Consider the following 288,358-nt stretch of genomic DNA (forward strand, 5'->3'; position numbering starts at 1 on the left):
TTTCAGAGAATTTTGCTAAGTTCAAGACTTAAGACAGACCTGTAGTATCATTTGTGTGACTAGAGAAACCTGTCAGGCAGAGGTAGTAGCAGTGCTACTTTAGGAAAAATTGTTTTTTGGAGAGATTAACGTTTCTTCTAGCCTTTACCGTATGGTAAGAGAAAGGTTACTCTTCTTGGAGTGGTAAAAATGTCAGCTCAAGATACTGTGTGTAGTGTAAGTATGTCTCTCCCCATGGAAACACTTGTGTGTGTGTGTGTGTGTATGTTTTCTCCCTTCTAGTTTATTTTTGTCAGTGAAAGTTTATATCTGGAGAAAGATCTGAATTGAAGTGTCAAGAAAAGAACAGTGATTTCTTCGTAAAGAAGAAAACACTCATGTTTGTATGGTTGTGATTTGTACTTTATTCCCGGTCTAAGCTTTAGCCTTCTTCTAGATGATCTTTAAAGCAGATTTTTTTTTTTTCTTTTCCTGTCTATAATTTTAGAATTGTTATCCTACTTTGGACTTATTGAGAATGCCTTCTATTGTAAATAAAAGATAATAAAAGTCTGGGGATGCTACTGCTATCTACAAAGTAGCTTTATGGAAGACAGAATAAGGTAGGAGGCAAAGCTGCCCATCCTGTCTGGGGCTTCTTCTGAAGTTTGTCTCAGGTTTCATTCTAAGCAGTTCTTTTTAGTCTATACCTTCATCCTCAGCTGTAAAATAGTGCTCTTTGATAGGGCTCTTCAGATTTAGCAGAACAGAGCAAAGTGCTTATACACAACTGTACTCCCACAGCATGAATGCCATGGAGAGTGTGCCTGGTGTTTCCCTTGGGCTTGCTGTGGGTTTTTGGAGGCATGTAGGCAATAGGAGACTGTAAGGACTTGGAGTGTGGTCCATGGTGGCTTATTCTGTATCACTGACATTGACAGGTTTTTATGTAAACTGCGGTCTCTGTGTTTATGCGCATTTCTGTGTGTGAGAGAAAGATACCTTTAGTAATAGCTATTTACAATTGTTTTGTATTAGTCTACTGACCCAAAACCTCTATCTGGGAAGCTTAGCAGGAATAACAATAAAAAAAGTTTATTCTGCCTTAAACCTGAAAGAATACATGGATTTTTCTAAGTGCAGAGCAGTGCAGGGTTTCTCCAAAGCATGTGTCAAATTTTTAGATCAATACCTTGATCTATTTTGTTGTCTCCCAAGAGATGATACTTCATACACAAACAAATGATGAGATCACATGTAAGGCCACAATTGTCGTCTTGTGTTCTATAAAGTACTGTATTCAATATCTATTTTTCTTTAACCTTGTGGCTTGGGTTTAGCATTTTAACAGCAGTTGCTATGGAAGAGTTAGCCATGTTTATTGGGTCATTACAAACGGCAACAGCTGAAAGACAAATATGGTATTCTGTTTTAAGTATAAGGTGGGCTCAGAGCCAGAGATCAGCAGCTTCAGAATGTAGCTAGCCACAAAGCTGGATCCTAGAGTCCTGACGCACGCTGTAGTTACTTGGGCGTAACACTTAAATTTAGCTTATACTTTAAGTATTTTCCTTGTTACAATTTTGATTTCTTTCTGCTTGTTGAGAGGACACTGTCAGCTTGTTCATGGCCATGAATTAGTTTCTTAACAGCAAAAGAAAACACTGAATGGAAGTATATAATTATGCATTTCACACCTTTTTGCTTGCTTTTGTTTAGTGAATGCAGGAGTAAGTGCGCAGGTTTAAGAAAACATTTGTAAAAGTTGGCTGTATTGTGAGAAAGTATACAACTGCAGCAGGGACAAAACCAGCAGAAACATAACTAGGACAAACTTCTCAGTTTTATTGACGTGTAATTACTCGATCTGAAATGGTCAATGTGAAAACTGGCAGATATGCGTATACACAAACAGACTTAAAGCTGGTATTCATATATCCACTATTGCTATACTCCAGCATGTGGGGAGTTGTTATAATTCATACCATAGTTGGGAACTTTTGCTCTTGAAGTTTTCTAGTACCATAGTAATGCAGGCCAGAATTTGAGTGTAATCCCTCCACAGCTTTGCAAAGGATAATCCTCTATCTACAGTGTGAAGATGGGTAAATTGTGGTATATACAGCTAGTGCTTTGAAATGCGAGTAAGCCTTGCCCAACAAAAATCTCTCTGGACACAAAGATCTGGAAACTGTTTTGCTTACGATCCTTACCCCCCGCCTCAGCCGTGCCAAAAAAAATGAAAACAAAAAAACATTCAGAAACACAAAAAGAGTCTCCCTGAAGCTTGAGTTTTTCTTTTGTCTGCCTGTTGCACTTTGGCAATTTCTATTTTGCGCTTGCCAGAGCTTAAAAGTAACTTGCCAAAGTCTCTTCAGGTGAGGGAATGTCAGGATGTTTAAACTCGGGACTCTCTAACCAACACCGTAGTTACGTGCTGTGGGAGCTGTTAGCCAGCATCCATTTTATGGCCTGATGCAGGAGACCTCTTCCGTCTTTGGAAATTCTGGATTTTCAGTAATGATGACCAAGATGCCACAGGTAATGCTTTTGGTAGACCTCTCATAATGTCACGGCAAGAGCCAGAGCGCAAGACCTCGAATGGGATAAACCAGCATCGCAGTGTTTTTCAGTTGTGACCTGTTTCGTACTTCCATGGTTATCTGCCCTTCCTTCAGCAGTCTCTCACCTCCGGGGCTGACAGGAAGAGAAGAGCGGTCGAACAGGAGGGAAAAGCAGGACAGGTGGCCCTTCAGGGCGGGCAGTCAGAGGCCTGTGGAGCCTGGAGAATTTCAGAAATGGCTCGACTTCTGCCGAGCTTGCCGTAGCAGTTTCTGTCTTCCCCTGTTGATACTGCTCTTTTCTCTTCCTAGCCACAGGGTGTGTGTGGTGAAGGAAGGCGGTTGGCAAGGATGGCTCCGTGAAATAGGCCAATGTCTCCAAGGCCTGAAACAGCTCTCCCTGGTCTTGTCTGCCTCCGATGTCCCAAACGGATTGCTCTTTCTCCACCAGTAATCACCCTGCCTCTCTGGTTTTGTTTTTAGCTTTTACTGGGGGGTTGGTTTGGGGTTTTTTTTGGGGGCTGGGGAGGTGGAAGACTAACTTAAGCTATATTTCTGAAACATCTGCTGTTTCTGTATCTGAGGTACAGGATGTGCCTGTGAATGTGTGTCTGTAAGTGACACAATTTATTTTAATCTAGTGATTTTTTTCCCCCTGTATTAAGGCAATGGTTAAGACCTTAAAGGACCAAGGACCTCTTGGCATGAGCGTTGTACAAATAAGCTGCAGAAGGCTGATTCCTGTCTCAAAGCCTGTACTGTTTATGACCATGCAGTGCAATAGACAAAGGAAGAGTGTGTTGCAAGAAATGGAGAGGGTTTGGATAGTAAACAGTAGTTTCAGGATGCTACCATTTATCAGTGATGTGTGCTACTGAAATGTTACTTTTCTGTAGCAGATTAAAACCCAGCAGTTTTGTAATTAACACTGTGATGATCAGAAATTGTTATCTGAGACTGATGTAGGTTTGGGCCAGTTTCTTTATCTGACCACTCTTCTTTAGAGGTCATTAAATGGTAGGTACAAAAATTTTGTACCCCCCTATAGCAGTCTGCTTGCTTCAGCACATAGGTATGGATTGGTGGCTAGCGGAGGTTTTTTTTTTTTGTGTGTCCTAGATGTTTCCCTGTGGTTTTGATTGCACATGGCTTTCATACTTTCTGCTTCAGATTGTGTGTAGTGCTGCTTTGTGCCTTGTACCTCAGAGTTGGTTGCAGGAGCAGATGAAGTGAATCTATAAATAGTTCCTAGAACTCTTCCATGGCATGTAAGTTTTACCCTCTACTACCTCAGATGTAGTGGACACATTCATTTGTTCTCTTTTATGGTTTAAGGAGGGAGGGGTTGATTTTTCACCTGTTCAAATATTTCCAGTTACATGTGAAAAAAACCCCTATCTATAACAGATGAATCTGTGGTAGTGTAAGAAAAGCCTTTAGCGGGTCTTAAGCCAGCCAGTATTTGTACATGTTTCACATTACAGTTTGGAGCGTTGACCCAGGGAAGCATGAGTTGGGTCATTGCATGCTCGGAGTTTATCTAGCAAATCACAGTGACAGAAGCAGCATGATGACCCACTTAGAACGACATGTTCAGTTGCTTTGGTGTTCCCCATCTGCAGTGCTGGTTTCAGTTGTATGCTTAACTCTGTGTCAAGAAAAAAAAAACCTTGATGCAAATGACTGAAGGTTTGATTATTATTTTAACATGACAGTCTGTTTCCTTGGTTCTGAAGTGGCACTTGTAGAAAGTCTTGAAATAAAATGGAAGCATTTTATTTTAATGTAAGACAGCCAAAAAAGTCATAAAGGACCAGATCCTTTAAGATATTTAAATAGCCAACTACTGTTCAAATCAGTTGGACCTAGAACTAGGCACCCAAAGTGGACCCACGTGCATACAGGACCCTCTCTTGCAAAGGAGAACAGTGGCTTGTGACAGAGAAGTGTGTATCCTCCTTTTTGGAGGGAAGTATCAAGAGTTGCTTTGTGTAACTCTCTGGTAATTCTTCACTGGTAGAATAAATAATTACATTATTCTTGGGGTATTTTTTAAAGTGGTTTACTGATTTCTTGATGGATGGAAAATGTAGGAGGATTACTTTGCTATGCATGTATGTGGGTGATGAAATAATGGCTTCCAAGTTTGTGTTGGCAGCAAGAAACATAAATTTTTGAGGTGTGAGTATCTGTACTGAGGATAAGCCTAGCAACGCATTTCTGGTTGTCAGTCAACATTTCCCCCTTGCCCCCCCCCTCGGTGTCACTTGTGATGTAATGCCATTCTGCTGAAGCGGAACCCTGTGTGGACCCGATCTGTAATTAGATGTGACATCGCTGTACAAAGGCTGCTCAAAAAATTGCTACGAGATAGTTATTATAGGCATTGGAGCTATTTTACACTAAGAATGCTTTCTACTTTCTGGTAATATTAAGTAGTCTGTTAACACAGAACTTTCCTCCTTCTCTATGACTCTGGAAACAGAAGTTAAATACTAGAAGGCATAATTCTGTAATGCTTTATATATGGGATTCACATGGATGCGAATGAAACGGGAACTGGGAATTTTGGGTGCAGGTGCACAGTGTAACCAACCAGCAGGATTATGCTAAAAATTGTACCTGCAGGATTGTTCAGGCTCTTCTCTGGCTTTGTAACTGCATATTAACCTAGAAACTTCTGTTATTCTTTTCATGTTTCAGAGGTGACACAAACTACATGAATGAGAGCCTATATGTCACCAGTATCACTTTCTTTGGCCTAAATAGTATCTGACTCAGGGCAGTGCAAGCAGGAATTCATTCATTCTTTTGTTTCCTTTTCAGTGGCTCTCTGTCATATTCTGCATAGGTATATGTAAAAATATTTTTAATTTTCAAAGGAATGTAACTTCACTATATTGATGAGAATAACAGAATCTATTGGGCAACTTTTAGTTAGGACTTAGGAACTTAACTATCTGGCTAGAGCGTGGAGGATAAAAGTAAAATGGCATTTTTTGCATCCAGTCAAATAAATAACATGATGTTGGTTACCTGTAGAGTTGCAGAAGAAAGTCTTATTAAATTCATCTTCCCTGCATACTGTGTATGGACGAGGTACCAATTTCTACATGTTGGTCTGGCAAGTTCCCTGCTCTATAAAGTGGGTGGATTCATCTCTTGGTCTGATATTTGTTGGATTAACAAAGGGTTCTGCTGTGTAAACATGTTTCAAAATTGAATTATTGGCTCTTTCAATATGCTTTTGCAACTTTGGAGCCACATACAGTTTGACTTTAAGCTAACTTGCCAGTTAGGTACTAGAGAAGGGAAGTTATCTGCTGTGCTGTGTAGTGGGAACAGTTAAAGAACTCGTTTCTGGTCTCTGCCTGCACTCATACTTGTCGATATAATAAAATCAACCCAAACTGGACATTCAGTTGCTTCAGTGCTTCTCTCTTGTGCAGTTTTCTTTTCAAGCTAACATAGAAACTGTATGACCAATACTGTGGGACCTGTTGACTTCAATGGAGCTTGCTGTTAACAGGAGCAAAGGCCGGGTTTCACCATGTAACTATAAATGCTGTAAGGGAATATACTTAGCAATGACCTAAGGTCCTTCTAGAGCTGCTGACTTCATGTTTCTAGCTTCCCATTGCCTCATGCATTGCTTTTTCAAATGCACAGGAAGCACCTCGTGCTCCCATCAGGGTTCTGTACATCAGCATTTAAAAGAACTAGTAAATACCAGGCATCGCAGAATGACAACGTGCTTTGCTTTGGCACGGGTGACTATTAAACCTGCTAGGGTGACCCTTCGCTTAGTTTTGGATATAGAACATTACTTGGAACTGCTCATACCTCAGTCTCCTTGGCTTGCTGGTGTCTTACGGGCTTTCTTGTTTTAAGAGGCCTTTGCCTCAACAGCAAATGCACGGCTTGCTGCAGGGTAGGCACTGGAATCTACTGGTTTTTACGGACACTCTGGTTATGTTACCTATTATCTGTAATGTAGCACAACTATGCAACAAACTTGACTTCATGTGGACTGACACAGACTTTTCTTAGTCTGCTAACACAGCTGCCATGTCATAGCATTAAAAGAAAATCGTAATAGAAATCAAGATGCAGGGAAATTGGTTTCATACATGATTTTCTAGAAGAGTCTGTGAATATCTGAGGCTTTTAATTGATTTGTCCTGGTCTCTTCCCAGATATTAAACTGACTGGCCTCTAATTCCCCAGCTCTCTTTTCCTCTGGCCATAAAGACAAAGCACCACCTAGTCCTGTGGGGTGTCCTTCATGAATTTATAGGGGTCTATACAAAGAAGCTCAAAAAAATTCCTTCAGTCTGTTGCTTAAATAGCATAGGCAGGATTTCAGCAAACTGAGCAGATTTGAATATATTTGGTTTACCTGGATATCAACACTTCTCTACTTTCTGACTAAAACATTAACACTACAGTTTTTCCTGAAGTGTCAATGACTTGTTATTCTTACTGCAATGGCCAATCTCGTCCCTTCGTTCATTCCCTCTGCAATTAGCAAAGAGGATGCCATTTCACCCCTTAGGCACTCACACCATTAACCATCCAGAATTTCTTTATATTAGTGAGACTACATCAAGTAGTTGGTGTTAGGAGGCTAGCTTTTATAGAAAAAGACTATTAAAGCACAGTAGTTTCTAATTCTTGCAGTTCTTACAGGTATATGGCACAAAGCAGTGCTTCAGTGATGTCCCAGATCCCACACTGGGTCACCCAGCAAATGGAAAGGACAAACCACACATTTGATTGTATCTTCTAGTATTTGGTTATAGGGCTGTAAGAAGAAATGCACGTGGTGGGTTTAAGCTACCTTAGCATAGGAAGGGCACATTTACCTCAGTGATAATAGTACTGACTAAATTAGGCCTTGTCCAAATTGAAAGCATTCCCAGCACCAACAGTGTCTGTGCTGACAAAGGAGTTTATCATCTCCTGGAGTTTTAACAGCAGTCTCTGGTCGTAACCTTCCTGTAGACAAAGTTAACATTTTAAGCTACATACTCATGTATTTATTTAGAGGTGTCAGTGGCTTTGCATTTTCCAGCCCAGCTATTGTAAAGACAAAACTGAGCATGAATCAGACTTGAGGAAATCGATGATTCTTGTGCAAATGCAGGTTGGTGTTGTGCTGCGTTCTTCAGTGGTAGAAGTACAGCACATGCACCGTTTGGGAGAAGGCAGCCCAGCAATGGCAGCCAGTGTGGCTTGGAGCAGAAGGACTAAAGAGCTAGTCTGAGGTACCAGCAGTAACCAGTGAAAAAAAAGAAACCAGAAACCACCAAGCTGTTGCTTGTTTGCTTTGCTTCTTGTTGCAGGTTTTGTTTCTCTTTGAACAGTTGTTCCCTGCCAGACAGAGACATTAGTATAGGGTAATTCAGTTTTTCAGGCAGAGTCCCAAGGGTAGGATGCTCCCCAAAAATCTGTTTTCATAGAATGGTTTGGGTTGGAAGGGACCTTAAAGATCATCTAATTCCAACCCCCCTGCCATGGGCAGGGACACCTTCCACTAGACCAGGTTGCTCAAAGCCCCATCCAACCTGGCCTTGAACACTGCCAGGGATGGGGCATCCACAACTTCTTTGGGCAACCTGTACCAGTGCCTCACCACCCTCACAGTAAAAGGATTTTTTTTCTTAATACCTAATCTAAGTCTACCCACTTTCAGTTTAAAACTGTTACAGCTTGTCCCATCGCTACATGCCCTTGTAAAAAGTCCCTCCCTAGCTTTCCTGTAGTCCCCCTTTAGGCACTGGAAGGCTGCTATAAGGTCTCCCTGGAACCTTCTCTTCTCCAGGCTGAACAACCCCAACTCTCTCAGCCTGTCTTCACAGGAGAGAGAGATGCTCCAGCCCTCTGATCATCTTTGTGGCCCTCCTCTGGACTTGCTCCAACAGGTCCATGCCCTCCTTACGTTGGGGGCCCTAGAGCTGAACACAGTACTCCAGGTGGGGTCTCACGACAGCAGAGTAGAGGGGCACAATCACCTCCCTCAGCCTGCTGGCCATGGTTCTTTTGATGCAGCCCAGAATGCGACTGGCTTTCTGGGCTACAAGCACACATTGTGGCTCATGTTCAGTTTTTCATCCACTAATACCCCCAAGTCCTTCTCCTCAGAGCTGCTCTCAATCCACTCATCACCCAGCCTGTATTTGTGCTTGGGATTGCCCTGACCCATGTGTGGGACCTTGCACTTGGCCTTGTTGAACTTCTTCAGCAGGTTGGCACAGGCCCACCTCTCAAGCCTGGCAAGGTCCCTCTGGATGGCGTCCCTTCCCTCCAGGGTGTCAACTGCACCACACAGCTTGATGGTGTCAGCAAGCTTGCTGAGGGTGCACTCCACCACCCTGTCCACGTCACTGACAGACAGCGCCGGTCCCAGTACTGATCCCTGAGGTACACCACTTGTCACTGGTCTCCACTTGGACGTTGAGCCATTGACTGCAACCCTCTTTGAGTGGGACCATCCACCTAATTCCTTATCCACAGAGTGGTCCATCTGTCAGATCCATGTCTCTCCAATTTAGAGACAAGGAAGTCCACTAGAGCTAGGAATAACCTATTTTCCTTAAATCTTGCTTCTATGGTCTCACTTTACAGAGGAGTTCTTGTTTTGCTTTTGTTGAAGGATTAGGGTGTGGGAACTTTTGCCAGGTATAAAGTGTTTACCATTGAGTGTTTTACCTTTGTGCTGCTGGAGTGAAGGGTGGCTCTGGTAACAGAAAAATTATCTCGGATTAGCACAGTCAATGCAAGAAGTCCATAGTATTGCTCTTGCAGTCAAGTGTTTTAGGGATGACACTGAAGTGGAACAACTGATTGCTGTGCGGGCAATGCTAGTTGCCCATCTATATAACCAGTGCATGCTTGGTGGTAGAAAAAAAAATCTCTGTACAAGGCAAAACTATTTGCATAAAAGCTTGAAGAGTTAAGTGTTTGCAACACTTAAGTAATTTTGAGAAATAATGGGGGAAACAGTTGTGTACTCCAAGCAAAATTTATTAGAAGTCTATTCAAGAAAAAAAACCACAGAGACCTTTTGCTTGTAGGAATTCAAAGTCAGTTACCTGAAAGCCAGGTATGAAAAACCTGTATTTTTCTAAAATCAGATACAGAGTAGAAACAGTACTTTTTAAATATCACAGGCAACAGATATTTAAGTCTTCAATCATAAATGGCATCAAAGATAGGTATTAATCTCACAGCAAAGCTGCATGCAGATCTAGTTTAAAATTGAAAGCCTTTGAATATAAAGCTTTTGCCATGAAATCAGCAATAATAAAGGTATGCTGCACAAAGATGTTTCTTTACCTTTGTCTTAATGACATTTCTCAGTAATAAAGACATATGTACATTTAGATTTGGCTGGTAAACCATATTTTAATTAATAAAATTTTGCATAAAATGCTATCTTACAGAATTGCACTATCCAGATGTGCTTATGGTAAATAGAGCAAGAAAAGAAAAATGCAGTGAAGTGTTCTGTATGTGAAGAGGGCAAAGATCAAATAAGGAACTTAAATTTTTTAAAATCAACAACCAAATGGCTCTGTACAAAAAAGCAAACGTATGTACAAAATGCTACAGAGACTACATACATTTTGATAATTTCAATCCTTTACCCATGAGAAATGCAGTAGAAGCTTTTGCCATCTATAAGGTGCTGAAGAAACCAAATCTGAATTTTTATTCTTATAAAGCCATAGTCATTATCATCCTGTGCCTTAGTTTCATTTGCTATTTATGCTTACCTTTGCTTATGGAAAATGTATGTTTTCAAATACTTGTTTCATTCAGGAAAAAAAGGAAAACCCACCTCTAAAATGTATCAGTTTTAATACTTGTGACTTTTCTTTTCTGTACTAAATTCCTAAAAAGAATGTGTAACTCAGGTTTTGTTAACGTGTATATATATATATAGTGAAGTAAATCAGTACATGATACTTTTTGTGAATATTTTTCAGGTGGCTATGTTAGGAAAAAAAACCCCAAACCCAAACCAACAACCCTTTGCACTAACACTGTTTACTTCCTGCTTCTTAAGATTCCTGATACGTAAAAACACTAACCTCTCAAATTTCATGTTGCTTACTATTACAACATTTTGATTACAATCATTTAATGTCAGACATCAGTAGCAGGTTATTATTGTCTATGCTTATATCATTGTCTGTCTCTTCATTAAATCCTCTTTCCTGAGGTTTTATGCTTCATGCATTTCTTGCCTTTTAACAGAAAACACTACAGCTTTATTAGGGAAAAAAGAAAAAAAGGTTTAGCCAATACCATTGCACTCGTTCAGAACACTTGCAGTTCTTCCATTTTTCACTACGCTTGCTGGAGATTTTACAATCACTGTGCATATGTTACAACATACAAGTGCAGGCAAAAAAATTATATTATAATTTGTCATACATTGTAAACCAGTACAATAGGCAAACCTGTGATACGGCAAAGTGAAAGCAACAAATGCTGCCAAGCTAATAAGAATGTGGAAACTCAAAAAATTTTTTAAAATATAGTAAACAGCAACTTCCCTCTGTATTACACGCATGCTGAAAAAATCCCATCAGACTTCATGATAGTACCATAAATGTCCAAACCAAGAACAGTTTCCCACCCTCCCATTGCAATTCATCTGTGTACCTGTCATCAGGCTTCTCCTATGGTGTTTCAAATGAAAAGACATTAAAGCAGGGAGTATTTAAATGTTGAAATGATTCCTCTTGTTTCAGAAAAGCTTAGTTATTCACACCGTGGTCGTTGCTGTAATACTGCTGGAACGGTTTGGCGGGTGGGATGGGATGAGGATGAACTAGATGGCCTCTAATCTGAGACTGCAAGCAAGAAAACAGAAGGCCAGCGTAGCATGTTTTCTAGCAGCTTTATGCAGATGTGTTGCAGAGATGCAGCATAAATAAGTAGAAAAAAAAATTCACAGCCTCTTGACATAGTTTCCAGGGAAAGTACCAAAGAATTTGGTTCTTCTCGAGGTTCCTGAAATTAGAAGCAATAGATGAAAGATGGGAATAACAACAGGAAATCGCTATGTAAGCATGGCCTTTAAATTTTTATGTTTAATATTGCACAAACAGAAATATCTACAGTTCTTTATAATATAACTTCAAGAAGTTATTTTGAATTTCATTTGTGAGTTTTAACCAATTATAACTGCAGGAAGGAAAAAGCAAATAAAGATGCATATTTGATTAAATTGTTAGGCCTGATTAAAAGCTGTGCTAAAGTTTTGACTTGGTACGTAGAAATCATTTAATTTCAACAACATCAAGTCTATTTAAATAATTTGAATTTTTGAAATGCTGGGGACTAGTTAGGTGATTAAGTTAGCCACTGTGTGCGTGAGGGTTTATGGAATGATTAAGCCTAGTTACGGAATCTCTGTTTGTTCAGCAATACTTGGTTCTCACAAGTAGTCAATTTTGTAGATGTATTCATGCGATTAAGTTTTACATTACCTGGTCTTTATGAAGAGAGCCTTAATATATTGTCCATTTTGTGTCACATGAGAATGACGACAGTGCTGTACAACAAACTGGAGGCACATGTCAATTTGTGTCCATCAATTCCAAAAGACAAAAGTGTAAAATTGCCCACTAATTTAGGTGGATTTTGGTTGGGATTTCTCCTGATAAAGCCAGGTTCAGGTTTATTACACTGAATACCAAAAATTACTTTGTTTAAAAGGCACCAAGCAAAGAAGGCAGCAAAGGTCAGGGGAAAAAGAAAAACTAAAATGAAAAAGCAACCAAATTAAAACATACCCACAAACCATCCATCATCACATTTTTCCATCACATCAATGACATCTCCCTCTTTGAGCTCCAATTCATCTTCGTTCCTAGGAGTATAGTTATATAGAGCCTGAAACCTTAAATAGGACAAATGATGCATTTTAAAAAGAAGTAAGAGTTCTTTGCACCTTTGCTGAAGTAAAGGAGCTGGTTTAAACATTAACTAGTAAGTAACACTTCTTGCAAATATAGGGGAAAAGGGTTTATTTTGCCTGGTGGACTTCAGGGCTAGGTACTTACTGTAGTAAATAAACAAAACTGTATCAGAAAGGTAACTCATCAGACACTAAAGGCTGTGGGGACTCAAGGCAAGCCTGATGGCTCCTCAACCGGTTGCTTTGAACACAGAATTCTAGTATTTTTGTTTTAGCATTATTTTATAGTTGAGTCACCAAAACGGAGGCCTTCTAGAGGGGAGTCTGCAGATGCGCTAGCCCCTTAACCTGCTGCGATCAGTACCTAAAACTGGCTCTGCCTTTAAGCTCCGGAAAGCTGAACCTAGTGTTCGCATTCTCTGCCCCAGCAGAGCAAAGCGCCGCACAGCATTAGCGAGGTGCCAGGCGTCCTTCGGCAGTCGGGGCGCCCAGGGCTCTCCTGGCTCACGCGTGCTGCCGCTGGGACGGGGGGACCTCCCTGGGCGCCGCAGTAACAACTGCTGAGGACGGGCTTGGCACTATAGGAGCTCTGCATGTCAAAGAGGTGCCTTCCTCTGTGGGGAAGGTAGCAAGCAATTGCTCTTTGGAAGCATACAGCTGTAAACCCTTCCCTGGTTAAAACTGATTATATATATATATATATATATATAAATATCTCTGAGAGTGAGGGAGAGGCTTGAATCGAATCAGGGGACATAAGGATGGAAACTCAAAACAGTATTCAGACACCGGCTTGTACCTCCACCCTGGCCAGGGGCTGCAGATTGAAGGATGTAAGGTGGATAAATGGAAAGAGGTATGAGATTACCAAATCTACTATCTTTCATTCCTTGTCAGCTTTTAACTGAGTTTCTTGGAATTGAAAGAATGGCAATAAACTCTTAATAGGGGTAACTGAAGGTGCTTGGGCTGACAGCCCATGGGAAGATTGCTGCAAAAGCCTGTGAGTTCTGCAGAATCAGAATCTGCCTTTTTTTCTAACCATCTGTGCCCCAGCTATGACCAACCACATGTAAGATGCAGGGTACAACTGCAGAAATGGTACAAAGGAAATAGTTTTAATTTTAAAATATTGAAACAAAACATAATCATGTCCTTTTTTCCCTCTTAACAGCAGTTCACTGACTTTAAAACCTTAATGCCATTACACTTCCTCCAATAAAAACAAAGTAACTCCCCCTTTGGTGTGTTGGTACTGAATATTTCCATTAGCTCTGTATCATTCAGGCAAAGTTTCCAGGGCTTAAATGGGATGTTTATTTCAGTAAAAAATCCTGCTTCTTAAAGTACCCTTTGAAAATCCTTCATACAGACTGGTGCTAGGGTTACTGTAATGATGGTCACCTTGAATAAGCTACACTTATTTTTCACATTGCTGGTTTGGAGAACTAAAAAAAAAAAAAGGACACTGTTCCACAAAAAAAAAAAAAAAAAAAAAAAGATTTTAACTTAATTTCTCGTGATTGGCAGTTATCTCCACAAATCTGAAGTCTAATTTTATATTTTAATCACATTAACAAAATGGAACGGGACTGGTTATTTAAGCAATTACCTCTCATAATTTGTGTAGCAGGAGAAAGAACAAACTGTGCAAAAAATTAAATGGTAATACCATTTTCTGTCATGCTTATTATTATTCCAGGAAAACAGAGCTAGGATGATATTCCAAAATTGATTAAATGCAGCTTCCAAAGCTACAGGAGTTGCAGATATAATGTGTCATGAATAGGATTCAAGCCAATTACTCAAATACAGTAACAAGAACTTCCCAATTAGCACACTTCGTACTTTAGAAATCTAACATTACTCATTTCTAGAGAGTCCATTTTAATAACTTTTGTAGTATTTTCACTCTTTCTTTGCTAATCTAAGAATTTCTTAAATATGAAAACTCCACTACCATTTATTACTCTAACAGAATACATATTCAAGACAAAGAATGGTTGGTTGGCAATTTAAGTAGATTTCTGTTTTTAATTTTAGGAATAAGTAAATTTAGTCATGAACTATTTAAACTATATTGAACAACAGTAATTCAATGATTATTGCTTATAAAACAGTTGGGTGCTTCAGTATGCTCAACAAAACCAACAGGAGCTTGTGGTTTTAGTGAGATTGAAACCCAAATGTCCAATTTTCATTATGTATTTATTATCTGTGGTATAGTTATTTGGTAACTTTTTGCCTCTCTCTCCTCTCTTGCCATTTCTTCAAGTGACTAACAGGTAAACTTTTAAATATTTTTAGATGCAAAGCCTTAGTTATGTTTAGGAGAATTCATCTGTTAGGGCATACTCCACTGATGCTAGAGGAAGAATGGCTACTGGTTTCAATGATCACTGAAGCAGGACCTGAGTGCAAGACTTGGGGGGGATCAAAACAATCTTACAAACTTGCACAAATAGTTTTATGTGTCTTATCCCAAGTGCTTACATTGTTTGTAAAAATAAGACTTGAGATCTAGGTTCTCCAGCTTTCAGAAAGGCTTTCTTTTATCTAATTTTTAAATAGCACGTGTAAATTACATGAAAAAAGTGTGAGCCTGTGTTCCTATAATCATTATCAAGTTGGTTTTTTTCTCTCTATTCACATCCAGAACTGTTTCTGAATAATTTGTGTCAAGTCAGTAAAGCAGATGAGTTGAATTAATGTTAAATCATTAACTGGCATTCTGCTGAGATGTAAAAATGGAGAGAATAAAAAAAGTCAAACTTTATTTTTACAAAATTATTATCCCCTTTAAGTAAAAATGATGGAGAACTAAGTTGGCATGTCTGTCTGAATCTGATGTAAATTAAACAAGGCTTTGCCCTCTGGGATTGTCTTGGATATCTTCCTACATCATGTGTTTATCTGTAAATTTCTGAAGTCTCTTTATAATTGTACTTGGCAGGTTAACAAATTATTTGATGATGTGCTGGCTATTGCTTAAATGTTAGGTTTTTGGTTTAGTAGACAAGAAGTATACTTACGGTTCCCCCCCACTGTGTATGTTTTCATGAGCAAGCACAGGGCGCTGTGGCTGAAATGAAATGATTTGAAATGTAATAAAGATTTATAGTCGAAGGTCCAAATAGCTGGATAGGGGCATGATACATAGTTGCTTGAGAGTTCATATTCTACCTTGGGTAAAACAACACTCCCTCCTGCCCCCCCTCCAACTCACAATAAATTCTTAAGAGACATGGCAAGCAACAGAATCTTGGCAAGTTTAAAGATCTGATTTTTGGAGGACATAGGAAAAACTAAACCAAAACTGTGAACTTTATCAACAGTCCATTCTATTTATAGTATAGTAGAAAGTTGGAATAGAACCCTTCTGCCTCTTCACTGTGAAAGAGAAATAGCATTAGAAAACTCAGATGCAACTGATGAACATTATGCATTCCTTGGGTGAGGTATATTTTTTAGATAAGCAGAAATAAAATCTCCTATACTTAATGGCAGAATTTAGAATATTCATAGACAAACAACATACCAATTTACATTACACACACACAGAGTACTAACTTGGCAGGCGTAACATGCTATGCTTTAATTAATTCTGTTTCATCTCACGGGGGAGCACAAAGCCATGCAGGCTGTTGGGAGGTAAGGAGCAGAAAGAATTTTTGAAAGAAAGCATGTAATTATGTGAAAATAACAATTAACACTTTTACTTCAGAGGAAAAAGTAGTTTGTATTTCCAGTGCAAAGCTTTATGAAAGCAACTACTCTCCTTCTTAATGGAACATTACCCACCACTAATAATCCAATAAATCTGGACGCAATGGAAGTGAAAAATATTAACCACCTACAGAAACTATATCTTTATTAGAAAGACATTGACTTAAACCAATTAGAATCTGGCTGGGACCAGAAACAGTGCAGGAGCAGCTGCTCAGGAGAGCTCTTGATGTGAGCAGTGATCATGTTCTCTGTTGACTGAGGATGCCCTACGGTCATGCTGTAGAGACTGACAGTCTGATACAAGTCTGGAAACCGTATCTGTTTTGGAGTGTAGATATCAAACGCAGCTCATAGCACTTCCTTTCATGAATTGAGTAAACTGCAACCTGATCTTGAAGCCATGGGATTTGTCTTATTGCTCCATGGTTCTCTTTTTTTCTCAGGTTTGACTATTTCAGTTCATATTGCTTCAGTTTACTGTTGAAGATGATGTGGTCTTCCATGGGAGAAGGCTGTGGTAAATAACCTACAGCCTGATGATATCAATTGAATGAAAAATGCACTGTGTTCCCTCCCCCTTCCTCCTAACATCTCCAGATGAAATTGAAGTAGTTAGATTTCTTTTTATCATGTTTATATGTGTACATGTAGAAAATATTGTGAACATTCTCCACTTCATTTTTACAGTCTGTCGAGTATAATTTTAAAAAGGTGACTAAAGATGCAGGCAGGTAGATTACAGGAATTCTATTAGTATTAATGACAGCTAGGTGGGAAAGAGGTTTTCAAAGTAAAAAAAATTCCTTTTATACTCTTTGACTTTCTTCTCTCCCTCATTTAACTCTCCTCTGCCAGTGTACAAGAAAGATGGATAATTTTTACTGAAGAATCCAATAGTAAAGACTGCAAATCAGACATTTCAGTTCTCAGTAAACCCCCTTCAACAGTTGGCTTGTCAAGTAAGAAGAGAATATTCCACTGGGCAGATTGCTTGGTATTTGGATTGGAATCTGACCTTACTCTCTGCTAATCTTTCATCAGGTCCGTAACTGAGCTGAATGCCAAAGATAGTCAGAGATGCAAGAGAACTCAACCAAGGTTAAGGATTTTTCTTGCAAATTATAAAAGTCAGTGTCCTAAACAATACTACAAATGATTTAATGCTTTGAACATATACCAAGCCAGGAAGAAATTAGATAGGTCAGTATTATCTTTTTTTTCTGCATATGCTTCAATGCTTTAAAATGTTTTATTGCTAGTTAACTACTGTAGAAACAGACGATAGAAAATCAAGGTGAGTGAAGATTTTCAACTCCATGTTATTGCTACAGAGAAAACTTTGACAGAATTAGAATCTGGGAAAACCAGGTGAAGTAATCTGTGGGACCTCGGAGCTTGTTCTCTATGCAAATGCATTTGTCAATAGTACCGCAGCTGACATCAAGAAGCTTTCTCCCTGTTTTCTTTCCCTAAGCTCTCATTCCCATACACAGTGGCATTGGCTAGAATGGGGACTGTTGCAAGGTCTGGCTAATTGTGCTCAAGAGAGATCATGAAATGCATCACCCTATTGATAGGTCGCTCTTGGTGCTTGGGATTTCTAGTTTCCAGCTATGGCTCAGTTCACTACACTATCGTGTTTGCTGGGAAAAAATGTAGGGCCTAATCCCCCAAACATTAAAAAGTGTGGAGTCAAGTCAATGGTCCCAGTTGTACACCTGATTTTCATGCATGATAGATATGCGCTTGCATATAATAGTTCTGTATAGTCCTCAACATGCAAATTAGGTGTACAATGTGCTCTTGTAGTTTTGGAATTAAATACACAAGTGCACTAAACACTGACCAATACAGTCCTCTCGATATATTGATTACATGCCATTCATTTGGGGAAACATGCAAAATTAAAATAAGGCTTAATCCCCTTTTTTATGGATCTTATTCCCAGCTGGATGTTCTTTGGGATGGTGTTGATCCGCTACTACAAGAATCCTGGCCTTCCTATGATTGATTTGTCTCTCTTCAGTAATGAAGAAAACACTGTCCCCTCATACTTGGTAGCAAACAGAGGCCTGGCAAGACTTTGAAAAGTTACACAAACCTGCATATCTTAAATAAAAATTCAAATTTTAAAAAGGGAACCACCAGGAAAGACAATAAACTAAAATCAGCAGCAACAGCATGGAAAACAGTTCATCCTGTTATCAATTTTAAGAGCCAAATGTTAAGAAACCAATGCAAAGAATAATTTAGTCCTAAACTGAAAGTAAAACATGACCCATAAATTCTCATTCTCATACAGTTTAGGTTGGGTTTTTTTCATAATTTAGATCACCTTTTTGAGTGAAACATGTGTCAACTCCACACAATCTGACTTTCTTGCTAGGTAAAATTGTTACAGTTATGTTACTGTTATACTACAGATATGAAGGGAAAGGCTAAAGAGTATGACAGTCTGGAATAACAGTACTTGGATAAAGAGGGACAGTGCTGAGTGAACATAATATAGCAGCAACAAAACATTTTGAAAAGAAGGGCATGGCTTCAAAAACAAGAATTCAGCCTGTATACATGCAGTGAAGGATAAATTCTTGACTCTTAGAAGCTGTGATTTTAATAAACTAGAAATGCTTTGAAACAGAGGAGTAATTTAGGAAAAAACAGGCTAAATATGAAGAACTTTGATCTCTCAAATCTTGTAGCACTGGAAATACTGTGCAGTACTGCAGAGATACAATACACTAATGGATTTATGAAAAAAGTTTTGGCACACACAGACCTGTTGGCTTTACTCAGACATAGCACAGAAGCACAACAGGAAGAAAACACGGCATACTGATAGTATTGAGACACTTGGGCAAAAGCAAAATACTGAAAGACTAGACATGGAACTCCTTTTCTATGGAAATGCTGTTATTGCACACTGGGCATCCAATACCATACCCTGTGTGAATAGCTGTGACCTCTGACAGGTGAGCTGCAGGATCTCTTAGTCATCACTGGGCTACGAGGAGGTTTACCCATAACAAATATCTCTCTCTTTAAATTAGCCTAGAAGAACCACAAAAACTGAGTCAAGTAAGAGTTTAAGTGTGAAGCATCATGGGATTTTTCTTGCTTCATTCATACATGCAAACTGGACATGCTTTTCTTGATAATGAAAACCAATTGTGTTACAGGTGCAAATAATGGTACTATTAGTCTATGGTATTTTCATTGTTGCTACTATATCTTTTTTCCAAGGGTTTGCTGCTCTGGCACATGCCTTTACACATTACAGTTAAAAGATTAATCACATACAGTTGGAGTAAGAAAAGTTATTGCAATTGTACCCACTGAAGTAGTTCAGTTAATAATATAAAAAAGCTCAACAGCACAGAACAGAAAAACTATTTTCGAGATGCCAATGACAAATGTTGTAATTCCTTGCTGTTAAACAGAACATAGACCTTAAATTTGCATTTAGAAAGCAAGTAAATACTTGATGGAAAGTACTTCAAGGAAAAATCCTTGTTTTGTTAATATAACTATAAATCAGCTAAATAACTTTCAGAATTTGGCTCCTAAGGGTGCATGCGCAGCAAATGTGAATTCTCAGGGGCAGGGGTGAGTTGGGAAGAATGTGAGAGGAGTGGAGTGCTGACACTGGAAACCTTTTCTTTGTTATTTTTGACTGTTTGCCAGTAGAATGTGACAAGACGGAAAAGCCCCCTCTTAGGAGCTAAGAGGGTGAAAAATAAAAAAAAAAAAAAAAAAAAAAAGATATCAAGGGAGGCCAAGGAGGCAGGAAAACATCAGCATTTCTCCTTGGGAAGTGTCTTCAGAGTTCTTCCTTTGGAGGACACATCCCTCCCATCAACATGGAACAAAGTGACACTTCCCACCCATAGCTCCTTGTATTCTACTGCCCAAAGCCCTGGTCATGCTTTAGATTTGAGCTACATTCCAAATATATATATACACATATGCATATATATGTGTGTATTTTTATATCAACAAAAATTACCAAAGTATCAGTATACAGTTTCAAGAACTCTCTGAAGAACTTCCCTTCACTTGTGATACTTGAGTCCTGGAAATGTCTCATGTTCTTTCTGCTGTTGCAGTTGAGAGCAGGCTTTAATCACGGACAACATGCACAAAGAGAAGAGGATAGGAACTGTCCTTCCTTCTCAAGTCCAGCCTGTAGACTAAGGAGCAAGAAACGATGACAGCCAAAACCTGGCTACACTTATTTTAATCCAACTCTCTATCCTGGCAATGCAGTCAGTGTTGACTGCTGAAAATGGTTTGCTTACACTTGGGAGGAAATAAATCTTTATCTCATTTTGGAAATATTGTACAAAAAAATCTGTCGTTGGTAGGACTGTATCTAATAATTTCAACAATTTTCAAATAGATAAGTCCGTACTGATTAAGTTTACAAAGGAATCTGTTCCCTAGACTTAAAAAATAATCCAGGTTTGAAAACAATAATTAAGAGCCAGAACTCTGTAACAACCCCTGCCCCAGACCTCTAGTTCTTCTCAGTACTCAGGCTCTTGTGTCTGCAAAATGGAGTCATCTCCTTGGTTACTTAGAGTCTTCCTTCCTGCCATGCCCAGTGAAGAGCAGTACACTGTCTAGGAGGTTCCCAGGAGCAGATCTTTTAACTCTCAAAACAGGTATTCCTTCTCTCTCTCTCTCTTTTTTCCCCAGCTGGGATTAACATGCCTTGCTCAAACAAGGGTACGTAGTATCAGGGTCACCTAAAAAGAATTTCAGTGTAGGTGAGGAATTTTCTGAATTTTGTTGGTTAGGCTAAGCAAAAAGTGCCTATCAAAAGCACTGCACAGCTGATAAATTATTCAAAGTTGCAGAAATGAATGCATACTGTGTTTTAACCCTTCTTGAGGTGAAACATACCTAAGTCCATGACAGATTCATGCCCTGGAAAGAATCCTTATGGCTCTCCCCTACTTCAGAAAGAAACCAGCAGATCTGGTGGAACTTAAGACTTAAGTCCATTACGTCTGGGTTTTCCATGAACATACATTGTAAGATGTGGTAAAGTTTTTTTAAAAAAAAGGGTGGGTTTTTTTGCCATAAATGTAATGATCACTTCTTCTAGGATAGTTTCTCAAACTTCTTACATGACTTTTTCTCCTTTTCATGAGCAAATGGACATTCTGGAAGTCAGCACTGGGAATTGACTTTGTCTGTCTAGAGCAACTTTCCAGATTTTTCTGCCACAGAGCTGCAATGCTGACACAAAGTGTAGTCCTGAAGAGGGAATAATCTTTGTCCAGTCCTTGACTAACAGAATTGGATTTAGAACATGACCCTCTGCAGTGGTGCTTTACTGTGAAATTTACGACTGTTCTCCCAGGCTTTGGATTGAAATTGAAAACACTTTTAAACTTAGTTTCTGCGTACTTGAATATGATTCTGTTTCTTTCAATTAATGAAGAGTTGCTGATGTCCTGGTGTGGACTTGAAACTGAGTTGAAGGCTTTCTGCTTTCCTGCCTGCTATCTCCTTCAGCTATTTCATTGTATCATAATGGTTATAGCTTTACTTTGCGTTTCATTTGAAGAAGGCCTATCTTAATACTATGTTATTTAATATTAGTAAAGGAAACGATACACCGGAAAAGATCAAACTCAGTGTTAGCCTTGCAGCAATTTAGTATACATGAAGATTTGCAACAATCCATACTCAAGATGTGCAGTTACCTTTAACTTTGGTGAGTCTTTCTCCTGCTGATGTAAGGGTTTAGAAAGGAGAGGGGGTGAGAGGGAAGCAGTAGACGGGGATGTTGTAGGAACAGAGGGAGAAGTTGGTGCCTTGGCAGAGTGAAATGGAAGATTAGAAGAAAGGTGGAAAGGAGGATCGGAGTCTCCTGATGTTCCCACAGAAAGTAGAGCTGGCTTAAATGTTTAAGAAAAACAAGAATTGTACTATAAAACCAGCTGTGAAGGACATAAAATACTCAATAAGGAGTCATGTAACTAACCTGAACAGTCAGAAATGTGATGCTAATTTTATTATTAGTCAGTCTACTTTTCTGGATGAACATTCTTCCCTCAGAAATCAAAACAAGTTGCCATTTGTGGCCATGGACTTCATCTCTATTCTTACGGTTTTCTCCTGTGTTTTTCAGGTCAAGTAACGGTAGAGGCAGCCTGCAAAATCTTGCTAATTAACTAGCTTTACATTTGGCCTAAAACATATTGTCCTAAGCATCTGATTTACACGTTTGCACGTGCCAGACAAAGCAACTGCCTGAAGAGTCTGTTTAAATAAGTGCTGGACAGAAAAAGTCTGTTCTAAAACTTTGCCTAGAAACCACACAAACTGTGTAGCAATAGCCTGCTGTTTAATGGCTAGCACACATTTGGGATAGTTCAGTGTTGTACTGTCCCAAAGAGGAACTGGGGAGGGCTTTAGGGGAAGCATTTGTTTAACTGCCAAACATAATCTGATCTGTTATTATTAGTCGTGTTCTCATAACTACTATAAATATATCAGCTGGTGAAGTGACACATGTGAAGTACAAACCGCTGAGTCTCTGCAGGAAGCATGTCCCTCCCTCTGAAGGCTGTTCATAGCATTTGCTTGCTGGGGCCTCTGGCTCAAAAGGGGTGGCATGTAATGGGCCAGTGAGGAAAATGGTTCACTGGCTTTTCACATCAGAAGCTCGATGGCAGCTAGCAAGGACAGAAGGGAAAGGACCAGCAGAATTGATACGCTGTAGAACTTACAATGGTGTATATGCCTGCTTCTGAGAAGGGACTATCCCCTAACACTGGCAATTTTTATCGAATACAATAGTATCAAACTGTGCCTGTGCGCAATACAAACCTAAATACAAGAAAAGGCAGAGAGTAGTTATATGGAGTAAGCTATCTGAACACAGAAGCCAGGTTTTTCCAAAATTGAAATACCTTATCAATATTCGGTGAAGTGTATCCTTCATAACATACCATGGAGTCTCCTCCACTTGCTACTGGGAATTCTAAATTGTCTTGTCCCAGATCCTCCTCTATATAGAGTCTTGTCAGTTCTTCTGTTGTGTCTTGTGCTCCTCTGTAGAAATCTGGTTCTTGAGGCTTTGACTGATCCCCTGTATTAACTGACAGATCTGCAGTACAGATTTCCTCTTCATTTTCAGCAGTTGCAGCTAGCACTGTGGAGACGGAACCACCTTCATGTGGCGAAGGGATGTTACAGATAGCGCCAACATGTTCACCTTCTCTTGTAGTATCTGACAAGTCTCCAGGTACTTCGATAACTGAAGAGTCAAGTATACCTCTCAAGTCTTTATCTTTTCCTGGTTTGGTATGGCTGCTGGTATGCTTGCATGCTATGTCATGAGATGAGCTGGCTGAAGATGAGACAGAGGTAGACAGAAGAAAGGACAGAGGAAGAGCTGTAGGAGAGCTGAGAGAGACCTCTGTATTTGGAATAAAGTGATCATCCTTAACCTGGAGAATGCTGTTACCTGGGGAGATTGCTACAGACTGGGGTATTGTTAATGCCAAAGAATTGAGTTCTTCCAAGTCACAAAGAAAACTGTCTGGAAATGGTGGACGAGGTAAGATGCACACGCTTGAAGGTGAGAAACCAACGGTCCTTGAAAACCAGTCACTAGTGGCAGCCTGGAGAATCTTTTGATCAGTGTGTGACCAAGAGGAGGAAAGGTGTCTGGAAAGTGGGGACAGTGCTTGGGGAGGCAACTTCAAAAATAAGAAAAATATGGGAATTTAAATAAATAAATAAGCACGACAGAGAACCAGGGTATGAGTAGACTGGAAAGAAAAATGTCTATGCCATCATCTGGATTATAGGGTATCATTTCAGTGAGCACGGGTGTCTGAAATCATTACTACATGAATCAGAACAGCAGCAAAGACATTTGAAAAATGAAACTGTATCAGGTTCTGGCTTGTGGCTTAAATGTCAAACATTAAGACAGATCTGAATCATTACATTCATGAAGGCAACTTGCATTTGACCTGCTAAAGTTATGTTACTTATGGTGCTCTGTTATTGAGCCTGTCACAGGTTATTAAATCATACAATTAATATTAATGTAATTTTCCCCAAACCATTACTGATACTTTGAGAATAGCATTTTCAGAAGCACAGTTCAGGTGTCATTAAGTATTTCTTTTAAACTATAACAACTAGAGGTGATTTCTAATTATCCGGATGTTAATACTTCTACTTTTTCTTAGTACTTCTGAGTAAATGTTTAAGAAACATCTTTAATACATTGCATACTTTTATTAAGGCATGAGCAGCTACAGAATGCATTTTTTTTTTTTTCAAAAGTAACCCTATTAGTTCAAAATGACATCAACATTTGTGAAAGGTACATTCAATTCTAATTGAATGTAGGCAGTCAACAATGCTTTTAAAATAGTGACAGCACAGTACACAGCAGTATATTTTGAGTACCGTTACATAATATTGATTGAAGTATCCTTCTGGTAAAAGAAACGTCCTTTTGTAAGAATGAGAGACTGGTGAGTCATACGTACACAGCATCAGTAGATATCCATTGCTTCAATAAATACTGAAAATGCATTTTTGTTACTATTAATCCTCAAAATTAAAATTGAGTGAAAAATATTTTGATCTCATTGTTAGAATTATCCAGAATAATTAGATGTACATCTCTCTTAGTAATCTGGACTACTTTAGACTTTAAGTATTACTCTAGAATAGGAAAATAATTTCAAAAGACTAAATTAATGTCGCAGAATAGGAAGGTTATTTTACTTACCTTCTGCTTGAGTTTTCTTGAAGCAAGTAGCTTTATTTTATAGCTAGGAAAACCGTTGTTACAGAGTCTTCTGTACCAAAGTAAACAGTATAGACTGACACAATGCAGTCTGCTAAAACATAGCTAGGCTGTTACAAGCAATACTTAATCTCTTTCCCTCAATTTTCCTCTTGAAAAAGGGCCTCTAACCTGTGGTTTTAAGGTCAATAATACTGCTGAGGAGACATTGCCATTTTTAGTTTCCTGTGACTACAGGCTGCACTAGAGCTAAAGATATAGATAGTCTAGGCCCAATTAAGGAGAGCAAAGCTTGGTCCTGACTTGTGCTACTTATTTTCATTGCCATTAGGCCAGGGAAGTTTAGTGCAATTGCTCTAGCACCAGGGAGTGATACGTGCTAAAAAACTCCAAAAGAATAGGAAAAGTGATATCAGTAATTGTGGTAAACTCCAGAACACCTTCAGGACTGCTAAAGTCCTTCTAGTTAGTCAGGAACAAGATGTCTTCTTACATGGTATTGACATTTCTGAATATAGCTGAATTCAGAAACAAGATGTCTGCTTAGGAGTGTCAGTAGAAGCTTTTTTATTAATTTTTTTTTTGACTTACGCTAGAACCAGATGATTGCAAAAGTTTCCTATGTTACAAAAAAGGCTTCTTCCACTTTCCTCCCCTAGAGAACTAATTTACTAATAACTAACCTAATAATAGTGGCAGGACAGTTCTGTAATCTGAATGCAAATGCTCTGAAGCATCACTTATGCTCTACGAAGGTTATAGGGGTTGCACAAACACCAGCTTTAGCTGCAGGAAGCAAGCCTGCTCCATAGAAAATGGGGAAAGAGGCATCTCCAAATAGAGAGAGACAGCTCCGTAATATGGAGCACCTAAGCTGCCTCATACGTTTGACTTGCCTTCAGGAACCTCTAGGTTCCTGTAATAATAAGGGGCCGTAGCTTATCAATACCTCAGTCTGCAGCTACAGAATTTGATGCTACTTCAGTTCAACAGTTTTGTCGGAATGGAAGAGAGAGAAGCTAGTTTTCTGTTGTGACATGTTCTGGAAAACCAGACAAGACCTGTTCTAGCAGCTGTCCAAAACCAGTTAGTATTGTTTAGTCATAAGCAGTATTTTCAGAGGCCACTGTTGTCTATAAATGACATCTTTTGGTAGCTGTCCCCAAAGCTGCAAATAAATGTGGAACTTATCTCAAAGTTGAAGCACGTAAATGAGCACCAGTATGCAAGTATATGAAAGTAGAAAAGGGGACAAAACCAAGTGAAACAAATAGAGATTAATAGCAGGATAAGAAGTTTATAATTGCACACAAAACCCACCGCCCATGCTGAAGAGATAAATAAGAAAGGTAAAGAGGAAGATTTAGAAAAGTTTCCATCTTGAGTGTTCAAAATCATCAATAATATGTTAATGCTAATCACAGTTTGTATGCAGAAACTTTCTTAGTTTCTATCACTGCCAAAAAGATTATGTTCTCCGCACAGGTGACTGTGAAATCTCACAAGTGAATGATAAATTGGAATACAGTAATCTTTTTGCAACATCCTGTAGTATGATTTGTGGTGGTTATATAGCCTAGGAAGGAAAAGAATTCAGAACCTACAATGGACATTTGGTGTGAAAAATTACAACTATAAAGGTCTGAATCGAAGTTCATTGACAATGTGATGACATTTGCCTCACTACTAAACGAAACAAAACTGTCACTGTTGTACCACTCTGAAGAACCTTGGTTGTACCAACAAGCCTCCTTCTAGAGTGTGAATGGCAAAAGGAGGAAGGTTATAGTACAGAAGCATTAGTTGCTCTCCTTTACTTTGAAAGGCACAGAACTGGTCTCCGCAAGCTGTGTCCCCACACAAACTGCCCTCTCTTGCCCTCTGTATGCTTATGGGACTGCAGGACAACTGTGTTATGGGAATGTCTCACATTGCACTGTGAAAAGTCTGCTAGACATATCCTTAATGCTTAAAATGCTCAAATTCTGTCTAAGATTCCCAAATAAATTTTGTTCTGTCAGTTTGATTCTTCTGCCCAAATTTTGCCTGGCCCTACTCTCAATAATGTAATAGCTAATGAAGAAAAGAGCAAAAGTCCTCGCAGAATGTAAAACACACACTCAGCTATTAAAATATTTTAAAAACAAGTTAGTAATGCAATTCTACCTACGCAGGAAAGAAAATGTAGTGTACTTAATGCATAAATAATGTATTATCTTATGTTATCAAAAAAAATCTGAGGTCCTTCTAAGGCTACTCTAGGGGTGATAGCAAAGAAAAAAAAATCCTTACCTTTGTTGAACTTAAATGGTGTATTCTGTCACTAGAATAGCTTTGGGGTATTGGAGGATCAGGGTAGTCATCAACACTTTTTGATGCATTCTTTTTGATGACTTCTACATAGGAAACAGGGAAGATGCCTTGTCTGTTGGTTCCTGGTATTTTACCTTCATACCAGTTTTGATCAACTCGCTTAAGAAGAATTACTCTGTCTCCCTGAAATGCATTATGAAAATGAGTTGTCAGCAGATACGTTATAAGTTAATTTTTTGAATAGTAGATATTATTTTAACACACAGTATTATTTTCCCTGCAGTGCTGTTTCCCATCAGTCTTGAGAGTTGTCTCCATTTTCACATTTCTCCTCCCATTTATTGGACTGCAAATGCTATTCTTTTATCAGAGGGGAATCTCATGTAGTCTCCTACTCTTGGTTGGGGCATTAACATTAAACTTTTCTTTGGAACATAACCTGTTCTAATTATTGGCCAAACTACTAGCTAACACCCTAACTGGAATATGCAATAGTGACTGCTATGCCCATTTTTCCTTAAAAGTGATAAAAGTTAAACAACAAAATCCATGCAAGTGCTTTGTTATCAGTAAAACTGGAATAAGTGGAGGTAGAAAGTTAAAAGATGAGTTCATGGGAAAGATGAGAGAAGGAAGTGCTTCTCCTGCGTAAAAAAGATGGGCAGTGGCTCACTTACTGTTTTTAGAGAGCTTAACATCTGAAATGGAAAATAGCAACTTTCTACTCAACCTTTTCTCCGTAGTGAAACTTCATGAGCTACCCACTTTTTGTTTTACATGATGTGCTTTTTACCATGTGTCTTTATGTAACAAATCCTTCCCTATTAGTTTTGCATTCTCTCGGGTTTCTGTAATTTTGTTTCTGTAGTTGATTTGTGGAGTACCCAAAAATGATCTTTAGTGGGATGGAACAAAAGAAAATCAGTGCAAGGTAACTTTTGAAAACAAACCCAAACTGGGCTGCCAAGGTTATGACCACCACAATAAGCACAAAAGATAATTTTAAGAGGAAATAAATCATCAAACTATCCCCAAACCCCTAGTTCTCTAAGTTCCCATTCCTGATTTTTTTTGTAGACCTCTTTGATCTTTACCCATCTCAGATGAGTGGAAAACCACCCATTATCTTCAGTGATGGTTGATTAGGCTCTATGTCAGCATCAAAAAACTGTATCCTTACTCTTATTTCAGAAGAAAAACAAACCACTGGATAACTTCTATGAACTCTTAATTCCTAAAAAAAAGGTAAGAGGCAGAACTTCCCCATGGATAAAAAGTATATACTACTTACAACTAAGTATATAATACCTGCAATAATAAAGTTCCTCTACAGTGGTAATATTCCAGTGTCTCACAAACCTCAGAAATTAAACATTTATTTTGCTCCTGTGCAATAAAGTATATCCACCAGGATGTGCATAGAAAAGATAAGAGAATGTTATAAAAAGCGGACTGTTATTAAATGAAATATTTGCAAGAACTGGTACATTCACAAAAATATCTGAGCCTTTTTTCTGTATCTTCTATTTTCTGTATTTTTCTATTTCTTCTATATTAAAACCCTTACCATGATAATTGTGACAGCAAGAAATAATTATTTTAAAAGGAGTGGATAATTGAAGTGAAAACTAGAAATTTAGGTGGGCAGTTAGCAGATGTTTGCATATGCCAATCTACCACAATCCAGTTTACATGCACAACATATTTAAACTATTTGCAGGTAGCTGTGAAAGACCAAGCCAATAAGCTGCTATGTTTGTACCTTCCTACTATTACATTGCTTCGCGCATAGCAAATATTGAATGCAGAGTGCACCGAAGCACAGTATTTACCTATATACTAATTCTGTGTAACAGTAGACACTATAGCAATATTTTGATAAAGATAGTTCTAAACTCTACCTTTCTAAGCGATAACTCCACATTTGTGTCTGCACTGAAATTATATTTGGCAATGGCTTCTCCAATCTCTCCAATCTGTGCAGGGGGAGGTGGCCTGGCAGGCTGTGCTTTTTCTGGGGGAGAAAGTTTCTAAGGAAAAAGAAAAACCACAGATTTTCATCATTCTCATGCAGTTTGTGGACCTATTACCCAAACTAATTCAAGGAATTAAAAGAGAGAACAAACCTCGACATAAGAAATTGGGAATATTCCAACTCTTCCATGGTGCTCACCCTCATACCAGTTTTGATCAATTTTCCTGAGGATATAGACAGTATCTCCTTTCTTAAAGGACAGCTCTCTGTAACAAATTTATTTAGATCAGATGTTTACAGCTTTACATTTAACTCTTCTACCTCCATAGTTTCTGAGACCTTTACAGTTCAGAACTGATGTAGCAACTAAACATCTGAAGAAAAAGTGTCACAGCTGTGGTACATTTACCAGTTGATTATACCATATAAAATGAAATGATTCACATATATGAAACCCAGGTACTATCTGTAAGTTAGAGAGGCCTGTTTTACACTGATTCCAAGGAAGTATTGCTAGATATTAACAGAACACTTAGTATAGGGTCTGCATGCAAGTATCATGTCTTTTGGATGGCCTGTTTAGATGCTGTTTTTATGACAGGCATCTGAGGGGTATTTGGTGTTCCTTATGGCATTAGTAGGGAAAACTACAGAATATATCCCATGTCTCTGTGACCTATTACTACCTTTTTGCAGCAGCACAGCTTGGTGTGCTCCTGCTCTACACGTTTTTCTTTCAAGACAGCTGTTCAGAAGCATGAAGAACAGGATTATGTTCTCACCATTTCTGATACTCAGGGCCTGTGATATGTTTAATGTTGGATACCAGAAAAGGGAATTACCCAAATCATTAACAGTATTTTCAGATCCTGGCCTGTGAGTTCATTGCCGTATCATCCATTTGGGTTTTCAAGAGCTCATCTGCTGTTCTGATAATTCAAGTTGTGAGTTTTCCACCAGAAGCAGCTAATGTAATTCTAGTGTCGATGTTTGGCCATATGCTAAAAACTGTTTAAATGCCCCAGATCATCAGAACAACAGCAGGAATGAAATACAGGAACTCTACTTGGACTCCCTCATATCCTAAAACAGTGTTTCCTGATTTTGTTTTTCTTAAACCACAGGACCACTGTGGTTTGTGTTGGTATTGGATATGTCACATCCTGCAGAAAGTCTGTGTGTGTTAAGACAGACAGGAAGATGCTGAAGCATTATACATAATTTTTATAAGCACACTATCTATGACGGTATTTTAAGCAATGTACCTTAAATACAATTCACAAAAAGTGAAGAGCATTCAGTAGGTGACCCTCAGGACCCATGCTCTAGAAGGCTGAAGATGCACAGCCATTCATGTATTTAAATAAATACAACACAGACTATAATAATTTAAGACATTTTTATTACAAAATAACTTCTCACGCAGTTTGCTAATGCGGAGACTACTGTGAGAGTTGAGCAGGGTCCTCTGCTGTTGAAATTGCCTAGAACAGCAGTTAGCTGCCAGAAGTGCTAGAAAAAGTTTTGTTGAATTAAGAATTCTTAAATGAACAAAAGTCTAGTACTTACTTAGAAGTCTGAGCTTTAAAGTCATATACAGCTCTAGCTGGCAGTTTCTGAAAAGTAGGCAAAGTGATTAATACATTCAGGTAGTATTACTATATGGTAAACATGTTTCAGCTTTTAAAAGGTGACCAAGATCCAAAAAGAAAAGGACATGTGCCTTACAGTGGTTCTTGCAGTAATAGGCAATTAAATACAGAGCTTCCTTTTTCAAGGCAGTTAGGTGTTTCGGACTTGGTATTTTAAAAATATTCTATTTTAAAAATAGAAACAGCAGCTAAATTTTAATACAGACTGCTTTGCAATTTTATGTTTAAGAGAACTACAAAAGTAAAAAAAAAAGATACCTAAATGCCAGTGTGACTTGCAGGCAACTAGATCTCTAGGTACAATTGAAATTCACATGCTTAATATTCTCTAATACTTTAGATGCCTCTTCTGTTAAACTTGTTATCTTCAGGCTAATTTCAGCTGCAAATACTACATCACATTTTATATATATGTATAAAGGAAAAATTACTCTGACAGCTGGAAAATGTTGGGAATATTTTAAATTTGTGAGTCATCTGTGCAGCTCTCTTGCTATCACAGGGAATCACATAATGTCATTCCTTTCATTTATTTATAAAGTTCTATCACCAAGTATCTGTAAACTCAATGCTGTTTCAAAAATAAAACTGTAAAACAACCCTACCTCTCCTCACCTGTGTGGTTGACGCTTAACTTTCACTGCTTTCAAAGCTGTGTTGAAAACACGAACTGTGATCTGACCCAAGAGCCTCACTCATCTAGTGTTTACCTCTGACAGACAACCAGCACTACATACTTCAGAGGAAGGTGCAAGAAGTGATTAGCAGTATTATGTGAGGATATTTGGTGAAGTGATCTAGTCTTTCTCTGCAACTACTTGCACATATGAGATTGCTACATTTAAAAAAAATCTCTCTAGGATATACTAGTGACTAGAACAAGCTGATTACACTATTTCTGAGAAATACTATTTGTAATGATGTAAGGGTGCATATCTTTCTGTAAGAGGAATAAAAAGGAACACTTGTAAGTTTTGCATTTTACCTTTCTTCGAGGCCAGATGTTCTCAACTGGGTTCCCTCCCTTCTGGTCAACTAAAGGCTATCAAATTTAGCATACCTAGAGCATTGTCTTCGCTATAATAAAAAAGTCCCCAGAGTTATTACAGGGATACTGTTAACTTGCATTTTGTAATACAATACAATTTTCCATTACAGGTCTCCTTCAAATAAGGTAGCCTAAATTTAAAAGCATTTTTCTGTTCCTTGCTGCTGTTAAAAATAGTCTTTTAGATGGGAGGGGATATTCATACCATCAACTGTAGCTAAGCCCTTTTCACTCTTTCCTGATTTTGGTACAGCTGGTACTGTAACTACTAAAGCAAATAATGGAAGAAGGGGGATAATGTTACAAGAACAGTGGAGCTGATGAGCTGATTAAGTACAAAATTCTTTGAAATGTACAAAATATACTGGAAATAGAAAAGCCTTTCTTCTTTCTTTTTAAATTACAGTGATGCTAAGAGTGGCTTGTTGTGTAAGTATTTTACGTATTTTCAAATTGAAAGATGACTTTCAATGTCACAAAATTCTTTAAAAAGAACACACAATACGGCTCCTGGAACTTTTTTAACCTTTACTTCGTAATAAGCAGTCTTTTCTTGAAATCAGACTCTTAATCGAATTGCAGCAATATAACCATGTCAGTGGGGTGTAAGTGGATCTGAATGCAGATCCTGTAACCAGTTCTAACCTGTACCACCATTTAACAAGGTAGATGGCCCAGAGCAAAAACTTAAATATTAGCAATTAAAATACAGTACTCTCTTATGCTGCCATTGTTTTGTGCAATATTTAATAAAAATCAATGGAAAATGTTAACAATCTATGGTCTGTAGATGTTGGTTAATATAAATGTACTTCCTTTATGATTGAATAAAATCCCTGAAGCCTGGTTGGAGAGCATTTATAGTTCTAGATCTAGAAATATTCTTAAGATACTGATTGATATACTCCATTTTTCTGTGTATACTTTTCAGTGATACTTTGTGTTACTTTAAAGGTTGTATGCCTGCTTCCATTTCTTCTTCCAAAGCATTAATAAAGCAATCTGTATATAACTACAATCACCAACTGTTACAGAAAATAGAGACTGCCCTTAGGATAAGTGGTTTTGTCTAACATACTAATAGCAGTGTTTTTGCTTTTTCTGAACAAAAATAATGGTGAAATACAGATGTTCTTTGTTTTGGTTTTGAAACGACTGAGGCATTTTCTGTGCAATGCTCTGTTTCTCAAGAAAAGCCTTTCCCCAGTCACATCTGCTATTCTTCTTTGTCCTAATCACCCACTCCGGTCAACTTTGACAGAGCCTGTCACTGACTAGTAAACTTATGTCCATTATCTATTTAAACATAAATAGAAGATACAGCTTATCTTAACACAGCTTGATATTCTTTCAACTTCTTGAAGTACCAATCTCCTTAATGAAAAAGAAGGATGCTGCCTCATCTGATGATAAGTAACTGTTCCTTTGGTCTGTATCATTACAGTGTTTTAAAACCAACACAAATCTTGCCTCAGATATGTTACCAATTTTCCATATGGATATTCCTGCATTATTTATTGTTTCACTACCTCTTTGTCTGTAGTTCCTCTTCTCTCCCTTGGAGTACATCGTCCCACATCAGTGAAAGCAGAAGAATAGCTTCCAGGAGACTCCTGGTCTACTGAAAACAGAAACTATGTGAAACTACAATAAATTAAACAAAACCATTCAAATCTGTGATGCTGCTTGGTTTCATTTAGGAGAGAGAAGAGATATTGAAATCTACTATTTTACCTTTAATAGAAAGAAAAGCATGTGATATGATGAATAAAGTGCACCTTTACAGAAAAAAAGAGATACTAACTCTCAAGCAAAGGCAAAGGCTGACCTCTGATCCACAGCAGAAGAATACGTGAGAGAGGATCAAGAGAGCAAAATTATGCCTCACTGTACAAAGGGATGCCACCCTACTGGACCAAGGGGAAGACATGACAGCAGTACTGGGACTTCATAAGGTTGCATGAAACTGTTTTGGAATGCCAACAATATGAACACATAATTACATGCACAAAACATGATGAAAGCATGCTTCAATGAGAAAACAGTGAAGAAAAATTGTTTCCTCCTAAGTGATCTAAGATGCATTTCTACTTTACCAGGGGCACGTGTTAGGCAGCACAAGGGAATTTAAAAGGATGTTGCCTCATAAAAACAACTCTGTTTTAAGAAATGGAGTGTAAATCATTAGTCACCAATCTATGTGGCAGATTTTCTCTAAAGCACAGTTTACCGATGGTGTATTATAGTATGATGAATAAAATCGAAATCTTAGACTCTTTATAGCTCTGCAAGTTGCCAATGTGAAATGAAAATGGAATTATTTCAGACCAGAGGATGAAATAAACTGCCTCTTGACTTTTGAGATTTACTATTTTAGTCTCCTACTGCCACAGTAATACCTGCTAGTGGACACATATGACTGATGTTTGTCTTCCTTTGACTTCGTTCACACGATCTGTTCTTTACTAAGCCCATACATTTCCACAGAAGTACAAGTGGGGAAAAAAAGAACTGAAAGCATCTCATCCGTTATGTTGGGGTCTTACAAAAGACGGATGTAAATAGTCTCCAGAGGGCTCTGTTGGCCAAGCCACAAAAACTTAAGGCTACTGATAAATACAGTGAAGGCAGAAAATGAGATAATTGTATTATGTCATTGGTTGCAAGCATGTCAACACCAACAAGTATATTGCAGTCCCAGTTCTGGACAGCTTTCTTGATATGGCCTGTGTCTGTGAATGAGGATCTATGCTCACTGTATAAAACTAAAGATATAATGCCTCCAAACACATCTGTGGGGTTTTTTTCTCTTTAAACTCTAGCAGAAAGAGAAGGACATGGGAGGGAAGGAGTGAAAGGCAGAAGCTTTAGGAAGAACAATTTCCTTTATTTCTATACAGCCCCTTATGCAGTCAATATTGTAGTTTTCAGTGTTTTTTTGCTATGGCCTTGGGGTCTCTGTGTGGATGGTGGCTGTAAGAGACATACAGAGATCCAACAAAACATGTAACTTCATTAGAAGTAGAGTGCAGCCATGACTGGTGCTGATAGAAGTCAACGGAATATTCTGCTGTACTCATTCTCCACGCTACTTTAGGGATATTAATGTTGACAGAGTGTACCACTTTCTGCATGCCAGGCTCTTTCATAGCTGCAGAAGCTATTAGGAATCCATATTTACTCTGCACTGTGGATTTTGTTATTATCAGGGACTGGAAAATTCTCATTTAGCAACTGTGATATGTGACCAGCGTAATTTCCAACAACTCCAGTCTCATTGTGTAGTACTGCGTGCCAGGGTTAATCATCATCAGGCCTCAAGATTACTAATTCAATTCTGAACTGCATTTTATAGCTGCTTTTTTTTTTTTTTACCAATTTCTGTGTTCTCAATATGTGTATTTTAACTAGTTGAGAAGAGATGGTAACAGCCTCAGTTCTGATTTCTCTTGAAATATGTATTTACTAGTGTGGTACTTGCAAAAGTTACAGAAAAAGATGTGAGATTAAACATAAGTAAGATGGGCCTGATCAAATATTGCATAACTGATATATTAAAGACATTCTCTCTTACATCCATTAGTGGTTCCAAGAATAGCTTTGTAATGTCATTAAATTCTCAAAGATGCTCTGTCAGAGGGCCGTATGTCTAGAAGCAGAACGCTTTAACACAGAAATGTTACCATTTAAAAAGAGAAATAAATTACAGACTTGCCAAAGACATTAATCTAAATCATCTAGGATACACCTTTGTGCACTCCTGCGATGAATCTAGTTTGCTTCTTCTAACATTTCAAGGTTAAACTTTAAGAACATTTTAAGCTCAAGCAATTTTTTTTTGAGAAAAAGAGAAGCAGAGCAACGAACAACTCAAAGTAGTAACTTTAAAACCAGATCACTGTCAAGACAGACTTTTAAAAAAGTTATACTCACCCTGACAATTTCATTCAAGTTTTGATTATTGAGAATTTCCCTTTTAAGAGGACAGGAAATTACTCAAAACTTCATAGATATATTAAAATTCTATGAGAAGAACTAGTTTTACTGCCACAGAAATTGGAAATTGTATTGTCTGAAAGGTGGAAATGGAAACTTCCTAAAATGACCTTAAGGTCTATTCACAAAAAGTAATATAAAGCAGTAGAATTAGTGTATTTTCATTAGAAAACAGAATCAAGCTTTCTATGATACCGGCAGAATTAATAGCAGTTTTATCACTTACATGTAACAAAACTATACAGTATAACACGTTTTAGATGCAGATTTTTTTTTAAATAATAAAGAAAGGGCTATCTGCGTATTGTTTTCTGTTTGACTAGCATCTTATGAAGCATACATTCACTTTCTGTAAGGTCATTTTCTTGGGGAAAAGCCCCACATTGCTTAATTTAATAACACCACTGTAATTTATAGCACTAATAATCTTTTACTTGAAATACACGATTACTTCAGTTGTCCAGATTACTGTATTTTGTGAATAGACAGCAAATCTATCTATCCTCATGACCTATGTAAAAATGACATCCTTCATTAAGAATTTTGTGGGATGAAAGCTTCTTACAGACGACACAAATAAAAATGGAATGAGAAAGGGTGGGAAATACAGGGAGTAAGGTTGGATAAGTAAATCACAAGGATAGAGGAAGAAAGTTAATCCACCTTGGAAACACAGTGCGCTATCATTGTTGTTAGTTGCGTCCATGTCTGGAAAAGAGGCACTAAGAGGTAATCTTCCACAATCATTCTGGTACAGTGGGCAATGGATAGCACCATCTTGAGGCAGTGGATGAAAAGGCTGGTGCATGGGACTCCTTTTCAGAGCTTTAAGAGATGAATTCCTTTCTGGAATGTCTGGAAGCAGCTCAGTAATAAGCCTGTGTAATATACTGTTGTCGGGCAAGCTTCCCCGTCTTTTTTCAGCTTTAATTTGGTCACAGATGTCTTTAAGTGCAGAATCTAGTGCTTCAAATACAGATGACTTGCATTTTTTCTTTTCAGTTTGTTTTTTAGGAGCTGCACTTTTTTTCCTCCGGAAAGGCACTGGACTGACTAGAAATGCTATCTTAGAGAGGCCAGATTCTGCTTCCTGTCTCCTTGGATCTTCAGTGGTTTCTTGTTTAGCCCTTTCGTGTTTTAGCATGGTGGTGAAGCGGGTGTAGGATGCTGGGCATCGCCCTTTGCAGGAGCTGATGAGATGCCGGTGGTGGTGGTGGTGGTGGTGGTGGTGATGGCCTGATCCATAAAAGCTTTCAGATGACGTGAAGGAAAAGTGGTCAAAGTCACTTTCACTACAAAAGGATGAACCCTCTATCTGGATAAAGTCACTGAGGTCAGAAACCACTCCATCTTGATCACTGTCTGAAAAATCCATATGCGATCGTTGTGGCTCATCACTGGTCACTTCAATATGAATTGGCACCAGGGTTTTAGACTTGTAGCTCCGTTGTATCTGAGAGGGATGCCTGCCTTGATTTTCTTCTTCCAGCAACGATTCGATAGAAAATCGCCTCTTTGGACATAAGCCATTTTTAGGAGGCTCTAGTGTAACAGCTGACAACATTTCATCACCTAGGTTCGGCATTGATTTTGACTTCTGAATTAACTTTTCAAATTCCGATATTCTGGTTGGCACCATGTCTCTGGGCACCTCTTCAGTAGAAGACTCTCTCCAGCCTTGAAGAATACCTTTGTGCTGTTCTTTTTCATATTGCAGTATTCTGGACTTCACAGAACAAATCACCTCAGAATTCATCAAGTCCTTGCGATTGATGCGGTGCATCTTTTTGTACATTTTTAGGAAACCCGGGGCATCGTGTGCAGATCTGTGACGAACTCTTGACCTACTACTAGCACGGCCCTCAACGTATGGGGAGGCCCAGTTCATTGAGCAAACTTCTTTAGAGTCCTCCTCACATAACAGAGAGCCCATGCTTTCAGACTTGGCCTGTGCATCGGGAAAGCTATCGCGATCATCTGTTAACAGATCATCACAGCTACGAGATTTTCTCTTTGGAGAAGCAGTTTCTTCTGTGCTGCTCCAGACTTCTGCATTTTGACGAGTCATTTGCCAGCCATTCTTATAGCTGATTGCCCTTCTTGAATCATTTGGAACAGCTAAATGTTGTCTGTATGTGCTACAGTAATCTAATTCATTTGAGGTGTTGTGGTTGTGCACTGAATAACTTAAAAGGGATGGATATACTTTGCTAATATCCCCACCTTTATAATCCATAGAGCAGCATGGTAAAAAAGAGACATTGCCAGAAATTAAAAGATTCAGAAAGTTGGAATTAACATCAGTAAGTATTAGAAAGACTAGAAAAGAGACAGCAATTAATGCATCCATCAACTTAGGTCAGTACATAGGTTGCTACAGCCTGGGGCAGCACAGCTAGTAATTAAGTTATTTTCCAGCTGTAGAAATGTACTCATGATAATTTGAACATCAAAAAGAATTCCTTATGAATTATGGAGATGTTACCCCCCTGCATCCTCCCCCTGCCAAAGCAATGTAAGAAAACAAGCATTAACATTGATTTTGAAGCAGGTCAACAGACAATAAAAGCTGCAAAGGATTTAAAGATGAAGCCAAAGAACAAATCTAGACCTCAGTCAAATTTCTACCTGTGCATTCTGAATGAAGCTGTTCAGAATTTTTGAGCTGAATAATGCTTGAAGAGTTAGCAGCAACTGCATATTCTAAAATAATTAACATAAAGAGAAATCTTTATATAAGATCAAATGGGAAACTTCTCCCAGTTGTTCCTAGGTAGCCTGTTCTTTCCCTGTGTGATAGCACTGAAGGGCGTACTGTTTTCTACAGCTTAGGGAGGGCAGAACAAGGCGGCTGAGGAACTGCTATATGGGTGTAAAGGAAGATGTATCAGTTTACTGAGCCTAACCAGCACGTAGAAGAAACAATAACCCTTAGACTGACTTCTAGAACAAAGCCTGAGTTTTCAAGCAAGTTTTAAGACATATTTTTATGCGGATACTAGATCTAGAAGTCACTATGAGACAAATTTGGGACTGTGATCTCTCGTACTTGCACTGAACTTTCAAAAAGGGTCTCAAGTGGCAACATTCAGTTTCAGTACTCATGCTTCAAACATCTCAATCTGCTTTCTAGGACAACTTGAATCTGGATCAGAAACTGAAACACTTGAGTTCAAAATCCATGCTGATCAAACAGCTTATAGTGTGCTGCTGCTTTAACAAAATGGTTAATTCCAAGAAAAATTAACATTCTACTAGGTTTCATAATGCTGGGAGAGAATGGAGTGAGACAGCTAGGTCACCTTCCAAAAGTTAATTAGCTATAGTAGATGTTCTTAAGGGAAAGATTTTCAAACACAAGAAGTGTTTAAGTCACAGTAAGTGCTCATTATTGGTGGTGTAGTCGAAGGCAAATGCAGCTAAATGGATGTCCTGGTTTCGTCTGGGATAGAGTTAATTTTCTTCCTAGTAGCTGGTACAGTGCTATGTCTTGGGTTCAGCATGAGAAGAATGTTGATAACGCACTGATGTTTTCAGTTGTTGCTAAGTAGCGTTTAGTCTAAAGTCAAGGATTTTTCAGCTTCTCATGCCCAGCCAGCGAGAAGGTTGGAGGGGCACAAGATGTTGTGAGGGGACACAGCCAGGGCAGCTGACCCGAACTGGCCAAAGGGGTATTCCATACCATTTGATGTCACATCTAGTGTATAAACTGGGGGGGGAGTGGGGGCGGGGAATCGCCACTGGGGGACTAACTGGGTGTCAGTTGGGGGGGGGTGAGCAATTGCCCTGCGCATCATTTGTACATTCCAATCCTTTTATTATTGCTGTTGGCATTTTATTAGTGTTATCATTATCATTGTTAGTTTCTTCTTTTCTGTTCTATTAAATCGTTCTTATCTCAACCCACGAGTTTTACTTCTTTTTCCCTATTTTCTCCCCCATCCCACTGGGTTGGGGGGGAGTGAGTGAGCGGCTGCGTGGTGCTTAGTTGCTGGCTGGGGTTAAACCACGACAATGGAGTTTACCAACTTATCACTGCCTGACCTGGTACACCAAATGGATGAGTTTACCCACTTTTTAAATTACTGCTGTCACATTGGGTTTAAAATACATTTGTTCCTCCATCAGTTCACTCTTAATATTCCTCCCCACTTTTCTTGTCTGATGCATTCTGTTGCAGCCTGGATATTATGTTCTTTTCAGTGGGAATTTACTTTTACAAAGGTTTATACAGTCCCTAATACAGCTATAGGCTGATCAGCATAGCTACAAAATACAACAGTTAAATGAACAATAGTACCTTAAACAGGAGACATATTGTATACAATATTCCTCTGTATATTACTTCCATCTTAATTTTTACTGGAAACCTTTTGTCTTGCTAAAAAAACCCCACACAAAACCCCAAATCAACAACTGATTCAATTATCTCTTTTCTAGAGAGACATGGAGAACAGTAAGAGAGTGGCCAATTACTTGGAAAAAGAAGCTAATTAGATTGTATGTGCTGTACTAAATACTTCAAGGATTTATAAAATCAAAAATCAGACTATGGATGCTTGCTTGATTAAATTAGCTCCTGATGACTGACAAAGTCTAAGACATCAGCTATAGATTTGAAAGGTCTACTATCCTGGAAACACATCTTTAACCTTATATGCTATTTGTCTTGATTTACTTTCTGTATATACTGAAAACAGGTTCAAAATCACAATAGTAAGAGAGTAGTGGAGTTAATAAAACTTTATAGGTTTGTATGTTGTGGTACAAATCATAGTCTTCATTTAGTCGATTTTCTTTTGTTGGAATAAGGAGTTGAAACTCCTTGGAAAATCCTTGTAACAAATCCAGCTTTTCAGCTTAAAATTACACACATAAGACTAAACAAGTTAGCCTTTCATGAAAGGCCCAAAGCGGTTGCTTCATATAGTAAATCTCCCAGTGAAGTGCACTGAGCAACAGCAGACAGTTGCATTTACTACCAACGTATCGTACAACACATCATCAGTATTTTTCTGCTAACAAATATGATCTCCTCTTACCTTTTGCTCTTGATGGAGAAGAAGGAGACGAGCTAGTTAAAGGCTTTCTAAGGGTGGTATATGGGCCTTGCATATCTGTACGGCCCAGGCTAGGCCTGTTTGCGTTCTGATCACTGAGCACCCTCTGATGACTTACAGCAGGTTCCGACTTCCTTCTTTTTCTGTAGTCACTTGCAGTACTTGCAGAACTACAGAAATAAGCAGTATTAGCAGCAGTCTAATTCTGAGATCAGAATTCAGGTATTTAAAAAGTAAGCTCATAATTATGTTATTGGTTTATAGATTAAACAATGCCAGAACAAATAAATCAAAAACACGTAAAGGGGAGAAGCACTGGTCTCAGACATCTTACAGCCTATTTCAGAGAGAAAAGCCGAATTTCTTCACCTGATTGCTTTAAAGTTTTATACAAAATTGCTTGTCATTTTCATAGTGAAGGCTTTGAAATAAATGCATTAAGTTTTTTTACACTACCTTTTGGTACTAAAGGTTCAGTGCAAAGATAGGAAAAAGAGACTGCGAACAGATGAGGTAACATGCTTATGGAAACAGCGCTGCAAGTGCTGCAGGCAGTAAGGTTAAATGACAGATAGCTGCAGTTGAGACATAAGCTCAAAGATGTTAGTGGAAGGACCCAGAATACAGTATGGTTTAATTTGAATGTGAACAATAAGTCCTTGTAAAACAAAAGTAGAATCTACACTTCAGTATCAGAATACGAACACGCTCTCCATGCATCGCTCTAGTTTGTCAGTAGCTCGCAAGGTCAATGTTAAAATCTGACTCTTTGCAACATCTGCTGGTATCAGGTCACAAAGAAAACCCTCAGCCGGTATAATCTGTGTCTTCTGAAATCATATATTGTATTTCTTACCTAGAGGGCCTGTCCAGGCCTTTGTCTGTTGAATAGTGATGATATAAGGAAGTCTGTGAAAACAAATATATCAATCTGTTATATGTCTGTATTTGAAAAAGGGGGTGGCAGTTTCTGCTTATCATGTTTGATTATGCTTAGTTACTCTCTGACAAATCCTATAAAACAGCCTATGATGATTAACATCCTGGGCATTCTCGCATAGATACTGCAGTGTTTCATGAGAACAGTTAGGCAGTTTTTAAAAGGCATCACTAGATTTCATTTCATATTCTACTTCAGTAATGTTTTTTTCTTTTAAAGCACTGCTGAATGATCCAAAGTCATTCTTCTCTATACCCTTTTCAAAAACATATACAGAACAGCTGAAACAAACTTTTGCTATAAAAACATAAAAGTCTGAAAATAATTCCTTCATGCACAAGTGAGGTCTGCAGAGCTTTTCCTCCCCCTCAGTTACTCACCAATATCCCACAATCAATTATAGCCAGAAACTTTTGTAAATCCCATGATGTTTGTGGCCAGTTGCTGACCACCTTATATTCCTGGTAAGAACAGTTTTTATCACAGAGCATTAGTCATTGCTTATGGAGTTATGGAAGTAGCTACTGCATGAACCCTGGAGGATGGAATGGTGTACTGCTCCATAATTTTATTATTAATACAAAGTCAACCTTAAATGACTACTAATTTTAAATCAACCATTTCATACATTTCAAGCCTGCAGTCAGAATTAAGCAATACTACAATTCTTATAACTAGGTATGAATCTAGAATGAACTGCATGGTCCCTGGGGTATTTCTTCAAGGGTACAAAGCAGTGTGGTTCAAAAGTTAAACTTGAAACAAGCTCCTGGCATTTCATTTCAGAGTCAACCTGATGAACTAGAATAGAAATAGAACTATCATACAGATTTGTAAGCTGCAGGAACTAGTTTTCTCTCTACAGAAGCCTTCTAGACTTTTTCTCCGTATGGAAGAATCTTTATAGCCTTTTCTCTGTACAGAAGGACTGCAGAAGTAATAGCACCCATGGCCTGTGTAAGTGCTTTTTTTGTTAGATATTCTTTTTTTCAGTGATTTGAATTGTAAGTTCACGAATAGGACTTCACCCAGATTTGTTAACTTACATATACTTCTAGAAGTCACCTGTAGTCTAAGAATATTTGGGAACAGATTTCATGGGACTTTATACTTTAAATGACATTCTAGAGTAACTGTTTAAACTGCTTTTACATATGGGGCACTATAAAGAAAATATGATTGTTCAGTTAGAGTTCATTTGTCAGTAGGCTTTGTTATTTAAGATCTGCATCATATACCAAGTGATCCCAGCAGGACATTAACTAAAGTTTTAATTTCTGGATTATACTGAAATTTATTGTACTGTGAGGGAGGGAGAACCACAACAAGGAACAAATGTTATCTAAAACTTGAGCTAAGATAATTCCAATTTTTTTCCGTAATTTTTAACTGTAGTTTAATTTAAATCACATTAAAAATCAGATAAAAAAAACTTCTGGCTTTTGGTAAGAATGGCAGCTGAGATATAAACGATTAAAAGATGTTAATAATTCAAAGACTTTAAAGTTACTTTCCAGAGAAAATAAGTTCTCTATAACTTATTTAAGGTGATCTCTGCGTAGGGTTTCAAAATGTTTATTTCTTCTAAAAAGAATGTTCTTTGCTTTGTGGACAAGTATTCAAGTACTTCTTCTGTGTTACTACTTATTACTACTATTATTCTCACCGTTAAATACTGTTATGTTCATAAGCTCCAGTTTGGATCAGAATAACATGCTGTATAAACACAAAGGTAGAATCCTTTCCTCAAGTAAGACTACAAATCTGTTAAGTGATCAATAAAGAATATGCTCACTGCCAAAAACAGTAACATAAACCTGACCACTAGAAATGGCAGAACTAGGTTCCTGATACTTCTCTCAAGTCATACGTGGCTCAAATTGTAAAACGCTGTGGCACAACTAGCTCTAACATGGATTTCTATTAGATTAAGCATTGTGAGTATGAGCTGTATCTTAGTAGTAGTGTTTGTGCACAGCTCTTGTTCCTCTTGATTTCAACAGAAATGTTGATGGCAACAAATTTTGAAAACAACATTTGGTTGTAACATGGGCAAACAGGGTTACGGCAACTCTGATGTTTCACCAAGGGACAGCATAGGAACTGGTCTGTAATTGAAGGAATTTAGTTTCTGGCCTATTTCAAGGCTTGTTGGTCATCTTGGACAGTTCAACGTGGCATGTTTTCATCCCACAAACTCTCACATGCTTTTCATTTTGGGGGAAATCTCAAAGTAAGCACATGTCTAGGAAAAAAGGTTTTGGTTATAACTACTTCTCTGTTTACTTATAATTTATTTTGAAATGAAATAGACTACTGGACTAAATCATGAAACCATGAAGATTGTTCCACTTCATTGTTTTAGTCACTTATGTGTTTAAATTTGCTAGTCTTTGCCTCTGTTCAGAATGGAAGCAATGCAAGACTTGGGTAATACCTCTAAGAGTCACGTGCTCTAGGAGTGATGCATCTTTGCAATTTAAAGTCACTTTTTTAACATTCTGTCACCCCATTAGAGGCAAAGCTAAGGCAGTTTCTCTGCTGCTGCTGCAATTCTTACCTGATGGATACTGTTCAATTGTTCCTGTCAGAGCTCAATTAGCCCCAAACCTCTGAAACGGCTTCCATACAACAAATGTGATTCTATTGCAATGCGCTACATGGTTCTATATGACAAATATTTTGTTTTGTAATAAAATGGGAAACCAAACAAATAGATTTGCTCTTTTCCTCATCCTTATCCTTCCACTGCTGTACAGGATCATGGATTTTCAGGTTGCGGAAACTGATGCTCTACTTCTGGCTATATACAACTGTGCTTCAGTGACATGCTATGGACAAAAGAGGGGAGCCAGAAATAAAAGCTCCAAAAATTACTTTAGTGGTACGCTAAAAAAAAAAGGGCTACTTGTCATGCAGTCATTTTCAGCTCATCCAATACAACCTCCAGACACATCAGAGGAGACATGATCTCCTCTATTCATCTGCATCTCATTTACAGTAGAGAATGACATACATGCAACCCACAATGTGTGCACCACAGTAGGAAGGAGAAAGTGGCATTAAAAAAGTATCAGTGGCAATATGTTCACCTGCTAGGAATTACTATTGTGTTTATTCTTTGTAAATTAACATGTCCTCAAGCAACACTCATCTGCAATTTCCAGCCTGTGTATGAGATATCTTCACACAATCTGGGAATTAAGCTGTTACCAAGAGGAGCAAGGTAGCGGGACGCAGACTCTGTTCTCAAGGAACAGGGAATTGTGCATCACTGATGTCAGGAGGATGGCGCTCTCAGTGGGGCAGGTCTTCTGTAGCAATGGCCTGCTGGAAGACTACCAACTGATCGTGTGCCCAGCTTCTCCCAGTGTTAGGTGTTTTCATCAGTGAAGGTTTGCCTCACTTATCTATCCCTTTCCCAGGCGGGTTTCTGTGCAGTGGTGGTCCACAGACGCTTTTTTCCATGATGGGAGAGTACACAAGACTGTGAAATACAATCAAGTTTTATCACAGCATCTGATTTTTAGTTGCTGTATTTGCTAAAAGCAACCTATTTTTCTGCAAACAAATGTGAAGGTATTTCTTACAAGTTTCATTTTCCTAGCAAAACACAGATTTCAAGGTTTGGTGGTTTTTTTTTTAATCATCTGTCATTGCATTGTTCTTAGGTGATAAACTACGTGTGCCGCCTTAAAATAAAAACTGATTTTTGTATTCGAATGTGAAGAACAGAAACAGATACTTATTGACTGAAGTATTTTAAGTACTGTAACCTAGCTCATAAAGTCAATGGACATAAGCATTAGAGACAAGGATGCCGTGAAACAAAACCACACCGTCTGCTCTGGGAAAGGAGTAAAGAATCAAACCTCCTTTCCACAGGCAGATTAAATAGAAGCCTGTGTTTTGGAGCCAGTTCTGTTAGGGAGGAGGTGTGCTGATGATCATCAGATGTTCTCAGACAGACAATAAACCTGCTATTAGCACTTAGGAAATTATCCCTATTTTATTTCTCAGTATTTGGAATGTATATGTCTTGATGAGTGCATTATTCTTCACCTATTCTGTCTAAACAAAATATCATGGTATTTGTTTTTAAAAATATATTCTGAAGAAGGTATTTATTCCTGACTCTTTACTGTCTATACGGTTCATATTTTCAAGTTTTTCTTTACATCCTCTGAAAGCTGAAAATTACTTTATGACAATTTTCCCACCACTACCCAACTTTAGTGATTTTAAGATAAATATCTGATATTATGAGGTCTGTCTGCAATAAAACCATAGAACCCAGCGAGCAGAGTTGCTCACACCAAGAGCTAGTATAACCACAGTTCTCCTCGCATTTCTACGCAACAGAGTGAAGCGAAGGTCTCAGGTCTGTGTGCTTCCCTACACACTATCCACAAAACACACATTGAGCCTGTTCTGGAAAACACCAGAATCTTACTTCAAAACTGGCCACAACTATCAACCTCATGTTGGTTGACCATTCACCACCACAGTCCAGTACCAGTGGAGGAAGGAAACTCGGGCTCTGTTAGAGCTGTTGCAGGAGGTGATACAAACATTGCCGATTAATTGTCATTGTGGGGTTTCTTGCACAGGTGCCAACCCCTTCCATTAGAGACTGGACAGAGACCATCTGTCACACGATACTGGCCAAACGGCCATAAGGCAGTGATTACTTTCCACCACTTATAATGGCTCCATGGCTGTACTGCTCATGATGTAAATCCCAAGGGCGGTGTAGATCCCCATTGCCTCCTATGGAAGTCAAGGGGTAAATCAGACAACTGAAAGCAAACCAGAGAGAACTTCTTTATCCACAGCATTCCCCAGGCCATAAATAGTGTGTTAGTGATCAGCCTAAGACAGCAAGAAGTGTATGTCACGCCAAAATTGACTGCTGGGTTACTATATGGCTTTTGCTTTCCGTCCTTTAAGATACTCATATCGCCTTGAATGTAACTTGCCCTTTTGCCCTTCCTTTGATGCCTTCTTTGAAGTTTTTTCTATATCAACGGTACTGTATATTGCATATTCTACAATACTAATTTTTACCACAGGTATACATTATCATATATAGGCTGTGTGGAGTTTGTACCTGCTACCCACAGGTAGAGCCGCACTGACACGGCATATAGGGGAAAGGTGAACGCAAACAGTGGATATGGTTGGGTTTTTACCGCTAAGAGTGGGTACCACTGTTTGTAGCTGTCCTGTCAGCTCTTGGGCATTATTGACCCCTGATCCCTCCAAGCCACTTCCAGGTGGCCCAACAGAACAAACATATCTTCCCCACTCCCCCATCTCCAAAGCTAATTAGGCATCTTCCAGAATATTCAACAGTGCCCTCCCTATATGGATAAAGGCTGCCTGGCAAAAAAATTAAATATTGGAGACAACCACCCCAAACTACCAAATACAGACTTTGTTGAATACTTTGATTTGGTTCTACTAAAAAACCCAGATGTTTTCATGTATCCAGGCTTTAATGGCAACTGAAAATGAAGTTAGGAAAAGCGGACAAAAGTTGTAAACAACAGGCTTATTTGCCTGATGGTTCTAATACTTTAACAAGTTATTTTGAATATTCTGCCCCCCCCAAGAATATTTAATTTGCTGCAGTTTGTGAACATGACTCATCATATTCAAAGATTTAAAGTTTCAGAATAAAAGATAAATGTCTTTGTAAATTAAACAAAGAAAAAACCAGTATTACTTAATAGTTGTTTTACCCAGACCTACTGAGCAGGATAATATTTCAAATAATCATGCTAGGGCTTTTAAATTGTCTTCCTCAATATATAGAGTACTATCAAATATTAGTGAAGGCCTAGAAGCTTATTGTCTCAGAGAACTGGCCCCAAATTTCACAACCATGAAGTTTTTCCGTATTTATAGAGCTTAAAACCAAACCAGAGTAACTTGCAAACAGTTAACAATTTAAGGCCACAATTTGCGTTTAATTTTTTGAGAGACTACTGAAGATGAGAGTGAATCACAAATACGAATAAATTAAAGCCACCATATGAAGTAAAGCTGTCATTACAAGATTCACTGACTTTTGCCCTAACACTCTAAAAACGGGGAGGGAGGGCAGAAAAATGAAAGCCTGAATCTCTCCCACTCAGAGTAGGGCAATGACAGCCCACTACCTGATCTTGATGCATTTTATTTGGAGTAACGACAGTGACTGTCAATCCTGCAGTTAAATTTACAACAGGATTATTAATTGCTCTTTTACGTAATTAGCAACCTTAGACATAATTACTTAATTGGAGAAATGATAGCTTAGCCACAAAGGCTTTCACTTGACATACAGAATTTGCAGACAGATATTTTAATAAAAAAAGTACTACTGTGCTGATGTATTAATTGTGTCTGAAAGCAATGCACTTGCCCAACTCTGAAGAAGTGGGAATTTGTCAAAGAGTTAGAGACATATGGGCTGTTGTGTAATTCTGAGTGTTAATGTCTGAGAATTTTGGGGCATAAGGACTCACAGTTCCTAGGATAATAAGATCAACTTCCAAATGCACTAGTGATCTGGAAAGATATGAAGACAAAGATACAATGCTTGTGAATTAGAAATGTCTGACAGCTATCAGAAGGAAACCACTACATTTTAACAAACTTAAGATATAAATGGCGAGCTCGCCAACCCTTCTTCCCGAGAGAATCATCTGAACAAGAATCATTCATTTACCTCATTGGAAACACCAGAAGAACTGTCTTGAACATAGTCCAAAAGCTTTTTAGGTGGCTGCATCATAAAAGCAGAAGTGTAGAGATGAAATGGAGTAGAATCAATGGCAGCAAGGAATGAAACGTGGAGAAGGTGACACAGTTAGAAACTAAGTGTTGACAATGTCAGATACAAAGAGTGACACATATGGGCAGAATGGAAGGAAGAATGTGTTACAATATTTTTTAAATTATAAGCATCTTAATAAAATGTTAGTAACTTTAGGTGGTAAAATTTACAACTGGCATGGTTGAATCAATTCTAGCAGTTTTTAATACTGATGAGACAGAAGAGCGTAAAGCATCACAGTTACGTTCTGCTGGGGAAATCTCAATATATTTTATCTTACAGGAGACACTATTCTCAGGTTATCATTATCAGTAAAATATTGTTGACATATTGTTCGTCAGAAGAATGTATCTGGACTGCTTCTGCCCACCTAGAGAGAGGAATGACAAAACAGCTTGAATGGCTAGATAAAAGGAGATAAAAGGTAATCAGTGAAAATGTGATACATTATAGACCACTAGACAACAAATTAAATCCAGGTATATTTAGCTATTTTTTTATTTTTATTTTCAGGTGGTATTCAATGGGTAATTTTTTAAATGTTATGATTAAAAATGTTTTAAAAGAATGTACGTGGTTTGCTTTCTCTTCTGCTCTCCCTGAAGTAGCTGGGAGTTCTGATTTTGGCTTACGGCTAGCTACAAGAAGGGACTAAGGTACCTGTTCCCAGAGTGCTCTCCAGGGCCCTGTGTCAAGTACTCGGGCTCCTCGGGCAGTCCGGCATGTCAGTAATTAGCGTGCTGAGGGAGGCTCTGGAGAACTGCTAGCTAACAGGAAAAGGTAAGAATGGGAATGTTTTAAATCCTGATACTCTCAAGCTTAAATGCCATGTCTATTTGGGATTTTCTGCCTGCGGGCAGGTGCTTTTGCTTTTTTTCCTCAAGCTGCCCAGGATCCTGGGGAGCTAGGAGAATACTTAACCAGACTGAGGGAATGCTTGGGTTTACTTCCCTCCTTTTTCTGGGGGGATTTGAACTCCCTGTCTGGAAAGTACTCTAGCCACTCTGTTAGACATTCTTCTGGGATGCAGACATTTGTTATCATTTTTCCTGAAGATGTTAGAGTATACAGGAAAGAATTTGAGCTCCATGGAGCCAGGGAGGGTGTGTGCAAAAGCATGAGCAGGTGTATCTCCAACCTAGTCGTTAAGGCACTGTGCAGGGAGGAGGTGAAACCTAGTTCTCAGTCTCATTTCGAGGACGTTGCTGTTTTATCCTTGTATAAAAAATATAAACAGCCTTTGTTGCTTACATCCAATTAAGCCTGTGGTATTTGCAGAAGAGTTGCGAGTGCCTAGCCAACCAAAGATGAAAAACTGAGATATCTCTGACGTTTAGGTGTTTCAACCAAATGGAGCTTTCAGGTTTATAATTTTAAACTTGAATGCTTGCAGTAGGACTAAGGTACCATCTGTTTGCCTGAGTCCTTTTTTTGGACCTGGCCATTTGTGAAAAATCGGAGCAGAACTGAAGTCCGTCTGTTCAAGCAGGTGCCCAGCCTGAAAACAGAGCAAACCTGTATCTCTGTGTTCAGGTACAAAATACGTATTCTGCATGTATGCATATAAGAGAGGGAAAAAAGGAAAAAAATCTCAGTATTTACTGCCATAAGCAATTTGTATATGGCTGTGTGCATTTAAATTTAGACACATTCCTTCAAGTAAAATGTATGATTTGTAACTTAGCATCCCTAACACAAACTGACATATTTTTCTGTTCTGAAAGATTGTTCAAAAATAACCCAGCCAAATGCAAAAGATTTAGGGAGACCAGTAAACATCCCTGTTTAACATGCAATTTGTCTTGTTCTTAAATATTTACACACTACTATTTGTCTAACGTATAGTCTGTATTAAAGCTAGTAAAGCCACTACTCTGGCAAGTTAAGGGTCCCCTTGAAAAATAATAGTCATATGTATGAGATAACTTTACTGACTTTTCTCAAAAAAAAAAATCATATTAATATTACTGGCATATGTTTGCTGAATTTGGTAATTTGTAAATTCCTCATTATAAAACTATTTTCCCTAATGTTTAAATATTAATATTCTGTCCTCACTTACCGGGCGTCCAAACTCCAGTTCTGAAAAGAATTTATACCAGGGTTCGTTTTCTAAATCTATGTCATCTGGGTTTATGCGATCAGTCTGGAGCAGTTGTGAAGGAAAAGGGAAGGAAAAGGCACACACTGAGCAAAGTGCTAGAAATGCCATGTCACTTTAACAACACACACACACAAACAAAAAACAAATATGGGGAAAGGAATGGAATAAAATCAAAGAATGAAGATGGTAATTAAGATAAAGACTATTCTTGTTCAAGAGCTGTCATTGCCTGGTAGCTTTAATACTTTTCTTTTTGTTGCTGTTATTCCAATGACTGGAAGATGTTAAACATTTTAAAATTACTCTTTAAAAGCTAAGAGAGCTCTTTGACCACTTCTGTAAACATCACTGTATTACTTAAGTACATTTAATGCTATTAAAGATTCCTTGTTAAGAAGATGGTTTAAACGACTGTCTTCAGCATAGGCAAGAAATTGCCTATCTGATCAGCAATAAAGACATAACTTTATCAGTATTACTTTTGGTCTTTCCTTGCCTTCTCACAAAGCATGTTAATTCTGGATCTTGCTGTCTTGAAGCAAGCGCTGAGCAGAGGTAAGGAATATGCATCATGCAGACATGACTATATTAAAAAGCCACTTTAGCATATGAAATGGAACTGGTATATTTTAAATCCTATGGTCAAAATCAGAGAACAAAAAATTATTCATTCCATAATACTCGTTTTAGCAGTATTTTGTAATGCTTTATCTCCCACAGCCTTGTTGACATAATGAAGCATTTTTTTCCACAGTGAAATACATTGTTTTCATCTGAAAATTCTCACAGCAAAGGGATAAAGTAGCAACTGAAGATAGCATTAAGAAAATTCTTCCATGAACAGAAGAATAATTGACAGATTTATTCAAGTAGCATGAAAACACGACAGTGCAAAACAGTAGAGCTCGCAATGGGATATCTAATCAACTGTAAACTTGGCTGCATTAATTATTTTCTAAATAGCTCCAGTCCTTTGTAGGATCTGATGTAAGCTGTCATGCAGCACAGAATTACAGCGAACTGTTGGCTTAAAGATCTCTGAAACAGAGAAAGCCTCTTGTTAAAGATATTTCTGAATTTAAAATTTGGTCCTCCACAACTGTAATTATCAGAACTTTGACACTAATTATGGTGTGACCTAGAAAGCAATCCTCAAAGATGAAGACAGGGTCCTGCATAAAGAAAGATACTGGCGATTAAGTATGTAACACTTTTTCATCCTGAGTCAAGCTGTCACCAATACACCAGAGCAATCACATACAGCTATTTCTGTTTTCTGCAAGAGATAACACCGTGCTCTTGACCATTTCAGGTAATTAAACATCTTGCAGCACTTTTCTTGCTGCCTTTGATGTTACTGGAACAGACTGCCAACTTTGCTCTATTGAAAGGTCAACAACCCTTTTGAACTACCTTGGTGCTCACATATCTATGAGCTGTTCATGCAATATCTGGGCACCAACTGTCGTTTTACAGATTTATCTTCACAATGTCCCTTTCAAGTAAGGGAGGTATCATTCCTGTGAACAGAGTGGGAAATGAATGCCAGGGATGAACAACTTGCTATGCTCCATAGCAGGGTTAGGAAGTGAAGCTGCTCTGGAGTGTTGCCCTTACACTTCCACCATCCACAGCCATAATTCAGCACTACTAATGACAACTGTTTCAACTCAACTATATATACCCATGTCTTTAGTAGAAAAGCACCACTGAAACTAGTTTCATGAACTAAGATTTGTGACCTTAATAGAGACTGTAATTGATTTAAGAAAAAACACGTGATTCTGTTCTACAGAGAGGTGAAGGCATGAAGGCAAGATTCACAATGCAGAAGATAACTTCATTATATATCAACTTGATTCCCGTTACAGAGAATGCTTGGCATATTCAGAGTTTTTTCCTTACGTTAAAGAAGATCCACAATTTAGATCTGGATAATCTGAGAAGCCAGTACTAAACAATTGCTTTTTTCATCATTTCTCCAAACTTGGTTACAGTGTGTTGAAATACTTACAGCATGTTTTCATCTTTATATTATACCAATGAATTTTCACAGAAATCTGAATATCCACAATTGGTTTTATCAACATTAAATAAATAAGTAAATAACCCACTTGAAATGCATACGGGTGTTGAATTTGTGGAGCTGTTGGCAATACAAATCCAGGCTTACTGACATTACTTGCTTGGGTAGCAAGCATGAGCCTCGTGAGCCTTAAGGTCCCCTGGACAGCAGCAGCCCCACACCTACGTATTGATGGACCGGTGTCCTTTCTTGCAGGGAGCCAGAACACACCATCAGACCAGCTGGGCTTCCAGCCAGCTAGCCAAGGAGATAAAAACGAGAATGGGAGTTGGCTCCCCTTTTATCTTCAAATACTCTTGCAATTAGCTGAAAGCTTAAAAATCCCCGCATTTCTGCTTTTAAAGAAAAAGCTAGGAATAGCGTATTTTATGTAGTTTCTAAGTTTTTGAGTTCTCCTCATGTAGTAGTGCGCAAATAAAATGAGCGCGTAAGGAAGCGTGTAAAGCTAACTCCATGAATACAAATCCTACGTTGATTTACAGCTTGAACCGCAGAGGGCAGCAAACAAAAAGAAACTGAGCACTGAAGTCTGCAAGTTCACTGCTGCCTGGCGGTTCTAGAGAGGACTCTGCATTCCCTGTGCTACCAAGATCAATACGCAGGCAATCGATTTCACTTGCCTTTCGGATTCAATTTTGCTGATGGACCTTTTTCTATTATCTCCTCTTCTAAGAGACTTCAAATGAATGAACAAATCATTTTGATTTAAAAAACTGAACTCTGCTTGGTCTTACAAAGTAATAGAAGCTAAAAGCAATAAAGTAAATTAAATTCCCTTTTTATGACTTGTCGGTCAAACCAAGCCACGTTCTATGCTCTATGCTTCATGTAGTTATTTAGTAACATTTTCATTACTTGTTGAAAATATACTACTAAACGCCAGTAAGTAACTTTTTGCCATTTGCATCAGATGGTCAACATAGCACTGCATCAACATACTCAAGTATAGAGGAACACTGTCATTTAAAAGAATTACATCTATAGTGTTGCATGCAGCTTTGCCTGTGCTTGATTTGATATACACAACTAGACCTTCACAGGTAATAACCAAAAGTGTACATTTAAACTGGTGAGTTAAATGGTTCTTACAACAATCTGCATGGTCAAATTAATATTTTGCATTTGCAAGTTCAGACACGATACTGAGGCCTCTTTGGAGCAATGGACTGAGATGTCTGTTGTAAATTTGGCTTTGGCTTTTCATTAGCTCTAGAGCTTGCTTTTGCTTTTCCTTTTTTTCAGACTACTTTTAAATAGCTGTTGTAGCTCCAAGTCCACTACCAGACTGACTTAGTCTCTCCATATCTTTATGAGAAGACATTTTTTTAATGTCATATCAAAACATACCTGCATGTAGAATTTCTGATTTCTTTTTAAAACACGCTGAGAAAATTTTTTTAGTTGACGAAGTGTTACTCAAGTAACTCAACTAGCACCAAGCAGAATATTCTGATAACCAGCTTGAGATCTCAAAGGTGACCAAACTTGCATATTCTAAAGAAAATTTCAAATTTTCCACTACAATAAAAAAAATCATAACAAATCAACAGATGTAGATCATGGTGCAAGCCCAGTCCATTTCTGGTATTTGACAAAACAGTAATGTTTTTTAACTTGTACTCATCACGAAATCCTGTTGCATATAATCTCAGTAGAAAATTTGTATACTGAACATATATAAAAAAACCTAGAACTAAAATTTAACCTGACAGTTTTATCTGACTAGCACATGTGTACTTTCATGTTTAGACTAAAACACCTAATGAAAATAAAGGCATCTATTGCTTGTCCCAATTTTACAGTCTTTCCTTACAGCAACACTAAGATTTTTCCTTACTTGCTTTACTGCAGAAATAGAGAAATGTACACATATGAAGGAATCACTTCACATATACAAGGTTGAAGCTAGTAAAGAATAAAAATTTAACTTCATATTCATAGAAGTAAGATTAAATTATTACACTGCAATTTACTTATTCACTGAAAGTAAACATCCATTTTAGGAAATAAATCCATGGTTCAGATGATATTAGAGAAAGAGACGACTGTTTTATTGAATTGCAGTCATTGGAGATGGAAACATACATCAAGACAACTTATGTATCACCTTATCAGTGCTATGTTATTAGAATAAATAGTAATGTATTATGGGCTTATTGAAACAGGAAGAAAGGAGCTGCCACATCATTGCTTGGAAGACTATTCAACAGCTTAATGTCACTTACTTTTAGTTGTAGTCTCAAAGGACCAATCCTAAGCCTCTCCTTTTTGTTGATGTTTTATACTCTTACAAATTGCAGAAGAAAACGCATTAATTTCCTGTTTCATGACATAAGGCTGCTACATGATACTGCAGCTTGAAATTACACTCATCTTTTTATATCCATAACAAAGGTAATCATCCATCCCTAACCAATCTATCCATGTAATGTTTATTACTAGGTCATTTTTTTTTTAGGTTTATTATTTCTCACATTCTTTTGGCCTACTGAATAGGATCTGCTGAATAATATTTTCCCCTAAATGTTAGTTTTACATTGAATCTCATTTTATAATATTCTTCCCATGTTTCTGATCTCCACATTAATCACAACTGGTTCCAATGTAGTACCTACGCCAATAAAGGAAATGCTTATCTTTCAAACCTCACCTGCCCTGTTTATTATCATACAAGGAAGCTGTAAGTATTATTTCTTCTCTCTTTTTTTTCTCCCCAGATCATTTTGCCAACAAAACTGCAATCCTGTAGACATGGAAATGATTTAATTTCAGCAAAAAATTTTAAGATTTGGATTGTTGGAGAAACTCTCTTTGACTTTTTTGGTTTTGGCAAAACTAATAAAGTAAGAATTTCTAGTTCAGGTGCTATAAAAGTCCATCTTTCACAATATTAATGAACAATATTTATTTTTATATTCCATACTTTGATTAATATTTTCTTTCAGTATGATCAGAACAATTTTTTCAGACATTAAAAATAAAATCTTTTGAGATTTTCAAGATGAAAGACTTAACTCATGCAATACTGACACAGTTGAGAATTTGGAGTTTTCATCTGAATTTGGAACTAATGCATTGTTTTCAGATGTCAGCTTTTCCTACGCACACAGAAAAATCTTTTGACCTACTCTGCTGATCTCCATTTAAGAAGTTGTGAGTTTTGCTTTCAATACCCCATTCAACAAGCACAAGGAAAGCATGCTTTAGTGAAACCAAATCTTTTTCTTTTTGTAATACAGTCCAAAGGAAGTATCTACATACATAAAGCTAAACATCATCCTTTTGAACGGCGGAAATTCCAGACTGGTAAAACTTCAACTATTTTTATATCAGTTAATAACATTATACTAGTGTCAGCCCAACTTTTATCTCTTGTATTCTACATCAATCCCTGTTTTCTGATCTTTGACAGCTCTGAATCGTACATAAACATAAAATCTCTTAATTCTGTCCACAAATATTATTTCCTCAGCTTTTAAAATTTATTCTACAAAGATATATTTCCTTGTATTTACATCAGCTAAGTCTAAACTTCTAGTCTGAGCTTCAGAGGATGAAGTGTAATCTTGTCCTTGACTGATGCCGCTCAGTAATTACAACGTGACTAAGGGTTTTCTCCATGAAAATATATTAAGGACCAAACAAAGCTCAAAAACCAACCTCTTGATTGAGAACATAAAAAATAAAATGCATAAGTTAGTTAAAAAAAAGGATTCAGGAGCAGTCAGCAAAGCTTACTTTTTTTGTCATTTCATTAGTTTGCTAAAATTGAAAAATTGTATCTATGATCATTTTCATTAGCACTGCAATTCTTATACAAATTATTTTTTTCATATTACATTAGTAGAAAATGTAATTTATTAGAAAAGCAAGGCCACTCTTGAAACATCACTGTAATTTTCTTATTTTTAACTTGAATCTGCTGTTATTCTTTGGCATTGGAAAGGCTGGTAAATGACCTCACTGTATATAATGCAGCCACAGCAATCAAAAAAGTGCTCAGAACAAATGCCATCACCTTTTAAATAAAGTTATTTGTTAAGTTCATCTTCACAATAAATACTAAATCCCATTTAATTATATTGATTAATTAGCCGTTCCTATAGAAATGCCAATTTCCTCTTTGAAAAATGCATCAGTTCTGCAAGAACTTAATTTGGCAGAAACACAGCTTAATATTTTCTAGCTAATGAAAATTATAATCCTGTGAAGACCACAAAAATGCAAGGGAAAGGTGCTTAGTACAGGTGTTTCACACTGTTGACATACTACATATTCTGGAATTCAATTATTTCCTTTATTTATTTTAAATGAGTAAAATAAATTCTGTGTACAAGCATGTAATGCAGTAACACAGAAGTAAATAGTAATCCAGTATTGATTATATAAACTCCTTCTTGAAAACTGACTCCCTCAACCATTTCAACCTCAAAGTAAAAGACCAAGAAAAGAAAATACTGCCATTGATACATAAGAGTTTTCCTAAAGCAAGGAAGTATTGAGATAGCACAAAAGTAAATTAGAAAGGCTGGGTGAATGTGTCTTTCAGCAAAGGAAAACTTCCATTAATGGTCATTTTGCATGCATTAAGCATAGCTTTATCAGACATGCTTGTGAAAAATTCCATAATTGCAATCATTATTCAGAAAGCAGGAATAAAGACTTCTAATTACACATTAATGTATACTCACTAATCAGAGTGTAACTGAGGCTGGAAAGGACCTCCAGAGGTCATCTAGTCCAACCTCTGCTAAAAGCAGGTCTAATCAGATCAGGTTGCTCAGGGCTGTGTTGAGGTGAGAAATGGAGATTCCACAGCCTCTCTGGGCAACCTTGACCAGTATTTGACCAAAATCTCCTTAGTTGTACAATTAGGCAGATCCTGAAAATGCAAATAGTTTATTTTTATGCGTTAATTAATCAGATACCATATGTGCTGTTAATACTACTGAAAATGAGTGCTGGAGATGCATGCCAATTAGAAAAAAGCAGTTTCCATTAATTCACAGTTCTGTTCATCATCCATTAGGTTTGCACAGTGGTGGTTTGATTTCTTGGAAATACCAGAAGATCTAAGTTTAGCAAATAAGTCAAACCCACATTTTCAATACAACCGTCAGGAAAGAGCAAAGACAAATTGCTGCAAAATCATATTTGAAAAAGGACCTTTGATATTCATCTAAGTAGTTATATCAGTAGTAAATAATAAAAAGATGACCTCTCACCAAACCTCTTTATTACCCATTTCACTCATGTGTCTTACCGGTCTTTCATGTTCAAGGATTGATGACTTTCCCGGCTCATATTCAAAAATACTTCTTGGTTCAGAACGGAACTTGCGGGTATCGACCTTTCTGTCAGGGGGATCCCAGTCATTTCTAAGTAACAAATACAAGCAATTGAGTTAATTTACTGTCATTGCCACCTGCTTTACAGCTCCATGCTAGAGAAACACACAAAACCAAATGAATTTCAGCACAGTTTCTCTTTCCAGATTTCAGTTGTGAAATGGCTGGCCTAGCATCCCAGTGTTTTAACCACTATATCATCTATACAGCAGGTATATTCAGTACAGCAGGAAAAATGCTAGGGATGTCCAGCCTATGTGATAACTCACACTTTTGTTATAACTGGTAGACCAGTTCAAAAACATCCCTGACATACTGTGTCGAAATACCATGACGTGCCTTCTCAAATTGCAAATTTTCTATACTTGTTTTATACACTACACGAATATAGGCAAGTGGTAGATATTTTTGGTATCATACAGTAAGATAGCAAGTCCATACTGAAAAAGTTACAAAATTTTCTGAGACAAAAAATGAGGAATTATTTTAAAAGACAGTGTTGAAAATCTAATAGATGCTTTTTATCCTGATCTGTAGTAGAACTGCTCCTGAATATCCTTGTAAACAGTATACTCCTTGGAAATCTGAATAGGTAAACAAGAGCAAGAATTTGGCAGTTGACTTTGGGAGGGAAATGTATCCATTTTCTCTATAATTATAAATTTGCTTTAAATTTAAAAGTGCTATGCAAAGAAGTAACCCCTACTATATTTTTTCTGTAATTTACCATGTTATATTAATAGCTACCTACACATTTTTGGGGGATAGTTAGCTAGTTACTATCACAGCGAGAGTTACCTTTTCGTGGCAGTTTTTGTAGTTACTACTCACATTGCATTTGGAAAACTGTAGCTCATACATCTTTTTACTTAGCTCTGTGTAAAATGATCCACTAGTAACTCAAAGAATGGGGGAAAGAAAAGGGGAAATCCTATCAGCTGTTGTCTATGTTTACAATAAGAAAGAGCATACACTGATTAAATTCTATCAGTTCTATCAGCCTTTCTGATGTGACTTGGTTTGATGTGACCTGACATAAGGCACATCACATGCCTTAAAAAAAAATAAATCTATGGGGTAGCTTTTGTTTACAGTATGTTTGTGAGTGCACAGACACATCTATTTATAAAATACCCTACATTTCAAGGGAAGTAGTTCTACATGTCTCTATTGTTTACTTTCACCGAGGCAAAAATCAGAGCAGAAAAGGTTTTATATTAGGTATTTTTTGAGAACAAACAGGAAAATGGAAGTGTTCTGATCAAGTTGCATTATCCTGTGAGTCACTGAAGAAAAAAGGATGCTACTGAAATTCTGACTCGTAGTCGGTTCACTTAATTTACAACATGTAGCCTGTAATCCCTTATGGACTAAGTTAATGCAAACCATATCTTGCCTCCAAGTTATAAAACTGTGATACATGTGGACCTAAGCCTCTTATGTGAGATTTTAAATACTCAGGCTTTATAGGCAATTAAAAAAAGACTCTCCCAATGGCAGGAGAAGACTGACAAGCTATAGTTGTCAGCAGCAGGCAAAGCATAACTAACGTGTTTGGCATCCCCTGGCCTGGAGAACATAGATTTCCACTGCCTGTCTTATCACGCAGGAGATTAAAAGGAGAGGCTACATCAAAATTCAGTGCTGAAGCAATTATTTTCAAGCTTGACAAAAGGAACGGTAACGGGCCTCAGTTTCTGTGACCAAGGCAGTTGGCCGAGCACAGGATGATGACTCACGTAACTTCAGAGATCAAAGCTAAGCAGATGCACATTTTGGTGCCTTGATAACAAAATCCACACTTCTGTATGACTTGCTAACAAAATTCAAATCTCATGGCCTTTGGGAGGTAGCCCAACTCTAACCCCTAGCACTTCCTCATGACAGCCTGCCTTCAGCAACAGGAGTAGCCAAAATCAGTAACCATTGAGCAATCTCATTTTCCTCTGCAATATGTGTATCTGCTGGATTACCTTTTGGATTGCCACTATCTACAAATTTTTTAAAAAGCCATAGTCATATTCTTAAACACTTAGTATGCTCTTTTCTCATAATCTTTTATGCAAACTGCAAATTATTTGAAACTGCTTAATATAATTCAATTCCTACATACAAAAACGTTTACAATGTCCAAGCTGACAAAATGGGCAAATTCTGGTTTTGTTGCTTGAATGTAACCAAGAGAGGTGGTCTTGTAGCCGCAAATGGAACAAAAAATGACCCTTTTCATGTATAAAATATATACATACATAGATACACATACACATATAAAAGTGCAATAACATAGTATTATATTGACATGTAGCATCCATGAACTAAAGAAAAAGCTTTTTGCTTGCTGAAGAGTCTACAGAGTTTGTGCACAGGGCACTCTGCATGTTTTTATCAGAAGGATAAGCATTTCTTTCCTGAGTTATTAAGTATTAACATCTTCCAGACTGGACTGTAACCACTGGGACCTGGTTTTGCGCAGCAAGTTTGAAGCTGGAAAGCTACGAGACAACTGAAATGCTCCTTTAATCTATAAACACCTTCTTGGTCTACCAAAATGGAGATGGAGATTTTAAAAAATGGGGATGTACAGTACTTCTGAGTTCTGGGGAAAGATGGCTTGAGTGCCATGCTCTTACAGTTTTGCTCTTCCTTGAATTTCAATTTACAGCATCATTCAGATCCCTTCTCTTTGCTACTGGATACCATAAATGGCGTTTCTGACTCAGAGACTAACTATTCGGGACAGCTGCTAGAGCGTGGACTGTTCTGAAACACAACAAGCAGGACAAATGCCCGTGATGGTGTATCACTTGTAAGAATAAGCACTTCTTTAGCACATTGAAAAAATGGCAGCACCACACGATACCTACGCTACTGATGAAGATTACCCCTCATCACGTGACTGTCCCTTGAATAAAGCCCTTGAAGTCATATTATTCTATAGCTGCTATTTTTTCCTTTGTGATACCCTGTAACTGGATTACTGTACATACCAAGAACACTTTTTGAAACTACGCTAACTTACTTTTCTGGTGTAGACCTTTCCCTCAGACGATGTGGTGGTACTGGAGGTGGCACATGTGGAGGTGGTAAAGGGGATGAGACCTTAAAGGCATCGGAGCTACTGTCAGAAGCGCTTTTAGACAATGGTCTGTATGTCTGCGTCTTTGCAGCTGGGTGTGCTTGAGCAGAGAAGGATGGACTGTAGCTACCTAATATAAAACAAACCCAGAAACAGTCACAGCATGAGAATGATTTTTAATAAAACACACCACAGAATGCTACAAAACCCCACAGTTACTCAAAAAAGCTGCAAGGTTACAAAAATATGTAAATGCCTTTTTAAATGTACGTTGCTGTATACTATGTAGCTCATTAGAATACTTTTAATGTATTTTACATAAAAGTAGAAACACACAAAGTGCAACATAGCTAAAATAAATTAATTATTAATTGGGGGGGGGAGGGGGGAGATAATGGCTGTATGTATCCAACAGAGTTGTTAATGACAGCCTGTTATTAATCCCCAGGCTCATCCTGCCTCTCAGTTGTTCTACGTTTAGAAGGAAGAGAAGAGGCAGGAAATGCACTTTTTCCCCCTTGTTTTAGTAATTATTGTTAGTCTAGGACAACTAGGCAATAGCGTATCTTGAAGAGGATCACAAGAGTCCAAACAGATCTTGAACAACTGACCCACAACAAATGCTCTCAACAGTACACAAAATGCAGTATGAGAGCATGTCAAATGCGACAAACACTGAAATGGCAAAATTTTGAATGCTATTTTCACAAAAGGCACTACTTGGGTTTTTTTTTGCACATATAGTCTTTCACACTTTCACTTTTGTTCTTTTAAATAGTTTTACCACATGGTTATAAACTTCTGAAAGACAAAACAATTATATTTTTATTAGAGGAATATGTCTGTCTTGGAGCTAAATAACGTCAACACCAGTGCTTATAGCAAAAATGAACAAGATCATAGAACAGAGTCATCTTTATTAGGCACTCTTACTGCATACTTTAAAATGGTGTTTTCAGTACAACCTTTTTGTCTTCCCATCTATGTAATTAGCATTTGTAGTTTCACACAGTAATTCCCGTTTCATTTTGCTAAGGAAAGACTGCGTTACTCACAATCACTAGTGAAAATAAATGCAACGTAATCAGAAACTACACTATTACAATGTATCCCGTCTGCAGTAAGAGGCCCACAGCTGCAATTCATTTCTGTGGTAAGAATGAAACCAAAATTAAACTTTGTTTCATTTGGGAAAAAAGGGCATGAAAAAACACCAACTGAGATCAAACAAGACAATAAAAAGTGTTTATATAAGCATTATAAAACCAAGCATGAATAGTTAACTATCCCTGTTAGTTGCTGACATTAACAAAAGACTCATTATGAAGTAAGGGAATAATTCTTACCAGTACTGTATGCATATGCAGTATTATACATGTCTGTGTCATCATCTACAAAAAGAAATATACATGTTACATTAGTGCAATATATGCCAGTTTATCACAGCAACGCAGCTTTGTTTTTGCAAATAGAGACACAAGATTGGTAGGCAATCAAGCGCTGGCTATATTTCTTTTCCTCATCTCAGAGGTGTTTTCTGAAGACTCTCTCTTCCCATTATACTTACTATAGGCTATTTTTACCATCTTGTTGGTAAAATGGTATGTTCTTGTCATGTCACCCATATTGTGTACTTGCTGGTTAGCACTGAATTGCAAATTATCGCTTTTTGTCTGTTCTCCTTTCTCCAGGCTCAATTTCTTCCCTTTGTCAGCAGCTCTCTACTAGAGACTATTAAGTTGTTGTTCCTATCACAAAAAGCAACCTCAAATATCTAGTGCATGACTAGTGTTCAAAATAGATCCTGTAAGCCAAAATTTTCCTGCTTACATTTTTTATTCTCCCACTAATTCTGTATGACCATACTGAATGCAAGCCCTACCTCAGGTAAATAATCTCCTTCCTTCCAGAGGTGTAATGAGCATAATTGCCATTTATACGGTTTCTTGACATCCTTGGTGACAATCATGATAAAGAACATGAACTCTAAAGCTGGTAATGTCACCAAAGCTCCATTTCAACAAAACCAAATAAGACATTCTATGAGAAAAATGCAATTCAGACAGAAAATGTATCCTCAAAACAGTCTGCTTTCTAGCCCGTGCTGTTCTAACACATGAGCTCTCCAAAAGAAAGCTGCTATGTCAGAGATTTACAGCAGCCAATTTCTCATCCCTCAAACTAGAGACAAGGATCACTTCACTGAGCCCCCCAGTGACATGGAATCATACTGGTTGCATACCTATTCTAATCACTTCAATTTTTATTTCGTTTTAGTAACAAAATAAATGCATTAGAAATTTTCAGCCTTAGCAGAGGAAAATAGCTCGCTCTGCAGTGAAATCTATCATCCAATTTGCCCATTTGACTTGATTAATTATCTGACGCTTGGTGAACACTTGTATTTTCACATAGCAGACAATCAAAATACAGAAAAGCACATTTTTTAATACCACTGAGAACCACCCAGCCAAGACAAAAGTATACTTACCAGGCTTATGAACCATATGGATTTGCTTGAACATTGTCTTGTACCAATCCTTCGGCCTGTCAACTGTCTAAATAAAATATAGGTTTAGCAATTAACAAAAAAACCAACCCCAAACCTGTGTGCACAGATGTGATCAGACATTTAATATTATTCTAGACACAAAATCTATTATCTGTTTTCCCCTATTTAACATAATCATTTTCATACCATCTATTTCAAATGGTGGATTTATGCTTTTCATCTAGGAATTCCTGTAACGCATTCTGGAAAACACTGAAGACTGAGTCAGCTCTGGACTTTGATCTTGGAGGGTACAATGGTTAGGAGGAACATAGGAATTAGTGCCAGATCAAGAGTTTATCTTCTTAGTGCCCTATATTTGATGACAATGAATGCTAGATACTTTACAGGAAAACACAAACACCTGAATAATTACAAGCGTGTAAGAAGAGATTCTGTTGAACTCCTGGCAACTTAAAGTGTCTTCAAAATGTAATTTTTAAGTAATGCAGAAAAATTTGGGAATACTACCAAGAAAAGAATTAAGACAACACTATATTTAAGAGTTAATGTTTGGATTGTAAACAAACAGTATTTCCTTTTATCAGTTTTAAATTCCCTTTCCAGGCAACTTAATTTTAACTTATTTTTCTATTTTGAGAAAAGTGAATACAATATACCTTTCAATAACCACTCATTAAATTATAGTTATCCTTACTTTTGTAAACTAAGCAATCCCAAAGTTCCCAAACTCTCCTCATATCAACACTTGCTCGTGCTTCTAATTATTCTTTTCTCTTACCCTTCTGCATTTTCTCTTTTGCTGCAATTTTCTTTGAGATAGGATGATAGTATTTCAGAAAAGGAGATAACACAAAGGCAAACATGTTTTCAGTATTATTATTCTTGGGTCCTAAAATTTTACTTGTTCCACAGTAGTCAGAAAAGCAAAAATTTTAATATAGATGTACAAAATTATCTTCAAACCTCATGGTGCACAGGGACAATTCGAAAGACCCCTCTTGATGTGCGTTATCTTGCATTACCTAATACTAAATCTGCAATCACTCTGCCCACTCCTCTTTACCGTGAAAATCCACAAAGTGAAAATCCACAAATGCTTCTCTACAAAATAACTGTCAGATCTAAGTGTGTTCACCTGGCTGCATGCCATCTTTACTGAATCACACTTTTGCCCTAAATACTTGTTACAGTTACTGTACATAATTAATCTGTTTTGTTAGCAATGGTGAGCTCTTACTGTAAGGGACTAAGCAGAAAGTGCTCCCTTCTTCTAAGGAATCAATATGAGTTGCCATAGAATTACTACTAAATGACATATTAAAAAAAATTGTTTAAAAGGAGAGCTGAGAGTCAACTGAAGAACTCAGGGATCTGCTGGGGAAGAAAGAAATGTAAGCGGCAGGTTATGGTTTTTACCCAGACCTGCTTGCAAGAGATGAAGGAGATAGAGTTTTGCATCAAGATCAGATACCTTCCCCCACCTACCAACATTCCTGACTTCTGCCAAAGGGAAGCTATTCAGAAGCAGATTTGGACCATTTTAACATTGTTTCCCTAAGGTATTAAACATCTATAGTGGCAGAACTCTGGTAAGAATAATTTAGCTGGATTTGAAACAAATATGCTGTTTGGTGCTCCAAGATCATGTATTTTCAAAAGTTTACAAGGAAGCCCAGAAAGTCTGAAAGAATTCATGCTGACGGGCATAACCTCCATGGTACTCTACATTTCCTACAGCACTACAAACCTGCGATGGTCCCATGATACCGCATCTGCCTTTCTGATTGTATTGGGCCAAGAACAGACTTCCAGCAGAGCTCAAATCAGTGATAGGTGAATAGATTGGAAACTGCATAAATGTTACTGCTATGACCCTACTGTTTGTCAAGGGACAAAGGTGCACAGATATCTCTTTCCCAAACCTTCCTTATCAGTCAGGTCCTCCACAAATCAACAGGAGGCTTCCACATATAGATCAGGTATGGAGAAGCTCCCACGTGACCAGAGAAGAAGGTCTCCCAACATCTTTCTGGACATTTGAACGCTTTTCTCTCATCATCTCTCCCTTAACCCCCACCCTGGGGTTTAAAACCTCAGCCAATAATTTGGCTTTACATTATAAACCAGATAGGATTAGTTAAGGAATAGAATAAATTAATTTAAAAATACATTTTCTCAATTTATATTCACTAATCCTACATACCAACACTTGTTTGAGGAATTAGCAGTATTCACATTGTACCAAGCCATTCAGATGCCGTCCTGCTTTGCATACATTATAGTTGTTGCAATTAAATTTTGGAACATGGTATCATCATATGTGAATGAACAATCAGCCAAATAGTGTGAAGAGGACATAAGAAGTATCTGCAGTATCTGCAGAAGTATCTGGTACTTAGGAGAGTCCATAAAAATTGCAGTATTCTAATAATCCATCAGAAAGTATGCAGTTAAAGGAGGCATTTATGACTTTCAGTGGACCTTCTGTGGTTTTTTTCTTCTAGCTGAAATATTACATCACAAATTATGGAAAAGAAATCTGGTGGGACTTGATTTTTTATTTTTTTCCATTCTTAGTAAATAAAGGCCTTTTCAGTCTACAGATTAATTTTGATAGTTAGACATGAAGCAATCATTTTGGATAGTCATCCTGCTTTCTGTGACTCTGTTTTTTCCTTTCCGAGGACCCTGTCGGTGGTAAACTTCGGTGGTGCCATTTGACTGAATGCTTTTCTGAGTGAGCAGCATTTTACCCTCTCTTTTCCAAAGACTTCATTTTTAACGCCTTGGAATTTCACCATCTTTGGGGCAGGGCTTGGCATGGTGGCAAAACTTAACAATGATCTGAATTTTCAGGCTTCAGACTTGCACTTCCCAGAGCTGGCAGGAGCTCCAGTGGTATGGAGGGAACATGCTAACATGGGATGGAGGTTCTGAGAGAAGGGAAAGCTTTACAGGAATCCTTCCCCTCTCAGCAGCTTTGGACAGAGAGGGTTTGCAGGAATAGAAAGAGAAGAGAACATCACTGCTTTCCTTGGCTAAACAGCTGTCACAGACCATGTTCTGAGAGTAAAGACAAACTTGGAGGAGATAACCGCAGCTTGAAAATCTCTCTACTCCTGAAAAGCACTCCAGAACTGAAATACAGATACTCCCAAGTTCTTATTTACAAGCTTACCTTTGAGTAGCATAGTGTTTTGGAACACAGTGTGTATGTTACCTATCCCCCGTGAATCTGCGTTTACTGCTTTTTTGATAGATAGACTGTTGCCATTTTCATAAAGATGGAAGAATAAGAAAATTTTAAACTTTGCATGCAACGGTAAACTCAACTTATTCAAAACCTTCTTTCTCTCTCCAGATGGAGTGAGGCTGAACTTTCTGGGAGAAGATGCCTATTTGGATTGCTCACCGACCTTGAAGAAAGAGCGAGTGATATATCCTACCTTCTCCTGTTCATGGGAAATGCAGTTACAGCACTTTTCCATGTTTCTGCATAGTACTGCACTTCTGAGAGGTGTCAAGGTGCAGCATATTTGAGTCTTTTGCTGACAACTACACCACCTCTATTCTTACACAACTGGGGTACACAGGGCTCAGATATACCCGCGCACATTAAAAAGGTAATCTCAAATCAATATCTTGAAAACAATCTGACTTCCAGGTAAGTCCTAAGGAAGCAGAGTAAGAACACAAAGTGGCACACGAAACACACACTCACACACACATATGCTTTTAACTCGTATCTCATTGCGAGAATCATTTCTATAATACTAAGTTTTCAAGCTATAAGATATTTTGAAATTGAAACATAACAAAACCCAGAGCAAATCCAGCTGGAAAATGTCCTAATTCAAATTACATTATGTTTTTAGGAAAAGATCTGAGAGACTCGGACTATACAATCCAAAAGTTAAATATAGGTTGGCAGATTGCCAACTCTGTTAAGCACACTTGAGGGTGATTTCTGTTAAAATCTTAGATAACTGGTATGCACCCTATTAGATCAATCTGCTACAAAAAAAAGAACAAAAATAATTACTTTATCCTTTATACAGCATAGGGACATATTTACTTAAAAATGGGGTAGGAAGCTAGAGCATTGTTGCAAAGAAATGTCTTCATTATTAAAAGACTCTGATCGTATTACTTTTTACGTCAAAAATAAAGCAAGAAATGCCAGAGTTTCCCCCCATTCCTATAAAAATCGTCCCCATCTTACCACTTATTCTGAATTTTTCCTATTGCTTTTCTCCATCAATTCCCGATTTCCCCCCTAATTTTTCAATCCATTGAAGCAGTTCTTGGCAATACAACACAGCCCCATGTGTCAGTATTGGCAGAGAGGATACATCCAACAGCTGCTACATCCTTGCACCTCCCAAAGACTTCACCTGCAAAGGCTCTGCCGCTTTCATCCTGGCTCCCACTCTTCTTACTCTTTCTCCGTCTAGCACAGCACTTCTTCTCCGGCTGGGAAGGCCAGTAAGCACTTCCTTTACAGACCTAGCGCAGCTGCCACTGTGCTCTCTGGACCAGCCAGAAGAGGCTGCCCTGACAGCAGAGTGGAAAGAATGCTTCAGCATAGTGAAAACAAAACTCTTCAGTTCGACATTCTGGGACCACTCAAGCAGCGACTAGTGGCAGATGATCAAAACTGGGCTAGTCACAATGAAAGGGCTTCCACGCTATTCGTCTACATGTCACTCAAGGGCACAATGATCATATATTGCACTTCCACGAAAATGCTAGTCACTTAGATTATTATCAGAACAAAACTATTCCTGTCTACACTACTCTGATTATATGAGAACCACTGCCCCCAAAATGCAGAAGCGTGAGATTTTTATATATACATGCACGTATGTATATATGTATACTTACATACATGCATACATATAGCATGTATAAATTTATGTTAGAAATAACAAAACAAATGCAATTACTGCATATCTCCAAAAGGTAAGAACTACAAGAGGAGCAAGAAAGACTCACAAAGTTTTGGCTACTTCTAATTAAAACTAGAAACATGAGGTTGCCCAATTATGCTGCAATCAGCAATCTCCTTTTCCGTCAACACACAATATTATATTCATGAGCTCGCTGATTACGCACACTGTATTCCACATTATATAAGACTAGAAGAATGTGAAAAACCCATTACCAACAATTAATTCATTGTATGAGTTCATACACAGATTCCCCAGCATTTCCTACCGTTCTAATTGCTGTAGGGATTCCAGATTCATCCACCGGGCCAATCCCTGCATAATGTGGAGCTTTAATGACTGTAATTTTTTTTTCTTCTTCTGAGGATCTACAGATTGGTATTGTACTGGTGGTGGTGGTGCTGCCAACAGTCTGAACATGCTGTGAGTATGTCTCTGTGGACTCTGTAAAGATAACATGACAGAATATTGTATAATGACACAATAATCATACTTGGCAGTTATAACACGCTTCCCCATTTCAGTATGCTGTACAAAGACTGACAACAATCTTAACTGCATATATATATACAACACTTGAAAAAAAATAACCTTAGCTGGGGCTTTGCCCTACTTAATGTTACATTAACAGAATTATTAACTTATTTAAGGACCAGACAGGCTATTCAACTCAGATCTTCTTAGATTAGAGGTACTTTTTCACAGCATCTTGCTCACAGAAAAAAAAAGAAAAAAACCCCCACAAACCCAGCAAAAATCTATTGAGAAATAGTGGCAGCAGCCTTTTTCCTATAAATCAGACTCTTGCACCTTTCCTATCCATTCCTTGAAACTAGTGATATAATTACAGAACTTCTCCCCCCCGCCCAGTCTAGCAAACCGTAGAAAATTGATGTTCTGTAAGCACAGCAACAGATTCCAAACAGCCCTCCACAAAGGCTTATATGTTATCTGTTTAGAACCTGTTTAGAATCTGTTTTGATACATGAATATTTTTAAAAACCAAATTCCGACATACAATTTTTGTTCCTCAGTTATGTTTATACATATAATTCATAAAAATGGACCTCAGTAGCTTGGTATCTGTAGAGCAATCTGATGATCCACCTACAGTACTTCAGGTGACTCGTGCAGGCTGCTACTGGTTTGTGGTGACTTGCAGTATTTCTACCCCTCTCCCCCCAAATCTGCCTTTATAATTAATGAAATTAATATGTCACTATTACCACTTCCCTCTAAAATTCAGACTCATTTATTTAACAAAAACCACCCCACTGCTGGGATGTGTCCTGTGAAAATTTGTACTGCTGCAGATGATGTACTTCTTTCCCATACACAGGAAAATAGCCCTACTCCTTCATGCAGCATACTTCAATAAATTAGTGGGCTGCTATGACAAAGCTTTTTTTTTTTTTTTTTTTTTTTTTGCAAGAGCAGGTACAGTGCCTGTGAGACATTTCTACTGCAGGATAAATGAATGTAGGGAGTAAAAATAAATATTCTAACACTACTGGTGAAGATCACAATTGCCTTTCGTGTGACATTAACATCCGTTGATTCTCCTGAAGCAAAATATTTGAATTGTAATATAAATCAGCAAAAGCAGCTCTTGTGACTGACAGCTCTAATTTTAATTGAATATTTCTGCTCACTCCTACTGCAGAGAGCTGGATTTGGCATGACTGTTTTAGCTGTTTACTCAAGTTTGAAATTCTGTAAATAAACCAGTGCTACACATATATGGTGAGGGGCAACTCTGCGTGGCAAACGCCTGAATATTTGGGCCTTTTTCCCAAAATGCATGATGTTAAATTTAGAAAACATTTTGGATTTGATCTTTCATTCTTCATAGGCCTCAAACTGAGGCCATCAGTGGGATTTTTACGTGAGCAAAGAGAATTAAATCAGGCTGTTATTGTGGAACACAGAACTTCAGTATCATACAAGAGTAAAAGTCATGGGAAAACACTTATTTCGGGTGTATCCAAAACAGAATTGATAGGCCTTTAGATCAGCGAACTGGAAACAATTAAAGAATCTAGAATTCTGGGATGTGGAGAAACCCATATATACAATTTTTGTACTTATTGCTATGATAAGAATAGCACCATTTGTCTAAGCTGTAAGTCTCAGAGCGAGAGCTGTCACCTAATAACCCCTCATGTGCAACAAAAAAGTAACCCCCAGAATCACATTTAAATTATTTTGCATGTATAGTCTTATCTGAATATGCAAAACATTGGTAGATAAAGCAGCAAGCAAATTATTGTTCTGGCAAAACTGGTTTATACTGGCAAAGTGCCTTTCTAAGGCTGGTCACGTATTAAAAAAAAAAAAAAATTAACAATGCCCTACAAAAAAAACCCAACTCATAGACAAATTATAGATTGACATGGCTTTAGGTTTTTAAAAGGCCAGAGCCCCCCCTTTGTTGGCAGTGTTTCTACTGAAGATTACAGAAGTTGTGGGGAGAACCAACGTACAAAGTTAGCCCTTGGTTTCTTAAAGAAGGCAAAATCTGAAGGGGCTGCACAGGTTGAGCTATTTTGATATATGCTCTTTCCTCAGTCAAGCTAGTAGAAAGGTGGCAAGAGGTCACTCTCACACAAATAAGTAATAAAACTTAATACTAACTCCAGTTCAGGATCACTACTTCTAATAATAAATGCTTTTTCTTTTTCTTTTTTTTTTTTTTTTTTGCATTTACTTCCCAAGGTAGATGAATAGACAATACCTTCATTACGGATGTGAAGCACTCTGCAATTGTTTGCAGTCTTTGCCACATGAATTGGAATATGTTGCGTAATGTATAAAGCAAACGTTCTGTGTGAGGCTTACCCATCATCCTGCCATGCTGCATGATAACAATGTTGGAATTGAGTGAAGCTGGTGGAGGGTAAGCTGAAGAAGGGGAAAAAGGCCTTTGAAAATGACTCACTGGGCTGGCAGCAGTGCCAGAGTTCCCATTCACTGTGATCTGAGCCTGAGAGAAACAAAACAATATCCCATTAAACTACACACAAAGCCCTCCGACTGTCATCCCAAACAACGAGTAACGCAGGACTGTCATCCACACAACAATTACCAGTTGTCAGGTACCTAGCCATAATGGCATCTGCATTCACTGAAATACAAAACTCATCACAAGGGGAGCAGAATGTGTTCCTTATATACCTGGTACCTCCCCCCTTCTCTCCTTGTATGTGCTGTCTGTGAAGCATGCTGAAGTCGTGGGAAGGTGACAGAAAGACCACGGTCAAGGCAACGAAGATGGCACAAACAAGGTCTGCAGCGGTCTGACAGCAATATAAAACGAAGATGGCAGTAAAAGTTCCTCTCATTGTGCAACAAAGACTGCCTGCCACAGATCACTCACTATTCCCTTAATGCACATGCTCAAGTCCTACTGATATTAATAGGAACTTCTGTGCAGACCGACGGGAGAAGTCTCATTAAGACTAGCTAAAGAGAGTGAGCCAAAGCTTCTTTAAAAATGGAAGCCAGCTGGAGTGATTACAGGATGCTGATATGTAATCTATCACAATAAAAATAAATAGCACCAGTAAAAAAAACACAAAACCCACAACCACAAAACAACAGAACAAAGTCAAATAAGTAAAATGGGAAAGCTAAGTAAACTGGCAGTACAGCAGCATCACAAGCCATCTAGCCTATAGTCACAAGAGGTACTTCTGAAACAATCTGCTTCCCTGTCCCCAGTTTAGAATCCCCACATCTCTGAGCTGTAGCACTTTTATGGGGAGTATTACAAGGATTAAAACAGATACTAAGAAAGCATTGAATGAAACGAGCGGGTAGTGAATATTTCAGCAGAAAAGGGAGGGAAGCTCTCTGTAACATCTTTAATGCAGAATGCCTCTTTAAATCTGAACTAAATCAAAAGTGCTACAAATTTTGCTCAATTTTATAGAACAAAAGAGAAGAACTGAAACATGCTGTAAATGTAAAACATGAGACTATCTGAAGCAGCAACGTGTAAATAAAAAACATATTAAAAAGTATGTTATTTCTACATTTAAAAATGAAATGGTTCACGACCTCTTGTATACATTTGTATTTTGGAGATTACTGATCTGATTTTAAATTTTTAATGTCTCTGCCTCCAATAGCTGAGAGAGTAAAATGAATTCTGGCTCCTATGCAGACATCATGTGAACTCCTAGATGAATCCAAGACGTTCTCATTTTAAGGATGCCTGTTTTCAGAACTGAGCTGAAAAGTTTGTGTTGTGGTGACGTCTCCATTAAAACTTCCGTGTTTAAATGTTTCCCCTCTTAATAAAAAGTCAAGAACCAAAATGTAAACTAAGTTGGCTTTTCTCACATCATCCTCCCCTCCAAAAGAACTTGGAGCTGTAGGGAATACAAAAGCTACAGAAGCTCAAAGATAGCATTTCAAGAGGTATGAAGCCATGTTTTCAGATCAGGTTCCAAGATGAGGCCAGCCATCTCTACCCTACTTCAGGGATTCACCTATTCTCTTTTCCTGCCTATTGTCTTTTTGGGAAAGCTTGTTTCTAAGGAAGACAGGGTGCAACTACATCCAGAACCTTACACCTTCTTACTCATTTACTATGGCTTTTGTTTCTCTGAAGAGAGGAGCAGAACTAGTGTGAGTTCTTTGTAAAGTGGGAAGCTACGCCTATGAATTTCTGTAATAAAAAAATTAAGATATTCCTGTGATGGGCTTTACCAAATAGCTGGGTTAGACAGTAAGGCTCTTACACTAAGTAGTACACAATATAATGAAAACAGGACCCACACAAGTAGCTGATGGACATCAGTCATAAATGTGTATGTGGCGTGTCCATATATAACATTATTGGGTTTGCTTCTGAAGGTTTTAGAGAGGATATCAGCTCAGCTATAATTTCTTAGTTCCTAATGACCTTCTCTTTGAGGAAAGTTTCTGTGAAGGTGCTATTGCATTTGTTCATCTGATGCATCTTGCACTGGTGAGAGGGCTAGCTATAAAAGATAGTTCTGTGAAGTTTCAAGTTCCAAGGGCCTTTCCTGCCCTTGGAATCATTTGAGAACTACTGACATTTCAATCTGAAAATGTGATGCTTTAGTTCCAATTGGCAGAGTCTGTTCCCAGATTTTACAAGGAAGTAAAATCTTTAAGATGACTATTTGTGAATTAGACCTTTTACTTTCCTAGCTAATTTCCTTTGTGGGACAATAAGATGATACAGAAACTATTTCACCAAAACACACCTATTTCCCAGTTTAGTGGGAAGATAATCCTCATCTGTTTCTGTTGTTCATTTCCCTAGGCTCCTCCATTTATTTTTTTTCTCCAGTATACTTCACCTGTTCTCCACTGCTAGCAGAGCCATCTAATTCTCCTGCTAGGTAATCAAACTCTTGTAAAGATTCCTCCTAGGTACCACGTTTACATCTCCTTTAATTTGCCTGAGCATCAGAAAAAGCAGGTCTCTCGACTTCTGAATCAGAGCAGAGAAAAACATCTATTTGAGACTGGTGCTGCTTTCTAACTTTCTGCTGAGGCAGGCAGCAAAAGGACATAGGTCCCATTATAGAGGTTTGAGCAGTTTTGTGCAACAATGCTGCACAGCACACCCCCGGCCTCAAGACATTGAATTAGGCTAAAATACTCAGGATCAATTCTTGCAGCTTGAGACAGTCCTGGAACTTGGGAAAAGGCAAAAACCTAATGTGTACTTCCATTTCCAAGTTTCCATTAGATTCCACAATTTTAAACTACATAAACAAAAAGAACCCATAAAAATTACTTTATAAGGGGAATGTTCAGAATTGGAATAGAGTCAGAAAAAATAGTTTCCAAAACCAGCTCTTCTCTGATTTTAACTCCAATTCTAAGCATAAGCCCGAGTAAGAATTAAAATTCTCATACTTCAGGTTTTCAAAGAAGCTGTAATCTGTGACTAAAAGTATGGCCAATTAACCACAGTTTTATGTTTAGCTCTGCCTTTTGCCTGGAATGTTTTACAATTTTGTTGATTCAGCTCTTCTTGATGCTGTTTCTTCTCCTCATAAGATGTGCTGCAAAACCTTTTTGCCTAAGCTCTCATTAAGGACCTCAAGAATAAAGAAACAACCCCACTTTCTTTGAAAGCGTGGTTCTGTCTTATGTGGGCACACTGCTGGATGGCACAATCCTGTATTACTTTTATTGTTTTCTCAGCGGTTTTCATCTACAAAACCAACAGGACTCTCCTTTGAGAATGAAGATCACAGTAGAAGTAGAGCCACTAGCAGCACACGTGCATGTGCCACCAGCTTCCCCATCCTTTTCTCATTTCACTGATAGATTTATAGTCATCTCGCCCTCCTCTACAGAGGATGGGAAACAAAGACTTTTCTACACTGTAGAGGTGGGTCTTGCCAGCACTTTAACTTCTGTGGGGCTCTTAGGACTGTTTGGGCATTTATGTCCTTTGGTGGGAGACTCATCCTTTGTCCATTAACGGTAAACAGCTGCCATACTCATCCCTGCCATGTCTAAGAGAGAAAGTGGTAGTCAGATCTGACCATACCATATACCTCTACAGGGAGACTACCCAAAAAATGGAAGAAGGAAGGACTGTTCGCTTCTGCTTACAAAAATGGTGCTCAAAGAAAACACAGTTAGCTAAATATTTTAGAAGAAAATATAAATGTTCCATGCTTCCCATAGCTAGTAAACAGTCATGTAGTGATTGTGCCTTATTTACAAAGACCAGTCTGTATTGATTACGGTATCTTTGCTTACAACTACTGGGCTGTATGCAGATTCACAGTACTGATTCTTTAAAAAAAAAAAAAGTTTCAGAGCTGTGTTACAAGACTTAGGAATGACAGCTTTTACATGCCTGCTATTAATATTATTTTTTTTAAACAGCATCCAGAGCCCTGACAACAGATCGTTGACATTCCAGGTGACTATATGCAAGTTTGGGCTCAAAATACTTTTTATAAAATATAAATGAAACTTTAAAAATATATACACTGTTTGCTCTTTTCAGACCTGCAGATGATGGCATGCTGAAGTACTTGTACAAAGTTTGAACACTGTTGTGACCCAGTAAAACTTTGGTTTCAGAACATCTCTCTGTTTTGTAATTCAGCAATGAATTGCTTGATCTAAATGAAAGCTTTGTTCTGACTCATTTTAATCATGCAGATAATCTCAAAAGCAATAAGAAGTGATCTGGATTTGACCCAAATTCCATACCTTCTTCCTACCATATAGGAGTGTACTAAGGTACAGAAAAGTGAATGTATATATAAAATGTCTAATAGCATGCTGTTTTTTCCCTTGACTTAACCAAGAGAAAAATAACAGACACTTGGGTACTACAAGATTACTTATGAAGTCCACTCCTGTAAGAAACTGTGCTTAGGAGAGGAAAAGGTTAGTTAGAGGAAAGAAAAACAGTTTCGTGCAGTCAGTGGTCATGGCTGGGGAAAAAAATGCGTTAAATATTGCAAACATTTACTGTGAATTTACACGTTATATTACTGAAAACTGTACCTCAGTATAAACCAAAAATCGTGGTAGCCCAGAGGCTACAAACTCCACAAACCTGTACGTTGCTAACAATATTTTAAACAAATCTCTTAAAACGCTACAAACCGTTTGCTTTTAATGCATTTGGAACAGATATTTATTGAATTTATTTTCATTTATTTTAAGCAAAGTGTTTGATACACCGTAGCTGACCATACAACTGTGCAACAACTTAGTATCATTTTCTTATTACCAAATCTGCTATGCCAATGATTTTTTTTAAACAACTGTTGCAAAACATGCTGTCAGACTGTGAACACAGAAAACTACTAATGGCATACTTGTCTGCGTAACAGGATAGCAGACAAGTTTGAATTCTTTTCCCCTTTGACAACCTGTTTGAACAAAATGGAGGAGGAAAAAAGGAAGCATAATTACATGAGAAGTGGCAGCAGTGTTGGTTAACGTGGTGCCATCTGACACAGCAGACATCTGGCTCAAGGTTGGGGAAGGTGTTTCAGAGCAGTCAGTAGTATCATAGCTACAAGTCTGCAGCTCATCTAGAATGGCTGTGGAGGACTCACTCACTGTGCGGGAGGAGCACTCACTCATGGCAGAATCTGTGCTTACAGAGGCTGTTTCATTCCTGTGGATAATACCTTCAGAAGCTAGGTATGGGCATTTATATGAAAACTGTGAAAGGGCTGGGGTTTTATAAAAGCGTGAAGGCAAAAAATCATCAAGCGTTGGCAAAGAATATGGTACTAGATGGGTGCCACTGTCTGGTGAGAAAGAGGCTCTGTTAACTGGTACCACAGGAGGAGGAAGAGGCAGTGGAGAAGCTTCTGTTGCTGTTTGTCTGTGTGTCTGTGAAGCATTTACCTCCATCACAGGGGCAGTTACTTTCTGGTTTCCAAGCTGAGATTTGAGGAAAAAAAAATAAGAAAAGAAACAGATTACCAAATGAATAAAAAACTTTTCCCTTTGCCTCTTGCTGTGTGTAGGAAAATTACAAAAGCGTAAGTTTTTCAGCAGCCCGAGGAAGTTCACATTCACATGGATTAGGAAATGAATCAACCACGCTCTATATTAAAGTAGGAAAACATGAAAGAAATGAATGCATCAAATACTAGTGGAAGCAATGCCAGAAACCATAGTGTGCTGGGGATGAATATCCATAATGTACTGCATATATTAATGATCTTAGTTGTGCATCCAGAAGGTTCACACTACTTTATACTTCACATAAATATGAGGCTAGAGAACGCCATGTTCATTTTGTTTGTAAAAGGAAAAAAGGATCTGCAAGTCTAATCTCTGTAAATGTTGCTCTCTTATTTGTCAAGGGGCAGGTATCATTTTGAAATTAAGTGTAATATACAGATGGGCAGGAGCGCAAGCTAAATGAAAACACTAACATTGAATGTTCATATGATCTGCAAGCAATAGGTTGGGGACTTTTTTTGCCCCTTGTGACTGAATACATCTTCTCCACTGCCTCTAATAAAAATGTTTGGATGATCTTAGAATTTCCAAGCACGCTGGAAGCACCCTGTCAGCCTACTGGATAAGGTGTACGCATAGCAGCCTTTTCGACATTAGAGGACACAAGGATAGTTAGGGTAACTGGTATAAATCTGAGGAACAACAAAGACTGGGAGCACAAGAACAGGACAGGGACGACTTCATACTGAAACAAAACACACTAGTTGTTTGGCTTCAATGTAATTCCTTAAAAGTATAAGGGAACATCCTCATGAGAGGGCTTCTGACAACTGCCACACAATATATGAGCTTTATGTTCTGTTATTTCAAATCAGTCACAGGACACCGGGTTTAAACTAGTCCTGATGCTGGCTTCTTGCATCTACAACTTGTTTTTGAATTAAAGATACATGGAAAGCATGTTGCCATCCAATCTTTGTTAAACAGCGGCACAAATTCTTCTACACTGCCTATTAGCCACAAGCTTTCAATCCATTCCTGAAGTACATCAAAATCCTGTCTACTTCAGCACTAATGGTTTCATTCTTGATAGGGCTGAGGAACTCCAGAATAGCTGCAGGGAAAGAGCATTTGCGATTTTAAATTTATGTAAAATACAGGACAGTAATATATGCGGTAATTACTACTTAAAAAGAGCAACATTTACTCATAGATATCACATTGTTGCCAGTAATATTATGGTTATTTCCTATGCTCAGAATAGGCAGATGTCTTTAATCATTCAAAAAATGTTTCAAGCCATCAGATTAATGCCATTTTGGCATTTTAATACAAAATCTGAAAATATCTTCTAAAGCCCTTCTGGAAGACTTGGAACACAACCCAGTTTGTGCTACTTATGAGAGGTCACTGGGGGTCCAGTTCCATAATTCTTGCTGAGATCAACTAGAATTTACCCAAATAACCTTACTGAGGTCAACGGGACCGTCCCTATGAATAAGCATTTCAGAGAAGAATCTTAAGCATGTGAACAGATATCCATCACTTGTTCCAAATGGTTCAAAAGAACTCTTTGGCATTAGTGGATCTCTGGGGTACACAAAAATAGCCAGAAGCTGCTGTTAAAATCTGCAGTTAAAACACTGATGAGACTTAGTCAAGCAGCTTAAAATCCAAATCTTATTCACAGCAATGTTTCAAATCTACAACTGAAAAAAACCCCCAAACCTTTCCATAGAGTAAATCTGAACAGATTACTTCTTAATCAGAAAATAAATAATTGACTGTATGACTGTAAAAGGAGATATGATTTTTAGGGATAACTAATTTGACAATGGAAACTTCAAAAGAACAATGGAATACTATTAAAATAATTTCATGAAAAGCAATCAAATGCAGATGTGAAACAGCTGGTTATACAGCATAGTGTATCAGGTGTTTAAGATGTGTGCATTTACATATACATAAAAGAAACCGTAATTTCACTTCACAGATACATAAAGGGAAGACAGAACCATCATTCATGATGAATTTCATCATCCATGTCATAATTCAAGATCTCCAGCAAAAGACATGAATTAGGAGATCATAATGCAATTATGAGGCAGAGCCAATGTCTTGAGACCAGCTATCCTCTCAGCACCCCCAGAGGAAAAGTTACATATGACTGAGCCAAAATATGTAAATTGATCTCTAAATTGTTAAAATAACAGGAAATTTTGGAGACTTGAGAAACCTAGTAAGCCTTCTGGCTTTGAACTGAGAAGATTGCCTGCATGCTTGAGAAAAGAAGGGATGGACAACACAAGAACAGATATTCAGGGTGCATCCAGAGAGCTAGTGAAATTGCGTTCTTAAAGAATTAAAATTCATTGTGTTTGGCAAATAATAGCTGATTTCATCAGGCCAAATTCTTAAAAAGAATCTAAGGTTATCATTCTTACAATGCGGGTAGAAGGAACGCAGCAATTCTAGGTACTGATTCCTAACATGAAGTTTCTCAGCTTTGTAGAGTAAAACTTAAATATTCTGCCTAGTTCTGGAATTCTGTCATAGGTACAACCATCACTCTGGGAAAGAGTGGCTGAAATGGTGATTTAAAACAGCATTATTTTTGAAAACTGATTACACCATTTAAAAACATGGAAAGTTGGTAATCTCTAAACAGATACATTTGGCTACTACTAATCCATATTTTTCATCACTGCAAAAATTACGAGAAGGACAAGGCTGAATGAATTCCAGAAAACTTTTAATACCAGTTCCATTCAGTGTTCTTCAGATTAGGTTTGTTATTGTTATAGCGCAAGAAACGCTAGCAGAAATCAGGCAGATTAAATGCCAAACAAGTACTTAATCAATTAGAATGATGAATAACTAGTTAGACTACATAATTATCTTGGGTTGTGGAGCAACGCTTGAGAGAGAGAAATGTCATCAGAGTCCTAAAATGAACTGAAGGTCTCAAGCGCAGCTTCCTGCTGGTCCTTAGAAATATTCACCTTCCATCAAATAGTAAAATGTCAGGCCTGAAGAATACAATTGCTACCCAATTCACATGAAGTAGACATGTGACCCTAGTACGGGTTTCAAAACCAGTCATCTATCATTTTAATGCAAGATCTGTGGAGAGTGATGTGAGATTACTAATGACACCAAAGTGCTGGCCTTGCTTCAACAGTCAAGACACAGATAAGGAGACTCAGAGATAACTGAATAAATCCATTTTGTTAATACATAGCAGAGTTTAGTAGTCAACAATCAAATTACACCCATACGCTTGCACAAATGGGTAAAAATACCTCTGTTTTTAATTGTTAAAAGCTGATGTCAAAATCTCCAAACTGACGCTGCAAGTTATATTCTATGCCCATTTTTACTACCTAGTCCTCTTATTCTAAACTCATTACAAGGAGGTGGAGCTCAGCCCTTGTGTAAAACCACGCTAGTGATACAGAACTTAAAATGAAAATTATGTGCTCGATTTTGCTTGCCATCTGTCCCCCAAACATTGAAACCCGTCTTCTCTCCCTTCTACATCAATGTATTGTCAATACCTAACAAACAGTAGTGCATTAGATAAACCAATTCAGAAGCAATTTTTCTAATTTCAGGGTTATTTTCCTTGATTCACTTGTCTGCAGCTATAAGGCTGGCAAAAGAAACACTCTCATAAACATCTAGTAGCATAGATTTTACTCCTCCAGGACATCAGGACTAAACCAAGTGTTCACTCATCTATGGAATTCAAACAAACAGGACAAATGTTTTGCATCCTCAGTTTCATAGAGCAGTATCTAGAACAAGAGGATGCTTAGGTGTTTATTTCAGAAGATGCAGCTCAGAATTCTTCATCAGTTTATAACTTTTTTTATTAAGAAATCTGGACAACAGAATTTACCTCCATCAGTCTCATACTAACAAACACTAATTTCTCTGCTGAAATAGATTAGGTTATTTCTCCCATATCTGCAGTATGGTACAGAAGAGCAGCAACTCTCGAGACTATAATAATGAAAAAAATTTAATATTGAGTAACGTGAATACTTCTCTTTTCATATATACTTTTAAGGGGTTTAACCTTTCTCTGAGTAGGAGTGTTTAAAAAATGTCACTTGGTGAGTCATAGCACACTTCTGCTTGCTCCTAAAGTTTCAGCAGATAAGCTCTGAAATGAAGCGCAAATAGGAGCACAAACATAACAAGATACATTAAAGAATACTGCAAAATTGTTATGCATGAACTTGGAGCATACAAGCTCTATTTTGGCTGTATTTTTCCAGCTTTGTGACATTAAATATAGTTGTATATATTCCCTACACACATAGATACCCACACATGCACAGTATTTCTCATGCACCACATCTTAAGAAGTGATGATTAGCCAATCTTACCTCATTCTCCTCCACATACATAAACCCAGATGCAGAGGGAGAGTTGTTTGTTCTTACAGAGCCTTTCTAAATGTATTTGATTGGGTTTTGAGGGTTTCTGTGGTGGCTTTGAACATTGCTGGTGGGCCAGATCTGCAGTCTAAGACCATCCCTAGAGGATATAGCTTAACATAACACACTATGATCTCCATATACAAAAGTATTTTAACTGCTGCACAAAGACCTGTAGCGCTTGCAAATCTAAAACAATTTAAAAAATGAAAGTACTATCATGCAAAGTATACTGAAAGTTAATTTGTCTGTGCAAGAAAAATTGTGAACTTTGCAAATACCATGAGATACAGCACTAAAGGGGATCATAATTTTTGGCATTAGTTAGAACAGTTCCAAGATTTAAACCAGAGATGAGAGTCAGAAATCTTTTTAGACATATAGCTGTAGCCTTTATTGCTAACTGTAGCCCATGGCATCTCGGCTTTGGGACCTCACCTGATGCAGAATTTTACACCATCTCACATGCTGATTTGTACTGTCAGCTATGTGTTTTAACACAGAGCTAGGAAAACCCACTGGTTCCATGAGTCAATTGTGATGCCAGATACACCTCTTCATACTAATGTTTAGAATTTATTTCAAAGTTGAACATCAGGGAGGATGTCAGCTGAATTTTGCAAGCAAGAGATCAATAAATGGATGCAGTTTGAAAAGCTGGCTAAATTCCTTAATGATCCCTGTGATCAACTGAAATTTTTATCATTTTATTCAAAGAAACCCAGCTGCCAAATTTCTGATCATTCTTCCCACACATTGAAACCAAGGTGAAGGCAGAAAAATAAGTGTAGAATTGCCAGACAATTCACAGCTACTTTTCTGACTTTTGTCAGCTCATAGTGAAACTAAAACAGATTCTAAAATAAAAAGAAATTGAAAAATTAGTTTTGACTTTTAAAATTCTAAAAAAAAAAAGCAGCTAGAAGAGAAATTATTTTTAGTTATTCTGATTAGAGTTTGAATATTATTCTGGATCATAAAAAAAGGTATTTCCCCCAATTCTTGTTAGCTGTCATAAAACCACTTTCCGTTTGAGAGACACTTTGATTTATCTAAGCATATATAAATGAATCTTATTGCTAACAGGCTGAACAACTATTTTTAAATGAAGAGAAAACGTATGACACAGAAATTGTATTGGCCACACCTACACCTGTTCTACTATCTGACCGTATCCCTTGATGCCCATATTTAAAAAGCTTGCAAGCCTGCCTCCTATAATCTTCATACCTACCCTCTCTACCGGAAAAAGCTCTTGCTCAGCCTTCATTACTGTTTCTGACATGATTTCTTTACTGTGGCTCTTGCTCGAACTGACTTGTTTTACTTGACAAAAATCACTGATTCTTCTCAAGGGTAAAGCAACTTGTTTTTCTCAAAATACTCTAAATTCTATGTAGCCTAATAGAAGCGTTTAAGATGATTGTTTTGTCTCTAATCTTGAAAAGGACAAATGTGATTAATTCTTCACTGCTCCTATTTGTTAATAGAGTGAATTCAGAAGGAGCATTGCAAATTGTTGCCGTGTAATTTCACACAGCTTTGTTCTGATCAAAATTTTTATTTGGGAGTTGAAGGGGGGAACTGACATATTACAATTTGTAAAACTATCCTGTAGCTAATGCAGATACTTGTGGCTTCCAGAGTAAAGACCTGATGGAATGTGATGCTTTGAGGGAACCACAGTCTGAGAGAACAGATGTGTTACTATTATTGACGATAGGGCTGTCAGCGGACTTTAAGCTTGCAAGATTGTGCCGTATTTACTTCAGAGTAGCCCCACTTATTTCAGCAGAACTAGATGAACACAAATACATCATGATGGGATCCTCACTCAGACAAAGCTTTGAGGCAGATATACCTAGACCTATAGCAATCCCTACCTCCAACTGAAAAGCCTTCAAACTCAGATAAGCTGTTATATTGGTAGACATACTAGAATAATTAACTTTTTAAATAGAAAAATCTTAATGTGACTAGGTAAAGCAGAGTAGAAATAACAAAGTTTGTTCAGAGCTTTCCTTTTGTCTAGTATGTATTTGCTGCTACTTTATTGCTCCCAGGCTTATTTTATTTAACTCAGTAACTTTCTGAATGGCTATAAACCTTGCTCAGACTCCTCTGGTCCTATACTGTGTGCTTGATATACCCATTTCTCCTAGATGACATCAGTATAGTTAACAAAGAATTCTCATCTCAGTAGGCATAGGGTATAGGGTAAAGAGGGACTAAAAGTTCAGTGCCTTGTGATGCTTCCTGTAGAGGTGGTTGACAAAAGATTTTATCAACCCATTTTCTTTAAAAAGCGCTATTGCACAGGACACATAGGAGACAGCAGTGATTAGCCTTGCAGAAAGCACTGACTGACAAAATATATTTTTAGTGGCCCTAGAAAACTGGCAGAGCTGCATTTATAGAAACCACCCAACCCCACCGTTTTCTATCCATACTTGATCCTTCCAGCACCTGCGGCAGCATAACACTAATGCAACCCCCTCTAGGAAGAGCCACTTAAGCAGATGCATCACCTACAATTCACTGATTTCCTATTGTGCATTTGCACTCTATAAAGTGCTCACAGAGGAACAAAGAAGTCTACCTTCCAGCTCAGCTGGGTTAATTTTTTTTTTTTTTTTCCCCAATAGCCTTCCAAAAACTTCACGTTTTGTTCAGTTCTGTTTTGATGTTTTGATCCATGTGATAGGTAGTTTTACCCAGAAAACACAAGGTCTAACTTTGATAATGTAAGTATAACTAAACAGACAGTTATTAAGTGATTCATGAATGATCTAAAATAAAAGATGGAAAAATTAAATATACCACATGGCATTCTGCAGCCTGTGAAGAAGGAAGAACTGTAGACTTTTGTCCCAAATCCTTTGAAGACATCTTTGAAGTGTCTGGAGAAATACTAGGTGGATGTTCTTGGATTTCAGGCTCTGCTTTATTGTCAGGGATGGGAGCTATCTGAATGGAAAGAGACGCTGTGTGTACCTCAGGCACAGGGTTACAGGCAGGTGAGACAGGCCTTTGTGGAAATACTGGCACTTCAACAGGCTTGAGCTGTTGCTGTGTATTACAATGAATGCTACTCGCTGGGTCACGTGTCCGGGTTAATTTCAGGGTCGATACCCTACGTTTTTGAGACTGTTGCCTTTGGCCTTGATGGAGAGTAGTACTAATACCAGCTACTGTGCTTGTGCCTGCACTGGAGATTGAGGTCAGTGGTTTAATGATTTTTTGTGCATAGGACACACTTGTGTTAGATATTTGAGAAGACATTGTCTTCTGGACAGACTTCTCGTTAGTGTAATAGGCAGTATCTGTGGGAAGGTGTTTAGCTGGACTGGTTGTTACTGCCTCGAGTTTAATTTCATTCTTGTGATTAGTTACTCTTGCTTTCCGAAAACTTTCTTTTCTAGGGGGTGGCAGAGGTGCCTTATTTGCCAAAAGCATCCACACAAAGCAAAATAACATTAAAGAAGAAACAGAAAGAAAGTAAATGTTAGCAGGAGATATAACTCAATTTGACTTTTATCTTTAAATAAGAAACTAGCAACTTAAGGGGCTTCATCCCAACATTGCTCAATTCAATTGAAAATTGAATTGGTCAGGTTCCCACCACCTTTTGCTGTGCAGGACTGTATGGCTTGTGTTTAGAAAGCCAGATGTTCCATTTGCTCAGAGTAAACTGGGATCAGAAGGGAGCCCACAATAGTCCATTTTCTTTTAAAAAAACAATTATTACACGGCATAAGAATTATTACTGCGAAATTGTTCAGATATGTAAGTAATTTCTAAAATGTACTCCATGATCTTAGATAACAAGCTATTATTCACACGTAATACACATACATAAAACACACAGAATTGAATTAAAATAGTAACAGACAGTATTAACATTTGTATGTTAATCTTTTTTGGACAGATAAATATGTTTCCAAGTTAAGTGGGGTTTTTTTTAGTGTGCTCTAATTATATTGTTCTGCAAAACAGGCAGCAACATTGCCTACCTTATAATTAATAAACCTTTATCTTCAGATATTATTTTGATGACTGATGCATTTCTCCGAGTGTAAAATACTAATAAATACTCTTTGAAATCTGACAACACTCCTAGAAAGCTTTTATTGTTGTATGACCTACTTTTATTTAGCTGGCTGTCTTGTTCATTGAAAGCAATTTCTGGTAATTAACCTGGAGGCATACATCCTGTGTGGAGTATACTTTATCTATGCAGTAGAACAGTTTGTAATGCCCCATATGAACAGGTGATTTGCACTATTGGGAAGACATCAGGATGATGTTCCATTGAGGTATCCCATCTATATATGCTCTCCCCCAAGAACAACCCACACACAAATACCAAAGCATGAAACTTGGTGTATTCAGTTTTACCTGAGTTGGTGATTTTTTATCCTGCAGATTTGGCCGCACGCTCCTAAAACCTTTTGCTGTAAGAGATGAACTGCTAGCATCTCCATTCAGTGTCTCTCTACTTCCATCATTGTAAGATCTCCAAGCTTTTGTGAGGAAAAAAGAATAAAATAGGTTTGTTTTTTTTCTTTTGTGATTAGTAGAACTCTATATTGCTATCATCATAGCAACTCCGCTATTAAACAAACTGTGGAAAAGTTTAGTTACTACACAACTGACATTGCTGCTGGCATAATCATGGAAGTCATAAGAACAGGGCTAAAGCCCTTCACAAAATATTTATCTTTAAAATCTAGAAATCTCAAGCATTGACAACACTGCCATTTGATATCTCCCCACAACATTCATACATACTATGGATTTTAACCTTGGGAGTCCTTTTGAGATGTTGGTGCTTCAGCCCCCATATAAAGCAGGCTGAAGTACTTCCACAGATTAGGTTCTTGAACTTCACAGCTGCATCAGCTTTTGAAAACATCCCAGCTTGCTTAAAGTTAGTTGGTCATGGAAGTTTCACCAGATTTCACCACAATACCTGATTAGTTGTTCCAATAATGCATCTTATTTCCAAATCTGAATGACACCTCAATTTCCCAACCAACTAACCATGTTTTGTCTCTATTCTCAGAGCTGAAGGGCCCCCAGGGCATTGTCCAAACATAGAGGGAGATACTATTCTACCTCAACAAGTTAGAGATTTGAAGACAAAACATTGTAAGAGGCTGGTAAAAGTAACACATTATGTGAGCAGGCTGCTAAGTGAGGTGGGCAGAACTTGCAATCCTGAGTAAGGGAGTAAAAATAAAATAGCAAGTGCCACTGAAGCTAAAGGTGGCAAATTAGCAATCTATATTCTCCCACACAATTCATTTTCTGACAACACATACGATGTTATAGGAAACACTGCTTTCAAATGAGACCTGAATTTGAGGTCTTAACCACTTGCAATTATTATTACAATTTCAGTGATGCTTTCCTTAAAGAATGTGGATGTATGGAGTAATGAAATCAAATAAATGGAAGATTTTTATAATTCATCCACTTACATGGTATTACACGGATGCATAAATAACACAGTGTTTTATTTACCTGAATCTGGAGACTGAGAATCAGAGCCTGAAAAAGAAACATCCAATATTAATTTGTGTCAGAAATAAAAACATGACACAACTTGAAAAATATTATGAGTCCTTTTGTTCAGTTACCTAATTCCCTCCTGTTACCTAAGCACACCTCAGAATATTAGACCATAGGTAACTGTGCAATGTTCATTGCACAAATTCTACAGGTTACAGTGTGCTGAGAGTTACTGTTATTTAATTGCTGCTATTTCAGACAGCCAGTAACAAAGAAACATTTGCTGTGGGGTTTTTTCTAGTAAATAATGTGATATACTATCATCTAAAATCTAGATAACAAAAGAAATATCATCCCTTTAAGATGAGCTGGAAAGGTTTGATTTGAAACCAAGAAAATGCCTACAGATTCTGTCAGGATTTTCTTTCCCCCTTCACACCAAAATGTGTGATGCTTTCTTTATCACTTCAAAGCAAAACACAGAAACCGATACATATATACTGCCAGCACAGAAAAGATTTTAAATTTTTTCTGGTGTTTTTTTGAATTACTTGTAGATATATTAGTGTTTTTTTCTCCTAAAGAAACTAAAATAACATCTCTAAACAAATTAAAAATATTTTTAATGTACAATAATTATCGTACTAAAAGCACTCCTTATCACTTGCAACAAAGCAAGCCATTAAGAGATTTGTATCACATGCTTAAATGATAAAAATTTGTTAGAAGGGTTGCTAAGAAATAAGAACCCAATGTTTTCTTAAGTTTACATACATGCAGTAATCCCAATAACACTTCCACTATCCTTACAAAGAGTAGCAACCAAATATTTAATTTGCTTCATAAATTCTAATAGCTCTTATTCCTGGAGATTAGTCTTACCCTTGAGAAGATCTACAAAACAAAGACTTTATCTTGCAATTATTTTCTGGGTCATTCTTTGTTCACCTTCCTGCATAATGCTTGTTTGGTGTGAACACTGCATGTTCAGATCGGTGTAAATTAGTCTACATCACTCAAGATTACTTACTGATTTATATGTGTAACTACCTAATTCACAAGTGAACCTGGGCAGCTGATACCCATTAAGATTAAATTTTGCAAACCCAGACATGAGTATTGCTAAGAAGCTGTTCTGCCTGTGTACTGAATAATCGACATGTTTTTATTGTTTTAAACATTTTTAGGAAAACATGCTTGATAAATTTTCTTTTTAAAGTTAATCTGGCTTCTGACGATCATTTTACAATAACATTCTGATTCTTTTCCTTTGAGAAAGGTTTTTAAAGCAAGTCGCAATAAACAAAATTTGTAATAAACAAAACCTACTCTTCATGCTATGTTATCTTGAAAAAAAAAAAACCAAACAGGGGACATAGGACTCAAAGGCAAAATTAATTAATAAATAACTGATTTTTCCTAAGTCTTCCTAATTTTTTTCATTAATGGCTACTAAGCATATGCAGAGAGAAATTAAGACCACTTTTTAAAGAACACTGTAGAAGTGACAGACCTGTCCGTGGAACAGAAAATACAGTTACCCTTCTCCTTCTTGCAGAGTAATATTGCAGGAATGTGTAACACTATAGAAAAGCCATTCAGGAGTATTATCTCACTGGTTAGCGGTTATACCTGAGGCCAATAGGTTTGGAGAACTCTGAACTCTCTTCACAGCTGTTAATGTGACAGACATTGCAGCACGTTTGCGAGCACACCCACCGCTATCTGGAAGCACAAAACAATACAGACAGCAGCCCCAGACAAAGGGAGCAAGCACATGCAACATATCATAGTGTGAGATACACCAAACATATGTGAAAATAAGCATGCAGTTAGGGAACTGCTACAGGAACATGTAAATTTACAAGTTTCACAGATTAGCAGAACACATAAAATTTCACAAGCTTTAAATAACAATAAACCTCACAGAAAATAAGTAAAGAAAGCAATATTTAATACTTAATCCACTAGGGAAATATATACATTTTGTTACCTGAAAGACTGCTTAATTATAGCTAATTAGTAAAACCAAACAAATAATCAAGATGAAAGATTAAGCATTCCAGAGTAATATTAATCAGTAATCTGCACTGTAAAATAATTTCATTGTATGCATTAGAAAGACATCATTCATAAACTAAGCTTATGTTTGATCAGCTGACAAAGTGCTTCTGTTCAGTCTTTTGGATCCTTTAAGCTCAAGAAACAAAATTACTAAGTATGCCATAATTTTTTCGTTGTTTTGGTGGAACACCCTTGCTCTTCCCCCCCTCCCCCCTTCTTTTTTTATCTAATAGAAGATTAAAAAAATATATGTCTGGAACCCAATAACAACCTGAGGGAATGACTAGAAATTTAAAATCACTCTGAACAACCAGGAATGGAAAAAACCTTTCTTCTGGACCTTGCATGACTCCTTTCTTTCCTCAGTCTCTGGTCTTCTCTCACTTGGAGCTCTCATTCTGTTTTATAAATACTTTGTTATTATTAGAAGGTAGCTTTCCCAGAACTTAGCTTTTTAGCAACTCTAACATAGTTGTAAAAGCAAGTTAATAAATATTCTCCCTGACTATATTTAACTAGAATATTTTTCTGCTCTTTACTATAATAATTATTTTAATTTTCATATTTGATATTACTGAAATTTCATACAAGGCCCCACTGAAGTAAAGAAGAACCAGAACTACGATAGAGGCCCTAACGGTTTTTATATATGCGTCCTGTGACAGGGAGTTTTATAAAATTATGCTTAAGGAAGATGTGCAACCTATTAGTAGAAAGTATTTCCTATGATAGCAGTAATTTGAGCCACAGAGACATCTTTAGCCCACACCTGCAAGAGAAGTGAGCTCCTGGTATTTCTTTGCCCATTCCAGTATTCCCCCGAAATAGCAGAGCCCTCTGGCCACAGGTCTGCAGGATATGCATTAAGTAGTTGTTAACGTTGGCAAACATCAGAGCCACTGCCCCAAGTTTAAGCAGTTCCAAAGACTCATTGCCAATTCCAAGTCTCATGGCAAAAGGCCAAATGATTTTAGTGAGCAATAGTCAAAAGCAATGCATTACCCACAATTAATTATTGGTGCTGTACGTGTGAAACAAAGACAATGGCTATCAAATCTGCACTTTTGTTTTAGTTTGCCTATATAAATATAGAATGCAATGGTAATTAAAACCACATTTTCCACTCTTGCATTCCCTCCCCCTGTGACATACACCAGAAGTAATTCCAAGGTGATCTGATGATGTGTTGATATTGAGGTTCTGTTCTTATCAGAATATTGGCAGACTTTGACAACATACTTTATTTGATTAATACAAGCTAACAGGCAAACAGTTTTGTTATAAGATGCTGTTAAGATGTTTGTCACATCTTTTATTCAAACAAAGTGACGCTTTATTTGTATTTTTTCAAGAGCTACCTTCCTGAATTTCAGGACAGGGAAACTGAAGTGGGAGGAAAGGAAGACGAGCAGAAAACTGACTACAAATATTTTAGCATTGTAACTTCAAGAAATTCTGCTTCAAATTAGTTTTTAATGTAACTGAACTGAATCAGAGTTTTATACTTAGTGGACCCATTATCTAGCAAAGTGTTTGACGTGACTTCACACAAGATGGCTAAAACAGATGTTGTAACTGACTATATACAGATATGCATACAACATTTACCCCTATATATAGAAGCCCATACCTGCAATAACATTCTCGGTATCTGTATAAAATAATGAGAGTCAATTAGCACTCAGTTAAGATGTAACTGCACAAATATACTATATTGAGTTGTGCAAAATTTCTAATAAAATATGAATGTGTGTGGGCAAGCACATATTTATGCATGATGGACTCTGTCTTCCCATCTTTGTTCAGGCCAGGCTCCCATTAAGTTAAGGGCATCATATCTGAATGAGGATCAGAAGAATCTGCACGCTGCCTCAAAACAGGCAGTTTTCAAACTGCTTCCCTAATCTGCATGGCCTTACACAGTTGAATTTCATGAGGCTTATTCCAGCCTGTATTTCTTTTTCATATCTCTATCAAATTTCCAGCAAATACTAACTATATTCAATCAGATTCTTGAAGTCCAAATGACACCAAAAAGGTCTAAGTCTAGTGAAGAGAGAACTGAAAAACAGTAAGGGAGGCTGAATTAATGATTATCTGCTCATTTCACTTGCAAACTATAAGGAATTAATATTGCACAGCTTTACTCACGGAACAAATGGGGATATGTGAAACAATCTATACAAAATGTATGCATTTATATAAAATTAAATGTGCGCAAATATGTATACACATCCACACAATTCTCTATGCTTTTGACATGACAAATTCTTCAGGAGTAAGAGTCCTGTCTTCCTAGGTATTGTTTTAACATTGAAGCTAAGGAGACCTGAATCAGCTAAGGTCCGCAGGCAATAATAGAACGTGAAGTTGGGCAATAATTCACAATCAAACCAGCTGCCTAAAATGCAAGTCCAGCTCAAATCACGACTTAGCACAGTTGGTGCCTAGATATTCTTCTGCAAACCCTACCTACACCCATCAAATCAACAGAAGACAAACAGGCATCCTTAGCAGGTCCTGAAGAAAATGAAGGAGACGGGGGAGGTAAGGATTATCTGGTGAGACATGTTTCTGACAGTATCTTGCAGAGCAAGGGCCATATAGGGACGAACTCCTGAATGCTAGGATCAATGTTGTAGACTTACTTTTAAAGAGAGAGAAAAAAAGAGCCACTCACTGACTGGAAAAGACAGGCAAGGTGGTGGCTTGCCCTCCAGCTAGGAGAATGTGTGTATCTGCCTATGTACCCTAACGCTCTCTGTGGTGGGGCTCTGGATGCTCTCTTCCTCTTGTTAGCTCACCATTCAGCTCCTCTCCCTTTGGCAGCTCCTCTCCTACAATTTTTCTCATCAGCCTTTCTCCATTCCTCACTTCTTTCTCTCTCCCTCCCTGAATTCTGCTTCTCTCCACAAATAAGTACTTTAACCCTGCCCCCTAAATCTGCAATCCCAGCAACTGCTCCCACTACAGACAGCATCACCCTAAGTGAGCTGTAGCTCTATTTCACAAATAGACTATTGGTCAGGTCCTGCTCCAAAGCAGAATGGAGCCAATTCAAAACACCACCACTTTCATTTAGGAACATGGGGTGTTTGGTTTTTTTAAAAGACTGTTTCACAGTCAGTAAAAGCAGTGGCATAACCAAGTTGGCAAAGATGAAAGGACGGTGACCTCTTGTGAAGAGATGAGAGAGAGCAGCCAGGGGGCAGGAAACTTTTAATAAGCTCTTACAGCTCAAAGAGAAGAAAAACAGCACCCAAACATCAAGTTTGCTGATTATTTTATTCTATCCACTGTACTTGTGAATGGTATCAATTTCCACTTAGTCTGCACAGTGAATTCAAATTTAGAAGTCTTTAGATCAGGGATTCTTACTCCCTATTTGCATTCTGGCCTTCTGAGGCAAATATATAGTGCTGGATCCAACAGTCCAAGACAGATGAAGCTGCTGCCTCTCTATGCCCCCAGGTCCAAGCAGTGGTGAGTCTGGAGATGTGTTCCCAGCAGACACAAGCACAAGAGCACATGTGTACACCACATACATACATGGCTGGCCACGGAGATCACAGACACTCAGAGCACTCACACTAACACAAGATGGCACAACAGCCTCACCCCTCCCCTCTCTGGCTGAGCAGGACGAAGGTCCACTAGTGAGAATATATACAAAAACACACACACACACACACACGTAACAAGGTGGATCCTTCCAGCAACTGGGCTCAGACACAGTCTGCCGTTCATTCCATGCCTGGACCCCAGGGCTGAGGCTCTCCTGGGACAGTTCCCAGAAGGGCCTGGACAAGGGAGGCCGTTGTGCCTCCCTTCATTCCTTGGGACTCCTTAATTTGAGTTCCTGCCTGCCCTTGTGCCCCATACTCCTCTAGGCTTGTGGAGATGGGTCTTTGATGGCTCCTGTGATGGGCCTGGGAGTAGCCTGGCAGTGCAGGCTATTATTTGGGCTTCCCCTCCTACCACTGTTTCTCTGAGCTCCTTTGTGGGTGTGCAGACAAGCTTTTATCACATATGACTATTTATCACATACTGACATTGACTACACAGGTGAACCTGAACCTACTATTATTTGGTTCTTTGATGCTGCTAAATTACAATAAATATTGATTAAAAAGTAAATTTTTGGTAGAATGCCTGAGACACTCAAGCCCATCTAATTCGCTTTAGTGATCTAAAAGTGGCTTCACAATCTATTCAGGAACTCTGCAGGGACTCAAGAATTTCTATTCTGGTCTCCCAGACAAAATGTAAGAGATTAGTCCATGTGATGACTTCCATTAATAATTTTAACAAGCACAAAATATTTGCAGTCTTCCAGAACTGCATACTTTTTCACTCTTGGCTGCTCTTTATGTGCTTCATCTAATGCAAACAGCTAACTTGTTTAATAGTTTAAAAATCAGATGCATTTATCAAGAATTATCTGTGTGAAACTCAGCCAAAATATTTGCAGATGGACACTAAGAATCTGTTTTATCATATTAACTTGTATCCATTCATTATTCCTCAATGCAATTACCTCTCCCCCAACATCAGCTATGCATGCACATATGTAGTATGTGCACATTTAAGCACATTTATCCTGTGTTTTAATCTGATGTGAGCTTCATGGGTAGCTCAGGTTTTCTGTGACTTAGTTTCTCAAAATGTCTCACCAAGTTAATGATGTTCATCAAACCTGTAAAGTACTTGAAGTCTTGTTGATGAAAACCTATATATAGTTTAAAAAGACTATTCTGTTGATTATTGCTTAGTCTGGGTTTAAAAAGGCACACATTCTATTAGAGTACTATTTTTAAATTATGACAGCATTTGAACACCAAAAGGAACTATGAGCCAAAGTACCTTTGGTACTTCTGAAAACCTCCCCTATATCTTACGGCTATTTCTTTGCTTTTGCTAATATGTTTCATTGCTGTATGCTGTTGAATGTTCCTTCCTAACATGTGGTACAGAATTAACATCAAATGCTAAAAAATCCTACCCATATATGGTAGAGTATTGAAAACCAAAGCTTTTCAAAACATTTTCTCTGTAGACAAAAATATCTTCCACAGGGTTCGCTGAGACAGACTGCCAAGTCTGCAGCCACAGGGAACAGTGGATTAGAGGAACCCACTCTAAGCAGTAGATTTACTTTTTATTTTTAAAGCTGCATATAGACTGGCTTTACCACTTCAGGAGTTACTGGCATGAAACTAGGGTGCTCATTTATCTGCAAGAGTAATAAATGAAATGTATATTTTTAAACCAAACTAGTGGCAAGTCAGTTGTATCTGATAACCTCCAAATGCATCATACACAAATTCCTGGTATAAAGAACTGAAATAGGAAAAAAAAAGGGGGGAGGGGGGGGGCACTCATTTTATGTTCAAAGAAAACACGGGGGGGGGGGGGGGGGGGGAAAGGGGGGGGTGGTGTAAGAAAAAGAGAAACTAGACCAGAACACCATGCAGAACAGCTTTCACCTCAGTCACTCTCTTCCTTAGTAAAGAGATGCCTTATTAACAGATAGGTGCAAGATGTTCACTTATACACCCTACTCAGTGGATTTTTTTTTTTATTTTTTATTTTTTTTTACAGTTAGGAAACAATACACCAATAGAACTGACAGATAATACCACGTTTTTTGTCAACACCTCTCCTTTTAGTGCAGCTGGTAACATGCACATTAATAGCAAGCACACACAAGTTGAAAAATGTTTTCACTGTGTAAGTGCAGAGTAGATTACAGTTCAGCTTAGAACCATGATATCTTTAGGTAACTGGAAAGGATTTCAGGTGTGTTCAGGTCTTTTAAGTCTGTTTTCAAGGCTCCTGTGTGATCAGAAGACTCCCAATCCCCAACAGAAGTCATTCAGCCACATAGATTACTTAGGTCTATTTCTCTCAAGAATTTCTATTTTACATTAAAAAAATCTTAGTACAACATAGAACAAAGCCATACTTCAGAGCTGCAGTAGTACAAACCGGCAATTTACTGCTCTATCCGCATTTTTCAAAGTAGAGGCTATAAAATGACATCTATGATAAGATTTTAACTCTCATGATTGCAACGCACAATGTAATCACAGTCAAATGCATGATGATTAGCTGAATTACTTCTGAAATTACAGTTCTATGAAGTAAGCAGTATTTCAGTACTACCTCAATTATACAGACTGACATGTTTAGGAAAGATGTCTTCACTAAAAATGCAAGAGGATAGGATGAATTTCAAATACTATTTCCAGAAATGAAAAAAACACACCACCCTGGTTAGCATCTGTAAAAACAATTAAGAACAACCAAAACTTTGGGAAAAAGCCCACAAACTCAACTGAGAAACTTAATTTATCCTACTTATTATATTTACAATCATAGAGGTTTCAAGTGAGACAATATATTTGAACTTTGTATTAAAAAGAGCTGTCCAAGAACATGGTCCTACTGAGTTCCAGTCATCGTCTGAGACAACAGGAAGCCAGGAAGCCTGATTAATACAGTGGTCTAGCCAATGGCAACCTATACCACGGAAAAACTAATCTCTTCGACTTAGAGCGTGCTGCTGAAACACCTAAACTGGCTTCAAAAGTAGTTCAGGTCCTCAGGTCCCACGTAACACATTTTGCTTATTTCAGGTTGTCATGTCAGTTGTCATGGTGCAGCACTACAGTCAATGGTAAAACCAACTGGTATAGACAGAATAGATATGTCTATCCTCACGCCATAGTTAATCTGCAAACCAGACAGTTCGCCCATGTAGTATAAAGAGTTGACTACAACTGAAAATTTACACGACAGGAGTGAGGCCAAGATTTCACCAGTCTGCTTTCGACAGGCCTGTTCCCACTTCCAGCAAAACCAGCAGCACTATCTATTGACTTCAGCAACTCAGGAGCAATTATTAGTATGTTGTCACAGATCATGAAGATAACTTCCTATAGAATACCTCAACTGGTCAATACATCTATCACAGCAACTTAAGAGAAAATACAAATTGCTATAAGTACAAAGTATTCTCATCTGATTATGCAAGTGTAGCTAGTCATACAGGGTAGTATTTATATGCCCTTTAATTTAACAACAGTAGAGAATGAAAACAAAGCATTTTTAAAGCATGTGCATTTTCTTAGGAAAATGTGATGCTTTAACATTGCTTTTCCATAGCTGTTATGTCCTCATACTACGTATTTTTACATAAAACACACATACAAAACTGATACTTAAGCGCAGAAAGCTAAACATGCATGTATATTTCACATATCCATATATATCCATACATAGAAAAACATGTATGTAAATTTTATATATGGAATACAAATGCACATAAGCAGACACACTATCAAAATATCTTCCTTAATTTGAGTTCAGCACCAACTAAAGTACAATTTGCTCATGGAAATTTAAATAAATTTGGGGCCTTCTCTGCTTACTAAGCAACACATAAGAGTAAAGAAAAATCTCACAGAAGCAGCATACCTGTGTTCATTTTGACACTGGAAGATTTGCTATAAAAGTCTTCAGGTTTCCTGTGGAAAATAAAACGATCTATTAATTTGCACAAGACAAGAATGTGTGGTACAAAATGGCAGCAGGACTTCTTGGAGGGGTGGAGAATCACTGTGATACAAATGACAGTCCTATTTTAACACAGCTTTAATTAAATTGGTACTGCTTGTCCTTCCAAAGTTAAAGATGAGCTGTCGCTTCCATTATAAGCTACTCTATTTTCAAGTGTTTAGTACTTCTGTTGTAAACATTTGCTCTGGGATAAAAACCTAGTGATTGACTTTTGGTCTTGAAACTATAAACTAAAAGTTACTCCCGTACAGGAATGGGGAAATATTTTTAAAGGCTGTTTATAAGCTTTATTCACTCCTTTGTGCAAACTGAAAGATATAAAGAGTAGGTATCTCCAAATATTTTTCAAGCAGCCAGTTAGCGGGTCTTTTTCAATGGTTTATAAGCAGGAGATGTGACTGTTTTCATCCAGTGATTTAACGTGTCTCTACAGACAACACCAACACTCAATGTTGCTCACTATATTGCTATGCACAGAACTAGGGTATGTGTCTTAGCATCCATAGGAATCCACTTCAAAACTCCTGATGAAGTACACAGGTAGGGAATCAAGTCACTATACATCAAGGTGCTTTTTAAAGGTAATAATTTACACCAAAATAATGTAAAAAGCACAAACATTTAATCTCTTTATTTAGATATCCCAACTCTCTACAGTACTTACAAACAAATGCCAAACTACAACTGTAGAAAAAGCACGACATCCTACATTAACAGTCAACTTTAACCTACTGATGGTATGTTACAGGACAAACTAGACAGTATTTTCTATCTACTGACAGTTTATGTCACAGCTTTATCTTAGGATCAGGAGCTTTAATGGCTCTTTTATTCAGGCTCTTTTAGAGATAAAAAGATAAATGCAGAAAAGGTTTCCAATGGCATTCTGTGTACTGGCCAATCCCAGCTGTATCGTTACGTATATGCTGCCCACTGTAATTTACTAAGCGGGCAGACACACTGGAGGCCAAAATACCGAGGGCTAAAAAAGTCATTCTCCCTCTGCACTGTTCCCACATCAAGTTCAGGATAAAACAAAGGGAAAATCAGAACATTTAATATAATACAACTTCAAAAAAAAAAATTAAAAATATAAACTGCCTGACTACATTGGAAGAAGTTGGAATGTGTACAGGAGGGTCCCTGTTTATAATGGGAGACTCAAGATACTAATTAGCACAAGTAAACAAAATATTGAAACAGAATTCCAGCTTAACTCAGCAGGAACCCTGAATTAACTGTACCTCTGAGGCAACATGCATATTGCTGTATTCTCTTGTATTCATCATGAGGCCAGATTCTCTACTGCATGAAAAACTTACTGTTTTTTTAAAAACTATCTGAACTCTGCTGCTATTATTCAGTCAGTTTTGTGAGAAAAAAGATGCACGTTAAGCTTTTTGAGAACTATGGAAATAGATATGGGGCAGTGAATAAAGTTTTATTACATTCTTTTTATGCTGCAGCTATCTCTGAGAATTTCTAAAAGATCTTTTAAAAATTAAGGTAAACTATTTTATTCATTTTTTGATAAATTATCTTTGAATGAAATCTTGGATTTCTATAACAGCTACAGAATATTCTTAAAGCCTCTAATTCCTACAGTGTTTTCAGGCTGCTAGAGGAGACGCCATTTTCAAGCCTTCTTTTTAGCTTGGAACTGAATCACTGATGGTACCGCATGCAAGCTACGAAATGCAACATGGTATTTATTTTCAGACCCAACAAGTACAGAACTCTTGGAACACTGCAGAGCCAAAATGATTTCTAGCAGGTGGCTTTGATATATTTACAAGAAGTGCGCTTAACTCTTACTCCGGTTTTAACAGACAACACTCAGTTTTAGCACTACAGCTTTGTCCTCCTAAGAGTTTTTTCCATCTGAACAGCTTAGACTGCATTGCTGACACTCAGCAATGGATTGCATACAAACCACTAAGGTTTCCACATTAATCTCACTTTGCTGAAGAACAAATTAGTCTTGCATACCTGAAAAGTATGCATGTAAATAAGGCAATATAGATCACACTCATGCAAACAATAGGCCTTGCATTTAAATACTAAAATTATTTGAAATTCTCTGCTTCTAAGGAGCTGAAGTAGCATTCAAATACTTAATGATATTGGCAGTATGATCCAACCGAATGCAATGAACTTAAGTCATATGCCTGAAAGCATTTTACTCAGCATTGTTTCAAGCAGTCTTCAAGATCCTTACTTCAAGAAAGTGCGTGTGTGGGGCAGAGGTGGGGGGAGCAAAGGGGCTTTTTTTGCTTTGTACTTCTGTTCTTACTTCATTGCCTCCTGAAAATTGTTCTTTGTGAATGGGTTTGTAAGTAGCTGTAATATAAACCCCGACAGAGGAAAGATGAATGTTCCACTGGAAGCATCAGACACTCTTCACTGCCAAAAAGGATGCCTGATGATCAGCTAAGATACTCTGCTCTTAGATAGCTAACGCTGTGATGGAAGGAATATCTGTAATTATTATGCAGACACAAAGCGCTACTGGAATGCATGAGTTTGCAAAATCAGACTGCTGTTCAGTCACCTAGATAAGACAGGTTTTCTACTAAGCTCACATCTGATTTTAGATGCTGAGTTAAAAGAACACTAAGTTTTACCTAAACTGCCTAAACTTTGCAGAGTGAGATCCAGGATTAATCTTCATGGCATTCTTCTATAGTTGGCTTCATCTAGCAGAGGTAATGCAGTAGGAAGTGAACGACTGCACTAATGCACAGAAATGGGTCTGTCAGGTTGAATACAGCTGCAGTTATAATTGCTACAGTTCCACTAAATTAGTAATAGATATTGGTGTGTTATTTCTTGATAACTCCCTGTATTTCTTGATAATGCTACAAAGATTACCTCAGCTCAGCAATACTTTGCATTGAGAGGTGCTATGGAAAAGACTTGAGGGAATCTCATTGACACCTGCTCTATTTTCTCCAAGAGACCCTGATAGCTTGTTGTGATTGCTGCTTCTGTTCCTGGTAAGTTCTGAAGTGTGGGGTGCTGCAGGGAGCCATTCTGTCACCCCTTCTGTTCTACATTTATAGGGAGCTATAAAAAGGGTTAGTGAGAAGTCAAGAAAGGTTTCCCCGCCCTCGGTTTAGTCGTGAATACAAGACACATGTCTTTAGAGGTTTAATTCCATTATTGATCAGATGTTAGAACACCTACAGCCGTAAGGTAGGAGCTCTAACATCCAAGCAAACATCAACTAAATAAATGTGAGCAAGTGCTTTGTGAATCAAAGCCTAAATGAGTAATAACATGCTATCATCTGCTTGCACCTCAAATAATGAAGTTAATCATTTTTAATAACCATAATCCATAACTACCTAAGGATAGAGACCATCAGAAGTTAGAATATCCTTTCCATGTAAAATTCTGGAAAGAACTGGGCTGTAAAGGAAAGGAGTTGTTTGTTTGTTTCTTTCTTGTAGAAGCACATATAGAAACCCCCCAAATTATTGTTACAGCTTTATTAATAACTTAACATATTGCAAACTCCTAAATGCCACAAAGGAGTATCAGATCAAAGGCATCCAAGCTCATGGATAACTTTCGGGGTCTCTCTGCCTCATGCTCTGTAGCCATGGAGTCTAGACCTCTTTGAAATCCCAGGCTTGCTAGCTGCATAGCTAACCAGGGGGCAAACTTCAGAATGCTAGTTGCTTGCTTGCTTACACAGATTTTGAAAGGCTCTTGAAGAACAAGGTGGTAAGTTACCTTGTCTGGTATGTTTTGAATCAGAGCATACAGACTCTATTGCTGTTTCAAAACAAGCTGGCAGTTTCCACACAGATTGTGTCTGAAAACATTTTTGACCTATTCTACTTAATATACTCAGAGTATGAAAGAGGGTCAAAGAGAAAATATTATTACAATCCCCTTCCCCACCAACAGCAGTCCCTACAGTTATATTACAGGCATTCTTGGTGCTGAATACTGTAGGGTAAATCGAGTTTCATTGACTTGAACCAACCAAGTATTTTCCCCCTAGGTATTCATCAAGTCAACTTTTATAAGATAACAGAGATCAACCAGACAGTGTTGATTGACTAATGACTTTTTTTAACAGATTGTAAGTTACCTGTTATTTACTCTTGCCATTTCACAAAAGATATTATAAAAAAGCATGCTTAAAATGTAATTTTCTGATACAGTATTTATATTAAAGCTAATTCTAGTATGTGCTCTTCACAGTTACCATCCTTTGTAATGAATTCTACCCCAAGGACCTTTGGTGAGAGGAGCAATTGGCTTACAATACAGAGTGCAGATGGATCAACAGCAGGATAGATGTGTGTGTGATCTGGCTGGAAAGTGATAGATTTTCATGGTCTTAGGTAGACGGCAGTGCCCAGATATTTGGAGAGGAGAGCAGCTTTCCAGATTTGCATGAGAAGGAGCATCAGACTTGCATTAATGTTGTTTGCCAGTTTCACAGTTTGAGCTAGAGACAATAATCTACTTGAGAAAATATCTTTAAAATTAAGGAGACAAATCAGCCTGTGATTTTACTTCAAGGATTGTTTATTCAGTCAGTTTAAACATGGCAGGTAATCTACAAACACATATTTGTTACCAGGCAGGATTCTATATCCTAATTTGCACGTGGTAGTAAATTCTTTTAACCAAAACCATTAAGATTCTGCAGAGCATTCCTGTTCTCATCTCTGCAACAGGCCAATATACTTTAGATACCAACTCATGCATTCAGCAAAGGAGGGGGAAAAAAAAGTATGAAGCATTAGTTCTGGAAAATGGTGAAGGTGACTATTTTATTTCTCTGTTTTTAAAAGAAAATGTTTCAGATGTTTAGCTGTAGCAGGGTGACTATCGCAATGAGAATGCAATGAGAGCTTGACAGACTGCAAAATGTTTAGATTGGGGCAACAGTGACTCACCCGAAGAAACAACTGTCCCAAAGCTTCCTCGGGAGCAGAGGTCTCTCCTTTTGAGCCCCTAAGCAGAAGGAAGGCATATATACCTATGTATTGTTCGTATGAAAAAATGTTTGATGGAGCACAAGTAGACGGTGCTTGTAGTAAAAAAATTGAGAAGGTACCGAAGAAGGTTCCACCATGTTTCAATTCATTAACATGCAACAAGATGACAAAATGGCACGGAGCCTGTACTAAGATCCAACCCAGCAAGGCATACGCTGAGCATATGCTTAAGCATATGCTTTATGTAGGCCCTACAGACCTATTTCTGTGCTTAATGTTAAACATAAGCATAAATACTGTTAGTCCCAGATCACATTGCCTTGCCCTATAAAGAGCTGAATAATCCACTTCTAATTAAAGTGTTTTCAGATAGACCATCAAAGAACAAAACAGAGGCAGACAACTGCCATCATAGTTTCTGTAATTTTAATTTTTAAATTTTGCTTACAGGACTGTGAAGACATCATAGAAAATCATAAGGTAGTTTCTTTTCATGACAGTCATTAAGGTAGGGAGCACTTATCAGGAATGCTGTGGTCAAACTTAAGAGCCGGAACTTGACAAGCGTATGTGAAAAACGTGGCTGTCTGAAGGCAGGGGAATATATCTGATGACTCGGGAACTTCTTTCCAGACCTTGAACTCTTTTCCTAATGTAATTTTTCTGAGAATGCTATAAATGCAAGATTAAGAGAAAGTACTAATACCTCCTCCTTTCCCTCTGTTTCTTCATGACACTGAGAAAATTAGCAGGAAAGCAAAGACTACATGTTTCTAAACTAAAGGTTCCTTACAGCAACATTCATTATTGCATCCAGCATCAGTAAGAAAAGTTCAAACACTTGTATTTAAATCTGTATCAACTTAAAAGTCTATCTCCGTAGAGAAAAACTTGAAGCTTAAAATTTCTCCTGTTGTAGCATAATTTTTACTAGATATGTATTCTTTTGACTAGCCATGTACTGAAAAACAAACTTAAATCAAACTTCTGCACTTAATTCTAAATAAGTACTTGCTGTCATCTCAAAACACCTCTCAGGCGCTTCAATATCAGAACCTCTTCCTGAAATGTAACTGCAAGTGTAACAGGATACCAAGAAAGTTGTTCAAGCTGACAACATTTTGTACATTCTACTGGTTATTTTTACAGCTGCAAAAGGGAGTGCAAACTGCTGCTTTTATATTCTGCATCTCCTTAAAGCTCTACCACTAGAAGAAATTTTATTAATAATTCCAGTCATGCTTGTAGTGTTTGTGACTTTTTTTCATTATTTTTATTGCTTAAAATAAAAAAGTCCCATTAACTCCTGATTGCAATTCACATTTCTTACCCTTTTCTCCAGGCATCTACTACTGTTTTTAATATTAGAAAATTGTAAATTTCTAGCCTTTAGTGGTGGTTATTTTCATTCCCTGCTTGTGGCTTCCTCCTTTGCTGTTTACAGGAACTCTGTTTGTTCAAATTAACTCATTCTGTAGGCTGAAAATGATTTAAGATTACTGTATGAGAGCATGTCACTGAAGTAGATATACAGTAGATTAGTGTCTATAGACAGAATTACAAAAAAATCCACCTTCAAGACAGAGTGCCTAAAATGCACTATGTATCTTCTCAGTCCTGGAAGTTCCCTTGTCAGGTAAGCTTAGATGTTACAGGTGCACAAATAAGCCCCTGTCTGTTAGCCAGAACCCATACAGGAGATGATTGCCTGTGGCATTCATTTACATATTACTTCACATTGGGATGGGTAGCAAGGCAGTTCCGCTCCGGTACAGATGCTCGGGAAGAGATTTCAACACCTGGAACCCCAGAAGACAGTGGTGTTCACTGTGCCCCCTAGCTTAGTACTCTGGTATACACAACTTGCCCAGTTTTCTCCCTAGTGTAACAGGGAACTACGTAGCACTAGGAACACACCAGCTTTCTAGATCACTCTTTGGAAATGTAGAAGCTAGTGACAGAAAAAAAAGCCTGATGAGGAAGTGCCAACCATTTCACCAAGGTGAAGTATCTATCTTCTAGTAAATACAATATTTAGCATTGGGACCCAGAATTCACCCGACTGTCAATCTTTTAGACATTCTTTAAAATTTTACCTCACATTTTTATTTCCCAGAAAATCCAAATATCCCCAGAATGCTCCAACTTTCTCAAGACATGAACAACAAGTATAGTCAGAGATATGTTCCTGTTTAAAATACATCATTTGAGGCTTAAATTTAGGTTCATTAGCCTTCAGTAAATACCAAAGACATTAGGAACATAAGCAAGTTTTAGTTTCATCACTCATTTCCAGGACTTTGCAAATTACTGGTCACCTGAGTACTTCAAGTATTATAAAATTTTCCATGTTTATCTATTATGACAAAAAAATGCATTCCTGCTCCTTTCTACTAGTTATGTATTATGTATCAATTTGAAACTAAACATGCCCAAATCTCCACCTAAATAGAACTCCTTCCAATAGGTATTTTTTTTCATGAGTCAATGCCACTCCCAATATAATCAGTGGGTATAGTGTTCATTCATCAAAGAAAAGTCCTCTTCTGTTTCCTTCCATTGGTTTTGTCTTAAATATGAAAATATGCTTCCCTGAACTACAGTTACGTAATGTTACATCTAGCTGAGTCAGACCAATGTGTGGGGTGATATAAGACTCCTTAATATATTCTTAGTAAGTATGTTGAAGCAGCAGGATTTGCTTTTGAACTTTTTATAACATGCTCATAATGACAAAAAGAATACCTATAACTAAAAAGATTAACTAAGAAGATATTCACTGGACTATTTTAATCCTTATTATTTCCTAAGGTAAAAGTTTGATGGGATCACACAGGGAAACTTTCAGTACCCCTACTAAGTACTTAAAACTTTCAGCCAATTTTGGCTAAGTTTGACAGAGATGCAGAGGTCTCAATAACATCAAAGGCTTACAAGTTTCATGAGGAATTCCCATGGAGAATACAGACCTTATCAAAGCCAAACAGGCAATATATCCTAGTGTTATTAGAGATAAGTGAATTCATACAGAAAGAGTTAGGAGCTGTGTGTGGATAAATGCACATACCTTATGATCCCAGCCACAAAACTTTCCCCCCCTCCCGATTTCATTTGCCTTGTTAGACACCAGGCAATCAACAAAAAATAACCTAAAGATTTCTGCTGCCTAAGAAGGTGCAGACTTGAACCCAAGCTTTTCCCATTATGAAAGCATTCCTGTCAAGCTCTGCATGGATTCTCTGATGACTAATATAATTTGAACTCACAGAACAGCCTTGGTGTGATTCAGTTCCAAAGCGGGTGTCAACATCAGGAAGTAGGAGTGACTTTCTACAGCAAAAGGTGTTGAAGCCTGACATCCACAGAGGGGCTTGACTTCAGATCAGCAATGCTCTGGCCCTGCAGACCAGGTGCCTCTCAGCAGAGGAAGCCTGTCAGGCACCTTCCTTGAGCCCATCTTGCAATTTAGCTTTGTTGATTGGTATGCAGATCTACCCTATGAACCCACAATTACATGAACCAGAGAGCAATAAAATGGGGAATGATCAAAAGATTTTAGTACAGATTAAAGAGCATAGCTGCAAAGCAAAAGCTAGAGCAGATTTATTCACTGTTGATCTGAACAGACATAAGGTTTCTTCAGTTCTGCTGCTTGAGGAACTACTTGTAGCCTTTCAATCTTCATACTGACATATACCAGACTTCAGTGACAGAAAGATCAAGTAACAGTTAAGCGACACTGTACTCAAATATAAACAAGTAAGACTCATCAAACGTCACAGCTGCCTCTTGGAAGAGTAAGTTCTTTCAGCTTCTGCTAATATTAAGACTTGGATACCTCGATACCTAAATCACTCGGCATTTACAAGTTTTCAAAGCAAGTCAAATGCTTTAAACTTCTATCTTCCCTCCCTGCTATAAAGCCTGTCTTATACCATGCTGTTTATCTCATTAACTCTTAGCACATTTTACCATTTCTGAAGAATCTTAGCATTGCTTTGTATAACTGTAGTCCCATTAGAGACTTAACTGCAGGAAAGAAAACATTTAGCAGCAGCAATACTATGTGCTCTCAAAACAAAGGAAAACTCCTTATGTACAACACATGAAAAACTGAATAATCAGCTTCGCAAGCTTGCATTTGCATGCTTTGCTGATACTATATTTTGCTGTTTCCCAAGGGTCACAATCACGAATTTTCATATCAAATAGCTTCACTCCCCTTCTCCATATAATACACATAACACAACTTCTATTGTTTACAACACTAGTACGTACACTGTGCTATCAGCCAGTTTCATACCTAATGAAGTCCAACAAGCCTCAAGGCTATATGCAACAAAAACCCCCTACGATTCTTCTTAATATAAACAGCCAAAAAAGAACTACTAACCATTATAATTGGGAGCACAGTTAAACTCACATAATTAAGAACTGTTAATATTAGCTACCCGTACCTGCTAACTGAATTTCAAAAATTCTAGACATTTGGTTAATTTCTTTAAGATTGGATGCTTATCTTTCTCTCTCCCTCTCAATTCTTAATTGTCCACCAGTACATTTAAGACTTCTGGCTCATCCTTTACTGACCCTAGAGCAAGTCAGAAATAGTATAACATTAAAACTCACAAAGGTTAAGCAGAATGGTGTAAGAACGGTTATGAGAGAAGGCATACAAAAAGGTTCCATGTTCACAGAAACGTGAGAAAAAGACAAATAATTTTTAAATTGGGAAAAAATTACAGTATTTGACAGAAACAGCTGGAAAGAGAACAAGCAAGCACACGAGAAATCTAAATTATACTGTGTGATATCCAAGGGGCTGACAAATGCCTCAAAGGCAAACGTGAAACTACAAAGCAACTTGGAACACATTTAAGAGCATGAAAGAAAAAATATAATAGTTCTTTTCCACAAGCCTTTCATGCAATTGCACCTCAAAATTATATTAAATTGTCAATCCATTTTATTAAAATATATTGCAGAGATTTCTTTTACTGATAGTCAGTTATCTGGCAATTATAATTCCAAAGGCAGACTGTTCTAGCATTCTTGGTTCTGATCATGAAGCAGGAGTCACTGATATAACCTGGAAAACTTGAGGACCTTGGGGGGGGAAAAAAAATAATAAAAAACAAAATCAAACTTTGAAAGGGAAATGGAATCTGCCTATACAGTGGGAGGGAGACTATCAGGCCCTTGACTGATGGTTATCAAATCCTGTTGCTGAAAACCACTCATGGGAAAAGGTCGCATCTTCTCAGAACTGTCCAATGATCCACTAAGCAAAAAGATCAGGAAAACAAAGAGTATTTATATTCCCATTTGCTGCAAGTTAAGATACATTTGCGGGGGGGGGGTTCATGAAATGGGTGCACTATTAAACCTATTAAACTTACAGCCATTCTCATGGCTTCACATGCCAGTCAAACCTACTCGTATACCTGTAAGAAGAGACATCAGACCTGCTTATATTTATGAATTCTAATAATTTCCCTGTCATTTTAACTTTTCAGTGACATTTCAAGGACAGAACTTAACTACTTTTTCATGCAGTCTTACTTACATGCTCTGAGGCTTCGTTAGGCCAGGTGCCATATGGTGTAGCAGATTATCCCCTGTAATAGGGCATTAACATGTGGTTTCTACACCTGGCTCTGCCATTGATTTTTGACAGATTTCACCTTTGTGAGTTCATCTTTCTCTTACCCTCCTTTGTCACTGTCGGAGAGGGACTGTCTCCACTCAGCTGTTTCCACAGACATACCAGAATGGGATCCCACTCTACCAACACAAACTATGTCAGCAAATGGAAGAAGGATCCTAAAAAGTCTACTAGTGAGTCCATTCCTTACCCAAACCTACTCCTGCATCCCATGAGGAGATCCACCTTGTGCTCTGGATCAGGTCACAGATTTGCAGAAACAAGCAGATATACAAGTACTGAAATAAGTGCATCCACAGATGGAACAAACTGAAGCATCAAAGGTAGCTTTAACTGGCATTTCCTACCCACAGCCTTCACAAAGCTAAGGTAATTATTTCTCATGTCGCCTTCTAGATTTTCTTTCCTTCTGAAAGGAAAGGGAAATACTGAGTCTCATTATTTGGCACCACAGGAACACCCGAATCACTTTTCTAGAGTCACTAGACAAATCTCCACCTTTTCAGGTAAGGAAGTTAGGCAGCTGCAGTAAGCTTTCAGCTCTCAGCCCCAGATTCCTTCCTAGCCAGTCTTACCTTCCGTCTAACTCACTTAAATCCCAGTCTTCCTGCCACTACCCTCCAAAACAAACTTCCCCTTCCCCTGCCAGAGGCAATTTGTCACAGTCTACTGCTTTTATTCCCTCAAGTCTTCAAGCCAGGCAGCCTTTTCCTCAGCAAAGATTGGTCTATAGTGGGTCTGAGAGAATAACAAACACCATCACCTTATTTTCAGCTTGCTCTAGCATTCATTGCAGTAGCAACTACATGAATAGTCCCACTCATTCCCTATACTACCCCTGGCACTTAGAAGCATTCAAGTACTCAATTCTAATTTTCTGTTCATGTGCGATGGGAATGGATTTTCAGATATTCTGCTTTTGCCAAATCTCTACTGAGCATCTGCAAACAGATTTTTTCAGTGGCGCACAATTTTTGTAGTGGGAGGCAAAAGTCACATTCCTATCAAAGCTGTGTTAAAGTTCACAACTGTATTCCACCCACCGAGTCCAAACCCTGCTAAACTATAGGTGACCAGAATTTTTAATGTGAACAAAATGATTACGTTCTAGAATCATGACCTCTAGCTTTTGACAAGAAACTTGAAACAGGATCTTAAAACAGGAAATGACAAATGACTTCATTAGTAATAGGTACTATCAGTCTACTCCAGCTAGTTTACAGAGGTTAATAATGCAGTTCTAAACAAAATGCTTGAGTATTTTGAAGTTTTAAGACAAGGTTTGTTTCATTAGTATGATATGTTGCCTGTTTTGCTTTCTAAACCACCTAGTGAAATTTTGCCAAAGGAATGTCCCCAGGAGCGCTGACACCAACAGGAATCCTTAACTGACTGAGCGCGTTTAGTACTGCTTCCCAAATGAAATGTTACTTTGAGGTTATCAGATTAGTTTAAATATACCTACAGCAGCCACAGTTCTAACGCCACCACAAGTGTTATTCAGGGCTCGTTGTTCTGCATTGTAAGCATCACTCAATTCATGGAGTGCTAGCACATGACATGGTATGTGTTTCACAAAAATGTGTAGATCAGTTACATGCCTTGCTGTAATACCAGTTATTCAACCTCGTCAAGTGCAGCATGAGTAACAAAAAGAGGGTAGATAACATAATGGAGCATGACAAAATATTTTCTTTCATGAAATACCCTTGAGTTTACTTAATATAATTATTAAAATTATGTCCTCAGTTTAATCTGGTGTACATAATATTTTAATGCTGTTTTTATAGCATTAGGCTTTTTTATTTATTTTTTTTTAAATTGGCCACAGTAAGTGCCATTCCCTTAGCAGATATTCTCACTTCCCACACACTTAATTATAGTTTTATAACTACAGTCACCTACCATACAGTGCACTGCAGTGTGTCATTTTAAAAGCCACTGTTACTTGCTCATTAAATTTCTCTATTATATAGAGCACAACTGATTTCAACTGTATGCCAACCCACACTCACGTGACAAGGAGACAGGCTTCAACTTTAACACATTTATTTCACATGAATGTGTACAAGCTAACATGGTGGCACACTGATCTTGTTTAGGAATGTTCCGAAAAAGAAAATATCATTAAGGTAAATGACATTCTATGATTTTAATTAATACACTGGTTAAGTGGCATAACAAGTTACAGTGATTTTTCCTCTGAAGAGCTATTTCAAACAGCTTTTAAAATGGAAATTTAACTATAAATAAATCTCTCTATCAAGAAACTAGAGAGACGAAGCAAGATGGGCAAGACTGTTACCTTTCTATTGCTTTCACCACCAACTGTATGAAAATCAGAAGTTTTAAACAGGATTCAGACCTTCCTTATACTGATCAGTAATGGGAACAGTGTTTGCTTCAATACTGTCACAGCAACCTGTCACCTCCTCCTTTCAGTTTAGCCATATGAAAACCTATGAGATATCTGTCAGGAAGAAGTGTTGGGGTGCTCTAGCAGTTCTCTGTTTGCACAGCAGCTTTCTGGGGTGCTTCTCAGCACTCAAAATTACAAAGGATCTCAAGCTGAAGCAGCAGCCCAGCGATCCTCAAAATGGAGTACAGCATCTTTAGAGTTACCGTTTCCAGATTTTTCTGCAGACAGAAGAGTAATGCCAAGATTAGCAGAGGTAATTGGTAAATTTTGATGATCTTGCAAATGGTGGTCCTATATAGGAGATTGGTATATTTTTAGACATCTTCTTAAAATCATGGGGCTGTAGGGATGAAAATATGGTAACTGTGGAACTCATCAGTGAGTTATACTCTGCTATTTTATGATTTTTATATTTAATAGTCTGGCTTATAGCAACATTATTTAGAACTTTGTTATTTCACAATCACTCAATTCCAAAAATACATTTTTGAACTTTATTTGCATTTAAAAATGCATAAACATTCACATGAAACAGTAAGACAGAACTGTATGGCAGATGGATAGAGAAATAAGCTTCTCCTTTCTTAAAGGATCAAACCAATTACTCAACATTTGAAGGACCAACATTAAATCAGATCTAAAGAATTTAGAGTGACTTAAGTTACTGATATTTCACCTGAATTTTCTGAAGGAAAGGGAAGATGGTTTAAAACCACACTGTATTTATTTTTAAAAATCCATCTTTTTCCTCCAGTAAAGAAATTATGCTAATTAGTCTTGAAGTTTCCTGAAGTCATGAAATGGGTATTTGTGAAAAGCTGTCAAATTAATAAAGTTAATGAACTGAAAACACAATTGCTTTTTCATTCCTTACAGCAGTTGCTGGTGCTGCTTGTTAAACACAGCATACAAGAATTCAGAAGCCTAAAAAAAAAGGAATTTTTAAAATGTAAAAAGCTATTTTAATATCTCTACAAAGCCATCTACCTTACAATTGGTCCCAGGTGATATAACTACTTCATCTGAAGATCGGTTAACATCTTAGTAAGATGTTCTTTCCCACATTTAAATATAATGGAAGCAGAGCACTTCTAATCAAAAAATGAGCTAATTCTGAAAGGCCATGCATAAGTGAAACATTGTACGTAGGAATCTGTTTGCTTTTGAAAGGCAATTTTTGACCAAGACCGATTAATGTTCTGATTTCTTTTTCAAATAATTAAAAATGAACTAATCTACTTATTGAGAAACTGTTTAGAGAATAAATGACCTGTATTATTGCTGATGCTAGTTGTTTCTTCCTATTCTACGCTCTTGCTGTAATTCTCTACTTCCCTTCTTTCAGTGCTATAACCCTATTCATACTCGGTTTTCACCAACGCCTCTAACCCCACTCTGTCTCACTTTCCTGACATCTTACCCTCATTTCTGAAGACTGATCTCAGATAATTTTGCTCCTCTCTACTTGCTTTAAGTACCATCAATGGCATGAGTTCAGCAGTTCCTAAAAAAACCCCTTTCATCTCAAAGGTACAGCTGTGAACATCTCTCTACTTTCTGGTACTTTGGCTATACTTTCATCCCATTCTGCCCTACCCCTTAGAAGCCTCCCTGTCTTACTCAAAATCCCTTTCTTATAACCTCTGTTGCTAAAGAATGGACGCTTCTTCTTTGTGAGATTATTGCTAACAAACACTATGTGTATTGCCCTTGTAAATTTGATGAAGTCAGAATTATCATCCAAAACCAATGTTTTGTAGAAAAATGCTGTTTCATAGAAAAATTATTGTAAAAAAGAGTAGCAATTCCGGAAAATGGTTCTGTGCATAAGCTGTGAAATTGTTGAGAGGCCCGGTTTTCACTCCCTGGCCCCCCCCCCCCATGTTTGATTTGCTTAGGAAGTAAGGAAGACTTCCTGAAATTTCAAAACAAGTCCTGTAAAGCAAGGTAACAATTTCCCATGCAATTCCACTCAGTTCTGCAGCTTTGCCCTATGATTCACCTCAGCTGAAGTACTAATACAGCAACAGTACCGTATCTTCAAGCATGTTTTAATGTAGCATTAGTTACCTTGGAGAAATCACGTGAGGCAAACACCAAATTTAAGTGAAAATAAGCTTTGTATTTTACTCCTACTCACTTCTGCTCTTTATCTTTTACTTATAATAATTTCTACCTCCTTGAAACCAGCTGCTTGAGATTGTTTTTTATGTTCATACTTCATTTTACAAGACCATCTACACTGCTTCCACCTGTAGTATACCATTTTGAATTTGATATTTTTTGATACAGCATAGCAATCTAATTTAACTCATTAGTTGCTTGGGGAAGGGACGTCTCCTTTCTATGCATTTTCTAACTCATTTGCAAGTATCTGTCACACCGTTTTTCAGTGTAATTATTTTATTATTTCTTACTGAAGAGACAAATGTGCTCACTACTTTATAGAATAATGCAAAACTGGCTTTCTCAACACAACCCCTACAATGAAAGACAATATAACAGATATAAAAATTTCTAGCAAGAATTATTTATCACATAGTAAGCCAATGCTAACACCACAAAACAGCGAGTATTTTGAAAATCAACACTGTCACTCTGAACTGAAGAAGAAAAAAAAGGGGGGAAATACATGCATTTTTCGTTTGCCTTGACAACTGCCAAATTTGATCCATTAGTCATACTGTAAAAGCAAACAACAGTGCTGCATAAAATTCTTGCTGTGGTGTGAAGACTCAGTATTTTAAAACATTTGTTCCATCTTATTAAAGACATTAGAATATGTGCCAGATAAAGAGAATACTACTTCTATTTTTTGCAATTGTTAAATAAGTCATTATGGTGGTAAAGAAGTATACTGTACAACCAAATATATAGTCAAACTTTCGTGCTATACACAAACGTTTTGCGTACTAAATTGGACCACAGATCTGTAAAAATATGAGAAGTGGGTAAAAACTGAGCAGAGGATAATAATTTGTTCCAAATTTACATAAACTATAAGTAAATACACATTTGAAAATGCAACCATCAACAGCTCTCAGAAATGACAGTCCAGATGCAAAACCTGCTGTAAGAGGCTCCTAAGCTACTGGTAATTGGAAGTTCATGGGAAATACTGGTGAAACAATCACTTCAACACTGTCTTACACCTACCTAAAACACTCACCCCTAGACAAAGTCACAGACACAGTCGATGAAATTGATCCAAAGCACCAGCATTCTTGTTTGTATACACTGATGCTTGTTTGGAGTTAAGCCCTACACCTTCCTCGCAATGAAAAGGATGGAAAAGTTTGCATTTCCATTTTACCCTTCGGCATTCTAGGATGGAAGCACTACAGCGATAGAGAAAATGAATTTGGTTTTTATGGTTTTATTGGGAGTGGGGGAAGGGGTGACTGTAGAAGTCATACTAAGTTCTCAAGTCTTTCTCAATGGTCATCGTCTTTGTTCATTTTAAACTTCTCTTGATCCTAGGTGAAATACAGCTGCAGGACAGATCCCCTTAATAGACTAAAGAATTGATTCACATAGCTTCAGCAAAAGGATCATGCATATTGAATACACATATTGCCCTTGAAAAGATGCAGCAGAGAATCTGAGAAACTTAGGGTTCTCTCCTTTATAATAAGTAAACAAAGGCAACAACAGCCAAGACTACCTAAAACCTATGATAATGGGAAGCAGGCGTTCTCAGGCTCCATAAAACGTTCTCTAGCAATCAGGTCAGTGAACTTACTGTACGCCCTGAGCTTTCAGAAAGTGAACCAGTCAGTTAATCAATTTTAAAAAATAAAAAGGGCACCAAATCAAGTTTTACATCAATTGTTTTGGTGAAAACAGTCTGTATGTAAACAAATCCTTCCCCTTCCTAATGCTAGCATATCTTTAGCACCAGTTCAAGGCATTGGGATTTATTAATTCATTCTCCCCACAAGAAAACCTGCAGTTCTCAAACAAAAGTCACATTCAAGAACACTCCATTACTAGACACGGTAGTAGATGTGGTTACACCCTTTGTGGATGTGTAAGGAAAGCTATAAGCTGGAGCTGTGCTGTAGTGCAGGACTGCTTCGTACTGTCTTCAGCTGAGTGACATCAGCATAAACAAAAAGTAGAGTGGAAGATAAGGCTTTATGAATATATCAGCAGTGAATTATTAACTAAGGCCACGCCATCCAAAAAACACTGAATTTTTATGAAGTGCACAAACTCTGAAACAGCAAATGCTTCTGAATATTAAGTGAACCAGAACCGTAGATTTCAAGAATGATTATCTGCTCCCTTGTGCCCTTGACACTCCTATTTTATATTGAATATCCTATTGTCTCTCATGGCCTCAGTGCTTGTTGGCAAATACAATTCATCCTTCCGCATCATCCAGCACCTTAAAAGACTGGAAGATTTGCTTCAGTTCAGTAGATTTTAGAAGTACTGATACCAGATGAAACTATGACCTAGTTAAAGAGCAAGAAAGACAAGTACGTACCTCAGTGATATCCTCCATCACAATTACGTGGCTGTAGAAGGCCGCTATTATCCACCCCATTTCTAGTCAGTATCAGCTTCTAAATACCGGCACTTGGACAAAAGCTGCCCATGCATACATAAAACCTCTTCATTTCCATAAGCATATAGAACTAAATGCTGCATGTTAGATTCCTCCAAGGAGAAACCTTGCACTTAGTGTAAGCATGCAGCACCAAGTCCTCTACTTTTCCGCTAAAGCAGTAAGGAAACTATGCTTAAACTTGATAGCCTCAAGAGTTTTGCACAAGAGTAGTATATCGGCCTTGTCTAAATGGTACCCAATCAATGCTTAAATGAATTGAGAGTAAAAAGTAAGTCATCAGAGTTAATAAATGTCTATTTGGATAACAGCAATAAGAAAGAGTCCTACCCCAAACTAAAATGAGCCATTGTCTTAACACTCATCTAAATTTTTCTGTTTGTTCTCTAGTGGCAGCTCTTTACTCTATCTTCTAGTCTTAGAAATTCTGAAGAATGTAAATACTTCCTGCTATTTCCTCAGCTCTTATAAACCAGTGCAGTTCAACTGAGGTCAAGGGTGCCCCTTTACTCTAGGTTAGGATCCAACCCCTTAATCATCGCACATTTATTAAAAAAAGTTTCAGACAAAAAAGCCCTGTGTAAATAGACATCACATGCTACAGAATTTCTTTCACCACTTATGACACTGAACATAATAGAGGCTTTCTTGTTTTTTAATTTAAGCCTTAAGAGACTACGGAAATACAAACTACTTCTACGCATCAATAAGTCATCTACAAGTACCCACTGAACTACATGGCTACACTTAATGTTCATGGGTAAATCATAATTTGTAGTGGCCTGTCAACATTAATGCAGAACGATACATATTGTATTACCATACAGCAAACGGGAGGTGACAGAACAACTACTATAGTACAAAAGTTCTACCTTTCTGCCTAGAGAAAGCAGATACAAGACTTACATGCAATATTTTGAATGCTGTCATATGAGGCCTTACTTGTAGAATCACCACAAAGCAGATGCAAGCTGTTCAGTGGCTCTAAAATAATTTTTGGGTTTTGTCATTTCACATAATTCACAATTTTGGTTTGTGATAAATACACTTACAGTAAGGTACTGTCCTGGTTTCAGCTGGGATGGAGTTAACTGTCTTCCTAGTAGCTGGTACGGTGCTATGTTTTGAGTTCAGTATGCGAAGAATGTTGATAACACTGATGTTTTCAGTTGGTACTCAGTATTGTTTAGACTACAGTCAAGGATTTTTCAGCTTCTCATGCCCAGCCAGGGCACAAGAGGTTGGCACAGGGCACAACCAGGGCACCTGACCCAAACTGGCCAAAGGTGTATTCCATACCATGGGACGTCACGTCTAGTATAGGAACTGGGAAGTGGGGTGGCAGGGAATCGCCGCTCCGGGACTGTCTGGGTGCCAGCAGGCGGGTGGTGAGCAATTGCCCTGCGCATCATTTGTACATTCCAATCCTTTTATTACTACTACCGTTGTCATTTTATTAGTGTTAACATTATCATTATTAGTTTCTTCTTTTCTGTTCTATTAAACCGTTCTTATCTCAACCCAGGAGTTTTACTTTTTTTCCCCGATTTTCTCCCCCATCCAGTGGGATGGGGGGGGAGTGAGTGAGCGGCTGCGTGGTGCTTAGTTGCTGGCTGGGGTTAAACCACGACAGGGACGAGCATTTGTCTTAAATTCTCATACATAGAGCATGTGCAGTATTTTAATACAAGAGCTATATTCATTTTTATGCAAAAGTCTCTGAAGTATCACCTTATTATGAAATTCAAGTGACCTATGACAAAAATGCTGCAACTATCAACCACTATCAGAAAGCAATTTTGTCACCTTTTTTTCCCTATGCATCAATTAAGTTTTTAGTATAGTTTACAAGAGCAAAATACATTGTATCAGTGTACACCATGTCCGTGTATCAATGATTATCAAATCCACGCAAATTTCTTATGCCGGTTTAATCTTTTCCTGTTACAGAAATATTATTCTGTACTGCCAAGTATATCTAATGGCTTATATCTAATGGCTTCCCGACTTCACATGAACACAGCCTGATTCGCAGGCAAAGCATTTTTGCTTGTGCTATCTCAAAGCAACAAAACCTATCACCCCTTTTTCTGGACTAAATATATAATTCCACAACTAAAGATTTATATTCTAAAAGAGCAAACAATGCAGTTTTTAACTGAATGCAGTGAGCACAGTTGTAGAAGTAGGTACTTGAAACAGGTGACCAAGGCTCCTGCGTTGCCGTGTTCCATTAACTTCTGTGCTCTGGAAACCTAACCATAGCGGCTTATTTTAAGGAACTTCACCTGTACTTTTAATACACAAATTCACTCTTTTTAAGAACTAACTGTTATCAGTATATCTATAAATCTGAACGAAGTCTCGAGGACTTCACTGGTAAAAACATTATTTTACTGAAGCAACCAAGACTGATCTTGTTGCCTGGTACATAAACATCACCACATAAGCAAGTAAAAAAGACTTCCCCCCCCTGCACCTTGTTCTAAATCATGGGAGGATGAAGAGCACCCACCCCCCGCCCCCTCCCCCTCCCCCCCCCCCCCCCCCCCCCCGATCTCCATCTCTTATCTGTGAGAATTTTTGTACTATAAATGAGCTGATAAGCTACCAGAGAAAGTTGCCATGTCAAAAAGCCTCACAACATCTACCAAGCTAGAGGACTCTAAGAAACTTAAGATGTAGAAAGTCACAGAAAAACAGTCCTACCTTTGTCAAAACAATACCTTTGAAATTTTTCTAATAAAAAGTTATGCACCACAGGACTTGTAATTCATCCCCACAGTGGCGAGAAGGTTATCAAACCACTTGCTTCTTTCTCCAAGAATGCTAGGCTAGGTGAACATAAACCTGAATTATAGTGAATTACTACACTCCAACACCTCTCAGCTAACTACGTTTACCAAGTATTTCATTTCACGCAGCTTTGCATGTATGACTCATACACCAAGAGGATGGGCATTAACACCGATAAGTCACACTGTTTTCAGCCACTACTGTTTGGCTGCTGTAGAACATTTTGCAAGCTGCTGTCCCACACAGAGCAGATTTCCTTGAAGTATGACAGCAGGAAACAAAACTGGGTGTAGCTGGACAGGCATTCATTGTTTCAAGCTTCCACTGGATGCAGAGTTAGCAAGTCGTTCAGAGGTCAGAGCTGTCACAGAGTTCCGCTAGCTGCCCAGTGCTACTCCGTTGCGTGTTTGATTCATCTTTGCAGCCCTTATAGCTGTTCCAGGCAGACAGACATAGGAAGTATTTAATAACAGAGAACGCAAGCAGTAGTTTTATAGGAGTCATTTTCTCTGGACTGCTTTTGATGAGACTTTTTAAAAGGCATTTCAGAGGAGCCTGGAAAATTCTTCCCAAGGGAAAAAAGTGGTAATTTTGAGAGATGAACTAACTTACAGTAGTCACAAGGGACAATATGGAGCACATACTAATGAACTTTTCACTGTATTAATTTAGACTGCTACGGCTTCCTTTAAACAAATCCTCTAATAAAGGATCTCAGAGTAAATTAAGCATATGGTTTTAGGTACAGGACTGCATCTCAGGGTACCTGGACCCATTTCTCAACGTGAGAAAAAAGAGTCAATATGAACCCTGGCAAAGTGTCATTTTGCTAAATATATGAAACAAAATATTCTGCAAAGGAGCAAGAAAAAAAAGCTTGCCAGAAATTTTGTATTGAACTTTCTGGAATTTCATGTACTTATGGCACAAAAAGACAGGTTACCGCTCATAAGTTTGGCTCTTTATTAAAAAAATAAACATTCCCTGAAACTAAGTGCACCTGTTTTTTTATGGGTCATTAGGCACCTTGGCAATAGTACCAAACAAATTCAAATTCATGGAGGTCACCAGACTCAGGAAGTTGCTGTTACAGCAGAGGGACCTCTCAAATGCTGGTGAATAGCCTGATAGGAACCTCGTGAAATTCAACAAATACAAAGTCCTGCACCAGGGATGGAATAACTCCATGCAGCATGTACAGCTCGGGGAGGAGCTCTGCAAAATATGATCCGGAAACCATGCTGGACATCAGGCCGAACACAAGTCAGCTGCACGTCTTTAGAGCAATGAGGGCTACCTACATATGAGCTATGCTAGCAAGAGCATCACAAGCAGGTCAACAGAAGCGTCATTTCCCTCATATCATGTCCTGGTGAGGCCACACTTGCAGTAGAGTCCCTCAAATATTGACCACCCCAGTACTAGATTGATACTGAAAAACTAGAGTGAGTCCAGCAGAGCATGGACAACGGGCTCAGGGCATGGAACACAAAGCACATGCAGAAAGGCTGAGGGAGCTGTAGATGTTCAGCCTGGAAAAGAAAAAGCCCAGGGGATCTAACTGCTGTCTTCAATCACTTAAAGAAGAGCTAGAAAGAACACAAGAGCCAGATTTCTTCTTGGAAAGGCCAGTGAAAGGACAAAGTGCAACAGATATGTTGCAACACAAGGGGTAACAAATACTGTACTTGGAAAAGTGAGCTTCACAAGAGTAGGGAAGCACTGGAACATGAGCCCACCCACGCAGTCTCCACCCTTAGGTACAGTCAAAGCTGAGCCACACACAGTCTTGTGCAACCCTATCTAACTTCAAGATTAGCCATGCTTTTATGCAGGAGATGGGTCTACATGATGTCCAGAGGTACCACATGACCTAATTTATTCTATGACTGATGTGATTCTCTTCATGGTTCTAGTGAAATATGCAACTACTGTTGAGTGTTTCACCTTTCATTTATTTTAAAACATATAGTCCAAACAGATTTAATCTTATTAGATACACAGAAGGAAACCTGTTAAAATACAATAGTGAAATATTTTTACTGTTATTCTTACCTCAGTTTTAGATGCATGATTACAAGAATATCAGCAAGTACCCTAAGTGTATATGGTCAGTTTCAATTATACTTCAGCTCTATTCACAGAGAAAAACCTTTTGAAAAAAACTTTGATTTCACCAGCCATTAGCCAAACTTAACTGATATCTTCTGAGTAGTCATTTGAAATCATGGGGCTTCGGGAGATCAGCAATGAGACGTACTAATAAAAGTTACAGGTTGGGCCTACAGCCACATTTTAACTCTTCTGCACATTCTACCTTTGTGCTTTGGAAATACAGGTGGGCAGCCTGTCTGAACTCGGGAAGTTCCAGAGCTTCAGGTTTGAACAGCATTACTCTGCACATCAAGAGAAAACACATAGTGTTAAAAACAAGGGTGGTGCTTTTTTTTTTTTTTTTTTAAATACAAAGCAAAAGACAGCAGGAGTGGAGTAAATGGCATAAAATGACCTTGACAATCTCACCAAGAAAATGGCAGTCAGAAATTAACAACCTTCGGAAGAAGAATGTGTTTAGCCATTCCCTGAAGTGCATCCCAAACAACTGCACTGTATATCATCAGTAGAGTGAAAGTGAACATTGCAGAGGTAAGGGAGAATTGCATTTTCTGTAGCCTCAGCTTTATAATATTATTTTTCCACATTGCATCTACAAGAAATTGTACTGGGATCTGTTTATAGTGTGTTGACACAAAATTTTAATATGCACAACTTCATTTTTGGCACGAGCTTAAGTCTACGGTAAGTAAGATTATTTAATTTTTTTTAGAGCTGTTTTTGCATTGGCCAACAAAAGTACCTACAGAGATGTCCCTGAAAAATCACGAAGCAAATGACTGAAAATCTGTGATTACAGACTATCTTTTTGATAAACGATTACTGGCTTCTGCCAACATATACAATCCCACCTAGACCAATGTGAGCATTTTAAGAATTCTAGTATTCCAGCCTTTCTGATAGAAAGGCCATACAGGTGTATCCAGTCAGAGGAAACTCAGAAGGATTCCCATTCTCCCCTGTAAAGATACATATAAACATTGGCCATGCTTACACACTGGCAAATAACTTTTGAGACTCATGTTCAACAGCTATAGCTAATTTAATACCCACTAAAGCTACCACATCATGTAAACAGCTCACAGTGCAAGTAGTAACACAGAAAGGCAAATGGCCAGGGATATAAAAACTGTCCTAGTTCGCTTTTCACTATACACTTTCACTGGGCATTTGTGATGAAAGGAGCTTGGTTGATGTTTGACAATGACTAGTTTCTCAGTTTCTTAATAGAAGTAGCAAAAAAACCCCAACCCACCCATTCATAAAGTGGTAGCTGAAAATAGATACATGGCTTGAGTCAAGGCAAAACATGAATAAAACACAGGCCTGAAATTGTTCTCTTCATTTCAGTAAATGCATCTAAAGCACTTATTATGAAGCTAATTTTGCCTTGCTTTTAAGTGAGTCAAGCCTGTTTTTAATGGGGGAGATCACATTTTTTCAATCTGCTAAAACAATGCTCCAATTAAGATTAAGGGAAAACTAAACACACCACAGGTTATCACATATGTTTGAAAGCAGCAAAACCAGAAATAGGTAGTTTAACTATTTTTCCTTTTTCTCAGCAGAATTGTGAAGTGCTTTAACTCACAGTTCCTCTACCCACCAGCTGGGATCAGTTTGCTCATTGATGTCTCACCTAATTTGTTTCTTTCATGGGACCTATTTGCTGCCATATGTTCAGCCTTCACATTTGCATTCTGTTGTGACTAAGGTTACCTCTCTTCTGAGAGAGGGAAAAATTAACATCCAAAGGCCATCCCAAATCTCCTTGACATCTCTATTTTTAAATCTATACCTAGCTATCTAAAAATTGGTGGGGAAGCAAACTATTACAAGGAACGACACTCCAAGATGTAAAAATTATACATACGAGTATTATTTGCTTATTATGACTTAAGGGTTACTCAAGTACCTTCGTAGGATTTTCAAAAGCTCATGATCATTGACATGAATGGCAGGTAGAAAGATAGGCACCTTTTGAACACCCCATTGTGTGGCTATTTGTGTCTTTACCTAATTACACAGCTGGAAATAGCAGTCCCTGTTTATAGCATTTCAGAATAAACCTTTGTGATACCTCAAATATACCACAGACAACTATCAGTAATTCTCCAAAGTTTTATTCTGTTCTTGGGCTGTCTTCTGAACTGGTCTCCCTCAAAAGCACAAAATCGTACTTGGCACACATGCACTGATTTATGTGCAGGGCTGTGCATGTGGCAGAAATCATCAGCTATCAGCCATTCCCTGTGCAAGGACCAGGACTTCCAAAGTCCAGAGACTGTCTATCTGACTCCCCAACCCCAGCCCAAGGGGAACAGTACTATGACTGTACCTTGCTATTATTGTACTGGCCAGAGATGGGAGAACCACATATCTTTGCTAGGTCCGATGTGCAACAACTATTTGGCTGAGAACCCATACAACACCCCATCACATGTATTCTGTTTTTCTCTTCCAGTCCTTGCTAAGGCCTTAAGAAGCAAGTTTAGTTTCCATCCTACAATTCTGCTGAATGTACTCTGAGATCCATTGCTGTTCCTCAGTCTGGAGGTGCTTTCCCCATCAAAAAGTAAAAGCTACTATTTCAGTAAGTATGCTACACACTCAGCAGAAAGGCAATATAAAGAGCCCAAGCATATTTCACACCATTCTTTCCAACTTCTCTCTTCTTCCTGGTATCACATGTTGCCATTACCATCTCACAATCATTTAAGGCTCATAACAGAACATTTTCACCTGTGCACACTATCTTTCTCTCACTCCCTTCATAACTAGGCTACAGCTAAGTCTTTACATCTCTTCCTTCATTAGGCTGACAGAGAATAATAGATTATTTCAACATAGCCTGTACTCCCTACACTGAGCCCCTCTGACTTTCCTGAAATTCACTAGACTTCTTTTAGGTTCTAAGTTTCATAGTAAAGGTACCTCAGTAATCACTCCTTCGGTTGCTCTCCAATTCTGACTGAAAATGTGCAACCTCCTCTTTTAAACTATTTATCCAGTTTTAGTAACTCACACTGATGTTACCAGTCACAGTGATGACAACATTTTAATTCATTTAACAGCCTCTTTCACAGTAACTGATGCTTTGTCTGTGCTGGATTTTTTTTTGTAAATGGACCACACTTTTTCCACCTAACACACAAACCAGCCATGTTTTCTGATCGATCAGCTCCTGTTGAGGGGCATACCAGAGTGGACAGTGTTCTCACCCTTTGTCATGTTTTCACACAGCTGAGCCCAATAGGGTGCTGATGGAGAATTAAGATTCCCAGAAATCTCACCTTAAGAAAAAACAACATTTGGAACTTCCTGATATGGGTAACATATACCCAGGTACTGTAGTTATTAACTAACCAGATGTAGGTCTGTCATATTGCAATATAAAATATGAAATAATTCATCAGTATATACCAAACATTCAATTCTACCAGGATCATCAGATCATAAAACATATCATAAAACGTGTCATAAAACTATAAGCAAAGCACCTCTGTTTTGAACTTTTCACAATTCCACAGTCACCACCAGCATGATTAGTTCTACTACCCAGGAAAGAAAACTTTTTTTTCTATTTTCAGTCTTTTTAGATCTAGATCTCAGCACCCAATTAAAAACAAGAAAAATTTTAGGCAGGCTTTTTAGAAAGGCCTTGTGCTATGCAATTATCTTTTTAATGGAAAATTTTCAGCAGGGATCCCTTGTCCTTGGACTAGTCCTGTGAGTACTACAAATGCCTACTAATACCATGCGTGTCTAATTAGATGACTGTGGGACCTATTCAGAAACATCCCCAGCCCGCATATGTGCAAATCGCTTTTTGTATGTAAACAATTGTTTCATGAGATTCATTAAACCCTTTCATTAAAATCTTTTCATCCTGCATGTACTAAGAGGAAGTGTTCAGATCATACTTGAGAAAGGTATATCAGAAAGTCCCAGTCCCCCACAAATTTAAAAGTACACACTTGCAAGAAAAAGCAGGGAAGCATGTTTTGAATTTTTTCTTTCTCTTGAAAGCAGAAATTAAATCAATGTAGAGGAAGGCCACAAGGCACCAGAAGCAAGATTAGTAGCCATGCTAAGATACATATGTTTACTATTTTATAATTTGTTTTCCTTCCCAGAGTAAATATTGAATCACAGAAAAGGTATTAAATTCCAAGTACTACAGAAACGCTAGTGTCACCTGACTTTGCCTCAAATAACGGAATAATTCACAACTATTGTAGCAAATTCCAGACTTTTTTATTTCACAGCATAAAATCACTTCACCAGACATTTTCCATAACCAAGCATTGGCCACACAATGCAATGCTTTCTGACACACTGGCAGCCAAGGAGAGGTGAGCTGAAGCGAAATGCAGCAAAACACTGCTCCTGCCTTGTCCACAGCCTGCACAGCTCAGGCAGCACAGTACCTAGGTGGATTATCTCCTTTCAAAGGCACAGGAGCCTCAGCTGATGTTAGTGCTCTGGCTACAGTCATCTTCACTGAAAATCCACACTCCCCTAACAGGATAGGCAGGCAAAGAGGGTACTTGAAAGCTGGAGGATAAGACTAGCCTAAAGTTTCCTTTGCTGTCTTAAGACAGATGAGGCTGTTACACATCTTATAAGCCATATCTGAAGGATGCAAAGGTCCCAAAATAACCTTTGATTTCCACAGGTTCTCAAATGAGGACACTAGATTCAAGGCTTTGTCCTAATACTATGTCACGGTACTTGTTACATTATGATGCCACAACATAACAGTAACACCACAGCACTGAGGCTGCATCTGTTCTGAAGCAACAGCAACAGAGTACTGTCTCAGGCTCTGTGCACCCTCTGTTAGGCATCTTGTGGTCCCACTGTGGCTGCCGATTGTTCAGGCACAATACGTGGAATTTGCACACAGAATAAGGCGGCCAAGTGTAAGCTTTGTTGCCAAAGTGGTAAACGGAATCAGCAGCCTAAGAACTGTCTACTTATCAATTTTAGCCCCATTAAAAAAATCTCAGAGTGAAATAAGAATAATTATTCCATATGTCACAACAGTTTTCTAACATAAGACAATCTGCAAGAAGTTGAGAAATTAAGAAAATCAAGGTGAAGAAAACTACTGCCTTCAGATAATTTTTTTTTCTATTAACAACAGTGTCGATGTATTCCCTGTTGCAGACATAACTATGGTGTGTTTAGTAGACATGGATGCTGTGCATACTGTGGAGGAATTCAGTTTTCTCATTCAAATGCCTGAAGTTGTAATATCGGCTAATACCAGACCTATAGCAGGTTTCCACTCTTCACTTTCTCATTTTAAAATATGAGGGCTCTGATTCAAAAGTCCTGAATATATGCTCATAAAATCCATGGTCTTCTGTGAGATATAAGCACTGATTTTCTGTATAAGGATGGGATTATTCCCAAGCTAGAACTAAGCATGCACTGTAGAAATCTGCTAGATTTAGTCCTAAGGAAAAAACCTCCTCTTAAACAGATTTCCAGCACTGATTTTGCATATTAGAAAGCAGACATGTTCTTCTTGCACACACTTAACTGAGCACAGTTAGCTTATCTTAAAAGCAGCCTAAACAACTTTTTGGCTACTGTAGGAACTGGAAAAGCAGTTTTAACTCTGCAGTTTTGCAATGAAGCAAGTTCAGGGGTATTTTTATACTTTCTAGTTTGTCAAGCATTTTATACACACTATTCCTTTTCTTTAATTCATTCCAAAAATGTCCACTCCAAATTTTTTTCCATATCTAGCCACAAGATGTTGTTTCTTTTCCAAGAATACGCAATATTTCAGTTTACAAAAACATCAAACTCCTTGACATGAACATATCTTTATATAGTAAAAGCATTCAAAGCCTTCTTATCTGGTATGTAGTTACAAAGGGGCAGCCCTATTAGGGCTTTGTAAGGGGAAACTATAAAGTCAGATTTCCCTACATACCTGATTGGTCATACTTACAAAAATTTCCAGTGAAAACCACTAGATTATTTTCCCTTTTGCTTCTTTTTTCTTTTTTTCCTGTTTGCATTAAATGAGAATTCTTTTATATCTTTGACCTCTAATATACTGAATATGGTTGCTTATGCAAAAGAATCCTGTTGATACCATATTAAATTTGCATTTCCAGCTGGAGTCAGAGGATTCAGCCATCAGAATATTAAAAGTTGTAGCATCACATGAGGTGGGGGGAGGGAGCTTGCATATTAGCTGTCAAATTGAATAAAAAGAATAATTTCAGAAGATAGCAGTTACCATTTGATACTGCATTACAGATCATGCCTTATGGTAAAGATTAAATTATGTTAATATTGAAAAACTGCATCTATTGCAAAATAGAAGCAATTAGAAAACCTAAAACAAGCCTAATGCACCTCTGAATCCAGAAGGGTGTGACAGTCTTCCTCTCATAGTAATAAAAATGTAATGCATTAAAAAGTTCGTAATTTCTTTTAATGCTGTTAAACATTTGGCAAATTTCACAGCCTAATAAATGGTTTCTAAAGCCAGACGTCATGCATATTGTGGGCTATTTATACGTTTATAGCTATTCTCTGCTGACAAAGTACTACTAGTAGTTTTAGAAATGAAGCATTTAAGATACACAAGAAAATAAAGGAAAATTATACCAAATACTACATAGACTCTCTTATTAGTATATTTTTGCCCAAAGGCTCTCAAACACAAAACCCTTTGCTACTGGTTTGCATGGTTCTGCCTCACTTCTGTCTTTATAAAGTACATTAAAGGTTGTATTTATGGTAATAGGAAAAGACGACAGCAGTTACAGAAGAAGGTGCCTGGCTCATTTGAAGAGCTGACAAAAAAATCATTTTCTTCAGACCCTCTCTCCACCTTATTTCACACACAAAGTATCTGTAATACCAAGAAACTCACATCAATGACAAGGTGACAAAAGCTCAGGGCTGAACAGGGATGGCGTGCTAACATTTAATATTCTCTGTCTTTGATAAATTCCAAATGCCAGATTTTGTTGATGCATTCACTTTTATCCAGCCTCTTAATTTGCCCTTCCTATCTTACATACAGGAATTGCTCATTATACATTTAAATTCCATGCTCTATAGACAATTATATGTTGACTGCTATTTCAAGTTAAAAAAAATTTAGCAGTATACTTTTCATGAGATGAGCAAGCATCCTGATGGCTCCAAGAACAGACACCCCTCCCTTCCTTTACCCTCTACAATGGGTTAAGTAACAACACTTATAAAATATAGATGATGGAGAACTCAAGCCCTTGAGAGAACAAGATGATGGTATCATGTGCAGTATATAGTATGTGTGGGAACAATACATATGGACATAGCTCATTCTGTATATTTAGTATTTTTGTATTACATACAAGTATTTCACTAGCTGCTCAAAGAAGAGAAATCAAAACAAAAGGGAGTGTTCCTTTTAAAAAAAGGAAAACAAATACTTATCTATAAAGCTAAAAATTGGACAATTTCTTGTGCATCAGCTTTTAAAACTGAGGGGTGGGTGGTGGCTTGAGCTTTTATATATCTTCTTTTGGTACTGCTTTCTATAACTGATCGATGTCATGAGTATCAGATATGCTTGCACGAGAAACCAAGGAGGACAAATACATAGAAAAACCCTTGCTCAATAAAATCAAATGCAGAACACAACAGCCAACAAGAGCAGACAGACAAGTATTTGACTAAACTTTAACTAATAGTAACAGAGATATAGTGCTGTCTTAATGCGACGGAGTACAAGTAATTTCTCTTTAATGAGAGATGTGTGTATGTGAGTGCCAATGCCTTCTATCCAATTTCTTGCAAAATTCCCAGAAACAGCAGAACAGGGATACAATCTTTAGCCTGGGATTCCAAGTCACCTGAAGAACCCAGAAGTACAATAATTGTACTGCTGAGTTTAGCGTATCCAATTGCCACAGGATAGAAACCTCAAGCTGGCATCACTCCAAACTCCCAGGTTTCTAAAGCATACTACAGCATAAATGATAATTTAATTCCAAGGGTAGCATAGCTCCAACATTTTACCCAAGGACATCTTACTAGATCAGGTATGGTGCCATGTTTACACGTTATCTGTTCTAGAATTAGCACAATTCCACACTGCTTGTTCAGGTATCTGAAACCTCATTGCACATACACCTTACTTCTACAGACTCAGAAATTTCAAGCTCACTGTCCCATCTAGTTTCCCCTATAGAATACAGCAGAGGCTGGATTCCTACACTGCAGTAAATTACAGCAGCGGTGACTTGGACCCTGGCTCTGTAACATTTTGGAAGCAGTGTCGACTATGTCATACAGGGAAAAATGTCTCTGTACCTTAAACAGTCACAGTAGCCTAAGAGCAAAAAGCACACTAATGCATCACAGCTAAATTGTAGAGCTCCTTTTTGTCTTCATTTACTTTTTTTTTTTTTTTTTTTTTTTTTTAAGGCTAAAGATGCAGATGTTCAATGTCTAGCCAAATTCTTTACTAAGACTGTAGAATCAAAGGCAAAGCTATGAGTTTGGACAAGTCTTTTTAAAACAAACAAAATCCACAGCTCACCTATCTTCTTGCACTGCATGACTTTTTGAAGCCAGGGAAAATTATGCATCTCCCTGCATACAGAAGAAACACCAGAATTTGTGGGAATGTAAAGAAGCTCTAATTGGATGATTCTATGGATTCATAACATGAAGATTTCATCTTAGCGCTTTAAATTTGGCCTCCTTAAAAAGTATAAACGAAACTAGTTTAACAACTATATGCAATATTCACTGTAACTGATTAACTATACGACTACAGCATCTACATGCACCTTGCAACTCTAAGTATATCCTCCAAGGGAAACGTGCATATAAGCAGTATAATAAATCTACACACAGCATACAAACATCAGACTTGCCTGAAAGATCAGGGCCATGGTCATGACTTACCTACTATGATGTACGTGGTATTTTTATTCAGAAGACAAAGCCACATGTGGCACAGAACTGGAGAAAAGAAACTAAAACTCTCCAGTTGCCTTAGGGAAATCTCTGGATATAATCAGAAACTCTAATTGACATTTTCACACTTTTACAGGATAGAATGAGTTAACATGTCACATATCTTCCAGACCAGGGACAACACACAATCACCAACACTTGATAGCTCACACTCAGGTGAGAGCAATAAAATCTCATGGGATGGTTAAGCTCAGGATTAACCTCTCTTCTGCCTTTGAACTGCTGAGAGATAAAAGTGGTGAAAAAAAGCCAAAGTAACAGGTCACCTAGTGAACTGGTGAAAAGAGTAACTGATAATTGCTTTCAGTTGCTTTTTTAGAAGAAAGATCTCAGAAAGAGGAAGAACAGTAAAAAGTTCACTAGAGTAAAAGAAATCACAAATTGGAAAAGCCAGATTGTTACAAAAGGGGGATACCAGACATCAAACCTTATCGAAGACAAAAAGATGGTTGGGGAACAACCTGATGAAGAGGCCAGGCCTGCAGATATTTTGGCCAGATGTATATATTCTTGGGCTATGTCTGCACCCTATTGAGACCAGGAAACATTTAAGAGCATATTTAACGTCGCATAATGGGATATAAGTACAGTAGTATACTAAGAGCCTTGGTAGAGCTCTGCTGCTGTAGCACTTTCTGGGAAAATAACAGAAGTCTACACATGCTCAACAGTTATCCCTGAGAGCATCTCAAATACATCCAGTTGGGCAGAAGCGTTAAAGCCACTGTCTGCTGTGAAAAAAAGCACAGACCTAAAGCTTCCACCCAGAGGCCAGTGAGGTGTAACACCTAAAACAGAGGCAAAAGCCACTGACATTACCTGTTACCGTAACAAACTCCAAGATGTCTACTAACAGCACAGCTAAGGTCAAAATACACATTCCATTCTGAAAATGGAGACAAGAAACACACGGAGGAAGATTTCACCTCTGGATTTTTTTTGACTGATCTACTAGTTTGAAAAGGAGATTAAGAATCAAAAGCATTCACACAAACTGAAGGGAGGCATGTAAATGGATGCAAGTTGTTTAAAAAGTTATTGTCTTTACCTTCTTGACCTATATAACTTTTGAGTGCTAAGAATTTAAAGTTAATTCAGCTATAAACTGTGGTATTAAGAATTTTGTTTGAAATTACATATTTTCATCACAGTTAATGTATTACCCTGTCATTCCAGGAACTGAGGCATACTTAAAAATGTCAGTATACTTTATTACAAAACTATCCATATGATTTGCAAAAGTATCTCAGAACTGAACTTGTAAAAAGACTGGTTCAAACAGTTTTAAAGTTTTACAATGAGTCAGCAATTTCACATGAAAAGGAGAAATTAAAAGTTAATGCACTACTTCAGAGCTGTTCCCATTGTTTATTGTAAGTTATAAACAAAACTACGACAGATCTAGGCCTCAATTTTTAACATCAAAGTTGCTCTTTTCCCCAAAATTTGAAGAAACCTCCTTTGAGATGACCAGGAAGTTATCCCACAAAGGTAAAAGGCATTTCAATTAACCATATCTTGTCAGAATCAAGTTTTACTAGAATATCTAGCATATGATTGCATCTATTCCATTAATCACTTGAAAGGATTGTCTGATCATCTCAATTTATATGTAACTTGCCACCAAATGGTATTTTGTACAGTAGCAAATAGAAATGTACAGTTTACTTGGACATTTTAAGAGCGATAAGTGACTTTACTCTTCAGCTTTTATTTCTCTTTGTTTGGGAACATAATGTATCTGTGACTTTACAGGATTACAAACTGTAGTAATTTCCTATCGACTAGTTCACTGTGCAGCTCAAAGCATGTCAAGGTCGTATTTTTATGCCAAGCAATAGCTGTAGCCCCGAAGGTAGCATGCAGTGCTTCATTAGCCACATTGAGTTGTACAGAATGTTACCAATACCTAGTTGAAAAATCTGCTTTAAACCAATGCAGTATCTGAGATACTCTTTCTGAAATACACAAGAACTGAGAAAAAAAACCCCAACAATTAAAACATTATGGTTTGACCATGCTAAATATTTTGTCAAATAATTTCTTTCATAAACAAAACACATACCCTTCCTAGGTTGTAAGAGTTGAGTATGATTCTGGGACAGCCTTGACCCAGCCCATAGATGAATACACCCTGGTACATACAACAATATACCCTCACTGTTTTTCAGATGATTGTGTGTGAACGTAAGTGATAAAATTTGCATACGCACAAAGAAAAGCCACATGTAAATTCTCTACTTGTGTAAACATGAGGACCAGCATGCCAGAAATTATGTATGCAATTAGTATCGCATACATGAAATGGTGCGTATAATTATAGGCCATGTTTGAAAATGCATCCTGTGTCTTCTGTATGCTTCTATGCACCCTATCTACTCACCAGGACCTCAAGTGCTGATATTTGCAGAGCACTAAGCATCAGTGTCTACATTCACTGGTCCAGCTGTCATGAGTTTTGCCTTCCAGCTATCAATTCTCAGATGCTCATCAGACATGCATATACCAATTTAGGCTACAGAGTGAGTGGTTCAGCTGCTGTCCTGAGTGTGGAGTTTTAAGCCACAGCTGTTGGGCAGTGATGATATTAAGTCCATATTTCTAATAGAAAAGACATTCTTGCAGAAAAAATTGACATGTCTGCTTTCAGTTTTACAGAGATCTTAGTCCTCACATTTTTCTGGTCCTAAGGCTGCAATGTCAGAAACTTTAATACGGACTCTTCCCACATAGAAAAGTATGTTTGCAAATGTGGAGAAGACAATTTCATCTTAATTTTACACAGGCATATAGTATTTGTTTGACAGACTGTGCAGTTCCAGTATGTAATTTTTTTTTTTTTAATGGTGAAAGAATACTTAATACTATTATCTACTAAAGGAAACTTTCACCATAACAACAGCGTCAGTGATATTTACCTGTACGTACTTCTACTTAAAAGTACTTTTTGGGCAGTATTTTGTTTGGTTTTTTTTTTTCCTCCTTGGTAAAAATCATAGATTTCTCACTTAAATTCTTTTTAAAGGTCAATACAATTAAAGCTGGCTTACAGTATGCCATAAAGTAAGCGTATAAGGTCTGTAACTAAATTTCCCTCAGCATTACTGTCCTGAACAGCAATCACCTTGCTGATCACAGCAATCTCAAGTTTGCTATAACGAGAGTAAGTTTCAGTTGAAAGGTTAATTAGAAATGAACTGTTTCCAAAATCACTGAGAGAACTGGAGGCCTCATAACCAGATGTTCACAAGAAGGAATTAGGAAATTGATAACAAACATAATTGACATAGAAAAACCTCTTAGGAGATTCACTTTGGTAAACATGACAGGGAAGGGAATCTGGTCATATATAGCACTAAGCAACCAACAACTCCAATAGGAGTAGCTTCCAGATGCACACAAGAAATTCTAAGATTTGAGGCATCTCCTAGTAGGCCCTTCATCCCAAAACTGAAAATGGTAGACAAGGCACAGGAAACTTCAAATTTCTATGCCTGTCCTGCCAGGTCCAGAGTAGCCCAGTAAATAAAATTCTTACCATTACTAGTAAAAAGCTACAGGTTTTGCACTGACCTGTTTTCACTGAACTTAAGACTTGACAGACTAACAATAAATTCCTGTTTCTGCACACATATTCACCTTTTGGCTGTAACCATGAAATATTTGCCTAGGCTTGGAGGAGGTGGCAAGTTTCTGAGTAACTGCTGTTTTGTATTACCTGAATACTATCCCCAAATATAATGAAAATTTCCACACAAATCTCTACCCCTACTACCAGCATTCATGCAGCTTCTGCATTTTCTTAGTTTGTCTCCTAGACAAACTCCTAAACCCTGTTTTGTGTGGCTTCTGTATTAAGTTACAAAGCATGCATCTGCTCTCTCTCAGGTAGAGTTTGCCAAGTAGAATAATATTTGTATAAAACATAATAAAAACATTCCCATCCTGTGGCAGAACATACCTTTCCTTCAACAGTCACAAAAAATTTCACATGCCCATTAGCTCTGAGGAGGTCTTAATGTCACTAGCCTAGTGCACTAAGAGAAAGTTATACAATTAACTGGAAAGCTCTCCAGAATCAGATGCAACAGGATCAAAAGCACTGCACAAAAACTTGGGTTGGGGTTTCTTGAGCATCTGGGAACACCTAGTTAACAAAGAATGCTCAGTGACTTAACACTGCAAAAGTACTTGTATTCTGGCTTGCTTACAATCACCTTGTGCTAATATTATGCCTGTCTTTGTGTTAAATCAGCTACCAGACTGCATGGGTTTGGGTGATCTGAATGCAAACAGCTAGGCTGCTGTCATGAACTGATCACACAAAGCATTTGCCCAGTGAGAAAACATCTAAAGGTTTGTATACATTGGTTCATTCAAAGATAGCACTTATATTACAGTGCCCTTTTTACACTTGAAAAACCACAGTCTCTTCTCATTTGTTACTTAAATGCTGAACGGGGCTGCTGTTCGGATCACAAGCACTAATCATTGTGGGTTGTTGACAAACATAGATGTTAGCCAGAGAAGATCTTAATAGCTAGCACTTCAGTGGCTTTCACGTGTGGATCCTCTAGTTTTTGAACTCACCACTTTAGCAGCAGGAATGAAACTACCCCATTACCTTTTTAATGACAACTAACAGATTGAAACTGAAATGCCATCAACATGCACTCACAGCCATGAGGTCACTCTCAGACAGCTTTCTCCTTCCACTGTTCCTCAGCAATTTTACAAGGACAGAAACAACTACTTTCCATAGGTTCAGTAGTATATCAAGAACTTTTAGAAAAATATAGCCAGAAAATAGTTGACCTAATTCCAACCCTTCCATTTACATTTAAAGCTTTGAAGGGGGTGCCCCAGGCTACGATGCTTCATTTTATCTTCATTAGTTTACAAAAGTAACTTCTTTGGGGTTTGGAGACTAAGCACAGAAACCAACTCCCCTTGAGCAGTGCTCCTTGGTTTTTGGACAAGGTCAGCCCTAGTTTTGAAATTTCCTTTTAAAAAGTCAGATTGCCCTACGACTACTGCTTACTGTTATGGACCTGGAGATACTATTCTAGAACTAAGACTTGACAAAAAATGGATTGCAATTCTTCCTTCTGAAATCCTGTAACATAGGTAAAGCTTTGGCATCCATCTAGAGAATGTTATACAGCTGATAAGTAAGTCCAGACCACTGCTGGCTGAAGCATTTGCTCCATTCAGCTTATCCATACCATCTTGTCCATTTACACTTGATTTTATCTATTTGTCTCTACTAAAGAAGCAATAAAGCATTGTAGCTTCAAAAGGAGACAATTCTGAACTAGAGTGATAGTTCCAGCCTCCAGTAAGAAAAGAACAACATTCAAGGTCACATCTTTAAGTTACAAAGTTTTATTCTCAATAGTGACTGCTAGTAAATCAACAAGAAACATGTCTCAATGATAAGGGACAGAATTTAGCCAATAGGCTATAATTCATATTTACTTTACTTACCTGGGTTCTTAGATGCTTCTTGTTTGGTTCATTATCACAGACTACTATACTCAGACACTAAAGATGCAGCACACAAGCTCTTTATGGGTAAAACCATTTTTCATCTCACGAATGTCCTCATACTTGCATTTACTACAGGTGAAAAATGACACTGAAGAATGCATGAGGAGATACACTACCCTCAGGCACCTTAATCTATCAATTTAACAAGATAGTCTTCAAAATAAACTTTGATTCAGATATCTAAAAATGATGGCAAAAAATGATACACTATGTAAATAAAAGTTCTACTCTAGATGAAAAACAATCCACACAGAGAAAATCTCCGTGCAAATTTATTCAATCACGCGTGCCTCGCATTACTACTACAGCAAATTACCCACAAACAATTTCTCCATTACTGAATACACTCAATTCATCTACAAGTGCTTAATAAATATTTGATCCTAATTAAACTTAATTATTTTCTCTGCTTCTGAGATGCTGCTGCAGGTCAAGAGACTTTTTTTAGCAAAACACTTAATAAAAGCAAAATTCTGAGAACCTGGTGTGAATTCTGTTTAAAGATAAGTGAACATCGAAAAAATGTGTTTTCTCTATCAAGAGATTCTAAAAGGGGAAAGTTAGTTACGCAAACCATTTTGCTTTCCAGAAGATTGCATTAGATACATCCCTGTCACCAAAAAATTGTAACTGATCACCAAAAGCCACTCAGCACCCCAGGCCACTTGAAACGAAATCTAAGGATTCATACATAAAAAAATTTCTTGACATATTCTATACTGGATTACACATTTGCAATTGAAAATATAGCTTGTTACTTTCAGCTGTTTTGCAAGGTTATTTTTTTAATTAAGGAAAAAATGTTTGCATGTTTATTTTAGCATTCACTTACAATTTTCAGTGTTCTGTTTAATCAGGAAATTACGGAGGTTTTCTTTTTAAAGACTTCAACCATTGCATACAGAAGATTTTTTTTAAAACAGCATATTCCATAGCATTTTTTCTTAAATTAAAAGTTTTGTTCCAGCTTTGTGAAAATTCATCTTCTTCCCCTAGGAGTAGGAAGGTTACTATTAAGACTATAAAGTTCATTTAACAAGGCACACAGGATTTAGGGTGGCCAGCACTGCTTGTTGGAGGTGGCAGTGGGGAAAAGAAATTCTAGGGCCTGAAGCTCTCTCTTCTACCAAAAGAAATTTAACATATTGCTTTGAACACTTCCCAGGGATGGCTCTGGCACCCTGAAGTCAACTATATTGCAACAAGTATTCTGTCATGTATTAAGCTAATTTCACAGCTGTTCTTTTGCTATTATTTTTATACCTCACACTCAGGTTCAGAACCTTTTATTTTGAACAATTACTGACACTTTCCCCACTTTAAAGTATTTACATGTGTTCAAATTGTGCAATGGATTTGTCTGTACACAGCTTATTTCCCAGCTATCAAAAAAACAACTGCTGTCTTAATTGGCACTAATTGGTGGCCCCAGCATGGGAGGAATTTGTATGCTTGTCTAGATAAAGAGTTTCCCCTGAAACACACTCCATAGCATGTCATTCCAAGGGAGAACCATCCTATGCTTCTGTGACTTCTGGTGCTGCCTGAGATAACTTTTATTTTGGGGACTCAATCCTGTACCCTTTGAAGAGGGTATATTTCACACATTTTCCTCCAGCCAACCAAGGAAGAAAAATCAGAGGCAAACATTCCTCCCTCAAGCTGAGCCCACAGATAAAAATTAGAATCTGAACAGTTATGTGAAGTAATACTGGTAAGAATGAGTGGTTAAAACTAGTTTAAACTGAACATTCTAAATTGTTTCATCAGACGCCTGCAGGAATTCTAATTTATTTTAACGCATGCATCTAGCAATTCCAGAAACACAGCACATTTCAGCAGTATTGCCAATATCAGCTATTTAGGCAAAAGCAGTTAAAAACTTCAAAATAAAAATTTAAAAAAGAAATTTTAATGAAATACTGTATCTTCTGTATCTAGAGCCAACCTAATTTCTGATTAGAGGAAAACTGGAATGTCTTTTCAAGCTTTGCCTAGATATTTCAAATCTAAACAAAGCTGAAATTCTCAGATAATACCAGGAGATATAGAAGTGAGACTTCATGGGACACAAATAGACACTTGTGCATGAAATGACAAGAGATGGCAACAGAGACTAAGGTCTGGATTCATTGTATTTATTTAAACTCAAATAATTTCCTTAGGAAGTCCTATTTACTTGAGCAAGTCATATAGGCACTTTCAAGGAGTGATTAAGCCCATTCCACATCAAATTTCCTTCTGACTGAGCTGCTGTTGACTACGTATGGAATCCCAATTCTGCACATTAGTGAAAAGCCTAAAGTTCAGTGAGTCCAACCTGAGTCTTGCTTAAATACTGAATTTCAGGTGTACAATTTTAAAAACATTACTTCACAGGATTCTCAGTCCCTTTTCAAGAGGCATCTCTGCTCATTGCAATGGTTTGAGTTACAGGCTTTAATGCTTTTGAAATTCCTACTGTTCATGTGCCCCAAGCCTAAATGCATATTATCATTATAATCTGATTCTTGAAGAGTTTACATTTCTTTGAAGGGTCAATATAATAGGTTTCAAGTTCCTACATCACTTAAGTACTGCCAGATTTCCTTTAGGAGAATTTGAAGTCTTGGCCTTAGTTCTCCCTGAACACCTGTGCTTTTCTAACAGACAGTAAAAAATATTTCACAATGACAGCATCTACCTCCCTATTTCACTTTCCCTGACAGACTGTTGCTTTTAACAGTAATCCACTACATTGCTGCTTTTTTTTTTTTTCTTTCAACAGGAACGCTGGACATGGGTAAATGCTAAGCTAGCTTGCATTGCATAGGACAGTCCAGATGCATTTGCCTCCTCATGTGCAGGGTATATGGTTATTTTGTGTGTGTACACCTCAACTGTAGTAGGACTACACATCCAAGACGTGGTACAGCTTTCAGAGCTGTGAATTCTGGTACAAACAAGAGCTCAGAACACAAGCATAATGACTGAAATTCATATGGGAAGATGTTTTGCTAGTAAACAGTAACAATCTGAAAAAAACATCTCTAATAAAAAAGAATTCATAAGGTAGAAGCTATTACATCAGTAGAGCTGCTGCACTTGACACGTGAAATAAGGTATTAAAATAAAAGAGTAATGACAGTAATTATTAGTACTTACAAAACCAAGATGAGGAAGGGAGGGATGTAATTAATTTTTAGCCTTTAAGACACATGATCTAACAAAAAAAAAAACCCTTCAATTTTATGAGGTTTTCATTTTGGGGGGTTTTTGTTCGTTTGTTTTTAAGAGAGTGGCTGAGACCATCTCTTGGACAATAGTGTAAGTAAGTGTAGGTGTTCATATGCTGGAACATGTAAGAAAACAGGCCTCCCCTAGGATATTCACAAGGTAGGTGTCTACAGTAGAAAATTGCAAATTTTTTTTGTCTTTGTTCTCTAAAATTGAAAATTAAAGCTACTTTTCACTAAAAAAGAAAACCAAAACAAACAAACAAAAAAAACAAACCAAAAACAAACCTTCACAACAACTAACAGCTTGATACCACAATGAACTCTGAGCCCATCCCCTCTTGCCAGATACACCTGAGCTCCTGACGGAATACAAACCACCATGGATACTGTCCTGTGCAGAACTTAAAAGAAACAAGCAGGAACAACACCGGAGGAATTCCCTTCACTTGCTTTAGTACCATGTTGTGGTTTAACAAAATCAACATTGCCAAACTCCTTCTACTTTGCTGGTTTTCAGATGTTTTACATTATTAATACATTTTCAGTATGTATTTTCTTCTGTCATTGCTCATGTTAAGTCTTTCACCTACTGCAGAACATGCCAGATTTCCTGCTTACTGCATCAAAGTTTCTAAACTCACCAGGATTGAAGTCTGCAGCAGAAAACACTACTATGATTAATATCAGTAAGTAAATTCAGCACACATAGTACAAGTCTAAGAAGTTTTGATTTTTGGTATCTGACACTATTTTAAAGGTAATTTGTGAAGTCACTTTAATGTTTAATGAACATGCTAGAGTACAGTAAAATTCAAGATGTACCCAATTTCTATAAGGAATCCCAAAAAGGGATAAGAAAGGGATCCCAAAAAGGCCACAAAAGCTATGGATATTTTACATTCTAGGAACACTCTTGATTTTTAAAACTCCAGTGCAAAGTTATCAAAACAGTACTTTGGACCTGTTTGTTCTCCAGTTTTTGCTGCATAGTAAAATTTAGTTTGGGGTGTGCAATGTACTGCTATGTCTGGTTTTTTTTAATTTCATATTTAACCCATTCTACTTTTTACTGTGGTAGAAGGCATGGTGGTGTTTGTTTGGTTTTTTTTTAAACAAAACAATGGCTAAGTTACTATTGCATTAGTGAGCTATGTATCAAGAAACTATACAGCTGAAGATATACAGCTGAAGACTTTAAAAAAAAACAGGCTTTAAAAAAAAAAAAAAAAAACAGAAAACAAACCACAACAAAAAACAAACAACAAGAAGCCCCCCAGACACTACTCTGGAACTAATTGAAAGTCATTAATGACTTCAGGCAAGGGGGACTCCACAGCTCAAGAAGAATGAAGAGCCTGGCCTCCAAGTTACTGTCTCTACAGCACAGGGCATATTCTCCATGAAATGCCCTGGTCCCCAGGTCATCCAGACATGGGCAAACGGAGGGACAAGGCAGGTCCCACCACTATGGCTACAGATCCATGTGCCAGCTATGAAGCACCTCATGCAGTATCTTGCCCCACAGTGTAGAAAAAGCCTCTCAGATTGAAGAATGTGTCCAAGTAGTAAAGATGTCCAGATAGTAAAACATACAAGGAAACTACTTCGCATAGGTGCAAGGAAGTTTCATATTGCATATTTTAACTTCACATCATTGCTTGGGCCCAGGCAAACATGGTATTTTCTGCATGACAGTCATGGTAATGTATACCACATAACAGTGATTTCTTTGAATCTTCAACTCATCTGTTCTTTCTCAGGTAAAGTGAAAAAAAGGTTTGTGTGGGCCATGCAGTGGCATGAAAGGAAGTAACTCAGGCTAACTTTTGGTGAGGACAGATAGTTTCCCCAAGTTTCGTCCCTGTCTATGGAAAGAGACAAACAAAGCTTTCTTCAGAGGACAACCACGGACAAACATCAAAACCTGCCTCGCCCTTTGACAACACTGTTCTTTCACATGTTAAAGCAGCCACTGAGAACAGCCCAAGTAGACTAAAGTTCTCATTTGTTAATACCACCCTTATCTTCTGCTATAAAAGTTAACAGTATGAAGTACTTCTAAAAAGCTACTGGAATCTAATTTTTATTCCTCAGGAAGAAGATCCTGTTAAAGTGTACATCTCTGAGGATTCTTACAACGAACCCTCCATGGTGTATACACATGATTAAAACTACTGATCTGAAACTACTAGGATATATTAAATCTGAAGGCTGTGAACAAAACAGTCATTTTCCCATTTCCTACAAAGGTTAGCAAGGACAAGTCACCCAGTTCTAAAGTTCGTTTAACCCAATGTAGGATCCTGCCTTCACCATGGGAAAAGTGCATCTCCTTTCCCTGTCGCTTCTGCTTCCCCTGTGTCAGGTCTACTGATCACTTGATGTGGGATGAGTTGGACTCATCTACTGGTCCAAATAAGAACTAATCCTGCAAGTAAGCCCAAAAACTAAACACCCATTTTTGCATTTTCAGTTAGATAAGTGTTATACTGACTTGACAAAAATGTGAAAATGCGGGCATAGTTGGCCTGCAGTTCATATGGACTTCATACATAAGCCAGTCATTTTCAAAGACTAGAAGTTCACTATATCTCTAGCCTAATGTACTTAATCACACCACTGAAAGCAAGCAACTAGTCAGATGAGCTTGTCTGAGACCTTCAAATCAGCTGTCAATCTAATATTTCTGTCTAGGTCAGAAGGATTTCATTACTGCAAAGAGCTGGCAAGCTAAGGAAGCCTAGGAAGGACAACTGATTAGCCACATAAGTTGCTTCACACATTGACATACCACTGAATAAATTCTGAAAGATAGTTTTCCTTGATATACCAAATGACACCATCTCCTGCCAGAATATTCTAATATTTTTTTCTAATATAACGCTCTGTAGCTTTGTAGTTTCAAACAAACAGTAATAAAGGTGACAAATTCTGTTCTTAGCTATACAACCTTTACGCTGCTCTAGACACTAACTTGAATAATATTCCTGCTGCTCTGTAACAGCAAAAGTAGAAGACTGAGAAACAGGCAGATAAGTGAATGAAGGTATTTAAATAAATTCTTACATTAGGAACAGGGACAAACTACATTACTCAGTCATAGTCAAGAAAATCCACCTGGCACTTCCAAAGCAGAATGGTCTGTCCATTTATTACAAAGACTATGCTCTGTATGAAAAGGGCAGTATGAAGTACAAAACAGTAACAGTTTTAAAAACTGTTTTCACTATTGGTATTGACTGAAGATGCCTCATTGCTGCATTAAAGCCACACCCAATCTCTAAAATACGGTAACAAGAAACCTAACAAGTTACCAAATAAGGTCCAATTTAAAAGCTAACTTGAAATTAAGCTGCAGAGTTACCAGTAAGGAATGAGTTCAAGTATGCCACCTGGTCAAAACAGAACAAATTCCCCACAGAGACTATTTTAATTCCCAGTATTAAATATCTGCCAACATGAAAGGCAATACTGTTGAAAAATAAATATTGACTAATATAGGGTCAGTTTTTCTAGACTGAGTATCAGGACACCCACAGCACAGTATACAAACATGGCAGAAAATCAAAATACTGCACCTGCAAGAATCAAGCTTTAACTGACAAATTCTATTTTGCAACTGTGTCTCTATTCATCCAAGTATCCCTGAAACATCTGACAAATTCCTTCTGAGATGAGATACCATGTCCACCATAAGGTGAAAACCACCCTATTTTCAGAAAAGCCCTCTGTGCTGAAGGCAGGGGGAGGGGGTACGGTGGGGTGGGCAGGCAATGGAATAAAAAAAAAAAAAAAAAAAAACCACAAACAAAAACAAACCACATTGCATCAATACTATGAGAATCTCTTTAGCACGTACAGAGGCTTGTGTTCACATACAGAGGTACATGTCCATTTGACAATCACTGAAATATTTGCACCGTTAGGAGGTTTGAAACAAGTTCCTGCTTCCTTCCTTTCCTTCAATTAGGCTTTCCCCACACATGACAAACTTCACCCTTTACACCTACTGATGGCTTTGTAGGACTTGCTATTGGTATTGCTACAAGGTTACCTTTGAGCATACACTAGTATCCTGAGGTACACCAGCCGCTAGCTGCCGCACCACAACCGCAGAGGGAGCTGCCCTTTCCTCACCTCTGCAGAGCAGCTTGCAGTGTCCCAGGGTTCTCCAAGGCACAGCTCTGGGAAGCCACTCTGAAGCTTTCAGGCTGACAGGCAGAACATCAGCACAGAAAAACAGATGCCTGTACCAAAGGTCTTACGAAGCTAATGAAGTTCTCCACGCTTTCAGGCAATGCAATTGCATTCTGGCAATTAACGAGCAGAATATTTGATGGTACCATGACAGTGTAGTTTAACATTTCCTACGGCAGACTCCCATCACAGAAACAATGGATTATGCCAAAATTAAAGATGATTTAGCCCAAAACCTCAGTCTAAGATACAGAAACATCCTCTGCCACAAAAACAGCTAAAGTTTCTTAGTCTTGATCAACATTCGTCCTACTTTATAACCTCATCGGTATCAATCAAGTCTGTCAAATCACACAAGTACAGGGGACAGTTTTTCTCAACATTGACTCTATTTTTAATAAAGATTTAAGTTCTTACAGGACCCTCTTGTTACAAAAATACATATTTCAAAAGACTCTGAATCCACCTTTATTTTGATAATAAGTACATGTAATTTTTAGCATGTTTAAGCAAAAAAAGCAGATTTTGCACTTGTGTATTTTCCTTCACAAACAGAACAGAACAGAATTAATGTGTCAGACGAACAAAAAGAGCAGACACAGCTTCTAAAAAATTATCTGCTAATAAGCAGTATCATTGTCAGCTTTCTTCATTAGCCAGTTCAAGTAGTAGAGACAATGAGTATTTAGACAACTTGACCTACAACAGGTTAAGTTTATTGTCCTTCCTACCACCTCTCCAGTGATAATCCAACACTGGTAGAAATGAACTACTAGCTAAGTATACCACTGCCAAATGAAAGATTTGGGATTTAGCTCCCTACTCACCTGGTTCTCCAACACTCTACCACATTTAAATAAAGCAGCTAATAGTAACACCTCTGGTAAAATTCTTTATTAGAAGAGTAGATTTTTTTCTCAGTTACAAGAAAACTGTTTTTTACTGGAATCTTAGTAGGCAGGCACAGCAAATATGAAAGTGAAGGAAACCCTTTAAAAGATCAAAAGAATGCTAAACATGCCCTCACTGGCAGTTGAATTGCAAAAATCCAATTATTAACAAGCAAAGATCTATTGAAGGCTTTCTTGGCAGGTAATGTACTTGTAAACCAAGGACTGAAACTGTCACTGAACATTGACCAATAATAGTAATATGTTGAGAGAAAATTATGAAGTCAGCACTAAAGTTAGGGCACTGACTTGCCTCTAGACTGGGAATTCTAGAGACATAGTTTGACCTCTCACGGCCCTCAGCATAAACACGAAGAACAAAGTATCAATCTTGCAATACCCACCTGCAATACAGATGAGTAAACGCAGCATGCATTAGAATAACAATATTTTAATAGTGGAAATATTCCTCAAGTTCATCAGTAGTTAGAAAAAAATAATGATTTAGGGAAGATTTTTTTAGTTTTATATTTCACCCTCATGACTGGTTTTCTATTTCCTCTACTTGTCTAGCTATCATATCAATGGAATGATAAACACTGTCCAAACAGCTGAGCCTTTACCACACGCCCTCAAATAGTTCTGTCTTGTTATGACTCCAGCTAGTCAAGTTATTTTCAGCAAAGGTCATCAAGTTCTGGAGTCCATTGGAAAGAAAGAAAAACAAAAAATCCCAGTATTTGTCAGTTTTATATCTATTGCAGCTGTCATGGCAAATTATTCTAAAAAGGTATTTGATAAGCAGCCTGAATTGAAGTGTCAAGGTAACCCCATTCTTATGAAGAAATAGATTTTTTGTTGTTATAGCTTGTTGTCCTTTTCTCTTCCTATAAATCCGTATCAATAGCTAAATCTATACCCTAATTCAGAAATCAGGTAATTCTCATGCAGCTCATTATGGTCAGAAATAAGCCTATTTACAAAAATCCAAAGACATCTGGTTTCAAAAGGAGGTCTTTATATTGCAGATTTTGAGGTATGACACATCAGCTTAATTCTCCATACTCTGACTGTACCCACACACCTCTTCCAATTCTGTGCAAATCCAGTGTGAAGCTTTACTCAATCACAATTAGTCCAACATGTGTTTTGTAAATGTGCACTTGGATTTTGAAATGTAATTATGCCTCATACATTGCCTGGGGGGGGGGCGGGGGAAAAATTAAGTGCTGTATTTATTCCACATAAAATGTCTGGAATGAATAGTAAAAACAAAACCATCCTAGCTTCACTTGATAAATATACCTTGGGCTGACCCTGTAGGGATGGAGGGAGAGAGTAGTTCAAATTCCTTGCTTATTCCAGACACATAAGAGGCCACAGCCAGACTGGAACACCATGAGGGCTCATCTCAGGAGATGCTGCTTTGCCAGAAAAATGCCTGTGTCAAATGGACTAAAGCATTTAACTGACTTCACGTACACCAAATTGGTATGCTATTGTAAACTGTGTGTGATCATTACTTGCCTGGATTACACTGAAACTAGCAACCTAGGCCTATATATGCTATTAACTATTTTTTGGCCTGATCACTTCCCCACACATTGTTTACAACCAAAACATTTATTAATTAAAATGCAGAAATCTATGGTTAGTAATTCCCTTGGTGTCTTAATTCAAAGTAACATGATTTGTCATTCCTTGCTTCTTCTATATGGAATAGAACAATTCTACCATACGGTACATGCAAATGTTATACAAAAAATAATCACACAGTGACTTTTACCAGTATCAGTGTGAAAGTTAATGGTACTTAGCCAATAACAGCATAAAATGGAACCTGTCAAAGAACCAACTGAAAAACTAAGGTTTGACATGTCACAATTCATGTTAGTAGCACAGCTATATCTGAAGGGCCAAGCCAGCTACCATGGTCTAAACTGAATGGTCTTCTTACACTGAACTTTGAGCTTGTTTTCTTTCTTTGTCCACTTGCCCAAAGCAGGACACTGATTTGCATGGTTATGCTAGCAATCTTGATATTGATTGTTAGCACTAGTAGCTCTCAGTGCCAGGGCTACCACCACCGCTTCATTATACTTGGTACTGTCCAAACAAGAGCATACCAGTTTTCTTTGTTCATCACCTTTATAGCAGTGACAGATAGGATTGACTTGTCCTTAATTGTGTATTACTACAACTTTCCAGGGATAATTTCTATCAGTTTCATAAAAGAGATATGAAAATTTCTGTATCATTTTAATAACTATGCCATAATCAATGCATTTCCATTGACTTAGAAGTGCATTTAGTAGATATTATCATGATTACTCATTACACAATTCAAGGAAAGGTTAATCCATGCAATCATCCCCCCCCCACAACTTGAGGAAGACAGTTACTGCTGAGAGTTTTCAGAAAGGAATTTACAAGGATTAAGTGTTACCCTGTGTAACTCATGCAATGGAACATGAAAGTTATTCACAGCAATTGTGAAGTTACACAGTAATAACAACAGAGAAAGAACTATACATCAAACATGCCTGCTTAAGATACTGTAGTTACAGAAGGAAAACCCAAAGGTTATTGCCACAGAAAGGTTATTACACGCAGAAAGGTTATTACCAGCAAAATCAGTGAATAGATGAAGTGCATGCACTTCATGCGGGATATTGTGTTTTTAATTTTGTTGAGATTTCCTCTTCTGTTGTAGAAGCCAGCCTACCACTACTGTGCATGACGACACACTTGGATATAACAACTTACATGTCACTCAAATGGATGCATGAGAGCACCAAGCGTGAAACTGAAAGGGGGAAGAAATGAACAAAAACTGAGTATAAGAACTCCATCAGTTCAACAAAGCGAAGTATCATCCAGTGCTTACTGTGCCAGAACCAGAGGTGTTACTTATGAAGGATCCAGGTTTTTAAATTTATTAAGTGGTTCATTCCAATTTTGTTGCAGTTGTACAACAGGTGGGAAAGATGTTCTCTTTGCAGAAAGAGACATTTTAAAACCTGCCTCATTTCTATTTGGTGAGGAGCATGTGATCAAGGAAAGTGCATCTTTGACTGCACAAACAAAAATCATCCAGAAACCTCAAAAGAAAAACAAATTTAGAATTTCTTAATCAATCTAAACTTTTTTCTCAATCTAAATGTGGCAATTTATGCAAAAGTCTAAAAATAGTATTTTGAGTTCATACAAAACAAGGGAATAACATTTAAAATAACTTAAAACATTTAACACTACCTATCACCTACTGTGATTCTCTTCCAACAAACATTTTGTCCGTGTCCTATTGATTTCGCCAGTGTTTATCCATCCTCAAAGATCAGACTAAACATTGGGTTGTGTAATTTGTGACCAGATAGGTAGAGAGTTTGCATAGTTTGTAACACTGAATACTCAAGTGTTCTGCATGTGCATAGTAGGAGCTGTTTGTGACAGTTCAATAGGCCCAGACATGTACATGAATCTTTTGAAGCCTTAAGAATAAGAACCACCTTTGTCCAGGTCACTCTGGTTTGCCAGATAATTGACAGACAAATTATTAAATTTAATGAATAAACATTTTGTAATAAGTAGTTCAACCAGCTGACTCAAAGGTCTTTCAAACTTGCACTGTTGTGTCTACTGGCCTGTACAGGACTTACTCAAAGGAGCCCAGATTTCCACTGGAAACAGTTCTCCAACTCTAAATAAACATTTTGTATGTTTATAACTATAGTATATATAAAGTATATAACTGTTGCTAGGAGTATGAGAGACTTCAAAATTTAGAGCTTGATTTTGATACTACTGCTTTTCATTCTACCTGGACCCCATGAATACAAAGATCCGAAAATTTAACAAAAGCATGCTCCTTACAATGTCATATAGTAACAGTATTCTCAATCTGAAATAAGTTGACAGGTTTTGTTCAAATTCTGATTAGAAGTCAGCTCTTGGTTCATTTCAGCTGTTCTACCCATTCCTTATTACTACTATATATATATTTTTATTATTTTTTTTTTAATACATATCTAGACTGACACAAACATTTCTTGACCAATCATTTGGTTTTACAAACAAATATTTGGCACATCTCACTACAGAAATCCAGGCATTGCAAGTCATTTGGATGAGAATTCCAAGATCACAGGAAGACACATCAACACCATGCTGACCTGCCACCTGTCACTTAAGTGTTTTGCTAGAAAACCACCATGCAGTCAGCTGCTACAAAGCAAGAAACCTCACAATTATTCCAAGTCAGTAGATTTACATTTATGCTATTTACATAAAGGAGGGAAATCCAGATGGGGTGGGGAGGCCAATGTGTAGCAACCTTTGCCACTAGCATATACAAACTTCACAGGACATCAAGTTCTGGAGTGCAAAGTAATTCATTACAGCCCATTTGTGTACATCTATACACTCTTAAGGATTTCAGACATGTTTGCCTAGTTACATTTTTTTGAGCCTTTGAACCCTAAACTTTTTTTTTTTTTAAATGGGCAGTTGATGATGGTGCTTTTCAGAAGCATCACCCTTAAGACAAAATTGAATTCCAGTTCAAACAGTAGATTAAACTGGAAATCTGTTCAATTTTAATAAAGCATCTTTCATTTCATGCAAATCCATTACTGTAAAATGCTGTGTGTGAATGTACTGCTGTTAGCTACTCCAAGAGGTATCAGTATGAAGTGGTGACCTAGCATTAAACACTCAGTTCTTACATTGCAGGTAGGCTTCTAGGAACCTACCGGCAGATACAGTTTGGACATACATTAAGCAAGATTTTTGAAAAGCTGTCAATATTAGCATAATTTTGCTTCCAGCAGTCTAAGGTAATTTTTAATCATTGTTTCGGTCACAGGCAAAAGCAGAGTCTTTCAGTACATCAGAACGTCTCCAGACTTTAAGACGTTGCATCTAAGTTTTTTTGTGTAAGGCACACGTTTCATAGCCTCATTTTTAACAAAGTCTTACATAAGTTTTATTCTCACTTTCAAAGTGTTACTTTAGGCCTGAACTGTAACATTCAAAAAATGAGCCATCAGCTTCCCTTTTCAGCACTGGAAAGCTTTGTGCAGGACCTGGAGAAGTCGAAACAAAACAGTGATTTTGCACTGTTTGGAGATCCAATGGACCTCTGACAGCAAGTTCCAACTGCCTTTATTTGGCTAACCATCAATGTGGAAAGATCAACTAGCTAATTCTATATATTGAAGGCTATGAAAACTATTGAAGAATTCCTTCTACTGATAAGAACTCAACTGCACTGAAAGACTAAGCATTATCAAGACTGAAGAACCGGCTCTCCAAATCAACTGTCCCTTCACATGCACAACATAGCTTATCTTGCCATTCTTGCCTCCTGTGCTTCCTTCCCTCCCAGGAAGTAAATAAGGCAACAGTATCTTATTAGATAAATAGTATATATCTTCACTGTTCTCACTTCTACTTCCTTCGACTTTGGAGAAGAAATCTGCTGCTTTCCAGAACATCCAGAGACCTGATAGAGATTCAGGGTCACACATACAGTTCTGCTGCATCCAGTTGCACCTCACCTCTTAGTCCACTTATATCTATTGAGATGAATTACACAAGTGAGTGAATCCTACACCAGTGTCTCATGGAGCACTTCCAAAGTTGAGAAGCTTCTTGCACACAGGAACTTGTTGCTCACACTTTTAGCTTCAAAAGGATGGAGCCGCTACTACGTTTGTTACCCATTGGTTTTGCACAGACTAGGGAAGATATGCATGTTAAGAGTCTCCTTTGCACTAAGTTAGTTCCTTTTTAAATGCATTTATACTAAATGATTTTTTTAATAGGGAACAAAAAAACCTTTCTGTAGAACAAGTCATTAGCAGTCTCAAGTGTGGAAGCAGCCTAAGTGCTCAAGTTGCCTCCAGCAGTAAAGATGGCACAGCCTTCTAAACAGCATTAAACATTTAGGGACCTAAGCTACTAATGAAACATACTAATTCTTAAGCCACTAATATACGGACGCAAATGCAGTCTTACATACAAACATAAGCAGGTAACACCTTATGCGAGCCACCCTGAAAACAGATTAAAGCATACTTATTAACTATATGGTTAAGTGCTTACTTAGGAAGAGACAGTGCATAAGCATGCTTTTCTCTTAAGTACAAGCGCACAGGTGGCTAAACAGAAAAATTCTCTACTACGTATCATGCAACTTTATTAACAAATCAGTATTTTTCAAACACAAGTTAGAGTCAAATGAAACTCAAAACTCAAGGCAGAAGTGAAAATTAAACTACTCCTGTACGTTTCATATGCAAAAAAATCTGATTTTGACTATCAACTTTTTTTTTTTTTTTTTAGATGGAAAAGGAATACTTTTGAGGTTGCAGAATCTGAAAAACATTTATCTCAAAAGACAGGGTTTTTTTTAGAAAGGTTAAGCAACTAAAAGCTTGGACATTACAGCTAAAATTAGTAATCCTGACAGAAGATGCTCATTGCTATACTTGATTATTAATAAAGTGATTTAATTTTACCCTCTTCCCTGAAACCACAGGCTAATGATGAAGAGCAGAGGCTACTGTGAGAATCTGGGAATCCTGCCAGTTCCTAGTTCATTTGGATCTATCAAAAGGTCAAGTACAGCCTAAGCACCAGAGCCAATAAAGAGGCATTGCCATCTTTCATTACTGCAGACAGGAGCTAACCAGGATGCCGTAAAAATCCACCCCTCTAAAGCAGCTAGTTAAATACAGAATCACATCATAAACTTTTTCCATAGCTATCTATTGCCACCTGAGGATAGCACATGGCCAAGTAAATCAGGTGAAGACACAACTCATAGGTCTCGCGTAAGAATACACATCCTCTCAGCACCTCCAGTTTGGTATCTCCCCAATCTGAGGCTAATGCAAGGAAGAGGCACCTGCATGATGGCTTTTCACTCAGATTAATTTCCTCTATCACCAGCTCTTGCTCTCCAGTTTTCAAACACCTTTTTCTTCTCCAGCACTGTCACATATTAAACCCATGCAGTTTCAGCATACTATGATCTGCTGATGTAATCCAGTCACTTTGGAATTCTGCTCATGGATCAGAATCCTGTACAGAATCCCATACAGAACAGATACCATAGAACCCTATTGCCATCAGTAACTGAACTGAACTTAGACCACACAGTGGAAGCAACACTGACACATTGTGACTAAACAGCATATTAATTTAAGATCTTTACCAGCATGAAACTTTTGACAAGAAATCAAAGCTATCACAACCTATTGTTTCTCAAAGTAACAGCTCAGTAATATACATTGTTTGGAAAACACTTTAAGTTCCAAGAAGGAAACATTTTCTGAGACACTCTGATCAAATAACTCCATCATAAAATGCTTACAGATACACTTTCCTCCCACCCCTCTACCTGGGCTCACAAGGACAATAAGGAGGGAGCACGTCAATGTAACCTAAATTGTTCCAAGCCAGCCTTTATTCTTCACACACAAATAATTACAAACAATGGTGTTAGGCCATTCCAGACTTAATGGGTTCCCTGGGACCATATCATTAAGTAAAATGGAAAATCCAAATAAGAAAGTTTACTTTATTCAGCGTATTTGACACCACCTTTGGGAAGTGAACAAAGATACACTGTCAAAAGCAGAAACCTGCACAAAATGTTACCGTTTGTTGCCCATGAATGCAGAGGTATACTTACTTAACGAAAGAAATTCCACTGCTCTCCTGAGATTTCCTCCCTTTAGTTGAATTTAGTGCCAAGTTCACTCAGCTAAAGTTTGGGTTGTGTTAGCATGCCAGATGCAAGTTCCTGTAAGTCAGGTTTGTTAGTCAAAAATTAGGTGCCAAGCAAAAACTTGGTCTTACATAGTAACTCAAGTCACATGAATTAAAAAATGACCATTAACAGACCATCCTTGGCCCTTACTTTACACAATTCAAGCACTGCTTTTAATTGAAAATACTTGGTAAATAAAAACATTTACCTATTGTGCAGCCTAATTTTGTGTAATTTCTTCTCCAGCTATGTCTTTTGTACATGTTAAGGGATCACAAATTTCTACATTGCTCAGTGACTACAGTATGGCCTCTGAAGTGTCTTAAGTTCCTTCAGAAGCTTCAGCTTCTTCTGAAGTAACACTCAGGTGACAAATTCTTTTCATATGAAAACCATCAATGTAAGACAAGTATTCACTAGAATGTGGTCAAAAGAACTTAGGAAGTACAAGGACAGGTCCTGGCAGGACCAGGGAAGCAGCTTTGTATGTGACAGCAAGACAGGAAGAGGGAAGATCTTAAACCAAGAGGAATATAATTTAATTAAAAATGAGAGGGGAAAAAGAATAGAAGCTGTCTTATTCAAAACAAAGTATGCCTAGTACCAAAATTTCCATAGTTTCAAGTGGATACGTACATTACATTACACTACCAATATCTGCTACTATAAGGAAGAACAAGCAGAATTAGATCCATGACTCTCAAATACCAGAATAAAACATTAGTGCAAACATTACAACTGAACCAGACTTGGGTTTATTTGTTCTGAAAAACTGTTAAAGAAAATGTGTGTTGGTTTTTCTTTTTTAACACAAAATTTTATATTTTTAACAAAAAGAGATGCTGTATGAAATGTATACATAGACTTCAGATTTTCTCTTTTTATCCAAAAATAAGCTGGAAAGCTTCTTACTAAAACTTAAATGAATTGGAAAGCCCCCAAACAGCTTTTATGTAAAAGCACTGATCTATTTTTTTTTCCTATGAAAATCTAATTCCTAACTACTGCTTCACATTAAATACACAACTACTTTTAAATATGATGTGGGTTTTCAATATATTTTTTAAATAAACTAACATTAAGGCTACAGCAAAGTCTGCAAAATGAACTATGCAGAAACAAGGCATGCAGCGTGTAAGTACACAGTAATTGTGGTAAGCCAAAGCGCCACAGCATGTGTGATCAGATGGACTAGGTATATCTAGGTTGTCATTTAATGCTAGCCAATTGCTTAGAAAAGCCACACCACTGACCAAAAAAATTTTTCACTTGTCCAAGATTTTCTTCATTTTAATTGCAATAAAAAATAAAAATAGAAGGTAGAGGACAAAACTTTCTTTTGTTTGGGTTATACTCAGTTAACACTTCTTAAACAAAGAAAAAAATATTTGTTTCAAGCAGTACAATCAATCAAACCTGAAAAAACTCTGTAAGCCACAAATATAGAACTGTTACAGAATTATATTATCAAATTAAAGACTACTGACAAGTATGCTTACCGTCCTATGAAACAGGCACATCACCAAGAAAAATATGCCATTGCATCAATAACATGAACCTATTTTATCCACACAAGATGAAATCAGCAAGCAATGAGACATGAATGAATTGCTGGGAAAGTTTATTTTTAAACACTGACTTGACACAAAATATACTCTGCAATACAATCTCTGAAGTTAATTCATTAAATTCAGAACATTCAAACAGGTAAAGAATTTCAAGACAGAACAATCACCAGTTTTGCTTTAAAACTTTTAATGATTTCATTACAGCAAACTAAGAACAAACTACTACATAAACAATTAAATCCCCACTTATACCAAAGTACCATACAGAATCATAGGTACTATTTTGAAGTTTGTAAAAGCGGCACAGTAATGCCTTTGCAGATTAGTCTTCATACTTCATACAGAGCATGTAGCAGAACTACTAGCAAACAGAAGCTGGTTTTCTCTGAACACTAATTAGAAACTCAAGAATGCAAGTCATAAGGGCAGGAAGACAGACAAATCCTTAAGAAAAATATGACTTACCAGACAGACAAGTTTAGCTGCGTCTCAAATCCAGAGGAAGTAAGAAATTTCTGTGTATGTAGATCTTGTTTATTTAGCCCTTTATGAAGGTTTCTCTCAAGAAATTAATTTAACTTGCATGCAAGAGTCTGCAAGAGAAAGGAGAAAGAATCTGAGCTGCTGGCTGATGTTTATTCTAAGAACATTTGAGCTATTTTCAGCAGCAATGGGCTTGCCTACAAACAAAATGAAAATGCAATACAGAATAACTAGGCTCTCAACCCAAGCTAAAAAAAAATAAATAAAAAAATCAGGAAATCCATAGCAAAAAACTTCGTTTGCTGTCCAAATTTTTATTTAAAGAAACAGAAAGAGCAGGGAACAACCACTGTGGATGGTGAACAAAAAATACTCTTAAAAGGAAATCTGGGACCTTGAAGACTATTACCTGTAGCTCAGGAAATGAACCACCATGGATTTTTTTTTTTAATGCAAAAACCACATTTTGAGTTTGGTCATCTCTGAAGATGCTTTGCCTTCTTTACACAAGGGCTCATCTGAGGTGGAAGTATTTCTATTTGCATTTAAGTGCATCCTGTCTGTCTGGTATATACATCTTAGCACAGGACAAATCAGTTTACCAAGACTGAAGCCAGTAGTTTGTTTCTAGTTTGCATCTTAAGTTTCCAGTTTCAGCACTAGTGCTATTTTGGATGCTTAGTGACCTGAAGCTGCTGGCACTCCATTTTTTCTACCAAGACCATTCAGTGACATGATAAAGATCTCGCTGCCCTCTTCTGCCACATCTCCAACCAGCCAGCTTACCCTCCCATAATGTAAAAATACTGGGAGACGTAAAGTGCAAATATAAATTAACGACTACAGAAAAAAAAAAAAAAACCAAAACATCTTGATGGGTACATAACAGCTAATTACTTTGAAGTTTCAGACAACACAGGTAAACTAAGTCAGTGAAAAAGCACCACTGTTTAACTTTTTGCAGCTTCTTTTGGTACAGGAAGAAGCTTCCAAGATGTCCCTCTATACATCTCAGCAATTCTGACAGACACAACTTACTTGCTTCACCGTAACAACTTTTCATACATGTCCACATAGTTAGGCACTGACACTGAAAAACTTGTTACTTTTATTCAAGGAAATGTTAGGAGATTTGAAGTTACTCCCTACTCAAAACCTTAAACAGGCTGGTGTAAGAAAATTACAAAATGTTTCAGTATCTATTAGATTTCCAATCAAGGCTACTTAAGCATTTGAAAATGTTTTAGAACGCCATGGGTCACCTTAATTTCTAATTTATTTGTGAACAGTAACTATTTGAAAGGTATACTGACACATGAAACAGGATGCCAGACACACAGGCTATTTAGTAAACCATTAAAATAGTAAAGCAATGCTCACTTAAAAACAAACAAAAAGCATATTTGTTCCTGAAGACTCATAAAAATCATTGCTATAATACACTTATAACAATAATGAAAAAGCTGCCGAGTATGAAAATATAGCACAAATTCTTTCCTTCCATTTGATCCCAACTATTTTTAATATTACTGTAGTTTAAAAGTAGCTACCAAAAAAACCCCCACAATTCCACAAACTCTAAATACCAACCCATTACATTAATCATTATTGCTGCTTCATTCCAAATGGCTAGTTTAGGACTATTATTTTAACACAAAACTAGTTCACAGACATTAAAAACCTCAGTTTACATTTAACTTGAGATCCATGAATAAAGAGATTTAAGGACTTCCATAGCTTAAATTTCAGACAGTGTGTCAATTATAGCCAACCTGAGCTGTAACGGTCAAGTGGAACATGCAGTATAGTTTGTAAATAAATACAAGATCTGTATGTACCAGACCACTAGTGCAAGATGCTACATTACCTTGCTATCCATAACACTTCCATCTGGCGGTTACAAGCTAAAACAACAAATATCTGTACGCCAAATAATAATACTACACAAATATGAAAATTCAAGAATGTTTTAAAATCATTATTTGCAGTATCAATTTACTACTGAAGTAATTGAATACGCAATGCTTTGCAGCACAACATTTCTTTTCTGAAGCATTTTCTCAGAAGGCAGATTTACCATCGGCGCTTAACCTATTTTGGTACCTTGTTTCTTCATACACTTTCTGCAGCTGTTTTTGTGTAAATAACAATTTACCCGTTAGTATTTATAGCCTTTACTAAACATGACAAAAGCACTGTTGCTGAGATGTGCTTTAACTACTGGATATAAATCAGATGATCTTTATCTACAGGAAACATCAGATGCCATAAGTTTCACATATGCCATCTAGGTCTCAGAGAAATGTATCTGTGTGCTTATTAGTAAAACAGACAAATATGTCACTACTACCAAGATTACCACCTTATACTTTTCAGAGACTGATAATCATATCTCCTATTTTGTGGCTATCAGCAACGCTAAAATCAAGCATATAATTTCTTTAGTGGCACACTGCACTGCAATTTAATCAATGGTTCGTATTGAGCAATTCAAACATGACCAAGAAGTGTACATTTCACACTACTAATGTGGGTACTTGGTGGAAGTCTGCAAGAGCTCCATGACCAGATGCTACAGGACAGATTTCTGATAAACCAGAAGAATCTTTATAGATGAGAAATATAGAAGATTGCTGATAGACAAAAAAGCTACATACCTGTTCCAGTGCACAGATTCATATAAAGGAAATATAAACTTTTCTAGACCTAACCTTTCAAACACAGTTGACTCACTAAAGCTTCACATGGAATGGCTGAAGAATCCTCCTTTTGAGAAGTTTCCCTGTGTACATTTCAAGATGTGTAGTTGAACACTATACAGCTAGGTGTAATGACTTTTTTCTTTTTTTATTATTCTATACATGTTTGTATTCACATCTTTCAATAGTAGTGGAATATCTTCTAGTAACATGATAATGTGTCTAAATGAATTACATGTTACCTGCCCCAGGAAGAAAGAAGGAGTATGGATAAGGGGGGGGTGGGTGGGGGTGGGGTGGGTGGAGGGAGGGGTGTGTGGTGGTGTTCATTTTTTATTTTTTCCAAATAACTACATTTCTTGAATTTGAACTGAACTACGACAGATAACATTAAATGCATTTAACATTAGAGAACACAAGCACAATGCACAAGCTGTGCATTTGCGGATGTCTCTTAAGAGAGTTCATTCATAGAACCGACCATTTCAATCTCTGAAATGAGTATTTCCCATATTACAGAAAAAAAATCTACAGGACAGGAGGGAAGCCATCAACCCCATGCTTTGTCCTGGACTTCAGCTAGTCTTGCACATGTCTTGGACACATATGATCCTGAAGGATCTTAAAAACATGAACTTTTTTTCAATGTCTCAGGTGTGCTTCCAGTAGCTTTCACTGCTGAAAAGCAATGGAGCTATGAAGAAGGGTGGCCATTCTCCTGGATGGAATGGAATACCTAGTTACACATAGATCATATAAACCATCGCTTGTAGTTGTTCCTACATAATGTAAAATAAACAAAAAACACATGGACACAAGCATTAACTGAACCTACTGCCAGGCATGCCTGCCTTCAGACAAATGCATCATATGCCTATAAAGCCGAAGGATGAAAATAGATGGGAAAAGATTAATCTCCAGTGACATCAGTTTAATTTCTAAAGTTCAGCTAGATGTTAGTATTTTAGGGTTCGCATCATCAGATGTGTTGTAATTGGCCTTCACCTATGCTCAGTATGAACATGCTCAGGAATGGAAGGGTGACAATGGTCACAAGTTGATCAGAACAAATACCTGAACAGTCTGTTTCTTGAGAATTGGTTTGAGGTTCATTTCTTTGATAGAAATAGTCAACACCTCACTTGGAACATTTCTGCTCCATTTCATTCATATCTGACAAGATATTTACAAGTACCACAAATCTACTAAAAAATTACTTACTGACTGTCAGTTTATACTTTTTCTCCTACTTAATATATTAGGATCAATCATTACGTGTTAGCATAGGAAACCTGGTATAAATTGCCCACCAATGAGAGGTTCATTTTTATATGTAAACTTCTTTGGAAAAGAATAGAAGAAAAATTAGGTCAGCTCCTTTCTCCTACTCCAAAATTTCTAGGGCCTTGTTAACCATAAAAGCTTCTTAAATTCTCACTACGACAAATCTATGCACTGATGAAAAGTCATGCTAAACTTCCAATTAAGCACAGTCATCAAGGCTTGACTGAGGTTAACAGGTAGGAGATTTTTCGGCAGGAAAGCACTGGAGACAGCCGCCTTCTGTATTAACAGTTCTTGCCCTCCCTCCTATTGTTAAATGCACTTGGCATTCTGTCCAGGTTACTTCTAAATACATCTTGATGCCCTATGTCATCATGCACGCCTCATGTAGTGGCGATAGCTTAAGAACTGTTGTATTAGAATGACAGCACATATAACAATGGGTACAAATACACATGCAGTTTTCTTCAGTTAGCTACGTATAAAAAGGTACTTCGGAATTTTTCTAGACCATTATATGAAGAACTCCTGAAAAACCTTCAACATTAAAAAAACCACATGAACAACAAATCCTGAATGTCAGTCTCTACTACAGTTTCATTAGAGCTACACAATGAAAAAGGTGGATCATCTGTTGAAAAAAAAATTAACTCAAACTTTCAGAACATAGGATTTCACATTGCAAGAAAGAATATGTAGGCAGCCAAGTTACTGTGACAGTTACATCTGATGCTTTTTTTTTTAACCCTAAAAAAGCATAAGTCACCTCAATGAACTACTCATGGTGAATATGTTAAAATTCAAAAATTCTCCCAGAGCGGCCACGAAGCAGTCTGGCTCTTATGTACATATCTGTCCCAGCACACATGGCAACAGAATCTTTGGTCAAGACATTTCAAGAAGTGGAAGTTATCTACATCCCTCAGGGGCAATGAATTGCAACCTGTGTGAATAGTACAGAGGTGACACACACAGCATTTATCACTGCTTTCTGGCTTCATAATTCCCATACTGAAGCTCTGATTAGAGAACTCTCATCTTTAAGGAAACTTTCAAAGGAGACTGAAGTTTGTTGAAGCCCATACAATGGAACTTTTTTTTTTTATTGCTCTGTTAGCACATTGGTTTCCCACATAAGCAATTTTGTTCTCCAATATCTCAGTATATCCGAAAATAGCTCTCCGCACTAAAAAAGTAGAGTGCTCTACTCTGCCTAAAGAGGTTGGGGTTTTTTCCATCATTTCCTTCAAACAATTAATGGTGGATGGCCCACCTCACTAATATCATTAGGTAATAATAAAGTTATTAAACTTTTCTCTCCAAGTTTGGTATAAGAGTGTTTCATCCCTCTGTAACTCACTGGAAAATCTTGGAAACTAGGAAGGAAGACCAGAAAGAAGCAGCTTGGAATTGTGGGGTTTTTTGGCTTGCGTTCCTCAGAAAGCACTCAAGAGCCTGCCAAGAGTTATCAGGCAATCTCTGATCCAGCAGAATATCTAAGAAGCCTGAATTTGTTACAGAAGTGTTTTACTGATAACTCACACCTTTGAAAGACGCAGATCAAGACATCAAGTACAAAGAATCATGCTCTCACTTCATTAACATCAACTGATGTTTGTAAAAAATGGCAGATGTTTGATGAAGAGTTGCCTCTGCTGTTGCTCTCTAGAACAGCAGATCTTTAAAAGACACCATCTGTCTTTAGCTATATTCAGTTCTCATTTTTTAGTTTGGAATTTGTTAAGTCTGCTCCCCACGCCCGATTATAATAAAATTGTCTGGTGATAGAAAAAAATTGAGACTGAAAACCCTAGCCAGATTTTTGTGAAAGACATTTTGTAAACAAGCAGCTCTGCCATCACAATAAGTTGAGTTTACCATACGACTTAAATTTGCTTTTCAGGAATCTTGATGTATCTGAGAACTTCTACAAAAGCTACAAAGTGTCAGTGACTGTCCTTATGGCAAGATGTTTCTGAAGATGGGAAAGGCTTTGAAGAACTTGTGACCTTCTTTACACGTCTTTGAGATCTAATACACTAAAACCAAAACAACATAAGATGCTTATCAAGACAAAACATCTCTGGAAAATTAATCTGTTTCCTAAATAGAAGCTGGAAAGATGGCTAGTACCAGATGTTCTGCCAGTCACCTTTGGCAAAACCAGACTGAATTTCATTGCTGCAGATTTAGTTTGGTATCTAAGGTCTCAAACCCAATGTTTTGTGAGTCATTGAAATGGTTGTAATTTTTAGTATGTGTAATAACAGCATTATATAATATAGAATCCTTTAAAAATTACAATACCTTTAAATGAGCACCAAATAAATACATTAAAACATGACACTCTCAAGCTTGAAATGAAGTCACATGTATTTAAAAAAACCCAACTATTAAAAGCATATTATCTAAATATTTAGACCCTCTTGGTCACCTGTTGTAACCAATTCCAGTGCTTACACCAATTTTATATAACTAGCAGCAAACCATGTAACTGCTCTCCAAATGATGTGTAAAGCACTACAGTCACTGCAGCTATCACTATGAAACTGGACCAAGAGAATGATATGCCTGCTAAGAGCACTATTTTGCTAGTAAAACTAACTTCCTCTGTTCCAAGAATAAACAGTTAAAAACGTACAGGGAAATAAGTATGAAAAGGCCTTTTCAGGAAATGGAGAACAGAAGCTTATTGTTTATCTTGCTCTTAATACACACCACTAGTCCCTTATTTCAAGAACTTTGTACAAGGTTATTTGTCTTTCAGACTAATTTTCTTCTAGAATGTGTTCAACTACTGTGTAAGATTGTGGGGGTTTTGGCGGGGAGGATGATAAGGGCATTAGGGAACAGGGTTTCCCTGAAGGCTGAAACCTCAGACACGTAAACAAGCTAGGACTCTAGATCTGCAATGCTTATCGTGACTTACCAACTGAAATGACTGGGTTTGTTGAACTAGCTGTTCCAAAGGATTTTTGAGCACAAAGTGACCATCTTTAAAATACCCATTTTACACAAACGCAAATTCTTCAGCATCGATGTATCTTTTAAGAGTAAAGTTCCCAGTTACCTGAAATTCTCCTGCTGGACCAAGCAAATGGTGCCTCACCCTGATGAAACCACTTTGGTGACAGCTACCATATACAAACTTGTGTTTTATCAACCTCGCATCTAAGACCCAAACATCCATCACATTCTCAGGTTATTTTCACTCTTCATAAAAACTGTGGAAGATGGTGTTACCCTACCACATTTTATTTTTTAAAAAAACACTGTACTGATGGTCATTAAAACATCTGCCACAGATACCGAAAACCTGGATTAAATTTCCAGAAGGACTTACAGTCACATCTCCCACTTAGCTGACACAGGATACTAAGCATCAAGCTACTGTCTGGTCTTTTGAGGACACCAGCCCATCTTTCATAGACTAATTACAGACTTCATGTGGCTCACAGAGCAAGAGCCTGACTCTCTCCCTCTAGCTTAATAAAGAGAATCTACCTAGGAGAAAGGAAAATTTGAGTGACTGCCTCTCCTCCAGTTACTCCAAAATATTAACACTCAAACAATATACTCTGAAACACTAACACGTTATGACAGTTGGCCATTGATAAGACTGTGCCCCCTTCTCAAGGGAGAACTACCATCACTAGGCTGAGGCCATGCATGCTCCTGTGCACAGCTGCTACTCTCAGTCTCAAGCTAGCTGGTCCATGCAAAGCAAAAGAAATTCAGAAAAAACACAAGTCCCAGTTCCCTCCTTTCACTTCACAAAGATTTATGTTACAGAGCGCACAAGGCCTAATACCGTTCTGCTCTTTCTTAAACCAGTAGATTATGACCAGACCAGCTTTACACCTCCGCACTCTGTATTAAGTTTCTGTTCCAATTACCATGACTAAATCCACAAAGGAATTTAGGCTTCTCAATAATTAACACAATGGTGTTCAGCCAATTTGCTAAGCTGCCAATTTAGCAAAGAAAAAATAAGGGACCTATATAAAAAAACAGCCCTTAGCTTTACCAGTCAAGTAAATTTCAACATTTTCTGCTACTCATAGCATAGAGGGTAGGGGACAGCAGACTTACTGCAACTGAAGCTTTCAGGCACTGAACCCGAGGGTGAAGGGAATAATACTTATACCCTCAAATGAGTACAAACCCTCTCACTAGAAGTCAAACAACAGGTAAACACAGTATACAGAACCATCTTTCCTTAAATGTTCCCTTAGTCAGTTTATTCATTTTGCTACTATAATCCACTTAACTGAAAACACAACCTAAAGACATAAGCAACTGTGCAAACCTTTGAAGGCTTCCAGCTACAGGTAGGTAACACTTCAGCATTTTAGAATACAAACTAATACTAGCAGAGTCTGATATTTTTTCTGATTTTTTTTTTTTTTTTTAAATTCGAAAGACTCATCTCAAAGGTGATATCTGGTTCTCAGCAAGACCCAACTTTTGCATTTGCATTTCCTACCTCTAATTGCAATGTAGGATATTAACATCATAAAAACAGCTAAAGTCAGCCAAAGCTCATTAAGATACAACTGCTTCAGCAAACTCTCAGTTTGCTGCTCAGTTTCACACAATCGTGACAGCTACAAGTCCTTCAGGCTGCAAAGGAGGTATGTAGTTCAAGAGCTCAGGTATGTGCCACCAGTGGTCTCAAGCCATTTGCAGCTACACTGCCTCCACCTTTGCCCACCTTCATGTTGCTTATTGGTGAGAATAGCTGCTGCCAGAATGCCTGAGTCTACCACACCAGCTCCTGCTCCCAACAAGAACTCCAAGAATGCTGTCACCAAAACCTGAGAGAACAGCTACAAGCAACATAAGAATAGCATGAAGGAGAGTTACTGCATCCATCAGTACCAGGTGCTGAAGCAGATCCATCATGAGACCAGTATCCTAACCAAGGCCATGGGCATCCTGAACACCTTTGTCAATGACATTACTGAATGTATCACTGGAAAAGCATGTCACCTGGCACATCACAAGGAATGCTTGACCATCAGTTCCTGAGAGGTAGAGTCTGCCACACACTAGGAGCTGCCCAGATAGCTGGCCAACCGTGCCATGCCCAAGGGCACCAAGGCTATTGGGCAAATAGAGCAGCTCCCAGACCTAAAATGTGCTTTTGCCCAAGGACTTGGGGGGTACTGGTGGATGAAAAGCTGGACGTGAGCTGGCAATGCGCGCTCGTGGTCCAGAAAGCCAACCGTATCCTGGGCTGCATCAAAAGAAGTGGGGCCATGTCCTGGTTTCAGCTGCGATAGAGTTAATTGTCTTCCTAGTAGCTGGTACAGTGCTACATTTTTGAGTTGGGTATGAGAAGAATGTTGATAACGCACTGACTTTTTCAGTTGTTGCTAAATTATGTTTAGACTAAGTCAGGGATTTTTCAGCTTCTAATGCCCAACCAGCAAGAAGGCTGGAGGGGCACAAGAAGCTGGGAGGGGACACAGCCAGGGCAGCTGACCCAAACTGGCCAATGCTGTATTCCATACCATCTGACATCACATCTAGTGTATAAACTGGGGGGAGAGGGGGCAGGGAATTGCGCTCGGGGACTAACTGGCTGTCGATCAGCAGGTGGTGAGCAATTGCACTGCACATCATTTGTATATTCCAATCCTTTCCTTATTACTGTTGTCACTTTATTAGTGTTATCATTATTAGTTTCTTCTGTTCTGTTCTATTAAACTATTCTTATCTCAACCCACGAGTTTTACTTCTTTTCCCGATTTTCTCCCCCATCCCACTGGGTGGGGGGTGGGAGCGAGTGAGCAGCTGCGTGGTGCTTAGTTACTGGCTGGGGTTAAACCATGACAGGCCAGCAGATCAAGAGAGGTGATTCTGCCCCTCTACTCCACTCTGGTGAGATATCACCTGGAGTACTGCATCCAGCTGTGGAGTCCTCAGTACAGGAAAGACATGGACCTGTTGGAGCAGGTCCAGAGGAGGGCCACAAAAACGATCAGAGGGATGGAACACCTCTCCTAGGAGGACAAGTGAGAGAGTTGTGGTTGTTTAGCCTGGAGAAGAAAAGGCTCCAGGGAGACCTTATTGCGGCCTTTCAATACTTGAAGAGGGCTTATAAGAAAGATGGGGACAGACTTTTCAGTAGGGCCTGTAGTGATAGGACAAGGGGTAATGGTTTTAAACTAAAAGGGTAAATTCAGACTAGACACAAGGAAGATTTTTTTTATGATGTGGGTGCTGAAACACTGGAACAGGTTTCCCAGAGAGGTAGTAGATGCCCCATCCCTGGAAACATTCAAGGTCAGATTGCAGGGGGCTTTGAGCAACCTGATCTAGTTGAAGATGTTCCTGCTCACTCGGGGCGGGGAGGGCACAGGTTGGACTAGATGACCTTTGAAGTTCCCTTCCAACCCAAACCATTCTATTATTCTGTGATTCTATCTGCACCAGATTCTGGCAGAACTTGAACTCTCCTTATGACCACGTGCTTTTACCCTAAACCACACATTCTTATGCCTTCACACGAGTTATTTCTATAGACTGATTCTGAAGGGATTTTTGATGGGATAGTAGTGACAGGCTGGTTATTCATGAAGGGTGTGAAAAGAGATCTGGCTACAAACCAAGCCATGCCAGCTTGTAGAAAGTCACAAACCATTCTGATATCAAAAGCAGCAGACTGAATTTGAGTCAGTTCTCCTATGATCCCTCATATCATCAAAGAAGGGGGATCTCCAGGTCATCTTGTTCATCTGCTTCATAACAGCAAAATCCACAGTAAAAGTATCATTCCTGACAGACATTTGATCAGCCTGTTTCAGAAGGAATCCAGAAAAAAAGATATTCCAACTTCTTTGGACACTCCAGTACTTAATTACCTTTAGTATTCATTTTTTTTCCCTAGCTCTAACCAAAGTATCCTTTCCTGTAATTTAAGGCTGAAATGTAGTAGTTCAGGTGATTTAGATGTACAGAATCAAGCTCAAACATACACAGCAAGTCAAAGCAGAACCAGAGCTGCCCAACTGCCAGCCTACACCTTCTTTATATTTCATTGCACACAGACAGCACAGCAAGTTTGAGGGCCTGCAGGGTAGCCATAGATATCAGCGAGGCTTAGCCAATAGATAACACTAAAGGAAGTAATATGACTTTAAGAAAATACTGTTGGATTGAGACTCAGCTCAAAATATCACAGATTTAGAAATTACCTTATGCAAGAGTAGAGCTGAATCAGTGCTTTCTTTAAAGGTGTCATGGACTGTCCGCACCTTGTAATCAGCTCAGTGGGCACAGTAAAGCTGTCTTGCATCCTTCCACTTTTAATAAGCTAGAACTGGCCTATCAAGCTTGTGGCTTCATGCTATTGACAGGCGCAGACTGAATTTATGAAGTTAAGACTACACAATAAAGACAATAGATAAGTTATACACAGCACGAACTATGATTCCTGCAGAGAAGTTCAAAAGCTCTAGGGCTGCATGAGCCTGAAAGGAAAACCCAGGGCATCAGAGTGTGATCAGTATCAATGTACCTCTTAGCTAGAAACTAAGACTCTCAAGGCTTTATGAAATTGAGCATGACCCCCAAAATAGGCTTTAACACATACCAAGTTGTTGGTGATTCCCAGAGAGAGGCAGACAGTAGCTGCCTCATGTTTTCTTCCCCACTCACACATCGGTAGATAAATGTAAGGACTCAACACGTAAATTCATCTGCAATTGGTCAGAGCAATATCATCACTGGATGTATACAGCTGGATGTTATTACATAGCAGCATGCTCATACTGCCTTGAAAGGCCAAAGCTACAGTATCTTGTTAACTGTATACATTTTGCTCAGAATTGTACAAGACAGTTTCATGCCCTGGAGAACTTGCAACTGATTTTTTGGATTTGAAAATCCCGACACCCCAATTGCAGTATTATTGAAACTGATCCTTTCCAGACAACCCAAATACAGACTGTAACTTTGAGGACAGATAAATTACATAAGCAAGTTAAAGAAAAGGAGTGATATAGCAGCAGGAAGCTCCTAAACAATGTTTCTTTTTTTCGGTGATGGCAAATTACCTGGGCAATCTCCTCTTCTACAGTATGATGTATTAAGATTAACAGGAAGTCCCTAAAGCAGAAAACTGATCCCTTCCTATTCAAATCTCTTTATTCCTGAGGATCATAATTTCTCCAGAGATTTGACAGTTCCTCACACTAGTAGCTTGGAAGAAACAGAGGACTTTGCTTCTAGAAGTTCTTCAGCTTCCAAAGGTGAAGTTATAGCACAATGCAAACATTCCCCACTGTATACTCTACCCACAATTCTAACCCTTGGACAAGGATCACTATAAGCAACAATGGACTAATCGAAGTTTACACTTAAAACTAATAGTCAGTGTCTTCTGGTATCCTCTGTTTCTAAAATGGCTTGAAAGCTTTACACATATGGAAAAAGAAAATTGATAAGTTGAAAGGTAATTTTGCGCTACTGAATTTATACAGGAGAGTTAATCATCCCCATTTTTTATCCTACCTCCTGAAAGAGAACGTAGAGATAAAAAGGTTGTCAAAGTAGCATTGTACATAAAAACATCAGAAGTAGACATATTAGACATATCATAGAAGTTTAATTATTACAAATTTAGTGCCCCAAACCCATTAAGCTCCTTGCATTGACTTGCCTTCTGCCACGAACCCAATGACTTGCAATTTAAGCTTACACACATTTGATTCCTACAACAATTAAACAAATTGTTTATAAAGAAAACATTAGAAAAGCACTTGTTATTTTTTTAGCCTTTGCATTCTGATCAGCAGGGTGAAAAAATGACATATGATCAACAGCTATCTAAAGACTAGCATTTGAAACCAGAGTACAACAACAGAGTGCGGGAAATCACTAATAGTTTTACATCGTATCTGTACACCTTTTGGTTATTTATAACAAAATCAGCTTACGATAGACTGGTGGCATGAACTAGAAACACGTGGGTAGAGATCAAAGTCTAAACCGTCCCTGAGTACTTCATTTTTATAGTACTTTTAGAAATAGAAACAGCATTGAAATATAAACAAAAATCTATGCTAACAACTGTTACGTGATCCATACCTAAAGAAGTCAACATATGAAATCTTTTTCTGATACAATACTGAAACACTGCTCATTGCTCCCTTTGTAAAGAAAACATGATATCTCTATTTCCGGATTCATCCTCTTCACGAAACTAAGGTGACCCCTTACCTTGATTTAGATGGTGACATTTCAAACTTTCAGGTGTGTCTGATACAAACAGCACAGAAAGTTAAGCATGTTAAAACGCCAAAACCACACTGATCTCAATTTGCAAGTCTGCTTAACATTTGTAGGATCCCAGGTTGAAATGCACAACATAACTTGAAAGCAACTTCTGACGTTCAACAAGTTTTAGGAGACAGAACTAATTATGTATCTACCAGGATATCAAAAAATATGATAAAATGCGTGTATATACACATGTAAAGCCATTTCCAGTAAGACATATACTGTCTGTATATGAACTGTCTGTTCAACAGATTCATTGAGGTGGTGCCAACCTTTTCGGTACAGATCTTACTAATGGTAAGACTTAAATGCCTATGTGAATAATAATAAAAAAATAATCATTATTTCAAGTGACGGAAATAGACACAAGCGCAACACTTTTTCTTCATCTTTTATTTAAATCTTTCCAGTATTCTCCAAAAGGCATTTACAAGGCATTCTAAGCTGAACCTAAACCTAGAATAGTAAAAAGCTGGATACTAAGGCCTTTTCAGTGGCATTTTAAAAGCACACAAATTTCCTGTAACTATCTTTAATGAATTCAGGGAGGACTTCTATCATTGCCTTCAAAGGGAGAATACAGACCAACAAGAGCTTCTGAAAATACCACAGTCTATAACAATTTCATTTGTAAGCTTCATTTCGCTAAACCTATCTCTGCCCTCTTCAAACAAACATTTAAATAAATTTTAAGTTCCTAGTTTAGAATGTGTCTTTGGAAAGAATACTGTATAAACCCAGGTTTGAGGTAAGTCATGGAAGAAAAACTACCTTGAAGTCAAGACCTTGCTTTTAAGAGTCTTATTCAGACTAGATTCTTACAAGCCTAAACTTGAATCTTAATTTCAGCACTTGCAGCAGGAGATATTAATTTAGCATTATGAGAAACAGGAAATCAGATTTCAGAGTTTTGCAAATCTAAGGGTACACATTTTACAATTGTATACTGTACCCACCAAAAGGGAGTAGGGGCCTCAGAGTATAGTTCCAAACTTAGCATTGAAAAAGTTCATTAACAAAACTATTTGGCACTTTTGGGCACTGAAGAGCTAAAAATCCTTTTAACTCTTTAAAAAGGCCCTCAGTAAAAACTATCCACATGTCAACACTAGAGGAAATAAGTTCAATTACAAAAGGAGTGGCTTCTTTTGGAAAGATTTAATTTACGTATATTATTAGAATGCTTTTACAATTTTCGGTATTGAATGTGAAACTTTCACAGCATTATCTGCAATTAGTTCAGAAAAACACACTTTTAGTGAGCACAAAGAGAAGCTGTTCCTAAATATACTGGAAGATAAAGTCCATAGAACTAACTAAAATTTAGACAATACTGGAGATGACAGTAGAGTTACATAGATTTCTGAGAGGACTACACATAAGAAAGCTTGCAATATAATTATTCTTTTAAGCCATGTTTGAAGTCAAGCCACCTTCAAACTTCCAGCTCAGCTGATAATTTGAAAACAAAGTACATGCACTGGGAAATGGACACCTTCCATAAAGAATCTGCAGTCCTAATACACAGGTGAATATAAAGCAAAACACACAAGATATCCCACTAACATTCTAACACAATTTGCTGCTGTTAAAATAAGTCGGTACAAAACCAATGGACAGGAATTAGAATGGAGGATTGTCAGCAATAGGAGCAGATAGCTCCTAGCTGTAGCAGAAGAAGCAGATAGCTCAGAGTGTAAATAGCAGTATCATAGATGGTTTGGGGTACCGACTTCAGAATCAGAGAATCAAGTTCCCCCTTTTACAATGGCCAGCTAACCTGAGCACTGCAGCAACCTCTTTTATGAAGTGTTACACTTGCCTTCAAACTACCTACTGCCTGACCCCTATCCTCAGAATCACATCATTCCATTGCTGGTAGAGGACAGCTAGAGAGAATCCCATTTCCATAATGGACATTCACATAACTATCCATTTGAAAACATGGGCCAAACTTCTAATGCTTCATCTAAAGTGCTTGTGAACAGCCAAATTTGACCATTTGGGTCTCCAGAGAATAAAATGCAGCATAAAGAATAAAACCACAGAAGGGGATAAATTTGTTTTCAAATCTGCAAATTGGGATTGGAATTCTTAAGTGTACATATGAAGACTAAAAAACAATTAGAAAATATTTGTGGGATGCCCTGGCACACTGCGTATAGGGTAGAAATTTGACTAGAACACAAATATAATGACGACTTTTTTTTTTTCCTTTTTTAAACACAAAAGACCTTGGATTCTCAAGCACATTAATTCCTCAAGGACCTGACTCATTTATCCTCACACCTGCTTCCCCTTCACACTCCTAAGCCGTCTGTTGTAGCTTTTCTTGAGCGGTCTGATTTCTCCACAGCATTTTTGAAGACTGATTTTTTTTTTTTTTTTAATTGTTTTTTTTTTTGGTCCCTCATCAGGAATGCTATTATTTAGGCCTCTGTCATCACACAATTTAACTACAATATCCAGGCCTGCAATTTTTGGTAATGCTTTCTGATCTGTGCAAAATGCACCCCGTAAGACCAGTCTAGGTTTTTTGCTTTGAAGTCATTGTACCTGTCCCTGCCCCAGAACAGTGGACACATACAGCTGGCTCCTTGTCTTCTCACTGCAGCAGTTATATCTTTCTCGTCTTCTCTTTCTTGCAACTCCCAAAACTTTCATCACAACTTTAGACAATATCTGCTCAGATTTTCCCACATACGTTTTATCCATTCTTAAGAAACAGCAGGCTTTCATCAGAAGAACACTTCCCAAGTTTATCTACAAAGCTACTGTTTGCTTATTCCTCAAATTCCTTTTAAATTTTCATTTCTGCTATAGGAAATCAGGAAACCACTGACATCATGGTCAAGCAGTGGTCAAAGTCACCTGTTAATAAACCTGCTCTTCAGTTTGCCTTTGCCATCAAGTGAGTTCCAACTTTTATGTTCAGCACCTATTGCAAAGAGAAGTTGACGCCAATCCTTTCTTTGCATGGTGATGATCTAATATTGATAGAAATAATTACTTAAACACAAGAGTTTCCTTTCAAAGAGCAACTCAGATAACAGTCTTTTAATCTGTTCATTAGGAAATAACTCATCTGCCCTTTCTCTTCTGATGGCTAATGATACAGAAAGTGAATGCCAGAACTGAAAGTGGAATGCATCTACATAAAAATAGCGTAATACCTATTTGCTGTTGTACTTTTCGTAGTTCTTTTAGTCATATTGACATGTTTACTTTCATTTGTGGTTTTCAGCAAAACAGTGACAGATTTTAGAGAATTACATTTAAGATAATTACACCACTAAATATTACAAAAATTAAACAAATTCACACTTGGATTAATTTAGCATACCATCTCTGCAATTATTTTTGCCTTGCTCGTAAGAAAACTATTGCCTCAAGCTGGAAGACATCCTACTAATGCTTCACTATAGTATGTGTTAACTAGAACAGGTGCAGACTTCCAAAGAATTTTGTGGAGTTTGCAGTCCTGACGATAAAGCGTGTCCTGAATCTGGCCCTTGCTCAAGACCATAAATCAGTCATCTGTGAATCAAATGCCACTGGCAAAAGCATGTGAATGTGTAAATCTACAGCCATGCAAATAAGGAATTAAAAACCTCTCTTGTACTTGTTTAAAAGTAGAATGATAATCTGCAAGGCTCAGATTACATGATCTGTATCTGTAAAGTGACCCTTATAGAAGAGGTCTGTTAAAAGACTTGAATTTGCCTGATTATCTGCACATATGTCAAAACAAAGTCTTTGGTTTGGTCTTTATTCTACTGTCAAACCTGTCAGCATCTCACTTAGCTCTCATACAGTAGCACTTCATTTGATTAGCCTCTTTTATATTTTACTTATTCCAAGTAAACCATTTGATTGCATCAGTCACACTGAAATTACTATTTGCTCGAGATTGCTAACAAATACAGATTTCACCAAAAGAAAAACAGTGCAATTACCACGAATTTGATGATCTGGGAGAATGTCACTGCTTAAGAGTTCCAGGTTCATTAGAAATGCAGTAGAAATTAAATTAAACAAAAATTGTGCTGGCAACCGCTGGCTTCTGTCAGAATTTGCTTATTAAAATGTGTAAAATGCATAACTGGCTAGAAGGAGCAGTGTGATGTACCTGATCAATACACTACTTAAATGATATACACTGAGTGTTTTTCCACTGGCATCCCTTTGGGTTACTACTGCTTGCTTGTCTCTAAAATCCTTACTGTTAGTAGGAAAAATAATACAGGGTTGATGCCTAAATCAGACAAAGGCTGCTTAAGATTAAGAAGTGTAAAGCAAAAAACACACAGAAGTCAGTAGTGTGACCTCTATGTTCAAAAGGGAATTATTTACTATATACTTAATCTACACCGATCACTACAGTTCAGGATTGCCTCAAAAGTTAGTCTTTTTGAAATTCAAAACTTCCATAGATGTCTCATCATCTTTAAAAACAGCAGCTGAAATACCCAGCCAAAGCTGGGGCCATCTAATCCATTAACCCACCACTTAACAATGGCCCATACTGCCTGCATCATCAGAGCGCGCAAAACATTGTGCTAGAGATTTACTAAATAAGCTTCCAAAAATACAATTCTTTGTAATTCTCACCAATCAATAATCACCTCACACCAATTATTTATTTGTCCTTATTTATCATAGTTCTTATTTATCATAATTCAAGGAACTACAAAAGCTCTCATTATCTGAATAACAGAATAGAGAATTTGAGGTTCTCCAGTGAACATGAAATTCAGTGAGAAACAAGCATTTAGTACCTTACAAACGTCATTTTGCACCTGCTTGGAAACTTGGTGCCAACAATACCTTGATTTCAGATTATGTTTACGTTTACAAAAAAGGAAGTATTTTTGGTTTTATAATTGTGCCTAATGTTTAATACTAAGAGAAAATGAACATTCAAAGACACATTCAAGCATCCAATTTAACTGTCTACCCCACACTTTGTTCTATTGCCCTGAATCACTACTTTTCCCTTGTGGTCACTTCAAACAGTGAAAATACTGTTCATATGCACAGAGACCTCTATAGTAACATGTAATTTCTAGTTCATGCATTTTTCAGACATCAGAATTGATCCAGATAACCGAATCACGGACAGCCTCCCCGCAGTCATTTGCTAAAAGTAAACTTTGGCAAAGTATTAGCTTTTAGGAAGTCAGTCCTACTGGATATCCTTGTTCTAGTCAGATTCAAAACAGTTTATGAGATTAGCTGTAAACAGCCATGAGATGTTTTGTTTGTATTTGCATTTTATTCCAATCAAAAGACCAAAAGCAGTCTTAATCCTAACTGTTATGAATTGAAATTTGTACTTTTACAGGTTTTGTGGTACTCTGCTCTGCTTTTGCACTTAATTTCATTAATCATAGTAAAAATATAAATCTGGCCACTCTGCTTTCATAACTCATTCTGACTTTTCTATATATGATAAATTCAAGTACTAATATCTCTTCCACAATTTACATTTCAGAAATCCCTATTTCTATTCTTTTATTGGTATTCCTTATTGCTAAATCTAGAGATGGATCACTGTATTCCATTAAGAACACCCATCAGATCTCTGTAATTATCTAATTTGTCTTTCAAATTCTTACCTCAGGTACAAATATTTGTAACATAGGAAATAGGAAAACTTGTTGCATCTTCTGCACCTTCAACACTTACTACTGACCTGATGTTTAAGTAGTATCTATGCATTTTTGCAAGATGAGATGCTGTGCTTCCTGTGGCTTCACGCACTTGTGCCTATTCTGCTAAGAAATACATGGCTTTAATAAACACAATAACACTCAAGGTACACTATGGTGATGAAGCTTTACATTCAGGCTACACTTAAGTCCTCAGACAACATGGCAACGTGCTGAAAAGAACACTCAATGGCTGTCCTGCCACTCTTGACACAGTCCCCTACCCCTTCTCATCATGGGCTGCCACCATCCAACCCTAAGCCTCTTAGGAAGCTTTACAACTACCTTTCAATCTCACTACAGTTGAACTGGGACCTCACCTATTGACACTGCTAAAAAAAAAAAAAAAAGAATTCAGTAAGGAACCAGACCCGTTCTTTTTAAACTGTTCAAAAAACCACAAAGACCCTTCCACCTATTTTGACCTTCAGTCACAACTACTGATTTCCTATTAGCATAACTGTTGATCCTATAAACAAATGCAACCTTTAGAAATCAATACATTTTACTATTTTTATAAGCCCTGACGAATTTGACTTTCAGCTACGAGAACTGCAGTTACTGACTCCATTTCCCTCGAGTTTCCTCACGCACCCCTGCCTTTTCTTTTAGGTCCTGAAGAAGAGTAAATCCACTGTGCTTGTGGACAAATGTAGCTAATCAGCAACTGCTGAAAAACTAGGGATAGGTTTAGTTACTCATAATTCAGTTGTGCACTGCTTTAATACTTGTACAGAAAATGCAAGACAAGTGCCCTAAAATTAAGTAAAGCTTTCATTATTTTATGCCTTAGCATTATTTGACAATTATTTTCAGAAAGGGCTAATTAAAATGTTTACTGTATAGTTTGATCACAGTAAAGATTGAGAAGAAGAAGCATTGCTTTTCCTGCCATCATACTCCTGCCCCCCCCTTTAAGGCTTGGAATCTTCAGCATCAACTCTTAAAAAAAGTGTACTATGTTACTCGGGTTACTTAAGAACACAGAACCACATCTGTGCTATTCAACCTCCTGATGGTGGTTGGTGAGGTTTTTAAGGGTGGATGAATCAGAACACTATCTTTATTCAGTATAGAAAGATGAAAAAAAAATCAATCTATTTAGGGGAAGAAGCTAGAAATAACAGAAGAAAAGGCTCCATCTTTGGAATTTCCTGCTTTACAGCAGCATTAGCTATGATGTATCGCTGTGATAGAACAATACATCTGAACAGAAAAATACATTTCATGCTTCAAAAAAATGGAAAGCAGGAGTAGATCTAGAATGTGATCATCCAGCATGACTTTACTCAAAGATACACGCTGCCCTTCTAAGTACTTACTTCTCTCCCTTATCCCTCCCATACATGAAGTTTTGCATTACATCAGTGACTTTGAAAGTCTTTTTAGCTTTTGTTTTAGCCCTAAAATGTTAATAAGTTTCATAATTTCAGAAAGGTCAACTGTTATTAAAACTCTTTCATGAGAAGATGCCATACCATTTGAAGAAAAATAAACCCAGACAGAATATCTATGGTACAGTCTTATCTCAAATAGGAAGCTATACACTACATCCAAAAGTAAAGAAAGAAAATACAAGCTGGCAATAAGTAACATGCTCAATGCAATGCTGAAGTAACGACACAGGAAAGGATCGACATCAGAGTAGTAGGACACAATACCAAAGTATACATTTGTAAAATTCTAGTTTACAAACAAGCAGGAATTGCCAACATTTATTTCCATGTTTGTGCAGACAGCCTCACTGGAGCAGAAATATTTGTTCCAAGGTCACATTTGAAGCAATTTGCCCACTCCAGATGCAATCTCATCATTGGTGTATAATATTCAATACCTGGTCCTTCCAATACAGAAGTGACACTCGGCTGTTTCACAGTGTAACATTATACAACGTACCCTAACTCAGTATCCGAGTGTGTTCTCTAGGTACATGCCATCTGTATTGTTACTCACAGGTTGGTCATATATGCAAGTATACAGAGAATAGTCCATAGGCTGAGGGTAGACAACACATTCCCACACTAGCTCTCTCTTAAGGTCATTGTGCTCCACAGACTGCATGGTTGTTTGATGCTTATCACTGTTTGCTCAAAGCTGATGATTTTAAACAAACAACATACCAAAAAAACCCTGTTACACGACTTGATTCTACCTTCTTTGGTCATCCTGTTCTCTCATTTCTATTACTATTTGCACCTGCTACACGATACTGCATTTTAGGATTCATCTGCCTGCTTTTGCTTTGTTGGTATCCTGTTTATGAGCATAACACAGGGGCCCAGAGTCACCTTCAGGGGTCATCTGTCTAAAAAAAAAATGTTTGAAGTGACTGTAATGTTAAAGCATGACAGCTGATGTTATTTACATCACTGCTGACCTAGACAGAGCCTGACTTTGCAAAACGTACAGACTTTCAAATCATGTATAATCATCTCTTGGATAGAAAACATGGCTCCACTAAAACCTGAAAAACTTCTAGGCTTCAGCTGGAACTTGATGTCACCCTTTCCAACACAAAAATACTCAATTTGTCCTGTGTCATATTATTGTCAAGGTTTTCTTGTAAACCTTCTGTTTATAAGTACAGTTCAGTTCATCACAAGCTGAAAAATATCCCTCTCCCTTCATGCCCGTTTGCTTCCTACATCAGTGACCCAATTCTTACCTTACATCATGTGGAATTAGTTCATACTGGATACACTCTTTACTTCATTGCCATTTCTTACCTCTGACTCATTTAAAATTCTTCCTCCAGACCAGATTCTATTGCAGCACACCTCCATGGCCATTACTGACAGTCACCAATTTGATTTACAAATAGCTCTAAGGCGATCAGATGTTGCCAAAGAGACAGTAAGGAAACAGAGGGAAGCTGGGAACTGATATGAGAAAAAAAGACAAAGGGAGAAAAGCAAAATGGAAAGAGTAAAGAATATTCCTTTAAATAATAGAGACTAATAAGATGCATCTATCGGCACCTAATGGGTGCATGCTGTTTTAGTGATTAGTCATAGCTAGTCTTCACTTGCTTTCTTACACCATAAATTCTTCATAGTGAGATTATGTCCACCTTGAACTGCAAGATCCTTCTCTTCTTGCATACTGCTATATCCATATTTCTTATTGTCATAACAAAAGCTCTCTATCTCTTTGTTAAAGGTTTACAAACAGCTTAAAGGAAATAGCAGCTCTGCTTGTTTATCATTTTTATCACAATTACAGACTCAATCATAAATATTCATGTAGTACCACACTGTAAATGCGCATTCCACTTCATAGAACACAGATGAAAGCAGTTCTCTAAACAACTTACTGTGTGACCCCTACACAGAGATATAGAAAAAGAAGTCGGGGTGTACATTCACCGAATAACAAAATCCTGGAATAATTCAAGTAAGATGGAGCTTTTCTAATGGAGAAAATGCATAGTAGCAATCCATTTATATATTGCTGTTTCCAAATGCAACGTCTCATTTAGGGGATAGTTGCTGAACATGCTTGTCCAAATGCCTTTGCAGGAAATATATACACACACACAGAAATAACACATTGGAATTTGGCTCCTAATTAGAGAGCACTGGTTACTAATTTAACTATAAAGATACCAGACCTCAGATTCTTGATTTCATGCCCACTCAACTGTCCAAACAAATGGCTCGTCTCAGTGTGATTTAAATCCACACAGTTATTAAATAAGAGTTAAGACTAAAATATAATTTAATTTTCTACAGATGTAAGGTGAATCAGAATGTTTGGGTCAGTTGTCAGAATAATTTAGTGCATTCCAGTGTTCGCTAATTCAGAAACTGTATTGGTGAGAATACAGTTGGTAGTTCATAAAATGCTACTTTTAATACAAACGTTATCTGTACTGAGGGATTGTGGTTTTATTGACCTAGGCCTAACTACTACAGTTTTCTTCTCTAAAGCAGGTACGTTGTGATTAATAACTAGTCAGAACAATTCATTTTGTGCTGAAAATCTACAGCATTAACAGAGCCGCAATTAGAAGACCTCTCCCATTTCAATTTTTCCCTTACATTTGTCTTCATGATTTTTTTCTCTACCTTCTCCAGCCTATCTCAGAATCACTGAGATTGTTCAATGAAAGTTTAACCGTCTTGTGCTATTAATGTGCTTGTGCTCCATGTGGAGTGCTCGTTTCCTTCCTTTTATTGAACGCCAAACGGAGGGACACAATGGGCGTGTTGTGCTCTGTCTAGCACGGTATGTGCGATATCTTTAAAAAGGAGGTGTGAGCTGGCTGTAATACCACTACTCTTAACAGTACGAGTACCACAAACTAATCAACCACAGCACTGGGGCATGCAGTCCATTGAAAGCTGGTGAAAAAGCTGCTTTTTATTATGACCTACATACTGCACAGCAGCAGTTGGACAATTTAAGTCTAGTTACATTGAGGCTGAACACAATGCATGAATTCCACTAATGAAGTCAATGATGTAAGGCTTTTCAAATATGCCTGCAAGTTCCATAAGGTTTTATTTCACCCACGCTATGGTGACGGTAAAAAGCACAATGAAAAACAACCCCAAAAAATCCTTTCCTTTCAGTAGAAAACGCGAGCATAAAATTTTATCAACTCTTGGAAACATCCTTCTGAATCGGCAACCGTACGGATGGAACACCACATTGAAATAGGGAACGAAAACGCAGTCAGATCGATTAATTCCGCAGCCGCTCCAAGCCAGCCACTGACCAACCTCTAAACGCAAAGATACCGACGAAGCTTATTTCTCGCGTGAAGTTTTTGCTCGGTTTTATTTTACAAAATCGAAATAGTCTCCGTGCAAAGGGCATACCTCTCTCGCACAAGCCGAGACGCACAGCGGCTTCCTTTTGTGGACGAGTCCAGCGGCAAAAGCTCCTAAGCCGACCTGCTAACAAGCAGCGCGCAAGCTGGAGAAGGGGCTCCTCCTGCCCAGGCTGCAGCAGAGCGCCCGGCCGAGCTCACCGCACACCTGCTTTTTCCGCCGCGCCTGCCGCCCGGGGCCAGCGGCACGCAGGAGCGGCAGAAGGAAGGGCAACACCCTTCCCCGGACCGCGGCGTTCACTCGCAGCGGCTAGCGAGCTGCCGAGAGGGCATCGCGGGGAAACCTCGCCCGTACGAGACAAAACGCCGCTCCGCTGCCTGACAGCAGATACGCAGCGCGACCGCCCTGCATTCCACCTCCTCCGATCAGCTAGCCGGAACGGCAGTCGCCAGCTTGTCAAGATGGCAGCTCGTAAGCAGGCTACGCCGCGGCGAGTGCTCGCTAACGCGCCCGTTCCCTCTCCTTCCTCCGACGAGGTTTTTTGTTTATTCCCCGGTAAAGCACAGCATAATATGTCACATTGTTTCCCGTGAGCAAAATGGCTGGTCCTGCCGGCGCTGCCGCAGACCGCTCATTGGGCTCCCCCGGCTTTCCGGAGCCATGGCAACAGCCAACGGCCGGCCGGCCTCGCCCGCGCGGCGGCAGGGGCGGCTCCGCCACCCGCGCCCCGCGCCCCGCGGAGGGGCCGCCGCGCTCCCTCCCCATCTGCGCCATCTGCGCCCGCGGAACCAGCAGCCGCCCGCGCCCCTGGCTCTCGGCTGGTGCCGCGCGCGGGGTCTTGGGCCGGCCGGGCCAGCAGGCTGCGGCAGGGGCGAGCGCCCGCGGCGAGCGACGCGGGCCGGTAGGTGGCAAGCGACCGTACGGACACGTACGCGTAACAGCGAGACGCTCCTTTGGTGCGCGGAATTCAAGCGCGAAAATTACGCGGCGGGGCGCGGTATGGGCGCTCAGGGCGAGCGGCCGTCTTCGTGTAGGAAAGAGGGACAGCCACTCGAGCAACAGTCAGCCAGCTTCCCAACGGCGAAGCCCGAACCCCCACTCCTTGACAGAAACCTAACCCCGACATTGTCGCAATTACTCCCAGCGTGGATAACCGCGTTTCTCGATCTTAACGGGTTAAAGGCCGCTGTTTATCAGGCGTGTTTCGAAGACCCAACGTCGCAATCGCCACGTAGACCAATTTTATCCCATTTAGAACAACGCAATTTTTCATTTCAATTAGGAGTAGGAAGAAAAGGAGACATTTGAGAACCATTTAAAACTGCTTGTAAAAATTCCCACCCTTCAGGAGCTGTCGTTGTCTCACACCTCAACTGCCTAAGGAGTCGGAAATAAAAGCTAGAAGGCATGCAGCGCTCCTCAACCTAAAGGTCTTTGAAAATCATGTAGAAACATTAAATATATCTAACTACGCGTGCTGCACTTCACACACAAAAATTCCGAGCAGTGGTTTGAGGAAGATTTTTCTGCCCCTTCCTAGTCATTAACAGTGATTACCTTAGTATGTATAACAAATCACGGCACTTCCTCGTTCAGTGTCCTACTTCTCTAGGGCTACAGCAGGTTTCTCACCTCTGAGTACAGCTTGCAGACAAAGCTCTGCTGCTCCACCACTCCAAGCGGAATTTCTGCTCTCAGGGTCCGAGGGCAGAGGTGTCTCCGTGGAGCCCCAGGCAGAGAGAACTAAGGTCCGCTGTGCTGGATTTTACACATTTCTTCCCTCAGCATCTTCACCCTTCTTACCCTGTGTAAGCGCTTAGTTTCTCTGAAAGCGAGTATTACAAAAGGAAAAGCGGTGGCGGGGTATTACCAAGAAACGAACAGATAAATTCTGTTTAGATTTCTGACATGTCAGAGCTGAAACATTTCAGTACATTTAAATAGGTGCTTCAACAGTTACACTGATTTAGTCTTGTTCCTTCCTCTCTTAGCCTTTAAAAAGATGGATGAATGCCCACATCCCCCAAACTGCAGCTAGGGCTAAGACTCTGTGCTAGTAACGGGCAAAAGTGCCCCCAGCTCCCGTGACTCAAACACATACTTTCTGTGCCATGATTCCTGTCCAACAGTACTTTTTGATCAAAAAAGGATGTCTGCTGATTGGGCGACCCGATTCTGAAGCTTTTGGCTGGAAAACATTAAACTACTGAAGTAATTATTTACACGCAAAGTATTAAAACAAACCCAGTCTGCATTACAAGAATACCATTTCACCATGATTAGTTCACTAACTTTTTTGTTAATAAGCAACATGAAACAGACTGCACATCTAGTCCCTTGCTTCTTAATACACTGATATAGTTGCTGACTCTACAAAAAAAACCCTTCTTCAGTAAATGAAGACACAAGCAGGTTTTCTATCACTTTATCACACTAACCTACTATGGTTACTGTCATAATACTCTCTACAGGCAGGCTAAAACCTTAGCTTTCAAAAAAGTAAAGGTCATGAGTTTTTAAACAATAGGTTAGAGCTTGGAAAGCTTACAAGAGGTTTGTCTGTATCTGTGTATCTATACATATAAAGGTATCTTAACACACAGTAGAAGCACAGTATTTTCATAAAATTGTTCTTGGTTTTGTTTTTTTTTTTATTAAAAAAAACTGTTTGAAGACTGTAACTTCATAATTCAATCTTCAGGGATCTAGAACTATGTTTGTTATGCAGGCACACTTCCACCCAGTTAGAGTGATGGAGCTTTTGCCTGTGGTAGGCATATAGGACTTACCCATATACATGCACATACAACCTTTCCTTCCCTGCAGCAACATAAGTGATTAGATAGAAGTTAGAAGAGGCTTAATCCAAGTGCAGATTATGGTACCATTTCAGCAAACAAAGCACCAAGTGTGAGAACCTAATCTGTCTGAGCTTTCAGAAGCTCCACAGAAGTCGTAGAAACAGTTTCTGCTGCATTCTCTGCACTGCCATAAAATTTCTCCTGGCAAAACCCACTGAAATCATGACATCAGGGATGGGAACTGGACCCACAGTGCAGCTGCCAGAGACTGAATAACCTCTGATAGGCCCCTAAGGCTCAGTTACACTGGTACGTCTGGGTGTCTAGGAAAGGTCCAGAACCAGGCAGCTGAAATGGTGGCTGCTAGCCTACTCTCCTTAAATAAAAATCTAAGTGCAAGGCATAGAGTCATACTGACCCTACAATGAGTATTTAAGTGCTTGAAGATAACCACTTGCCTGCTGTGTTAGAACAGGGCTGAAAATAGAACCCATTATTTGGTATTCTTGCTCAAATCCTACTCCCACACTAATTCAAATGAGCTTCCTGATCTCACTGTAGTAACTGGAGGACAGTTGCTCACATCAAAAACCATCAGAGCTGAAAGAAAACTAGTACTCACTAATCCTTCACCAGAACATTGCTAAGAATCAGTTTTGAGACAGAAATAACAGGCATTATTCTCAGCCTTATCTATATAGATACTGTATCAACATATCATTCACCATTGTAATTTAGTCCTTCCTACTATTTTCCTTCACAAACTAGTTTTCTGCTGTCTCAGACCAGGTCCACAGAACATAAAACATATACTTCCATTAAAGCAGCATTTCATTCTTATGACTTCTTCAATCAACTCAAGAACTGCTATTTGCACACATTTCATTAAATGTTCATTCATTCCATTGTTTTATGGAAAATAAATCCGCATTCTAAAACTGTTTTAAATGCATGAACTGTAATGCATATTAAAAGATATTGGCATCCATGGACAGGAAATGACAAAAGACCAGATCCTAATTAAGAAGCAATTACTATATTAAAATCCACATTTTATTTCCTGCATTGCGTTGTAATTGTTCCTAGAAATATTTGACTATCCGAATAGAAAAAACACCTACTGTTCAGGCATCCTGAATATCATTAACAATTACAGATCCTTCTGATCCTTGTTCAATTTCTATAATCACTTGATAGTATATTTAAATGAAAAAAGGCTCTATTATGAAGGCAAACTGGACTGCTCACATCAAAAAGACAGCATCATCTATCAATAAAAACAACACTATCAGGTCTCCAATTTAAAAAGACTGAAATGTGTTTTTTTTCATATTGATTGGTCAACCTACTTAAATGCAAAGCAGCAGGTAAACAGAATGAGTATTTGTAGGGGAGTATGCTGAAGTATAGACTAGTTAACATAATTTTTCCAAGGTTCCAGATGACTACAAGCCTGGAAAAAAAACCCCTGATGTCCGATTCCCAAGACACTGCTACCTACCTGAGCTACAACATGCAGAAGAGCAAAGTGGAATTCAAACATGAAGAGTTAATTTTATCCAGGGTCAAACTTGTTTGTAGCTCCTCCTGCTACTGAACACCAAGTACAACTCCAGCTATTAATGGCTCTGTATTTTCAGGTTCTCACTAATAACAACTCTGATGAATTTTCTGTGCTGTGGATTTAGTCAGATACTTGGCAAAGATGCTGACAGAGAATTCTATCTAGATTGTATAGAGTAACCAGTTGATTTAAGTATTTAAGACATGGCATGCATTTAAATAAAACAACCACAAAAGCATTTTAGAAACATTTTCTAAGGTGTATTTGGGAAAGTTTTATCACGGGAAGCGTATCCTTTTTTCAGTTTCCCTTTGAGACATGTTACTGATCACAAGTAGTACAGCCATAAAATGGGATAGAAGAGATGAGAAAAGTAACTCTGATTTTCTTAAAAGCAAATATTTAAAAATTTTAAAAGGAAACCCTGAAGCCCTTTTGTAATTAGAGATGAAAGTGTCTTAACATAATAAGACTAGATTCCCTCATGTTTTACAGCAGTGTTTGAGATGCTACTGAATTCCTGGAGCAATTTCCACACTATTTCCCATCCCACATTTAGTACTTAATGTTGATAAAATGTAGTGAAAAAGCAATAGTGCAGGTATCACTGCCTAATCTCAAATATGAAATATTACTAAAATTAAATTAAGATGCTTTTTAGCTGTTTGTACATACAGTTTTATATTAATTTTAGCTGCATTTTAAGTAAAGATGAAAAAAAGCCTGAAACAGAGACACACTCATTATTTTCCTTTTCTATTTCCTTGGTTACCAGTTGGACTTATGTGCTTTGTTGTCACTTATCCCAAAATTTTATGATATATTGAGCAGACATTGAATCATGTGAACTATAGTATGGATGAGTTCTGTTTTTAGATCTTTAGGACAGTATTTCAGAGAAAAAGGTGAACTTGAGCTCATGAAGACATAATACACGAGGTTCTCCCAAAAATGAGTGCTTAAATGTCCAGTTTTAACACAAAATAGCAAACCTCCAAAACAAACACACAAATGAGCAATTGTCTTAAAAGTTACCCTCCCACTTCTTGAAATATCACCAAGACATCAGCTGTAACCTAAAGCAAAAAAAAAAAAAAAAACAAAAACAAAAAACAAACAAAAAAAAACCCCAAAAAAACAAAAAAAAAACCCCAAAAACAAAAAGAAAAGAAACTGCTCCTGAAATGCACTATGCTTTCAGAGTATGCCAAGAATATTGCCCAGACAACTAATAGTTTATCTGGTCAATTTGTACTTTAAAGTTTTCCAGTCCTGATTGTGTCATATACTGACAGTTCCATTAAATAACTACATTAATTCATAGACCTAAGCAGGAATTCACATTGAGTTGATTTAAGTTCTGAAGAACACCCCAGGCCACCTAGTTTCCAGCACCCACCAAAAATCAAGTTTTGTCTCCATTTTGAACTGGAGATCTCAACGAGCCTGAGTTCCTGTGAACATCAAATGTCAGCCTTAGCAGTAATGCTCGGTCAAAATGCATAGGCCTGAACTCATTCTACTTTAAGAAATTACAGCAAGAAATATTGAATTTTACAAGAAATTTTCTGCTTCCCAATTTATTGGAAATACAAACTTGGCAGCATACATTATGAAGTCATCTTATATATTCCACACTTACGTATAAAAGTACAAATATGAGACTGGTAGCTACATAATGAAAAGGAAATGTTTTCCCATCTTTTCTACGAAAGTAGGGCAATTAGAATTCTAAATGAAAATTTTATTAACTTCTCAGTAACAGGTTCCTCACACATTGCAATTTATAGAGGAAGAAAATGGACAAATACTCAGGATAAAAACTTCTTCCCCCGCTTAGACACCAACAGTCAACTCCTCTAGGCTGCAAGTATGTGAATATTTCTCAAACATCACTGTTAGATATTTAGGAAAATGAGCTGTCACTCATTCTCCTAGCCTCCTCTTTCCTCCCTTTTAATATGTAAACCCAAAACTTTCACCTTCTCCCCTATTTTTATCATTCATCACCTTCTCCTTACCTATAAGCTAAAGCCATATCCCTGAGCTATTTGCCAGCGTTCTGCCAAACTGCAGCTTCTCACTGGCAGCACTTCCTCTTCCTTAAACCACTGCTTCAGACTTGCAACTCCTTGAAAGCAGCTGCCAGAAAAGCTCAGGCCCAGATATCCCCAATTTGGCAATATACTGCTGTCTCTTCATTTCAAAAGCCTGCTTCATGTCATTTCTTTGCATGCGCCTTATTACCACTACATTTATAGACTACTCTTTCATACTCTAGTAATTGGAACATGCATTCCTTTTCTCCTATTTGAGAAACTGGGACATGCATTCCTTTCCTCCTATTTGAGAAACAATTCTTAACTTCTAATAGCTACATTTATAGAATATTAATTGTGAGAAATTGAAAAAAATTGGTAGGAAGACGACTGTGCTGGTGGGAAAGCGGAGCAGGAGCATGGATTTTCAAGCATTGCCCACAATTCTTGGTGAAAATGCTTTGCAAAAGGCTTTTACAACACACCTTGAGCTCCTCATCAATCCTACCTCAGGCCTGCTTGGAACAAAGACCCAAACCCACAGGAATCAATTCAAACTGTTCTTCCATGCAACTTGAAATATATAGATATAGCTGAGTCAGTGCCAATAATTGGGTTGGGGGGGGGGGGGTGGGGTTTTGTTGTTTTGTTTGCGGGTTTTTTTTTTAAAAAAAGATCCATTTGTCCATATCTACATTCCTTTTTCCCTGTAGCCTCAATCTCTTTCAACCACCTGCATGTTTTTTGTACTCCATGCTCTACCACCCAACAAACTCTAAGTCCACTTCTCAATATGCGTCTTTGGCCAATCTAATTTTGTTCAATCTGGCATAGGAAAAACAAAGGGGAAATTAAGTAACAAAATCAGCTCCAACTGATCTCTTTCCAGCTCCCCCACCCCATACTTTCAACCTTGCATGATGTTGAGAGCCAGATGATAACAAGCTTACTAAAAATAGAGAACACTTCCCTAGACACACAACCATACTTGTGGCTCTCATCTCAAAAGTTGTTCTTGCCTGATTAGATTGGCTTATTAAGTGATAGAAAGCTTGTTGCGCTAGTCCTATCTGCCTCTGACACTCCTCAGAGCTAACCAGAGAACATTTAGAAGTTTGCCCTTCCTTACAGATTAGAATTCACACACCTTGCATACAGTATTTTGCTCTCCTACACAGTCCTCCAGGAAAAATAACTATCCAAAACCCAAGCTAAAAAGCATCCGAAAAATGCCATCAGCTATGATACTTCAGACCATCATTTGCTAAAACCAGCAAGGTTTGGGAAGAGCAGATGAGTAAGAGCATCGGTAGCAAATAGGTATTATAAAACTAGTAAACCATCATATTTTCCAAAGTTCTTTGAAGCCAGGAAGTTTTAAATAAATTCCTTGTAAAGTGAACTTATATTTTATCAATTCCGAGAACTTGGCAGCACCTTGCTGTGCCAGATGAGGTCACAAATCAATCTCAAAACACCTCTAACAAAGTATAAATACCATAGCAGAGTATATCTAAGTCACACTAACATGTCTGGCTGGCATAACTACATTAGCAAAGTTGATAAGGTACCAACCAGCTTATCCACAGCATTCTTTTCATGAAGAGGTCATTTCTTCTTTTGTGCTAGGAAGTGAAACAATGCCAAAGCATTCCAGAAATGCTTAAACAAACAACAGCAGCATCTACTTCCGGTTAGATGTTAACAGTTTGTACTTTTTTGGTAGCTTATTTGTTTTCTTTAGAGTGTAACATAACACATTAGGAATTTTAGCAGATCACCTGCCAAATATATCCTTTATCCTAGGAACTGAACCAACTTTTTGTGACAAGACTTCTCGATTCCAATTGCCTTCTAGCTTGAGCCATGATTGCACTTCTTCACTTAACACTCACTTGCCTTTTTCCTTAAGGGATCTTCAACTCTCAATTTTTGGTCTCGAAAAGTGTTATAGCAGTACGTATTAAATTATGAAACAGGATTATTTTTAAAAGTCTGCTGCCAGTTTTCCATCAAGTACCCCACTTACATTTAAGGCGATTATTTATCATAGAAACTTAAACTAGACTTAGCACTAAAGAGGGGAAAGCTGGAACATTCAAATAGGAATGTGATCCTTCCCCTCTGTGCAGTGCTGGTGAGGCCACACCTACAGTGCTACTACACCGTGTCCAGTTCTGGTCTTCCCCAGTACAAGAGGCACTGACATACTAGAAAGTCAAGTGAAGGGGCACAAAGATGACTAAGGGACTGAAGCATCTCTCCTTTGAGGAACAGCTAGAGAGAGCTGGGACTGCTTAGCCCAAAGAAAGCTGGGGGGGGGGGGGGGGGGGGGGGGGGGAGGGGGGGGCAGACAATCTCCAGGGGTCTCTTCCAACCTCAATCATTCTGTGATACAACAAAAAACAATTACCCAAGTTTTTGCTTTTCAATTAATATTGGTATTTATTCGTCTCTGGCACAAAACCTTGGATCTTTAATTTCTCCAAATAGACTCAGACTCAGATCAGCAGAAACACAAAAAGCGGTGTCAGTATCTCCAATATGAGAAATGTTTGGATATTACAATCTCCTAGCATTTAACTTGAAGGAGGTAGCAGTGAAGAGTTTGCTCAGCATCACTTTCTGATAGAAGCTGCAAATATAGAGTAGGAGGAAAGAACAACTGTATTCACACACAAGAGGAAAAGAGAACAAGACAACTCAATTGTATTCAAGATTTAGAAGCTCATAACACTGATGTTTCCATAGTAACTAATATACTCCAAAGCAGGGAAAAAACAGGGTGAGGATTTTAAAGGACAGCACCACATACAGATTAAAAGAAGATACTGCCTACCAACTGATGATCTGAGGTTTGGACTGATGAATTTACACAGTTTATCACAAGTATCATCATTTGTTGAAGACTCAAGATCCAATGAAACAACCCTACTAACAAGAGTGAAAGAGTAAGAACCGCACAGTAAAACACCACTGGTACTTGACAGCCTGTGCCTCATGCACTCACCACTCGCTTGTTTTTAAAGGTGGTGTCCAATGCTACCTCCCTCCTTGGTCAGAATAAATAACCTATGTGACCTCAAGGAAAGACAGGATACAGTAGATAAAAAGCATCATGCATTGCACTAAGCTGAATCATATGATCCTATTGGTTTGCAATGCTTACCTTTTTATAACTTCCTTGTCCAGGCAGCAGCTGAGAGAGTTGATATAATTGGCCTTTCCATAAAAAATACAAAGGAGAGGATTAATACTTACTAAGCTCATGGAAGACAAAGGAAGACGATATCAGTTCTAGAAATAATATTTAGCATTGGAAAAATGCTTGGTACAGAGAAGATGGAACTATAATTCTGCTGGATCAAGGCCTTAATCAGTCTTTCACAGTAAATAGTGACAGACATATGACCCCAACTGTTTTAATATCCAGTTGAACCACTCCCCCTGAAAAACTAAACCCCCGTATACAATTCTCCCATTTATCACCATTTCTGAGAAATGAAACAACATAAGCTTATAATTTAAGTGCTTTTTTTTTTTTCAATAAATGGCTTTTCCACCAAAGGCAGAAAAACATTATGAACTGTAGGTTTCTATACTACATCAGGCTACATCTGATGCATAGTACAACTTCAGAATTTTCAACTGCATAAAAGTTACTTGGGAAATAAAATCCAATTTCAAGTTATTGAGCCACTCAGTACAGCTGTATGCATCAAGTTTCATCCTCACACATGGGAAGGGACATGACCAAAGGAATTTAGAATCACAAGTGCCAAACTTCTACCCTTTGCAACTGACTTTTTCAAGAATAGGCTTGCAGAGACTTTCTTGCTTATCATGAAAAGGAAACGTCATGGAAAGATTGGTCTGAAGCTAAAGTTTCAGAAGGGTGTTAACAACACTCTTTGGATCTTCAGAGCTACCCAGGTAATGCCTATGAAATGAAATAAGTTTTATATACTATTTTCAAATATTTGGTTTGGTGTAATAGTAATTTTCAAGTGTTCTGCCAATAATCAACAGAGAAAGTCAACATCTACCCAAGACCACTTCAGCTGATTTGTTCCTCATCTGGAATTTCTTTCAAGTACCTTCTCCTTTTAGAAATCAGTACCCTAACAATCATGCAAGAGGTAGAACACCTAAAACCCAAAATCTACAGTAATTTCCCAGCTGATATAATTCAGTACTCAAATTATGCAGAAAATTCTGGCACAGGGCTAATTTTACTTATGTCACCAGAACAAAATAAGGAAAAGCATGATTTCCGCCCCCCCCCCAATGGAGGAAAGGATGTAGGTGGGGAGTATAATTGACGCTAATTATTTGTAGGAAAGGTCAGGGTTACTTTCTACCAACTGCATGAGGCAGCTGATTATCTGTCATATCTCTGAAGCATAGTCACGAAACCATCAGTGATTAAAGGACAAACAGGCCTTGGCTAGCAATCGAACTTGGCAACATTCAAAAACACAGCACAGCAGATGTCTTTTTAAAATAGGTAAACTGTAAGACATTAGATAGCATAACACTATGTATCTCCAATGTTGAAAAAAACTTCAGTAAAGACTACTGTTTAAGTACCTAATAGGTGACTTGGTAGTATGATCTTCTCTGCATTTGAAGAGCTAAAAAAGAGCACCTACATCACAAAATTCCAACTCAGTTTTAAACTGCCTCAGAAAGCATTCAGTTTCTTCATGACATATTTTAAATTTTTTGATACAATAAACCTCATTTTGAGCAAAACCTGCACATAGAAAGTATAAGACTGGAAAAATGAGAACAGATTGTGTATTTTAAAGACTAGAGTACCTCAACAATTTGGAAATTTGCTTGCCAGAGTCTCAGAAAACACCCCTTTAAAAGATGAAAACTGTCATACTGTATTATTATTGTTGCTGAAAAACCCAAACTAAGATCTGATACATCTTGTTTGATAACTGACTTAACAGGATACTCTGTGTTCCAAGAAAAAAAAAGTTTGTTATTTAGTATGTCCCTTGAGAATTTGGCTGTGCATTAAGTGCAATGAAAATTCCACCCATGAAATCTACTTACTGGCTTTCCAGAAAGTGGAATTTACAGGGATGAGACAACTCAATTTCAAATACCATTGGTTTCAATTTTCATCTCAGAAGTATGAGAATAGAAGAAATCTATATGCCCATGTATCCCTACTAAACAAGGTAGCTTTTTCTAACAAAATCCTTAAATGAAACAGTGTAAGAAATTTAGTGGGATTTCTCTTTATGTAATTTTGGACATACACTTTATAACCACTGGAAAACAATTTTTTTGCCGTTTCCTAGTCAGTTATTAAAGTACTGCAGAAAGATTACATATAGACTTAATTTTGTTTTGGAGCATAAACAGTCAGTTTGCAGTTACACTAGGCAGTTCTGCAGCAGTCAGTTTAAATGCTGTCAGCTCTGGCTTTTGCCTACACATACATTCAGTACTCAAACAATACTGAGAGACTGCAGTGGTGAATCCTGACACCACCACTCTTCTTGATGCTGAGTGGTGTGTCCAGGGGATTATAACAGCCATCTAGCCATTTCTGTTCTCTGAAATTCTTTAAGTAATACCACATAATTTTCATGCCAGAGCAGCGGTTCTGAGGAAAATTTCTAGTTTCCTCAAATGTTTTAAGGTCATGTTTCTAAAAAAGCATTTTGCTAGGGAAAAATCAAAGGCTTGGGCCCTCCAGACAATAAAGATAGTTTTGATTAGTAAGACTTCAGGCTAGCAAAACAGGGAGAAAAATAATTATGCAGACTAGCATGTAACAGTTGTCAGCTTTCCTTCCTGTCTTGCCCAAGTACACTGCATAATTGCACTGTTAAAGCTTCACAAAGCACACTGAACTCCGGCTCCTGTTTTTGTAGAAGTTAGTAAGCAGCAGTTTACAAAATGATACTCCTGAAACAAAACACTAAATCTTTTCTTAGTTCTCCTCAGCAGACGCTCAAAAATATTTGTGAATTTTTAAGTGCAAATCTCAATAAATGCAACAAGCAAACTGGAAAAAACCCTAAACTACACTACTTTTAATTTATAACTGACCACCTTTGCCTACAGTATTTTCGTTGCTTTCAGAAGCTACAGCCCTCATGCTTATTAAGTAGAGTACTTTTAATTGCAGTGCAACAATGTTAAAGATTAAGAGGCCGAAAGGTTAACAAACCTTTCTCACTCTAAGACAGTAGCACAGCATACACTACTGTTTTGTGACAGGTCCATAACTTTACCCATAAAAATATGAAATTGGCAATGACTTATCTGGTTTCCATTGAATGTATCTGAACAAGGAGGAAGTTATTACATGTCCTCTTCACAGGGGGTCACAAAACAGGACAAGGAAGATTAAAATCTTGGTATCCTTTCTAGGTAGCTTATCTTTCATTCAGGAACTGAAAGAGATGTCTCAGTGCCAAAAGTGAACAGAGAAGCTTGACTTTAAGTTTCATGGCAAGAGATGACAATCAGGATGAAGCTATGACATTTCTATGACATTTCTTAAATTGCAAAGTCAGCTGTGAAGTATGCAATTCACCAGAGCCAGGCTAAACTTAGTAGTACTCAATTTACCAATCCCATGTAAGGGTTTCGCTAGATGTGAAAATACATGCTGTATGAACGTATCTACAACATAGTTATACCTTAACATCATTTTCAGACTAGCTACCAATGTCTGAGACTCAATTCTAACATGCATTCAGCCTGTTTTTGCAGCTAGATAGCTAATATTAATACAGCTCAAGATTTCTAGAGCTAGACATTTTCAGTAACTTCAAAATACCTGAAGCTGAAAAAAATTTGAGCAATGTTAGCACAACGGAGAAGCACTTCAAAGACAACAAATACTACCACTTTTGAGGTAGGTAAGCAAGCATAGACAAGCAATTTGCCCCGAATCATCTTATGGGTCAATGACAGCCACATTAAGAAATCTCAACATCCTGCATCTTTCACCATTTTTCTGTCCACCTCCCCAGATAGTCCCTGCAATCTGGTATTATACCAGTGCCAACCTCAGGTCCCTTCAGTCTACACAGTGAGATATGTGACTTGCACTATTACCTCTTCTAGTCAGCAGACCTCTCCATCCTGGCCAAGGCCTTAACAGTCCCAGTTGCTTGCCTCTAAAACCATCACTGCTTCCAGTAGCAGCTCTTTGCATTTTAACTTCCCACTTCAAAACCCTGTTGTACAGTCAATAAACCTGACTTTATATTAAACATAACTAAAGTATGCAACAGACAGGAGAAATCTTATTACATTTAGTGCGGAGAAGAATTAAAAATATTTTTCCTCCCTTTTAATTATTAGAGTTATCAGAAAGCTTGATGACTTATCTCTTCTTGCTCTTCCTCCCAGTGGTGTATTTTTTTAATTAGAGAAACTAATACACTATCATGTTTATGAGTACCAAGGTTTTTTATATTGGCCAACGTCAAAACTGAATAAATGTCCAAGCTTCTGAATTAAACAAGAGCTTAGAGTTTTGAAAATGTGTAGGAGACAGAACTACAGTATTTCCAATCTACTGGTCCAAACTGAAACAGAATTCAGTTTCACAGTTAGCACATACCCAGTTTGCATTTACACAGTTAACTGTAGGCTGCACTCCCAATTCCCATTCCAATGTGCAATCCTCAAACTGCGAGATCCTCGAATCTGGAGCCAGAATATAGAAGGAAAACATAGGACACATTATCTCCCTCCTCTAACCTGTACAAGGCCTTTTCCCATGCACAGAAAACGGGAACCACTTATTTCCTCCACCCCTTCTCAGTGTCCCGAAAGGAAGAAGGGCATCGTACAGTCACTGCTCACCTTGAATTTGGCACCAGGGTGCGAAACAAAATACTGACTTTTCTGTTAATGGCAGCAAAGAACATGACTGTACTCTATCACTGCCACTTTTTTACTGCAAAGGCTCAAGTAATTACAAAGTTAAGAGTAGGTCTGCCATATTACAGCTTTAGGACTTGAACCACAGCTGTATGGTTCCATATCATTTACTGTTACACCAGGAAAGCCCTAAAGGTTGGTGACCACAGCCAGAGCCACTCTTGAAGAAAGCAGCCTAGCATTCAGGATGCACATGTTCTACCCAGATTTATTCATCTCTTTCCACTTATTAAACACTGCTCTATCAAATTGGTCCAAGCCAGGCTAGATTACCTGATTTATGTGCATTTACAAAACAGTAACGCTGACACAGAAGGCCTGTAGGGTTATCTTATTTGTCAGAGTTTATCCAGAACTTATTTGCAAATTAAAAGATCTAGTGACAACCATGTGAAACAAGCTATAACAGTTCAGAAAAACTAAAACACTCTTCTGCTTTTAAAAAACTATTTTGTAACCTTGCTGGTGCAGAGTGGCCATGGCTTTGTCAGAATAAAAAGATTGTGGTAGAAGTTGAACTTTCCCCCCATACCTAGCATTCACAACTAGAATAATCAATACACAATTGGAAAAGCAAGACTTCATAGTGCTATGAAAAATGAGGGATGCAAATATATATGAAAACAAAATTTGAGAATGAAAATTTTATTGCCTATGGAATGACTTGCAGGCGTTGAATAAAGACAAATCTCAGTTGCCTGTTTACATGTTGTTTTTCATCAGTTTACTTTTAAGAACATTGGTATCAAGAAAATAAGTGGCAGTCAATAAGTCTTAAGAAAACACCAAAAAAAAAAAAAAGAATTTCCATTTCATCCATTGCTCAGTATATTTTTATAGACTGCAATGAAAAAACACATTTCACAGCCAATCATTTTCAGTCCTTCTGCACCAGAACTTCACTCACAGCTAATTACTAATAGAGTTTATTTTTAACAAGTATTTGAGGTATACCTTGAGGTACACGTGAAGTTTCTGTTCTGACTAATCATAGAGTCCCCAAAATAAATGTAGGTGAATCAAATATTTTTTTAATTGAAAGGAAAAGAATTTCTTTTTATTAAAAAGAAAAAAAATATGAAAAGCATGATGCACAGCATAGAGAAGAATCTTAAAAGTGATAGTATGCTGATGATTCTTTTTCCCCTATGAGAAAAGCATCTTCCAAGAGCCTGTGGGAAGTAGATGTTCACTGTATAAAGCTGAAAATTTCCCTCTTTCAGATTTAGAACTTAGGCAGAAGTTAGAAATTTAGGTTGGGGGCGGGGAGCAGAATCATTCCAAAGCTGCACACTGCCATCAGGCCCTTATTTTAAGTAAGTCTTCCTACTGAAATAAAAATTTAAAGCATCAAAGGTTTACAGGGTACCTTGTTAGATAATCAGACAGGCTTGGTTTTGGCTTTTTTAAATTTTGATTTCTTCTTGTTTTCCCAAACTTTTCATTAAATCCCTTAAGCTCTAGTCATTTATCTCCCGAATAATAATAAAATTAATTTTCAAAGTGCCGAGAAGCCTCAGGACAACATTCAGTAATTACATAGCTAAATTTTAAACAGTAAACTCTTTTACTACTGCATAGACATTTATTTTCCAAAGAAATATCTACAGTTAGTAAATGAACCGGTGAACATACATGTCTCACTATAAAGTGACATGAAAAAATTTATGTAGAAGAGGCCATGATTTTCAGGATTCTCCTCCATTTTTTTATATTTTGCTTTACATTTTATATACCTTTATTAATGAGAACTGGTAGCAGAAATAGGTGAAGTGATAGAGACAGAAGTTACACTGATAGTCATATCTGATGTATGTATTAAAATAAAGGTCAAGACCTTATGCATTATAGATGTTTTCATAAGGCATCAGGATTTGTGTTCCAAGAGTACTATAAGTGCGACCTCTGTTCAACTAGAGTAGCTGTGTAAACTTTTGCGGCTCATGATAAAAACTTTTAAACATAATTAGCAGCTATAATTAAATTACTGATAACAACTCTGAACAAAGCAGTTACTCTGACTCTGGACAGTTAACACCTTTCAAGGGAATACAAGGTGGTTATATGTGTATTCTCAGGCTCCAAGTAAAACTTGATCTAGTGTTCCATACTGATGCAAGGTAATTTTCAAAATACTGAGAACTTGCACTTATCTCTTGTGCAGTAAATGAAAACCTAAGTTTACAAGAGAGCTGACTATCTTTGAGGCAGTTGCGAGGATTTTGCCAGAGGATCCTCTAGACAATTGCACTACAGTTACCAGGACTCTTTCACTACTACCATGGAGCATGTAAATTGTTACAGATAAAGCCACATCAAAATGGTTTATTATCGATGGCTTAGCCACAACCTTTCACACAGCACAGGTAAATGATAGGAGAAAGATCATGTACCAAATGACTAGATTAAGTTGAAGATAAATTCTGTTGGGAAGAAATAAAGCTTTTTGTCTCAGATGCAGTCATAGGAAGACCAAGGTAATCACTGTATTTCCTAATATGAGCTCTTTGCTCCTTATTACCTGAATAGGAACAGCTAGCATCAGACCCTGCATAAAACACGTGGACCGTGAATATAGCCATTCCACCTCTCCTCTTTCATATTCTACCAATAACATGACTGTGCCCTAGGTTCCACCAGCAGGACCCCAGTGACTAAGCCTGCCTATAGGCATCTGCTTTGAGAACTTAAAGATTTATAGTTCAGTAATGTATACATTTTGAGAACACTGCTGAGAGTAAAAAACCTGCAGAAACACAGCACCTAGCTGTCCTACCACTTCCAGTGAGAGCTGGAAAATATTCAGAGCTAGTTTCTTGCTTAAGGAGTCCAACAGGCATTCTACAATGAGGGAATAAAGTTTGAGTGATAATGTATGCCTTCCTTGCAAGGAACTCTGACTCTATTACTGTGGTCCTTGAACAAATGGAAAGCTCTTATGTTTAGAAGGTTAAATGACAGCAGCATGAAATTTATTGATAAACACAAGGAATTTAAGGAAGCCCAAAGTCTGTCAAATAAAATTCCAAGTTTTTGAAGAGCTACCTTTACTGAGTAATTTATTTTCTTATCACTTACTGTAGGTTGCCCCACATTGATGTTCTTTTAGAACATGGTCTGTTTAAGAAAAGCACCTATTCATTACCAGCCACATCCCGAGGAACATGTGTCCATTACATCTGCTGAGCTAAAAGATGACACTGCTCTCAAGCACTCAAGACTCCAGCAATAGCTACTCTTTAAAGATTTTCCTACCTTTTCCTCTTGAAATTCTTCTGCAGTCAGAACTTAGTTTCAAAACTTTATAGCACTTTTGCTGCCAGAATTTAGAAGCATTCAAAAACACTCAGGCAGTTTATGTTGATAATACACCATAAAAACACTAAACCAAACGTATAGTCTCATCTTTGATATTTGGAATACTACAAAGAGAAATCATAGTCAGAAGTGTAGGTTTTTTGATTGGTCATCAGTTATGTCACCTGTTCAGTAAGTTATATAATCACATACTGTACATTCCAAAGGATTGAACAGACTCCCAGATTTTTAGATGAAAAGTTACAATTTCACACTTTGTCAATGATTTAGCATTCATTGAAGGTCTATAAACAAAGTTATATGTACATTTCTGAGACTCATCAGCGTGATTTATATAAAGTCTGTTTAAAGACTGGCTTGCTAAGAGCATACTTTAGAAGAGAACAGAAAAACAATTCAGCCTCCTTTACTGCTAGGGCTCCCACCTACAGGAGATGCCAGAATTAGCACTAACATTTGGTTAAGTGGTAGGTAGGTAGGAGCCCTAACTGGGTAAGTAGCTAGATCAATGTATAGAAAACTGTATGATGAGAAGTCAGTGTTTGATGTGCTATACGCAAAAGGACCCATTCTGAACTTCTGCAAAAGCCTTACACTTGTTTTAGTGCCTTCAAGTTTCACACACTTCAGAATTGTGTTGATATTTATCATTAACTTCTCACAAAATTCCTCTCAGCACCATTTTCACAAGAGAAATCAGTGTTTCCTTTCACATTCACCTGTAAGTCTTCCGGTTACCGTAAAAGGGTAGCATCATATTTGCCTTTCACAATTTCATGCTGATTTACATATCACTATGAGGATGCTCAGACTACAGTGAAGATCCCTTCTGCCAGTTATTAGAAGCTATTGAAGAGTCTCTGCTCTCCTTAATGGCATCTTCCTATAGCAAATTGATGGTCAAAAGTAAATTAAATGCAGAAAAGCACTTTAAAAAGAAGCTTAGCCTTAATAAAATCTTCTCATAGTGCCTCATCTTTAACAAGAATTTGTTCCATCCTAATAAACTGTCTATAAAGTTATACTCTTACATTTTTAGCATCTCAAAGCTTGCAGCAAATACAGAATTATAACCAGATATCTTACCAATTTGACAAGTCTTGCCCGTTGGTTTGGGTTGTTTGGTTTTTTTTGTTAGGATGGGGAGCAAAACAGGACCAGACGGACTTCAGAGTAGGAGTCAACCTGAAGAACTAGTAGTAACAGCACACTAACCTTCCCCATCTATGTAAACTTAAACTAAGCTAATAGCAGTCAAGAGACAGTACTTCTAAGATCTCTAAAGCCATTTACCTGCTTTGAAGGAGTTATCCAGATCAAAATGTACCAATTCCAAAATTTCCCTTTACAAATAAATTTGTCCCGTCTTTTCCCTCTCAGGGGAGCTCTGCTATCCTTGAAAGCAGTAGTGCTTCTCTTGCCTGCACTATATATGGTCTATGGAGAGAAGTGAAAATACTGGTGGTATTTTTGGTCACGTTGTCTGTATTGGATCTGTCTCACTTATTTTTAAGTGTTCTGAAAAATAATGAGTGCAGATTTTTTTTCTAAAGCAGTTGTACACAGCCTTATTATGACACTCTCCAATAATTTATTTTTTTTTTAAATCAGATTATCATCCTATTCTAGTTATTTGGTTGTATAAGGTAAGACAAAGCAAGCACAGGGTGACGACTTCTTGCACTGCTGTTAATTTTAACCACCATATCAATTATCAGCTGCCATTCAAGTTAATCAAGGGATTCCATTATTATTATCATCAGGTTAAGAGAATGAGATCATTAGCACTAGTCAAGCTATAAAAAGCTGTGGCATAACTGAAAGCTGATGCAATCCTAAAACATACTTAGAAATAAGTTTGCCTTTTCCCAAACAGATAATTTAATTCTCTTAAATATCATGACATACACTTTTGAAACAGTTACAACTCCATTAAAAATATCTGGATTATTAATACAATGAAAAGCATTCACTGGGTACCCAGCATTCATAATGGTAATGTTCTACAGTTATGAAAAATACTTGCAGAAGTAATATTGTAAGCTTCTATTTTTATTCTGGATCACTTCCACCATGTTTTACCAGTACATCTGTTTTCCAAAATGCTAGGTCTTATGCCATAATAAGATTGAAAGCTACAGTTATGGTCAAATGGATTTACATTATCACAGAAAACATCCTACAGGTCAAATACCATCCCTGCTCCTATCTGTGCAAAATCACTGTCCTTAGCCAGAGCAAACATTTACCCTTTTTCTCAATAGTATATAACCAGAGGTACAATTTAAAGTAGTGGGGTTGGCCAAGGTATTACTATACAGTTGAATACATCAATTGACTTCAGATGCAGAAAAAAATTCACTCCCTCACAACACTCATAGCTCAAGAACAACTGTAAATGGGGAGAGTATTTCATCTGTATAACAATTGCATATTAAGTCTTTGTTGTAAAAAAAGGATGCCATTGCACTCCGTAGTGTATGAATACATAGACTATCTGAAAGAACTCTATCAAAATGTATTAATAGAGCAATAATGCCAACATCACAAACCTAGATTAATTTGATCACTTTAAAACAGTGAGTTAATTTGGACTTGTATTTTTCACCACTTACCTGCTGCATAAGGAATCACCACTTCATTCTAGGGAGAGTTTGTACACTCAGAACGAGCTGAAAGTGAACATTAAACTTCAGCTCTAAATTTAATTCTTCTCTTTAAAGCAATTAACTCACTTTCTTGCTCCCCTACTCCTCTCAAGAGGTAGGATCCAAGCCTTAACAGAAGACAAATACATTTAGCTATAAATAATTACAGAGAATTTGAACTAGAATTATTTTTTTTTTCCAGGTAGTACAGCAGCTGTTAAGGGTCAGAAAACTAAGATACCACAAAGCTTTTACTATTACAATTTCTACAGAATATGTTTGGGAAAGACTAGAAAAAAATCTTTGATCTTTGAACAACTTTCAGCATAAAGGTAAGTCACCCCCTCACTGATTATTTCATCCTAACCAGTCTTGAATCCAAATTAAAATATCTTAATCTGAAAGTTTAAAAGTACACATAAAACATCACTAGAAAAAAACCTAAAGCGTGTAGCTAAAAACTTAGCCCTGCTTAACAGGAACACTTCTTAGGAGTTCTGTATTGCCAATGTAAAGTAATAAAGCAACAACATGTCCCCTCCCATGAGAAGAAAGCTCCATCTTCTACAGATTTGAAGGCAACAGGATTCTGAGTATTATGATTACTGATACAGCCACACTGGTATAATCCATCACAAAGATGACTGCTTATGATTTTTCATTAATAAATTTTACTGGCAAAAGCCATAAAAATTGGAAGAGCCTTTCCTCAGCTGGAAACTGCCCTGACCACAGATTCTTATCTCCACTCATGTAATTGGATTACTGAAGTCACACTTTATGACAGGTAGCTCTAACCAGTGATCATAAATCATGTCCAAGACACCTTTATCTATGGCTTAGCATCGTAAACCAGAATACTGACATAGCAGCTGTTTAGCAGTTTCCTCAGTCAAGACGGATCATTGTGGCTCCCCTCCAAAAAAGCTAATATTTTAAGAACTTTATTATGAAGCATTTTCTAGTCAACCATAGCTGCTATTTCTAAGTTAGTCTCATCTCTGAGGTACATTTACAAACAAGCTTCAGCCCTCAGCAAGCTTCCAGTGCTGAGAGATTAAGCTGGAAATTAAGCAATCCTGAAGACTTTCAATGATCACTACCACACAATGACATTATGCCATTCAAACCATATTTTTAAAAGAATATGCACATTTCAGAACATTGAAATACAAATCTTTAAGTGCACTAAAATCAGTGTGTGTTTATCCTCAAGTGATGACTCACATGAACACAGACAGTGCCTATTTTGCCTTACATAGCATCAGGCTACTTGGATGTTCGAGTTAAGACAAATATCCTTTATATCTAGTGAAGTTATCATGAATTGAGGGAAGTCAACATGTATAGAGAAATATGCAGCAACTTTGTAGGACTGAAATTTAACTGCATAGGTCCAAAAGGTCCATAATCACATCAGACCTTTTGACATACCAGCTTCTTTTCACTGTTTTATTTTGACTATGCAAAGTGTGTTGCATTTTTATGTGATAAATATTTAAGTGAGTAACTGACAACTGGTATTAGATGGCTTACTAAAAATTCTTATCTGTGTTAATCTGCATCCCTTAAACACAAAGGCAGCTTTTCTAGGGAGTATATCACTATGCTGGGCAAATCAGCATTCCTGGCTGAGTAGCTCATTCCTGCCATTCTCAGAAGCACAGTTTTTACAGAAGCAGTTCCAAGAATTAAGGCATGCCAGGTTTCACAGCAGGTAGTCACTGGCATGACAGCAACTCCACTTCTCTACTCCTGATTCTGAAAACACCACCCACGTCTGAAAATCTGGGTGTATTTCTATGTGCGATTGCCTCAATGATAAAGCAAGAAATCCAATGAAGTTAGTTTGAGTAACAGAAGTGGGCTGCATGTTTTTCAGAAGGCCAAATCGCATTGTTGTTTCAGCTTTCATACATATTATATCTTAATTATCTTAGTTTTTGTATATGATATACAATATTCACTTGCACCAAAACAACAAGTTAGATTTCAGGGACAAAACACATCACTACACCAGCACACCCATTTTACTATCTGCTAGGTCCATCTTGTTTCCTGTGGTGATACAAGATTTATGTTTGCTTTTAGGTTTTGGCTGTTATTTTTATACAGTGCACAATCTCGAAAAGTACAACATTAAATTTACAGTCTCTATCTTAAAAGTCATTAGAAAAGGATACATCATAACTGCCTACCAGCTCTACCATAACCAAATATACCTAGTATTCTTGCTAACATAATTTGAGATCAGCTTACTAAATGCAGTATTTCAATTTTAAAAGGAACTTTCTTAATTGCATTTTGTATCCCACTTTGACTTTTATTCTACTGTTGGTTCTTAATATGCTGAAGCCACTTAGATGTTAGCCACATGCTAAAAGGAATACATACTGCACACAGAAGTAAATTAGTCACCTACAGTATCTGTTGATTTCAGTGCACTCATTACTGTACTGTAAATTTTAAGCTTAGAAATAAATATAAATACATGTTAATTTTCACCATTATTTTATTTGGCTGAAAATGTTCTCTTCCAGATTGAAAGTCACAGGCTGCTGGATTCCACCAAAACTTGCATAAAAGCTTACTTTACATATTGGGCCCATAGGTAGCTAGACATGAGCACTGTAGTCTTGCTAACTGTAAAGAACTCCACAGCTCAGGACCCTACCATGAGAACACAGATTCATGACATGCAAAAGTACCTACATCCCAGACTCTGCACTGGAAAATATAGTAATGGTCTTCACTTTGACGATGGATGAAAGAATTCATCTGCATTATAGCACAAGAATTGCTTTTCATAAAAACTGAAGACAGTTACCAGATTTAAGCAGGTGTTTCATCATAAAGACAAAGCCTGCATCACTAGGATAAAATGGTCGGTTGAGTCTACCAGACAGAAAGCACTACACTGGAAGTATTTAAGACATTAAAGACAGCTTTTGTAAATTACCATTAAAATACATAAAAATAACAAGCATGGCTTTGAAAAATAACAAGGCTAACCTGGCTAAGTATATGGTTGCTGAGAATATGGCTAGTCAAAGCACAGAGATTGAAAGACACCTCAGTCTCCCTTCCCCTTGTCTTCTCAGTGGTACCCAGTGAGAAAATGATAAAGCAATGATAAAGCAATAGACACAAATCGAAACATGGGGAATTCCATTTAAACAGAAAAAAACTTTGCTGTGATTGAACACTGGAGGAGGTTGCCCAGAGAGGCTGTGGAATCTCCAACCTTGCAGATGTTCAAAATCTGTCCGGACATGAATCTGAACAACCTGCTTTAGCTCAACCTGCTGTGAGCAGAGTGGATTGGACTAGACAGTCTCCAGAGGTCCTGTTAACATAAGTTATGTTGCAATTCTGTGATTCCTCTGGTTGGTTACTGTAGCACTGACAGAAAACAAAGAGAAGTTACTTTGGCATTTGCTGTACTAATCAAGTTGTATGGAAAGTCCCTGAATGACTGCTATCCCAACAACAGCAATAGCCTTAATGTACTGTCATTTTGTCAGGGCTAGCAAGATGGCAGACAAGGCCTGACAAAAAGCAGAGTGACTATATGTTGTTCACAGTAAAACAATTCCTCATTTCCTTTAAGAAGCTATCAACCAAGCAAGCCCAGCTAGTCAATATTAAAAGTTCATGATCTATGTTCTATGAAGAAAAAAAAGAAATAAACAAACAGGACCTACTAAACACTCATGAAGCACTCCTGATTTTCCAAGACATGAATACCATTGTCCCATGATTTAGAGTTAAGAATTTTAAGACAACTGTTTTGAGATGTGGGCAGAGAAGAAATGCCCTTATATTTAAAGAAGCAGACAGCAGTTTAACCAAACTGATAACAAAGATAAAAACTAAATTTACTACATGTTGCAAATGTTTGTGATCTGCAGGTGGATATCTTAGTTGCCAAAGCAAGCATATCTTCCACAGAAGTAATCTTGAAAAAGTAAAACTGCCTTCAATATTCCACAGAAGTCCTAGCCAGATTATCCTTTTGTGTAACCAGTTAATACAGTATTATGCAGTAAAAACTGCTTCTGTGAAGCTAACACTTTTTACACTCCTATTTTTATTTACATTAGACAGAAAACCAAAGATAGGCCTCTTTCAGAGAATGAAATGTTTGTCAAGATTGACTATAGGTCAAAGTCAGGGGAAGTTTCAGATACTTCTCTCCACTTTCTACAAAACTACCCCAGTATTAACCACTTGTGCTGCTAACTTTTTTGTATCACAAAGCCAAGTTTGAAACACTTCTTGATTTATCTGCACAAGTATGTTAAAAGCCTTTTAAAAAGAACAAAAAAATGCAGTTCCTAGCATAGCAAATAGGATGTACCTAACGGGGAAAAAAAAAAAAAAAAAACACTTAAGTGGTCATCTTATGTTGAAGCACTGCCTTTACTACTTTTTTTTTTTAAATAATTCTGAACCTGAAGTACTAAAAAAATTAGTTAAAAATTTGTGATCACATACATAGGGTGAAGCCTGATATTCAAATAAGCATTTTTGCCCTTCATAGTTGTTTTAAAACTATGATAGTAGAATACTTGAAGATACAACACAAGCGATAGGATCCCATCCCACTTCTTTGCTCAGGAGGAAGGCATTCCAAGTAGTTTAGAAAAAGAAAGTGGGATTTGTGCTGTATGTTCAGAGAGCAATTTCTAGCTCAGTGCAATCTTCACTTGGATTAATAGAAAGTAGTTTCTGAACTGTGATAATGTACAGGACACAAAGTTGTTGCTAAATGTCACCAGAGAAGACAGATGAAGTTGTACTGACCAAGTTTTAGGTGCAGGCAAGGGAAGAGGTGTTCAACGCATTTGAACAACCACAGTTAAAATCACCTTTCAGGCTAATTAATACCCAGTATAATTACAGAAAATGAAGGTATTTCCTCAGGAGAGGGATTCTTCCTTCTAGGATTATATTCCAGTTCAGAGATAAATGGTTCATTAGGTCTTGTAACTGGTGTGACTCAAAAATAAAGAGCACAACCTTTAAAAACATAGCCCTTCCTGAAGTATTCTTTTCTTCATGCTCATATGTATGCTCAAATGCTACTGGAAACTGGTAAAATGTCAATTATTACTCCTCAGGAAATGACATTTAATATTAAAGTCCCCATAAGTGACTCCTGAGTGTGAGAATAAGGCACATAAAGCATCTTCCATCATTTACACCCTTCCTGTATTGTCACAATAGAGGTAACTACTAGGCTCAAGAGTAGATTTGGTCTGGTTACCTTAACCCAATTTAGGGAAGAAAAAGCAGAGTGAAAAACAAGAGAATGTCTGAATTCTAGAAACCAGAGATAGGAGATTTTTTCCTAAGGGGGTTTGAATGGTTTGTTTTCACTATGTTAAAGCTCTACAGAAATTTAGAATACAAGTGAAAGGCAAAAGATTTTTTTTGAACCTCAAAATTTTTTTTCTTGCCTTTTCCCCCCCAACTCCTAGACCCAAGCAAATATTTGGAAATTTCAAAATTGTCCTAGTGTTCTACAGTCAGTTGGCTGTTCACAGACCTTATAAAATATGTATGCCAGATAAGGGACCTTAAAACAGGGGTCACAAAAACAGGGTACTTGGGTACCAGAGATATCCCTTATCCTTGTGAGAAATCCTGATATACTTTGTTGCTACCAATTGTCACTGGCCCTTTGTCAGGAGAGAAAATATGCTTAGATTACATACTGCACAAATTTACTCATCTCACGATCCAAGCTGTGAAAGAGAGCTCTGTGATTGGACTAGCATAATCTGAACCTAAGCTAATCAGATTCAGCCTCAGTGAGTTTTACTTGCTTAGGCTAGTGATAAACTCACCTGCTTATCTCACTGATGCTGTAAGACATTCTTCAGCTTGTACTACATGCCTGTCACTCCTTAAGAGCACAACTTGGGATTCATCACAAGTTCGTGACAAATGCTATATTGAGATGAAATACATGACACTTGATAACTAGATGCTTTCACTCAACAGCTGAATGATCTAAAATTACATATAAACTCAGTTCCTATGGTAAGTACATTGCAGAGTGACAGCCAACCTGGAAATAAGCATTCTCTAAGGAATCCCTACCAGAAGTAGCACTAAGATCACTCCAACCTGTGATCTATGTATCACAGGGACCCAGTGGACTCACTTAAGACCAAACAACTGTTGTCAGTTCTCCACATAGAACTAGCAAGCCTTAAAGCAGTTCAAAGGCTTCAATACATATCTGGTACCTTGTGCTATCCAGCTCCTTTTAATTAAAACAAAATACAACAAAAAGGAAGTATAACTTCGGAACTAATGATTCTACCAAGAATTCTAGCTGCAGTGCTCAAAACTCAGTTTTACAAAGTAACTTTGTTTCTTAGGCTTTTGGAAGCTTTTCTAGGTCTCATTTTAAGCTTCACCACAAGCGACAGATGAAAAAATTGAATTTCTTTTCCAAGTCAACACTGGTATTCTTACAGTCACCACACATACAAACAGGGAAACTTAAAAGAAAAAAATCTGAACATTAAGTTTCAGAAGAAAATCAGAGTTAGCACTAAACTAGGAAACTTAGAAAGCAGAGGTCTTAAAGTAATCAAAGGACTCTTCACAGAGCATAATGAACAAAATGAAGAAAACTGCATCATACAATGGGATTGTCTCCAGATGCTGATCATTTGTACAATTCAATATAATCAGACCTCATACATTAGAAGATGCCAGCTCAAGAGTAGAAAAAGTGATGACAGAGAAAACCTGCAAGGCATGACACTACTTATGTCCCTCCCTATTTCATGCACCAGTATTTCCTTCCTAGTTGCTACAGAAGCCTCAGAATCCACACAGGAATTACTGCTTATGCATAGACTGTTACACTTCATCTTTAGGGAACTGAGAAACGCTTATTCTTTTCAGCACACTCTAGGTGAAAACAACAGGCTAGGAATGTTTTAGACATAATGCAGAGTTCATAAAAATATATTATACTTGACCAGAGCAGGAAGGAGTGAAGTGACATTTCTTCGGTAATCAGTCTGATTCATGTTACTATCAGGAGGAAAAAGTTTTTAAACTCCTGAAAGACTTGAGTACAAACTTTGCACATAACTTTGCTAAATGTCCCAATGGATGTAAGGTGTTCCAAAAGAGGTAATACCATTTGTGTCATTTTCTCATGTGCAACATGAACGCACATCTCATTTGTATTTAAAAATGCAAATGGAAAAATCTCCAAACAAGAAGGGAAATTAAAAAAGCAATGAGGCAAGACATATATGCAATGCAAAGATGTTGTAAAATTCCAGGCAGAAGTCCACCCTTTCAGAAAATGGAATTCTTTCTCTTGTCCCTGCTAGTCTTTTCCTTTAATTAAATGGCTGCTTCAGGGTGAGATTCAGATGATTTAATGTATTTGAGAAATACTAATACCTTTGGAAGCTATTTTAAGTGGTAAGTTTACAAATGTTTTCATATCAGAAATTGACTAGTACCACTGAAGGACAATCAGTCATCAGGCAAGTGTTTAGGTTTACGAACCTGAATCAAATACATACCAAACCAAAATCAAAGTGGGAATAGAGCCATAGCAAGGAAGAATCTTTTACAGTGAGTTCAATGAAAATGTAAAATGACATTTGACCTATCCAAATGGATGCCCAAGTAAATCCTAGAAATGTAGTAAAATGAAAGCTACGTAAAAGGGTCAAGTAGTTGGCAGTGTATGATAACTGCTGAGTACTATTGTTCTGAGTTGTTCAAGTTCTTGAAGTATCTTTAGTGACTCAAATGTTTGTGTCCAGATTGTTTTGGACTGACAAATTGCATTTTCAGTACAGAGTACTTGAACGTGGAATGCACCCACTGAGGCTATTGCTTCTAAGTAAAGACATTTTTTCATTTTGTTTAAGAATGAAGTTTTAAGTATTCTTTTTACCTGCAAACATGCAGTTGCAGCTCTAGGACTGAAAGAAGTTTAATGCTTAAGACGACAGACATCTGTTAGAATTAGTAAGTCAGAACCTTAATCAATGTATGCACTTCTGAAAGCTGCAGAGAAATGAGTTTCTCAAGAAGCCCTAATTAAACTGGCTAAAATTTGCTCCAGTCATTTAGATATTAAAAAATAAATTGTTTAAATAAAAATATTTTTGGTTCTGTTTTAATCAGTCTTGATTAAAATTAAACCAACAAGTTTTGTAATGAACTAATTTAGCATATATAAAAGACTAAGACAACTAGAAATTAAAATATAACTTGATTTAGTAGGTTAATGCTCCCCCATAAACAGACTTTCACACACACACTCCGAAGAAATAGCTATGGTCACAGTATTTTACTAGTCCAAACCCTTTTGTGGGTAGGGTAGGAGTATTTCACTAAGACAATTGGTTTTTTGCTGTTAGAGCCCAAATGTAAGAATTTCTGAAGTTGACCAGCAGGGTCACCTTACAGAAATCTATACCCAACTACATTTGTAAACATACAAATACTTTAAAATTGTACTTTGTAAAATTAGGACCTACTTAAAGAGTACAGTTGTTGTGCTGAGCACATTTGCTATATGGAAGACAAATTCAAATTATTTATTTATATTCACAGAACTCTAGAGTGATTCCAGGAGGAACCAACATAACTGGATCTTATATTTGTCTAAAGAGACACTAAAATGAATAGTTTAAAAGTGGCTGACCATCACTGCATACAAATGCTTCAACTTACTGTCTTCCTCAGAAGTGCTCTGAAAAAATTTAAGCTTGAACATACTCTTACCAGCTTGTCTATACTACAAGTCCTTAAAGATTATTGAACTTAGAGTTAATTCAGATTACCAAGTACTAAGAACATGCTTGCTATTGCACAAAACAAATGATCTGTGCCCTCCCCAAGAGGCATGTAATGTAATTTAGATGACATACTAACATAATACATCAAATACTACTATGTATTTTTGACAATGTGTCACATTTTAAAGCTTGGTACATAAAGACATAAATTCCATAATTGCCTTTAGAAACTGGAGTTACCACAGACAGTAACTACTTGAAATTCATATGCAACAAAATAGCTAGAAAAAGCAAGATGACATGATTTGAAAATAAAAGCTCAAAGGATCAGAAAACTAAAGAATGGTTTAATTAATTTAATTTCCTGTGCAACAGTTTTACTATTGCATATTGCCCCAGTAAGGCCACAGCTTGTTTGGGCTGGAAAAAATTATCCTGGATCATACTTCCCTATTACATCTCAAAAAGTACATTGCATCCCCTAAGGTTTTAAGGATTATCTTTGAAGTGTAAAATTCTAACATAATAGGCAAAGTTTGTGTAGAAATTTTCCTGCAATACCTAAGAGCATTGTAGGTACAGTGATGTTTTATGGTTACAAGTTTTAAAGCTGTTATTCCTAATGTTTAATTATGTTGTCTGCTCAGAAAAAAAAAAAAATAAAAAAAAATACATCAGTATCTGGAAGATCATAGGCTGTATTTTTGTGTAAAACATTACCAGGTAATTCCTCCCCAGATGAAGATACTGCAGTATTTGCTTTATTCCCACATCAGCTGTACTCATTTTGTTTCTAGCACTACTCAGGTTTTGAGCAAAAGTTCTCTTCTGCACCTTCTTCAACCTTAAAGATCCCTATAATGTATTCATGGAATCACAGCAGTGAGGTTGGAAGGGACTTCTGGAGTTCATGTACAGCAACACCCTGCACTAGAGGGTCAGCTAGAACAGGTTGCCCAAGACTATGTCTAGTTGGGTCTAAGAGCTACAAGGATGGAGATTTTACAGCCTCTCTGGGCAGCCTGTTCCAGTGTTTGATCAGTAAGTTTTCTTGTGTTCAAAAAGAATTTCACTTGTATCAGCTTGTGCCCGCTGCCTCTTGTCCTGTTAGTGAGCATTACCAGGAAGACTCTCTACTTATTCCATTAGTTATTTACACACATTGGCAATGGCAAGATCCCCCAACATGAGCATTATCTTCTCCTGACTAAACATTCCCAGCTCTCTCAGCATCTCCTTAAATGAAAAATGCCCTAGCTCTTAATCTTCATGGACTAGCTCTAGCAAGTCTATACCTCTCATGTAACTGAGAAGCCCAGAACTGGGCCCAATATTCCAGGTGTAGCCTCACCAGTGTTAAGAGGGAAGGATCACCTCCTTTAATCTGCTGACAAAACTCCTCCTAATGCAGCCAAGGATGGTGGTGGCTTTCTATACTGTGAGTGCACACTTCCTGGCTCATGGTCAGCTTGCTGACCACTAGGATCCCAACGTCCTTCTCTGCAGAGCTGCTACCCAAATGTTTGGCCCCCCAGTGTGTACTGGTGCATGAGATTATTCCTCCACAGGTGCAGGACTTTCCATTTCCCTTTGTTGAACTTCATAAGGTTCCTCCTCTGCCCAATTCTCCAGGCTGTCCAGGCCTCTTACAGCTCTTCCTATGACCAGCTCTTGCTCTAGACTGAGTTTTTTTAAACTGTGGTAATAGTTAGTGTAGGTCTGACATGACATGTAATACTGAAGTAAACTTTCTTGTTGTTAGCTATACCAGTGCTGCGGGTACAATATGCGTATGACAAGTTAAATGACTTAAATAAAAACGAAGTGTGGGCAAAATTTAATTGTGACCAGAATTGTCATCCTTACCTGTCATCTAAGCCTAAAGAAATCTAAATTATCTAATAATATTAGGTTTTGCCAATGAAAAACTCACAGGCACCTAATATACCTCGAACTGATCAGAAATCTTGGCAGCCAAACACCACAACATTTACTTCACAATAGAGTTCCGTCAGGATTCAGTAACTAAGTATTTCTGTCTATTTCCTACGGGGCCAGACACAGTCGGCATACTCTGAAACATTCCTAACACAGCTAGCTGAGGCCCAATGTGCAGCACAATAACACTATGTTCTGAGGTGTCAGCTTTTTATAGAACAGCTCAATGGTTAAACACAGGCGATGGGAGACTCCTGCTTAGCATGTTCATTTACTGAAGTATTAAAGGCTACAATATTTACATAGCCCTTCAAGCAGACTGAAACCTCGGACTGGCCCTCCCAGATAAGTGCCCTTGCTCTTGTTCCTTCATTGGCCCATGGAAACATGAAAGGCCATTTTAAGGAACACAGAAAGGCGCACTTATCTTGCAGCAGTCAAACCTCAGTCAGAGTATTCTGCAAGACAAAACATTGGACTAAAACCCATGGCAAGGGGAGATTCAATCCAGTTCTCCCATTTCCTGGTATTTTATCATGCTGCTATACAAGAAGGAAAAGTTCTATTATTTAACTACATTTAGTTAAGTGCCTACTACCAGAAAAAATCTCAGAGTAACAAGCCTTGAATATGTCCCTGCTCAGAACTGCAGGGATGCAAGCATGGTCCTGCCCTTCACATTCGCCATTGGGTAGCTCTCTCTCATTGAGGAAAACTATATCCAGTTCTTTGGCTGAGAAGTATCTGTTCTAGCTCATACTGTAGAACTGACTTCTGCACATGTTTAGAAATTGAATTGTTTCAAGTCTTACTGTTTGTTTGGCCTTAAAGATCTGTCTTGTTTTACTCACCCTGCTGATTCCCCTCAGTCACATTACAAGCTAAGAAAAGGCAGCCTTTCCAAAGGCCTAGATAGAACAAGGACACAGCAAATGCTTCTATTATTGGCTCTGTTAAGTAAACAGCTGAACTAGAAAGGCTATTTCTCCTTGTGTAGATAATCAGATTGGTCTGTATAAAGCAGACAGAACTTACATTAGTAAAAATCCAGTTTATCCCAGAGATTAAGAATTGCTGTGTTTAAATGATGGAAAAAGTCTATGACCAAGAGGTTTGGCAAGTGATTCTTTGTAGCAGTGTAGAAAAAGCAGTGCTTCATTAGGCAAATCATGGCTTCAAGAAAAGGCCTGATTTACATCCTTCTTCAGGATGTAGTCTTATGTATTCAGTATTCTTGGACCAACACTAAACTAGAAAAGTAATAAAATTTCAAAAATGGCTGTAACAGTGGTGGCACTTCTGAAGTGACAGTATTGATAAGTCAAAGAAATCTTAGAGTGCACATCAATTAGTGCATTCCAAAGTAGTGTGAAGAACAAAAAACCCTCAAGATCAAGTTTGATGTAAAAACACCTAGCAGAAAGTTTCAGTTAAAAAAAGAAAAAATAATCAAGGGCTCCTTCCTCAGTACCCTAAAAAATTACAGCAGATGAAATTTAGCTGACCTTGTCAATTACAAGCAGTCAAGATAGTTCTGAAGTCATGGATTTTAATATCACAGGACCACAATTCTGAACCGCTACATGCTAGGAGAATCAGCATGAGGATATCAAGGTATTTATGAAAGTGTCATTAAATAATTAGCACTACATACACTTTTTAATTTAACATTTAAAATCTAAATCATAATAATAAAATAATTTTATCTTCTGATCTGCCCCCATGGAAGATACCTTAAGGATTGTTGTACCTTTATATAAACTCCCCCAATTATACAACACATTATAGCCAACAGATTGTACATATAGAGGAAGACAGAAAAATCAGTTAAATATATACACGTTTGTGCCTGTTACGTATTTATCTGATAAAATTCATTAGCTAACTAAACACACAGCTGCTTATACAAGCAGTGTTTCCTCCAGTTATGGATTTTACACAAAAGTAAGTGGAAGCATACTTTCACAAATTATAGCCTTCATGCTTCATTATGTTTGACACAAAGTTACATTTCTAGTAACTGCAAAGGAAGGATTAAGATTAAGACACCCCACAGCTTTGCCGACTGTTTCACTTACAATTCTATGTCAGTAGAAAGGAAGCAGAGATGCTTGCTGCTGAAATATTTTAAAAGGCAAATTTAACCTTCAATTCACTGAAATTTTGCATTATCCCATTATACATGTGATATAAAACAAGAACTGTTGCTATGAGAAGAATGTGTATATTTAAATCAAACCATCATCACTTAGTCTATTCTTCAGTTTACTGTAAGTTTTCACATACCAGCAGCTTCTGCATAAGCAACTGGTCCACAACTGCCAATAAAGACATTTACACATGACTTAGCATTTTCCTCATAATAGAGAATTTTCTATTTGCAATTTGAAGAGACCACTATCAGCTATTTTCTTATTATTTTGGTACGTATATAGGTTCAGAGCTCATATGTATATACATACACTCTGAGCCTATACATACAGGCTCTGAACAAGATACCACTTCATCTTACTTCCCAGTATTGCAGTATACTTAAAAATCCTCTTGGAGGGAAAACTTTGTTTTTAAACCATATTAGTTTCATCTTCACATTTCAATTGCTTTGGAAAACGTAGGCACAACTGGGCACAGCATTCCATGGTCTTTGCAATATACAGAAGTAATCCCATCTACTGTTATCAGAACCTAAAAGGAGATGAAGCTTTTAACCACAACATTACCCAGGGAGTTCAGGTTCAGGTCATTATTCATCAAAAGCCCAGGTCCACTTTCTAGTAAACCTGCCAAGTGAATATTCTTCCTCTTCATCTGAGCTTGTGACTTGACTACATTAAAACATCATTAAAGTCACCTTCATTTTATGAAGGGCTGTGGATTATCTTGTAGAAGTGATCTCACCTTTAGTACTATCAAGATGAGATTCAAATTAACTGAATTTTTAGATTTGATATACAGAAGGTTTTCTGTTCTTCCCTGTATAGCTAAAAGCAGAGGGCTGTGATGTCTGTAAAATACAGACAGTGTATGTGCAGTAATTGGGATGTATTTAATATGTGGGCTTCCAGCAAGTTAGTGTTAAGTGTACAGGAAGTATAGCGAACAGCACACAAGTATCTTGTAACTGAGAGTGTAGCCAAAACAAAAACATTTTAAGTAATTGTGGGCAACACAACCATCAAAAGGGAAAAGAAAATTACGTAGTTGCATTTTAGAAGCATTAGAGTGAAAACTGCAAGCTAGAGAACAAGATAAGCACAAAGGACTATTGAGAAGCAGGACGTCCTGCCAAATATCTAAGAAAGATGACTAGCAAAATCATAAACAAGACAAACAGCATTGAAGTAGGTGAGATCCTCCTTTTTGGAAGGCTGGCAAGAAGTATAAAACTAAAAACAAAGAGGAAAACAAGAAATTAATTTTAGTTCTGAATTCTCTCAGAGTTAAAGCCTGATCATCAAAACCTCCCTGATTAAGAGCATCAAGGGCCACAGCCACCAGTTTTAACTACATAGCTCATCAATTCTCAGATATTGTACACTCACAGCTAGCATAAGATATGATTAAAGACCAGTTTGGTGCATGTAGTGATTACATTATGACTACAGGCAAGAACTAACCCTATGCTATTTTGTTAACACGTGAGTTTAGTAAAGTTTTGTTCTTAAGTTTGAAGCTAGTCTCACTAAACAGTTTCTTAACTCTCCTACCAACAGCACTCTCCAGTTCATACAACTATATACACATTTCAATTCTAACTCTAGATTTCACACTTTCCTAAATAAAAACAGGCTCTTCCCAGTGTCCAACTGTATCCGTAAAAAGGATAGTCTGAAAGAGGGATGTTAGCTTATTCTAGAGAACCTGAACTACACCTCATCCAGAGATGCTCTTGATTTCTCCTACTTGGTCCTTTCATGTCCGTATCAGTAGTACAGGAATCTGAACTGGTCAAATACTGCATATATGCAGACTTCTCTCAAGGCCAGGGTCGTTGCTTGTCTTTCCATCACAAAACTTCAGCCTACTTTAGAGGACAAGACTATTGAGAATTAGTATAAAGCACCATATTAGCTTAATTAAGTCTCTGCCAAAAGGAGGAAGATCGATGCTATGTTACAAAACCCATGCCGTTCTTGGTGCTCATGGAGAAACTACAAAACCTACTGTTTTATAATTTTAAGTGGGATAAAGTGATCAGCTTTTCCCACATTTTTACCTTTGTCTTTTTTATTCTTAGCTTTTTTTTTAAAGGTCTTTTTAAAACTGAGAACTGGATTTATGAGTCTTCTGCTGTGATTTTTGGTTACCTCTGCTAGTACAACATTTGCTATACTTTGCACAGTGCATCCAAATAATTTTGCAGCAGTGCTCTGGTCCCCATTGTTTTCCAAGATTCTTTAAAAGCTGAACCACTAACAAATATCAGCCCTCACCAAGAAACAGTAAATCTTAGTTCAGCATGTGACCTCCAGTCTTGGGTACTAACAGCCACACATAAGGAAGGCTGTGCCACACATCTGAGGCAAACTTTTTCCACTACATTTTACCCTGTATCTTTTCTAGAATCTGTCCATTCTAGTTTAAAAGCTATATGAAATAGTTTGTGACTACCCTTGGAAAATCATCTGAAGCACGACTAGATTAGAATATCTCAGCCCATGCATTCACACACTTAAAATGATTACAGATCAAAGTTCACCTCCTTAGTTTTTCAGAAACTAGTCTGTATTTTTGATGTTACGAATCATTTACTATTCCATTATGTGAACTCTCATCATTCTGTTCAACTATAGACCCACATAAGATGCAAGGCATAGTCATGCTATAGTTGGAGACTATTCCAACTACATACACAACCAGAGGTGTTACTGGCTTTTCTTGGATAGTAACTCAGATTTTTAAAACATGATTTTCAGAAGCTGCAGACAAAATTTTACATGAAGTAAAGTTTAGAAAGCCTTCACCACCACAGAAGTCATCAGCAACTCAAGTTTCCATGTTGAACACTGATACCATCTTTAAAAAACTGTTGACATGAACTGTACACTTTATGTACAGTTATCAAATCAGCACCAGGAAAGAGAACAGTGAGCAAATGTTTTACTCAAATACCAATAGTACAGCTTTCATATTGCCTTCCCCGAGATTTTAGGACAAATAAGAACAAATTAAAGTGATAGACGAAGAACTGGTGGGTAAAAATTTAGCCTTCTAAAGTTAATTTAAAAAGCCAAAGGGAATATTATACTACTGTAGAAAAAAAGATGAAAAGAAAGTGCTCCCATTTATTTAAATAAATAGGAGAGAGGCATAGAGTGTAATACACAGACTGTTCAGGCTGGAATGAGCGAGCTACACAGTGCCAGAAGCAGAAATGTTTGACTTATAAAGAACAAAGTGTAACTTTGCAAAGTTTAGTAAATACAAAGAATTAGTTCTTTAGAAAGAAAATTGGGACAAACTCTGAAGTCAAAGATTTAATGCAACTAGCTTGAAAGCAATTAATTGAAATTCAGGGTAGTCAAGCATAAGGCATGATAAAAAGAACAAGAGTCATGCTTAACGTAATAATTTCTGAAGAATTCATATATTACTACTTTAATCAATTTTTCTATATTCCAGTACACTTTCCAGTTAGTGATGCACCTGACATTCTTCTCCTGTCTTTGTTATACTAACCAATTATACTTCATGATAAATATTAACCTGACCAGTACCGTCCCATCCCTCCAAGCATCATTCCCCATTAATCACAACGCTCAGTGAAGGCATTTCTTAGTGTGCTCTGAATGTCAAGATGAGCAAGCTATTTTGGATCAAGATAGCAACAATATCTAAAATTACTCTTTGTGAAATATGCTTTTAAAAGAATTTTTACCAGGTTAGAATCAGCTCAGTATTTATTAATCAGCCAGAGATCCACAGCTTAAAGAATGAAATAAAATACAAAAGCATTTCATTATTTCATCTTCCAGCCACCTTCCTCAATCCACTTCAGTTTTCATTAAATCTTCAGCCAGTAAACCTCCTCCTATGTAGTCAATAAACCAGGTACAAAATTGAAACAGTTAATGATTAAGCAAATGGTGCAATACTGCAATACAATAGAGTCTGAGTGCACAGAGGAAAGAGCACTTGTATTTGCTCCATCTATTTTTTTTTTTTTTTTAAGCATTTACAACTGCACACCAAGTCTGATTTCTGTAATAAGCAAGCCTGCTGCTCAAGCTTACATCTCTCTTACAAGTACTTGGGCTTGGTAAAACTTTCTTTTCCAATTAAAAAAAAACCAACAAACCAGCAACCTTAAAGAAAACTAGAACCACATGGTGGGCATGCGGTGCAATACTAACTGCATAAAACTGTTCAGCCCACATCTGTATAATCTAAAAAAAAAAAAATCTGAGTACCTGCTTGAATAAAATCGCCATGAGCATTTTATTTTGAGACAAGAACAATTTGTATTTCCTCAATTGTTTCATTTGCATGAATAGTTGCTTCCCTTTAATAATGTCCTGTATGTAGATGCTCAGTAGTTTGCTGTATTTTCTTGTTAAAAAAAAAAGGCTGACGGATAAATATGAGTGGTGCCTAGATATAGACCATTAGACTTTTCCTTATATGTAACAGTTGAAAAATTCATTTATTAGCATTGAAAAAGTCAATACTCAACAGGCAAAAATGGAAAGGACTAAAATTAAAAGCACTTAAAATTTGAAAACTTAAATGAAATTACTGCTGGGAGTTTTCCCAAAGTTTTCTAACTTGATTAAGCATAGGTAGAATTCCCAGTCTGCAAAAGGCATGTCTTTGATACAAATGCTACATGCCTTCCAGCTTTCAAGTATCAGGCTCCAACATATATACAACTAAACAAAACTCAACACGGACAGAGAGCAGAAATCAAGTCTTTAGAAAAGGCTGGGGTTTTTGTGTCCGAAGTATTGCACAGCTTTCCATCTCATGCATAAAAGCTTCAGGATGATCAACTGACTGAAGCACAGCACAGGTCTTTAGTATCCAAAAAACAAGGCTCAAATATTATGATTTTTTTATCTGCAGGAGCACTACAAGCTCAGCATATAGGTTTTGCTTGAAATGTTACAGCATTTAAGCTAGGTACTCAGAATCTTATATAAAACCCCATGGAACTATGCCACAGGATACATTCCCGAAGATTTTGCACACTGGACATAGGTCCTTATCTGCCGGTTTAATTCAACATTTATTTCATTACCTATTTCAACCCCTGGTGGCTCTTGCAGCATTCCCAAATTACCCACTTAACAACAACCAACTGAAAGGACTGTTCAGGCTGTCTGGTTATTTGCATACCATGCTAAGTTTTCCATGCAGCAGAAGTATTAGTAGACTTTTTCACCAGCATTTTTTTATATCCCTCAATGCAGCAGTGAAAGAACTACAAGAAAAATCAGTAAAATTCTAATTGGGAGGTACCTCTGGAGGTTATCTGGTCACACCCACAGATAAGGGTAGGGGGATTTTCAAGTTCTGGAAAGGGAAGATATATATGTATGACCAAAGGGCTGTAAAATACCAGTAGTAAGAATATTTGACGAGCTTCACAACACAACTTCAACTGGCTCTTCAAAGAGTCTCAAGGTACACTAGCAGGTGTACAGATTATATAAAGAAATTCCCACTGTTTGTGGAGCACTGTAGCCATATTAGTTTCACTTGTGTGAAGCCTAATTGTGGGCAAGATTATATTTAAACTTTCTTACATAAGGAGGAATACACACCTATAAAACACATGTAAACACTGAGGTTTCTTGATACTTTAGACAGACATTAGCAAAAGCTCAGATAATCCAGGACAGTCAAGCGACATGCACATTTAAGAGCCCTACAGAATAAAACAGCTGAACCATAATGAAAAGTGGGAAAGCAGGAGAAGGAAGCAAGAGGTCACGGAAATGTGTGTTCATGAAAGGGGCTCAGATTTTTCACCAAATATAACTTAATATACAGTATTAAAAAAAAAAATCAGAAGTCTATGGAACAAAAGCAAAGTGTTTACACAGTGAATGTCTCTTTGCCGATACCCCAATGCCACTGATTTTAAAACATTTTGAGGTAACCGTATTTTGCAAATTCCTGGCTTAGTTGTTTTGCTTTTTATCTCCCATGCCATTTGCCAGCCATTTCTCATGTTCTCTCCTACCCATACTGGTAACCATATATCTGTTTAAACAAAGGCTTACTTAACGTTGCTTCCTACCTTCTCTTGAAGAATAACACAGTACAATGTATGTCATAATGAAACCACCTATGTCATTACAAATCCCACTGAAAGATAAGATATCACACTGAAAAGAGAAAAGTAAGTAGTTTCTGCCTTCCTTTATTTTCTACAGCAAAAGTGAAATGCCTCTATAGCAAATAATCCCTTCACAGGATTAGTATGCCTGTGACAAACCTGAGTCAGTTAGAGGGAAAATGTATTTCAAAGTATCTAGTGAAAGTAACTGGCTGCCTTCATTACTGGATTAAAGCCAACCTAAAAAAATCTCCAGTTTACAGAAAGGGAAAACATAGGAGGCTTGGATTTTGACTTCTAGACACCAACACACAGTTGCTTCATGAGACTAATGTTACATAAATTACAAATGTGCCCACCAGAAACAGAACTCCAGCTACTCTTGACAGGAATTCAAATTTTGTTCATCATTCCACAGAAAAGGTAGATTCATCCCCATATACCTGTAAAATCCAGCAAACATCAATCCAATATGAAAAGCATCAATATTTTTTTCTTCCTGGATTTTCTGCAGCCCAAATATATTCACACAGGATCACTTCATACTATGTACACAACCCAGACAAATACAGTTCAGACACCAATAAGGTTGACAATATCTTTTTAAAAATCACAGGGATCAGATTCCTTGAAGGGTTCCTATCTTCAAACTTTAGTCAAAGTATCTTATCTTCCTCACTTGCCAAACATATTAAAGATAATGTGATTGGGAATAGTCAGCATAGATTTATGAAGGGGAAATCGTGCTTAAACTAAGCCATCTACATTGATAGGACTGGCTCAGTGGATGAGGGGAGAACAGTAGTTGGTCTCTTGACTTTATCAAGTCTTCCAGTTGCCTACAAAACCCCCACATTGATGAAATGCAGACTAGGTAAGCGGTCAGTGAGATGGACTGAAAAAACTGGCTGAACTGCCAGGCTCAAAGGGTTATGATCAGCGGCATGATCACAGCAGGTTGCTGGTGATGTACCCTATGGTCACCTAACAGTCACTAACAGTCTGGACAATGCAAGAGTGCACCTTCAGCTACTTTGCAGGCAATACATATCTGGGAAAGTGGTTGATGTTACTAAGTGGTTGTGCTGCCATTCAGAGAGACCTCAACAGGCTAGAGAAATGGGCCAAGAAGCAGCTAATGGAGTTAAAAAGAAGTGTAGGGTCCTGCACCTGGGGAGGACTAGCTTCTTGTACTAGTACACACTGGAGACCAACCAGCTGGAAAGCAGCTCTGCAGAGAACCACCTTGGGATCCTAGTGGAAAACATGCTGAACACAAACCAGCAAGTCATCCTTGCAAATAAGGCCAACAGCACCCTTGACTGCATTAGGAAGAGCACTGCCAATAGGCTAAGGGAAATGATCCTTCTCTGCGAGACCAGTCAGGCCACATCTGGAGTACTGGGTCAAGTTCTGGGATCCCCAGTTACATTACATAAAAGTTCAGGACTTACTAGAGCAAGTCCAGCAAAGGACCATGAAAATGATTAAGGAAACTGAAGCATCTTTCATACGAGAGTGAACTGGGACTGCTCAGCCTGGAGACAAGGTTCATGTTGGCAGATCTTATGTTTATAAATACCTAATGGGGTAAGTAGAGACCAAGCCAGACTTTTCTCAGCAGTATCCAGTGACAGGGCAAGAGGCAAAGGGCACAAAGTGAAACACAGGAAATTAAATAAGAAGAGCCCCCTCCACACTTTATTCGAAGAAGAATCAGAAACTGGCACAGGCTGCCCAGAAAGATCATGGAGTCTCTAGTCTTAGAGATATTTGAAACCCATCTAAAGACAGTCCTGGGCAACTCACACTAATATGTGCTTTGAGAGAAGGAAAGTTGGACCAGAAGATCTCCAGATAATTCTTCTAATGTCAGCCATTCTGTAATTCTATCCTATGTTCACCTTCCAGCTTAAAAAAAACCCCACCAAACCACAAATGAAAAACATACCTCCCCCTCCCCCCCCATGACTTTAGAAATAAAAATGCCACCCACTGAAGATTCCAGAGTGCTTTTCCTATTAAAATTGCGGATCCCATTCTGCAACAGTCAAACAGTCAATGCAATAGTGATTTGGGTATTATTGCATCCAATAAGGTGAATGAGAAGTAAGGGGTAAGGAAGAATGGCAGTATTCATGGTCACGTGGTGCTACTGGGTAGAGACAATTTTGCCTGTAACACTGTGTGACATTTTGTAGTTCTGTTTTGCTGTTAAGTATCTTTGGGGACCAGCTGCTAATGCAATCCATTGTATTCTTATAATTGTAGAAAATACAAACCAGTGAACTCATGATACATTAGGTCTACTCTTCCAACAAAGTTATTATGATTTAGATTCTTTTCAGGACTCAGTTTCACAGGTTTGCAATTCAGATCTATGAATTTCAGACTTCACTGCATGAGAATAAAAATTAACACATGAAAACACTGTGAAGTTACTTAAAAGTACTAGAGAAAGGTTTTATCACTATTGAACTAGACTATGAAGTAGCCCTACTAGCATGTCACAGAGCTGTTTTATGTATCTGTCCTTGATTCAGTATTCAAATGCAGGAAGGGCAAATGCATCAAACTGTCAATCTGGTTAACCAGCCACTCTTCCACATAAAAGTCCTTGCCTACCCTGCAATTTTTTTATTAGTCTTAGTGATCCTTTCTTCCTCAGACTCCAAAATGCTCTTTGTACCAAATCCCTGGACCAAGACTTGGTGAACAGGCCTAGACTGGTGTAACCACTTCCTTGGCATGTTTTTATTTAGGAGTTACTTTCATTAACCAATCACTGCTCTTAAGTGAGCAAAACTGCTTTTTTCATTCATTAAGCAAAACAATTCCTCACGCATACTAAAAATAAAAACACTTACCATATGCTTCACAACCAGCTAACTGCTCAGAAGAAAAATCCAGCCAATTAGCAATGGTAGTCATAGTGGACATCTATGCCCCTCAGCAGCAGTTTTCCTTTCATAAGGCCTGTTCCTTCTACCCACACTGATAGCTGTGATCTGCCCTGGAAAGCTGTGATCTACCCTGTAAGGAAGCATGCACTGACAATTTAGTCATGTTGCTTGAAGTGTTTCTGTTTCTATAAGCTGTGTGTAATAGGATTATATTCTTCCTTCAAATTTGCACACAAACTGTAACAGTATACAGCTGGGTCAACATAGCCAAGAACATTTTTTGACCCACTGATTATAAGAACAGCTGCCAAGTTCAGTGCATATGTATATAACAAACAATTTAACTGAAGCTAGCAAATTGTTCTTTCAGCTTCATGTTTTAGGTTAAAGTAATCGTGCCCTAAACCCCCAACTACTGAAAGCTCCTACTATTTCTATGCTGGATTACAATTCCACAGTAACAGATCTACAAACCTGTGTCAAAACTTTTCTAACTGCAAATATTAAGTCCTCAATAATGCAAACCCCAAAATTTCCATGGTTTAATAAAAGCATTTTCAAATGTTCTACAAAAAGCCCACAACTTTTCTATCAATACAAGAGTTTTAGTTAAGTGTCACAGAAGTTTACCTACACCTATAATGACCACTTGTGGGGTGGGTGGAGATTAAAAAAAAGTAAAAACAATCAAACAAAAAATAATCAAGACGACCACCTACTCTAGCAATTGCTACATTTTAGACTGTTTTGATTGCCAAACCTATCTTTTACATGCTATGAACTCTGAACTGTTAGGTAGCTTTCATAATTTAGAATGAAAACCATGCATTACATTTCCATTCATGGATAATATTTTATTATATGAACCCACGGGATAATGCAGGCAGTAATATCTTCTTGTTGTGAGACTTCATTTCACATATAAAGTCATCGAGCCCTTATGATCAACATACCTCATTTCTTAGAGCAACACTGGGAAAATACTAAGTTTTAATTTCAGATGCATCCTGCTGTGCTGAAATTAAAATCATTGGAATAAGTAGTCAAAACTATAGCGGCAGTTCAGAATCTGATCTTTTTCAAAGCAGCAAATTGAGTTACAGTAAAAAGTTGACATGATTATCAACATGAAACTATAAATTCTGAACAATTTCTAACAAGTTAAGTCATTGCAGGAGCTGTACAATAAACAGAACATGAGAAAAATGCTTGTTTTAAATGCACTGTGATGCTAGAGATGAACTAATTCATGAAGGTGAGCAAATTCCAGTTATCCAACTCAGAATTAAGGGGGATAGCTTTTCAGAATGAGAAGTACAACATAAAGCAATAGGCAAACTCACAGAAATACAAATACCAGTCAGTAAATACAACACACTGGCACCCAAGAATCTTCTCAAATACCTGTTTATAAACAGGTTGTATGAAGCTAGAATGGCTGACAGTTTTCCAATGTAATTAGTTTCTTACTCAAAAAAGTAGATCCCTCAGTATTTGACAATAATATTTTGACTTTGATGAGCTTCCTGAAATAAGAGAGATATCCCAGTAGAAATCTGCCTAGTTCCCTACCAGCAGCTGTGGAACACAGGTTTCCAGCCACTCCAGCTAGCATGAAAGTTTGCACTCCTCCCATCTGCTGGTTAAGAAGCTCCAGATGAACATTTAGACTCCTAACGATACATAGCTGAGAACCTGGCAACCTGGGAGCTGGCTTTTTAGGGCCTCCTGGGAGAATGAAAGAAGAGTTTTGATTCCTCTTGCCCTCCTGGCTTCACCTTTGTATAAAGTATTAACAGAATACCCTTTTTGAGGACAATATGAATTTAGCCCTTTGTTTTGAACTGGAAATACTTAAAATACTTTAGTCATGTTATATTTCAGCACAAACTATTTTGAAAAACATATCTAACATAATCACAGCTTTCTTAGTCACACTCCTGATGTTGAAATTCTGTAAAGATTTACAGTATTGTAACTTACATGAACATATTATCTGTTCCTTTGTGCTCTGAAGATAGACAACTTTAGAGATACCATTACCTTTTTTTAACATGAAAGCTTATGTAAGACTACTATAGAAGAAATTGAGGTCTACTGTATCTTGACACTGAGGTGTGGTACTGCACTTCGTACACTGATGTTATTCAGAAACTAGGAAGTGCATAGCTGCTACAATGTGCAGCTAATTAATATTGCTGAAATTAAGCTAAGAAAAAAGCTACAGAACAGCCGTGCCAGGTATACTGCATATCAGATTACAAAATAACCAACACTCCTAGCACGACTCATAGCAGTAAATCTCATGGTAAATTCAGATTTCCTACAATAATATCCTAATTCTAATAAAAATTTCCTAACATAAGCACTATTATTGCTAGAGTCAAATTTCTAAATAGTCTTGTTGATACAGTGAGACAAAAATGCAGTGCCTTAATGTCTCTAGCTGAAGACAATTCTGAAGATTTCTTCCTTGCAGAAGAATCTGACTCATTAAAACAAATCCATAGCATGTAAATACAGAAGTCTGCTTAGGACAGCAGACTTAGGTTAGCATTATACCTACCTCTTAGATTTTACATACATGTAAAGTTACTTGTTGGTTTAAATAATATTAATGAATTCACACAAGTAAATTGTGAAACATCATTTATATGGATTTCTTTGCATGACAAAATGGTTCACTTCCTAAAGTGTTTGAAAGTTGTTCACACTCCAAACAAAGACTATTAGTCAGCTACGACTACTTTTTAGTAGCTGTCAGCAAGTAAAACCTCAAATTATTTCTGCTTAGAGTGGGGGAAATAGTTGGGGGTTTGATCCAACTAATGCTGGATCTTAAAGACAAGCAGCAAATAATTGAAAATTAGTATCTCCACGTTACTCCTTTCAAATACTCACTTATGTCCTAACAGATACTCCTATCTGAGAAAGGGATACTTGATATCCTTAACCCCCTGACACACATCCTAAGCAGCATATTAAGCCAAAGCTGTGTTGAAGCCTGCCATGCTTCTGGAACAGTTGGGCATACCTACCATCTTCTGCAGTTCCCCTGTATTCTGTTGAAGAAATAAATGCCACAAACTTAAGCAGACTAATTCATTTTGAAGACTACCAATTTCTTTCAAACAATAACAAAGTCAAATAGCAAAGACAAGTACCATAGTTGGGCAGGCTATCTACAGGTCCCTGGAAGTTCTCACCTTTTAAGAAATGTATCATGCAGACAGGACTTTCTCAAAAGTGTAGACATTTAAGCTCCAGGAAGGCAGCTAAGTCCAGCAGACTTGAAAAGTGGCAAGAGCAGCAGGTGCAGAGACTCCTTCATAAGCTCAGTCACATGTGAAGTACCTTCTCATTGCTCAGATGACATACGCTGTGCTCTGCATAAACTACATTTCAGCATACTGTTCAGTCTGAATCAAATCTTTAAATCTTTCCTGCTTTTCAGGCAGACCTCTATCTAAAGCAACTCCTCATTTGGGTTCCCAACACTCATTTGTGAATGGGTGAATAATAATAATGTGAATTTCACATTAAATAGGCTGATTAAAAAAATATGCACGCACATCTATGTTCTACATCTTACGAATACAATACTCAAACTGAAGTGAAATTGACATGAATATTTCTGCAGTCTGCTAACTTAATTTAATCATGGAATGACATGCAGAACCCCTGGCTCACCTGTCTGGATGCCTGTACTAAATACTTAAGTTATTGTACATAGAAAGCTTCATTATATACAACTTCAAACAGGCCAGGATTAGACACTAGGTATTTATACATCTCTACAAACCACAGAGCTATTGCATACCATCTAACATTAGAATCTGAAGCCTGAAAAACAGTTATTTCTATGGGCTAAAAGTATCTTGCTCAGCCAGCTCCATGAATACCCTAGAAGTTAGGTCAAGCTATTTAATTGTTTGAATTAGCTTCTAAGACTTAAACATTTAACTGATACACTGTTCTTATCAAATCTTTCCCACAGAGGCTGTGCTTAAAGAGATATTACTTCACTACAACTTTTCATCTATGGGACACCTTTTTGAAAAATTCTGTGGTCTCCAATAACAACTGTATTTCTACACAGTTACATGTGAAAAAGTCAGTACAATCAGAATCCAGTATCTAATATTAAAGATCCCTTTCAGAAAATGTATTGTGAGAAAGCTATTTTCCAACATTTAAATTATTTTCTTTGTGGAACAATGCATTACATAAGCGAGAAAAGTAAAAAATGCAAATGTATTTGGTTCATGTAGCAATGTTTGGGTAGCCAGGCGGCTGCAGGGATGGTTTCTATGAGCAGACACAAGAGGCTGCCCCCATATCAGACAGAGCCAATTACAGCCAGCTCCAAAGTGACACACCACTGGCCAAAGTGGAGCCCATCAGCAACACTGGTGGCACCTCTGTGATAAGTGATAACATATTTAAGAAAAGGTACAAATTGCTGTGCAGTAGCTGTGAGGGAGGAAGGAGAAAGCATGAAACAGCCCTGCAGACACCAAGATCTGTGAACAAGGTTGGGAAAGATGCTCCAGGCACTGTGAGCAGAGATTCCCCTGCAGTTCCTGGAAGAACATGATGAAGCAGGTTGTCCCTCTGCAGACCATGGAGGACCATGGCAGAACATAAATGCACACTGCAGCCCATGGAGGACCCCACACGACAGCAGGTGGACATGCCCTGAAAGAAGCAGCAGCCCATGGAGAAGCCATGTTCTACCTCAAAAGGCAAAAGATTCAGAAGTGAAGTTGAGCCTGGGAAGAAGGAGGGTCAGGGGGAGATGTTTTTAGTTTTGTATTCATTTCTCACTACCTTACTCTGTTATTAATTTGCAATAAATTAATTTTCCCCAAGTCAGGCCTGGTTTGCCCATGACGCTAATTGGCAAGTGATCTCCCTGTCCTTATCTCAACCCATGAGCTTTTCATCTTATTTTTTCCTCCATCTTGCTGAGAAGGAAGAGCGAGAGAGCAGCTTGGTGGGCATCTGGCAGCCAGACAAGGTTAACCCACTACAGCAAAGCACAAAGTCAGTCCTTTAAAAAGTAATCTCAGAAAGATCTGACAATAGAACTAGGGGTTTCCTGCTCCTATTTTATCAGGGACACATCCATTAATGTGTCTGTATGATCATAAAGGGATACACACCTGCATGGATGTCAACTCTGCAGAAGGAGTATTTGATTATGCATGCACACTGAATGTGGTCACAGCTATGTTCTACCAAAGACATATCAAACCCTAGAAGCCCTCTTGGCCTCATACTAAAGAAAGCTGTTCCAAATGAGAAAATTTATTTCAAGCTTATTTCAGTTGAGTTGGGTAACACATTCTTCCCCTTCGGAAGCATATTTAATGTCTTAGGGTGACAAACAACATTTATAAAGATAACTTGGAAAAAATTGGTTTACATGAACCAATATATAACTGTTCCATGTAGCTTTTAATTTCACGTGCAACATGATCGCTTAATACTGTTAGTTTTAGAAATCAGAAAAGCTTAGTATTCAATATAAGGCAATTCTTCTCTTTAGAAACCATCAGGTTTCTAATACTTCCTCTTCCTTCTTCACCCCCAGTATTGGGGGAACTCAGAAACAATTCCATCCCACAAATAGTTTTGGCTTTGACCAGTCAATAGACAGTCCACATATCAAAGAAAACTGCTAATTAACATAAGCAACTAGTGCAATAGCATTTAAATGGTTTTAGCTTGTTTTTCAGGTAAAAGCTAAGCACTTATTTGAGATGAATTAAGAGACATGGCATGATAAAGGGACAGAAGTCTAATTTGCTACAGGTTTCAGTAGCACCCAAACTAGCTGATCATTAAAGTCTCAGCACCAAATGGAAATTCATACGACTGTCTTTGCAGCGAGGTTTTGACTATAAAATGTCAATTATTAATTCTGTTTGAAAGAATCATAACAATAGTTCTATTAATGTAAGTGAATTCCTCTTATTATTAAAATAATTTCATGGCTTGTCTTAAGAACGCAGCACTGAAGAGAGCTGTGCACAAAAATATCATTAGAAATACCCAAAGCAAAATAAACTGGTTCTCAGAGGTCACACATTCAGGGACTAAATGCATTCTGATGGTGTCAATAAAAAAAGTGCAGCATAAATTCTGTTCAAGTGCTTCTAGTACTGAGTTAGCTTACAGGAAGCTAGGTCAGTGCTAGCATAAGACTAGAAGATGCCTCAAAAGCATGTGTATTTTCACTCAATCACCTCAATTCAATAAGTCTTTATTCATGTTTTCATACCTTCTGGGTAAACCATTACACTGCCTAAGAGCGCTTCTCTGAATCCATCCCTTTTCACAAAATATGAATAAACCAGAACAAAACCCTGAATGCAAGCCAGTTCCCACCATTTCTGATGTTAGCTCAGGTCTTTTCAGGGGAAGAGTTCAATAGAAGGTGGAGAATATCACTTTACTTCAGCACACAGTATCTTCTGTCCTGGAATCTGTGTATTCATTAGCACTCCACCTTTGCAACATATTACATAGCTACTTAAAGTAATCTGAGCCCAACAATTCACAATGCATTGAAAGCAGCAAATTCTTTTCAGCCACAGCTTTCCAATATGCCCTCTCTCATTTAATAGAAGCCTGCAAAATACTATTTCTGTCTGGTCTTTTAAAGTAAAATAACCATAGGAAATTACAGCAGTTACAACCACCCTAATTTAAAACAGCAAGTGTGAAATTTTAGGGGAGATCAAAAATCTGAGAGCAACAGCTATGTTAAAGCTTAAGTTCTAAAAATAATATTAAAAAAACCCAAACAAAACTGAGCTACCGAGAACTGTTTAAAATACTAAACACTACAATACAGTATGTACACATTAGTGGACATTTATTGGTGCTCCTAGTCACTGATACCCTTAAGCTTCAGCAATTTGTATATTTCTGGTCAAAAAATCCTAATCAGTTTTACATGACATTTAGCATGTGTTTACATCACATTAACACATCAGCACAATGCCAAGATTATTTATTTTAGATAAAACCACTTCTATTAGGCCTTCAGAAAAGGTTCCCTCCCTTTAGTTCTCACAATTGTAAACCAGCATTTTTGGGGCACGCCTTAGTTCATGGGTCAAGATACCCTCCTATCATCCTAGGAAATGCTTAACTAATAGTTCCAGGCAGCAGCTCAATGTTGTCTAATTTTAGATGTACTTCTAAGGCCCCAAGGTCACCCTTATACACTGTGAAGTAAGGCTGAGCACAAAACACTAAAAGTAATGGCATTAGAGTAAATACTAGGGTGTTTAGTTTTAAGTAAAAGTCCTTTGTGGGATTTTAATCCTAAATGGCTTTAGGTCCAAAATTCTGTCACGGAGGTGGAACTGAGCTCTATGTTCTTCTACAGCATTGTTCTAATCAAAATTGTGATCTAACTTGATCTTACAGGATCCTTGAACAAGCAGTTTAGGGTAGCTGGTTAACATGCATTCCTTATTCCCTCAGAAAAACTAAGCGTTACATTCATATGCATTTGTTCATAATTATCTATAAAGTTTTTATAAAAAAAAATACCAAATTCTAGATAAATCAGTGTACATGTAACATAGCATATTCTATTTCTCTTATATTCTGATTTAGCATCTTGGCCAAATTCTTCAGTGAAGACATACAAGCAGTATCCTGAAATATGCAAAAAACACAATCTATAGTGCAAAACCTCCCTACACTAAAAGGCATGGTGACATTAGGGAAGAGCAAGAACTTGAAACTCCAGTGCCTGTGTACAGCCTGCATATGGCCATGTGTATGTACATATATAATAGAAGCCAGCATATGTATGAACACCATACTGAATCACTTTGATGTTGGTCTATCTGACAATGTGGCTGAGAAGACAAGATGTTACTACTTAGTTTGTCTGCCTGTACTTCACAGCAACTGGTAATAGGTCCCTGCCAGAGCAGGATTTGTATATTTTTGAACATAGCGTAAGGAAAAAAATAACTTCTGGGGAAATGCAAAATAAACAGTAAACAACCTGATTATTAGGATACTGCAGAAAAGCATTTACCATTAATTTGACAAGACATGATTATATTTAGTGGGCAACAGATGAATTATATAATGTATTATGATTATATGGTACAGGTTCAGTCTGTTTTAGCTTTTCTCAGCAATACTGCAAGGATTGTAACTATTTCAGTAAAACACTCATTTCAGTTATTTCAAGAGTCTGAGCTAACAAAGTAAGCTAACCCAAATGATATCTCCTCACTTGAGTGAAGATTTGTTAGAATTTTCTTTTTGTAGAGAATTGAGGTGTATATTGAAGGAATACACCTTCCCTTCCCCGCCTAGTCCTTGAAATCCAGTATACACAGCAGCTTTTCTTTTTCACCAAGTTAGGGCAACACCTTTTGTCACATTTGAATTGTTCTCCATTTCACTTACGGCTCAGGATAAACCCATCAACTTTCACATGGGAAAACTGCTACACCATTCATCCAGAACACCATTCATTCACTGCTCCTCCCAAATGTACTTTTACCTAACCACTCCAATAGAGGAAAGTGATCTAACAACTTGAGAAATATTTTGAGAATCCCTAGACACAGATCATTTTCTGACCAATACTGGCAAGCTTCCTCATGGTTTTATCTCAAGTACAACACAGTACTTGCATGGACTACTAAAGCAGATTTGTTCTTCTAGATTCCAGGTTATTATGCCTACATCCTCATGATGCATCTAAGTTTTACTGTGTACAGTGGATAGTGATATTAATATTTGTACATTATTCCCAATGGTTATTCTATAAACTAATCTTGAGGATTAATTCCTTGATATCTAAATGCTGTTTTGTCACCTACAGTACTACTGAGTCACTAGTGCCAAATGCAGACAGGATTTTCTGAAAGGACTCCCTGAAGCACTAGAACTCTAGGTCTATATAAATACTACTCACATACTTCTGTGAAGTATTTGGTGTGCTTCACAGACTTTCTGGCAAGAGCTACAAACCTCTGCTTCCCCATGTCTGTTGCCATGAAACACAGGACCCAGTTTTCAGGCTTCTATAGCACAGTTGTAAGCACTACCTTCATACAAAAACAGCTTGGCACATTTTGTATGCCATACCAGTCAGACTTGCAAGCAATCACATTTCTACAGAAAGAGAACATGTGTTCAATATCCAAATAAGTATACACAAAATATATATATAACTATAAAAAACACTTTCTGATTAAGTCTAACAAGCACAAGAAATTAAAATGAAAATTTCATAAAAATTTGGCTTCATCTTAACTGAAGTAATATACTTATGGGATAGCTTTGAGGCATTTGTGGTTATGTCAATTGATCCCTCACTGCTCCGTCTAAAGATTAATCTTCTCCTCCTGACAGTATCCTTTCTCCTAACTAGTAACAGTACAAATTACTTAAAGACTATATTTTTCAAGCAAGGCATTTAATAGAAACACTATATCTGATTGCTGGCTACTCAAACAGCTAAAATCCAGTAAATATGAAGAACTACCAGATAAAGTAGTTATTTTGTTCACTTACTTCTATACACCATCTATTAGTATCCCCTCTCAAACAACATAGCTACCACAACTAAACCAAGGTCACCAATTAACTATTTTTTATTTTGTTACACAAAGACTTGCCAGTATTTCTTTTTAGCTAGTATTCTACTTTATTATTTTTAAGTAATTAACATTATAAACTGACTTTAATCTCTGATACATCAGCTTATACATGTAAATACAGAGATATGAGTAATAATAAACTTGAGGGTCTCCACAAGCAAGAAAACATATGGAAATCTAAAAAGTCTAACTTCTTAACAGAACTGTGATTACCTAGTGCGTGATATGCTTTGAAGTCTGAATTTTATCTATTTATTAGCTAATATTGATAAGTATCTCTCAAGAACACCAGTTACACAGTTTGCTGGATAGATATACCATGTTGGTTTATTTTTGCCTGAAAAGACAGTTTCTTCAGTTTATTATGCAAAGATATAAATTGCTAACTTACCACAATACAAGGAATATTTTTGGAGAGAAAGATGCAAGTGTACTATTGAATGCAAATCTAAGGTCTAGGTGTAATCCAAGTTTCATAAACTTGTAAGTAGGGAAATACAGAATGTAATAATTGCTAAGGAAACTTATTTTTAAACATATCCATTGGGCATTGATCCCACTGATCCTACGGCACACCACATTGGACTAGGCACAGGGTCACTCCCTTCATCAACACTCAGTTCAGGCTAGTTCTCTCATGATCCTGTGAAGTATTTCCACTGTGAGTGCAGCATGGATGACAGGTCCATGGCATGGTGTATTTTTTTTCCTACAGGTCCACCTTATCTAGCTGCATTACTTGCTAATGAAAAAATAGCCAAAGCCTCTCTATAAATTATTTGTTATGTACCATTAATAGAGGGATCTTACATTTGTATTGATATTCACTAGAGCTATAAAGAAACATTGCTTGTCTTAGTGTTTACTTTACAGACAAAATAGTAACAGCTGCCTCAACCTTCTTTTCTAATGAAATCTGTTACTAAGGTTTTAATAAAGATGTTCCACATTTCCTGCCTCTCACTCCATGACTGGAGTATTATGGTTCTCTATCTTCTTGTAGATACGTAGAAAAAGTGGGTCCTTTTTGTGCTCAGTTATCCAATTTAACTAAATATATGTTAATGGTAGAATATTTGTGCCTTTGAAATACAGTCATATGCTGCTACTGATACAATTAATACTTAAAGCTGGGCATGATGAAAGATGGAAAGGCAAAACCATACTAAAGGGGAAAGGCAGGGACAAGACAAATGAGAAACTGACACGATCAAAAACAGATATACATTCACCTAGTTTCATTTAAAAGATGTATTAAAGGAAAAAAGTTATTAACAAGAAAATTAGTAGCTTACACATGAATCCTTAAAAATAGAAAGTTCAGCTTAAGACAATCAAAGCTGGAAAATAGATATTCTGATTTGTAGGAACTTCAGCAACTGTTTGTTTGTTGGGTTTTTGGGGGGTTTTTTTACTATAATATTCAGGTTATTTTAATGTGAAAAACTAAAAGACAGTTACCTTGCACTGAAATACAGACAAACTGAAATACAAATTCTTTTCCACCTTTAAATTTCAGAAACAAGACACCACTTGCTGCCAGCCTCCAGTGAGAACATGACACATTAACCACTACCCTCTGAGCCTAGTCATGCAGGTTTGATTATTTTTTTTAAACGTATTCTAGCTGTTCACCCACCTAGATCACAACATCCTAACTTGAATATGAGTGTACATACTGTGTGAGACAATGTAAAAAGCCCTGATAAAGTGAAAGTAAATTACCTTCACCCACCCCATCCATAATATGGTCACTTCATCCTAGAAGACGATCAGGTTAGTCAGGCAAGACTTACCCTTGGTAAATCCATGCTGACTCTTCCCAGTCACTGCCTTCACATGCTCAGAAGTATGTTCCAAGAGGACTTGTTCTAGGATATTCACAGAGATCAAAATTAAGTTGACCAGTTTGTACTTCACAGCATTGAACCTTCATGCCTTTTTTAGAGAGGGGTACAAGATTTGCCCTTCTTTAGTCATGAGGAACTTCTCCTCATCTCCATAACCTTTCAAAGACCAAAGAGAGACGTCTCAAAAGGACAGCAGACAGTTGTCTCAGCACACTTACATACAGCACATCAAGACCTCTGTCTGTGTTGAATTCTCTGAAGAAATACCCGACGAAACTCTCATCCAGTTACTGCTGGTAGCTCTTCTCCTTGAAACCTTTCACTAAGGAAAGGGGCCCGGGAGTCCTTGTGGGTGAAACCTAAGCAGCAAGTACTTCAGTCTTATCCACGTGTACTGTCACTCAATGATACACACCGCTCTACAGCAGCTGCATTTCCCATGCAGCAGTAGCCTTCCTTGTCGTCCCTTTCAAGTCTCAATTACAGTTGAGCTATGGCTTTTTTAACATCATGCTTACATGGCCAGTATTTCCAAATTCCTCCTCTGAAGTATGGCCTTCCTACTTCCTCCATTATACTTTTTGCACTGGAATTTGTTTTAAGTTCCTGTTTAGCGAAACCAGTTTCCCAATACACCCTTTTTCCTGATCATCAGGATGGCCTGCTCCTGCACTTAGGCAGTCCTTAATTTGTCACCTTTTCCCAATGCCTCTGGGCTTCAGAGTTACCTCCCATGGTAGCCCACCTACCAGTTTCCTGAATAAACTGAAGGTTGCTGGCCTGAAGTATAGCTTATAGAGTAATGCAAATTCCCAGATCAGGACTTAGGCTAGTCTCAAATACAAGTCTAAGCATTAATTTGAGCACATATGGTAAAGACCTGTATTTATAAGCTTGGTAATGGAACTAAGCTCCTGAATCATCAGTCTCATTTTCAAGGTGCTGAGTTGGATGGCCACCAGAACTATCTCATCCGATTTCTCAAGGACAAAAAAATCTTCACTGGACCGAGCTATTCTTAAGCTGATAGCCTCTTCTATATCCACATTTAGGCATACCAAGCAAGTGAGCATTTGAACTGCATTGTAGCTTTACTCGTTCTGGGATAGAAGCTTTGGATGAACTCTCTCATAAGATGTAGCACCTCAATATAGAGCTTGTATGTCCACAATGTCTGGGGGTTCAGCTTCAGCAGTGAAGCCTGGGAGCCCATTTAAGGCATTTATAATCCTATAAAGAACATAAACATTTAAAAAACCCCAACCAAACAAAGAAAGAAACAACAAAAAAAACCCACAATCTAAAGCAACCAGCACGCTGAGAAGAAAGCTGCCCAGAAGCAGGCAACTGTGAGAAGAGTTGCACTTTATGCCCAGAAAAGGATGAATTTTAACCAGCTCTGAACAAAAACAGAATTTTAGGAAATTTACTTCCCCCACTTTGAAATGAGTGGGTATGCCTCAGTATAAGTTATTTCTGCAGAATCTTTTATAATATATATGCACAGTCAGCATAAGTACATAGCATAACGAGAATGCCCATGGCATTACATTCAAAGGGAAGCTGGCATTTTAAATCCAGAGAAAGATAAAACTTTGTTATGCCAGACATGTAAAGAAAACGCACTGTAGTACAATTTAGATCTGATCAGCACCTTGCACATATGAGGGACACTGTCATTTCAGAAAATAGATATTTTACAAGTCTATAGTCATTTTACAGCATGTGCCATAGGAAATGAATGAAAGCTAAATACATGAAGCTATTCCAAGGAAGTGATCCTTGTGAACTGGCAGAGATGGGAAGAAAGTACAAAATAAAAAAGTCCATCCCATTATTTCTTTACAGGCCCAGAAACAAGCACCTGAAGGAGTACAGGCAAGAGAAGTAGCTTAAAGCTCACTAGAATGAAACAAGATGGCTGACTATGATAAAGATGTTGCATTCTCACTCTGAGGGGCAGGTTCAAAAAAATTTAGTGAAGACAATCACCCAAGAAAGTACTTTGTAGAATGCCAACCATAGAGGAACAGCCTATGAAATGAAGAAGCTGTATCTAGAAAGACACATCCATAAGAGGGCTATGAAAGAAACACACACTAGTTTTATGGAGTGTCCTTTGTTAACAAGGAGAGAAGTATGTCAAGCTCTTTGCCTAAGCTCACCTACAATCTATCAGTCTTCTGAACTTTCCGGAAGTAACTTTACAGGAACCTTGTTCCCTTGCCAAGAAAAACATTTGAAGAAAAATATAATTTTAAAATTAAGCACATTAACTTTTTAAAATAGTATCAATACTTTTGTTTATTTTTTCCCCTTTGTTCTAAAAAAAATAATCTTATTTTCACCCTTACCACGTCCACCCTGGGGAATCAGTTTTCAGGCTTATGCGTAGCTTTGCTTAGCGTTTATTTAAGATCAGGTTCTCCATTTTGCAAAGTGCCAAAAGCACTTGGTCCTTAGAAGAAGTTGAACATTCCTCCAAGAAGAAAAGTGTCAGGGATTTATTTAAAGAAAATGCTTTTCTGTAAAATAAATATGCAGTTTGAAGTTACTTAACCTCAAGAAATTCCTGCTAAGCACTGCTTTTCTGAACTGTAAATCATTGATAACTTTTCTTAATTTGGTACAAAAAAAAATAGAAAAGCTAAGGTACTTGCCCAGTCCTTTTGCTATCTGAATGCCTCCAATATATAAATTTTCATATACTGGGGAAACTGAAATACTCAGAAGTGCTACAGAACAACTGGAAAAAACAATTCAGACACTTTTTTTTTTTCTTTCCCCCCAATAAAAGATGTCTGAAGGCATGGAATTGAACATTTAGTTTTCACTAACTCAGTTTGATAACCTAATTCTTAGAGGTTAGTTATTTGATATCTTGTCTATCCCCAACTCTTCCTACCTTTACTATCACCATGAGAAGTTCCCTTTTTTCCACCCTGTAGAGAATCCACAAATCAAATTATGTACAAAGCACTAAGTATTTGAACATGAGGAAATAGGTAGCACAAGTAAAGCAAGGTAACAAAAAGGTGTGATCAGAGCGCTGGCGAGGATATAAATGGCATTGTCTGTGTTTAGCAGTTCAGCTGAGAACACATTATTTGTAGATTGCATAGCTATATTTTAGGGAGGATACTTTAGTTTGCTTAAAAGCCTTTAAAAGAAAGTATGACATCTGGAACTAGGAAATTATCATAGTGATTGGTGAGCTTCTGACATAAAAGGCTTTTTGACCAATAACACAAGGTATAACCTGCATCCACTGAACTTCAGAAATGACAGCGCTGTGGCAAGAATATGGAGTAAAGTTTAGAGAATTATGGATGCAAGCAGTGAACCAATTTATTCCTGCATATCGTATCAGGATACAAACTTAGATGAGCTTAGAAGATGCAATCATAGCATGTTAGCAAATGCCAGAACTCTGATTTGTCCCTGTAATTCCAGAACATACCATCAGTTTCTGTATTATACCTATGTTCACTACCCACAATCCCATGCTGTGGCACACGGGGACTGACTCAACATAGTTAATCATATATCAAATTTTATTTATGAACACTTACATTAAATACAATTGTTATTGCTTTCCAATATTGCAACAACAAAATGTCAGCCTCAGTTTAAAAGTACTGCATGTATTCAAATTAATGACACTTATCTGTGCTGATAAATGGATGCTACAGACAGAAGACAAAAGATGGCATTCACTGAGAGAAAACACTTTGTAGAGTTCCTGATCAAATAAATTTCTGTGGATCTTTAGCTTCAGCTCATTGAATTGTCCTGGAACAAACAAAAGTATTCAACATCCTCATACCTGCTTGCTCATTATAACTCTTAACAACAATACTATGGTCAAATACTATGACAGTCCTCATGCTGTTACCATTGTGCATATTTAAAGCAGTCCCCTTCCACAGAACTTCCATTTGCTCTACTGTAATCCACTGCATAATCATGCTTCAACTCAGCCATTAGTCTGCAGTTTACAGATCCCCTTTCGCCACTCAAATACACTCATGTAGATCAGCAACAAGATATGCCTTTTTGCACCCGTAGCAGTTTTTTTCATTCTGCTTACATATTTAAGTGCCACTTGTCTCACAGCAATACACAAAACCAAGTTATAGAAGCAGCAGAAACAACAGACTTCTGTAATTAGCCAGCTCTTCCAGCCTTATTTTAAATCTCAAGAGACAAAATAGTCAATGGAGAACAGTTAGCAATATATGTAATTTAGCCATTTATAAAACTGATAGTTTACATAACAGAAGTGCTTCCTTGAAATACATCATTTAACCTAATGCATCAATACTATGGCAATCCCTGTAATTCTTCTGTTTTGAATGAAGCATTCAACAGTAATGAAAATATCAATACCTTGAAATGAGAACACTCCAGCACAGAAATGTTGCAGTCTGCTTGCCAGATACTACATAGAGTTATAATACAGCACATGCCTGTACCCCTCCAGTGCTGCCCTTTCCTCTCTGATCTGCATGGTAGCCTTTACTACCACATAAGGCATTTATAACACGTGTTGCATTCATGCACAACAAAGCAGCAGCATCAAATCTGTGACTTGTAGGGAAGCATGAAACGTTTACCTCCATGCAAGTGTGACAGGATAGCTGCTGAGCTCACATCTCCCACCTTACCCTTCAGCTGGGCTCAGTTATTTCCCTGGGGACACATTCAGAAAACTGACAGTTACAAGAACAGTAGCACCTTAGCAAGAGCTGGTTTGGGGGAGGGGAAATTCCAAACCAAGAAAAGCTTCTCAAAAAAGGTTAAAAGCTTTCTAAGCTTACGTGTAGACTAAACAACGACAGGCCTAATAAAATTAATTGCTTCACAATAGCAAGCTTTGTGTTCATATTCTGAAAATACTATAAGCTGTATCTGCTTAAAACAATATTGAGTGGTCAGGTGGTTTCCAGTTTTAAGGCATGGTAGCATAATCAGCCTTAAATTAAAACAGATGGGAATGACAGATATGTTAAGGTTATTAAAGACCTCTAGAGGATAGAGTTAAATAAGGTTACCTAATCCATCTTAGAAGGGTATTATGAATTGCATTACTTAAACAAGAATAGCATTCTTGCATCTATTTTAGATTTTACAAGACTAAATAAAATTACCAACACAATGTAACTAATGGCATGCACATAACATGTATCTACTAGTCACAGTTTTTGAGATAAACAAGAAGAATGTGTTTCCTGATGTTAACAGGCATTCATGCAGATCTTTTAACAATAAAGATGATCATTCTCCTGATGTTGCAGTACATAGTGAATGCTCACCACTGAGCACTATATATCAGCATATTATATCTATTCAGAGAGAATGAGAATTCTGACACTAAAAACCTTAAGTATTTTGGTGTAGAATTCTCAGAGGTTCCTCTAAATCAAACCCAACACCACCCCCACCAGTCCTTCAAAGCTTGCAACCCATCACTATTGGGCACACGTGCAAAGTGTAATGCAAATGTAAGTTAATAATCTCATCTTCATACATGCAACAGTTATTAGCACACCTTTTAAGGGCTCATTCTTGCCACAGTAGCTATGATAAAAACACCTATGATAGCCATTGCTTGAGGTACACTAGTAGGAACCAGGACTCAAGCCTCCACTCCTGTACTGATGCCCTGTTTCCTGCCTGTGAAACATTTTTCAGCTCAGTAAAGAGTTCTCAACAAGCACCAGAACAGCTTATAGCCTGCTAGAGCATGGAATCACAAATGAAGTGGGAAACATGGTTAAAAGCCTCCTCACATCAGAGGGAGAAAAACCTCAACCCACACACATTAGATAAATTCTTAGTACCGGTCTATCTTGCAAAGGCATCTTTATGCACCTTTCCCTATGGAAGACAACTGGATGTTTAGAGACTCAATCAGGTAGTAGTGTTAAACACACTTTCAGAGCAGAGTTGCCAGAACCAGCTTCCAGGCAGAAAAACAATTTATGAATCCTGCTTGGGTTTTGGTGTTAATTGGTGTTAACATGCTGAGCCTTGCCAAAGCTACAAGTCTTTCTCAGTATGTATAAAAGCCATATGATATTCTTTTTTAACCCTTCTCTCCTCCACTTCATAATCCCCAGACTAACAAATCCCACTCCCAAGGTTAACTGAAGATCAAGTAACAGCTGAGCTCTGGCTCACAGAATCACTTTTCCGAGTTTAGATGCCTATACTCAAATAAATCCTGGTTTGCAACCAGCTTGGAAATTACTTTCAAGGATTCCCAACATCAAGGTGAAAGCTACATGACAATTTAATCCAGTGGGAGCACCTAGTATCTAAAGTTCTGTGTTTCTAAACATCAGTTTTGAAAGTGAGACTGAGGCTTTTTGAAATTCTTCAACATCTCCATTTTTGAAAGTAAATAGCCCGACACCTATTTTTAATGTACAATTTACAAATAACTTTGACATCTTTACTATGTTTGCTGTACTAGGGAAATGCAAAGTGACCAGGGACCAATTTGTTTACTTCCCTTGCCCTTTTAAGATTACCAAAGCATTTTATTCAACTGTTTCAAGAAATCTACATAATTGAAGCTTTCCTTCTGCATTTATGTATAACAAAGCTGTGTTAGGTCAACCATCACCTATTTAAAGCTTTGGCTACATTTGCCCAACTGCAGGGCACTGACAATAGCTGGGCACATTCTAACCATCCAGCAGGATTAAAAGTAACTGAACTGAAACCTAACAGCAGTACAATTCACTAAGACTAAATTCAATCAACACTCAGAGGGAAGGAGGATTAGAATTAGCATTCTAAATCTGTGTTTGGTAGATTACATATACACTTTCTTTTCTATGCAGTAGAGAAAGCTGCAGTGCAGAATATAAAGTGGAATCTTCCCCAGTGATAAAACATGTAATGCCAAAGCAAGTACATTAAGTGAAATTAAAATGCATAGCTCAGATAACATCAATGTCTATAGAACCAGAAGAAAAAGACTCACAAGTTCATTAAAGATCAAACATCGCAACAAAAGATGACCTTTATCTATAAAAGCCCTACCATAAGCTTTAATATAGAAAGAGCTAGTTAATTCATCTCAGTACACTGCTACTTCCCATTATTCTAGTTAAAGATGTTTTTCAAGCAGTTTCATATATGCTAAAAGTTTTGGCACAGGTATTCTCTAGGCATGACAGATACATACCAGTTTGCAAATAGCCTAAACTGACTGGTAAGTGACTTCTGACAAGCTATGCCAGTCTTCATCATGAAGTTCCCTTAAACAAGAATAGTATCTTTTCTTAAACCTGCCTTGTAAAAACAGAATCAAAAAGGTTCCATAGAAGGCTATTTTTTTTGTGTAGAGCAATAGCTTGGAGGACAGCATGAAGAAGCAAAGAGGAGCCTGTAACCACAACAGATTCTGGAAGCACACAGGAAACATCTCTTGAGTCACAACAAATGCAAAACAGAAACAGAATACCATGTGCCACAATCAAATTTTCTTGCATTACTAAATCAAAATCTCAACATTGAAAGCGAAGATAAGCTATTTCCCCTTTGCCAAATAGGTCAAGTTAATAACTAGGGTGCAATAACCCAGAAAGTCTTTAGACCACGTTTACATTGCACTTTGATTCATGTTTTCAGTGTAGCCATAAAACTAGAAACTCCTTATAAAGATAGAAACCAAGAGTGTCATGTGTCATATGATTCTAGTAGCTTTGGCTGTTAAAAAAAATTGGTTCCAGTTAAAGCAAGATTTATCATAAGTTAGCAGGTTGCTGAGATGAAACAAGCATTGACCAAGTAAATGTTACACATATTTAACAGAGTAAAAAATGAGGTAATTTTCCCCATTCCACTATTTTTGTGGGCTCTACTCTTTTCCTTTAAAAATATTACATGCTACTTGAAGGGCACTTGAAAAATCCCAGCTAGTGTGTTAACAGGCTAAAAGCTAGCAGCAGCATGTTGGTGCCACTATCTGAAGCATCAGTCCTACTGCAGAGTCAATTCTGCATAGGAACTAGCTCTGTTTGCAGACCTGGAGCACCACCAGAGCTAGTAGGGGAAAAGGCAGCTGGGCTTCAAGAAAGCATAGACAGATTTATCTGCACCACATTTGTAGCAGAGAATTAGTTGCCTCCTTTCTCTGCTGCAGCTTTCTCTTCCAAGCTCAGTCCCACAAACAAGTTTGTCCTCCCATACCCTTAGGCTACTAAATACTGAGTTGTGTAGTTCTTAAATGGCAAGCTCTTCTAAACAATTCTCACTCATTTTCACAGCACCTACCACTCAAAAAATTAAATAGCTACCAGAACTAGCACCATACTACTAAATACAGTGTTTCTGTACATTATCCATAGCACTCAGCCTCAAAGTACACAATATACATAGCAGCCAGATTTCAACACTGCTGGAATGCAAAGCCTTGAGCAGAGGTCTGTATTAGTATCCTATGTGTCAAAATGAAAAGTGTCAGAAAAAACAGCAGCTACTTCAATGAATAAATAAAAAGTACAAGTTTGAGACTAAATAAAAAAATGAAGAGGTGCTCACATCCTCAGGGGACTGCCATTTTCTCCAATCTGAACAATTCTCATTAGCACATTCAAGTACAACATGTGGGCCTATGCAAGGTTACACTGTAGAATGCAAAGTTGACAAAGATTTTAATCTCGATTAAAAAAAGTTTAAGAGCACAACATCCGTTTATTTAATCTAATATGCCAGGGGTTTACAAAGTCACAATAAAGAGGGCTTTCAGAGTCTACTAGCAAATTTGGAAGGCTGCTAGGAAATTACGATAACATTAAATATATTTGAATTTATATTGGCAATAGCACACCGGTTTGAGTAAAATTACTGTGCAAGCTTCCAGTTGTTCACGATATCCCACCACTTACAATTAGTCACAGCTGAATACTATAAGGCATAAGGCAAGCAGTTGCCTAGGGCAGAAAAAGCACCTATATCTTCACTGCATACTTCAAATTTGCCAGAGCCTTGGAAAGACTTGCAAGCTGCTGTCTTTGAGGAAAATAAGAAAAAGGTCTGAACAGAAAGTTACAGAGTAAAACTGTGTCCTGCCTCAGAAGCCTTTACCTCTCAATTCACATGGCAGAAGCACCAGACCTCACAGTTGCTCTCCTCCCAGCTTTTCTTCTGCTACATCAGTTTTCCGTTATCACTAAAAAGCTTTGGGGTCACTCTAGATATAAATGCCCTAGAGTTAACAAGGAATGTAACTGCAGAGTGGGTAACTACAGGAACACCAGACAGACTACTTGTAGCACTTCGTCCCAGTTAAGAACACCTTGGCAGTAAGTCAGCTGAGGCTTGTGGCCAGTTGTATTGAAATACTATTTATGCTATAAAAGACACTTGGCATGTCTTTCACCCAGATCTGTATTTCCTAACTTAAGAGCAGGAACATTGTTCCGTCTCGTCTCTCTCCAACAATGTCTTAAATATGAAGTTCCTAGGAGACAGGTGATGTTCAAAAGAAGGGATTAATGAAAGCAGTATATTAGAAAATTATTTGTAATATTTAGTTATATTATTAAACAGAAGTGGACTACCTGAGACTACCAGGACTGCAAAGTCTGCTTTTGTCTCCATCTTTATCTGTCAGCAGATACTATGGCAGATTCCAAGACTTAACAGTGACTTCTTATCCTACCACATCTAGTTTGGAATTATTTTACCATTGCAGTTTTAATCCTTACTGTCTCCAATCCTTACTGTGGATTGTACCAGGACAATTGTAACTCCAAGACCGTATACACCCACAAAGAGCAAAGCAGGCAGCTAATTTTGTTACAGCAGTGATTGAATCCAGTATTCCCAGTGAAGAGTTAGAGAATCTTCAGTTAAGCCACACGCACCCAGAAATATCTAAAAATACCTACTCTAAGTGCTACTACAGAGGCTTTTCACTTATCAGTTGTTTTTTGAAAGGTCACTTTTACATTTCTTGCTGTAGATGTGGTTGTAACTATAGTTTAGCTTGGCGTCTAGTTGGTATTTGATTGGCTTGATATTTTTACACATACACTACTCTTCAAAATCTGCACTGAAACAGTTCACTGTGTCCTCAAAAATGAAGCTAGTAGACTTAAAACTTTCTCCAGAAATTCAAGTTCTGTACCTCTGCCAAAGTTGACACAGTTTGCATGAAAAGTAAACTCTCCTCTAGCCTTGTGCCAATAAGGCTCTGCAAATAACCCCAGCTCATTCTCTACTCCACTAGGATTTAGCTACTTCATAATAAATAGACTACACTTAACTCTTGTGCCTTGCCCAGCAGCACTAGACAGAGGAGTTATGCTGAGATCAAGCTGGATGGCTAACTTTTACCTTGATTTATGAGCCAAGCATAGCTCACATTTTTACTAACTTGCTACAGTAAGAGAGTTAGTGCTCTGGTAGTTTTCCCTCACTTTTTTGTAAGCACCACAAATGCATAAAACATTCTCTTAACTACTCAATAGCCACAGGCACTAAAAGCACTTTACTAGCAATGGTCACCTAGTTTTTCAAACACATTTACCACAGAATATACAACTAGTTCATAGTGGCAAAACTTAAACTCTACTTAAACATCTACAGATGCTTTATCCAGGGTCAAATCAACTGTATTTCTTACTACAGCTTTGACTATTGATACATTACAGCGATTTCATCTGTACCAAGTTCTCATTAGTGTGAAGCCTAGTCTTGTTCTGTGCAACATTTTTTTTCTTCAGTATTTGGATTACTGTATTTTGGTAAGCATCCAATTAGTGGTATTTTATTAGACTCTGCTGTCTTTAATCCAATATTATGACAGCAATAAAAGGCTTAGAAAAAGTTTAGAAGAGATACTGAAGCAGTACTTGTCCTCAGTAGTAAGCATAAAAGTCACACTTGTTCAAAAAAAAAAAAAAAAAAAAGACAGACATCTTGACTACATTCTAAACCCAGGTCAAAGCTTCTATCACTAATTCAATTCAGCACTGAAATGAAAACTCACAGAAACAATTTCTCAATTATTGACTTCAACAAAATGTTTGAAAGTTAAGTAGGTGACAAATTACCAGGGCAAGCAAATTAAAAAACTTAAAATGGTATACATTTAACTTTTCATTCATAAGTCTTTTCTCCTTCTAAGGAAAAGTAAGACTCTATTCAAGTTCATCAGCAACATAATTAGGAAAGCATAAAAAACCAAGGTAAAAATCGCACAGCTGCATAACTTGAAAAATCAGGAAATAGGAGAAAACTGGGAAGAAACAAGTTTGCCTCATTCACACCACAGAACTCACTTTTAATAACGGCAAAAGTTACATTTTTAATCACACCTACCATTCAGTCGCAAGGTCCAGAGTTTTCATGGCTTGAAAACACGCTTTTATAGCTATTAGTGCTCTGGAACATGTGCATTATTGGGCAGTTATTACAGCAAACAGTTGAACTCATTTCCACAAGAAACAAATATAGCCAAGTTAAATTATCTGCTTTATGGTAGACTAGAACAGATCCTCTATTTTAACACTGCAGCAACACCCACTAAGGTCTCACTGAGAAATTCAGTTTCTCTACAAGTTAAGATGACCTTTCCTTAAAGATACCAAAAGCTCACATCCCTCATTTTGCAGAGTAAAGGATACAGTTAGATTATAGAAACTGATGTGGCTCTTTACCTCAAAAAATAGCTGTATACTATCTTTCTCCATATTTATCATAAACTTAACCCCTCATATTGCTACTAGATTCAAACTTTTAACTATGGAAAAAAAGGTTAGACAATTAATGCTTACTAAAAGAAGCCAATGTTTTAGCCTTGGCACATGACTGCTAAAGAAACAGTCAGAAAGTTGACAAGAGGAAACAATCTATAAAGTAAAGCAGCATTAGAACCTTTCTATGAAATAAGATAAAATAGTCTCCAAATCAAGCCTTTACTGTCTATCCTGATTGCTTCCTTATAGCTGTTATCACATGTAGTAAAACAACAATTTAATAACAGTCATTAAGGAGCTACCCATTCCACTCTGAAGTTCTCAGACTTATATTAAAAGTTTTCAAGGGGGAGGTGCAACACATAAAGAATTAATCATTAGCACCCCAAGAAGAGCTGAGAATAAACAGTTGCATCGTTTCTTGTGTGTTTTGTAGCTACAATTATTTTGCAACTGCACACATAAAAAGAAACAACAAAAAGCCCTATGTAACTATTTTACATTCATGCAGTTCCTCAATGCCTCCACCAATTTGGGCATTAAGATAGGGAAATAAACACGAAAAAAACATATGAAAAAGAGCTGTCCATTTAAGCCAACAGTTTGGGTTTTTAATTATGATTTTAAATTAGATCAGAGCCATAGTCATAGGGCTGCAAGATTAAGGTAGGTATAAGAAGCATCTCTCCAACAACCATAATTTATTTTTTTTTTTTACCAGAAATAGTGGGCCTAGCTTTTCGTATTTAAAAATAAATAGATAAATAAAAAAAAATAAAAAAGGAGGGGAAAACAAAAAAGCGAACCCAAACTATTTTTAAGTAAAACCACTGCAGACTCCCATGCCTTCTACTGCTGCGCTATACTAAACGTAAAACGTCCTACACAATTAAAACCACATCACGTACCAGCAAAAGCTCCCTGAAGCTCGGGCGGCCACGGGGAAGCCCACCAGAAAACAGGCAGGTAGACAGGCAAACAAACAAGCAGACAGGGAGGCAAGCCAGCCCCTTTTGCCATCATGGCGGAATGGACCCCAGTGGCGGTTACCGGCAGCATGGGACAGCGACTGCTAGCACGCGTCTCCTAACGGCTGTTTACGGCAGCACGTAATCTCGCGAGAAGAGAGCCGTGGCGGCGGGGGCGGGGGGGGTGGGGGGGGGGTGGGGCGGTAGCCCGGCTATAAAAGGGCGGGTAGCGGTTCATCGGGCCGTGGGTCTTTCAGAAACTTTAGGAGGGAGTCGAGTCCTGCACAGAGATACTCACTACAGGAAAGGAGCTGGGAGCAGGTGGTGGGACTGCTGTTTGGGGCTGGGTACGGTACTGTTGTTAATGGCTTTGCTAAGGGTTGTAGTCTGTTATGAGGGAAGCTTATTGCAGGGGGGTTGGGGTGGTGTGAGAGGCTGAAGGAGTTAATGTCTCGAATATTGTGGTGGGGCAACTTCTGCTTAACGACTAACTCTGCCTAGCAAGGAACCCCAGGTGAAAGGGAGCTCATCAGCAACAGCTGGGGGAGGCTGTGCTGAGCAGGGCAGCTCACCATGTATGGCCAAAAATGATGTCTGCAGGGAAGGGGAAGATACTCCTCAAATGACCCCCAAGCCCATGGCCCAAAGACTACCTAATTAGCCTTAAGAGTTTGAGTGCCTGCCCGAAAGAGGGGCAAGGATGATTAAAGGACACAAGCTGAAGCCCCATGTGCGCAAGCCCACTGGAACCGGACCCTTTGGTTGACTGGACCAAGGCTGGATCAGGACTGGTGGAATCTTTCTCTTAATTTCCCTTTTCTTTTCTGTAATCCCTACACTTCATCCCTGTAGACATAAACTGTTGACCAAGTTTGGGACTAGGAGTGGATTCAGCCACCCCTAGGCTCCTTACTGAGAAGGAGTCTAGAAAGTAAAGGGGGTCCACTCTCAACCTTGTGACTCAATGGGAGAGCTGTCCTTGTCCTTATTGTCTTCCCTGAACTGCTTCCTAGATAAGCAAGGTCTGTAGTGTATGTTTGGTGAGGTGTAGTTAGCATGTGTTACACAGTTTACTGACATAGTTTCATGCCATTTTTGGTGGTGAGCGTGCCAATTCTTGTGAGCAAGTAAAAATTGCCTTTTGTGATTTAAAGGTTCCCTGGTGGTGTTTCACATTAACCCTGACCTGGGAATCAGCAAACCTGAGTCATTGTCCTGAGAAATTGGGATGTGACCGGTGGGTAATTGTAGGAGGGAGTTGGGGTGTGACATGGAGCTGGAGGTGTGCAATATTGTTTGTAACTTGAATGGGTATGGCAACTGTCTGGGTGGTTCAGGGCCTTCTGGAAAGTGCCTTAAGGCATGAGGAGCCTTCACAGAAGTGGTAGGGGATTTTAAGAGTGGTGCTGGCAGAAAGAGTGTGCAGTAGGGGTGATGTGCATCAGCAAAGGCCCTTGTGTTGGGGGCTGTTGGTGTGGGCTTGTTGCTCTATGAAAAGCTACCCTTGGTAGTGGTGGGTGGAGTGGGTACCCGTGCTTGATCCTGCTTGCTGGGGGAGTGGTGGGAGAGTGTGAGGGTCTTGCCTGGCTACATGAAGTACCTTCAGAAGGTCTTGTAATAATGCAAAAGGACAACTTCTTGTGGAGGGGAGCTATGCCCAGGCTTGGTGGGTGCCTTGGAGCTCTGCCTCTGTTTGCTGGGGAAGTGGCAGAGTTGTATTTGGGTGAGCTTATAGTCATGAGAGGAGGGTGTGGGGTTGCTTGTGAAGCCTGCAGTTGGGCTTATAGAAGGGAGCAGGTGGGGGGTGGTATGAAGGGAGGTCTCGTTATGAAGGGGCAGATGCATGTGGGTATGTCCTGTATGCTGTGAAGGTGGTGGAGTAGAGGGAGTGTGCAGTGGGAGTGGTGTTCACAAACAGCATGCCTTATGTTTAGGAGGTGCCTTGGCAGGTAGGATACTTGCAAAAAGGGCCCTGGGGTAGGGGAGCCTTTCTCAGCTGTGGTAATCAACTTTGAGAGTGGTGCTGGCAGAAACAGAGTGATGCAGGGCCTATGTTCTTGACCTAAGACCCGCTTGCTCGGAGTCATTGGTGTGGGTGAGTGTTAAGGGAGAAGAGAACCCTAAGAATGGAAGGTGTTACCTGGGGTGGAGACCTGCATGTGGCCTGAGTTTGCTGTGGGAGTGGCAGGAGGGTGTGATGGTGTTCACAATTGAAGTAAACTGCAGAATTACAGAAATAAAAAAAAAGGAATGGAGAAAGGGGATGTTTGCCCAGGAGTGGTGGGTGTGTGAGGGTGATACAAGAGGCAGGAGTGGGCAGTGGTGACAGCAGCTTGTAAAGTGTTGTGATTGTAGAAGGGAAGGTGAGGAAAATCTGCGCAGTGGTGCACACCTATGCACAGCTTCCATGTGCTGTGGAAAGTGCAGGGTTATGCAATGCCATTCTAAATTAAGTGCTTCAAGTCTGGTGGGAAATATAGTGTAATGACAAGGAATTTGTGGGGGAACGGTGTCTTGCTGGACAGAAGCAGATGCCTGATATGCAGTTTGTTTGCTGCTGCGGAGGTGGCAGGAGTGTCTAAATCCCTTTTGTCCAAAAGATCTTACTGCCTTTTTAAAAGGAACCCTCCTGGGTAGGGTGTGGCCTCCCCAGGGAAGGACAGTGCCTGTGTGCAGATTTTGTATGTTGTGTAGATGACATGAAAAGGTGTGTGTGGTGGCAATGACCTTAGGAGCTTAAAAGCCTTGTCTTTGAGGGGAGATTACAGTCTATGGAAAAGTGATATGCAGTGGGGGTATGGGAGAACCCTTCTTAAGGATTTGCAAATGCTTGTGTGGGTGTTACAGGAGGAAAGAGTGTATGGTGATATTCATAAGGTAAAGGACTAGTTTTTGGGCAGGCTTGCACTCTTGTGAGAAGTGAACTGCTAGTGAGGAGTGCAGCCTTGCCCAAGAGTGGCACATGCTTGTGAGCAGTTTCTAGTTGCTGTGGGACCAGTAGGAGTGTAGCTGCAGTAGTGTTCAGAGGCTGTATGTCTCCTATTTGAAGCAGACGTGGATTTGTGGAGAAGGTACCTACTGGAAGATGGTGGGAAAGCTTTGCAGAAGAAAGGTGCGTACTGGTATAGGCCTTCCATTGGGGGTGGGGGGGGTGGAGCAGAGGGTGTGATGGTGCTTCCAAGTGAAGCTCCTCAAGTTTGAGAAGCATTTGGATGGGCTTAGTCTCCCAAGGTAGGAACTGCCTGGGGGATGGGGAAAGCCTTGCCCAGGAATGGCAGATGCCTATGTGGCTTCCATGTGCTGTGAGGGTGATGGGGTCAGCAGGAGCATGCAATTGCATTTGCAGGCTGAATGTCTCATGTTTGGGTGACCTCATGTCAGCAGAAAGGACCTGCAGAAAGGGGTTGGAGTCTTACCTGGGGGGGGGGGGGGGGGTGGGGCAGAAGCCTGTGTGCCACTGCCATTTGTGGAAGTGGCAGAAGTCTGGCTGCAATGATGTTTGTGAACTAAATAGTGTATATATGGGCTTGTATTGTGAAAGTGTCCACTGCAGAAAACATTTGCCTCCCCAAGGAGGGGCAGATGCCTGTGTGAGGTTTACATGGTCTGTGAGGGCAGCAGAGCCAGCAGGAATGTGCAGTCATGATGGTGTTTACGAGTGCCTTGTATGAGAGGCATTTGGGTGGGCTTGCAGTCTCTGGAAAAGGGATCTGGGGGTGTGGGTAGAGATTAGCCAGAAGGAGCATATGCCTTTGAGGGTGGCAAGGTGAAGTGTGCTGCAGTAGCATGGGTTCTTGGGCTGAGGTATTCAGGCAGGCTTGCAGTCTTGTGAGAAGGGAGTTGTCGGGGGGAGAGCAGCCTTCTGTAAGACTCACACATGCATGTGTGCAGCTTCCATATGGTGTGAGGGTGGTGGGGGTGGCAGGAGAGAGCAGTGATGATATTCATGAGCTAAGCGCCTCACGTTTGGGTGGGCTTCTCTTCCAAGAGAGGACCTGTTACGTGGGGGTCCTTATCCATGAGCTAAGTACCTCATGTTTAAGCAGGCTTGTAATCTTGTGAAAAGAAGCTTGTAAGTAGCTTCCATGTTCTGTGAAGATGATATAGGTGGCAGGAATGTGGGGCAGCACTGGTGCTGAGGAGCAAAGGGAGTGGTGTTTCTGGGAGCTCAAACTCTCAACAGGGGACCCTCTGTCAAGGGCCAAATCTTTTCCCAGGAACAGTAGGTCTCTGAGGGAGAGGAGGGAACCCAGAGCATGCACTGGCAATGGTGTTCACAAGCAAAGTCCTTCATGTCCAACTGTTTGAAGTTTTTTGTGAGAGGGGGACCTCTGGGGCAGAGTCTTGTCCAGGTGTGAATGCCAGTGCACAGCTTCCACTTGCTGTGGTGTGGTGGCAACAGTGTTCATAAGCTTGAATACTTTGAGCAGGTTTGTAGCCCTATGAAAAGGGGCCCCTCAGGCTGGGGTAGTCTCCTCAAGGAAGGGCTGGGGATGTGTTGGGAGGAGCCTTGTCTAGGGGTGGCAGGGGATTGTGAGGTGAGATATGGGAGGCAAGAGCTTGCTGTGGTGGTGGCATCATGAGCAGTGAAGCTTGTTTGGGCAGGCTTGTAGCTATGCAAAAAGGCATGTTCTGTGTGGTAAGGAGAAAGCCTTGTCCTGGAGTGACCGCTGCCTTTGGATAACTTCCATGTGCTGTGTGGGCCTTGTAGGCAGCAGGAGTGTGATGAGTGCAGTGATTTATGGTTGTGTGTGGGGTGTGTCATCTTCAAAAAAAGGCCATTCCAGCAAGTGGGGATGGGTGCTGGATGGACCGTTGCCTGTGAGTGGCAGATGCCTGTAATGATGGCATAAGCTGCAGGAGGGATGACTTGAACTTCTGTGCTTGACCTTCTTGCTAAGGGGTAGTTAACTTCCCATCTGCCTTTCCCACATTCTAGGTTTATTTGCAGGGAAAAGTAAGCAACAACCTTAGCAACAGTTAACATCCCTTGTTATTTTACCCTCTATGGGCTTTTTCAGTGCTGCTTTTCTTAGCTGCCTCTTAGACTGAGGCAGCTTTCTCTGGAGTCTTCCACCCACTTGAGCCCTTCTTTAGAACAAGTTCACAGCAAGCTATTGTAGTCCACCTCAGGCTTTAGCTTCTACTCTGATATTCTCTTTTGACTCCCTGCTTTAGAACACCTGTTTTTAGGACTATTACACTTGGATTTGTCATTTCTTTCCCATCCTTCTCTACTTCTACTGCATAGCAGAGGCACAAGCTCCATGTTGCCCAGCCATCTTGCATCCCCTCTCAGCACCTACCTCTTTCCAGTCTCCAGCTCAGCAAGGATTTCTGTTTGCTGTTGTCTTTATGCCACATCCAGATGGCACTAGGAGGATGAACTTGAACAGTCAGACTTTTGCCAGCTGGTTCTCTGAAGCTGCAAGTCCTTGTGGTGCCTGGAAGGCTCTACTGGTGTACTATGGCTGGCTGTAATTCCTGGTTTGGGAATCCCTGACTATGTTCTGTCTAATGCTGACGGTCTTTCTAGAATTTGGACTGAGGTTAGTCCGGGTTATAGTTTAACTTGATTGGTAGGAAACTACTTTCATTTCAAATATTGCCCACTGTGCCAAGCATGCTGTTATACTTGGGATATTCACAGTCAGGGCAAAGGTGACTGATTAGTGTCCAATTTTTTTGTTTGTTCTAGAGGAAGGAGGAGGTGGGCAAGAGTTGAAATGAAGAGAAGGGGAAAAATGACAAGTGTGGTACTTGTAACACCTAAATCCTCTGTACTTGAGGTGTAGGTTATAGGTTCATCCTTCTTAAAACCCATTAACAATAGCAGCACTTGAGGAATTGTTACAAAGTATCTTTATGCTGAAAGCTGCAATTCCTAATTGTATGGGTTTATTGGTTTTGAAAGATACTGTGTATGCTGTTATACCAGTTACCTTGAAAGATAATACTGTTTTACAGTAAGTTATTTTCATGGCTGTTTAGAATTCTCTTAGATGTAATTACAAAAGTATGCTGCAGCAATGGGTAAGGATGTGATCTGTCTGCTGTTACAATCGGTGGTTTTTAAGAAATGAGTTTCAGTGTTCTTGTCTTAACAGTGCTATTTTGAAGACTTCTCTCAGCTATGCTATTACTCAGCTATGCTGGGTTTGTAGATATAGATTCTGAATTGGTAGATACTGACCCAGTTTACTGAAGGAGAAAACTGTGCTGTAAGGTGCTAAGCTTGATTCTGCCTGGTGTTGTGCGCTCTGGACTGCTGTGGTGTTGGCATGCACTGCTAAATTTCTGTTCCACCAAAACCAGGCTTATCTGCAATGCCTTAAGGTAATACTTCTGGGAGCTGTAATTGCTTTGGTAATTTTGCCCATACAATAGGCCTGTCAGTACACCTACACTCACATCTACTCAGGCAACTTTAGGGGCTGTGGATACAGTTTATGATACAGCAGTTTATGATACAGCAGTTGGTAGGAAGATATGCAATGGTTTTGTTTAAGAAATTTTTTTTATGGTAATAGATTGCTTTCCTCATCCAGAGTTTTATATCTGAAAAGGAGCGGAGTGAACAAGCTGTTGCCTTCATTGTACTCCTAAGGGTTTCACTGAGTTGGGTAGAAAGCTGTGAGCCAGCTGTTGAGGGTCTACCCTTGCCTGTTCAGAAGACAGCAGTCTGTGAATGACTCAGTTACACAGCAAAGAGGAGCTTATGAAAAGGAGGTATTGCTGCCATCAGCAGTCCTGTCTTGGTGAACAGTTCAGAAGGGAGGTAAATGTGTAGTGCTGGAGAGGCCCAAATGCTGCCTTAATCTGTTCCTAAATAGCAGTTGGTGACTTGCAACAAATACCCCTTCTCCCTGCCTGAGCACAAAAATGTAGGAGCTTTTACCCTTTTACTGTGGCTAGGGTGAAGCATAAGGTGCACAGGACACCTTTTAAAGCTCTTTGAGGCAGTCTAGAAATCTGTGCCATCTTTTAAAGGTGTCTTCCCTTCTCAAAGCAGCACATTTTCTTATGTCTTGTGCTACCATTTGCTTTGTATGAAAGTAGACTGTTTTGTCTTTCTCTGAAGCTGTTCTGGTTTTGTTGATACCAAATAAAATTAAAAGAATCCTTTCTGAGTTAGGTGATGTAGACTGAAATTCGTTACATGAGCAGTAATATAACTTTCATAGAAAGCTGCATTTGGGCATCTTCTAACTGAAACATTTCTTGTGTTCTGTCCTGCTTAATCTTTTAGCAGCATTTGGATGAAAAGGATGATTGACCTCAAATGTATGATGTATTACTTTCAGCTTGACCTTTTTGTACCACAATTACTGACTCACCTGAAGAGCAATGACTGATTGTATTGCACTGTGACAAAGTTTTTGCTAGCCTGACCTTTCAGTGGGTACAGAATTTTGGGTGCCAAAAGAATCAACAAGTGAGAGACTAAATTTGGTGTTCATAGTTAGTGTTCTTGATTAAAGATTTTTTACATTGCAATTAAATAATATTTTTGTATAAGTTTCATAACAGAAATGAAGGATGCAGTGATGTGTTATAATTACAGATAAAATCTGTAGACTGTATTTAGTTACATGTTAGGAAGCAGTGGACCCGTTGCCTAGAATTCCAGATTTCTTTTCTTGCCTTTGCTGGTAACTGCCACCTAGTGTGAGCAGTAATAGGAGAGATACCAAAAGTACACAAGGGGGAAAAGGTGAGTAAAACACATGCTGATTTAACCCTTAAGTTGCTGTCCTTTTTCTTTACCAGGACTCCTTTAGGTGTACATTGCCTTTGAAGACAGAGTAAACTCTAAAACAGACATAATGTTTGCTTAACAGTTGGAGTGCTGTGTTTTGCTGAGGTATATCTAAAAATGTGGTACTTAACAGCAAGGTTCAGAGATTTTTAGACTAATAACATGAGTGACTGGTGGTGATGTATTTGAAGACAATTGACCTTTTTGCTGTGAAAGATAAAGGTGACTTTCCTGTAAGTGCTTGTCTCAACAAAACCTTTCTATTGATGTTGAATTAATCTTTAGTGGCTTGCAAATGTCCCACTAAAGAATAATAGGACAATTTTAGCTTTTTTGTCATGAGTTACATTATAATTTTACCTCTTGTCCATCTTGACTCAATTTAGCAGCTTCATTTGCTTTCTTTAGAAAATGTAGTGGGGCTTCCATATTTGACTCGTTCAAGTCTATGAAGCATGCCCTTAGGCATGACTCTCAATATCATTTGAGAACAATATCTTAAATTATTATCTAATATACAGCTGGGCATATTGTCCTCAAATATTTTTCAGAATGATTGTTGGCACAGAACAAAACCAGATTAAGTGTTGTTCACAGTGGGTTGCTTCAAAGCTCTTTTGACTTTTTCAAAGTGTTTCTCTTATTTTTAAAGTCATCTACCCAATGAGAACAGAGGTAAATTTCACTAAATAAAACATTTCTTAAGACTTGCTTCTGGATGCAGTTGAATACCCTGAAACTTAGAGCAAGTATGTAAAGTTCTGATAGGGTGAGATACCCTGTAATGTATATCTTTGCATGAGCAATCTATTTCCATGAAACTCTTCTTGGGCAAGAGTTGATCTGACATCAAGGACTCTGAATGAAATTCTGAATGAAATGTAATCATCTTCAAAGATGGAAGTAGCAGGCAAAATATGACAATTTAGTAAATTTATGTTCATATGTTTTGAATAGGAAAGTATTTTTAAATTTTTTTCACAAGATTTTTAGTTTGGTAGATGCTATTTTAGAGGAAGAAATTGAAGTGCCTTAATAATGGAAAGCAAAAGGCTTTTCATAAGCTTTAGTACTGTAAATAATTTGGGTAATGGAAAAATATGAAAGCTTGGAGTACAGCAAAAAATGAAAGATCTTGTTAGCTTTTACCAGGCTTTATCTGTGCACAGATATTTGCTTGCACTCCCTGCATAACATTACACTTACATAAATATAGTGATGTAATAGTCTGTGGGCCATATCTCAGGCTGCCAAGGCAATTCACCTGGCCTGCACCCTGCTTTTGACCATCCAAGAATTTCTTGGCCTGGCAAAGGAATGAGCCACAGGCCAAATCAACATTCTAATGGCAGCTGCTTATTTTCAACTGCCATTTTGAGAGTGTTGGTCTCTCCCTGCCAAGACCAAAAGGAAGTTGGGAAGAGTTTTGTGATCTATGCAGTAAGTGCATTGCTTCTGAAAAGTATTATGCCTAATGTAATGTGTCATGATGGGAGACAAACTGCCATATATTACTCTGATCTCCATAAATGGCAAATTTAGCAGGAAGGTGGGTGCTCTGATAGAATGCTTTTATAACATTAAAACTGTTCACAATAAGGGAATGTACCTACACAGTACTCTAGGGGTGAGGAGAGGGTGGCGAATTTATACACATCTGACAGTGAAATAACTTAACATTAAAAATTTCCTGTTTAGACTAGAGTGTTATTCTGAACCAGATTTTTAGTCTGCTTCTAACCCACAGAAATCTATTTGAGTATCAGTGTCTGAAATGTACCATAAACTAGAAGCATTATTCTTAATCAGGATTGCAGAAAGATAGATGCCAAGGAAAGGACTGTTATGCTAATGAAGATGAGAAGAAACTTTAAGGCCAAGGAAGCGGCCACTGCCTTTCACCTAAATCCATGAGCCTAGCATGTTCTGTTGGACATACCTAGAGGCTGAAAGCCAGACAGCAGGGGGCACTAAACCACAGGGGTGGCAGTGAAATTTAGCCTGGGGGTGACATTGTTCACATATTGGAGTGACTGGAGAAACTGTGCACTGAAAAACAAACTTCTGTCTGGTACCTTGTAGCAGCATTTTTCCTCATGGCATGGAAGCCTGTATTTAAAATATGGAGCAGGTGGGGTGTTTTGTGGGTATTTTCAGCAGAAAATGCTAACTTAAATTTTTTTAAAGGGCTTTTTCAACAAATTTTGTTTTTCAGGAAGTGTTTGTGTGGCAAAGACAACAGTCAGAGCCAAGATAGCACTGCAGTCAGAAATAAAGTAATGGCTGATGAGGATATTAATCTAATTTCAAGCTGTGTCCAGGGTTCTGGAATATTCAGGGTCAAGTAATTTCTGCTGGAAACACTTTGTAATTTGTACAGGGAAGAATACTTCCAGGAAAAGACATGGGGAGAAACTCTAGCAGAGCGTGGTGCATAGGATCATCCTCCTTTGTGGAGGGCAGAGGCTGATGTCCTAGGTGATGCGAAAATTGAAGGAAGGCTGTTTCTCTGTGCATTTCATCTGGTTTAAACCCCCTTTCCCCAAAAGACTGAAAGTCTGATTTATGCTTCTGCTTAATGAGAAGTTTTAGAATATGAAATACATAGACATGACCTTGAGAGTTAATGTTTGACAGCATCCCCAGTTACTGTGAGGATTAGCATGAAAAATTACTTCTGAAATCCTCTGCAGTATTGTTTTTAAGCAGAAATTTGTTAATTGTCCAGACATACTTTTCATATCCACCTGGCTTGTAATATTGTACTTGATAACACATACTGAAACATTTGTCAGGCTTATTAGAATCTTGGTTTAAATCAATACAACTAAATATTTATAAGCCTTCTTGCAGATAAAATAAATGGTGCAATATGTGCACTGTAATACCATAGCTGCATTGTTGGTTATCAGTTCTCTCTGTGCTTGGAAGTGTGTGCATTTCTTGAACATGCTGTAACTCATCGCTATTCTATACTGGTGCAAATTCCTGAAAGTCAAGCAAGCATGCTTTTTAAACAGAATCCTTGGCAACAAGAAGAAAGGAAAAAACTCCAAAGGGCTTATTTTTCTGAAGATTGACAGAGGCTACAAGTTGAGGGGTGAATCAAGTAAGCTGGATAATGTCCAGAAAGTGAGATTAAGAAGAAAGAATCTTAGGCTCAGGCAGCAGAATGATAGAGTGATTTTTCTAGGACTTAATGGTGTGACACCAGTGAGCTTTTTAGTCCTATCTGCCAGTATACTTATTTCCTTTCTAACTTAAGTTCAGTTTGCTTTGCTTTTAATGCTGTCCCCAGCAAAAGAATGAGTCATCTCTTGCAAGTAGATCCATGTTCCAGAACAATGCAGGTTTTTATACATGAACTGAACAGTTTTCAAAGTCAGGAGAATGCAAAACAAACAAGTTCTTTAGTTGCAGCCAGATTCTTTGCTGATGCAAATAGGTAAAACTTCCACTGATTCCAATAGGGCTGTGTTGAGCCTTTACAATGCAGTAAGGTATGGGGGGGGGGGGGGGGCAGCTGTTACCATCCTATTTTCAGGTTTTGTTGTAAAGAAGTCTTGCAATATTTTCTCTTGAGTGGCTGTCATATTGCTTGCAACAGGCTTTAGATGCTGAATAAATGAAATTGTTTTAATTTTCCTCTGCTCGGTTAGTATTGTCAGCCTGGTCAATACTGCCAGCCATTTGAAATGAGGTTCTTCATTTGCTGGAGCATCCATGAAGTTCTAGATCACCAGAGCCCCAAGGAAAGCTCTATTTCCTGTATTTTTATTCCCAGGTCCAGCATACAGAGTCAGTAGCTAATATCAGCTCAGAAAAGATGGAACAGGAGATGTCCCAGCTCTAGGTCTGAAGAGAAAACAAATGTTAGATTTCTTACGCTCATGTTGGCTGCTTAGTCCTGTGTGGTAGACTGGCTGGAGCTAAAAATTTGCTGTTGACAAAGGAGGCACCATGTCATGATTGCCTGTGAAGGAGTTACTTTATCACTTTCTTCAGAAGGAATAAAAGCATTTGGAAGTAGGGAAAAGCTTATAGTAAATATGGTTACTTCTATTGAAAAATCAGGTGTCTAAAGTTCTTTTTTGGCTTTGCCAATACAGAAAATTTTATTCAGTCACATGATCATATCCTCCTATTCCCATATGTGCATCATTCAGGATATATAATGAATATAAGGAAACATGTCAAAATTAAAGGTATTGCTTGTAACTCACTTGAATAAATTTACAACCTAGAAATTTTTAAATTTTTTATTTTCACCTACAGAAAGGTAATAAATCCAAGAGTCTTCTAATTCTATAATGTTGCTTTACATATACTAATTTTATGGTTTTACTACATATAGTATTTTCCCTGTATTTTAGTTGAAAGCTAAAATGATGGGAAAAATGACAGTGGAGGAAACCCTCTTGCCCCCTCACATTTTTCTAGTGCAAAAGCACTTAAAGCAAGAAAATGGCAGTAGTTATATTTTTAGTAATGTTAACTTGTGTTTTCTTAAACATTTAATTGAATTTATTGATGAGTTTGAAGACCCCTATGTGATGGATGCTGTAAGGCAAAGAATGTTAATGAGTTCAGGCATTTGTACTCACAGCAATGTCTCCTGATCAGAAGCTGTTCTAGGCAAAGTAATCTTGGACCCAGCACTTCTGACAGTAGTCAACAGAAGCCGTCATTTCAGCACCTCTTAACACCTTTGGCTAAAGAAACTCCAGCACTGTGTAACTTATTCCCTCTTCTAGTCCATATAGAGCAATGTGAAGCAGAGGATACCATACTCTAGGTCACATTTCCAATTCTTTCCTACTGACAGGCACTGGAAGGAGTATTTATTTTTCTACGCTAGGCCGCCAGAACACTACAAAACAAATGGATTGCAGCAAAATGTCAGGCTCCTCTGGAGCAGATGTTCACCCTTGATTTCAAAGGAACCATTGTACCTTGTTCCTGCTGGAATATGGCCAACAACATTTGAAGTCTACATTGAACATACAGAGAAAGCCTGCCTCTCTGCACCAATTCCTTTTAGTCTGCTGCAGTATTGCATATTCTATGCTAACTCTGCTTAAAATGCATGCTTGTTGACATAGGGTGTTTCAGTTTCCTATTAGCACTGTGTAAATATCTGCAGTTAAGGCTTGTGGATCTGTAATATTATCAGTGAATGTTTTCCAGTTTCATATACAATGTAAAGGGAAGCCTGAAATTGGCTTTCATTGCAAGTGGTACATTTTGTGCTTTCCTTTAATTGCTCAGAGATGTGACCAAATGAAAACCCATTAAAAGGAAGGTAGGTTGGCCTGAGCTCTTTGAACAGGTGATGTGAAGTCTCATTGATTCTTTAAATCATAAAATAATTCAGGATGGAGGAAGGGACCTCTGGAGACTTAGTCCACCCTCTGCACAAAGGAGGGTCACCTAGAGTAGGTTGATATGGGCCACGTCCAGTCTGGTCCTTCATCTAAGGATGAAAACTTTACAATCTCTGAGCGACCTGTTCCAGTGTTTCATCACCCTAAGAATAAAAACTTTTTTTGTTTAAACAATTTCTAGCATTTCAGTTTGTATCCACTGCTTCATTCTTTCACTGGGTGCCACTGAGAAGAGTCTGGCTCAGACTCTTTACACCCTCCCATCGGATACTTATACACACAGAGGTCCTCCCTGATTGTTCTCTTCTCCAGGCTAAACAACTGCAGTGCTTTCAGCCTCTTGTATGGAAAACACTCCAATCCCTTAATCGCTTTCATTGGTCTTGCTCTGGTATGTCTATATCTGTCTTGTATCCAGGAAGCCAGAATTGTACACAGTGATGCAGATGGGGTCTCAGCAGTGCTGAGTGTAGGGAAAGAACTGCCTCCATCAGCCTTCTGTCTAATGCAACCCAAGATGTTGGGTTTTTTGCTGCACAGGTGCATTTCTGATTTCTGCTCAACTTGTTTTCTGTAAGGACCTCCATGTTCTTCCCTGCCATGCCACTTTTTCCAAATGTACCCCTGTGTGTTTGGGTACATGGGGTTATTGCTCCTCAGGTACAGGATTTTTGCACTTCCCTTGGAACATGTTGGTTTGTCAGGATTAGTCCTAAAAAGTACTTCTGCTGAAAACTGTTTTTCTTTGAACTTACATTAGGCTTCATTGGCAAAATGGCTTGGATTTGGATTGATGAGAATCAGAAAAATATATCATGGCCTTGCCAACTCTGAAACCTTAAATGAAAGCTTGTGGGTAAGTGGACTTATAAGCAGTCACTTTGTCCTAATTTTGCCACGCATTTGCCTATTACTTCCTAGAAAATGCAGTTTTCATGTAAGAGCTGGTAGTTTTGTACTAAGTGTCTCTTCCAGATGTTATTTGCTGAAACTTTTTGTGCAGTGCTGTAAGTGGGTAGCATTGGTGCTATGTATTGTTGGATTCTTGCCTTGACCTTGACAAAATCCATTCAAGCAATGATTTTTGCCTACTTCTTTCCAACCCGTATGGTGGGCTTTTGGCTTCTGCAAAGGTTGTATTTATCCAAACACCACCCTTAAAATTCCTTCCCCAAAACCCCCAATGTCCTCTTCAGGATATCTAAAATCAGTTTCTCATATAGGTTGTCTGCTTTCAGACAAAGCTTTGAACAACTAGAAATACACTTGTTGGGTATGCCCTAAGTACTCTTTCCTGTTATGATTGATTGCAAAGGTTAGTTTCCTGTGTTATATAGCATTTGAAATTATGTAACTTTATTAAAAGTTCCTCAAACTTTTGTATAATCATGTTTTCTTTCCAAGCTGCTAGTGGAATGATATATGTTGTATTTAGACTTTCCTTTGGAATAGCCTGGTTTTTTTCATGCAGTTGTTGGTCATGAGGTTAGGCTATGCTTCCAGTCTGAATTATTAGTTGGAATGTCACTGTTCTCCTATCTTCACTTGCCATATTTGTACTTAGGGCTGCTGAAATTGTTTTTGTGTACATGCATCTATAGAGGGTTTTTCCCATTTTACTAATGGTACAGGGTAGTGTTTCATTTGCCTAGTATAAAAAAAGTTGCTTTATAGTCATAAGTGAAAGCATTATTTGCTGTATGTCATCACAAGAGCATCTATAGTATCAAAATGAAGTTAAGAGTTTAAAAGCCAGCTAGTTAAGCAGGTAGTATTTGCTACAATGTGTATTTGTTGCAATGACAGATTAGCACAGCAATATTGAGTAGTTGGAGAAGACTTTCTATGGCTGCATTGCTATTAATAAATGAGATGGCTGTTCTTATCTAGGACCCTAAATTCTTTTCAATGGGTTACACATTGACAAAAGTATGAAGAGTTTGGTTAAGTAGCTGTTCCTGTGGAAAAACTTGCTGATCATAAAAAGTGCAGCCCCATTTACTGCAGTCCAACAAAAAAAATCTGTAAAACACTGAACAAGCTGCAAATAATTTAATTGTTATGTGGCTCTCGCCTGCAGACAACCATGGTCTCATACCTTTGTGAATGCATCTTTTCTAGGTACTCTGAAGTCAAAAATACCAATGGTACCAAGAATATTGAAACGTTCAAGCAGTGGTTTAGATGCAGAGGAAGAAGCTTTCACATTTTTAACAAGCTAATGGGCTATATTTACTTCAGTTATAAGTGTATTTACAGCATAAGGCTTACTGTGATGATTTTTTAAAGTGGACTAACTTAAAGGTGATGTGCTTTGAAGTTAAGGATATGTAGTGCCATCCCTCTTGATCTGTGGTTGCAGAAATGTTTGTTACAGTGCAACAAGGTTGATAGTGAACAGAGGTGATGGCAGGGGTCTCTTTTAGCATGTCTCAGGGGCTTGCCAAAGATGACTGCATGCATTCCCCACCATGCTTGTGGGTACTAGAAAGGCTCACTGCTCCTGGTGCTTGGCAGGGCAGTGCAGTGAGGCAGCACTGACCGCTTGCAGGGCCTCTTTGATACAGTTGTACACTGCAGTGTCCTGAACTCTCATTCCATTAGGCATGCTCAGTTGCCCCTTAGCAAAGGCACCTATGTTCCACTCTTTCCAAAGGATTCTGCTTTCGTCTGTGTAAGGGATACAAACATAATGGCTCACACAAGAAATAAGGAAGTATGTAAAAAGCAAAAAAAACCCATAAGATGTCAAACCCTAGAAGATGATGCACCTGGATGTGTACATTGCAGTAAAAAATGAGTTATATCCAACAGTGTCTTTAGTGCCTAGCTTGTTTGCTTGTCTCTCTTATTGAACCTGAATAGCCACTGCATTGCATTAGATTTCCCATTCAATATCATTTGACTTGATCTAAGTCAATACTTCTGCCATAATTTGTGCATTTCTTAAACTAGCATTTGAAAGTAATTTCATATGGATGGGTGATTTATGTTGATAGCTTAATGACTTCTCATGATTAAATTAGTGAATTTATTATGCAATGAAATAAGGAATATAATGTGAATACTGAAGTGTCACAGTTGAATTCTACTTTTGCTGAAGAGCAGGCTTTGTAATAGAGTACACAATTTTGTGGAGAGCAATGCCCAGGGCTGCCCTGCATTCTGTGCAGTGTCATCAGTATTTCTTATTTCACAGCTATAAAGTCTGCTTTTTATCTTGGCAAATAAACACTTGGCTGGCTTTCATTACTTAAGTTTATCACAGCCCTTAAGCTTTTGCATAAATCATTAAGATTAATTTTTAATGTAACCTAGATAAACAGAATCTCATTGTACATTGTGAGAAATTTCAAGTTAACTTCCTGTTTCATGAATACCTGTATTCATAAGCTACACGAATATAACATTGATGCTTGTCACACTCATTGCTTTCATGTTTTCAAAGACAAGTTTGGAAAGGTATGCATGAGAAACCTACTGCTGAGACCTGGGGTAGCAAGTTTCCCATAGCATTCCTAGAATAACAGAGGAAGAAATATGCAAATCACTTCAAACCCAGACACTTTGAGCACAGCTTACAAATTAGTCTTTTCGGCATAAATCCTTGTTCAATAGCTTAATTATTCAACTGTAGTTTTGCAGTCCTGCTACAAAAGGAAGGAATTTCAAGCACATTGTTTGTGAGCTGCTTACAAGCCCTCCCCTATGAACCTTGGACCTTTTTCTTAACTGCTGCAAAGCAGGCTGAGAACATACCACAGGGCAGTATGCTGGAATAGTTTTTAAATGTTAATGAATAATATGATCACTTTATTAGAGAACCCTTCTGTGATGCGTTTCCAGGCACTGTACAGGAATGTATTTGTGCACACAATATTTTATTTACTTATGAGAACAAATCACTTTTCTGATATCCTTTGACCTTCTTTTTTCCCCTTTTCAACTTTTAAAGTTGTTGATATAAAACTTTTGTGAAACAGGGCAGGGTAACTGGCAAAGAACAGTGTTTTGATGTCTACTATAAGTATTTTTAAAAAGCCATGACCTATTCTATACCCAAATGATTAAGGAGACCCTTTCTGCGCAGCAGCATTAATCACTCCTTCAATTATGTCCCTGTACTGCTTTCAGAGCTCTGATATCTAATTTCTTCATCTCATATTACATGTGACAGGAATGAAAAGTGGCTGTAATATTAAGTGGGCACTACTTCCCATTTTAGTTCATGGGATATATAAAAACACAACTGTATTTGTATCTGGCATTAAAAATCTGGGTTAACAGTCTCATGGAGAGGATGCAACAAAATTGATGGGAATAATTCAGGTGTTTTTCCTTAAAACAGGTTGGCAACTTGAAAAAAATGTGCTGTAAATTAAAACTGCTCATCCAAGCAGCTGTAAATTGCATGACTAGCACTTAGTAAATGACTTCCTGTGGACCTCGCTGACCTTGTCAATATTGTGAGGAGCATGGTGTCAGATGGAGAGAAATTGCTTTTGAATAGTTGCTCTAAGAATGTACAAACAGGCATCTCTAACAGGAGGCATGAGATAATTTACAAACATGTAAGAAGTTTTAGAACACAGGAAAAAAACCATTAAAAAACCTCTGTATATTTGCTGTTCCTGATTCACAGCTTTCTTGCTTGTCTTGTGTTTAAGGCTATAGCTTGAAGAATCATTTTTAAAACAATCTCAGCTTGTTTGGAGGGAAGGGTATTAGCCGTCATATTTATGTAAGAGCTTCCAGTTGTCAACTTAATTGGGCTAACATGCAAAAGTAATAAGGTGCTCCTACCCCAAGGTTTTACTCTTGATGTAAGGTCAACTTAAAGCCAAGTTCAGGTTTTCTGGGAATCCAGATCATGTGTGTGTAATGGTTACAGTCAGCAACAGTGGTGAAATGTGCTGCTCTGCAGCAGCTTCTTTTTTTGTACTTGTTTAACTTATAGTAAAAATTACCTATTGAAAAGATACTATTTCAAGGGATACCACTCACTCTAGTTTTAAATCCTAGATTCTGTGAAATTTATCTTTTTTTTTCTGATAACTACTTGTAGCAAAAATCATCCAGGTGACTTAACAGACAATTAAAAGAAGATTTGAACCCCTTTATTTTTAAGTTTGTGAATAGTTTGTCTTCCTCCCTCATTTTTTATTTTTTTGCAATTCATCTCTGACTTGTTCTACAAGGTAGACAAGTTATAGAACTGTATTGTGAATTGTCTTACTTCTTGATAGAAGTGATTTTCTTTGCAATTTAAAGGATTTGCTGTCTCTTCTCTATTGTTTCCTGAGTATCTACAGGAATTATTTGGAGGTTAAAACAGTGTAGCTCAAAGAAGCACCATTTGCTTCAGACAGTTTTGCTATGTGCTTATATATGTCCAACAGTTCTAACTTAGGTAAACCAGTGTGCTGCTTTTGCACACCTTAAAGTGTTCTTGGAGTCAAGGACTATAGAACTTGCCCTCTGGATCTTTTGCAGATTTCTTGAAATTTCAAATTTGAACCCTTCAACCAGCACTAAAACTATGGTAATGCCCAGAGTTTAAGGTTGTCAGGTGCTATATAAATTCAGATACTGTCTATGCTAAAGGACTTAAAACTGAATCCACACAATACCCAATTGCCTGTAACAGACGTTTCAATGGAACAAGAGAGAATGGAGAAAATAGCAATACAGTAATCTGCTAGGGAAGCTGTTAAGGCTACAAATGTCATGGTCAGTTAATTTTCAATGCAGGTGGCAAAAATCTCATAGAAGAACTGATCTGAAAAACTAGTGAGATTCTAGGTTGTTGATTCCTGATTTCATGCACAAATGCAGCTGATAATATGCAGTACATTTTACCTGCAAATGCCCAAGTTTTCTCTCAAATTAAAAACAAGTTTCACCTCCGCCTATAGGATAGGGAAAAATCATAGAAGTGTAGTAAAATAGCCTGCCCAGGTTTACACTGTAGGGGAACATCAAAGGATAGAATTGCTTCTGATTTGCTTACTGACTATTTGCAATGTGCTTTGCTCTTGCTCTCAGCTGCAGTCAAACTAAGAATATGGGTCTCCTACTGACATTGCTTGGGACAAAAGCATTAAACCAAAATTATTCACCACTGCTCCCTTCAATCCATGTCCTCTTAAATACAGAAATTTGTCTTGAAATCTAAGTCCAAAAATATTCCACTACCTATGCTGCAAATTCAAAACAACTTATTACCATGTGTGAATCAATTTCATAACTTGCTTTGAAGAGCAGTGTAAAGTCTAGATTCCAATACCAGTGTTCCTACATTGGGGACTTCCCTATTTGGTGTTCAGACCTGCCTGCTTCTACAAATAAACACAAGAATTCAGAAAGGAAAAACAGGTCAAAGGCATTTTAGTAAGGCATAGATCCTCATGGCAGCAAGTGAAGTAAGCAGATAGAAGAGACACTTAACTGAATCAGGAGATAAATTCTCAGATACTTTGTCAGTTGTCAAAAAAGTCTCAAGTGCTTGCAGCTTTCTGTTTTTTTTGCATAATTTTAATGAATCAGCCACTAGAAAATCATATGATAAAATAGTTTGTGGGCAGTCTTGGGGAAGGTTAAGGCTGTGTCTTAGGAGTAATAAGCCATGTTTGTCAGGTATGTCACTACCATCATAGGGATGTAGCTCTGAATTGTGCAGGAATTGCTCTATTATAAAGCTGTTAAAATGCAGTTGGGTCCATATGTTATTCCTTATGTTATTTAGTCAAAATTCTGGTAAATTCAGTAGCAGCAGCAGCAGCAGGCTTATGAGTAGTGATTGCAGTACACATACCAGATTCTATAAGGCTTTGGGCTTGGCTTTTTCTTAGCTGCAGCTGAATAAAATGATTCATTTTATGTGTAAGAAATGTTCAGTTATTAAGGATATGAATTTAGAATTTCTTTGTAATTCTAATTTAGCTCAACGAAATGAGTTGTGCCTGCTAGGTAGCCCTGATCCTGAACCAGTTGCAGGATCAGTCTTTAAACGTTAGGGTTAAACGTTTCCTTTAAGGAGCTTCGGACTTCATGAGCTACTTATGGGTTTCTATCTATTGCTAATTAGAAACCAGCTGGTTCGTTTGTGTTTTGCAGAAAGTTAATGCTGACATCTAGTGGTGGTGTTTTGCATGTACAAAAACCTGACAAATTTGATTGCTTGATGGGTAAGTGTGACTACTAACCTGATACTAAGATGCTGCCTTTTCAAACTCTAATAATGTGACATTTCCTCTTATAAAGAGCTTTATTGTGGGGGGGAAATAGCACCAACATCAATCCTATGCTTTTCAAATTATTTTACTATCTTATGTAGAAAAGATAAATTGGTGATTTAATGCATTTCCCCGAACTTTCTTATAATTAAAATAACCTAAAATACAATATTTCTCATAGTTCTGTTATTAGGTCAATTGCTAAATAATGCAGTGCAAAAACATTTTTAAAATATTCTGGATATATTCGTATCTATTTTTATTTCAACTATTAGCTGTAATAAAGCAGTGACTAATAGTCACAGGTCTCAAAAGCTAAGATAATTTCAATGAACCTATTCAGTATTTACTTAAGTATTGGGCCATGTACTACTATATATGATAAAATCTGCTGTCTTTTCTGCCTCCTATGGTTTCTCCAAATGAAAACTTCATTTTTCTGTTTCAGTGCTTTTAATTGAAAGGTTTCTTCAATACTGTTAACACAAGGAATTAAATCAGAAGAGATACCTAGTATTTACTGTCTGTTTACAAAGTACAGTAAGGGAGATCATTTCCAAAGGAGATATTTCAGCTGTTTAGTTTGGGGGATACAAATAACTGTTTTGAGACATTTTGGCTGATTCTGTATATACATTCATGTGTTTTCATTATAGGTACAGATATGAGGCAGATAGATTAAAGGTGCTGAACTTCACTTGAAGAGAAATGAATTTGACTTATGGTCATGTTTAGGTAGAGAGATGACTCTTCTTTTACAGAGGATTTCCCAGTGTGGTCAGGAGCAGCCTGGCACAAAGAGTATCTTACAACACTGAACTTGTGTGGTGTAATTAAAAGGGAAAGTCAATGTGAGGTCACTTTTAGGCAACCTGGCATATCTGCTTTACTTCCCCATATGCATTATACCTTATGCTTGACATAAGCCATCCATGCTGAACTGAAGTAGGTTACTTAAATACACTGAAGCTTCATTTCTCACCTAAATTCCTGGATGTCCAAATAGTTGGAGCTATTAGCTAGACAGATGAATGCCATCGTAGAATTATAATTGTGGACTCAAACCTTGGACAATTAATAAGAAATTCCTGACAGGTTTTGCTTACTGGATTGGCCACTATTAGAGCAAAGACCTAAAATGCTCCTACTGCCCAAAATAAAACCTTTGGAAGCTCAGCATGTTGTAATTTTAAAGTGTCAGTATTGCATGCAATTAGTGTCCAGAATCCCATTTTCACATATGTACTTGATCAGAACCAGTATAAACGTGGGACACCAGCACTGCAAAGAAATTGTACAGAGGTGAAGGTACAGAAAAAGGCAGTATTCCAAAGGTAGGGGGCCCAAGGAAGCTACAACACAGGTTGGGTGTTTTGGCTAAATACCTGTTCTGGGGTTACTTTCCTTACCTTCAGTACTTGCGTTGTCTTATGTAAGAGCAATGAGCTGCAGGCTGGTGAAACCCACCACGTTCTTAAATCTTTCAGTATGGAAGACACATGCAGAACCAGCTACTTCAGAGGCTTCTAGACAGTCCAGAATACATGGCTTGTGAAGCTCCATTTTTTTTACTGTGATATTGCTTCTATGGACTGTGATGCTATAATGCTAATATGACTGTTTTTTCCATAACTTTTTAATGCTCTTCTCATAATTTTGTATTGCTCCTTACCTTTGCTTTCTCCTTAAGCAACTCCCAAATGAGTGGCCCTGCTTTCATCACCAAATAGCCAGAAGACAGAATTGAAACCCTAAAAAAACCCCCTACCTAAATCTGTGGATTGAGAACTTTTTTTTGGGCTATCGTCACATCCAGGAAAATATCAGAGTGCTAGTTTTTACTTGTTGACCAAATGACAAGAAGTCTATAAACTTGTCTTTAAAAGACAAGCTTAGACTGACCATGATTTGAATAACTAATACAACCAATAGGCTAACATGTTTACATTTTCTTTTATGGAGAAAAAGCAGTATAGGGATGGTTATGCAAATGTCAAAAATATGAACTTTTATGTTCTCAGTCATGTTCAAATATGTTGAGATGGAATTCGGAACCCACAGAAAGATTTCTGCATCTGAAGAGAATGGAAAACGAGCTGTTGTGGTTTAACCCCAGCCAGCAAGTACCACACAGCTGCTCACTTACTTTCCCTACCCAGTCGGATGGGGGAGAGAATCGGGGAAAAAAACATAAAACTCGTAAAACTCTCTTATCGTGAGATAAGAACAGTTTAATAGAACAGAAATGAAGAAAATAATAATGATAGTAATAACAATACTAAAATGACAATAATAAAAGGATTGGAATATACGAAACAAGTGATACACAATGCAACTGCTCACCACTTGCCAACTGATGCCCAGTTAGTTTCTGAGCAGTGATCCTCCCAGCCCCACTGCCCCCAGTTTATATACTAGGCGTGATGTCACATGGTATGGAATACCTCTTTGGCCAGTTTGGGTCAGCTGCCCTGGCTGTGTCCCCTCCCAACTTCTTGTGCCCCTCCAGCCTTCTTGCTGGCTGTGCCTGAGAAGCTGAAAAATCCCTGACTTAGTCTAAACACTGTGTAACAACAACTGAAGGCATCAATGTGTTACCAACATTCTTCTCATGCTGAACCCAAAACATAGCACTATAACCAGCTACTAGGAAGAAAATTAACTCTATCCCAGCCAAAACCAGGACACTAGCTAAAGCTACTGGTAAAGATTTGATACAGAAATGGTTACTTTGTCTTGTGGTATGCAGACCTTTTAGTCCTGAATTTATATTTTGGAGAGAGATTTCTGGTGTAGGCCTAAGATGATTTGATTGTATATATTGAGATTTTTTTCATATAAACTTGGAGAGATACGGATGTGTTTCTTAAAAATCCAAGTCTAAAATGGGTTACCCCTGTTCCAGACTACAGTCATATTTAGCTCTGCCTGAGGTCTTTAATATCAAGAAGAAACAGTAATACAAGTAACTTGTAATAAAATGAAATTCCTAAAGAGTTGATGGAAATTACGCCCTTGGAGGCCAAATTTTTACCCACTCAATTTTTATTCAAACTCAGAACTACTTTTTGGGTTTTATCTTTTACAGTTTTCAAAACAGTTTTCAAATTGGATTGCCCCCTTGCTATATATACACACACCGTGAGTATAAAGTTGGTAACTATGAATATATGCACAGGCATATTTGGCTAGATATTTACATATAGTTCTAAAATCTGACATTCTTCTGAAAAAATAGTTTTCATTTTAAGTCAGAATTTATGTATTTTTTTAAAATTAATACCTTAATCTTTGTTCTGTTGAGCAACCCAGCAATTCAGATTTCATCCAATTTCAAGACCTCATGTGTATAAGCATGTGGTATAATATCTGTAAGCCACAAGAAGGCTATCCTGCACAGGAGTCAATATCTTGTTCCATGTGACACTTTTCTAATATATTTTCAAACAGTTCAAAATAACTTTCAACATATGATATACTTGTGTAATCAGTGCTACAGCTGGGTGGAAGCTTTTTACAAACTGAATGATTTTCAAACACATCTTTAAACACTTGCAGACAGCCTGGGTTTGTAGTAAATCAAGGGTTGATTTAAGGATTCTTACTGTATCAGACATTTGTGAACAGTTGAAAGTATTGTGCAAGACTTAAGCTCCTTTAAGTAAAGTTCATACAACACACTGCCATACTGACTAGTTGCCAACACAACTTAAAGCTCAAACTTTAAGCAAAACCCCCAAACTTAATTCTCTGCTTACAAATGTTTTTACCAGTGAGCTTTAATATTCACTGGAAGGCATGTAAGGCAGTCACTGAGAGCTAAGGAATCTGAGGCCTCCTTCCTTCAGTTTCTGGGTCTTAACACCTGTATACTGAATTGATTTCAGGCTATGGGATCTTCTTGTTTCACTTTGGAGAGGAATGTTTTAGTTTTAACTGAACATTAGGGCTTTTTCCTTTATCTTGAAGCACTATAGATTTGTTACTCCTGGTGTTCAGACAGGATGCACCGCTTTCATTGTTAAGCATGCTCAGGTATCAGGCTGGGGTATATACCATTCCTGTGCTCCATGTGGTAAGATGATTGGCTTTTTTACCCTTCTTTGCCCTTTACAGGTTATAGACAGTCCCAAAACAAATTTTCCTATTGCAGGAAGCCACCACTGTTGATGTTCTCACTCCTGTACTTTTCCTGTGTAATATTATTTCATTTGTCAATGTGTGCTACAGGTTTCAAGTTCATTACACTGGGTAGTGTTCAGTGGTCTGTGACAGTGGCCTGTGCAGATCCTTCTGATCTAGACTGGTTTTGAAGTGTCTGTAAAAGCAGGAAGCAGGTCTCAGGGACACAGGCTGTCACTTACAGTTTTATTTGGCTGTGTTGCTTGGCAGCATTCTCTGCAGAATGAAAAATCATCTCTTGCAGAATCTTTCTAGCTGTCAGTATCTTTTAAAATTAACAATAATCAGCAATTGGTTGCATAATACAAAATTTCAAATAGATATTAAAAACTCATGAGAAACATTTAAATAGTCCCTGTGGTGTCTTTCATTGTCAAGTAATTTTGCATCCTCCTTGTGTTATTAGCAGTGAATGATAAATCCTTCTAGTAAATTAGGTCAGAATTCAGCCAATGTAACCTGCTGTAGGGAAAGATGACAGTCTTTAATAGGATTTTTCTATATGGTCTATTCTGATCCCTGGTCCTTATGCTTCTTAGGTTTCTGTCTGCCTGGGGTAAAGTCTCATTACTGCAGAAAGGACCCTTATATTAAGTGTACACTTTCTATTTCTTTTTCCATTGTTTGCATAGATGCATAACACACCAGAAGATTTTTTTGTCTTCTCCGCCCATTAATATTATCCTCAAGTACCCCCTGATACTTGCGAGTGTAGAAACCCAACTGATAACCAGTTTCCAATGTTACAGGCATGTTGGTTTAGTTGTGCTGAACAGAGTGGTGACCCATACTTCCTTAACATTCTTCTGCAGTTTTAACTTTTCCTTATGCAAATGAGTCTGAATATCATACTACTATTCTGCTAAATTCCCCACTGGCTCAAAATTATGGCCAAGTGACTGGGGCGTAATGTAATTAAATCCCCTTATCAGTATGGCTAATGAAGAGCAGCACAGCTATTACCATGCATGGGATCATATCATTTGTGCACAAATGCCTATATGTATTTGCAAACAAATTTTTCCAAATGTATTTTGTATGCTCAAAGCATTAAGATGTAGGCAAAAAGAAGTTGGCCTCAGGGAATGCATTTTGTGCAATATAGAAAAAAATTGTAGTCTAATTTCAAGCCATTGAATCAGGCCCAATGCTTTACATTTTGTTTATAAAATGTTTTCTTGGATTTCAGATTTTTGTAGATATAATTGATGTCTAAAATAGTCATACTTCCAATACTTAAAACTTGCTTTACAAATTAAATGAAATTGGAAATGTGTATCAACTGTTAAACCTAGTATTTTTTTGGCTAGTTACAATAAGACATACTTCTCTATTTTTTGTGCCTTAGTTCTGGCTAGGAGAAGGAATTGAAAGATACTGTTCCACACTTTATTTATAGATAAAAGCTTTCACAATCTTAATCATTGAATAGCAACAGATGTTTAAGCTCTGCAGATGAATTTAGTAGCAATCTAATGCACTGGTGTTGGGATTCAGTCCTCAGATTTTAATCTAACAAGATGATAGTTAAAGCCTGATAGCAGTTATGATTGACCTTTCTTGTTTTTCTTCTCTGTAAATGTTTTCCTAACTTTCACTGTTCCTTTTGTAAGGGGTGGGGGCTACATAATGGTACTATTGACAATGGGCCTAAAAGAGCTGTTGATTGGATTCAAATGGCTGTTGTGTTCACTCCAATTCAGAATGAAAAATCGAAATTGAAACCACCTGTAGAACAGAAGTTTTGTTTCAGGAGCATTGAATCATGTTACTTCATCATATACTTTTATTCAGCTTTGTCATTTTTGTGTTATATTCATTACATTTAAAATATATGGGTCATGTTTACCATTCTTCCTCAAAAGCTTTGTCCAAGTAGTTGTTCCCCTAAAACATTTGGTTTTCTAAAGACTGTTAAAATTTCTTTGGCTATCCTGCAAACTGAAAGCTGTAGCTGCTGAAAGCAACATAATACAATTTTAGTTAATCTAAGACAAAATAAAAAGAATCCTGTTGGGAGCAATGCATAACTAGCCTTGGATCCTTCACAACAAAACAAAGCATTGCCAAAAATCCCATGTGATTAGGCAGAATATACAGAAGCAGGATCATTTGTCTGAGGTCCACTGGCACCACGTAAGCAGGGATATTTCTGGAAGGCTCACAATGAATATTCACTGCATTTAAAAGCATGTTTGTGATTTGTTTGGTACGTAGTAAGTGAAGTTAGATGCAGCAATTTGTGTATATGGCTGTTGTGATACACCTTAGAAACTTTTAATACCTGGCAGCTGATGGGATCTCCTTTCATACCACTTAAATTTGGTAGGGTTGAAAACTTTTTTGTTTTGGTGAGGGGAAAAAAATCTAAGGAATAAATTATTGCCACTGTTTCCACAGTTTCATGAGACAATAGAGAATAGGTGTGGACAAGAGGTGTACAAAGGGCTATTGTAAAGAAGTAATTTTGGGTTTGAAGTCAGTTGTCAGCACAGCCAAATACTTCTTGGGGATGGGGAAGAAAAAAAGGTGGACTATGTGGGTGTGTTTGCATGTTTATTCACTTTTGTGCATCTTGCCTTCTGTGAGCTCAAAGTGAATCTGAGCATTTAGGGCTTTAGGTTACAATGACTACTGAGGAAAAGATGCAATGCAAAAAGATACTGGATATAACTGACTAGGGATTTTAGTATGTGGAAAGATCAAATGCAGCTGTGATTGTTTTAAATACAGCTTACCTTTAGAAGCTAGAGATTACATTGCCTTCAAAGGCATAGTCTTTAGAGGGAAAATATTTCTGAGAGTGGTAGACTTGTACTACTGTTTGCTATCTGTGTTGCAAGCATGAGTGTACATCAAATGCTGGTATTTCTAGTTTATCATTCAAGTTTGCCGTGTTCACGGTGAAATCACTTGGTGTCGGGGCAATTGTATATGATCTGCATTGAGATGTAGATTTTTTTCTGTTGGAAATACACTGTGAAAACAAACATGAAAATGTGCCAGAAAAAGGGGGAACAGCAAAAAAGGAAGGGATTCTGAAACCAGACGATTAAATACTGTGGGGAGATGCTGGGAAATAAACTACTACAATGAAAAATGTTTAATATCCATGCTTAATTGAGAAAGCTAGGTAAGAACAAGATTTTCAGAAGGCTGTCACCCTCTCTTTCTGGGGAAAGCTCTTAAAGGTAGAAATTGCCAAAAAAAAAAGTTTCCATAACATGAGAATATCCAAGTCCTAAATTCCAGCCTTTTTACTACTTCAGTATGTAAAAAGCTAAAACATTTAATAGCAAAATATATATACACATAAATCCAGTGGTGCAAACATGAAACATTGTGATACCTCTTTAAAAAGATGTTGAAATAATGAAGTATTTTGTCTCTAACCCTGACTAAAAGATTAACTTAGAAGTGACTGACCTCTCATTTCTCTAGCTCCAGGGTTCTCTCTTTGGGATTAGAATTCCCTGGATGGTAGGTAAAAGCATTAACACAGCACATGTACTGGTAACGACTCATCCTTGTTCTTGCTGGAGCAGTAGAAAGAGGCAGAGAAAAGGGTTGCAAAGGCTGCCTTTGTAGCTGTCCCAATATAGAGGGAAGAGGTGGTTTTCAACAGGAATCCACCCTAGAGTTGAATTCTTAGTTCTCTAAATTGTCTCCTGGTTAGGCTATGTAAAGCATAACTGTACTGAGGTGAGCTTTTGTGAATGCTCTTACTGTGCCAGAATTTTTCAGATAATGTGACTTGTTCTGCAGTTGATCTTTACAGTCAGTGCAACACATCAGGAAAGTGTACACCGCAGTGTCAAAGCTGGTGAGCAAATGCTAGAGTTTATCTATGCATGTCCACTGGCATTTTTCGTGTTATTTCCAGGTAACAAACAGTTTAGCCAGAGCCACTGCTCATGGCTGGCTACTGGATAGCTTAAATCCCAAACAATGGCTGGAGATCTCGGCTACCTGCCCAGGTCATGTTTTCAGCTAGGAATAAAAAAAGAAATGCATGGAAGCAAATTCTCCTGTCTTTAGGCACCCAGAGGTTTGGGAGAATGCAAATGAACATAGTCTGCCTTACCATTGATCTGCATGTCAGTCCTCAGATACCCTTTCCCACTTCTGTGTCCACAAAAAGCTAATGTTGTAATTCAATTTTTACAATGTGTAAATTGGCAGTTATGAGTGAGCAGCCTTAAAGGAACTGTTGCACCCAGAAGGCACCTGACCTGTTAGGATATTCAACAGCACAGTTAAACTTAGCTGAATTCATGTAATGACAACACAGAAGAAGCATCTATTCTCCTGTCTCAGGAGGTAGATACAAGCTAACTGTCTGCCACACTATCCTCCCTTCTAGTTGCCTCGATGTTGCAGCATGTCCCTTGTCAAGACTTGCTTCAGATCTTAACTGTTTGGCTCTGCTCTTTCCTGGTTGCTTTCTCCTGGTAGCTAGGCTTGCTTCCAGACATATTTAAATTCTGTTTGCATGAACCCATTCATTGCAGCATGGGATGTCTGAATCCAACCACAACATGTGGTGCTTTCACCATTCAAGTGGCTTATGGTCATGGGAAGTGCCTGTGTGTGTTCTGTCATTCTGGGTCTTCCCCGGATGCTTGCAGTCTGACTTGTGGTTTACAAAAATGCTGAGGTCCAGTTAGCTGTGTGCGAAGTTAATACACTTGTTTGTATATGAAGATCAGGTTAAGATCAGTAGACTTCCTCTTTGCTTTTTTCTAGGCTAAGTTTTGGTGGCATGTTTGCTGTGGGAGTGTTATGTGAGATACTGCACTTACATCCCTACCCTTCTGTGGTTATAGCCTGGATAAGCTTGAACTAGGTCTGTGCAGCAACTGGTTATGCTGCTGTTAAATATATGTGTGAAATGGCGACATCTCCAGAATTGCATCTGACTGCCTTTTGTCACTATTCAGAACCAACTCACTCAAACTGCTTTCCTTGACCACAATGTGGGAGCATTGCCTAGTTTTTACACTGTTTTTTTCTTAAATTATTCTCTGGACATGTGGATTGCCTGACTTTCCCCTCCATTATGAGTTTGCCATGTTCTTTCCAGCACCTGAAAACATAAGTATAGTTTAAACTAAGCTACAGTGGAGTTATGGCAGCTTGAGAGCCCGATGTGATTTCACACCACGGAAATAGGCACAGATGTGTCCACTTTGTCCTCTGCCTCAGAAATACTGTACTTGCTGAACCTGCACTGGTGGTGTATGCCCTAGAGTCTACCTTGCACAGTAGTACCTGCTGGTTCTCGTAAATCATGCTGCAAAATGTCTACAAGAGCTTTGTTGCTTTGAAATTTTCTGTAGTAAAAGAAATGTTCTTACACCCAGTGCAAGTGCTCCACAAGAGTGGAGCTTTTGAGTACCCTTGTGCTGTTGTCTCCCTGAGCCACTGACATTATTCTAAGGCTAGAGTGTTGGAAAGGCATTACTGATAAAATGGCAGCTTCATCAGCATCAGGTGGTTTTCTTCCATTATGCCTGATACAACTCCAGCTTCCTGGTAGTCCCCTATGTCTGTAGGGAAGAGAGGATTGAGGGGGGATAAAATTGTAAGGTGAGACCAAAGAGCATGCTTTATCTGTAGTATGAGTATGATGGAGGGTGAGATAAGAGGCAAAATACCTGACAGTATTGCTATGCTGGAATAATGATCTGCCAAGGTTGTTAATTATTATGCTGTTTTACCATCAGTGTGATTTCTTCTGTTCTAAAGCAGCAGAGTTGTGAAATGCAAAGGGAAAAGCCTCCTCAGAGTAACTTAATGCGACTTCGAGTGGCTGTGCTTACGATCAAAAGACCTTATCCGGTGCAGAAGCACACAGGGCGGCATGGAACAGAAATTTACTCTTCCCCTAGGAAGACAGAAGGGAGGATCAAGGTTTAACTGTGAAACGGGAACGAAACAGGCTCTAGAGCCTTTCAGCTCCGAAGGAGCTTGGTTCTGGTCTCGGTTTCAGTGTCCTAACTCCAAGAATAAATATTAATTTATATTAGGCGATTGCTGAAAGAATTCGGAGAGCAGGAGTAGGAAGTAAGGGCCCTAACCTCTTTGGTAGCCAGCCTACCTCCCTGGGCTCCACGGCAAATCTGTCAGTAGTCCTGGATTTAACGGGATATAGGGCAGAAATCAGCACAGTCTCCCTCCTTCCCCAGAGCTCCTGGTCGGCAGGCGGTTAACACATTGCTGCAGGCTGTAATTTCAAACACTTTGAATGAAGAGTCTATGTCCTTCTTACGAAGAGCCGAGTTTACTCTTTTTCTGGGCGAGTCTGCAGCTACCCGCTCTGCACTCGAGAGGGACAGCGCCACTACCTAAGAACGTAAGGTGAACTCGGTGGTGTTGGTGTGTCCTAAGCACGGCTGGATGAGCCCCGCAGAGGATTCGCCGTTGCCAGCGCAGTGGAAGCAGTGGCTCCTTTTGGCACGTCCAGAAGCTCGTGCTGGGGCAGTCCTCCCCAGGAGACTGGTGGTCAGGTCCCCGGGACACCAGGGGCGTGCGAACTCACCAACAGTATGAGAAGGGCACACATCTGAAAGCTGTACCTAAAACTTCTACTTGGACTCCGGAAAACGATTTCTTTCCAATACAGTAGAAAATACGCGATTATCTCTCTTAAAAACGTAGTATATTGCTCCCTCTCGTAAACAAGTTCCCTTTTGAAAAGGGATGCTTTACGTGGCTCTGTAGGAACCTACGGGTGCTTTGTTTCTACGTTAAGCGAGTAATCTGTCGGTCAGCCTATCCGCCTTTGGGATGCGTCCTGGAGGATTTTCAGACACACTGGAATTGGCTAGGAATAAACCGTAACTGTGTTATAAGCAGGACTGGGGGATGCTGCGTGCTGCAACGGGTTTCCGTGGGGAAAACCCTAGCGCCAGCCCGCCGCCCAGCTCAGGAGCCCCCTCCGCCCCCGGCACCCGGCGGACGCTCCGCCCGGCCCGGCCCGGCCCGGCTCGGCTTCCCGCGCCGCGTCCTGCCCCGCTTTCGGTTTCACTTCTTCCGTCTCCCGGCGGAGTGTCTCCTCGTGGTTTTTCGTGCGCTGAGAAAGTTGTACGGTGCCTGGATGCCTCCAGACCGGAGGAGGTAGAGCCCGCAGCGGTAAGGGGATGCCGTTCTTCGCCTCTTGGTAATAAACGCGAATATCGGAGGTACGAAGCCGAAGGACTGCTCAGGAGTTCGGGCGTTTTTCCGTCATCTTGGATTTCTCCTCGCTTGCAAGTTGGCAAAGTCGGCGCCGCTGCTGTTTGCTTAATGAGTGTGCTTTGGTGCTTGTGGCCGGGTGTGGTGTCCCCAGCTGGCAGGAGGTATTTCTGGGTGTTTAAAAAAAAAAAAGGAAAAGGCAACATAGGTGAAGTGGGAATGTCCCTCCCTGGGAGATGCTGGAAGCTCCCCTGCTAAATTCTCCAGTTTTTTTAAAGTTCTTGCTCATAACATTAAAACTGTCGTTCTTTCTTTTGTCTGTTAAATGCTATTCTGTAACACTGTCCCTTAAGTCTGACGATGGGTGTATGCTTTCTTCACTGGATCCCCAACCAAAGCATAAACGCCTAAGGCTGACTCCAGACTTCATGCAATGAAAAAAAAGCAGGAAAAGGCAGCCCTTCAGGCCTCACTGGAAGTTAGCCAAAGAACTCGTTTTGTTTGTGCAGTACATTTCTTGTGCCTTTCAGACTTAAAGATGAACTGGCAACAACTGCCAGGAACCTGGCAGCTATGTCCCTAAAACAAACCCTCAGAGGGATGCAGAAAAGCTTTTGTTACAGACAACCTCCCGCTTTGTTTTTCTTAGCTCTTCCAGCAGCCAGGGTAGAGAAGAATGAGGCAGGACAAGCAGTCCTTTATTTTCCTCAGCTACAGGGACACGGGTGCTGTGTTCAGCAGCCGCTGTAGCGGGTCAGGCTGTCTGCAGGACCATCGTGTTGAGTTATTTGCTATCGCTTCCCCTTCCTCATTTGCCAGCGGCAGGTGAGTGGAGAAGCCAGGCTGTGTGAGCTGCCGGAGATGGGTCAGGCCCACATGCAGTGCCCAGCAGGGAATTGGTTTTTCATTAAGGTTTATTTTAAATTGTCTTTTGCAGTCCTTTCTCTACGCCTTTGCAACGCTTTAGGTCCCTCTTTCCCTTGCTTTTATGCCCACTCCTATTGGATTTCACTGATGTCTCTCCCTAGATGGCCAGGTTGCTCCCACAGAGGCACTCACAGGGGTCGCCTCTGGCCACTACAATGTGGCTTTTTGTTACTAGAGGAGTCCTAATGTGTGCTCTCTGAAAAGTCACGTTACCTAGGGAGACAAACTTTGCTGGGGTCTGACCTGCTAAACTCCTGTTTGGCTGCAGGTTGCAGTGTCAGTTCCTCAGAGTGTTTTGTTATGGCAGTGAAAACTCTTCTCTTCAAAAAACATCAGTTCTGAGGGCTTTTTCTTTTTCTATACAAATGTACTGGTCTAATTTCTTGTTTCATTTCTTGTTTCATTGTTTGAGCAATAATGTAATGTGCTCAAAGCTAGATCATGTTGATTAAACACAGGTTCCAAGCAAAGGAAAATGTGAGCTGCAGAACTAAGAAAGTTCCTATTCCTGGGAGTTAGTCTTTCAAGAAGCTGTTCTAGATTCTTGTTAAGTCTGGTAAGGTTAAATTCCCGTCTATAGCCTGTTCTGTAGTGGGGCACGGACAGTCTTCTCTACCTGGGAGCCCATCATGTTAAGACTTAACTCATTGGTAAATTGAGGTTGAGCAGGGAGGTTCCAAATTTGTTGGCAGAAGGCCATACAGATATGTGTATTTGGAGATAGTGGAGACACTCAAAGCTTCAGGGGTGAAAGTATAAGGTTTATATTTTTTAAAAAAAGAAAAAAATTGAAGTGGAGGAACCTAAGCTTTTACAGTTCTCTGCTAAAGCATGGAAAAATATTCAGGCAAGCACTCTCAAAGTATTTGTTCTCCCTCTACTGAAGATTAATTCTGCATAGAATGATATAGAAGATACACTGGGCTCTTCTCTTGATTATTTGTTCTCCCTCTACTGAAGATTAATTCTGTAGAGAATGATACGGAAGATACACTGGACTTCTCTCTTGATTAGCGGAAATGCAATTTAATTAGACAAGCTCTATGACTCAGCAGGCTTGTCAAACTTTTCTGAGCTCTTACAGCTCTAATCCAGTCAGAATTTTTGTGGAATTAATTTTCTTCTTTATCCAGTAAAGCTGCATTACAAGATCACCAGGTAAATTTAAATCTTATGGATACTAAATTGAAATGGAATAAAATATGAAAAACTCTGGGATTCATCAGAAATGTAATGCTTAAACAGGCAGAGCCATTGAAGATTAGAGCACCAGTGGACAGAGGCTGATATCCTAATGGAAGTTCTCAAAAAATATGGGGTGGGGTGTTTAAATTCTTAAATGTGTAAGTTTTCCTGGAAGTATTTGGATAAATGTGCTGAATCTATGAACAGTGTTTTTTCTACATCTTGGCTCTTCTCCATTTCTTTCTCCAATTAGGTCGGTACTGATTGATTTTTGTCTGCTTTTACCTTATCATATACCTTTCTATAGCCTGGTATTCCTTCTTTCTCTATGAGGTGGAAAGAGAGTTAGAAGTTTGTGTGGCTGGCTTGTAAAACAACAACTGGCAACAACTGTAAAATAAAGTGGTGGCATGTTAGGCATTCTTACTGCATATAACTATAAATATTTTAAGTGCATTTAAGCTCGGAGCATAGTGATTAACATTGAGGGGCCTGTGTATAAATATTTATCAGTGTGATTAAAATTGAGGGGCCTGTGTGTAATTTGTCGTATTTATTGTATTTTTTTGCATGTTAAAGCAATGAAAAATTAATCAGAAAAGGGAAGATGGTTGGAGATTTGCACTGATAATAGATAAAGTGTTGGCAGCTTTTTGAGCATAATTATTTTTACATAAGACAATACTATTGTTTTTAAAGAAAAATCTTAATTTAGATTATTAGACATACCTTTTCTGCAGAAATGAATGCTACTTTACGGGTAAAAAATACTGGGTGTTTGCTTGGTATAAAACTACATGTTTTTTGAGCCTGGCTTGCTTAGCCTTCAGTTTAAGATATAAGTTGTGTCAAAATGATTGTAATTTCTATGGTGTTCATTTTGCCTTTGCAGATAAAACAATGGGAAGTGCTATTCTTTGGTGGAGCAGCTTATCTGTCAGACTGGTGTCTGTCTGCTTGCTGTGTGCATCAGTTGGAAAGCAATGTCAGATCCGAAATGAAATGGCTGACTGCAGTCACCTAAAGCTGACTCAAATTCCTTCTGATCTCCCAAACAATATAACAGGTTTGGACATTTCTCATAATCAGCTAAGGCAGCTAGGTCCTGCAAATCTGACCAAGTACAGCCAGCTGGTTTACTTAAACGCAGGCTACAACAGCATCTCTAAACTGCAACCGGAATTGTGCAAAAATGTGCCCCTGTTGCAGATTCTGAAGTTAGAACATAACGAACTGTATAAGATCCCTGATGGAGTCTTTGCTTCCTGCACCAACCTGACTGAGCTCAATCTAGGATACAACAGAATAGATACAAAAAATGATCCTTTCAAAACTCTGGAGGTAAGCTTTAGAAATGCACCTTTTCATGTAAATAAAGTATAAATGGGGAATTTACTGTATTTTCCACTCTGTGTACAGAACAGCTGCCTATTTGCACCTGAAAATACCCAGCATATAATATTCCTTCATTCTTTTTCTAAAGAAAAGTCCTAGTGGCTTCTTGTGTTAGAAGCGCACTGAAGTCTCAGCCATCTTTATGAGTCAATCCTTTCCATCCCCTTTTCCCTATTGCAGCCCTTTGAGGCCCCTGGCCATGCAGGATTTGTGCTAAGAGAATAGCAGCAGCAGATGACATATAAGGTGAAGTGGATGGTGTGGAATCCAAGTTGCCTGGGGTATAAAAATGGTAGCTAGCCTAAATTCTCAAGGGCACAGTGTAATTACTCTGATCATGAAGGCTAGTGCTTAGGCTGAATGCAGTGTCTCCCAGGACTTTGGAGACTGAGAAAGAGTAAAAGCCTTTTTACTCTACCTTTTCCTGGTAGTTTCCCTGTGGTTAAATATTATTCTGTGTAGCATCTATGAGCACAGAAGTCAGGAAAACACTATGCCATTGTCTTTGCACCAGGCAGGGAATCATGCAAAAGGAAGGGCCTAAGGACAAAAGAAAATAGAGACAATGTGTGGGTCCTAATTGTTGTACAATGTTCTAATGAGTGTGCATGTTGTTTTGAACAAGCCTGAACTTTTCTGCTACAGTCAGTATTCCAGTTCAGTTACATGAGATGCACTTGCTTGCATTGTAGGATGCTGACTCAACTACGTACAAATGAGTACAGCCAGCTTCGGTGCTGGGAACAGAACTGAAGTTCTGGCCTTCCTCGCTTCCTCGCTGACCTGTTACTGATGGAGGCCAGGCTTGGGGCACCTCACGGCACATTCTGTGGAGACACCTTTAGGGTAGCATCTCCTCCTCTGCAGGTGCAGGAGGAGTCTGAGCACCTGGGCATGAGCTGCAGTATTACAGGGCGTACAGCACGGATCTTTGTAGGCTGCTACTGCACTCCTCTTCACCTTCCTCAGTTCCATTTCTGGGGGTGGACCACAGTGAAGAGGGTAGAATGCAAGGTTTAATACTGCAGGAGTTGTTACTGCAGCCAGCTGTAGACTTTTGCTTTTATCACTTTATCTGGAGCAGGAGGGCTTTCAGTGAATTAAGGAATTTTAGATAAAGTAAATCTTTGGTTTGCAGTAAGATATTTTAGCAGGTTAAGACCGTAGATACAATGAAAGTTACAGGGGTGGAAGATACAGAAGGCTTCTTCCTGCAGGATCTTGAAAGCTGCCATTTCTCCATTACAAATTTATTTTAATTGTAGTATTGCAACTATTTTCTAATCAATTAGACTTTAATGCAATATTTCAAAATTATTTTGTATTATATAAAATAAAAATAATTGTGTGCTTTTCTGTTTGCATCTTCTCCCCAGAACTTGAGTATTTTGGACCTATCTCATAATCTTTTGAAGTCGGCAAATTTAGGATTGCAGCAACAGTTGAAGAACCTTCGTGTGCTCATCTTGGATAGCAATGAAATCACTGAATTAAAAAAGGAAGACTTCAGTTTTCTTAGCAACACCTCATTGAATAGTCTTGATTTGTCATCAAATCCACTGAAAGAGGTAGGAAGCATTTAAACAGAAATTCAACAGGTGTAAGTATAAAATGGAGCTATCCTGATTTATCCTTTATGATTGTATAGCATTTGCATTACACTTTTGATCCACTGAGGTCCAAGATAAAACCACTTGATTGTATACAGCATTAATCCTGACCTCCAGTAGTGATACACAATTATTTTTCTCCCACTGGAATCAGCAAGAGTTGGTTCCATGTAGATCAGAGGTCTCAAGCAAGAGCTAGATCAAGTAGCTCTGTGAACTCTTTACCAGGTATTTTCTATGCAGGATTTCTTTTGTATGTGCTGAAGGTGAAGAGCTGACATACTGTCCTGGTTTCAGCTGGGATAGAGTTAATTGTCTTCCTAGTAGCTGGTACAGTGCTATGTTTTGGATTTAGTACCAGAAGAATGTTGGTAGCACACTGACTTTTTCAGTTGTTACTAAGTTGTGTTTAGACTAAGTCAGGGATTTTTCAGCTTCTCATGCGTAGCCAGCAAGAAGGCTGGAGGGGCACAAGAAGTTGGGAGGGGACACAGCCAGGGCAGCTGACCCAAACTGGCTAAAGGGGTATTCCATACCATGTGACATCATGCCTAGTATATAAACTGGGGGGGAGTTGGGGCCAGGGGATCATGGTTCAGGGACTAACTGGGCGTCGATCAGTGGGTGGTGAGCAATTGCACTGTGCATCATTTGTATATTCCAATCCTTTTATTATTGCTGTTTTCATTTTATTAGTGTTATCATCATTATTATTATTAGTTTCTTCTTTTCTGTTCTATTAAACCGTTCTTATCTCAACCCATGAGTTTTACTACTTTTCCCGATTTTCTTCCCCATGCTACTGGATGAGGGGGGAAGCGAGTGAGCGGCTGCATGGTGCTTAGTTGCTGGCTGGGGTTAAACCACAACACATACTTTCTAAGTGGGGAAAAAGTGTGATGTTATGCAAGGCTAGTTATACCATCTAGGTCTCGCTTCCTAGTTGATCAAAAAGAATGTTCATTTGTATCTGTGGGGTACCCCAGAGAAATCATCATTGCAGAAAAGTGTACTTACTCCTTTAAAAAAAACAAGTGGGTGTTTTTTCTGCAGCCTACACAGACTACACTCTTCTCTCTGACCCACTTCTCAGTGTTGCAGTATGATTCTCTGAAGAGTGGTGGTAAGTGTTGCAGTTCTCAACTGGCTGACCCTCAGTGTATGACTACTGAATTTGCTTGGGTTTTTTCCCCAGTTGATTGATTTGTAAAGAACATGTTCTTGTAATTTCCATGTACATTTTAAAGTGGCATAAGCTTGTACCACTGATGAGAGGCAATCCCACCATCCTCTTTCCCTTGGCTGCTTCATCCCTCCCTCTTTCTGGTACAAGCTTTAATGAGGCTATGCACTGGATCACTGGGGAAACTCTACAGACTTTTTGGTTTGGTTAGCTTGTAGTCAGACTGGTTCCCTTTTTGATTCATCATGTGACTGCATGTATGGCCGTATTGGCACAAGGGATAAGTAGATGGGACTGCTCCTTTCTTGGGCAGTGCTACTTTATGCTAGTTTAAGCTGCTCTGATTTTACAGTACTGCTGTCTGAAAAGTAGCTTTACGCATTTGAATCATTCAGTATAAACTCCAAGAAGTGTTTGTCTGACCTTGGCTGTAGAAAAATCTGTGTAGGAGGTCATATTGTGCTTCAAAATCTTGTTTGAAAACCTTTCCAAATTTTGGCTTTATGGGTCAACTTTCTTACATAATCCCCTTGTTTAGGTCAAAACTCTTTTTTTTTCTTTTCCTTCCAGTTTCATGTAGGAAGTTTACATGCAATCGGAAATCTGTTTGGCCTCATACTGAATGATGTTGAACTTGGTGAAAATCGCACAAAGAAACTTTGTACAGAATTATCAAACACTGCAATTCAGAACCTCTCACTGAGCCATGTGAAGCTTTCGTCTGTTGGCAAGTCAACTTTCGAGGGATTGCAAGGAACAAATCTTACAGTTTTAAACCTTTCCCAAAATTCTCTGTCTGTGATAGAAGATGACTCATTTCAGTGGCTTTCAAGTTTACAATACTTAAACCTGAAGCATAATAACTTTCATGTATCTTCACGTTTATTTTATGGATTATCCAGCCTCAAACATCTGAATCTGATAAATTCACTTACTGGGAAAATTGAAGATTTTTCCTTTCATTGGTTATACCGCCTGGAGTACCTTATAATGGATAATAACAATTTTCCAGGAATTACTGCTAATACGTTCACGGGTCTGAACAACCTGAAATACCTGAGTCTCTGTAACTGCAACATAAACTTACAAAGAATAACTAATAAAACGTTTTTGTCACTTGGTAATTCCAGTTTGCAAGTTCTCAACCTCACAAAAACAAGGATCTCTACAATAGAAAGTGGGGCATTCTCCTCCTTGGGACATCTGAAAATTCTTGATCTTGGTCTCAATGAAATTAGTCAAGAGCTCACAGGTCATGAGTTTAAAGGTCTCAATAATATACAAGATATTTATCTTTCCTATAACAAAAACTTGGCTTTGCAAAGTGAATCATTCATTTTTGTCCCAAGCCTTAGAAAACTGATGCTGAGGAAGGTAGGTTGCAGTAATCTGGCACTTTCTCCTTCACCTTTTCATCCTCTACAAAATCTGACTGTCCTGGACATCAGCAATAACAACATAGCAAACATAAAAGAAGACTTGTTTGATGGACTTCACAAACTTGACATTCTGGATTTGCAGCACAATAATTTAGCCCGACTCTGGAAACATGCAAATCCAGGTGGCCCTGTTCTTTTTTTAAAAGGTCTTCCCAACTTGCGCATTCTTAATTTAAAATCAAATGGGCTTGATGAGATTCCCGTTCAGGTTTTCAAGGGTCTGTTTCAACTAAAAAACTTGGATTTAGGATCAAATAATTTGAATATGCTTCCAGCAGCTCTGTTTGATGACCAAACCTCTCTGATTTCATTGAACCTGCAGAAAAATCTGATAACCTCAGTTGAAGAAAAAGTGTTTGGCCCAGCTTTCAAGAGCTTGAGAATACTAGAGATGGATTCCAATCCATTTGATTGCACCTGTGAAAGCATTGCTTGGTTTGCTGATTGGCTTAATGTGACCCAAGCATATATACCTGGATTGCAGTCCCAGTACATTTGCAACACCCCACCTAAATATCATGGTAGTCTGGTGGTGCATTTTGATAGCTCGGCCTGCAAAGACAGTGCTCCATTTAAACTTCTGTTTGTGATCACTACCTCTATTGTGATGCTACTCATTTTTATTGTTCTCAGCATCCATTTTGAAGGGTGGAGAATAGCTTTCTACTGGAATATTTTAGTAAATCGAGTACTCGGTTTTAAAGAACTTGACAGACAACAGGAAGAGTTTGATTATGATGCCTATGTTATTCATGCAAAACAGGACAAGAATTGGGTATCTAAGAATTTCATCTCTCTGGAAAAACATAACCACTTTCAAGTTAGGTTTTGTTTAGAAGAACGGGACTTTGAAGCAGGTGTATCTGAATTTGAAGCCACAATTAACAGTATAAAAAAGAGCAGGAAGATTATTTTTGTTGTGACTGAGCACCTCTTACAGGATCCCTGGTGCAAAAAGTGAGTAGGATATAAAATTTTATATGTAAGGGGAAAAATTTCTTAACAGACTTTTTTAACAAGGTAATATTTTTGCTGTGTAACTTAATAAAAAATACCATTTAATATAAAATACCATGCCAATTCTACTTTAATATATTTACTTAATACATCGTAACTTCAGAAGAATTCCTAAATTAATAAAGTTAATTGTTCCACATGTACACTATTAGAAATTTGAATCTCTCAGTATTTTTTTGTACAAAAAGTCAAGCTGTCACCTGTGCAGATTGCTTTCTGTAAAATTACATGTTTGAAAAAGAGCAATAACGGGTGAGATCACTAGCATCAAAAGATGATTTTTATTTGCCTTTAAACGAGTCTTTTCACCTTTCTTAGGTAGTGAACTTGAAAAGAAAGGAACTATGCTAAACAAGGCTATATCAAGACAGTAGACTTAGGTTATATTTTTAGAGGATGATTTTTTTCATTAGTTATAAGGTAACTAATTTAAGATAGGTAGTGACAATTTTATATCATAGAATAGACATTAAGACCCCTGTTTGAGTCCAGTCCTTGAATCCCCTATGTGCTATTACATGAGCTATTAAAAGAACTGTTTGTCATTTTTTCCCTCCATATGAAAAAACCCTCATATTTTTGTCTTATTTTTGCTTCAGTTTTAAGGTGTATCATGCTCTTCAGCAAGCTATTGAACAAAGTCGGGACTCCATTATATTGATCTTTCTTCAGGATATCCAAGATTACAAGTTGTATCATGCACTTCACCTGAGAAGAGGAATGTTCAGATCTTCCTGCATCTTGAACTGGCCAGCCCAGAAAGAACGAGTCAGTGCATTTCATCAGCAATTAGTGATGGCACTTAAATCAAATAGTAAAGTGAACTGAATTTTGAAAGTACAAATTTGAATTAAGTCATTTAATTGCATATTTTCTATCATTGGAAAACTAACAAGCCTTCAGGAAGACCTGAAAAAGTGTGTCATGCTAGAAAGATTTGTTAAGAGTCACTATAATTTAAATTTACTCGTCTATATTAATGTTTTTACTGAAATTTTAATTCATCAGCACTGAGGTGACATGTTAAAGTGAATCATGATTGACAGTCATTTCAGTCTGTGTATCAAAAATGTGGTAGAAATTCTGAAAAGCACTGAGAATGACTGGTGTTCTAGAAAAAATGTCCATCTGATGTAGTGCAGAAAAGACATGGACTCACTACTTTAAAGGGATATGCAAAAGAGAACACAATAATGATAAAATAGCAAATTCTGTGTAGAAGATAGAGTGGACACTACTGCTTACTTTCATAACACAAGGGGAGATTCAGTGAAATTAAAATTGCAAAGCTTTCGATGTGTCCTGGTTTTGGCTGGGATAGAGTTAATTTTCTTTCTAGTAACTGGTACAGTGCTATGTTTTGGGTTCAGTATGAGAAGAATGTTGATAACACACTGATGTTTTCAGTTGTTGCTAAGTAATGTTCAGTCTAAAGTCAAGGATTTTTCAGCTTCTCATGCCCAGCCAGCAAGAAGGTTGGAGGGACACAAGAAGTTGGGAGGGGACACAGCCAGGGCAGCTGACCCAAACTGGCCAAAGAGGTATTCCGTACCATGTGACATCACGCCTAGTATATAAACTGGGGACAGTGGGGCTGGGAGGATCACTGCTCAGAAACTAACTGGGCATCAGTTGGCAAGTGGTGAGCAATTGCATTGTGCATCACTTGTTTTGTATATTCCAATCCTTTTATTATTATTGTCATTTTAGTATTGTTATTATCATCATTATTATTTTCTTCCTTTCTGTTCTATTAAACTGTTCTTATCTCAACCCATGACTTCTTTTATTTTTATTTTTTTCCCTGATTCCCACCTCCATCCCACTGTGGGGGGGGGGGAAGTGAGCGAGTGGCTGTGTGCTACTTAGCTTCTGGCTGGGGTTAAGCTATGGCACCATGTGAAGCACAGTAAGTAACATGGAAAATTATTTCTGGTTGAAACCAGGAAACACAGTGGAGTTTCAAAGTAAGTTTTAAAACCTTTTTTTTTTTCAAGAAAAAGCCACAGAAAGGAACTTGACCCTGTGAGCAGCCTGTTCAGAACATTCAGTGAAGGACTGCTTATGCCTTCTGGGTGGGGCTAGTACTGGTGACAATCAAAAACAGATTTTCAGACTGTAAGTCAACTGATTTAATCCATGTGGTATAATTAAAAAAAGTTCTTACTCTTCCCTCCTCAGATTCAGAGAGCTGACAGAAGGACATCTGTACTGAGAGACGTCTCCTTAATTCTTTGAATGCACATAAAACTGTATGCGGGCCTTTAAACAGAACTTGAAATTAGTGTGAAATATGGCCAAGGCGCAGCTGGTGCACCTGTGTAAAATGAGTAATGGCATAGATATTTCTGTAGCATAACCAGAAGACAGCTTTGTGGGGGAGGTGGTGCTACTGTAATTCCATTACTGAAACCTTTGTTATTGGTGCAACAACAACAAAAAATAACCCCCCCAGAAGAAATGGTTTTAAACCGTATAAGAAATACTACTGTGACTACAGTTACAGGTAGAGTGGGAGAAAAACTCCAAAAGTAGATTAATTTTAAATCTTTTGTTTCCTTTTTCTCTATGACTATGTATATAGTTTTGCCTTTGATAGCTCAAAAGGAATTTGTAAAGAAATCGGGTAGAATTCTGTAGTTTAATTTCTTGTATATTAGTCTAGTTTGTTTTTTTCCTTAACATAATTTACAGGAACATGGGCTAGTTGGCAATTGCTAGAGCATTAAGGTTCAAACATATGGGCTAGTAGCCTGATCTGGAGAGAGCTGAGAACCAGCAAAGTGTGCTCTGAAAGGATGTTCATAATGTTTGAAACTGGTTGCAATTTTATGGAATATTTGAGCACAATTCATTGTAAATTAGACACTAGACAGTCATTTGTGTGTTTTTGTTAATATTTAATTGCTGGTCCAAGGACCTTATAAAACTTTGTCAATTTTTAGTAGGGGAGTGTGTGATCCTTCAGTAGCTCAGGAGTATTTTTAAATTGCTTTTTACCCCTAGTGTTTCCTTTATCAATTTCAATACCACCAATACTCCAAGAATGCTGTTTTTACTGCTTTAGAAAACCGCTTTCAGATAGTTCAATGCTTAACATTTTAAGCAGCTTTTCTCATGATTTTTTATATATATAGATGAAAAATGTTGGGTTTTAATAGGTTTGTCCTACGATGATAACAAATGTAAATGAGAAAATTAATTAATGAAATAGATTTTGCATGCACCGGAAGAGTGCAGGGGGTGTAGACTGTCTTCACTTGCTCAGGAAGTCCTGGATGAAAACAAAAAAAGTCTTTGTTTACAGTTGAAGGGATAGATGATGATTCCCTAATTACAGTAATAGGATTATCCCCATTGTGATGCTTTCATCTCATCTTTCCAACCTTTTCAGGTGAAGTGACAAATTCTTTCTTCATGCTTAGGCCATGAAAGTTGAGGAGGTGAGTTGGTAAGGATGGGGTGCCAGGTATGCACCATGTCAGTTGCTCTTTCTTCTCTTATTTAAAGACTAACATGTGAAAGGGTTCCTATGTTTCCTAAATCTGTAATGACGCAGTAGCAGAATTCCTCATTCCACATCAATATAAATTGTTTAGAAAATGTTAGCAGTTCACATGGATATTAAAAAGGACATAAAGGTGCAGAGAATGCATGGAGAAATGCTGTGGTCAAATGTGATACAAGAGATCAGACTAGATAATCAAGTGGGTCTTTTCTGGCCCTTAAACCCTGACAAATGACAGCGTGTCTAAATTCTATACAGATTTTTCTTGTTACGACAAATGCCCCCAAAGTCTGTCTCAGAACAGTGGAAAAAATGCATTATGGATGCTTAGTTTTGTAATATAGCTAAGAATACAAACTAAAAGTACTTGCACTTGAGTGAAAATAATTTTAAATGATAAAAAAATATGATGATGCATTCTAAACAGTTATTTTAGTACCTACATTCAGTTTAAAATAACTTACAACAGAAAAAGACATTATAAAGGCTCACAATGAGAATTAGACTAATGTTATTAAAAAACCCCACAAAAGCAATAAGCACAGGGCCAATGGTAATCATCGATTAATTATACTTGACATAAAATTTTCACATAAATTTTCTATTTGTCTGGAAGTTACCCACTTCTGCTCTGCTCCTGAACGTTTGTTTGACAGTATTATCTGAGAGTAAGTAAATGGGTTTACTGTGGCACAGAGTTGTAAGTGCTTTCGGGATTAACAGTCTGTATCTGAGCTGGGTAGTTTCTTTGCAGGGGGCAGCATCAGACTAAATTATGCAGATTTACTGAGGAGTCGGATACCAAATAAATGAAAAACAGTTCCAAAGTGGTAGTGTCAAAGATACTACCTAGGATTAAAGAGGAATCATCTGTATTGAAAGCAGAATATCTAAAGGACTTGAGCAAGGCAGAATGCTCAAGTCTGTAGATTTGGGGTGGAACCTGACTGTTTCTGTGGTTCTTGAATGACAGGGAGTAATGAACAAGTTGCAGGCAGTGATGTTCATAATAGGTTCTACTCCAGGTCTTCATGCAGGGTTGCTTTGGGGCTGCAGCTGTGACAAATATACTACACACCAATGTGCTCAATTATGCTACTCTGACTGTGGCTCAGCCAAGGCTTTTTGGCATGGGGAGGAATAAATGCAGACTGTGCTGCTGCTAGGTTTATGCGGACCTATTCCATAAGGGTTGGTCAGAACACATTTATTTCAGTTCGTAAGAAAAAAGGCCCAGAATATCCCAATTTAAAATCTCAGCCCTCTACTTGGCGTCGGGCGTGCTCTGCTCTGCCAGCTCATTGCACTCCTTGATGTGCCAGGGAGGCAAGGCAGGGATAAAAATCCCCACGTTGTACACTTGGCCGTTGTCTACCGCCAGCTGCCAGCTTTAAGTTGCTAGTGCAACTAGTTGCTTGATGTATGATCCTGGGCTCGTACGTATAAAGCAGCTGTGCTGTCCTTCAGCCTGTGCTGTTCTTTTGGACGCTGCCACGGGCCACGCTCCCTGCCGGCTTCTGAGCTGGCGCAGCGTTTGTCCCGTCTAGAACAGCGGCGGTTACCGTGTGCCCGAACTGCTGCTGGCATGATCTCGCTTCTCCCCTCCCTCCCTCCCTCCCTCGTCCATGCCCGCGTTGCAAGGCCAGGGCGGTCTTTGCCCCGGCCCCTCCTCCCCTGCCTCCAGCTGCCCGGCTTGTGCCGCCGCTGCCGCTCTTTGCAGCAGAAGAGCGCAGGGTCTTCGGTGCCGGCGCCCTCCGCGGCTCTCCGCGCTGCCTGGGATTGATTGCTGGCGGCGCCTGTGCCCGCGGGCTCCCGTCTGCGGTTGCCCGCCGTGGTGTGAAGAGGGCTACTGGCTTGGGTCCGTCTCGCTCCCCGGTTCCCTAAACCCCTTTCTGCGCGCAAAGGAGGGGGGGGCCGGGCGGGGCCCCGCGGCCCCGGCAGGCGGAGTTGCCTTCTGCCCCTCAACGCGAGGTGGCATTTTGGCGAAAAGGCGCGACGCCGCGCTTCGTTTCCCTTCGCTCGGAGCCCGCAGCGGGTCACCGGTGGCCCTGTGCCTCTCCCTC

The 288,358-nt window shown here is 38.2% G+C and overlaps 2 protein-coding genes across 28 annotated transcripts; one reads left to right on the forward strand and one right to left on the reverse strand.

Moving 5' to 3' along the window:
* Positions 1-9,558: 9,558 nt before the first annotated feature.
* Positions 9,559-234,300, reverse strand: SORBS2 (sorbin and SH3 domain containing 2). Of its 23 annotated transcripts, none has more exons than XM_049796585.1 (27): positions 234,224-234,300; positions 152,120-152,247; positions 96,818-96,867; positions 88,907-88,999; positions 87,287-87,313; positions 86,159-86,283; positions 84,581-85,198; positions 76,809-77,288; positions 71,715-71,859; positions 69,145-69,320; positions 63,904-63,970; positions 62,759-62,803; positions 61,356-61,542; positions 58,252-58,366; positions 50,861-50,944; positions 48,691-48,747; positions 41,892-41,944; positions 41,018-41,205; positions 36,639-38,198; positions 33,509-33,600; positions 30,849-30,895; positions 29,431-29,545; positions 29,206-29,334; positions 27,284-27,487; positions 15,507-15,556; positions 12,350-12,456; positions 9,559-11,564 (listed from the first exon to the last, which is right to left on the reverse strand). In XM_049796585.1, the coding sequence occupies exons 3-27, from the start codon at positions 96,825-96,827 to the stop codon at positions 11,503-11,505; spliced, it is 4,836 nt and encodes a 1,611-aa protein (XP_049652542.1). In that variant the 5' UTR covers positions 96,828-96,867; positions 152,120-152,247; positions 234,224-234,300; the 3' UTR covers positions 9,559-11,502. The 23 variants fall into 23 exon arrangements, with proteins under 23 accessions (XP_049652542.1, XP_049652550.1, XP_049652606.1 ...); XM_049796593.1 differs by lacking the exon at positions 234,224-234,300 and adding an exon at positions 194,836-194,939; XM_049796649.1 differs by lacking the exons at positions 152,120-152,247; positions 234,224-234,300 and adding an exon at positions 105,147-105,236 and having other exon boundaries at positions 84,581-84,727.
* A 39,554-nt stretch (positions 234,301-273,854) lies between these two features.
* TLR3 (toll like receptor 3) lies at positions 273,855-284,463 on the forward strand. Of its 5 annotated transcripts, XM_049797601.1 has the most exons (6): positions 273,860-273,989; positions 274,111-276,116; positions 277,036-277,484; positions 278,915-279,106; positions 280,902-282,727; positions 283,387-284,463. In XM_049797601.1, the coding sequence occupies exons 3-6, from the start codon at positions 277,044-277,046 to the stop codon at positions 283,613-283,615; spliced, it is 2,688 nt and encodes an 895-aa protein (XP_049653558.1). In that variant the 5' UTR covers positions 273,860-273,989; positions 274,111-276,116; positions 277,036-277,043; the 3' UTR covers positions 283,616-284,463. The 5 variants fall into 5 exon arrangements, with proteins under 5 accessions (XP_049653547.1, XP_049653558.1, XP_049653553.1 ...); XM_049797590.1 differs by lacking the exon at positions 274,111-276,116 and having other exon boundaries at positions 273,855-273,989; XM_049797596.1 differs by lacking the exon at positions 274,111-276,116 and having other exon boundaries at positions 273,860-274,039.
* The last annotated feature ends 3,895 nt before the right edge of the window (positions 284,464-288,358 follow it).

Source organism: Accipiter gentilis, chromosome 3, assembly GCF_929443795.1.
Source record: "Accipiter gentilis chromosome 3, bAccGen1.1, whole genome shotgun sequence".
Taxonomy (NCBI): domain Eukaryota; kingdom Metazoa; phylum Chordata; class Aves; order Accipitriformes; family Accipitridae; genus Astur; species Astur gentilis.

Excerpts from the sequence above, each read along its gene's own strand:
- TLR3 (XM_049797590.1), top strand. The coding sequence starts at position 277,044 with ATGGGAAGTGCTATTCTTTGGTGGAGCAGCTTATCTGTCAGACTGGTG. Across the intron at positions 277,485-278,914 it reads ATCCTTTCAAAACTCTGGAG|AACTTGAGTATTTTGGACCT; the intron begins GTAAGCTTTAGA and ends TCTTCTCCCCAG. Across the intron at positions 282,728-283,386 it reads CAGGATCCCTGGTGCAAAAA|TTTTAAGGTGTATCATGCTC; the intron begins GTGAGTAGGATA and ends TTTTTGCTTCAG.
- SORBS2 (XM_049796567.1), bottom strand. The coding sequence starts at position 105,190 with ATGTTGACACCCGCTTTGGAACTGAATCACACCAAGGCTGTTCT. Across the intron at positions 85,199-86,158 it reads ATAAAAAATCACCAACTCAG|GCACCTCTGCCACCCCCTAG; the intron begins GTAAAACTGAAT and ends TTGGCAAATAAG. Across the intron at positions 41,206-41,891 it reads GGCCTGGACAGGCCCTCTAG|TTCTGCAAGTACTGCAAGTG; the intron begins GTAAGAAATACA and ends TTATTTCTGTAG.